This window comes from Arvicanthis niloticus, chromosome 27 (genome assembly GCF_011762505.2).
Source record: "Arvicanthis niloticus isolate mArvNil1 chromosome 27, mArvNil1.pat.X, whole genome shotgun sequence".
NCBI classification, from domain to species: domain Eukaryota; kingdom Metazoa; phylum Chordata; class Mammalia; order Rodentia; family Muridae; genus Arvicanthis; species Arvicanthis niloticus.
In genome coordinates this window covers 12,773,510-13,061,867 of record NC_133435.1, presented here as the reverse complement: position 1 = coordinate 13,061,867, position 288,358 = coordinate 12,773,510, and positions in this window count along the sequence as shown.

Sequence of the window (288,358 nt, the reverse complement as noted above, 5' to 3'; positions counted from 1 at the left end):
AGTAGTATTGGTAAGTCTAGTGGCGTAAATCCCTGTTCAGTGTATTTCAAAACAAAGAGCTTTCTCTCAGTTTCCAAAGACTAGAACAAGTACATCTTTTTCCAAAGGCTAAACCACAAAAAAAAAAAAAAAAAAAAAAAAAAAAAAAAAAAAAAAAAGGCCTACTTTAAATTCTAAGCTGGAGATTTCATTTATCTAGTATCTACAGTATCTAGTAGTAACTGGATACTGTAGCAACATTTAGTATCTACAGAAGTTTCTAATTTGCCTCAGAGCCTCCTAGCTATCTACCTCCTGTGAGTAGTTGTCACAAATTCTCTTAACCTAATAAATCAAAACTCTAGAAGCTTATAAATAATCAGTCATATTTCTATATCAATAAATTCTCGGTTCACAAGAGGCTCACACAATAATTTCAGAGCCAATTGATAATGATGCAAGCTGCACACCTAGATTAAAGAAGTTATCCCGAAAGACCCCCAATTGAGATCCCCACTCAAGTTTCAGGACGGTGCACACCCAAGGACTCACAAGAGACCGGCTTGATGAAACACATGAGGCAGTTTAATATCAGAGCTCTGGGTCATCACGTATCTCACTCAGGAGACAGAGAAGCTGACCCCGAGGCTCAAAGGATTAGGGCTTTTATAGGCAAGGGGTGGAGGAAGTGGGATATTTTCACTCGGGTACACATGATTGGTTGTTTTATATTTTTGAACATCAGCAGGCTGTGGCAGGCCCAAAAGGGGGAAGGGTGGAAGAACACCAGATGGCCCATTACTCATGTGGACATATCTCTGTTCTTTTAAGGATGTCCTTGCATACTTTTTATCTTTCATGGCCAGCCAGTTTCTTGGATGATTTAACAGGCCTTTGTCTTGTAATTCCACATCCTCTGTAACTAATTAACTGGGCCCAAACCTGCTGACAGGCATTTTTAACTATTTAGGTTAGGGAAAAGGAATCACAGGTCCCTGCTATTCTTATTAGTTTGGGCCTATTTTGAAATTTTCTTTCAATCCCAATTATTCCTTCCCTTATGATATTCATAGCTACCTGTGGCTATTTAATGCCAGGTGAAATTTGGATCATCTTCCTCTTGCTCCATCTTGCTTCTTTCTCCCCTGTCCCCTCTCTCCTCTCCTCTTTCTCCCCCAAACTTTTCAGGTTCACCTTGCCTTCCTCTGCCCAGTCACCAGCTTTAGCCTTTATTTTACAAGTTAAGATGGAGAGCAGATTCACAAGAAGTCACCTTTGTACACAATTCACTCTTCTTCTGCGGCACCTCCAGGGAGAAAGCAAAATTAGCATCAAAATACAAACAACACCAGGGCTATCCATAACACTTTCCCCTTTTCACTCCCTTTAAAGACTCTTTTATCTCAGATATAAATTGAGAACAACTATTACTAAAGAGGTCAGCTCAAGAACTTTGGAACACTTGGCCCTCCAGAAGGGAGAGGCTAATTAACATTCCTCAGACAGCAGGGAAGAGAACCAACCTGCAGGTAGGAACTGATTCCACAGGATGGACCTTTGGCCATCCACAGACAAGGGAAGTCCTTGCCACCTCATTCCCTAATGACCAATCAGTTTAAAAGTCAGACTGTTCTGCCAATCATATTGTGCCTAGTTGCTGTTTCTCTAGTCTACCCCTAAAAACTGTATAAAGGCTCACTGAATGACTTGTGTGGGGTTGTAGCTTCTCCTTTTGGATGCAGGATGACCCAAGCATGCTGGAATAATAAAATTCTTCTTGCTGTTGCGTCAATCCCCTGTTCCACATTGTTCACTCAGGGGGTGCCTGGTAACCTAAGGCTCATAGAAGTCTTACATTACCATTTTGTAATTTATAAAGTACAAGATAGATCTAACACCCAGTCCATCATTTTTGCCAATAAAATAGAACACTCTGACATCTGTCTTAACTTAAAAGACGTGTAATTCTACACCTGACTTATGTCCTGACTTTAGATAGTATGCTATCTGAAAACCATCATTTCTAATCTGTTTTTTCAATATAAATAGTCTGGGTTGGCTATGAGACTATAAGTAGTCTTTCAACCCCTTCAGAAATCCAAGAATGACCAACATTATCTGAAAATATAGGAAGCTTAACACAGCTTCTAGAACTGAGACAAATTTTAGAGATATCTGCCTACCTATACAGCCCCATAAAGTCAGGAAGTTGGAACATCAGTCTTCAGCCTACTGGCCCAGAATATTGTAACAGACCTTGTAAAACAGGAATTATTAAGGACTAGCCTATTTTGCTTGACAGAACTAAGCTGACATAAACTGTAACTTGTGTCTACACAAAGATGGTACAGGTCTGTAAGAGAGATAGAAACTTTCTGCCCAGTGGCCACCTAGCCACTGTATACCATCTTACCTGGAGGCATAGATGCTCAGCTACTCCTTTGAATCCACAAATAGGGAGCTTTTAGGAGCAGATTTGTCTCAACAAGTGAATAAATAACATTAAATGCCACATTCTTTAGATTTCTAATGTTTTTGAAAACTAACTATCTATGTAAAGTAATGTGGACTGTTGCCCATTAACTACCCTCAGCTATTTCTAAGTAAAATATCTGAAAACTAACAACAAACTCAGAGCCATGAATTTGCTATTTGGCCCTTAACTCACAGGCTAAATATCTCAGATCAGCTTATAATAATAGTTATAGAAGGACTTTGTCTAAGCCTTGTGCTTTTTAAATTTTTTGTATCAATTGAGGAAATTTATACCAATGAAAACCTTGATTTTGTATCAACATAAATTCTGCACTGAAATAAGAGATTATGACTTCAACTTAGTAACTATTGTAAAGATTTCTACCAAATGAGATTATGGCTACACAATCAATTCTAGCTATTTCCTCTCTGTTCCAATTATAACCATTTCTAAATTCCCTAGAAAGGCAACCTTAGAATAACCACCTCCAAGCTAAGGGGGAAGGAGTACTGAGAGGAAGAGATGGACTAAGGAGAGGAGAAGATGAAGGAGAGAAGAAGCTAGGTGATGAGAGAGAAAAAGAGGCAGAAACAGAGGTGGGTCATGGAGGCAGATGTTCACATGTCTCTACCAGTCAAAGATAGTTTATATATCTAGGTTGGGTATTGGGTTACACTTCTGAGTGAGCATTACCAAACTTATAAAGCCTTTGATTAACATTTTAAAAAAATTGTATAAAAGCAAAAAGGAAAAGGGGGCATGGGATAGGGGTTTTCTAGGGAGGGGAAATGGGGAAAGGGGATGGCATCTGAAATGTAAATAAAAAAAAAGAATGGCATATGTAGCTTCATCATGCTAGCCCTTTTTGTTCTGGGAATAATTTTATTTCTGCCTATCATGTTAAAGCTTGTCTTTAATAACATCAACATGTTGGCAGCCAAAGTACATGACTTGAAACTGAAAATTGACCTCTAGACAGAGTTACTAATTTAACAGAGTGGCAAACCAAGGATGGGTAAGATTCTGCACAGAGCCTTACCAACCTAAGACAGAAGTGCATTGCTTTTGATAATGCATATTCCATGAGGAAAAGGAAGGCATTCTTGTTAGAATGACCTAAAACAGGCTCACTCTTGCTTCTGCGATAAAAAGGGGGAAGATGGGGAGAGCTTTTGGGGTTGCCTGGCAGGGATCTGACATTGGTGAAGGACAAAAAAAAAAATGGGCTGCTTGGAAAGAATCTGACATTAGGCTAGAACAAACAAGTAATTTCAGGCAGAAATCTAAATACTAGGCTAGAACAAAGAAGTAATTACAAGCAGGAATATAAATCTTAGTCTAGAGCAAAGATGTAAGCTTCAGACATGAAAATGACTTTGGGTTAGGATAGGGAATAGTCTCATATATTGTGGTCATCCTGATAAGCCCTTAGAAATAGTGATCATGGGACTCTGTTTACTGCCTTTCTTGTTCTTTGACTATCCATGTTCATTGTCTTGCTTGTTCCTTGACTATTTGCATCTATTGCATTGCTAGTTCCTCAACCTAGCATGGACTTTAATATTTGCATGTAATTAAAATGTTATAAAATCAAAAAGGAGGAGCAAGGATGGGATAGGTGGTTTATGGTGGGGAGGATGGGGAAAGGGGATAGCATCTGAAATGTAAATAAATAAACTATCCAATTTAAAAAAAAAAAAAAAAAGAATAACCACCTCCAGCCCCAAAGCTCAGGGAACTGGGAAAATAACTCTTTCTAACTTCTTTAAGCTGAATATGGACATTGAGATATCTTTAAAGGGGGATGGAGGGGAGGAAAATGGGAGTTCATTGGCCTTAAGAAGGACACACCAACAATTGTATAACTCTCTGATGTCTGTGTCCTGACTGGATCTGACTGAAAGTCCAAGACATCAGGAGTTCAAGCGTGTCAGTTCAGCATGTCTGATGATGAGACTCACCAAGGCTGTATATTCTAGAATATACAAATCTCAAAACAAAAATTTTAGTATCATCAAGATAACTTTTTGTTTGATTCTCTGAAATCTAGTTCTTCAGGGGCCTGCCTTAGTCATATCTGATCCATATTACTCTAGAAGGTGTATAGACACTAATCACCTTTTCTAAAAATATAAAGACAATACTTTTCTCCCAAATCAGCATATCCTGAGACAGTAACCAGAAAAACCTTTATTTTGACCTCTCTCCTAGAGTAATAATATAACCACAAAACTCAAAATCATACCCGATTTGAAAATTAAAACAATCCAAAATCAATTAAGTAAACTAAAATACTGTATGTGCCTATTCTTGGGCTTTTTCTATTTTGCCATGCAGGATAATAACTCCAAATTCCTGTGGACTCCACGTTAGTTAGAATTTGAGTATACTGTAAGACTTAATAAAGCAATATATTTTTATACCATCTTTAAAACAATTGATTCACACTTCTATCTAAAACTGCTTATATCAAATGTGCCAGAGTTTCTCTGTTAATCTTAAGAGGAAAAACCAGGGTAAGTGAGCCTGGTTTGTCTGTTTGTAAAAGTTGATTTACATAGACAAGTTTATTTCCATGTTAAAGGAAAGGAGGAACTACATATGAAGTTTAAGAGGAAGCATTAAAAAGAGGAAACTAACACATGGCATGTGCTTTCAGGCCTGGAGAATTCTTACAGCAGAAACCAAAGGAATGGCAAAATGTGAGACTAACATTTCAGGATGATGACAAGTTCCTGAGTCTCTTAGATCATGCTATAAAGATAGCTTCCTGCCCTGTGTGTGATTGATAGCATCTTAATTACAAAAATATGAAAAGTGAGTCTTAGTGTCAAAGCTAAATCATGCTACTTTTAAATTATTAACTGAATCTAGGTGCCGGGTGGTGGTGGCACACGCCTTTAATCCCAGCACTTGGGAGGCAGAGGCAGGCGGATTTCTGAGTTTGAGGCCAGCCTGGTCTACAGAGTGAGTTCCAGGACAACCAGGACTACACAGAGAAACCCTGTCTCAAACAACAACAACAACAACAACAACAACAAAACAAAACAAAACAAAAAAAAACAAACAAAAAAACTGAATCTAGGGAAGATACTCAAGGATAAGTACTAAGTAAGAAGGTGTTAAAATTTTCAGCAGAGCTTATAAAGGTTCTGTCTCTTCCTTATTCACATGACTCATTTGCAGGAATTTTTATATGTTCTCTGGAAAGAAAATCATGGTCACTGGTAACACTGATCTTTGGTAACAGCTGCTTCTCTGTGGCTGAAGAATGGATTCTTATTTGGGGTCATGGGTGGGACACTTCATTATCAAGATTTCTCATTATGCTAAAGGACTCCGTAACTTATCGGTACTATTGTAAGAGTGAGAGAAGTGATGACATTACTTGAAACAAATTATCATGCATACATGTAGATAGAGGCTTTCAGTGTTATAAAATCTCAAAATATTCTTTACTGGTTGAAGTGGAAACTTGGGGGTTCTTGGAAAGTCAGTTGGATGGTGTTTTGCTGGGGCAAACACATGAAGAAACATTCCATTAAAGTGGACACAGGACTAAAAGTTTGTTAAGACAGACTCCTGAAGTAATGTTTTGCTGAAGCAAACAAAGGAGAGGGGATATTCTGCTAAAGCAAGCAGGTGAAAGGACATATGATGAAGGATTCTTGGCTAACAACACACATGTAATGGTTTGCCTTACATTACATAGTTGAGCTGCATTTGTCAGGACACTGTTGCTAACCTGACTCTACCTAACTGGACTGCTGGTGCATCCATGAGGTGATTGTGAGTGCATCGAGCTGCTGCTGCCTGCTAACCTGTGAGCTGAACTGCTAATTTCCAGACAACACAGACAGAAGTTGCTCTGAAGAAACTTTCTAAACAGGTTCATTTGCCCTATTTTTTTGCACTACCTCTGGTTGATGGTGGGCTACAAAGAAGATCAAAGTATATCAGAACCACCATGAAAAATAAGATTTGAAAAAAAAATTAACATTACAGTTAGTCACTTAAATTAATTACAATTCACAGGTAAGGGGAGAATGGAATACCCCTTCACACTGCTTCACAAGCGAACCAGAATCTGTCATATATCATCATAGTAGCCTCACATTAGATGCCAGAAAATCACCTCAAAGCTCAAATATCTGGGCGTCTCAACACGTGAGAGAATATTTTCAAGGTTGTCTGATTTTTTTTATCTGAGTAATTTCCCAAATAAAAATAAAGGGTATGTCTCTTAGTGAACTGAATTCAACTTTATATACTTTATATCATATAGTTTCCATCATAACCTTTCTAGTTGGTATGTATCTGTTGTTTAAAAAATAGCTTAGCCAAAGTTTCCTTGTAATTACAAAGCTAACCATCACATGTTCTCTTCCACATATTTTTTTCAATACTTACAAAGGGACACTGATCTGTTCTTTTAGTATGTTTTCTACCTTAAAATTAACCCCATTTTCTTCATCTTTCATTGTAGAATATGCTTTTAATACTTGACATATGTGTTCATTTACCCACCACTTGCTCAATATTTACCAAACATAAACTTCTTGAAAAGAACTATTCTGAGTTCTGTTATAACTGTGAGTAATAAAAATGTGTTCTCACATGAGAGATCTGTGTAAATCATGAAAAGAAGGAAGATGCATGCACAATCAAATGTATAATTTTAAACGTGAATAATAAGATGGGGGTATGTAACAAATCATATACCCAACAACATAAGAAGAAATTATGAGGATATGACTTTTGGGCTGAGACCAGAATGATAACTAAAAGCTTAAGGTATGCCCACTTGCCTGGTATAATCTCTAGGAATAAAAGATAAAGTGTACACCTTGGAAAATAAAAAGTCGAACTTAAAACAAAAATAAGGGAAGAAATATTTGAAGTGGTACTTTAAAAGATGCCTGAGATAGAAATACACTGTGTACTGAGCTCAATAAGCAGAGAAATAACACTTAACAGACAAGAGAAAATAGTCCATGGGGAAATGAATTCTCAGAATGAGGAAAGTATATCAGAGAAGAAAAAGATGGGAATATCAAGAAAAGGCTAAATTTTAAGAAGGATAAAATTAGAAAAAATGGGACTATAATGTTTAAACAGAATGGAGCAAAGGGATAATATCCCACAGTTTCACACAATGAAAATCTCCAATCTGTGTCCATCTGACCTTATGTCAGGTTATGATAAATTGTTTCACTTCTTTTATTTATAATTAACATATATTATTGTACACAGAGATGTGTTCATTAAAAAATTTACTTAATTGCATATAATGTACTCTGGTAACACTCCCTCTGTCAGTATTTATTATCCCTTCCCATTTCTCCATATTTTTAAGGTTTCTCTACTCTTCATTTTATGTAATATTTTCTGTATCCTAACCTATATTTGAGAGGAAACCTGTGATGTATTATTCAACAAATTTTAGTTTCTTTTTTGAATGTCTGTGCTGGCTACTCTTATGTCAAGTTGACACAAGCTAGAGTTATCTAAAAGGAGAAGCCTCAACTTAAAAAAAAAAAAAATATGTCCATAAGATACAGCTATAAGACATTTTCTTAACTACTGATTTATGGGGAGGTTTGAAATTATTGTGGATGTGGCCAACCTTGGGATGGTGATTGTGAGTTCTATATGATAAAAGGCTTAGCAAGAATGTGGGCTGCGAGTATAACCCTTCCATGGTCTCTTTATCAGTTCCTACCTCAGGTTCCTGCCATTTGAATTCCTGTCCTGACTTCTTTTATGATGAAGATTGATATACATCCTTTTCTACACAACTTGCTTTTTTTCTCATGGTGTTTGTTGCAGCAATAAAAACCTTAAGACAAGTTTTTAAATAACTTTTTAAAAATTTATACCTAAATATTTTATATTTTAAAGTTTTGTAAATGAAATTGTATTCTTGACTTTAGTTTTAGTTGGCCACTGTTGATATATTAAAAAAAAAAAAAAACTATTTTGTGTGTCAATCATCTATCTACCTACCTACCTATCTCCCTCTCTTTCTCTCTCTCTATATATATGTTATATATTTTATATATTTAATATATAATATACATATATTTAATACATATAATATGTATAAAATCTATATACCTGTATCTATCCACCTATCTCTCTCTCTCTACTTACATATCTCTATCTATCATCTATCTATATCTATCTACTGATCAATCTATTATCAAATATTTATTTGATATAAAGTGAATTACCTCAATTTAGTTACTTCTCTATTTTTTATGTCAAACAAACACAACCTTTAACAGCCATATCAACAGTTACCACTTAAAATATGTACAAGTTGTATCTTGTTTGGCATGATTTCATGTGTCTAAATTTTTATCACCTTGTTTTTTTTCTCTCAAGAGTTCATTTGCCCAGAATAGAACTGGCAAAGATAAGAAGAAAAATAAGAATGAAAGTCATGTAGAAAGAAGGGAAGAATTCAAGAAGAAATTGTTACCATAATTAATATTTTATTAAACAAAAAAAGTCTCAGAAGAATGTGATTTCCTTCTCTAGATGAAACTATGATCCTGAACTATCGGTCTACATCTTTCACAAAAAGATAATCAGATAAGACCTTTGGAAACATTCAAACCTGAGATGATGTCTATTATTTGTAAATGTGTAATGAATTCTTACATTTCTAGTGGAAATCCAAGTGTTTCAACCACATGGTATTCTTAATTGGTCTTGTTGGTTTTGTTTGGTTGGATTGTTTCTTCTTGTAGAGATTCCATCTACATTATGTTTCTTTGCTAGGTAAAATGCACAGCAATGAGTAGATTATGATTCCAAATTATCAGGGTTGTTTTTTTTTTTTTTTTTTTTTTTTTTTGCTTTTTTTACAAAAAAAAAAAAAAAAATCCAACGTTTTACATTTTACAGATAACTTAAAAACCACTAGTGGTTAGAGGGCATTGTGTTAAAATAGTAAAAAATGTCAACAGTCTTTACCAAATTCATCAAAGTAAGTTTTTTTATCTTTGTTGCATTGACAGATAAGGCTATTAACAGCTCTAAGTAAACAGTTTAGGCCTTGGAATCTCAGTTTCATGTTCTAATTTAACATATGTTGAACAAGTATGTATTTATTTGCTTCCCTCTTTGCCTCAATTAATTCTCATAAAATACCATTCTTATTTCATGGATGCATTATAAATTAGAGATGTAGCAGTGTACTTTTAAATACTCAATATTATTTTGTTTCTGTCACTTTAAATTATCTTGTGTCCAGCTATAAATTAGGAAAGCGATTCCAGGAATCAGACCCAGACTTACCTAATCTCAAAATGAAAGTCACACAGAGCAAATCATCATAATTTCAAATTTCAAATCTACTCAATATGTGCAGTAAGTATTAACAGTACACAAACCCACTGTAGTTTAAGTATACTCACAGTTAATAGAAACTTTTCTATAGCTAGTTTTTTTCTTACTAAACTTTTCAAAAATAATAATGCCTTGAACACAAACAACTTCCAGACTAGATATTGATAAATGATTTTGAGACACCCAGGATTACAGGTGAGGCCACAATATCTGCCTCAATACCTGAAGTAACCAGGACCCCAGGGATCCAGGGATCCAGAAACCCCTGCTCAGCCAGAGGCACCTAAATCTTCTACTTTGCACCTGTGCCTAGAGTAGACACAGGGTGCTGGCTTCCCACATACTCCTGCAACACCCAGAGCATGATTGACTCCCAGGAGATCTAACACCCACATGATCACTGAAGCTGACACACCTAGGATCACAGAATTACAGGATCTCAAAATCATAGGATACCAGAATCACAGACTCACAGAGACACCTGGAATTCCAGGAGATCTGACACAACCAGGCTCACAGGAGGGGCAGGATCCAGTCAGAGACAGCAAGTGAAGTTAGAGTTAAAGATAATAAGATGGCGAGAGGCAAGCACAAGAACATAAGCTACAGAAGTCAAAGCTACTTGACAGCATCAGAACCCAGCCCTTACTTATATCACAGTAAGACCTGGATACCTCAACATATCTAAAAATCAAGATTCAGATCTAAAATCCCATCTCATGAAGATGATAGAGGAACTTAAGGAGGACATAAATAACTCCCTTAAAGAAATAAAGCAGAGCACAGGAAAACAAGTAGATGTTCCTAAAGAGGAAACAAATACATCTCTTAAAGAACTACAGTAAAACACAATGAAACAGGCGAAGAAATAGTACAAAATCATCCAGGATCTATAAATGAAAAGAGAAACATTAAAGAAAACACAAAGGGAGACAACCTTGGAGATGGAAAACCTAGAAAACAGATTAAGAGTCACAAATGCAAGCATCACCAACAGAACATCAAGAAATAGAAGAGAGACACTCAGGCATAGAAGATACAATAGAACACATTGACACAACATCAAAGAAAATGCAAAAATCAAAAAGCTCCTACCTCAAAACATTCATGAAGTCCAGGACACAATGAAAAGACCAAACCTAAGAATAATATGTATAAAAGAGAGAAGAGACTCCAACCTCAAATATCAGAAAACATCTTCAACAAAATCATAGAAGAAAGCATCCTTAATCTAAAGAAAGAGATGATCATAAATGTGCAAGAAGCCTAAGGACACCAAATGGATTGAACTAGAAAAGAAATCCTCCCCTCATATAATAATCAAAACAACAAATGCACAGAACAAAGAAAGAATATTAAAACCTGTAAGGGAAAAAGATCAAGTAACATATAAAGGGTGACCTATCAGATTTACACCAAACTTCTCAATAGAGACTCTAAAAGGAAAAAGATCTTGGGCAGATGTCATACAGATCCTCAGAGAACACAAATCCCAGCCCAGACTACTATACCCAGCAAAACTCTCAACTATCATAGAAGGAGAAACAAAGATATTCCAAGACAAAACCAAATTTAAACAGTATCTTTCCACAAATCCAGACCTACAGAGGATAATAGAAAAAAAAAACTACAACATAAGTAGAGAAACTACACCCAAGAAAAAGCAAGAAAATAATCTTCTCACCAGAAGAAACACAGAAACATAATTTCTCCTCTAACAACAACAACAACAACAACAACAACAAACAACAACAACAAAAGCAGGAAGCAACAATCATTGGTCCTTAATATCTCTTGACATCAATGGACTCAATTCCACAATAAAAAGACATAGAGAAACAGGCTTGATACATAAGCAGGACCCAAAATTTTGTTGCATATAGGGAACACACCTCCGTAATAAAGACAGACACTATCTCAGAGTAAAAGGATGGGAAAAAAAAAAATAAACCAAGCAAATGGTTCTAAGAAACAAGCTGGAACAGCCATTATAATAGCGAATAAAAATGACTTTTGACCAAAAGTTAATGAAAAGGATAAGGAAGGACACATCATACTTGTCAAAGGAAAAATCTACCAAGATGAACTCTCAATTCTGAACTTCTGTGCTCCAAATACATGGGCAAACACATTCATAGATTCAAGAAAATAGAAATATTCCCATGCATCCTATCAGATCACCACTGATTAAGTCTGGTCTTCAATAACAATAAAAACAATGGAAATCCCATATATACTTGTAAGTTCAACAACTCTCTACTCAATTATAACATGGTCAGGGAAGAAATAAAGAAATTAAAAAGATTGTTTAGAATTTAACAAAAATAAAGGCACAAGATACCCAAATTTATTGGACACTATGAAAGAAGTGCTAGGAGGAAAACTCATACCTCTGAGTGCCTCCACAACGAAATTGGAGAGAACACGCACTAGTAGCTTAACATCACATATGAAAGCTCCATAACAAAAGGAAGTCAATAGTTGGCAGGAAATAATCAAACTCAGGGCAGCAATCAACCAAATAGAAACAAAGAGAACTATACAAAGAATCAACATAACCAGGAACTAGTTTGTTGAGAAAATCAGTAACATAGATAGACTCTTAGCCAGACTAAACAGAGGGCACAGAAGCAGTATCCAAATTAACAAAATCAGGAATGAAAAAGGAGAAATAACAACAGAAACTAAAGAAGTTTTTTTTTTTTTTTTTAAAAAAAAAATCATCAGAGCCTGCTACAAAAGCCTGTACTCAAGAAAACTGGAAAATCTAGATAAAATGGATGGCTTTCTAGACACATACCAGGTACCAAAGTTAAATCAGGATCAGATAAACCATCTAAACAGTCCCATAAACCCTAAAGAAATAGAAACACTCATTAAAAGTCTCTCTCTCACACACAAAAGAATAGAAAGAATAAAGAAAGAAAAAAAGGAAGAAAGAAAAAAGGAAGAAAGAAAGAAGAAAGAAAGAAAGGAAGGAAGGAAGGAAGGAAGGAAGGAAGGAAGGAAGGAAGGAAGAAAGGAAGCAAGCCCAGGATCAGATAACTTTAGTGAAGAATTCTATCAGACCTTCAAAGAAGACTTAATATCAATACTTTTCAAATTATTCCATAAGGAAGGAACACTACCCAATACATTTTATGAAGCCACATTTACACTGACACTTAAACTACAAAAAGATGGAACAAAGAAAGAGAACTTCAAACCGATTTCCCTCATGAATATTGATGCAAAAATAGTAAGTAAAATTCTTGCAAACTGGATCTAAGAACACATCAAAATGATAATTCATCCTGATTAAGTAGGCTTTATCATAGGAATGCAGGGACGGTTCAATATACAGAAATCCATCAATGTAATAAGTTCTATAAACAAACTCAAAGAAAAAAAAACACATCTCATTAGATGCTGAAAAAGCCATTGACAAAATAATATAACACCCCTTCATGTTAAAAGTGTTGACCAGATTAGAAATTCAAAGTCCATATGTAAACATAATAAACATAATATACAGCAAACCAATAGCCAACATCAAACCAAATGGAGAGAAACTTAAGCAATCACTAAAATCAGGGACCAGACAAGGCTGTCCATTCTTCCCCTTTCTATTCATTATAATACTTGGAAGTTCTAGTCAGAACAATTAGACAACAAAAGGAGATCAAAGGGATACAAATTAAAAAGGAGTAAGTGAAGATATCACTATTTGCTGATGATATGATTGTATACATGAGTGACTCAGAGATATTCAGGAGAAAACTCCTTCAGCTGATAAACAACTTCAGCATTTATGTGAAATAACCAAAAAATCCAGGATACCAAAGACTAGAATCACCATCCCTGACCTCAAGCTATACTACAGAGCAATAGTGATAAAACTGCATCATATTGATTTAGAAACAGGCAGGCATATCAATGGAATAGAATTAAAGACCCAGAAATGAATCCACATACCTACGGTCACTTAAGTTTTGACAAAGAAGCTAAAACCATCCAGTGGAAAAAAGACAGCATTTTCAACAAATGGTGCTGGTTCAACTGGCAGTCAGCAGGTGGACAATGCAAATTAATTCATTCTTATCATTTTGTACAAAACTAAAGTACAAGTGGATCAGGGACCTCCACATAATACCAGAAACGCTGAATTTAATAGAAAAGAAAGTGGGAAAGAACCTTGAACACATAGGCACAGGGGAAATTTTTCTGAACAGTGTCTGGAACAACCTTGCTTATACACTGAAGGCCTAAAATCAGCCATAGGCCTAAGTCAGCCATACATACCTGCTAACCCAAAGTCTTGATTTCTGTGGAAAAACACTGACCCTAGAACAGATAGCTATAGACCTTGTAGACGAGTAGCCCTAGTGGAAAATTATCAGCCTGGATAAGAACAAGTAGTCATAGACCTTGTGGATAGGCAGCCTTGGTGGAAAGTACCAGCTTAGATAAGAACAAATGAATCACAGACAGAGTCATAGTGACCTGTTCCCTGCTTCTTCTGTGAACTTTTACCCAGCCAAAACTCTGTTCTGGAAGATATGTACTACCCCTGAGAACACCTATGCTCCTGCGTCATCCCCTTTCCCACATCCTGCCTCTATGTGTATATAACCCCTGTGTGAAAAAATTAAAATAGAGGTTTGATCAAACTATAGACAAGCCATGGTTCTTTGCGTTTGCCTGTTCCCGCATTCTCTCTTTCAGGTGGTCCCCCCAGACCCTGTTCACTGCCCTGCTGAACAGGGCAGAACAGAACACCAATGGCTTATGCTTTAAGATCAACAATAAACAAATGGGACCTCATAAAATTTCAAAGCTTCTGTAAAGCAAAGGACATTGTCAATAGAACAAAATGGCAACCAACAAATTGGGAAAAGATTTTTACCAACCCTACATCTGATAGAGGGCTAACATCCAAAATACACAAAGAACTCAAGAAATTAGACTACAAAGAACCAAATAACCCTATTACAAATGGGGTGCAGAGTTAAACAGAATTCTCAACAGAGGAATTGCAAATCACTGAGAAGCACTTAAAGAAATATTCAACATTCTTAGTCATCAGGGAAATGCAAATCAAAACGACCTTGAGATTTCACCTCATACCAATCAGAGTGGTTAAGAGTAGTATCTCAGGTGACAGTAGATGCTGGTGAGGTTGTGGAGAAAGAACAACACTTTTCCATTGCTAGTGGGATTGCAAGTTGGTACAACCACTCTGCAGGAAAATAGATGGAACTTGAAAACAATATCTGATGGTTCTGACTTTTCTTTCTCTTGTAAGGGGGGGGAGGGGGGATCATTTGAAAAAAAAATGGAATACCTGTTTCAAAAACCAATTTTGAGGTTGTTTTGTACCAGTCTTTGCAGAAACTACTATTGTTTCACCCTGGGCTCAGAACTCACCAGTGAGTGGCTAGCAACACTGGCTTGATCCATATGTTTTGTTTTTCTTACTCTAATTATAATTATTGTGAAAGAAATAGGATTTTGACTTTAAGATTTTCTTATTTAGTTCTAAGTGCCGGTATAGAATTCCACGGACTGTATGATTTGTATAACAGAAATTGTTCTACAAATATTTTTGAAGACTAAAATTCCAAAACCAAGACCACAGCAAAATGGGCTTCTAGTGAGGCACATCTTGGCTTCTAGACAGTTCATTGTTTTCATTATGTGGTCACATGATCTTTTGCATATCAATAGAAACTAGCTTATTTCTCTTTTTTTTAAGGATAGCAATTAAATTAATTATAGCCTTGTTTATATGAGATCCTACTCCCTGACATTATTCAACATTACTATGTCCTTAAAATAATCTTATCTTCAAATACACTGTTACACTGTGAATTATAACTTCAACATATGAGCTTGTAGAGAATAAAGCCTCCTTTTTAACAGTGACAACACATTGAGGCCAAATGTGAATCCTGAACTTGCCAAAGCAGGTACCACTCTATCTGTTATTAAATGTCTTATCCACTCAGTTTTGTGTTATCTTCTTAGTAAATTCTATGGTCTCTCTAAGCATGCTTTTGCCAATAAGCCTTGATTTCTTTCTCTCTGCATGGGTTTGTCATAACTTTAACCATAACAAAAACACTATTTTTAGTCCCATGTGCTTGACCCTTTGATATCAAGAGCAGCATTGCAATCTATAAAAATGACTTCTGAAGATAAAAATTTAATACTAGAGTCTTCCAGGACAGTTGCCTGACTTTGTATCAGTCAAACTACGCACTACTTGTTATCTTATGTCCTTTGTTCTCGAGGCCTGCTAACGTGCCTTCTCACTTTCTTAGTCTAATCTTTTCCAGGAGGAGGTTTTAGGTATAACAATGTGTATCTGTGTATCTTTGTGAATCACAGAATAAATTCAAGTATAGCTTGCCCCTTCCTTCCTTCCTTCCTTCCTTCCTTCCTTCCTTCCTTCCTTCCTTCCTTCTTTTTGGTCTTTCTCTTTCCCAACTTCTTTTTCTACCTCCTTCTTCCATCTGTTTTATCAATTCCCCCTTATTTCTTTCATACTCTTCCTTTCTTCCTTCCTTCATCTTTGATATAACATTTGTCTTTAAATTTGAGCAGTGCCTCTCCCTCCCACACACCCACCAAAGCTCCTTTTTTCTCAGACATTTTTTTTTTCTGTCTGGACTCTGAACTGGCTTCAGATCTTCCCTCCAAGTTATGTTTTCTTTCTCCTTTGTCTTTAAAGGAATCTCATAGATAATTTTCTATCCACCACTATTAAATCTTAGCCTGATCCCCAGAAAAGGTAAGACACTTACTACATAGAAGCGATTTCACTTTCACTGCTGTAGCTCAACAAGTTTCCTTACTTGGACTAAAAACTGGCTTTAGGAGAGAAGGTAATATTTAAAACAGAGTTTTCCTAGGGCTGAGATAATTCAGCAAAAGAATAGCCATCCAAAATTCAAAAACAGCAAAATAACTGTCATGTCTATCACATGAAAATAGTTTTACTGGTTTATAGATTGAAATTATATAGTTTAAGTGTATTGAACTAAGATATATTAGTGAAGTTTATTTTATGCTTTTTAAAATTAAAAATTGTGGCTACTCACTGCAACCATTAAAACTGCAAGTAAGCACCTGATTCCATCCCTACAGAATACTGGCAACAACTAGAAACAACTAGAACTCTGGAGTTTCACCAGTGTTAAGAAAACACATACCAGCATTTAGAATCCAAGTGATTGTAGAGGTAATCAGTAGAATTGGCAATAGCATGGGGTAGGATAAATCTGTCTATGGGACTGATTTAGCCAAAAACAAGTAATTCATTTCTTTTACTAGTAAGGAGTTTAATGATGTTGGTCCACTCAGGCCTGAATGATAGTTTTTATCACTCATTTTCTCTCAAGGCTTAGGGATCTATGAGGAAGAAGAGTCCAAAAGGTTGTAAGAGCAAGAGGTGTTGGTTATCTCCAAGGAAACATTTTCTAAACACAACAGAACTGATGCCCATATGAACTCACAGAGAATGTGACAGAATATATAAGTGCTGCATAAGTTTGCCTGACAAAATCTCAACCTGAAAAAGAGGAAGTAGTCACAAAGTAGGCACAAAGCCGTATCTACCCAGGAATCTAACTGAAACTGACAACTGCAGAGAGAGGAAGAAAAATCAATTTTCTTCAACAGAGTGACACTGGGTATATCAAACATACTCCTTGGCAGACTTTATGTTTATGAGTAGTTGGCTAACACAAAATAGACTCCAGTGTGTGTGTGTGTGTGTGTGTGTGTGTGTGTGTGTGTACTTTATTTTGGATTGGGTTGGGTTTTGGGTTTTTTTTTTTTTTTAAAGAGGAAAAGAACTTGATGTTGGATGGGTGTTGGGACAGGATCTGGGAGGAATTGGGGAAGAAGAAAAATATTATCAAAATATTGAGTACTATATGAAAAAACTAAAAATAGTAAAATATTAATTTGGTAATTCTTTATGCAGATAAATAAGACTTTCTTTATGAACCGGTCATTTCAATTCAGGAATGTTCATAAGAGAAATGTAAAGTTGTATTTACTCTAAAAATTGTACAAGAATGACTATGGCAACTTTATTCATCTTTAACCAAACTGGAACTAACTAAAGTGTCCATCCGTACATGAATGAGTAACTGCACAGTGTCAAAGCAATGGGATACGAAACGTAGACTAAGAAAGATAAGAATACATTGTCATGCTCATCATAATGCCCATAAACCACAAATATGCTGTTCTGAAAGTAGTTATACTCTAAGGAATATCTGTTGTGGTTGACTACAAGAAGACAGCAAAGATCATTCCTTCTCATGGATGAGTTAATTCTCATAACCTACTGAGCCAGAATTTATCAAGACTTGGAAAGTAAGGTGGAAGTTGTAAAGAGCAAGACGTGCTTGTGCACATAGATGTACACTAAACAAGCCAGGAAAATGTAAACTCCAACATCCTCCAAAAAAAAGACATGCTTAACCTGTTCTACAATGTTTGGGGAAATGTAGTTTACAATCTAGTAATCTTTTGCTACCCAGAATATTATATTTGTTTATAGCAAGCTTACCCTACCCCATAAAATCTTAAGTATTATTTCTAGGCCAGAAAACATATCCTTGTGAGAGATATTATTGTACCTTGCAACAACCTAAGTGATGTCTATTTTCTTAGTGCCAGGCATTACACTCACCTTAGTCATTCTCCCTAGACTCTTATCTTGAGAATTGTTTCTAAGTCAAAAAGAAGACTTACAATACGTTGTAAATTATTTCATAGAACTTCAATGTAAACATGTCTTAAGGCTTGTTGTACTCACAGGGGAGTTAATTAATTCTTATCTGAATAAATTTGCTCAAAATTGTACAATGTATGAAAGAACAGACTACTTCAAGTTGTCCTTTGACCTCCATATGTACTGTGGCACACAATGTATTTTATGAAACATAAAAAAATGATGACAACATTTTTAAAAGTTTATGCTGAGTTTACTATGATCTATCTTCAGCTAGTGTTGTTTCACATTGCTTAATGTGTAAGTTAAATTTTATTCTAGGTATGTATATATGCTGAAAGCATAGTATAAATAAGGTCTATATGTATCCACAAAAGGTCTTAAAGTACCTTCTTTTAGATGAAAAAGAACATTGGCTTCCAGGTCATACCTCCACCTGCAGCCAAAGATGGGCACCCCACCATCACCCTACATTTTTGCCTGCCTGACCTAAGAATAATAAAAATAGAAAAGGATGAAGATTCCCAGTCCAAAGGGCCAGAAAATATCTTCAACAAAATCATAAAAGAAAACTTCTCTAACCTAAAGAAAGTGATATCTATAAATATATCAGAAGCTTACAGAACAACAAAGATTGGACCTAAATAAAAAATCCTCCCACCACTTCTTAACAAAAAACAATGAAAGAAAGAATATGAGAAATAAAGATCATATAACATATGAGAATTATACCCTCAACGGAGACTCTAAAAGCCAGAAAATTTTGGACAGATTCTTGCAGACCTTAAGAGACCAACAGATGCCAGCCTAAACTACTATACCCAGCAAAACTCTCAATCACCAAAAAAGAAGAGACCAATATATTCTATGACTAAACCAAATTTAAACAATCTTTCTACTAATCCAGCCCTACATAGGATACTAGATACTAGAAGGGAAACTCCAACACAAAGAATGTGGTAACTACACCCAAGAAAATGAGATATGAATCATCTCACAGTAAGAGAAACACACACACACACACACACACATACACACACACAGACACACACAGACACACACACAGAGTATCACCACCACCACCAAAATAACAGGAACTATCACTGGTTATTAATATTTCTGAGCATCAATGGGTTCAATTTAATAATAGAAAGATACAAGCTAACAGACTGGTTATGTAAACTGGATCTATCTTCTTGCTGCAAAAAAACAACAAAACAAAAACAAAAACAAAACAAAAATCCAAAAAAAAAAAAAACCCACATCAGCAACAAAGATAGACACTATCTCAGAATAAAAGGCTGAAAAGGGGTTTTTCAAGCAAATGGACCCAAGAAACAAGCTGGAGTAACTATTCTAATATCTAATAAAAAAAAGTTTCAACCAAAATAATCAAAAAGAGATGATAAAAGATACTTCATGCTGGGTAGTGGTGGCGCATGCCTTTAATCCCAGCACTTGGAAGGCAGAGGCAGGCGGATTTCCAAGTTCAAGGCCAGCCTGGTCTACAGAGTGAGTTCCAGGACAGCCAGGACTACACAGAGAAACCCTGTCTAAAACAACCAAAAAAAAAAAAAAAAAGATACTTCATATTCATTAAAGAAACAATCCACAAAGATGATATCTCACTTCTATGCATCTATGCCCGAAATGTAAGGGCACCAACAAAATACTTCCCCAAATTCTTAGTTTCTATTACAGCCAAGAAAACGTGTCATTGTAAAAATTAATTTGTTCTTTCTCTAAGTTCTTTTTTGTAAGTGTCTTCAGAATTAGATATAGATCAAAATACATTATTTATGAAAAATATTACTTATAAGGATTAGAAACAAAATATGTATTTTACTTATAAAAGAAAATACACTAAGTATTGTAACTGAGGATTAAAACAAACAGACAAACAAAATGGCTTAAAATATATGGAAAGTCTTAGAGAAACATGTCAAAAGAAACTTATTTTTCTTTATTTACTCTTAAAATAAGATACAGTTGAATGTTTCTATATCACACATATTTGCTTGCAAATGCATGCTCACCAATAATATAAAGCAAAATAAAAAAAATGTTTCAAGGTTAAATGAAAGGGCATTGAACTGAAACATAATAAAAATACAAGAATCTTCATTTTCAAAATAGAATAACCTGTCACCAGAGACCCTTTCTTAAGGTTTGAAACTTTTTGTTGCATTTTACCCTCTGCCTTGCATTGAACTCCTTGCATTAATAAATTTATTTTGATCTCAACTTATTACAAAAGTAAAAATGTCATGCCATTTATTGGTTGACCTATTTACAAGGGCCTTAATCTTCTAACACGATGTTTTATTGATGAGAGATTAGTTTAAAAATATGAGGACTTTCTTTTGAATATCCAAATCAAATTTTATAATAGGAACACTTTATGAAAGCTTTAATTTTTTTTCTCCATGCTATCAGAAACTTTTTAAAGAAAGGCTTGTATGTTAGAAACACTATTAAACTAAAAATAAAACATTTTTGAGGCTGGAGAGATGACTCAGTAGCTAAGAGTATTTACTTCTCTTACAGAAGCTGTGGTTCAGTTTCCAGTACCCATGTGGGATCTCCTAATCCTCTATAACACCAGTTCTAGGAAATCTGTCATTCACTTCTGGTATTTGCATACATGTGGCATAGATGTAAGCAAATCAATCATACACATCAAATAAACAATAAATGTCTTCCTCTCTCCGTGTGTGTGTGTGTGTGTGTGTGTGTGTGTGTGTGTGTATTTCATTATGGGAAAATGAAAACTTATACTGCTTTTTAAAATGACAGTTGTCATTGTCACTTGCAATATAGCTTTTATTTAAATTTTATGACGTAGAAGACACACACAAAAAAGGTTTCTATTTTGAACATTGGTACCTAGGACCATCCAAGATGGAAGTGTTTTAAGTAATTCATGATTGCAGTAAAATTTGTGCAAGGTAGCTGTCCACAGCCTTTTTTAGGTGGGTTTTCTGATCACTACCTGGCTTGTATAGGAATGATAGCAATGAAAAAAGACCGAGTAAAGGAATTAACTTGAGCTAATTACAGTATTTCTCATAGAATCAATACTTTAAGACACAGGGACTCATTGATGCTAGTGGACAATAGAATTGGAATTAGATGTATCAGTTCAAGTAACAAATGCAGATTCACCTGTAACCAAAATGGACAAAATACAAAGTAGCAGAGACAAGGTAGCTTATCTCCTACTTTAGAAACAGAGAGCTTGGTCTCATTGCTTGATATTTTTGCTAGATTTCAGGTATCCCCATGCGGCTTAGCTCCATTCCATCTTTTACATCTTTAAGTGCCTGTGATTGTACTAAGTTTAGCTTAAAGTAAATTTCCCCTTAATACCAGATAGCTCAAATGGGCTTTATTCCTTGATCCTAGGTTGCTGTGCTACTTAAAAATGCACCCTGTACCTGACGTTAACTAGTTTTTCCCTCTTGTGTAAATGGACTATTAACTCCTTATGGAGAAGTGTCAATTACATTGGCAGTGCTCCCAATGTTCAAACTGAGAATGACAACAGAACTGCTTCTAAGATCCTGCAAATTCTTGATCAACTGCAAATACAAAATATCAGAAGTTTTGTTCACAAACAGCCAGGAGGACCCCAATACATTTAAGGCTTCAGACTTTTCACCTCCATTAATTGGAATGGTATACAAAGACCTTTAAAGGTCTCTCTCATCTCAACAGGATTCTGAACAAGTCATTTGAAATGTCTTGAGACAAATTCATAACCGTCTGCACAAGAAACCTTTTGCTGCTGTCACTGGCAGTTTGACCTAAAGGCCTAAGAATTAAAGGGGTATCAATGCATTTTGTTGAGTTACTTCAATCTGATCAGAACACTTTAGCTTTTTCCCTTCTGAGAGTGGGTTGGAGAGGCGGGGGTGTGAGTCTTTGGTAACACTTTGATGTTCCAACTCATACTTGGAGATTTTAGTTACAGAGTTTGAGTTAGAAGAAACTTAGTCCAATTTTAATTTCTCTTTATGCTTGTACTCTTGTCTCTTTCTCTGGTCCCTTTCTATTTCTTTCCTCACATGGCTGTGAGTTTGAGTCTATTCTGTTCTACAAGAAGAGTTCAGATTTGTTACAAGGAGAATCACTGCCTGGGGGTGGTGGGAGGAGAATGGGGGTGGAGAAGCATTCACACTTAAAGCAGATGCTAGAGAGAATGTAGTGGCACTCTTCTGTGTTCCATGAAGCAGCTGAGAAAGGAAGAACACCACTTGAAGAGGACAGTGGACTTTATATTTGTCTCAAAACAAAGAAAGGACAAAAACCACAAACAAACAAAAAACCAAACCATAAAACCAAGTTGGCAACATTGATTATTTTAACCATTGTACTTTGGAGTCTTAATATAACATTATGTACATTGTTTCTGTGACTAAATCAGTCTGTGTGGGATTTGGGGGGGGTAGAGGCACTGGGAAGTTATAATAGATAAATGAGCAATTAACTAGAACCTTATAGGGAGAAGAGCCAGAGACTTTGTAACACCAGTGGCTTTGCAATAGCTTAGAAATGAGTAACATTTCCCCCAAAGTCCTACATAGTTGCAATTTTTCATTGTTTATATTCACAGTAAAACATTCTTACTGTGTAGATTAAGATTCATCACTGGGTAAATCATTTTTTTATAATGTTTCAAGTATCGAGGAAAAGAATCCTAGCACATTCTTTTGTTCTAAGGCAGCACCATTTGAGAATAAGAGGATACTATCAATAATAATTTCAACAAGCATGAAACACTGAACCTCACAAATAAGGCCTTAATTGCCACCATTTCGTCCTTGAAAATAGTTTTCTTTTTGCCAACTTTACACTCAAAACAATAGGAATACCCACTGAGTAGCTATCAAAACAGATTCCAAATAAAAAACATCCTTTAGAACTGAGAATTATTCTGTTTCAACTTTTCTTTTTAAATATTTAATATACATTTGAAATTATGCATATGGTTGTGGTGTGTGTATATGAGTGCAGTGTTGGAGATTGGTTTTAAAGCTTTGGTCCAATCAGAAATCTGTGCATCCAGGTGCTGAAGGTCCTTGTCCCCAATTAGTTTTTGATTTATCAATAAAATTAGTTTTGATCATGCTGAATAGCTGGGCATGAGGAGAGATACTGAGAGGGACATTGAGAGTTTCCCCAGGTAGGGTACAGAAAGGAAGTAGAGAATCTTCATGACTCTGGGAAGAAGGATGGGATGCCAGAGTGACAGCAAACAAGGCCAACCAACAATGTGAGAATACAGGTAAGTGGTTACTGGCCATTTCCCTGATTGGGCCTGGGGTAATAGGGGGAGGTTAAGGAGTGCCAAGCCTTCTGAGTAGCCAAGGCAGTTTAAAAGTGAGCTAGTGTCTCTCTCTCTCTCTCTCTCTCTCTCTCTCTCTCTCTCTCTCTCTCTCTCTCTCTCTCTGTGTGTGTTTCATCTGCAGATTCAAAAATAGCTCCTGGGCAGGTATGCACATGTGATCCACCAGGAGCTAAAGCAATGTAGCAAAAACCCTGACTGCAACAGTGCAGTGTCAGAGGAAACAAAGGGAGTGTCAGATTCATTGGAGCTGGAATTAACAGTGATTGTGAGTTGTGTGATATGGGTGAAAGAATTTGATGCAAGTGAACATGTCAAAATACTTTCTCCATTCCATCTTTAACAGATATTTCATTATCAGTTTGGGGTCAGCACAAATAATAATCTAAGAAATATTCTTATTCATTATTCAAGGTACACAAAAATACGAAATTCCAAAGAAACAATATAGTTCACTGTAGTAGAACTAATTTAAACTTATCACTAGCTTACTACTAAATGAGATAGACTATGGTTCTTTTATTTGGCTTTGATAATTACTAGGGGGGTTATCCATAATTCACATTACTAACTGCTGGCTGGTCTGGCTACATCCCTAGCAGTGTACCCCAATTACTTGCTCTTTCACCTGGGCATGTGATCATGGTCCATCTCCCCTCATGATGGCTTCTTCTCTTCTTCTTATTTCTTCTTCTTCCTTCTCCTCCTTCTCCACCCCAAGCAGGTAACTTAAAAGCTACCTACTCCTAATCCATCCAGTAAGTGGCTGTAGCCAATTGTATTTAACAGTAGTATTAAATTAAGGAACAAGTTTTGGAAAACAAAAGCTCGTAAACATGAGAACTCATCATATGCCTAGACCTTTGGGTACAGAATTTAGAATTACAGCACACAGCAACAGAACAAACCTCAAAATTTCACTATTGGCACTTAAGATGAACAGCTCTATGATATGACATGATTCTGTGGGGTAATTTCTACACTTGAAGCCTGTTCAAAATGACAGTTCTCAGGGTCCACAGCAGCCAGACCTGATGAATTAGAAAGTCTAGAGGTGGAGTGCCTCAGTCTTTGATCATCCCTCTATGTTATTTGTTACAAGTCATGGTAGTAAACTTGGCTGCACACTGAAACTGTTCAAAAATCTTATAAACCAGTCCTAAGATCCTTGCTTGGGATACCCTAACATGAAGTATGAAGACTATGAAATTCAGTCTAATTACCTGCCTGTGGATGTGAGGGACAACAGGAGGATTTGGGGATAACTTCCTTTATTGTTCTTTGCTTTGCTCATTTTTCTTACTGAGCTAGAAATTTACTATTGTTCAGGCAGCAGGATCTCTCTTAGGCATGTTTTTTTTTTCTCTGTAGTTCTCTAGGCAGATTTTTATCCCTAGTAGGAGTCACATCTCTGCTTTAGAGAGGATTGGCAGCTAATACCATTACAAGTATCTCTTTCTTTCTGTCCTCTTTATATTCCACTATTCATTATTACAACCTTCACCACAGTTCAGCTCCATCAGGAAAATATAAAAAGGAAAAATAGGTTAACTAAACTGTACAATGTACGGACAATGAAATGTTTCAGAAAACTGGAACTGTTTTTTCTTTCATGCTGAATTGTCATCTAAAATTAATCTCTTGTTGTAAGAATTTACATAGAATAAAAAACTGAAGTAAAAGGTAATTTGGGACAAAAGGAGTTATTCACCATCCAGTTATTCACCATCCTAAGTCATATAAAACAGCCTCCATCTGAAAGTATTAGCACTTATTGCCCTCTGAAAAGTATACTCTTACCTTGTTTTGTGTCTAGTAGAGATCATTTTGCCTGCTAATCATTTATTTCTCACTAAAAGAAGTTCTTTTCTCGAAGAAGGCTATTGATAAGGTGTTTTAACAATAAAAATGTACTTTAAACAAATGAAGAGAAATGAATTGTATGTTCAAATATTCTGGGAAAGAATGTGGGCACTGCTCTTCTGATGCTTGTTTCTGTTTCTAAGGAATTATTTAAGAATTTGAAATAAATCAACAAGATCAGATTTTTTTTTTTTTTTTAAAAAAAAAAAAGGTTCATAGTATTTTGCCTGCTAAAGTACCCTTTAAAACAAAGACAAAGTGTTTTGTTTAGTTGGTTGTTTGGTTGTATGATTGATTTGGGTTTTTTGTTGTTGTTGTTGTTGTTGCAGTATGCAGTCTTCTACAGAAAAGCCATATATATGGATTTTAAGATGGGAGAGAGAGCTATAGAGAAACAATATGAAAAGAAGTCAAACTTTTCTATCCTTAGGGCTGAAACTAAAACTAAGTTTTTATTTCCACTTGACATTGCAATGTTCTGAGGGCCCACAAGGGCATCACAGGGTCTCTGAGTATCTTCTGATTGTAATAGAGATCTCACAGCTCCAAATTCAGATCATCATGCCTGTTCATAGCACAGTAACTCTCTCTCTGAAGCTGAAAGAACTCCATTTAAGATTTAAACCTTGGAAAGTATTCCCTTAGGAAGCCTATCTTGGCTGTTATTTGAAACAGAAAAATAGTTTCTCTCCTTCATGATATAGTATATTTACTAAGGGCCACTTTGCAGTTAAATAAAGTAAACCCCACAAGTTCCTTCTTCTCCTTATTTTCAGCTCCCCCAGTCATAGTGCTCTCAGCTTCTGGGGTTACCTCTGTCAGCTGTGCAGCCCACAGTACAAAGACTTGCTTTCTCACTGGCTAAGTTTAAGGGCAAAATTTTGATTTCTTTGACAACCTGGTTTATTTTTAGAGATATTAGGATGAGTCACCTCTCCTGACATTTGTTTCTATAAAAACTGACTTTAAAATGTCACACTTCCAACTCTTTTCAAAAAGAGAAAATCTGGAAAAAAAAAAAAAAGCAACTGAACCCAAAGAGGACTCCAGTTGAGAATTCTTTCATATTGCCTGTCTGTCTGCTCCCCTTTACTTCCTGACATGATGGGTAGGCTTTTTCTGACTACCTCCTATGCAAGCTACATTCCTTAGGTGTGTGTGAGTGTGATCTGACCAGAGATATCTGAAAGAATAAAGATGGTTATCAAATTAGCTGTGACATATTTGTGTCCTTGTATCCACATGTGAATGAGTGACTACAATGTTAGTAGCTGTCAAATTACACATATGGCCCATTTGATACCACTTCATTTAAATATTTACTGTACATGTTTCAAGAATTCTCTGCAATGTGTGTGTGTGGGGGGGTTGACATAATATTGAACACATTACTCCTTCATTTGATTTTCTTTAGTTGTATCAGAGCAGTTGGGGAGGCAAATGCAAGTGGGTGTCTATGAGTTCAAGGCCAGCCTAGTCCACTTAGCAAGTTCCAAGCCAGCCAGAGCTACATAGTGAGAGTCTTTCTCTGTCTCTCTGTCTCTGTCTTTCTCTGTGTCTCTCTGTCTCTGTCTCTGTCTCTGTCTCTCTCTCTCTCTCTCTCTCTCTCTCTCTCTCTCTCTTTCACACACACACACAGGCACACAATGATAAGTGATCAGAAGGTCAGGTAAACAAGAATTTCTGATTGATTTTCATATAATGTAGAAAAATATAATTTCCAATAAAAATAGATAAAAGGAGGGGAGAAAGATCATATAAAAATATGAGCAGTTTAAAACAAAATGCGCAGCTGGGATTATAAGGATTTTCTTTGTCAAAAATTTTCATTTCCCATGTATTTCTTTTAAATGAAAAGAATATTATAAACTTCTGCTGTTTTAACATCTAAGTCCAGGCCTGTATGTAGCTATACATTTAAATATACATTTTAAAACATCCTTAGACTTAGTTGTCTCTCCCTCAGGACTCTGCTCTGACCTACGCTCTCATTCTTTTCACCACTTAAGCCACCCAGCTCAATATTTCCTTTTTGCTCCTTCAATCATCTCTATTCTATTACCTTTATCTCTTAAGACCTTTCACTGAATATGCATTAATGGTCCTTTTCTGGTTCTCTAAATTCTGCAAGAGCTCTGAAGTAAACATGCAAATCTAGAAATATAGTCCCAAGATTGTACATGTGACATTTTTTTCCATATAGTGTTTGCCAGTTCTATCCACTTACCTTCAAATTAGTTTTGTGTCTCTTTACTGCTGAATAAAATCCCATTATGTAAATACCATATTGTCATTATCCTTTAATTGACAGACATTTAGGCTGTTTCCATGGTTTAGCTATGGTAAATAGAAGGTTAAGCATGTATGTGTGTAATAAAAAATAGAATATTTTGGTTATATGACCAGAGTGCCCAGCCTGATATTGTTGAGTTCTGTGGTAAATTTTCTCATTTTCTGAAGAACTACTACATTGATTTTAACACTAGGTACATCAAATTGTACCCCACCAACAGTGCATGAGAGATCTCTGTTTTACATACCACTGACAAGATTTAAGGCCCTTTTTAAAAAATATCATAGTCATGCTGACTGGGATAAGATGAAATTTCAAAGTAGTTTTAATTTCCATTTCTCTAATAGGTAAGAATGGTGTATATTTAAAAAAAACATTCCTTCCAGCATCAGCATGTTCCAAGGTGCTTACCATAATCTTCAATAAAAGTACAGACCATGGGTATCAACACAGTTCTCAGAGGCTGCACAGGCTGCCAGATATCACTATGAACTCAGGTGACAGCACAGGACACTCACTAAATGAATATGGTCTCTGAACGCAGCATGACTCATGGACACCAAGATAATCAACAGGCAGCAGCTCAGGCCAAGTCTATTCACATTGGCATTTAGTGATAACACGAGCCATGGCCATTAACACAGACCTAGAGTACAGTAGGACCATGCAGCTCCAACTTTTATTTGATTTTTTTTTTTTTTTTTTGGTGTCGATGGTATTGTTTGTTTTTGTTTTTAGTTCCTTTATATTGTAGACTCCAATGACCTACTGATTTGTAAGCTCCATGCTGGTACAGATGTTCAAGAGCTTTGAAGTAAGCTGAATTTTATTGTATTTTAGTATTCTCAGGAAATGAAAATGAAGGAATTAATTAATGAGAAAATTGGTAAGTCTTCAAGTAAATTGTGGTAGTGTTAATATGGTAGAAGAAATGATTAGCTTTAATTGTCAGCTTGACAAAAACTAGAATAAACTGAGAAGGAACTCAACTGAGAAATGGCTTTGTTCCATCAGACTAGATGTGGGTCATAGTAATGAGTTGCAAGTAAGTAACAGTAGTCATTATAGGGGGTTAGCCTCTATTGCTAGGTATTGAGTGTTGAGAGTGTTCTACAACTGTTGAAATGACTTGCAGGGAGAAGGATTGACAACTAGATGAGCAATTAGGGCATATTAAATTAGTCTAAAGATTAAAAATGGCAGTCAGGGCACACAACATAAACTGATACAGCAAAGAGTATGTTCCACATTTCCTAATGGAAAATTTATACAAGATTATTAACAATAAATCTGAATAAAGAGAGATGAGGTCTTGCCTTGCTTCATCATCTTTCAGAGAGTGGAAGCCCAGGGCCTTAGTAGCTTTATATTGAGCCTTATACAGCAGAATCAAGACGGTCCTGAGTTATTACAAAGAAGTCACTGTCAATTCAGCAAGTTTTTAAATGTAAACTATTGCACATATCCAGGTAAGGCAGAATGCTCCCCTCTGCAATTTCAGAGTACTTACAGTAGAGATTTATCTAAAGCTGTGAAATACATTGTTCAGATTCAAGTTCATCTGCTTAGAGGGACAGGATCACTCAGAAACCAATCTTCTGGATTTAGACACAGACAGCAGCCAAATGCAGATGAGACAACTATAAACCAAAGAAAGTGATTACGGTACATCTGGAAGAAATTTTAGGACGCAGGGTCTCTGTTTTTTACCCCTTGTGTGGAAAAAACAAAGCAAAACAAAAAAAAAATCCACAACAACAACAACAACAAAACAAGGTATGCATTTATAGTAAGCCTCTTGCAACCCAAATTAATACCACCTCTCTTGGTCTATCAAAGTCTTTTTGTAGCATGGGGAACTTTCTCATCTGTCTTGTCTAAATGATGTTCTTTACTCCACTGTTTCATCTAAGAATTCAGAGTTGAACACAGATATCACTGTGCTGGTTTTTACATTGTGCCCTACATATGTATATATGGAACTGAGACTGAATCTAGAATTCACCTTCTCCCAACAAGGGCTGGTTGTATACCACAAGTTTACTTCGTATTTATAATCTCACTGGTTCGAGCTTCTCAGCGGTGGGAATACAGATATTATCATCATTCCAGTTCCTGAACTTCCTTGTGTTCTGACTCCAGTTCCTGTTATAAAGAGTAAATTTAAATTCTATATTTTACAAACTTGATCGAGGTGATTTTCCTTGTTGTTTTGTTTTGCTTTATTTTTGTTTGTCTGATTAACTGAAATGTTCTTGGAAGAGAAACTAGTGTGTGGTTTATGTTATGATTTTCTTTATTCTTTTGAAGCATCACTGGTCATTCTTAAAAGTGGTGCTGCCTTTGGAAGGTTTTGAGTAGTGGAGTCACTTAGTATTGCTTCTATGAGGAGGAGGAATATCATTACTTCTCAGTTTAATTCTTCAGCTTTGGAATGGCATCCCAAGTGACATGATTCTTCTCACATAGATAAAACACTTGCATTTAGATGTGGGGTGAAATGAGTGTTTATCTTCATGAATCTATTACCAAGGAATATGATTGTTAGATGACAAATGATCTTCATATAAGGAATTTTTTCTGTGTTTGAGTTCATATGTCCTTCTAGAGAAATGTGATCATTTCAAGATCTCTAAATGCTGACTGGTATACTTGTGCTCTCATGTGTGTCCAAGCTCACAGGCATATGATTCATTGGTCTTCTTTGCTTTTTCAATAAAAATCAAGAGTTTTCTTCTTAAATATCTGTGGATTGCCCTTTAGAGCTAAGTAAAAGCCTTAGGGCCAATGTGAAATAATTGAGAGGCACAACACCTGTTTTTAAAAGTTGTACTTGATAAAAACTTGAAACTCAGGATTTTATTGATGATTCAGACATTGGAAGGTTTAGTTCTCAATTTTATAGTTTGATTTTCAAGGCAGAAACACAAGTAAGTTTTTTTTTTGTAATTATCCAATGTTTACTCTCATTTGATAATTTTAGATTTGTTATAAATACATTATATCACATAAGTTTATAGTAAGCGGATGAAAAATGGGTATGAGGAGAAAAATGTAATCTAAGTACACATTATTTAAATCCATTATCATACAATAAATTAACTCCATTTTAAATTTTTTCTCCTGTTTATTGAAAATAGATTAATCTTTTATACAGTACCTCCCAACCTCAGATTATCCCCTCTCTCCTTCTACCCAGGTCGCCTGCATCTTCCTCCCCACCACCACCCAATTCATTCCTCCTACATTTTCTTTTCATAAAAGAATAGGCATCCAAGAGACACCAGCCAAGCAGGACAAAAAAAAAAAAAGATGCAATAAAACAAAGTAGAAGTTCTAATATGAAGGCTAGACAATGCAACCTAGTAAAAGGAAAAGTCTCTAGAGCAGACAAAAGAGTCAGAGACACACCTACTCCCACTGTTAGGAATCTCACTAAATACATGAAGCTAAACGCTATAAAATATACACATAGGGCCTGGTGCTGCAGATGTAGCAGACCCATACGTTACCTTTCAGTCTCTGTCATCCAATGTGATCCCTGATTAGTTGATTCCATGGGCAATGTTTTCCTGGTGTTCTCCATTCCTCTCGGAATCTTACATCTCCACTCTTGCCCCCTTTGGAAAGATTCCCTGGTCTCCAAGGTGAAGGACCTGATGGAGAACTCCAATTTAGAGTCTGTGCATAAGTTTAGCTTCGGGTCTCTGCACCTCTCTCACTTGCTGCATGAGGAAGCCTCTTGGATGATGTCTGGGCATTACACTATTTTGTGAATAACATTAGAATTCATTTCATTATTTATTTACTTAGCCAGTTGTGTTTGGTTTTACCTTAATTTTGATGGCCAGGTTTCCCTTTCCAGAGCTTGAAGAATACCTTCTTGCCCCAAAGAGACTGGAACACAGGCAGGCACCAGTTCAATCTCTCAACTTTCAGTAAGCTGTGTAGAAATTTTCCTAGGCAATGGAGACCTACTAAGTTTTCAGAGAGTAACCTTCTGTCCTACCATCAGCCTGGGTTGTTAAGGGATCTCCACAGGAGTTCTTCAGGGTCAACAATTCAATCAAACATAGCCCAGTCCCACCACTGGAAGACATGACTGACTACGAATGGACAGTTCAGGTTCCATATCCTTTATTACCAGGAGTCCTCACTATTGTCAGCCTCATAGATTTCAGGAAGTTTCCACTGCAATAGGTTTCCACACCATCCCAACCTCCCCTCCCATTCCAGTTGCGTTTCTCTACAGTGTCTTCCTCCTTCCGCTCCACAGCTCTTTTTCACACAGACCTAGTCATCCTGCAGAATCTATTCTGTTTCCAGCTCCAAAGGAGGACCCTATAACCGTCCTCTGTTGTAGAAAATATTTACTCCCCCTTGGGATATTCTTGATCATTCAATTCCTAGATAAAAGGTACACACAACCTTTATATTTACAATAAGCCTTAACTAGCACTAGAGCTGCTTAACCAGCCTTAACCAGCTGCTATTGGAATCTACTCTCTTATCAATAACTCCGAGTTATTACTTACTATGTTTCATCTAATCTGCCAGGCCTCAGGGCCACATTTTTATGACTAACCTAACCCATGGCAGCTTCTGCTTTCTTCCTTCTTCATCTTCTCCTCTTTGTGGTCCTCCTTTGACCCCAAGCCTGGGAATCCTAAACCCCAGCTATGTCTCTTCTGCCCAGCTATTAGCTGTTGGCATCTTTATTTACCAATCCAAAATACCTTAGGGGTGAGGTAACATGCATCTCTCTCATCTTAGATGCCCACATATCAAGATCAAAACTCAATAATCCTCTTTGTTAACTTCTCAGGCTCTGTGGACAGTAGCTTGGTTATGATTGACTTAACAGCTACCATATTTGTCTTTCTGGATCTCACTCAGTATTATATTTTCTAGTTGCTTCCATTTGCCTGCTATACAATTTCATGATGTCATTTTTTAAAAGAGCTGAATAATACTTCATTGTATAAATGTACCACATATTCTTTATCCACCCTTCAGCTGAACAACATCTGTGTTGTTTACAGTTTCTGGCTATTATGAATGAATCCACAGTGAACATTGTTGAGCAAGCGTCCTTGTGGTAGAATGGAATATCCTTTTGATATATGCAAGAGAGTGTCATTGAGGTAGACCAAGCCCCAATTTAGTGAGGAGCTACAATACTGATTTCCATAGTGTTGTACAAGTTTGTACTCCCTTCAGCAATGGAGGAGAGTTTCCTTTGCTCCACATCCTCATCAGCTGTCTCACTTGTGTTATTAATCTTAGCCATCATGACAGGTGTAAAATAAAACCCCAAAGTAGTTTTCATTTGCATTTTGCTGATAGTTAACAATGTTGGACATTTAAAAAATGTTTTTCAGCTATTTGAGATTCCTCTATTAAGAGTTCTCTGTTTAAATATATACACCCAAGTTTTGAATTGGATTGCTTGTGTTTTTTACTATTCGTGGGACCATGCAAGGCAGCCTGATTTCTGGTTGAACTAGGTTTAAAACCCCAGTGACCCCGCAAGTGACCCCGCAGGGTCCCCTGCAAGAGACTGTAGGCATTTTGCCACTCTCCCAGACTCCAGGATCCTGACATAAGGCCACAGATTTATGTCCTTCAGTCACGTAGGGCAATGCCCCTACTAGCCCCTTCACAGGTAGAAGGCATGACCACAATTTCTGCCATGACAATAAATGTCTTAAAATCATGGACTGTCTCTATTCATCGAGATCTGCTGTGGGGAGTCATAGAGAAGGCCTTTGCTTACAGAGCCACCTTCTAATCTCCCTCAGAAGATCTCTCTGTGTTCCAACCACTGTGACCAAGCACGATGCCATTGACCAAGCCAAGCTGAGTCAGCTGCTACCAAGCCAATGCCTCTCTCCGCAGGGAGCAGCTAGAGCTTCTCTCCACCTCTCCCCTTCGGCCACAGTCCAGTCCAGTCCGTGGACCCCCATTTTGTTCGTAGCTCTTCTGCTCTTTCCAGCAGCGCCTGGGTACCCAAGAGCCTGAGAACCAGACAGTCCAAGGCTGTCCTTCAGGCCCTCCCCACCCCCAGATAGCTCCAGCTCTTCTGGGACCTCTGACTGTGCTCCCCAACACCTGGAGCAGTATCCCTGCAACACAGCCAGACACCCGCCAGGCACCAGCATGGGAGTCAAAGTTCCCTTGTGTCCTGTCTTCCTAAGTGGCCCCAGTCCCGTGAAGGGGCAGACGAGGGACCTCCACTTTGAAGGCCTAGGTATGCTCCTGGTTTGTGGCTCAGTCACTGGGAGCTCCCTGGAGTCTGGGTTAGTTGACACTATTGGTCTTCCTATTGGATTGCCATCCTCTTCAACTTCTTCAATCCTCTCCCTAACTCTTTCATAGGAGTTCCCAACCTCAGCCCAATGGTTGGCTGTAAGTATGCATATCTGTCTCTGTCAGGTGCTGCTAGGGCCTGTCAGAGGACATCCATGCTAGCCTCCTGTCTGCAAGCACAACATAGCATCAATGATAGAGTCTTAAAAAAAAAGCCCTTATTAGATCAGCCCATTTAGTGGAAAAATATTCAGTGAAATTAATGCATTAACTCAGCAACTAACTAAACCAAGCCAACATGACAGCTTAATGCCACTAGATTTTAAAATGTATTGAGTACCAACATGGAGTATTGCCTATGAATTAAAAACAGCATTCACTGCCGGGTGGTGGTGGCGCACGCCTTTAATCCCAGCACTTGGGAGGCAGAGGCAGGTGGATTTCTGAGTTCGAGGCCAGCCTGGTCTACAGAGTGAGTTCCAGAAACTTGTTTCCTGTCTTGAAAAAAAAAAAAAAACAAAACAAAACAAAACAAACAAACAAAAACAAAAAAACCAGCATTCACTACTAAAGTAAATATCTTATTTGAGAATAGGAGAGTTAAATTAAAACTATGAAATCTGAAGTTATAGTTTAAGAACATATATTCAGATTTGTGGTCTTCTCTCTTTTTATTTAGTCAATATTAAGAATACATCTATTTTAAATTTCATGAAAATTGTTTTTCTGAACTGAAATGCTAAGAGATATAAACCCAGGTCAGGTATAGCTCAGAATTAGCTTAAAGAATGAGAGGACAAGAAGTTTATGAAAATGAAGCCCCTCAATGTTCAACCATAAGGTTTCTCTATTATTTTGTTGATGAGGCAATGACTCTTACAGTGCATAGTGCCTACGTCAGGCCATATGTTACGTCTCTGAAGCATTTCACATGGAACTCTGGAGGTTTCCAACCTGTTTTCTAAGTGTCACGTCCCATTTATTCTCTACTCTGGTGGAGGTACTTTGTGAGTTGTCAAATGTCTTTTATTCAGTAACTAAAATAATTCTAGTTACTCCTTCTGATATTCATAGGAATTTTGAGGTATTGTAAAGAATAATCTTCTACAGAATGGCAAGTTTAAGATTTATCTATTTAAAGTGTTGAATTGGTATCTAGGTAATTAATTATTGGTGTAGCCCAGGCTGTCCTGGAACTCACTCTATAGAACAGACTGGCCTCGAACTCAGAAATCTGTTTGCCTCTGCCTCCCAAGTACTGGGATTAAAGCTGTGCGCCACCACTGCCCAGCTATATTTTCTATTTGTTTTATTTCAGCTATACATCAATGAAGTTAGTTAAAAACATGATGGCACTATTGGTCATTCAACTAGAGATATGTACTATCCGTACTATCCACTGAGTATTGATTGAATCATCTCTTTCAAAGATCATGATGAATATATACCTTCTGTAGACTAAATTCCGTACATTAATTCATCATAGTCTTTTGTTTCTCAAATGGTGACATATGAAAACACTGACAGTCTATCCATACTGGTTCATGTGAAATTTTGATGACACCTCATTTTCTTTTCATGCTCTTAATTGTTTGGTACACATGTTTAAGGTTTATTTTGTCTATTTCTTCTCTTAAATTTGAAACCGAATACCAATTTGTGTCATTTCAGGAAATACGTTCTGAGAAATATATCCTGCAGGGACTTTTTCACTTCTTTCACTTAAAGTGTTTTTACACATACTAAAGACAGCAACAGTGGACTAGATAAGCACATGAAAGAATATGAGACATCGTTCATCTAATTGACTCAAATATCATATGTCATCTGCCTGCATTTACTAGGATAAAAGAGAGCTTCAAACAGTTTTTCACCCATTTTCCACAAGTTTTTAGCAGAAATGGCTACTAAGGAGAAATAAAAACTTCCCTATCTGGTTGTAACAGCACTTGACAGTGTGGCTACACAGAAAACTAGACAGAAGAAAAACAGAGCTACAAACAGACTAGATATGCACTGTATAAAAAAAAAAGATATGCACTGTATAGAAAGGAAGTTCATAGTTTAAAAAGAGAACTCTACCAATAACTTCAGTGAAATGTACATTATTTTATCTCTCCTGCAAGGAAAAGTCAATCTATTTCTGTTTTATTCAAATAGCTAAAAATAGCATGAGCTGATGTCTTGATTATCTAATTAACTTAATTATTTTCTTATAAACATATAATTTTAGGCTTTCCTGGATGAATAATAATCAGAGGTCTTACAGGTTTCTTTTCAATTAGGAAAAAAAAAAAAAAAAACACTCACTGGCACCACCAGGTAGAGAGCAGTGATACTGCCTGCTAATAAGCAGGTATTAATTCAAGTCTGAGGCTCCAGACAAAGAGCACAATAGGTTGGGACTGCCTGCTTCCTATAGGCAGATGTTAGTGTAAGTTTGATTAATTTACTTTAAAGGTGGTACAATAAAGTCTGCAGGATATTCATGTTCTTTCTAATGTGGGCTCCATGGGAATATTTGGTTTTATCCTGGCATGACAGATTAGAAAAGCCTAAGAATAGGCCCAAACACTATTTGTTCAGTTCATTTTCTTTGTTTTGAAAAGTTTTATTTATCAAAATGGGTGTAATTTTGAGTTTTGTGGTTGTTTCATTATTCCTCTAGGAGAGAGAGCAAGCTGAAGGTTTTCCTGGTTACTGGCTGAAGGACATGCTGATTTGGGAGGAAGGTTTTATCTTTGTGTTTTTAGAAAACGTGAATAGACTCTGCATACCTTCCAGTTATATAGATCAGATTTGATAGAGGGAGACCTCCTGAAGAAATAAATTCTAGAGAATCAAACAAAAATGGTAAAGATTCTTTGTGCCATCCCTCACATGGCACGAATGAAGACTTACGATTGGTTATTAAAATTGGCTCATAAACAAAGACTGTCTTTCATATGCTCAAAAAGAGGAGCAGAATTTTATTCTAACTAGTCTGTACACCCTACCCAGACTAATACAATCCACACAGATATCTTCATGATACTTAAATTTTCTTTTGAGATTTGTATATTGCAGAATGTACAGCTTTGGTGAGATTCATCATCAGACATGCTGAACTGACCTGCTTAAACTCCTGATGTCATGGTTTTCAAATGGACCTAGTCAGAATGCAGACATCAAAGACTGTAACAATCAGTGTGGTTTTCTCAAGGCCTAACCAACTGTCTCATTTTCTCTACCAACCCCTACCCACCATCAAAGATATCTTAATGGCCATATTCAGCAGTAAAAAGTTATGAAGAGTTGTCATCCCAGTTCCATGAGCTTGGGAGTCTGGAGGTGCTTGTTGTAAGGTTATGTTTCTGGGGAATTTGGAAATGGTCATAATTTAACAGGGAGAAAGTAGTTAGAATTGATTGTGTAGCCATAATCTCATTTGGTAGTCTTTATAATTGTTACTAAGTTCAAGTTATAATTTCTTAGATTGGTGTAGAATTAATTTTGATACAGAATTAAGGTTTTCATTGGTATAAACTTCTTCTATTGATACAAAACAGGTTAAGAATACAAAGCTTAGACCCAGCCCTTCTCTAACAGCCATTGCAAACTGATTTTAGATGATTAAGCACATGAACAAAGGGCCAGATAACAAATTTATGTCTCTGAGTTAACTGTTAGGGTATTTGCAAGATATTTTTAATTAGAAATAAAGGACAATAGTTCAGGTTACTTTGCATAGATAGATAGCTTTTAAGTTTCCAAAGTAATTTTATAAATATATGACTTGTACTGTGAGGATAGTCATAAACATGGGTGAGATAGACATACACATGTCTACAACTGAAATGGCATAAATATTCTGTCTCATGGTAGCATTCTGCTTAAGCATTCTGAATAGAGAGCTGTGTATAAAAAATGAGAAGCCTGCAGGCAAAACTTCAAGTAATATATGTTCAAGTGATAATGGTTCGTTAGTTAAAGGCTTAATGATCTCCCAGATAATACTGTCTTCAATATTTATAACTATGTTTTGAGAATATAGCCTTTGGTTTGGTTTAAAAACTTTGTGACATAATTATTTACTATAAAAAGGGATTGATTTTTTTAATTTCATATGCTGCATGAAAAACTGTCTTTAAAGCAAATAAATTATAATTATAAAAAGCAAATTAATGCTACTTGATGCTTCTTCCACTAAACAGTCGATCGGACTTGTGAGCCTCACTTAGCTTCTGCATACTCAGCAGTGAAGGCATGATCTGTGCTTCGCTTATCAAGTTCTTTCCTATCGTGTTCTCTGGGAATTTTCTCCACTCTATATCCAGTCCATGTGACAAATAGAGAAAAGAAAGGAACCATGACATTCCCTCCTTTTTAGATCTTTCACACCATGTTTTTTCCCAAAGAAAACTAAAATTTATTTCCATTTTTAAAGAATGGTATAATATTTTTATTATTCCAGGATGAAAATTACATTTATTAGCTCTGTGATCTTAAGACACATGAATTCTCGTTTAGTGCCTGAAATTATAAAGCAGATATTTTGATTTTTTTCAAAGCTTGTTTTCTCACCTTTTTTGACTTTTGTAGGACGTATAATCTGCCTTTAGTGGTTTCTATAGCAACCGGCATTTTTGACCAGTTGTTAGTAGATTAACTTTTCTAAAAATAAAATTGCTTCTTGAAAGTATCATTAGTTTTTGCCAGACTGACATTTAAAATCAAAATGTTGGTAGACTTTGCAATATAATTTGAACATGTATGATTGTTATTTAGGATACTAACTAACAATATGGGAGCTTTAGTGATAATCTTTTAAAAAATGAGTTCTGATATTACTTTGAATAATGCTATCATTATTGAAAGAAACATAATTTTCAAAATATAATTTTAAGAGGTTTTGTTTAATACTCATTTGAGGGTCAATGTCTGAATGTTTTCTACTGTTCTATGTGAGGGAAGCCTAATTCTTAGTCAGGATAGGTTCTTAAAATTTTTGAGATTTATTCTTTAAATGTCAAAAATGTAATGAACTAGCTAGAATTGAATGAGAATTTAGAAAAAATAATCAATTCATTCACTATTTCTGTTGTTGAAAAAATTAATTAAAGGGATGTTTTAAGACATGAGAGTTTCTTCATTGATTGAGAGAATGTAGAATGGGGAAAATGTAGAATGTGGAAAATTTCTTTAAATGCTTCTTGGCCACTCGAGATTCCTCTGCTGTAAACTCTATTTAGCTCTCTATACCATTTTTTTTTGATTGGGTTGTTTGTTTTTTTGGTGGTTAGTTTCTTGAGTTCTTTATATATTTTGGCTATTAGCCCTCTAACGGATGTAGGGTTAGTAAAGACTTTTTCCCAATCTGTAGGCTGCTGATTTGTCCTATTGACTACGTCCTTTGCTTTATAGAAGATTTTCAGTTTCATGATGTCCCATGTATCAGTTCTTGATCTTACAAGCAAAACACGCCGACCTACATTCCACAAAAAGGATAATACAAATAAAAGCACTCTCACAGAGAGTATAGGTGTCCACAGTAGAAGATAAAGCATGGCTGTTTCATTGGAAAATGATCTTAGGGAGGTCCTTTGTCTGTGAAAGGCAGTTTATAAAGATGAATTTTCATGACTGAATAAAGTGCTGAGTCATAATTATCTAACCTACAAGTGATAACAGAGCCTCTTTGAAACATTAGTCAGCTTTCAAAGGGATGGACAGTTTCTGGTTTCAGTAGAACAACAGATAATCAAAAATAGCAGTGAAGTCAGATGTTTTTCTCCACATGGGATGCTTAAATGGGAACATATGTCAGTATTTGATTTTCAGTCAGAATTCTGCAATACGGCAAAAAATTCAGGCTCTAGTTATCCATAAGAAATTAGAATTTCTTTGGTAATTGTTTATAGAATAAAGTCACAGCAATCAAAATTCCTTAAAGTAGTTCTAATTCTCTGTTCTGGATTGAAAAAGAAACAAAATTGCAGAGACCAATATTAAATTCAGGTTAATAAGTGAAGCTATTATTTCATCTTGATGAATCACTTTTTACAGTGTCTTGATTTTAAAGCATTTTAAAGTTTTCAGGGACTTGATCTAATGTAGGAATAATAGATATAATTACATTTATATAAAAACGGTCATCTCTACTGACAGCAATATACATCTGCATCTTCACAGAGGAATACTCATTTTTTTATTTCCACAGATTCCCTTTCAGCATATAATCTAGGCTTTACTTTTTTTAATAATACTGTTATTAATTCTTTTGAAATTTTCATATAATTTATTCTGATCATTTTTACTTACATCCACAAACTTCTTTACCACCTGTCTGCCCCACTCAATTTCTCTCTCCATCTTGTTCTCTTTCTTACTATCTTGCTTTCTTTCTCCCACATCAGCACACAGAGATTATGACAGCATTCACAAAACCTGTGTAAGCTCAAGCCAGATGAAATTCCAGTATGAAAGTGAAAAGGTGGCCACAAAGTCACACTCAGGCAAAGGACCTATGGGCATTCACTTGCTGCTGGAAGATAAAAAGCTAAGCTTTCTTTAATGGTACAAGGCCTGGTTCTCTGATAACCTTTAGGGCAAGTTTCCTGCCCAGGAGCAGTTTGCCAGCACAAATTGCACTGAATTCATTAAAAAAAAAAAAAAAAAACAGACAGACAGACAGACAAATAAACAACAGAAATCAATAACACAACTCCATACATTTTTAACTTTCTATTCATTTCTTAGATGTATATTGGCTCTTCATATTTTGAAAATGAAGTATGTGACTTCTGGTGTTAAGTCAATGCCACTGGGTAACAAGCTTTGTAAAGCTAGGGCCAAATTCTGTTGATTTCTGTCTTTAGATTCAGCTCTGTAAGTTAAAAATAAATATATTTCAGGAAATTTTAATCATTTAATCTATTTCCTAGTTAGAAAATAAAAAAAAAAAAAACTCTGCTTGGGTATTTGAAGCAGTAAGTTTTCAATAGAGAACTCAGGAATACATGCTTAAATGTATTGACCAACTTTGTAAACTGAAAAATGAAAGTTTGTTTCTCAGAGTACTTATGACACGCAGAAAGTTCTGGAATCCATCTCTAGCACCACATAAAGTGAGTTTGCTGTGGATTGTTGTTCGTATTTTCTGCTCCTTCAAGAGGGATGTCCCAGTGAGGAGTAGATTACATACTCAGGTGATGTCAGGTGAAATCTTAATTGGTCAGATAAGTCTAGAGCCTGTGATTGGGCAGTGGAAGGAAAAAGCAGAGATAAAACTTTTAGAGAAGGGAGAAGAGGAGAAGAGAGGAGAGAGATGGATGATGGAGGGAGAAAATGGAGGGAAAAGAGCTTAAAAATGGAGCAGACCCATGTGGCCTTGAGGAGCCACAAGTAGCTAGGGATTTCATAGATGGGCAACAGAGTAGTGTACAGCTATATCTGTCTAATCTAAGCATGAAGCTTTATAATATTGAGTTGTGTGTTCTTTCGGTTTGTTCTGTTTTGTTTTTCTAATGGAAAAGCAAGAGGTTTGTTTTCAGGCACTTCTTGGCCAACCCTCGATCAGTCTCTCTAGGTGAGAAATGAGAAGGGAACCCCTAATGGCTGTTACAAGGAGTTTTTATACTTTTTATGGGCACAGGTTACATCAGCAAGGTTACAGTTCAAACTTATTGGTGAAGCGTATTGACCTTTAAATCTATTGGCTTGCAAGCATGACATGCATTTGAACTTTATGTGAGACTTTCCAGAGGGTCAGGTAACTATCAGTCAGTACATTCTGAGAATTTTTTACTCAAGAATGTTCCTGTGGGTGGAGAATAGAACTTGGCCTATCTTTGACCTGAGACCAGTAGGCTAAAGCCCCCAGGGCCCTTCATTTTCCTCCTGTTTTTGTTCAAGCTCCAATCTTGGAGCTACACTCATGGGTGTCTGGTAACTAACTGATATTTCAGATCTTTTCCTCAGGGTAGGAACATCAGCTGTGCCCTACTCTCTCTTTTATGAAGGCTATAAGCTTATTCAATATGTAGGATCCAAAGGTCAACAGTAGAAGGAGAACAATTAGGGGTCCTAACGAGGTGTATATGAGGGTGGTTAACCAAGGGGAAGGGAGTTAAACCAAGACTTAAATCCTGACTCTGTTCTCTTTCTCTCCTCTGCTTGACTAGCATTTCTCTCACCTTGGCCATTGAATCCTTAACGAACTATCCCCCAGAACAGTCAGTATGTGCTTTCTGATGTTTTACCCCTCCAAGTAGCACAGAAAAAGTGGTTGCCCACCCCCCTGCTGCTGGCTTCTCCCATCTCAGGGGCAGACATATATGGGGTTTCTCCCAGGACACTCCTCAACTTTGGATGTCCCTCCACACCCTAAGCCCCACCCTCCAAGGCCACTTCGGGACATGGTTTAGATTTGCAAGTCCTTCATTTCCACATTCGAGTAATCCCTTCCCTTGTGTCTCTAGGGTAGGGTACCCCAAAAATCAAGGCCCACTGCTAACTTACAGAGATCAAAGACAAGGTCCAGCCACCATAAGGCTGGTATTCTACTGTAGTGGACCAAGCTACATCCCCAGTGACTGAGAGTATTTGTCAAGTCAATTTGGTAAGGTTGTAGGGGGCGCTGAGGCTCAGCATGGGAAGGAAGATACACTATTGCCATCTAATGGTTTCTCTGGCCTTGCAGAAGTGTGGGTGATCTTGAGCTTGATGGGGTTGCTCAGGTGTCTGGATGCTATCTAGTTGACAGCAGGTGCAGGTGCTGACCTGAGTTACATGAACGCAGGCAGTTACTGTATCCACTTTAATGGAGGTCGGGGTGGTCAACAACACCCCGAATGACCAGGAATGGCCCTTTCTTCTTTGCGTCTAAGTTTTCAGCATGATGTCTTCTAACAGATACTCCGTCTCCAACTTGGTACTCATATGGAACCTCTGGGATACCTGTGTTATGCAGGACACTAAGTGTAGGTCACAATTCTTGGTGGCTAATTTTTGGAAAGCTTGTAATTGAGCCATAAGATTCTTGTCGGCCTGAAAAGTCACTCTGGGGTGGGGGGAAAATCAAGAGCCAGGGTCGAGGGAGTGGGAGTCCCATACAGAATCTCAAAAGGGATCAGCTAAAAATGGTAGGGAGTGTTCTGGGCTCAAAACAGGTCCAGGGGAAGGAGCACCACCCAGTCAGTGCTAGCCTTCATGGACAATTTAGTTAAGGTTGCTTTCAGGGTTCTGTTCATTCTCTCTACCTGCCCTGAGCTCTGGGGACAGTATGTACAATGGAGCTTCCAATTAGTCCCCAATATCTCTGCCAATCCCTGAATTATCTTAGAAACAAAGGCAGGACCATTATGCAATCCAATTACCTTGGGCACTCCAAATCTCCAGAAATTTTCTTCTACTATCTTTTTGGCTACCAAGGTAGCTGTTTCCTGCTTGGTGGGAAAAGCCTCAACTCATTCAGAGAAAGTATCTACAAACACTAGAAGGTATTTGTAACTATACTTTCCTGGCTTAGCTTCTGTAACATTGACCTCCCAATATACTCCAGGCTGTTCTCCGCTGGGTCTTTTACCCTGTTTACACTTAGTTGCATAAGCATTCACTTGCCAGAATACCTTACACTGTTCAACTGTATCTCTGGCTAAAATGCTGAAGTCCATTACATATCTCTTGAATCCCTTGATTACTTGGAGGAGCGTATCCCCTAAATGAGTCCATTTATGCATTTGGCCAAGTAAGTCATTTGCTTGCTTTCTTGGGAGTACAGTTGTCCCTTCTTGTGTGCACCATTGTCCTTTCTTCTCTAGTTAATTGCTGGTAGGGTGGCTAACAATCTGAGTCCCTTTTCCTTCCATATATTTTAAGTGAGGCCATCTCTTAGTCCAGTCCCATTCCCCAGGGGTGTCTCTTACAGGCCCATAACTGGAATAGGCTCCTGCATAGCCACTTCTTTAGTCACTTGATCTGCCTGAGTATTGCCCCAGGCCATTGAGTCTCTTCCCTTCTGAAGCCCTGGGCAATGAGAAACTCACAGTTGCCTGCTTCATCAGGGCATCCAAGAGATCCAAGATTTCCTGTTTGTTTATTTCTTTTCCCTCTGATGTGAGCAGTCCTCTCTCTTGGTACACAGCCCTGTGGACATGGGCTGTGGCTTAGGGATACCTGCTATCGGTGTAGATGTTAACTTTTTTGCCAGCCCCAAGTTCTAATCTTTTGGTGAGGGCAGTTAGCTCTACTTTCTGCACTGACATGCTGGGGATAGAGGTTCAGCCCAGATGTCATTTGTACCATCCATTATGGCAGCACCTGCTTGTCTCTGACCTTCAGGAAGAAAACTGCTCCTGTCTCTTACCCAAGTAGCCTCAGCTCTCAACAGGGGTCAGTCGGAGATGTCTTTCTTCCACCCATGGGTTCTCCTTTTGGGCCAGTTCGTTGTGGCCTGTCAGGCAGGAAGAGTATCTGGGCTCCCATCGTGGAGAGTAAGTCTCACCCCAACAGAGGGTAGAGATGGTCTGGGATGACCATAAATTAATGGGATACCCTGCCCATTCATAGGTCCACTGTTCTTTGGGTAGTCCATGAATACATTTCTGTATCAGTGGCTCCTTGGATCAAGATCTTTTCTTGGAAATGGGGTCACTTGGCTTAAAGGAGTGTTAAGATACTGTGTCCACTAAGAACTGCGTGGGTTTCCCTTCCACCCTCTGAGTTACTGGCAGTTCAGGGAGGGAATCTAAACCCCATCTTCCTCAATCACTGTCTTCATCCAGGACTAACACCTTAGCCATTTGGGGGTGTTTTTCCCAAGGCCTGGAATTTCAGTCCTCGGCTTCTGTTTGTTGGGTCACTCTCTGGCCCAGTGGCCACTCTCCTTGCAATTTGCACACTGGTCTTTTTCAAGCGGTTTTCTGTCTCTCTTTGGTTGGAGTCTCTCTTCTCTGCTTTCCCTAACTGATACAGCCAAGATTCTCTGTAAATTTCTTTCCTGTTGCCTTTCTTTTTTTCCATCTCCTTTTCATCATCTTCCTTTCCCTTTCTCTGCTCCTTCTCCTCCTGTCTCCCTGTTATGGTAGACTTTCTCAGCAACCCTGACTAAATCCCTCAACGACTTATCCTGTAGTCACTCTAGCCTCTGGAGCTTTTGTTAGTGTTCTGTCTAAACTCCACCTCCACAGTTACCTGGCAACAGCCAGGTATGCTCCTCCCCACAGTTACCTGGCAACAGCCAGGTAGGCCTGGTCCACTATAAAAGGGGCTGCTTGCCCCTCTTCTCTCTCTTAATCTCTTATCTTCCTACTCTCTTGCCTCTAGCGTCTCTGTCCTCTCCCCCTCCCTCTTCTCTTCTTCCCTCTCCATGTGGTCATGGGCCGGCCTCTACTTCTTTCCTTCCTCTCTTCTTCTTCTATCTTCTTCCCCCCACCTTTGTCTTATCTCCTGAATAAACCTCCCCCCTTAGAACCCTGTGGTATGGAGTGGTCTGTTCTGAGCTGTGGTCGGACTTCTAACGTGGACGACTAACAGTTTTTTTCTTGATATGTTTGGAGGATAAACTTCTCAAGTCCAGATCCCTCCTCCAGTGTTCCCTTTTTCCTGATGGCCAGAACTGGTGGTCTCTGGAAAGAAAGGCTTTTATCCCCGAATCATAAGGGGAGGGGGATCCTTCACTAGATTCTTCCAGGTAACTATATAGGGCACTTGGTCTGGCTGTCCAAGGGATCTGGGCCTAAATACTCTTTCCTCTACTGCTTTGATCACCTGCAAGTAGAAGGTCCCTATGGGTGGCCACCCTACTCTGAAGGTCGGCCATTAGGAGGAGCAGAAAATAACTAACTTGCCCTTTTTTACTACTACAGAGAAGTTTTCTCTTTCCCTAACTTCCCTCCAGTGGTTAACTAGGATGTTTAACAGGGTAGATTGAGTCTGTCCAATGTGCAAAAATGTCATTAGTCCAAGTCTAAGAACACAGAATGAGATAACCAACACCAACAAACACAGAGAAAAACAATCAACATACAGAGAGTTCACCCTTACCATGGGCCCAGAAAACATGTTATATAGACAGTTTGTCCTTGCCATGGGCCCAGAAACCAGGTACTAGGTTATAGCAAGACTCTGTCTGTGTCTTGCCATTTCCAAAAGAAGCCGAGTCATCCTGACTCCCCGGGGCGAGTGGGGGGTTGGTGCTGAAGCTTTCTTTAGACTCTCCATGGTCATGGACCTGCACCAGATTAGAGCCTTTCCAACCAGCACCGTGCTCTTGAGCCAAAAGTGAAAGTAAAAGACAAAGAGACAAATACAGACAAACACAAGTAGGCTCCTGTTGCCGAGCTCGGTCTTTTTTCCTCTTATCAGTCTAGTCACTTATCTAGTCAGGTAGTCTCTCAGGATGAAGCCCTCAAATGTAAGACCCTGAACCTCAGTCAGTGGTACTTATTGCAGGACCTCCCTCCCAGTCCCCCAGTGAGACACTGAGATGTAGATCGATGTAAAATCAAGAGATTTATTTTTCGGCTCATCGGAACCCTCAATTAGTTTCTCTAGGAGAGAAAGGAGAAGGCGAGTTGGGCGGTCTTTGTACGAGCATTTTGGGGTTAGAGATTTTACAGTTATAAATCTGGCTGGTATAAGTTTCTAGTGTTTTCATTTCAAGGGGCTAAGGATTGTTGAGTGAGCAGTAGCTGGCATTCTACAGGCTAGCCAAAGGGGGTGGATGGCCTCAGAATTGTGGCAGCTCCAGGCATTTCAGATTAAACTTGTTTGGTTAGTTTAGCAAGCTAGCCTTGGGAACCAGCCATAGAGTTGGTCATGGGGCGTGGGCAAAACCACTGATGCAGGAGCAATAGCCAGATTCAGTGTGGGTTTTATGTAAAACTACAAGCAACATGAGTTTGGTGGTATGGGCCTATAATTCTAATCCTGAGAAGGTAGTAGAATCATGAGTTCAGTACCATCCTCAGCTCTATGCTAAAGTTCAACTCCCATCTATGGTTTTTTTATACACACACACACACATGCACACACACAGAGGGAGAGAGACATATATATGAAAAGAAAATATTTAATCTTTGATATTAAATGTATAGACTATAAAGTATTTTGTTACGATTAGATTGTTTTGTGAGTTAACCTTTTGAATTGAACTGCATTCTTTTGTATTATTCCTGTGTTATTTAACTCAGCAACAACAGAAATTTACTCCTCTTAAAACAGGTTCTTTGATGTCATGGTCACCATGTAGAATGGCTTGCTGTGGTCAGTGGAATGTAGGCAAGCATAGGTAAGACTGAAGCACTAGTGGATATTGACTGAAACAATTGGCTTTGATCTGTCTGTCATTCTTGTGAGAAGATGCCCTGCTGCTCCCAGGAAGACAACGAACTGATAGAATACGGTGAAGAGAAACATGTTAATTCCTGTGTTCTTCTCAGATTTTGAAATTGTTCAGAAGCAAAACTTGACAAACAGGTGGCTCAACTAAGAAAATTATTTGTCTTTTGTCTAGATAGAGGATAAAGTTGAGCCAAGGGACTCTTTACCTCTTGGGGACTTTGATGTTATTTTATTTCTGCATTAGTATACCCCTGATTCAGGTAGGCTTTGTCACCCTCAAAGTTTTCTCAATAGGACCTTCTTTAAATGCCTATTATTATATAGTATCTATAAATTCTAAAATGTTTCAAGTATTTCTATTTATTTATTTATTTATTTAACATGCTGACCACAGTATGTCCTTCTCTTCAAGGCCTTCTGCCCAATCTCCCCCTCATCCATCCTCTTGCATTTCTCTTCAGAAAAGTGGAGGTCCCCTTTGCATATCAACCAGCCTTGGCATATCAATTTGCAGTAAGACTAGGTGCATCCTCTCCTATTGAAAAAGCAGTCAAATATGAGGAAGTGGTCCCCAGGACAGAGTCAGATAGAGTCTCTACTCTCACTGTTAGGAATCCCACACAAAGACAAACTACACATCTATAACATATTTCTGAGGGCCTGGGTCAGTCCCATGTAGGTTCCCTGTGAAAGGTCCGGGACTCCCCAGAAAGGGGTCCACTTACGTCACAGGATAGCACGCACCCAAAGGACACACGAGAGACCGTCTTGCTGTAAAGCACATGAGGTGGTTTATTAAATCAGAGCTCTGGGCCAGCCCATATCCCCATATCTCACATAGGGGATAGAGGGACTGACCTCGTGGCTCAGGGGCATAGCGCTTATATATGGGCGGGGTAGGGAAAAAGCGAACTTTCGCGCGGGTGCACAGGATTGGTTGTTTTACCTTTTTTGAACACTAGTAGGCCGTACCATGGGGCAGGGTGTAGTTCTTCCCTTGGCCAGTCAGTTTCTGGGATGTTCTTAACAGGCCTTTGTACTGTAACTCCCCCCTCCTCTGTAACTAATTAGATGGACCCAAACCTGCTGGCAGGTGCTTTTCTGCCCAAGGTCTAAGGTGAAAAATTTACACATATTTCATAAGATGGCCTTTATAATTTTTCACTCTACACCTGGTTGGCAGTTCAGTCTCTCTGAGCCCCTGTGGATCCAGATTAGTTGATTCTGTGGGTTTTCGTGTAGTGTCCTTGATCTCTAAGGCTCTAAGAATCTTTTTTTCCCCTCTTCCAATAGTATTCCCCAACCTCCACCTAATATTTGGCTGTATGTCTCTGAATATGTTTCCATAAAATATTTTGTAATAACCTCCCACTCTAACGCTGTCTTCACCTAATGGCCCTTGTACTTTCTGATAAAGAGAAACATATTTATTTCTCTGTCATTATTTGCATGCTAAGATGAAATTTGCTCAGAAATCTCTCCTTTATTCTTTAAAAGAATACCTATGGTACCTCTATATTGCAGGCTCCCTCCCACTATGTTACTGTATATACCCTGCCTGTTTGACATGCTTGGTATTCATGTTAGCAGTCCAGATGAATGGCAGTTGGGCCTAAATTTAGCAAAACCAAAACAACAACGACAGAAAAAGGCCTGATACTATTAAAAATATCAAGTTCTTGCTTTATTTTAGTAAGTGCTGAGATTCTAACATTTAAAAAATATCACATTACAATATTCAAGAAAAAAATATTTACAGTAAAAAACAGTAAAAACTGGTTTTCTAAAACTCTATTTCTCTTGTGCTCTCTGTAAAGTGCAGCAATGACACCCTTAAGGATAGTGACTGTTTAGAAATATCCCCTACACCCACTGACTTAGTCCAGGCATTACTATTCAGGTAGAGTATATATTCTCCAAATTGTTCATGCATCTAGCCTCTCCTGCTTGACTCTGCCTTCAGTTCATTACACAGTTCATTAAAAATTCCATCCAGAGCAGGGCACATAATTCAGTCATAGTACTTGTTCACTGTTCTTGCAGAGGAAGCCTATGTTGGTAAATTAAAAGCGACAGTGAAGGTGTGGGTTGAACCTAGTTTCTAATTTCATGTTTTCTTTTCATCATTAAGGTACGAGGAACAAATGCTATTTGCATGTACATCATGTTTAAGATATCTACTAAAACAAAAGAAACCTGGGTTTCACATTACTCTGTCTATATGGAGCTTGTGAAAAGGCCAAGAGGAGGGGTTTTATTCACAGGAAAACCAGAAAGAGGTACAAAGATGCACACCTATGTCCTTGGACAAATGCTCTTCACGCAAATAAATATCGTTAGGATTAATGTACAGGCGTATTTGATGTGTATGCTGAAAAGGATTACTTTGGTATTGTTAATGGAAATGGAGTTAAGATGTTGATCAGACATGGAAGCTACAACAGATAAGAGAAAGACTATGATAAATAGATTGAGAACTGTGGCAAGACATGTGTTGTAAGAGTGAGTATTGAATCTACAAGGGAAGCCAAGTAGAAGCTAAGTGTCCCAGAGGGCACACTCTTATGACTGATTCTTAGTCCACTCACATGATCTTATGTTCAACAATTTTAAGTATACATTTACTTGGAAATAAGCATAAATGAATATAATCATTTATTATTATTATTTTAATAATAGTATTTATTATTATTATAATAATAAAATATCTTTTATTATTATTTATTATTTTAATATTATCAGAAAATTACACTTATTTAAATAAAATTTTTAACATCTAGTATTTGTGTATTATTCAGTCCCAAGTCCTATGCGTTATAAAACTAGTATTATAGAAGTATCAGAATGTCGCTAATGCTTTTTCTCAGTTTTTCTTCAGCTGTAAGTTGCTGCTCACCAGAATAGCTAAAAACCTTTGTAGCTAATTATTTAACTCATTTTGACATTTGAGGAATTACCAAAAATGGCATAGTTGTAAGAATGAAGAAAACTGAAGCTTCTGCCAGTGGGTTATGTTGGTGATGTCTAATACATTTTAAAAGTAAGTCAAAATAAACATATTGAAACATAATTGTTCCAAATTAAACGGGTTTTTCCCTTACTACTTATGTCGGTAACCAAAAGCTTATGATGAAAAAAAAAAGTGTCTGCCTTTCAGCAACTTGGTCAATGAACTTACCTATAAAGACATAAAAAAGGCAAAAATACAAATGTCACTGGTAGGAGAATGAAGTCACACAGACATTCTAGAAAACAGATATTAAACTTACTATGTTTTTTTCCACATGCCTTGTGACCTTTCTACATGCTTGCAGATTTATGGTGAGACCTATATCCTTCCCTCCCACACCCCTCCCCCCCAACACACACTCCTTTATTCTCAGCTGTAAAGAGTTTGATGTCTGTGAAATTACTTGGCAGGCTTCCCATCTAATCTGGTTTCTTTGTTTTGTTTTGGACGATTTATTTATTATATATACACAATGTTCTGCCTACATATATGCCTGAAGGGCAGAAAACGGCACCAGATCTCATTATAGGTGGTTGTGAGACACCATGCTGTTGCTGGACATTGAACTTAAGATCTCTGGAAGAGCAGCCAGGGCTCTTAACCTCTAAGCCATCTAGTCTGGTTTCTAACTCATCTGAGTCACTGAAAGTCCAGAAAGAAAACTAACAGGAAGAAGAGAATAGAAATCTAATTCCTTACCTCCCGCCTAGCAGAATTTACATGCCCAGGCTATGTTTCACAGATGCTAAGGTCCTCTTTGCTTTTCTCAAGAGAATTCCTGTAGTTAATGCTCTTTTCCTAAATGTTCACACATTTAGCATCCTTGATGCTCCATGCCTTTATAAGTTTAAGAGGTGAAACAATATCATTACTAGGATTCCTAGACTATTATTTTCTTCTTTATATACCAGCTACACTCTGGAGGTTATTTCTTTGTATATAAAACCTTGAACTGTCCCAAGTTTTTTTATGTTTGTACTCAACATAGACAATTTTACTAATGTTCATGATTCTGTGAATATATCCATATCGAATCTCTCATGAACCTATTATGATATAGAAATAAGAAGTAAGGTAAAAAAAATATTGTAGTCTAAGAAATAAATTAATCAAATGCAAAACCAATATTAATTGATAAGGATATCTCTAGTTGAATGACCAATAGTGCCATCATGTTTTTAACTAATTTCATTGATGTATAGCTGAAATAAAACAAATAGAAAATATAGCTGGGCAGTGGTGGCGCACAGCTTTAATCCCAGTACTTGGGAGGCAGAGGCAAACAGATTTCTGAGTTCGAGGCCAGTCTGTTCTATAGAGTGAGTTCCAGGACAGCCAGGGCTACACAGAGATACTCTGTCTTGAAAAACCAAAACCAAAAAAAAAAAAAAATAAATAAATAAATAAATAAAAACAAAAAGAAAGAAAGAAAGAAAGAAAGAAAGAAAGAAAGAAAGAAAGAAAGAAAGAAAGAAAATATCTACAGTGTATAATTTGGTTATCATACATTCACTCATAAAGCTGTCATACTATCATGGTAATGTTATAGCCACCTTTCCTAAGGGTTTCCTCATGCTACTTTACTCTCCTCTAAACCTACGCAAATGACCTTTTCTTACTACTCTGCTTTCTATGCTGAAATTATGTATATTTTGTTACTGTCTAGACCATTTTATATCTATCTATCTATCTATCTATCTATCTATCTATCTATCATCTATCTATCTATCTATCTATCTATCTATCTATCTATCTTCTACTATATATGGATGTATAGTGCATTAGATTTGTTTTTGAATTGTGTCTGTTACTCAATTTTATTTTGACTTGTCAATTTAAGTTTTGTGCATCAAATAACTTACTCAGACTAGGCTAGCTGCTCAGTAGCAAACCACTTGCTTAACAAGTGTTAAGATGTAGTCTCAGTTCTCCCACATCAAAAAATAAAACAAATTAAAACACAAAGCAACTCAATATATATAATATATTCATATATTATATTCATTATATTCAATATAATATATTCATTTTCTTTTTATTCTATCAATTATTGTGAGCAATATATTTGTTCATTCTTCATTTTACTGTTTATTTGTTTGCTTGATTGTGTTAGCTGTAGCATTTTGTCTTTTGGGCAGCATGAATCTATGCCGTTAAGTGAATATAATTATAAGATTTTTAAGTTTCCTTGATGAATCTGCCCTAATGTTGTTTTAAAAATGTTCTCTTTGATTCTGATAAGCCTTAGATTTTTCTCAGAAATCTACTGTATTAAGAAATTACCATAATTTGTCTGGTTGCTTAGACAATAAATTATCCTAAGTTGTCCAAATCAAAAGCCAAAATTATGCCCCACTGATCTAAAATCAGAAGGCAGGAGGGCTATATTAGTTTCTGGAAGCCCTGGAGGGAACCTATATTCGGGACTTCATTACATTCTAGAGGTGAACTACATTTCTTGATTATAAGTCAGATCTCTGCATATTCAAGAGTTCAGTTTTCCTTCCAGCTAATTTTTTTTAAAGTTCCTTAGGCAAAATTTTCTAAAGGCAAACCCAACAACATTACATCTTTCTGACAGTGCTTCTAGATTCACAATTTTCTTCTACTTTTGTTCTTATTCATTTATATATCTGCTTACTTATTTACATTTTTCTGGTGACAAAGTCTTACTCTGTGGGCCAGGCTAGCCTGACATTTGCTATATAGCCAACTATGATCTTGAACACCAAGGCCCTTCTTTCTCCATGTCACAAGTGCTGGGGATTAAAGCATGAATCATCATCTCCACCTTATGTTTCACTCTTTATGACCACTATTAATACATCAAGTTCACACAAATGAAATCTCAGAGTATCTGATAAACATCAATGAAAATGTAATTCTTCAATGCCATTAAAATAATTTATTCACAGAGGTAACATTATGGATGCTTTTGAAGACCTGTTATTCTACTTTGTATATAAATTTTGTTTATTAGTGGTGCAAGCAGTTAAGCTTCTCTTTGACTTAAAAAAATCTTAAATATCTTTTAATCTTACATCTTATTTATCTACATTTCAATATGAAAAGTGACTTTAATAATAGAAATCACGGTGTGGTGGAACACACTTTTAATCCCAGCACTTGGGAGACACAGGCAGGCAGATCTCTGTGAGCTTGAGGCCAGCCTGTCTACATAACGTGTTCCAGACCAGTCAAGCTAAACAGGGAGAGACCTTGTCTCAAATAAACAAGCAAATAAAGATCTTGGAATTACATCTTGGTTTTATTTTAAATAATCTTATCTGGTGTAAATTTTAGAAAAGTATTGATGTGATCATTTGTAATCCATGAATGCAGCTTACCAGTACAACACTTGCCAAACGTGCACAGCCTAGGTTCTAGTCTAAGTAATGCAATAAAAAGGTATAAAAAGACATAGGAAACATATGATAACATAACTGATGGTTGATTAATATTTCCCTGCTATATGTTTTCTTTTCATTTTTCTGATTACTAATGTTAATTACCTCATAGCTATATTCATGTCTGTCTTTAAAAGCTGTTTAGTTTGTTCCCTTTATCAATTTTTAAAATCAATTTGAGTCCCTAGGCCCATAACAGATGGATAGTTTAGTTTTTGCTTATTCCATAGGATTTTTTTGTGCCCTTCTTTGTTTCATTGCTTTATATGTGCACTTTTTATAATGTAAAACATAATGTTTTAATCATTTCAGCTTTATAATATGATTTTTATACTTATATATACTACAAATTATTCTTTGTAGTATAATCAATTTATGCGATTTCAGGTATTGTTTTTCCAAAAAAATTTTTCTAATCCTTTCTTTCAGTATTTGATCTCTATGTTTCACGTTCACATATATCTATTGATTTGCATTCTTTTGCATAATGTGATCTCCTTTCAATAATATTTTATGTATTTTTCATCTCAGATCTTTTGATTTCCATTTCTAGGGAGTAGATTGGATAATATATTTTCTTTGTTTCTATTAATCTTGTTCATTATTCAACAGTCTTCTTGAACATATGGAATGTAACCATTGAGACTTGTAATATCCTAATTTACTGTTTTAATCCTCTGAATCACCTCTATTTCAACTGATTAAGTTTTGTCATCAGCTATATTTTTCTGCTGCATTGTATGTTTTTGATTAAATGTCAGATATTTTTAATTTGATTTTACTGGGTTCCAGAGAGCTTTGTGTTTTATATATTTATATATTATATATTTATTTCATTTTTATGTTATATTTTTACTTATTTTATATTATAAATCATATTTATAATATATATTATAAATATTTTTCACATTTTATATGAATTACTTTAAAAATAGCCTTAATTTTGCTGTTTGTTACATGGAGTCAGATATCTGCTTATTCAAATTATTTTATCTCAACAATGAGATAGAATCCTTTTTTGACTTTTAGCAAATTTCCTATGTGTTTTGAGAGATTCTGATCCAAGTTTTTGTAATATCCCTAACATTTTGTGTGAATCCAGGTCCAGACCAGTATAAGCCATTTCAAGTGTTCCAGGAGATTTGTTGTTTGTTTTCCACTGTCTTGAGCTGGTTTCTAAGATGTGTACTTTTGGTCATACTCAAGTAAAAAATTACAGAGAATTCCCTGTGAAAAATTACAGAGAATTCGCTGTAGATTTTTAAGAAGTCTCCTCTCTTGGACTTCAGCTGTATGGGCTAAAATGTCCCTGGAGATTCCTGGTCTAAGTGTCAGCTTCCTGGGCCTTGAAATTTTTCACAAAGAAGTAAACATAAGGCTAAGTTCTTTGGTTTTCATCTCTCAGTGTTCCTTATTTTCTCTCTTTAAATCCCAGTATCTTGAGGGTTATTGTTTCTTGGGCTTTGTCTGAGGTTTTAGTAGTAAACTCATTGTTCCCTTTTGTTTCTTGTTGAGAAGCAGGGGTTCTTATTAAAATCTTAATTGTGTAAACTACATAGATAATAACACAAAGAATATATTATCATCCATATAGCTGAGAAGATAATAGTATTCTTATCATAAGATCATGAAAACGAGCTAAACTTAGTAATATAGATGTTTAGGGTTTATAAACATCGAGCTTCATTCCAGATATGACTTTGACATTTCTTCTACTTTATTCTTTTTCTGAGACATACTTGCTGAAGGAATAATTCAACCTTGAGTGTCATCTAAAGATCAAAACACTTTCACCAAGAAAACTGAAGGCCAGGTGTATTTGAATTGTATTAGATGATATACAGTTTTATATGCTGTGCTATGAAGCTTCGCTTACAATAAATTTATAGCAGAAACAACTTAAGGAAAAATCATCAATGCTGGGCATGTTCAATATTAAAATAAAAGATTTAATATGAGACAAATTCAGTGAACTTTGATTTAGATGAGGAGTAACGTTAAAACCATACCACCAATGGATAAGTAAAGATTATAGTAACAGACCTAGCATCTAATACTCACTGGAAGCTGTAACATACCAACAGTTTTTATCAATCTTAAACGGAAATGGTTAAGTGTGAATATGATAACCTTGTTAGTATTTGGGTTAAAACCCAGTGATAAAATTCTATAAATCATGGATACTTCAGAAAGACTTATAAATACGGGAAGTAAGTATTTAGAGTGGCCTACAGTTCCCTGTGATCTGATATATTGTGATATGTGCTTCTTGACACCTAGATCTCTGAACTCAGAGATCGTGCTAAGGACTAGAAGAACATATAAAGGAAAGAGATTCAGTGACCCACAATAGTACTTATGCTTGATTTTGTCAGAGAACTCAAGTTTTCTATAGCTTTATGTGTTGGGTTTTTCTCAGGAAGAATTGAATATAAAGTTTTAAAGGCAGAGGTACATAGATTTTTAAACCTTGAAACTCTAAAGTGAAAGTTTTATGAATTCACTTTCTGATTCTTTAAATAGTGATAGTTCTCAAATTTTTATGTTAGAATAATAAAATGTTACATAACCGGGAAGCTCATTTATTTTGCTGTCACTTCTAGATAGCTGATAAATAAAAAATGTCATATCACTTCAAACCTGAAAATGTGCAATTCATAAAAGCATAAATGAATTCAATCTTATACGGCATTTTGAGGAATAATTGTTTATCCAATATACAGTATGAGAAGTAAAGGATATTTTTTTCCCAATTCATTTACATTATGGAATTTTAATTTTTAAGCTACAACAAATTGTCTATTATAAAAATTGGAAAGGGGGCCCGGTAGCAGAAGCAGACACCCAGCGGGGTCTGCACCCTTGGGGAGACTGTATCCTGAGACATCCCTGAGAGGCCAGTGTCCTCAGGGAGGTAGATAGGGCCAGCTGCGCACACCCTATGCACCAGAGCCACAGCTGGGAGTAAGAAGCTCTCAGGACGCCCCCCCCCCCAGGTCCCCAGGTACCTAAACCCTGCCCTTGTGGAATTCCACTCCCCTTCCACCCCTCTTCGGATCCCAGTGGCAGGAGCAGGCATCCAGTGGGTCTTTACCCTTGTGGAAACTGCATCCTGAGTCAGCCCAGAGAGGTCAGTGTCCTCAGAGAGGCAGACACCCAGTGGGTCTGCACCCTGGTGGAAACCGTATCCTGAAACATCCTAGAGAGGCCACCGACCTGAGAGGAGGGGACACCATACCCAGAGTCATCCTATAGGAGCCACGGAACCCAGAGCAGCAGTCACCTTATCCTGAGACATTCTAGAGGAACCACTGCACTCAGAGCAGTGAACACCTAGTTGGTCTGCTCTCAAGAAGACACCTTACCCTGAGACATCCTAGAGGGGACACTGCACTCAGAGCAGCTGGAGCTCAGGATCACAGGATCACAGAGACATCTGGACCCTGAGGAGTTCTGACACAAGCAAGATAACTGGAAAGACAGACTCCAGTCAGAACCAGTGAGAAAGGGTAGCACTAGAGCTAACCAAATGGTGAAAGGCAAGCGCAGGAACGTAAACAAAAACCAAAGTTACTTGGCATCACCAGAACCCAGTTCCCCCACCATAGCAAGTCCTAAACACCACATCACACCAGAAAAGCAGGACTCAGAATTAAAATCACTTCTCATAATGATGATGGAGGACTTTAAAAAGGACATAAACAACACTCTCAAAGAATTTGAGGAGAACGCAGGTAAACAGATGAAGCCCTTAAAGAAATGTAAGAAAACACAACCAAACAGGTGAAGGAATTACACAAAACCATCCAGGATCTAAAAATTGAAGTAGAAACAATAAAGAAATCTCAAAGGGAGACTACCCTGGAGATAGAAAACCTAGGAAAAAGATCAGGAGTCATAGACACAAGAATCACCAACAGAATACAAGAGATAGAAGAGAGAATCTCACGCGCAGAAGATACCATGGAAAACATAGACACAACGGTCAAAGAAAATGTGAAATGTAAAAAGTCCTTAATAATTCTGCATCACTAAGGTCTGTCAAATGACTCTGGGCCAGAAGGCTGAAGATTTGATGCTCCAATGTTCGGTAGTATAGGGGCTTTCCAGGTGTTCAGCGGTCTCTATAAATTGGCTAAGTCTTAGAAGCTATGATTAGTGCTTCCCATAATTTCAGTTAACTCAGTCATTCTGGATTTCTGATGGGGTTGAAGACCTATAGTCTCATAGCCAATCCTGGCTATTTGCTTTGAGAGAAAAGATCTGAGTAGATGGTTTTCAGCTGGCATTCATTCTAAAGCCAAGAAAAAAGCCAGGTTCAAAACTAAGTGTTTTAGTTAGGAGAGATGACAGAGGTTCTGGTTAGTCAACAAAATGATGGACTGGGTATTAGGACTATCTTGTACCTCACTGGTACAATTAGGAGTAAGTATGCTCTAATTGTATTATGAGAAATTTTATTTTAACAGGAATGGTGATATGTAGGAGGAGCTAAGGGGGAAGGATTACCAAGAGGAAGAGATGGAGTAAGGAGAGGAGAAGATGAAGGAGAGGAGAAGCTAGGCGATGAAAGAGAAAAAGAGAGAGAAAGGGGGGGGGGCATGGAGGCAGATGTTCACGTGTCTCCACCAGTCAAAGATAGTTTATATATCTAGGTTGGATATTGGGTTACAATTCTGATTGAGCATTACCAAAACTTATAAAGCCTTTGATTAATATTTTAAAAAATTGTATAGCAAAAAGGAAAAGGGGGCATGGGATAGGGGTTTTCTAGGGAGGGGAAATGGGGAAAGGGGCTGGCATCTGAAATGTAAATAAAATATAAAAAATAAAAATAATAATAAACAAAAAAGGAAAAAAATTGGAAAGGGGAACTACACAGGTGACATCACACAGATACAAGGAAAATTTTCCAAGACAGTCCAGTACTAAGACACTGAAAATTTGATGTATCCCAAAAGCAGAGTAAGTAATAACCCACCGCTCATTAATCACCTTGCTTTTCTGCTGGTATCTCATGCTGTCAGGAAGATAGTTTAGAACAAAGACTCTATTTGTTTAGTTGAAAAGATGTTCTATCTTTTGAAAGCAAAATCTATGACCAACATTTCTTAAAAGTCAAAGGAATACAATAAACACAGGCAAAATCTCAATTATGGGTAGCATAGCCTTAATCTCAATGTGATGTACCAGAACTGGACTTTATTTGGGATGAGATTTTTATTCTTAAGTAATTTCACACTTGTGAGGTCTGTGTAAACTTTGTAAGAAGGTTTATTATTGTAGGGTATGGCTCTGATGGTAAGGTCCAGTTCTTCAATTGGTTCTTGATCTGTTGATAAAGAAAGCCAGGGCCCAACTGCTGGGCAATTCAAGGTTCCTGGAGGGAAAAAAGATGCAAGAAAAAAAGAGGGAGAGGTTTTATCATTGCTTTGGAGAGAGAAGCACGCAGCAGCCATGTGAGGTCTCGGGAGGAGCTGGGGCCTGTAGCCATTACTACATATTGGTGATCAGGGATGTTTGACAGGGGCTAGATGGGACTAGCCACTGAAGTATAGGGCAAGTAGGAGAGTCAGAGATAAGAAATTGGAAAGAGCAGGCTTTTCTAGGCAGCATGCAGCAATAGTGTCCAAAGGCAAGTTAAAATTGAACAACTGTGGGTCTGTGGTTTTTATTGGAGGATTCAAGAGAAACCAGGAGAGGGCTAGTAGTGTGGCCACTACCTGGAGCAAAGGCAGATAGAGTGTAAATCTACATACAACACATTAGTATCTGCACTGTAGTTTTAATGTTTATTCTCTACTTTGAATCGTTCTTTGTAGATAACAGTTGGATGGATAATTTTTCTCTTCATAAGTTACTATAGTCCCTTGTATTTTCTGTAACTCTTAAACTCTATGTAGAACTGCCCTTCAGTCTCATGATGAGTTGTGCTCTGTAGGAACAGGCAAGGTAACAAAGACTCGAGAGTGGATATCCCTGAAGGCTACTTCTTGGAAGATGTTGTACTAGTTCCTGGAATAGCTGATGTACAGCAGAGGGGATATTGAAAATAAATGTATAATTTCGAGGTGGATGAATAACAAAATGAAATCTTTGTTTCCATCTCAGAAAGTAGCTTTAAAGGATGAGATGCTATGTACTGAAAAGGGAAGAGCCAAGGCCTTTCAAAATCAAGGTTTTCTGATTGGCAGGTCATTGATGAGGATTTCTTTTGCTGAATCTCATTATATACTGACTTTAAAGTATCATTTGAGGCCCCTCCTTCCACAATTACTCAGTATTGTTGAAACAGCAGAAGATAGTACCACTTTTAGGATTATTTTCTGTTGGCATTTTGTAAATGGTAAAAAATAAGGACCTGATATGGGGTTGTTGGTTTCCTGAAAAGCCTTCTGGACTCCAATTCCAGTTCTCTGTAGCCAGAACTCTGGAGGAAGATCTGAGCAATTCTGAGAGAAGATTTTTCTCACTCTTGCTAAAGCCTTAGCGATAACATATAGAAAATGCACAAATACTCCCAATTTAGTCCTTTGAAAAGAGGGGACGCTGAGTTTGCAGACAAGCTCGTAAAAAACATTGAAAATCTGAAAGAAGGCATGTTGGCTTTTGAGATGTCCTCTGCCACTGTTAAGTTTGTGAGGGCAGAGGAGGGTCAGCACTAAAAGACTCCACAGCCAGTCAAACACGATCTGTAATTCCTTTTCAGAAAGAAGCTGACATTCTCCTTGGTTGAAAAGAATGCCAATCCCAGCCAGACTGGTTTCATTTAAACATTTTGGATTGCACAGTGAGTCATGTAATTCAAGAGGAGGATTAGCTTTGCATTCAGATACACTGTATGTAGAAACCAGACAGCCCATCACTTACTGTTGATTCTAATAATAATGTTTTCTTTTCTCTTCAACTCTTAAGTTTCTCCATGGCCTGGTGAGTTTATGCAACTCTAGTTGCAAGAGACATGGGTCTTCTACAATGTCATATTGTAGTATATCAACAAATCATATACCATGTTTTATTTAAGAAAGAATATAAGTTTGCTGCCTACAGGCCACACACCCATCCATTCCTTACACTAAGGTCTAGGGCCTATAATTTGACCACCTATAACATGGCCACCACTCTATTTTCTGCTCTCACAGGAAAACACCTAAAAGAACATTGTGAGACATCGTTTGCAGAGCCACCATTATGTCTAGCCCCATACCTATGGCAGCTCACAAAAAAGTAGCTCTCTTTAAGAAAAAAAAAAAAACACTTAATGGGTTTAACTTATTTCTTATTAATTTCTTATATAAAATAGAAGACTGTTATCAACTGTCTTTTAAAAATATAGAACGTTTTGTTAGATATACCCTGGATTTTTATCATTTGCTATGTGATAGAGGAAATGTTTCTTAATCACTTTGATTCTAAGTTCTTGCTATGAAGCCTTATGCAGTTTCAGATAATTAAATAAAAGTAAAATAATTAAATTAAATAATTAAATAGTTGAATTAAATAATTAAATAATAATGATTAAAATTAAATTAAATTTAATAATTAAATAATAATTAAATTAAATAATTAAATTGAAAATTAAATAATAAAAATGAGGTAACTTTAAAGATGCATACACAGTTTATCTGTAGTGCTCCTTTACTTTTCTCATAAGTCCCTTCTGACTGCTCTGGAGACAAACTGAAAGTCTCAGTATTTTGCATGTTGCTTTGATTAGCAAATGAATATAGTAATGTTTTTTTAATCTGAGGAGAGGTAAGTGCTTAATAAATGCACATCACTGTCTCTGAATCTGTGTGAATGTGATCTTGCTCAGTTTTGACCTTGATTTTAATCTCATCATTTTTCCATCTTTTTCATTACAAAGAGCTGCCGGTGTCTTTGCTGGGAGCAGTGAGGCAGAGAAATGCAATGAGGTGAAAAATCTTTCCACAGGAAGCACATGAAATATATTTAACTGTAAAATATTGAATAAACTCCTGGCATCCAGAGTCCAGGCCCAGAGAAGAAACATTTAATAGCTATGCCTTGAAAGGATATAGAATACAGTGTAAACATGTCTCTTAAGTTACTTGCTATACATTGATTATCAGGTTTCTAAGATCAAGATGATCTTAGAAAAAGTTATGTAGCAGTTTTGACACTAGCATTTGCCCTCTGCAAAAATGGATATATAACTTTCTTAGGAAGAAAGGGTATAAAGGGGATGAACTAGAACGACCACACAAATGCATACAAACCTTCATACCATGTGAACTTACATTCACACACTAAAATTACACGTCACATCAACATACAAAAAAAATCCAAAAAATATTGCTGAATTAAACCTAAACCCATGGAGGTTTATACCATAGTTATATGTTTGATTATCTGCTGTTGTTAATCTTAAAATGGCATATAGAAGGTTATATATAACATGAGATTGAAAGATTACTGTAAATAAATATCACAGCAATATTTATGAAAATTGTCATAATGTCGCCAAAATTTGCTCTGAATTTCTAAAAAGCTTTTAACAAAATAAGAGCATTGGAGAAGAAAATTATAAGAGGATATAATTTTAATGTGTGAACAATATCTCCATGTTTACAATTTGCAAACATACTATGTTTTTCTAGAAGGCAAAAGTTCAAATTGAGGTACATGATAAATTAACATTTTCAACTTTCATGTAATCTATAATCAACTTTTTTAGAGTTTGAAAGAAACCTTCACATTTTTTTCAGTAGATATGTAGTGTGGTGTACCATTTTTGAAAATTGTATTTAGGGCCTATAGATAACTCCATGCACTAGAATTTAACAAACATGCATTTTGGAAGAAAAGCTATTGAGAAAGAAAAGAAAATCCCTACCACCACATAACAATAAAAACACTAAATGTATAAAACAGAAAAATATTTAAAATGACAAGAGAAAAATGTCAAATAACATATAAAGGCAGATCAGTTAGAATTATACTTAATATCTCAAGAAAGACTTGAAAACTCAGAAAGGCCTGCATAGATATCTTGCAAACTCTAAGAGACTACAGGAGCCAGTCCAGACTACTATACCCAGCAAAACTATCAATAACCATAGACAGAGAAAATAGATATTCCATGAAAAATTCAAATTTATATAATATCTATCCACAAATCTGGCTCTATAAAAGATACTTGCATTAATCAGGGTTCTCTAGAGACAGAATTTATAGACTATCTCTATATACTAAGGAAATTTATTGTAATGACTTACAGTTTGTAGTCCAACTAACCCAACAATGGGCAGCTGTGAATGGGAAGTCCAATAATCTAGGAGTTGTTCAGTCTTATGAGGGTAGTTGTTTCACCTTATCTTTTGTATGAGCTGTAATCCTGAAGAAGTCAGTTCCAACAGATGTCCTGGCAAGTAAGTGCAAGCAGGCAAAGAAGATTGAGTCTTCTTCCAATGTCCTTACGTAAGCTTCATGCAGAAAGTGTAGCCCAGATTAAAGGTGTCTACCACTAAGCCTAGATCCGAGACTTGCTTTGTCCTGGGCTTACCTTGAATTCTAAGATCTTTTTGCCTCAGTTTCCTAGGATTACAGGCATATACTACCTTGCCTAGGCTTAAGCTTTCAAGGCCACTATGCATAAAGATCTCCATGTCAAGATCCAAGTCAGAAGCCTCTGTCTTACAGCCTCAAGATCTGGATTGTAGGATAGGGAAAGGCAGCCTGATTTTTGGTTGAGCTAGGTTTGAAACCCCAGTTACCCAGAAGGTGAGCCCACAGGGTCACCAGATGACAAGAACACAATCAAGAGCTGTTTCCACATTCAAGCCCAATGCTGGGGTGTGGAAACACTGCTGTGGCAGGGAAAATGTGGAGACTCTATATTGCATTTATCGTACACCCAACTGTAGGGTGCTGAGCTAGAAGGATCCTCTGATAGACCACTCAAGGGGTTGGAAAATGCAGCCTAAGATGAGGGATGCTGAAGCTGGGGAACCCTGACATCTGGATATCTAGTTGCCATTGGAAACCATGCCGAGGAGTCAGGGAAAGGAGGGTGGGGTGGGGTCCACGGGCCTGCAATGAGGAGCCCAGGGCCGGGGTTTCCCATATTCCTGGACACTCAGAAGCTTCTGGGTCTAGGAGAGTTGGGAACAGAGATGGGACTGAGGACTGATGAGCCTGCAGCCATAGCAGTGATTGTCTGGGACAATCTGCGGAAGACTTAGATGGCTTGACTCTATAGATGAAGGTCTTTTCCATGTTCCCCATTGTGGTTCGTGACGAAAGAGAAAGCCCTTGGTTCCCAACTGTTTATTGATTGTTCATCATGCAAAAGGGGGTACATACTACCTCCTCAGTGTGGACCAGAGATTAAATATCTTTTGTAGGAAGGAATGTACAGGAAGAGAAGCTTTTTGGCTAAATCTTCAAGGCCTTTAGATACCTCATTAGCATGGAGAACTCTGCTCTGAGCTACCTGACCATAGGTAATGTACCTATGTAGAGAGTGTGGTCATGTGACAGGGGCCTGGTCAGAAGCAGGTGAAACTCCTACCTACTGTCCTCTCTGGTATGAGGTTTCAGGACTTCCAACCCACTCAGTCTTACCATGTTTCCTGGCAGGGTCCCTTATCCCAAAAAGAGCCAGGACAATATGTCAGCACTAGAGCCCAGCTATCCTGTTACAGCATGCCCTAGATATTATAACAACATTGAAGGACAAGATAATGATGTTAAATCCAATATTATAAAGATGATAGAGGCCTTTAAGGAGGAAATAAATAAATCCCTTAAAGAAATACAGGGAAATATATTTGCATAAATATAAAGAAATACAGGAAAACAAACAGGTAAAGGATACACACACATACACACACACACACACCCCACACACAATTAAATTGACATTTAATTTTTGACAAAAGAAGCCAACCTATCACAATGGGGAAAAAAAGAGCATTTTCAACAAATGGTGCTGGTTGAACGGGATGTCTGCACATAAAAGAATACAAATAGATCTGTACTTATCAACCTGCAGAAAGCTCACCTCTTAGTGGATCAAAGTCAGCAAAGTAAAACCAAGTACACTAAGTTTTTTAGAAAAGAAAGTGGAGAATATCCTTAAGCACATTGGTACAGGATACAACTTTCTTCATGAAACAACAATGGCTCAGGTGCTAAGATAAAAAATTAGTAAATTAAACCTCATGAAAATGAAGATCTTCTGCAGGACAAAGAACAGCATCAGTAGGACAAAAAAATGACAGCATGCAGATGGCGAAAATTTCTTCACCAACCCTACATCTGACAATGGGCTAATATCATTCATATATATATATATATATATATATATATATATATATATATATATATATATAAACTTGAGAAAGTAAACACCAACAATAAAAATAACTAGATTAAAAAATGAAGAACAGTTCTAAACAGGGAATTCTCAACAAAGGAATCTCTAACGCCTGAAAAACACTTAAGGAAATGTTCAGTATCCTTACTCATTAGAAAAATTAAAATCAAAACCACTCTCAGATTCTATCTTACACTCAACAGGATGGCTAAGATCAAAAACCCAAGCGATGGTTGATAGTGGCAAGGATTTGAGGCAAGGGAAGCCCTCTTCCATTGTGGGTGGGAGTGCATACTTGTACAACCACTCTGGAAATCAATTTGATGGTCTCTCAGAAAATTAAGAATAGTTCTACCTCTAGACCCAGCTATACCACTTCTAGGAATATTCTCAAAAAATGCTCCATTATGACATAAGTACCATATGTTCATAGCAGATTTATTTGTAATAGCCAGAAACTGGAAACTACCTAGATGTCAGTCAACCAAAACAGGGCTAAAGAAACTATGCTTCATTTACACAGTGGACTACTACTCAACTATTAAAAACAAGGACATGATGAAATTCTAAGACAAATGGATGGAACTAGAAAATATCATTCTGAGTGAGGTAACCTAGACCCAAGAGGACATGCAATGTATATACTCACACATAAGTGAATATTAGCCATAAAGTACAGGATAACCAAGCTATAATCCCAAAGAAACCAAGTAACAAGGAGTGCCAGGGGAGAATAGTTGAGTTTTTCTCAGAAGAGAAACAAAATAGACATTGCAGGTGGACAGTAGGAGGGAACTTGATGAAAGTGGGGATGGGGTGGGCAGCTATGGCATAGGGAGGAGAGTGGGTAGGGAGGACAATATTCAGGTGTAGTAAGATTCGGGGGAGAGAGACCAGAAATCAGCTGTGGAAGGAGGATATCTAGGACCGACCAGAGACCTGCAGCTACAAGGTGCCTACGTGGACAACTTTAGCTGAGACTCCTACTGTGAGCGATATGGATCCTGAAATGGCGACTTCCTACAGCCAGGTAGGACTCTCAATGTAGAGATAAAGTCAACAACCCACCCACAAAACCTTCAATCCAAAATGTGCCTACAAAATGTGCAGGGACAAAGATGGAGAAAAATGGACTGAGAGCCAACCAATGACTGACCCAACCTAAGACCAATCCCATGGGCAAGAACCAATCCCTGACACTATTAATGATACTCTGTTATGCTTGCAGACAGCATCCTAGCATAACTATCCTCTGAGAGGCTCCACCCAGTAGCCAATGGAAACAGATGCAGAGACCCACAGCCAAACATAAGATGGAGCTAAGTGGGGAGTCTTGTGAGAGAGTTTGGAGAAGGATTGAGGAATCAAAGAGGACAGAGATTCCACAGGAAGACCAACAGAGTCAACTAACACGAATCATTGAGGGTTTTCAGAGATTGAACCATCAACCAAAAAGCAAATATGGACCAGACCTAAGTTTCCTGCATGTATGTATGTAGCAGACGTGCAGCTTGGTCTGCATGCTGGTTCCCCAACAACTAGAATAGGGGCTGTCCCTGAATTATCTACTATGGATCTGGTTCCCCTAAATGGGCTGCCTTGTCTGGCCTTAGTGGGAGAGGATGTGTCTTGTCCTGAAGTGACTTGCTGTATCAGGAGATTTGATACAGGGTGTGGGGAGTGCTCCCACTTCTCAGAGGAAAAGTGGTTGTGGGGAAGTGGAGGCAGGTTCTGTGTGAGACGGTTGACAGACGACTTATATGGGGATAGAAAGTGAATAAATAAATATATTTCAAAAATGAAAATAATAACAACAACAACAACAATAATAATAATAATAATAATAATAATTATTCCCAATGTTTTGCTGACAATGTTTCCTAATTACCTTAAAGCAACAACACACTGTTATTAGCCTTATTTTTCAGATTGGAGGTTTAAAAGATTAAACATAATATCCAAGTTTACCCAACAAATATATATCAACATTTATTTACATATATCAACAATTAATGATAAAAAAGAGGCTACAAATTTTTAAAGGAGCAAAGAGAGGTATATGGGAGGGCTTAAAGGGAGGAAAGGGGAGAGGTATGATATAAGTATATTATAGTTTCAAAAATGTAAAAGAAATATATTTTTTAAAACATATGCCACTCACTGTTGTCACAGCACTTATGTCTGGTTATTAGTATCTTTATACAATGATTTCAATATTGTTCCCCTTCATTGTGATCAGAGGTGAATCTAAATGTGGGATTTGCCAACTTTTGAACTTGGGACTTTTTAGCAACATGAATTTATTGGTTTGCAGATGTAAAATTTCATTGTTTATTTACCCCAGCATTTCATTTTGTGATTCCATTGTGCTCAGAAACATCACTGTACATTCCAGGCATATTCACATGACCTAGTTAATAAATGCCCCAAGTGCTCTGCATAGATTCACTCTGATAATATGCAGCAGTCAGGCCAAGCTCAGAAGAAGCCTGAGAGGGGTCTCATTTTCTCTCCTGGTTACTGATTTGCTGTATAAATTTTAATATTATGTTTATTCTTTTAAACCTTAACTCTGAAAAACAAAGCTAATAATAATAGTGTATTGTGTTTGAAAAACAAGTCTAATAATAGTGTGTTTGGGCTGCAAGGTAATTAGGCAACTTGTCAGAAAAACACTGTGAGCATACACATTATTAAATTCCAGGAGATATTTGACAATAACTATTATGATTTCTACACAAACAGATAAAGAACCTATTTCTATAGATATGTATCAGTAGATACATAATCCCTTTAAATAAATTAAAGTGTCACAAAAATTATGAAGTAAATAGCCTTCACCTTAATAATTATTACCTACAGTTCTGAAAATCTAGTGTATCTAGGCTTTGCACAATTCATGTCATAAATGGTTTATTAAATAACTATCCAGCTGATCTTTCTCCAAAACATTAAAATCGAACAAAATGTGAAAACATACCTCTAAAATTTCAATTCCATTAAACCATCTTTGCAAGTAGTGTAAGTCATAAATCATTGTAAATTTAATGCTTAATGTTAATTGATTAAATTGATTGCTATCAGATTAATTTATTGACAGTAAATAAAAACAAAAAGTGAAGTTGGACTTCTAGTTTACATAAAAAATAACTAAACTTAGACTTAAAACTTAATGTAAGAGTACTAACGAAGCATCCCCAGGAAAGAACATGAAAAGTAAAGCCACTTGATACTGGGCGTATCACACCAATAAGTTCAAAAAACAAAAATGAAACAAAGTGAGTCTATACCGAATTAAAACACTTCAGAATCACAATGTACATAGCCAATAAAGTGATAAGGCAGGAAAAAAATGTTCAGAAGCCATGCATCTAAAGAGTTAATTTGTCCAAGGTATACCAACAACTCACAGAGCTCAACCGCTAATAAAAATAGATACTGCAGCTTGGAAATTACCAAATAACTCAGTAGTTATTCTCTAAAGAATGTGTGTAGCTAGTCACCAGGTCCAGCTGAAGCCAGTACACCTCACTAATTATTAGCAAAGTGAAAATCAAAACCACTATTGGACATCACTTTATGCCTGCTTGTGTGGCTATTATAAAAGTCAAGAGAAAAAAAGTCACCAAGGGTGCTAAAATAATAGACACGAACAATGAGGATTGTAAACTGGTATAAACATGGCTGAAAATAGGATGGGGGTTCTTAAAAATTAAATATAGAACTAAAGACATTTTCTTTGTTGGGTATATATTCTAAAAAAAAAAAAAAATGAAATCAGTATAAAGGCATCTACATTTCCACAGTCATTGCTCAGTATAGACAAGGAAACAATCTAAAATAAAGATGACTGTCTAAGACAGATAATCGAAAATAAGTTGTGATGTAAATCTATAGTTATGATTTGTATGTACATTTATATTTAGAAAATTCAAATTGTGTAATCTTATTTAATACTGAAAAATATACTTCCACTTGCAACAACATAGATGAATTTGGAAGATATTATAAAAAAAATAGTGATCAGGAAGACTATACTGCATGATCCAATCATATGTGAACAATCTAAAATGCCGAATACACAGAAACAGAGTATAGTGCTCATTATCAAGTGCTAGGCAATGGTAAAAAGTTGGTTAAAAATGTAAACTTTAGATGTGCATAATTGGTGAGTTTTAGAAATCAAATGTACAGCATAATCTTATAGTTAATAAAATTATGTTATTGTATAAGGCATATTTTATGTAATTATTATACATATTATATAATAGTATTATTTAAAGAATATTTGCTAAGAGAATATATTTTTTACATATTTTTTCCTCTGTCTCTCCTCAGAATAACCATGAGAGATGATGGGTGCCTTACTTTACTTATTGGCAATAACCATTTCACTACACACATGAATATCAAAGCAGTATGATAATTATTTTCTTTTTCTTTTTTTAAATTTTATTTTATATTTATTTACATTATTTATTAAGATGCCATCCCCTTTCCCCATTTCCCCTCCCTAGAAAACCCCTGTCCCATGCCCCTCCTTTCCTTTTTGCTTTTATACAATTTTTTAAAAATGTTAATCAAAGGATTTATAAGTTTGGTAATGCTCAATCAGAAGCGTAACCCAATACCCAACCTAGATGTAAAAATTATCTTTGACTGGTGGAGACATGTGAACATCTTCCTCCATGCCCCCACTCTCTTTCTCTCTCTCATCACCTAGCTTCTCCTCTCCTTCATCTTCTCTCCTTACTCCATCTCTTCCTCTCAATACTCCTTCCCACTTAGCTCCTCCTACATATCACTCTTCCTGTTAAAGTAAAACTTTTCTCTCAAAATACAGTTAGAGCATACTTATTCCTAATTGTACCAGTGAGGTACAAGATAGTCCTAATACCCAGTCCATCATTTTGTTGACTAACCAGAACCTCTGTCATCTCTCCTAACTAAAACACTTAGTTTTGAACCTGGCTTTTTTCTTGGCTTTAGAATGAATGTCAGCTGAAAACCATCCACTCAGATCTTTTCTCTCAAAGTAAATAGCCAGGATTGGCTATGAGACTATAGGTCTTCAACCCCATCAGAAATCCAGAATGACTGAGTTAACTGAAGTTATGGGAAGCACTAAACATAGCTTCTAAGACTTAGCCAATTTATAGAGACCACTGAACACCTGAAAAGCCCCTATACTACCGAACATTAGAGCATCAAATCTTCAGCCTTCTGGCCCAGAGTCATCTGACAGACCTTAGTGATGCAGGATTATTAAGGGCTGATTACTCTGTCTAGGCAGATATAATCAGTCGACTATTCTGCATGTGTGTCCTTTTCTGGACAGTAATTTGTGTGTAGATGGAAAGAGGCAATTCTTGCCTAGTGGCTGTCACCACACAACTGGAGTAACTCCAAGGATGCTCAATTTCTTCTTAGAATCCAATACAGCAAGCTGTCAGGAGCAGACAGGTCTCTAATCAGAATGGACATTAATATATAAATATTTGTAGCATCAATTCTATGGACTTCTGATGTTTTGAAACCCATGTAAGGTAACCTGGACTGTTGTCTGTTCACTCCTCTCAGCTATTTCTAAATAAAATATGGGAAACCTCCTAACAATAAGCTCAAAGCCATGAAATTGCTATAGTCCCTTAACTCATAGGTTAACTGTCCCAAATCAGTTAAAAAAGTTAAAGAAGGACTGGGTCTAGGCCTTGTATTCCTAAATGTGTTATACAGGCACAATGCCCATGCGAGTATCAATATTCATCTCACTTTTATATTAATAAGAGGCTCATACCAGTGAAAACCTTAAATTTGAAATCAAAGTAAATTTTGTACCATTTAAGAAATTATAACTTCATCTTGATTATAATTATACAGATTTCTACCAATAGGTTATGGCTATGCAATAGGTCCTAGCTAATCCTCCCTGTTCCAACAAAACCACTACTTGTCCCTAGAAAGACAGACCATTATTAACCACATTAGTCCCCAAGCCCAGGGAATAGGGGCGCTGACTCTTTAACTTCTTCAAGCTGATTACTGGCGTTGAGATATTAGAAGAGGGGTGGGGGGAAGAGTAAGTTGATAAGCCTCTGATCCTGTGTCTTCACTGAATCCAGATGGAATTCCGGGACATCGGAGGTTTGGGCAGGTCTGCTCAGTATGCTTGATGAGTAGATACACCAAGGCTGTGTATTCTGCAATATACAATCCTCAGAACAAGTTTTAGAATAAAAAAAAAAATTTCCCCCCCTAGGGGGCTGACATTTTTTTAAAAGATGTTGGTTCTAACAACTTTTCTTTTTTTCCCCTTTTTAAAATTGGTTGTAATGTTTACATTTCAGATTTTATCCCCTTACCCCACTTCCTCCCACCACCCAGAAACCTCTATCCCATCCCCTTCCTCATGCTTCTATGAGGCAGTGCCTGCACCTACCCCTCCCCCACTATCCCCTCCCCACCCTCACATTCCCCCCCACTCTGTGTTTATTTTTTTATGGGACCAAGAAATTCCTCTCCCACCTATGCCCGACAAGGCCATCCTCCCCTACATATACCGACGTCTTGGGTCCCTCCCTATGTGTTCCCAGGCTGGTGGTTTAGACCCTGGGTGGCTCTGGTTGTTTGGTATTGTTGCTTTCCTCCTGGGGTCACAAACCCTTTCAGCTCCTTCAGTCCTCTCTCTAAGTTCTCTATTGGGAAACCCCTGATCATATCAGTGGTTAACTGTGAGCATTGTCCTCTGAATGTGTTAGTCACTGGCAGACCTCTAAGGAGACTGCTATATCATGTTCCACTTCCAGCCATTCACAACAATGTTTAGTTTAGGTGGCTGTACATGGGATGAATACCCAGATGGAATTGTCTCCTGATGGCCCCTCCTTCAGTTTCTGTCCCATGTTTTGTTTCCGTATTTGATCCCTTGAGCATTTTTGCTACTCATTCTAAGTAGAACTGAGGCATCCCTCTTGGTCTTCCTTCTTCATGAGCTTCATGTGGTCTGTGGGTTGGGTCTTCGCTAATCCAAGCTTTTGGGCTAACATCTGCTTAACAGTGAGTAGATACCCTGTGTGTTCTTTTGGGATTGGGTTAACTCACTCAAGATGATAATTTCTAGATCCATCCATTTACCTAAAAATTTCTCAAATTCATTATTTTTAATAGCTGAGTAATACTCCATTGTAGATGTACCACATTTTTTGTATCCATTCCTCTGTTGAGGGACATCTTGGTTCTTTCCAGCTTCTGGCTATATAAATAAGACTGCTATGAACATAGTGGAGCATATGTCTTTATTATATGTTGGAGCATCTTCTGGGTATATGCCCAGGAGTGCTATAGCTGGATCCTCAGATAATGCTATGTCCAGTTTTCTGAGGAACCGCCAGACTGATTTCCAGAGTGGTTGTACCAGCTTGCAACCCCACCAACAGTGGAGGAGTGTTCCTGTTTCTCCACATCCTCCCCAGCATCTACTATCACCTGAGTTTTTGATCTTAGCCATTCTGACTGGTGTGAGGTGGTATCTCAGGGTTGTTTTGATTTACATTTCCCTGATGACTAAGGATGTTGAGCATTTCTTAAGGTGCTTCTCAGCCATTTGAGTTTCCTCAGTTGAGAATTCTTTGTTTAGCTCTGTACTCCATTTTTAATAGGGTTATATGCTTGTTCTCCTCCAATTCTTTGAGAATGTTATTTATGACCTTCTTAAAGTCCTCTAACATCATCATGAGAAGTGATTTTAATTCTGAGTCCTGCTTTTCTGGTGTGATGTGTTCAGGACTTATGGTGGGGGAACTGAGTTCTGGTGATGCCAAGTAACTTTGGTTTCTGTTGTTTACATTCCTGTGCTTGCCTTTCGCCATTTGGTTAGCTGTGGTTCTACTTGCACTCACTGGTTCTGACTGGAGTCTGCCTTTCCAGTTATCTTGGTTGTATCAGAACTCCTCGGGGTACGGATGACTCTATGATCCTGAGCTCCAACTGCTCTTGGTTCCGTGACTCCTCTATGATATTTCAGGATATGGAGTCTCTACAGTGGTAGACCAGCTAGGTGTTTGCTGTTCTGAATGTAGTTGATCCTCTAGGATGCTTCAGGATATGGTGTTCCCTGCTCTGCTGCTCTGTGGGCCGTGTCCTCTCTAGGATGCCTGCAGCTCTAGGGTCCTTGACCTCTCTTGGGTGCCTCTGCAGCTCTGCGGTCTGTGCCTTCCTTAGGGTGCCTGCGGACTTAGGTTCCAGAGGGGAGCAGATCAGCTGGGAGACTGCTCGAGCCACAGGTATCTGGGCCAGAGGTGGAAGGGGAGTGGTTCTCTGCAGGGGCAGAGTCTGGCTGCCAGGTGCCCTCTGGGGGGCTCTCTACTGCCAGTTGTGCTTCTAAGGCCTAGGGCTGTGGGCGGGTTCTCCTACCTTCTGCTCTGTGATCCGTGCCCTCCCTAGGGTGCCTCCGGACTCAGTTTCCAGAGGGGAGCAGATCAGCTGGGAGACTGCTCAAGCCACCCTTATCCAGGCCAGAGGCGGAAGGGCATGATAATTATTTTCAAAAGACAAAACAAAGAGTACCACTAAAAAAGTAACAAAAAATTTTAAGTATTTAACTATTAAAAATTGTTATACAACATGAAAAATGTAGTAAAAACAAAACCTCCAACTCTCATAATGCATGGAGCAAAGCTCTCCAAACCTCATAATGTGTTTGCCTTAGTTATGGTTTCTATTGCTGTAAGGAGACACTGTGACCAAGTAACTCTTATAAAGGATAGCATTTCATTGTAGCTGGCTTACTGGTTCTAATGTTCAGTCCATTATCATCATAATAGAAAGTATGGTAGCATCCAAGCAGGCATGGGAAGCATAGTAGCTTCCAGGAAGGCATGGCGCTGGAGGAGCTGAGCATTCTACTTCTTGTTCCACAGGCAAACAAGAGAGAACTGGCATCCTCAGGAATCTAGGAGGAGGATCTTTTTCACAGTGGGTGGAACTTAAAAGCCCACCCCCTTGCACTTAGTACCTCTTCAGGGGGGAACAGGGTGATCACAGGAGGTGGAGGGAGGGGGGACCTGGGAAGAACAGAGGAGGGGGAGGAAATAAGGGGGAGGTATCAGGTACTAGAGAGGACAGGAGATAGGTACAGAGGGTCAGGTTTATTGCACCTCTTCCAACAAAGCCAGACATACTACAACAAGGCCACACCTTTTAACAGTACCAATTCCCATGGTCCAAACATTCAAACCACCATAGTGTTTTTTCGTTGTTGTTGTTGTTTTAATAATAATCAAATGTAATACTAAAAAGGTCAGTCATGTACAAATTTTTAAATGTGAATAGAGATTGAATCCTTAGAAGATGTCAAGACTTAATGATTTCTGTTCAAAAAAAAAAAAAAAAAAAAGAAGCCAGTTAAAATGGCTAAGATCAAAAACTCAGGTGACAACAGATGCTGGTGAGGATGTGAAGAAAGAGGAACACTCCTCCATTGTTGGTGGGATTGCAAGCTGGAACAACCACTCTGGAAATCAGTATGTCAGTTTCTTTAAAACTTGGAAATAGTTCTACCTGAAGACCCAGCTATACCACTCCTGGGCCTATACCCAAAAGATGCTCTAACGTATACCAAGGACACATGCTCCACCATGTTTATAACAGCCTTATTTATAATAGCCAGAAGCTGTAAACAACCCATATGTCCTTCAACCGAGGAATGGATACAAAAAATGTGGTACATTTACACAATGGAATACTACTCAGCTATTAAGAACAATGACTACATGAAATTCACAGGAAAGTGGATGGAACTAGACAATATCATCCTGAATAAGGTAACCCAGACACAAAAGTATGCACATGGTATGTACTCACTGATAAGTGGGTATTAGCCCCAAAACTCACAATGCCCATGATACAACCCACAGACCATATGGAGTTTAGGAGAAAGAAAGACCAGGGTGTGAATGTTTCCTTCATTGACCGGGGAACAGGATGATTGAAGGAGGTGGAGGGTGGGGGAACCTGGGAAGAAGAGAGGAAGGTGAGGAAATAACGGGGTTTCACATATTGGAGGGGACAGGAGAGAGGTACAGAGGGTCAGAAAATCGAATAAAAATATGAAGTGGGGGCAGGGAGGATAAGGAACTGGGGATAGCCACTGGAGGGTCCCAGACGCCAGGAAAACTAGAGGCTTCCAGGGCCCCAAGAAGAATGATTTTATCAGAGAATGGGAGATAGAAGCTGTAGAGACCACCTCAGTAAATATTCATGGTCCCCAGTCATGGGATTGGGCCACACACCCATTTCAAAGTTTTGAACCTAGAAATTTTCCTGTTTAAAGAAAGAATAAGGGAGCAGAGACTGAAGAATGAGCCATTTGAGGACTGCCCCACTTAGGGATCCATCCTGTCTGTAGACACTAAACCAACCGGACACTAGTCCCATTGCCAAGAGGCACTTGCTGACAGGAACCTGGTATGACTGCTCCTTGGGAGGTTCGGCCAGCAACTGACCAATACAGATGTGGATGCTTAGAGCCAACAGTCAGACTGAGCTCAGGGACCCTGGTAGGGAAGCTGGTAGAAGGACTGGAGGAGCTGCGAGGGAATGCAGTCCCATAGGAAGAACAACATCAGCTGGCCAGACCACCCAGTGCTCCCAGGGTCTAGACCACCAACTAAGGAGTGTACAGGGAAGGATTCATGGCTCTAGAGACATAGGTAGCAGGGAATGCCTTGCCCAACAGCAACAGGAAGGGAGGCCCTTGGTTTTGTAGAGGTTTGAGGCACCAGTGTAGGGAGATGCTAGAGGGGTGAAGTGGGAGAAGGTGGGTGGGTGGGGTCTATGATCCTCATAGAGGCAAAGGGGAGGAAGGAGATGGAGGTTGTGGATGAGGATTTGTGGAGGGGTAACCAGGAAGGGAGATATCATTTGACATGAAAACGAATGGAGTGATTAATAATAAAAAAAGCCAGTTTTTAGAGTCCATTTAGTAGAGAACTCAAAAAAAAAAGTCAGATAGGAAACATATTTTTCATTTAAAATAGTAAACAGAAAATGATGTAGTAATGTTTTCAATGTGTGAAGAAAAAGAATTCTTCATGTGGCCAAATTATTGTTGGAAGTAGGTATGAACAGAGCACAGGAGACTAACACATTTATTGCTAGCAAACCATTCCTAAAGGATTTGTTTAGCATAAAAAAGAAGGAATGCTTAACTCAAAGGAAAATAAATTTTTCAAAAACTATTCAATCACTTAAAATAGTATTAACTCATTTCTTTTTAAGTGTATCACATTTTCCCACTCAAAATGTTTTTATTTGAAAACAGGAAAATAGCAAAATATTTTAAACCTAAAAGGAAATTCTGCCACTGATAATTTCTTCGCCTCTGCTCCCATTTCCAAGGTTATGGAAAATCTGCTGCTTTTCTGTGAGATGTTGATCTAGAACTCATGTGGATATTTAAGCTAATAAAATCAAAATTGACCAATGAATTCATTTAAAAATATAGTTCCTGGTGTTGCCCTAATGTGTGTGTGTCTTATTGAAATAAGTATGAAACTTAAACTATTAACTTAGCAAAATATCCTAGCATTTCAGTGATGTCTTTGGGCATTAATTACGTTTAAAGGACTTCATCTTTGCAAATGGTATACATGTCATAATAAGAGAATCTTGAGTAATTTCATTTGTTTTCTCCAACATAGAGGGACAAAGAAGTATTAACCATGAGGAATGGACCCTCCAGAGACTCTGAATATATTAGTTACTTTTATATTAGTTTAATAAAACACCACAAATCAGGCAGCTTACGGAAGAAATCATTTTTATGAGCTTATACTTCTAGAGGGGTCAGAGTCCATTATGGTAGGAAAACAAGGCAGCAAGAAAAAAAAATTAATTCAAGTAATAGGTAATAGTCAACCTGTCATCACTATCAAAAGTTAAAGAAATTTTTGGCTTTAGTTACATAGAGTTATAGACACAAGTGACATATGTTGAACAGGAGGTCTTAAAATGGACATAATATTTCTCTCTGCTCTCTTTAAGCCTTTGGTAGATAATTGAAACCTATTATCAGCCAAAAGAGAAAATGTATTGCAAAGATTGTTGTGAAAATAGCACTAATTTTTGATAAGAATGTATCTGGCTTGATGAGATAGCTCTTAATGTGAACATGTATTTTCCACAGGAGTAATAATCAAAGCCTATTAATGGCTACAGGGAACCTTCTAGGAGAGTGCATAATTAAGATGACAAACTCAAAGAACAGCTTAGAGGGATATAAGCCTTTAGTCTCTCACTGTGACTTTCTTCTCAGGTCAGTGTTTATGAGTAACACCTGTTATCTAGTGTGACCACCAACTGTGAGTTCTAAGACTTTTAGAGTAGTCACACACTGTGGCAATCTAGAAGCTGGAATTTTTAAAACAAAGCTGATAACAGGAGAGCTCTATTCTTCTGATGTTATCAGAGCTGTTTTTATGCATTGCTCTTGACTACAGTTAATTGATGTAATTACTAGACCATAAAAGGTTTCCATGGAGATCTGCATGAAGCCAACTTCTTTTGTGAATACAGCCTAACAAAACATTAGTATTGGACAATGTAATTCTTTTTTGTTGTTGTTGTTGTTTGTTTTTTGTTTTTTTGTTTTTTTGAGACAGGGTTTCTCTGTGTAGTTCTGGCTGTCCTGGAACTCACTCTGTAGACCAGGCTGGCCTGGAACTCAGAAATCCACCTGCCTCTGCCTCCCAAGTGCTGGGATTAAAGGCGTGCGCCACCACTGCCCAGCTTAATTCTATTTTTTAATGGGTTATTTTATTTATTTACATTTCAAATGTTGTCTCCCTTGTTTTCCATTCACAAACCCCCTATCTCCTCCCCCTACTTCTATGAGGGTGCTCCCCACCCACACACTCACTCCTGCCTCACCACCCTTAGCATCCCACTATACTGGGGCATCAAGCCTCCACAGGACCAAGAACTGCCCTTTCCATTGCCAATAAGGCAATACTCTGCTACATATGTAGCTGGAGTCATGGGTCCTTCCATTTGTACTCTTTGGTTGGTGGTTTTATCCCTTGGAGGTATGGGTTCTTCACATAGTTGATATTGTTCTTCCTATGAGGTTGCAAACCCCTTCAGCTCCTTCAGTTTCTCCCCTAACTCTCATTGGGGACCCCATGCTCAGTCCAATGGTTGGCTGAGAGTGTCCCCTCTGTATTTGTCAGGCTTTGGCAGAGCCTCTCAGGAGACAGCTATATCAGGCTCCTGTCAGCATGCACTTCTTGGCATCCACAATAGTGTCTGGGTTTGGTGACTGTATGTGGATGGATCCCCAGGTGAGGCAGTCTCTTGATGACCTTTCCTTCAGTCTCTGCTCCACATTTTGTTTATATATTTGATCCTGTGAGTATTTTGTTCCCTTTTCTAAGGATGGAAGCACCCACACTTTAGTCTTTCTTCTTGAGCTTCATGTGGTCTGTGAAGTGTATCTTGGGTATTCCAAACATTTGGGCTAATATCCACTTATCAGTGAGTGCATACCATGTGTGTTCTTTTGTGATTGGGTTACCTCACTCAGAATGATATTTTCTCTTTCTATCCATTTGCCTAAGAATTTTATGAATTCTTTGTTTTTAATATTTGAGTAGTACTCCATTTACCACATTTTCTGTATCCATTACTTACTGAAGTAATGGATTACATCTGAGTTCTTTACAACTTCTGACTATTATATATAAGGCTGCTATAAACATAGTAGAGCATGTGTCCTTGTTATATGTTGGAGCATCTTCTGGGTATATGCCCAGGAGTGGTATAACTGGATCATCAGCTAACACTATGTCCAATTTTCTGAGGAACTGCCAGACTGATTTCCAAACTGGTTGTACCAAGTTGTAATCCCACCAACAATGGAGGAGTTTTCCTCTTTCTCCACGTCCTTGCCAGCCTCTGTTGTCTGCTGAATTTTTGACCTTAGCCATTCTCACTGGTATGAGGTGGAATCTCAAGGTCGTTTTGATTTGCATTTCCCTGATGACTAAGGATGTTAAAGATTTCTTTAGGTGCTTCTTGGCCATTCGAGTTTCCTCAGTTGAGAATTCTGTTTAGCGCTCTTCCCCATTTTTAATAGGGTTATTTGATTGTCTGGAGTCTAACTTCTTGAATTCTTTGTATATAATGAATGTTAGCCCTCTATCAAATGTAAGATTGGTAAAGATTTTGTCCCAATTTTTTGGTTGCCATTTTCAGCTATTGACAGTGTCCTTTGCCTTACAGAAGCCTTGCAATTTTATGAAGTGTCATTTGTTGATTTTTGATCTCAGAGCATAAGCCACTGGTGTTCTGTTCAGGAAAATTTCTCCTATGCCCAAGTATTCTAGGCTCTTCCCCACTTTCTCTTCTACTAGTTTCAGTGTATCTGGTTTTGTGTGGAAGTCCTTGATCCACTAGTACTTGAGCTTTGTATAAGGAGATAAGAATAGATCAGTTTGCTTTCTTCTACATGCTGACCTCCAGTTGAACCAGCACCATTTGTTGAAAATGATGTCTTTTTTCCACTGGATGCTTTTAGATACTTTGTCAAAGATCAAGTGACCATAGGTGGGTGGGTTTGTCTTCAATTCTATTTCATTGATCTACTTGCCTGTCTCTGTACAAATACCATGCAGTTTTTAATCACTATTCCTCTGTAATATAGCTTGTGGTCAGGGATGGTGATTCCCCCAGAAGTTCTTTTATTGTTGAGAATAGTTTCTGCTATTCTGGGTTTTTTTGTTATTCCAAGTGAATTTGAGAATTGCTTTTTCTAGCTCTTTAAAGAATTGAATTGGGATTTTAATGGGGATTGCATTGAATCTGTAGATTGCTTTCTGCAAGATGGCCATTTTTACTATATTAATCATGCCAATCCATGAGCATGGGAGACTTTTCTATCTTCTGAGATCATCTTCCATTTCTTTCTTCAGAGACTTGAAATTCTTGTCATACAGATCTTTCACTTGCTTGGTTAGAGTCAAACCAAGTTATTTTATATTATTCATGAATATTATGAAAAGTGTTCTTTCCCCAATTTCTTTTTCAACCTGTTTATTCTTTGAGTACTTGAAGGCTACTGATTTGTTTGAGTTAATTTTATATCCAGCCACTTTACTGAAGTTGTTTATTAGGTTGAGGAATTCTGTGGTGGAATTTTTGGGGTCACTTAAGTATACTATCATATCATCTGGAAATAGTGAAATTTTGACTTCTTACTTTCCAATTTGTATCCCTTTGACCTCCTTTTGTTGTCTAATTGCTCTAGCTAGAACTTCAAGTACTATATTGAATAAATAGAGAGAGAGTGGGTAGCCTTTTCTAGTCCCTGATTTTAATGGGATTACATCAAGTTTCTCTCCATTTAGTTTGATGTTGGCTACTGGTTTGCTGTATATTGCTTTTACTATGTTTAGGTATGGGTCTTGAATTCCTGACCTTTCCAAGACTGTTACAAAAATTGGTGTGGAATTTTGTGAAATGCTTTTTTACCATCTAATGAAATGAACATGTGGTTTTTGTCTTTGAGTTTGCTTATAAAGTCTTTAACATCTTTCTTTATTTTTTCCTTGACCAAGTAATCATTGAGTAGAGCATTGTTCAGCTTCCATGTGTTTTCAGGCTTTCTACTATTTTTGTTGTTATTGAAGACCAACCTTAGTCTTTGGTGATCTGATAGGATGCAGATCTTCTTGTATCTGTTGAGGCCTGTTTCATGACCAATTATATGGTAAGTTTTGGAGAAGGTACCATGAGCTGCTGAGAAGAAGGTATATTCTCTTATGAGGAAAAGTTCTATAGATGTCTGTTAAATGTCATTTGGTTCATAACTTCTGTTAGTTTCACTGTGTCTCTGTTCAGTTTCTGTTTCCACTGCTGAGAGTGGGGTGTTAAATCTCCCACTATTATCGTGTGAGGTGTAATGTGTCTTTTGAACTTTAATAAAGTTTCTTTTATGAATGTGGGTGGACTTGCATTTGGGGCACACATGTTCAGAACTGAGAGTTCATCTTGGTTGATTTTTCTTTGACAAGTATGAAGTGTCTTTTGATAACTTTTGATAACTTTTGATTGATATTTGTTTTTATTTGATATTAGAATGTCTACTCCAGCTTGTTTCTTGGAACCATTTCTTTGGAAAATATTTTTCCATTCTTTTATTCTGAGGTAGTATCTGTCTTTGTTCCTGAGGTATGTTTTCTATATGCAGTAAAATGCTGGGACCTGTTTACGTATCCAGTCTGTTAGTCTGTTTATTTATTGGGGAATTGAGTCCATTGATGTTAAGAGATATTAAGGAACAGTGATTGTTGCTCACTGTTATTTTTGTTGTTAGAAGTGGAATTATGCCTGTGTGGCTATCTTGTTTTAGGTTTGTTGAAATGGATTACTTTCTTGTTTTTCTAGGGTGTAATTTCTCTCCTTGCATTGTAATTTTTCATGTATTATCATTTGTATGGCTGGATTTGTGGAAAGTTATTGTGTAAATTTCATTTTGTCATAGAATATCTTGGTTTCTTCATTTATAGTAATTGAGAGTTTTGCTGGGTATAGTATCCTGGGCAGGCATTTGTGTTCTCTTGGGGTTTGTATGACATTTCCCCAGCATCTTCTGGCTTTTATAGTCTCTAGAGAGAAGTCTGGCATAATTCTGATAGGTCTGTCTTTGTATGTTACTTGACCTTTTTCCCTTACTACTTTTAATATTTTTTGGGGTGGGGGGGTGTGCATTTGGTGTTTTGATTATTATGAGACTAGAGAAATTTCTTTTCTGATCCATTCTATTTGAAGTTCTGTTGGCTCCTTGTATGTTCGTGGGCATCTCTTTCTTTAGGTTAGAGAGGTTTTCTTCTATAATTTTGTTGAAGATATTTACTGGCCCTTTGAGTTGAGAATCTTTTTGATCTTCTATACCTATTACCCTTAGGTTTCATCTTCTCGGTGTGTCCTGGATTTCCTGGATGTTTTGTATTAGAAGCTTTTTGCATTTTCATTGACTGTTGTTTCAATATTTTCTGTGGTATCTTCTGTATCTGAGATTCTTTTGTCCATGTCTTGTATTATGTTGGTGATGTTTGCATCTATGATTCCTAATCTCTTTCCTAGGTTTTCTATCTCCATATTTGTCTCCCTTTGTGTTTTCTTTATTGTTTCTATTTCCATTTTTAGATCCTGGATGGTCCTGTTCAATTCCATCTCCTGTTTGGTTGTATTTTCTTGTCATTCTCGAAGAAGTTTTTGTCTATCCTCTTTAAAGGGTTTCTGCCTGTCTATTTGTATTTTCCTGTATTTCTTTAAGGGAGTTATTTATGTCCCTCTTAAAGTTCTCTATCATCATTACGAGATGTGATTTTAAATATGAATCTTGCTTTTCCAGTGAGATGGGGTATTCTGGACTTGCTATGGTGGGAGAACTGGGTTCTGATGATGCCAAGTAACCTTGGTTTCTGTTGCTTAGGTTCTTAAGCTTGCCTCTCACAATCTAGTTATCTCTAGTGTACCTGACCTCGCTATTTCTGACTGGAGCCTATCCATCCTGTGATCCTAGTTTTTTCAGAACTCCTCAGAGTTCAGCTGTCTTTGAGGTCCTGTGATTCTGGGATCATAGGATCCTCAGATCCTGGGTATGTCAGAGCTCCTGGGACTCAAGTTGCCTCTGGGATCCTGAAGTCATGGTGTGATCAAGCTCCTGAGATCCTATGATCCTGGGTGTGTTAAAGTTTCTGGGAGTTGAGCTTCTTCTGGATGTTGTGGGACTGGGTGTAGAGCTAGTACCCAAGGGCTACTTAGGGCACCGGCCAGACGGGAAGGAACCATGCCACTGGCTGGGCAGGGTTTCTGTGTCCCTGGATCCTGCTGGTCCCAATTACTCCCAGTGTTGGGGTGTTGGGGCAGATGCTGTGGCCTCCTCACTTATAATCCTGGGGGTGTTAGACCTCCTGGGAGTGGATCTTCCTCTGGGTGTTGTGGGACTTGGTGCAGAGATAGAGCCCAAAGCCTGCTCAGGGCACAGGCTCAGACTTGAAGGAACCTAAGATAAGAGCTCACACTTCCTTCAACAAAGCTACACCTACTCCAACAAGCCATGCCTCCAATAGTGCCACTCCCTGGGGCAACCATATACAAACTATCACAGATTGTCACTTTGTTCTCTGGTATAGCTTCCTTTCTTCCAGGCAACATCCCCACAACTTCTCTTATATTTTTGATTCATCATTTGGAGGAAGTTATGACTTTGATTGAAAGTGACAGAAACTCAATTAAATTATCCCATAAAATTTTGGAATCATCAGAAAGGCCAAACGAATTGTGATGTTGCATATCATGCAGCATCTATCACAGAAACAGACTAACTCTATTTAACATCAGAAGCCTTTAGAATCCTATCAAATATGCTGGTACACAACATATTATGACTTGATCAGATAAGAAGTAGTAACATAAACCATAGCATCATGCTACAAGGGTAGGTGTATATCTTTGTGCAACTCATTCAACTACCAAGTTCAGGAATAACATCAGTGTATGTAATTGGGTTTGCAGAGGTTCTCAGCACAGAATTTATAGAACAGGAGCTCTAAGAATAGTGTTGAATTCATTCTAGATAACTTATGAACAATATTGTTGTCTATTCACAGTCCTCTATAATGGGAATCATCTGAACTAGCAAAAGGGTGTCTGCATCTGGAACATGTATACAACGTTGCCTGCTTTGTGAAGATCTTAACACTATATTCTATGTTATCAATGTTAATTCTTTTGTACTAAGGTATTATGGTAAAAGAAGATAACCCAATGGTGATAAGTAACACACAAGAATTATAGTGGAGGATGGATATACTAGGCAGCTCAAAAATTGTCTATTGAAAGTCATAGTATTCATTAAAGAATAGATAAAACACTTCTGAATTCATAAATTACTTGTAATATACAAAATTTAAAAGAATAAATCAATCAATATAAATGCCCTAGACAATATAAATAGGAATAATGAGTATAGAAATACACAATTTATAACAGCTATGCTATCCTGCGGTGTTTTATTTCAGAGATACCTTACACTGGCCACTTTTTTTTTTCAGTAAGTCTCTGCAAACTAGATCTTTTATTTTCAAGAGGCTGATATCATAAGGTAGACAATCTGCAGATTTGCCTCCTACTCAATAGTTTTATTCAACAGTAACCATATGATGTCCAACGTGCTCAATAGTGAAGCTCAGAAACATATACGATTGCATAACTTTTGAAAATAACATATACTCACATAAGAAGAGCAACAATGTCACAATAGTAAGCATTTTCATTGCTCAGTAATATTTTATGTTCTTGTAAAGACACCACCAGTGAGTTTCCTTCCTATAGGTATGCCTATAACATGATGTCAAAGAACAGAATAATACACTGTGAAAACTTCAGTGTCATAGTAATTGGAATAAACATAAAGCTGAGATTTACACACACTGCTGCATTTTTAGTCACTTATTCTTGATGAAGCCCAGGTTTGGCTTGATCTGCTGATCTCCCTGACAGCCTTGTCAGGGATGCTCCTGTAGATGTATGCCAAAGCACCCAGTAGAAATCCATTATTTTTTAATTGCTGAGAAGTATTTCTTTATGTGAATGTTTGGTTCCTTACTTAGAAATTGATGAACATTTGTGTTATTTTATGCATTTGGTGATCATTAACAAAGTTACTATAAACAGTTTTTATGCAAGCCTATGAAAACATGCTTTGCTCTGGATCTTGTAGTAAATTTGTGTTTAACAGTTACGATGATTTGACATTGTTTTCTTGTATTTGTGGAGTTTGTATATGAGATATGAAGGATTGGGGAATGGGGAATGTCCATACATGAACATGTGGAAGCTCCTATCTCATCTAACTTAGTGCCTTTAGATAGAGTTTTTCAGTCAACCTGAAAGCTTGACATTTTGGCTAGGCAGTCTAGCCACTGATCTCACAGGGTCTTCCTGTCTCTGTCCACAAGGCTGTGGTTAAAGACATGTGTGTCAAAGTCCAACTTCCACTTCAGAGCTAGGGATTTGAACTCAGATATTCTTGCTTGAACAGCAAATACTCTTATAGATTAAAGCATCTCCTTAGCTCCTGTCTCAATTATTCTGTAGCTGGACATAGCATCTAGCACTTTCAAAGTAAAGTATTAGTATTCAAATTGTTCATTACTGGGGTGACAAACCCAGATTCTCACACACTGTACAGAAACACTACCACTGAGGCACACCAGTTGCACTATTTTAATCTCAATGGAAGGAACAAATAATTTAGCTTTAAGTAAGTTGTAAGCATTCTATTTTCTTAATTGAGAGACTGTAAATTTTTCCACTTTCTTAATATTGTTTGCTATACTTAACAACTAAGAAAATACAAATAAAATGTATAGTTTAGCCATTGCTTTGTGTCTTTTTGTTTTGTTTTGTTTTGCTTTGCTTTTAAGTTTTCTTTCTTCTTGTCTCATAACCTCCCCAAGTCATGGGTGTCTTTATCTGGGCAGTATGAAGCAGCAGCTATATTAGATCAATTTGGAAACAGTAGAAGGTCGCCTAGAAACATTTAATATAGCAAGCATGTTCTGAATATCAGTCATTTTAATATATCCTGAAGAGATAAAAATTAATAAGACATGAAAACTGTTCTTAAGGAGCTCACTCTATATTAGAATAATAATATTTGTTATAAATTGTACTATAGTTTTACAGTAATAAAGATAGGAACAAATTGCCAAGGGGCTTGTAAGATGAATCAGGCAAGGGTGTCACTCTAGGTTCTGGACAGGTGGCTTAGCATTAATAACAACTGTTTTTTTTTTTTTTTTTCCCAAAGGACTCAAATTCAGCCCCAGCACCCATATTGATTGGGTGTTTCAGAAGCACCGGTAACTCCCCTTCCAGGAATCATATCATACACTTTTCTGGCCTCTGTGGGCATCCAATAGCACGTGACAAACACATGTAAACATATATTTTTTTAAATAAGTAAATAAAATTATAACTGTAAACTAAGTATGGTAGTACAGGCCTTTAATCCCGGCAATCAGGAGGCAGAAGTAGGTGGATCTCTGAGTTCAAGGTCAGCATATTTTATAGAATGAGTTCTCAGACACAGAGAAAACTTTTCTGGAGAAACAAAGTAAATAAACCAATAAATAAATAAAGACAAACAAACATTCTGAATATAAAGATTGACAGTCTCAGAGAGAAATGAAGAGACAAAAACTGAAATATAAACAATACTTTTAGATGAGGATTCTCTGATGACACCTGATGAGGTGGTCAGTTTGGAATTGGTGATGAGAATGATCATCTGCCAATGGGAACCCAGACATTCTCTTTGCTGCAAACACATTTATTAAATAATTTGTACAATAACTTCATGATATAGAGACTTTATAGTTTTACTTTTAATATCTTCTAACCATTTGATTCCCTTCTTTTGAAAAATACCACAACTCTATACCATATGCTATCAAATGAACCCCCACGATCAGAAATGTCTCATGTTATTTGTGGTGTTGGTCAAATGGATGCTATTGATGCTCCACAAATTTTATGGGATACCTCCAATACAACCTGATGGAAAGAATCTACTGCTGATATACTTATGCCATCAGGTATGAAGAAATTGGGCTGATGCTCAACTGGGAGCTTGGCCCACACTGACTAGCATTTATAGTGCTAGAATGTGCTATGTATGGTACCAGAGGGGAGAAAACTAATCAGCAGTCAGAGGGAGAAGGGGAGGGGAAAGGATGAGCATAATCAGATATAGGGGGAAGGGAAAGCACAGAAATTGTAAGGGCCAAGAGAATAAATGAAAATAAGCAGCCTCGGGGAGTGGGAAGTTGGGGGAGCCTCTAGAGAGTAGCAGAGACCCGACCCAGGAGGTAAGAGACTCCCAGAACTCATTGAAGGTGACCTCATCCAAAATGCCCAACACTGGGGAGAGAGGGAACTCGAAGGGTTCACCTCTAGTAGATAGACAGGGCCTCAAGTCGGGGCACAGGGTTACTAACCCACAGTTAAAATTCCTGACCCAGAATTGTTCCTGTCTAAAAGAACTGCAGGGACAAAAATGGAGAAGAGACTAAAGGGAAGGATGTCCAATGACTAGCACAACTTGGGATCCACCTCATGGCAACAAGGGGCTGACCAAGGCACGACAGTACTATGGAGTATTGTCTTCTCCATTATATGCTAACTGCTTTAAAACTCCTTTTATATATGTATATCCTTTACACAGATTCTACAGTAGTAGGTTTCCATAAAGCATTTCAAAGGGCCTTTAATGTCACTTGTCCTTCTTTATATTTTCTCCCCTATCCTGCCCTCCAAGTCCTTCCCATCTAATCCTCTTTTTCAATTTTCACTTGTGTCCTTTATAGCAGTGACAGAATATTCTAATAAGTATTTAGAGTATTTACTTTTAACATATGAGAAAACTGAAATTTAGAAACATCAAGCAAGCTGTCCAAAGTTCTCTAGGTTCTGCATATTGGGTCAGAAATTTATATCAAAGATGATTCCAAGGTAGGCAATTTATCACTGTATAGAACACCTAGAGATATGTATGTATAAATATGTAAATGAGAATATACACCTGGAACAATTAGGTCCATAAATAAAATATAAATAGCATAGAAGATAAAGGTACAACATAAAAACATAGATGCAATAATATTACTTGCTATATCCTGTCTCCTTAAAATCCCTAAGCTTATCCCAGCCTTTCCCTAACTCACCACAGGGACCCTCAGCTTCAGTCCAAAGGCTAGGTGTGTCTACTTCTGTATTAGTCAGCTGCTTTTTTAAGGGACCACCATGGAAGGTTTCTGTCTGCAAGTATACCATAGCATCAGTAATAGTGTCAAGCATTGGAACATACCTACAGATGGATCACAAGTTGGACTGGTCAATAGACAGCCTTTTCCTTAGTCTTTTCTGCATCTCCCCCCTGGAGTTCTTTTAGACAGGAACAGTTCTGGGTCAGAGTTTTTTGACTGTGAAATGTCAACCCCATCCCTCCACTTGATGTCTTATTTTTCTACTAGAGGTGGGCTCTACAAGTTTCTTCTCCCCACTGTTGGGCATTTCGTCAAATGTCCCTCAGTTTGAGTCCTGAGAATCTCTCACTTCCCAAACCTCTTGTACTTTTTAGAGTGTCCTCTCACCTCCCACACTTAGAGGGATGAGCTGATAACTAAAATCTAGTTCCCTAATTGATTTTTGATTGGGTCAATAAAGATGGCAGAAGCCATTCACTGGGCAAAGAATAAAGTGGGATTTTCCAGGCTGAACAAGAGATAGGCAGCAGAAAGTGGGTCGCCAGGGCAGTCAGTCAGTGGAACCTGATCATTAGCTCCAGGTGTTCTCAGGAGAGACAGTTGGGCAGCTTAGCAGAGTCAGCCGGAGACATGGATGGAATGGAAGTAGAGCCAGCTGCAGTGTGACCTTGGAGCTAAGTCATGAGGGGCCATGGCAACAGACAAGAAGACCAGGCAAGGAGCAAAAGTGATTTTTAAAATTACACATAACACTACATGCCAAGGTTGTATATTTCCATTCATTGAATCTGTAGATTGCTTTTGGTAGGATGACAATTTTTGCTATGTTAATTCTACCAGTTCATGAACAAGGGCGATCTCTCCATTTTCAGAGGTCTTCTTCAGTTTCTTTCTTGAAAGACTGGAAGTTCTTGTCATACAGATTTTTCACTTGTTTGTGGAGAGTTATTCCAAGATATTTTATATTATTTGTGACTATTGTGAAGGGTATGGTTTCCCTATTTTCTTTCTCAACCTGTGTATCATTTATACAAGGGAAGGTTATTGATTTTATAGAGTTAGTTTTATATCCAGTCACTTTGCTGAAGTTGTTTATCAGCTGTAGAAGTTCTCAGGAAGATTTTTGGGAGTTGCTTATGTATACTACCATATCATTCACAAATGGTGATACCTTGACTTCTTCTTTGCCAATTTGTATCCAATTGATCTCTTTTTGTTGTCTCATTGCTAAAGCTAGAACTTTGAGTTCTATACTGAATAGATAGGGAGAGAGTAGGCATCATTGTCTTCTCCCTGATTTTAATGGGATTGCTTCAAGTATCTCTCCATTTAATTTGCTATTGGCTGATGGTTTGCTGTATACTGTTTTGTATGTTTAGGTATGGGTCTTGAATTCCTGAGCTCTCCAATACTTTTATCATGAAGGGGTGTTGTATTTGTCAATTGCTATTTCAGCATCCAATGAGATGATCATGTGATTTTTTTTGAGTTTATTTATATACTGGATTACATTAATGGATTTTCATATATTGAACCAGCATTGCATCCCTGGAATGAACCCCTACTTGATTGTGGTAAATGAAGGTTTGAATGTGATCTTGGATTTGGTTTGCTAGAATTTCATTGAATATTTTTGCATTGATATTCAAAAGTGAAATTGATCTGAAGTTCTCTTTGTTTGTCCTTCGTGTGGTTTAGATATCAGAGGAATTCTGGTATCATAGAATGAATTAAGTAGTATTCCTTCTGTTTCTATTGTATGGAATAGATTGGGGAGTGTTGGTATTAGCTCTTCTTTGAAGGTCCGGTAGAATTCTGCAATATAGCCATCTGGCTCTGGGCTTGTTTTTGGTTACAAGGTTTTTAATGACTTCTTATATTGCCTTAGGGGATATGGGATTGTTTAGATAGTTATAGGATCTTAATTTGGCTGTCTAGAAAATCATCCCTTTCATATATATTTTCCAGTTTTGTTGAGTATAGGCTTTTGGAGTAGGACTGGAAAATTTTTTGGGTTTCCTCAGTTTCTGTTTTTATGTCTCCTGTTTCCTTTCTGATTTTGTTATTTTGGATACTGTCTCTTTGCCCTTTAGTTGGTTTGGCTAAGCATTTAACAATATTGTTGGTTTTCTCCAAGAACTAGCTTTTGGTTTTGCAGATTCTTTTTTTATGTTTACTTTGTTTGTATTTGGTAGATTTTGACCCTGATTTTGACTGTTTCCTGTCTTTTCCTCTCCTGGCTGTGTTTGCTGATTTTGTTATAGGGCTTTCGGGTCTGCTGTTAAGTTTCTAGTGTAAGATCGCTCCCAATTTCTTTACAAGGGCACTTGGTGCTATCCATTTTCCTTTCAGCACTGCTTTCATTGTGCCCCATAAGTTTGGGTATGCTGCGTCATTGAATTCTAGAAAGTCTTTCATTCCATTCTTTATTTCTTCCCTGACCAAGTTATCATTGAGAAGAGAGTTGGCCAATTTCTATGGGTATGTGGGTTTTCTGTTGTTTTTTTTTTAATTTGTTTTGTGTTTTGTTTCTTATTGAAGTCTAGCCTCAGTCCATGGTAATGTGATAGGATGCATTGGATACTTTCAGTCATCTTGAATCTGTTGAGGCTTGTGTTGTGGATGATACATGGTCAGATTTGAAGAAGGTACTGTGAAGTGCTGAGAAGAAGGTATATTCTTTTGTTTTAGAATGGAATGTTCTGTATATAGCTGTTGAATCTATGTGCTTCATAACCTCTATTAGTTTCACTCTGTTTCTGTTTGGTCTCTCTCTCTCAATAATCTGTCCATTGTGAGAATTGAGTATTGAAGTCTTCCATTATTATTGTGTGGAGTTCAACCTATGTTTTGAGCTTTAGTAAAGTTTCTTTCATAAACATGGGTACTCTTGCATTTGGAACTTAGATGTTTAGAATTGAAACTTTCTCTTGGTGGATGTTTCCTTTGATGAATATTATGTGTCCTTCCCCATCTCATTGATAACTTTGGTTGAAAGTCTATTTTATTGGATACTGAATATTAGAATCAGAACTCCAGCTTTTTTCTTGAGATCATTTGTTTGGAGGCCCTTTTTCCAGCATCTACTCTGAGTTAGGGTCTGTCTTTGTCATTGAGGTGTGTTTCTTGTATGCAGCAAAATGCTGGATTCTGCTTGTGTATCCAGTCTGTTAGCTTATGATTTTTTTTTAATTGGGGAATTGTGTTTGTTGATATTGAGAGATATTGTAGCTCGATAATTTTTAGTTCCTGTTTTGGTTGTTGTTGTAGGTGGCCTTATGTTATGTGATTCTCTCCTTTTGGTTTTGTTGTGAGATGATTAATTTCTTGTTTTTGTTTTTTTTGATACCCTCCTTATATTGAAGATTTTCATCTAGAATCCTTTTTAGGGCTTGATTGGTTGATTGATATGGTTTAAATTTTGTTTTGTTATGGAATATTTTTGTTTCCCCATCTATGAGGATTGAGAGTATTGCAAGGTATAGTAGCCTAGCTGGTATTTGTGTTCTTTTAGGGTCTGCATGACCTCTGTCCAGACTTTTCTGGCTTTTAGGGTCTCGTATGAGAAGTCTAGTGTAACTCTTATAGGTCTGCATTTCTATATGTTACTTGGCCTTTTTCCTTACAGCTTTTAATATTCTTTTTTTGTTCTGTACATTTAGTGCTTTGATTACTACGTGACTGGACAATTTTCTTTTCTGGTCTAATCTATTTAGTGTTGTTTAGGCTTCTTGTTCATTTATGGCCATATCTTTCTTTAGATTTGGGAAGTTTTCTTCCATGATTTTGTTGAAGATGTTTTCTGGTCTTTGAGGTGGGAATCTTTGCTTTCTTCTATTCTTAGGTTTGGTCTTTTCATTGTATTTGGTATTTCCTGAATGTTTTGAGTTAGGAGGTTTTAAGCTTTGTATTTTCTTTGGCTGTTTGTCAATATCTTCTAAGGTATTGTCTATAACTGAGATTCTGGATATGCTTTGTTGTCAGTGTATCTCTCTGTCAATGATACTCTGAAGGCTTCAAGAAGCATAAGACTTTGTTGTACCCTGGCCTTACTGCCTATAGAAAAATGAGGCAGTTTGTCCATTTCAACTTTTATACATTATTTATCAGTTCACTCTTGCTTCCCCAAGCTGCCAACAGTCAGTGCCGAACAACTTGAAGTTTATTGCAGTATATGTTCATGAGATTTCATGGAAAGGGAAATCACCCAGTAACTTTGTGAGCTTCTAGTGGAGCCAGAAATTGCCCACTTTGCCATCATTTTCATTACAAGAACTATGTCTATCTCCGTCTGGGAGGATTGACGACTCACCAGAAGCAGTCATTCCCATACGTGAGCTCACTATAAATAGGCTGGTGACTGCTAAATTGAAAGGTGTTTTTGTTTTGTTTTAAATAAAATATTTACCCACAGAGTAAACAAAATCAAGCACAGCTTAGGGAAAGGAAAACAAACACAAAAGGCCTTTTCTTTCTGACTCTGTGGACACACTGTTCTGCTGCTAGAGTGAACTTTATGGCAGCCAAGCTTCCCTGCATGCATGTGACTCACTTGCATTTATTTGATACTTAGTCAGAAGCTTGTCTCCATTACTGTCAGATGTTCTGTTAACACAGTTACTTTGATCTCAGATGCTCTTTAGTTCATTGGGAACTTAGAAAAATTCCCATTCATCCGCTTTGGGTTTTTGTGAGCTTTCATTTTAAAATTATAATAAACAAAACAAGAGAGTTGGACCAATATCAAAAACTTAATAGGGCAAGAAATTCATGTAAATAAAATATTGTCAAGCCTCAAAAGTCTTTTCTTTTTATTTTTCCTCAAATATACAGTCCCTATGGGTTAGGTAAACAGTGGGGAAATATGAATATATAACAAACAAAAATGCTCATTTTTTTAACTGCAGTTTAAATACAATTCTAGAACAAACAGTCATTACCAATGGAAACTAAAACTAGTCTTCAGCAATAAAATCTGTGAGTAGCTATGCTATAGAATGCTGATGATGGTTCATAGTAACATCTTGACATAGAATCACCTGGGAGGCTGGCATCTGAGCGTGCCTGTGGGTAAGTAACTTGATTGTATTAATGAGGTGGGAAGTCAGTCTCTGGGATGCTGGCTTATGTGAACCGAGACTGGGAACTGAGCAGCTGTGTGCTGTCACCTCCCTCATTTCTTGATGGTGAGTACAGTATAAACAGCTGTGAGCCAAGAGCTTCTGCTGCTGCGACTTCCCAAGCCAACAGTAAGAAAGAGGGAAAAAACAGTCTTCCTTTGAAAGTTACTTTTGTCTGGGTATTTTTTACTATAGCAATGCAATGGAGACAGTATACATCACAGTACAGAGCAACAAAGACAGTATATGTTAGAGTATACTGAAACTAGGCCTCAACTGACTTTTCAATAAGAAAATGATGTTAGATCTCACAACTTTTCAAAAGGAGCTAGAAATCCAGAAATATGAGTAAGATAATTTAGTTTCAAATGTAAAGGCAAAAAATGTTGACAGCCTACATTAGGAGAGTAAGATGTGAATTTAGTTATCATGTGAAATGGTGGAAAGCCAGTCCAAGGCATCAGGAAAGCTACTTTATCTATAATTTAACTTGAGACTTGTGTTCATATCTGCGCCCTGACACTTATTCCTTATTTGTTTATTTCTAAATTTTAAATTAATATATATTAATAATAATTAGACTTCAAAAAATGTCTAATTAGCGGTGTCTGATTGCTTAGGTTCCATTCTTTCCAAGCATGGTATTTTATAAAAAGAGATGGATATTAGCAAAATTGTATTTCAACAAGCCTCTTATAAGGCAGGTGTTAATATTAGTAAAAATCTCTTATTCCAAACTCTCAGTCCCTTAACGGCTACAATCCTGCATAAAAGGTCCTGATTATGATACAGATTTTTGCTGGTGTCACTCATAGAAATTTTTAGAACATCAAATAAAAGAAGACATAATTTTAAGAATTTTAGCATTAGGGGTGTTTCTGTTCCTTTTATTTGTTTGTTTGTTTGTTTGTTTGTTTTTGTGGTCTAAATGTTTACATCCGAAATCTTGTGTAGGAAATTTACTACCTAATGCAGCAGTGTTGGGAGATGTATTTAATGGAAGCATTTAAATCTTAAAAATTCCACTCTCATGACTGGATTAACACCATCATACAAAACAAATGCTGGTAAATATGTGCCGTGTCTCTTCTCTTGTACCACATATTGACAGGTTGCCTATCTGCCCTCTGTGAAGGGGAGAAACAGCCAAAGCCCTTTTCTTATAGCAGATGCATCACCATCTCAGATTCCCCATCCTCTGGCTCTGAGAGAAATGTGTCAATGATTTTTCGTTTTCTGTTTTCATAAGTCTCAGCATGAAATGGTTTTCTCTGGTGAGGCAGTGTGTTGTTAGTTTGAAAATCATTTGTAATTTCACTTGATGATTGATTGCTATATTAAATATGCAACTAGTTTCAACCATTAATGGACAAATAGAAGCCTACAAGGAGGGAGTAAAATTTTTCTAAACCAGATTCTCTGAAGAAACCAAAAATTTCTTCTGTGTGATTTTCCCCCTAAGATCAGTAAAATATTTAAGACTAGATCCCCACCCCATTCCTATAAGTCCATCCTTCAAAAAAGCACTTTAAAATGTTGTTTCACCCTGATTCACATTGCAATCAGTTCAAGTTGAAAGACATGAAATTTATCACTATTTTAAAGCCTGGTTCTTATTCTTCTCACTAAGCTGTGCGCTTAAATTTCTCTCCATCCACAGAGCTAACAGTCTTGTCCATGTCCTGCTTACACTGCTATGAACCTTGCAATCAATATTTCTAGTTCCATTCTTACCTGACTGCTTTCTACAACACACTTTTGGCTACCCTTCTAAAATAGAATGACATTTCACCAGCATGCTTTGAAATCCATCAAATAATGAGTGACCTAATAATTAAGCCTAACTAAACTCCTTCAGTTCCTGGCTTGACTCCACCATTCCGTCCTCAACCCTCCTATAATCTGCACAGTTAAGAACCTACATCTCCTCAAAAATCTATCAGTTTTCCTCACCCGAACATCATGAAAACTTAAATGCCACAGAGCATTTATTTTGTCCTTTATTCTCATAATTCTTACGTGCATTTCAGACTTCAGGTTATACGTCTTTTCTTGGTTCCATACCCTTCCTTAAGTACCTATAAGTTCACCTGACCATTAATCCTAACATCCTGCTATTCCAGTTATTCCAGTTCATCTTTCTCATGGGATCACAAGCTATCTAAGTAGATCTATACCAACATTTTTTCCAAGATCATTCATAGAGCCGATAACATAGAATTAATTAATTAATGCATGCTGTTATAGAAAATACTTACTCTCAATCTGGGGTTTCTACCCTGCATTTGACCATTTAGTTCCAAGATAAAAGACACACAACTTTTATTATTTACAATAAGCCTTAATCAGCAAAGGAGCTGGGTGTGTATCTAACCTCTATGCTACCATGTCTATTTCACAGCCAATAATCCCATTACATAATTTGCCATGTTTTATCTGGGCTGCTCTTAATTCCAATTAGCCAATCCTCATCTCCACTATTTTAAGATTCTTAACCTGTGGTGGCTTCTCCTCTCTCCACCTTCTTTTTCCTACCTCATGGTTCTCCTCCAACCCCAAGCCCTGGAACTCTAAATTTCAGGTCACATAACATCACCTTGGTCTCTGGGTGGTCACTAGGAGCAACCAGTATTCAGCATAGCAAAAGGCCAAACCTAAAAAGCATGCTTCCTGAATAAACATGAAATATCGATTTTCTTAGTGACTAAGATCACAGGAGAATGTCCTTACAGCCTCTTGTTTATGTATTATGGTGCTTACTATATAAACTATATTCTAAGAGCTATTCCATCTGAGAACCTTTCAATTTTTTTTTTTTTTTTTGATTTTTCAAGACAGGGTTTCTCTGTATAGCCCTGGCTGTCCTGGAACTCACTCTGTAGACCAGGCTGGCCTGGAACTCAGAAATCCACTTGCCTCTGCCTCCCAAGTGCTGGGATTAAAGGCGTGTGGCACCACCGCTCCGGCCCTTTCAAATTTTCTAAGTGCTTCTGCATCATACATTTCCACAGAAACCCCAAAAAAGAAGTTAAGAACAGAGGGTCTCAGAGAAGCCATGTGACCATCAGGTACAGCACAGTATGAAACTTGAACATTTCTGATTCTGAAACTAATTGCTTCTTCTAGTTGTACCTCATTAGTTTTTTTCTTTCTCATCATGTTTAGGTTTTCTTGTTTGTTTGTTGGTTTAAAGATGCATATATTTGCATTCATAGCAGCTTATCTATGTCTGAATTATGGATACTTCAAATGTTACTAAAATGTGTGCTCAGAGAGTACATATCAAATCATACCAGAAGAAAGTATTTCATATATACTCGAAGAGCCAGCAGGAAGTTATGGCATCTAAAACCAGCCAGAAACAGCAAGTCACATGTAAGAATCTAAGAAATTAAGAACAGGCCATTTTCTCTCAGATCTGCATCTATGCTGGGGCAGCTCTGCTAGTCTGTTCCTCTCGATCAACACAGCACAGTCTGCTGTAGGCAAGACAACAGGTAGGACAACTGACCAAATAACTGCAGCATCCGGGAGGCCCCAAGGAACCCAGCAGATGCAGGATCCCTCCCTTCCATGTGAATGCCATTTCTTTTCCAGTTTGCACCTGTGCCAGGGCAGATCTGCATGTCGGCCCCTCTCTCTCAACACCACAAGTCTACAGGTCTCCTAAAAATGGAAAAATGAACCAGTAAAGAAATCACAAATAGGTACAACCCTGGGAATGGGAAAGCTAAAAAAGAGTTCAGGAGCTACAGATGCAAACATTACCAACATGATATAAAAGATAGAAGAGAGAATGTCTGGCAAAGAAGATACCATAGAAGACAAGGACACAATTGTCAAAAAAAAAAAAAAAATAAAGTATAAAAATACTCCCAACCCAAAACATCCAAGAAATCCAGGACACAATGAAAACACCAAACCTAAGGCTAACAGGAATAGAAGAGAGTGAAGATTCTCAGCTCAATGGCCACAAAACATGTTCAACAAAATCACAGAAGAAAATTTCCCCAACCTAAAGAAAGAGATAGCCATTAATGTGTAAGGTGCCGACAGAACACCAAAGACATTGGACCAGCAAAGAAAATCCACCTGTCACGTAATAATCATGCAGAACTTTAGAGAATCCAATGCTATCCCAGGCAACTGTACCCAGCAAAACTCATTTGTGATAGACAGAGAAACTAAATATTCCATCACAAAACCAAATTTTAACAATATATATCTACTTATTCCTACAGAGGATTCAGAAGAAAAAACTCCCACACTAGGAAAAGTATTTACACACACACACACACACACACACACACACACACACACACACACCCAAACATACATACAAAAAAAAAAACAAATAAAACCCAAGAAATTACTCATCTCATAACAAACCACAAAGGACAGAAGCACACACATATAACACCACCTCTAACAACAAACGTAACTGAAACTAACAATCATCAGTCTTAATCTCTCAACATCAACAAACTCAATTCCTCAATAAAAAGACATAAGCTAACAAACTGAATATGTAAGCAGGAACCAACATTCTGCTACATAAAGAAACATACCTGAATCACAAAGACAGACCCTACCTCAGAATAAAAAGAAATCAAAGAAGACCTCAGAAGATGGGAAGATCTCCCATGCTCATAAATTGATAGGAATAACTTAGATAAGATGGCCATTAAATATCTCAGAGGACCTTGCTACTTAGAGGAAAAAAAAGAAAAAGTATTTATAAATATTAAAACAAATCAATTATTGCCATGAAATTTGAACTGCCCATAAGGTGCAAGAATAATTTATTGTACACAAGCAAGTAATAAGGTCTATTTATTAATGTACTTCAAAGTAAAAAATGATTATATCAATAACAGCAAAAGATAGTTTGTCAAAATTCATCATCATGTCAATGATAAATGCTCTCAAAAACAGTAACAAGGCATTTATCTCAACACAATATTTCACATCCATCATTTTTTGGGTTAGTTTACCAATTTGACACAGGCAAGAGTCATCTGGGAAGAAGACCAAAATTGAGATATTGCTTTAAACAAATTGGCCTTTGGCCATATCGTGTGATATTACCTTGATTAATAATTTGTGTGAGAGGATCTAACCCACTGTGGATGTCAGTTATATATTAAATCTAGTTGATTATGAGTCAGATAGTGATATCATCAAGTAGCATTCATCCACAGTTTCTACTTCAGTTCCGGCACTGACTTTCCTTGATGATCAATTTTGACCTGAAAATGTAAGCCATATAAACTCTTTATGGTAAGTAAATGATGCACAATAATATTCTAATGTTCATTTTTGAAGATGTCAGTTTCATGAATGACAAAAAAAATCATTATCTGAATTACTAACTCAGATAGATTTCATTTCTAAATATGAGAAAATAGGAGACAGTAACTAAATCCTCAATCCCCATATTCTAATTAATTATAAAATGGTGTCACTTCATATGAGGAGACTTTTGATGAGTATTATGATGTGTCTATCAGAACCATTTGTGACAATATAGCCTTGACTTATCAGGAAGTCCCTTTTCATGGTTGTCTTCCCAAACTTCTGTGAGATCCATCTTCTATAACTCTCCTACTAAATGTAATCACATTTTTTTCAGAAAACTGTTTGGGGGATGTTCAGTTTGTTTTGGTACTATAGTTAGGAAGCAATATATTCATTTATACACTGTCACAAAATCCTCTAGAAAAAATTAAACATGTATCAAATTGTTTCCAATCTAAGGCAATGTTTTCATTATTTAAACATATCAGTAATATGCCAGGCAAAGGCAAAAAGGAAGGAAAGATAAATGTATCTCAAAGCCCTCGGTATCAGTCTCAATGTTAAAGTGTACTAATGGTCTTATGAAAGAGAAAACACCTGAACCTGTGCACAGAGGCCTTATAATGACCTGTAAAATGAACATTATTAATACAATCTGGCATAGAAAGAGACAAATAAATGAGCAATAGAAAATTCAAGTATCAAAGCTGTACTGCTGGTATGAAACCTTTGTTTTTTTTTTTTTTTTTTTTTTTCAATTATCCCACAGAGCTAATAATGCCATTTAAGACAAAGGAAAGTTGTAAAATGCAAAGAATGTAAAGAATCAACACATAGGAATAATTCTATCAACACTAGGGAGGCAGATTTCACAGACTCCATATCTACTCTCCATATCTATCTTCCTCCATATGGAAATGAGGAACTGATGGACCGGTGGTTTTCTGGAAAATTATTTTAATAGGCTCACAGGGATATTTCTTCATCAATTGTGTTCTTGAGACTGGTAACATTACTACTTATTTATAGACATTATTATTTATAATTATTTATGTTAGTATTAATTAATAATATATTAAAATTATATTATTATATATAAATAATAATTTCTACAAAGACACCTGCTGACTGGTGTCTCTACCACAGGGTAAGCAGATGGTTTTTATAAGACATTTAATAGATAGTGCCATCTAATATCTAGTTCTGTAATTTAAAACAACAAGATCATTATTTGTCTTGATTCTTTGGGTTGACTTGAACAAAGCAGTGCTGGATAGGTTTTGTTCTCTGGGCAATTTTGAAGAAAGGTCTTAACTATAGGGAGGCTTGTTTAGTTAGAGAGCTCAGGTGGGATGGCTACCATTGCTGGAAGCAAATGCTGACTCTTAAAGTCTCTGGGATTGTCAACTAAGATAAAAGAGTTTTTCATCTAGGTCATATTCAGACAGCACATGATTACATTCCAAGAAACTTTCCTAATAAACAGTGTTCCAAAAGAAATTTTCAGGCCTTCTATGCCCTCAGCTTAGAAAACTGTAGATTATGATTTCAGATGCTTCTTGTTCACTAGTAAAGGTGTACGGAGAAGAATAAACAATGTCTTTTGCAATGAGCCTTAACATAAATAGTTAGCAGGAGGGATTGCAGAGGTCATCCACAAGTCAAGTTGCTAGGTAGAAAAGTAATAGTTATCCCAATCTAGAAATGATCCTAAAATCTTACGTAAAATATGCAATGACTAATAGCATGTATATTACGGATAAAGGAAACTGGCTCTGGTAATACAGACACAAGATTTTTAGCAGTAGACTAAAGTACAAAAGAACATGTATAGAATATTTGAGCCCAATCTCACTGACACAGCATATACACATTGAAAAACATCAATGACCTGATCTTCAGTTTATGTTGACATCACATAAAGCAGCCTGTCCTCCGTCCTCCTAATGATTTGTAATAGTACTTTCTACCCATTTGATATTTAAGCATTTAAAAAGCAGAATATCTACATGCCTGAATTTTACTATTAAAAAAAAACTGTGGAAAATCAGACAAACTATTTTAAAGATTTATTCTAGGAATGATTCTATGAAGTCCATCAAATCAATCTAGACCAAAGTTTTAATGGTAAACAAATAACATATTTGTGACAGATGGTAGACCAGATGACTGAATATGTATTACATTGGATTCTTGCTAAACAGCATTTTAAATATGTAGCCTGACAAGTAATTAGAAATGACTCGTGATTTATAGAATGCATTATATTTACAATAAAATTAGAAATAACCATGGATATGAAGACATATGTATCTTCTGTGAGGAGAAACTCTGGGAGACACTACACATAACTCCTAGCAATTTCCTACATTTATTTAAGAGCCTTAGCCTGATGATGTTGCAGTCAGTGCAGCTTTAGCATCCTGATAAGAGATGTAGCTGGAATACCAAGTAGGTGGGAGGCAAGTTGTCTCTGCAGTACAGACAAGGACAAAGGAATACACAGGAGAGAAAACAAGAAAATAGATGACGTTTCCAATGGTGGGAACGGCTGAGCAAGTTTAATTTCAAACCTACTTTAAGAACCAGATGCATTATACACAGAAAACTAACAAACAAAAATTCTTTTTACAAGCCTTTAAAACATCTACTGTCAGTAACGAGTTTCCTAACAACAACAACAACAACAACAACAACAACAACAACAACAAAATAGTGTTTAGGGAGATTAGAATGATAGGAGTACAAACCCCCTAAAGCCTTACTTAAAATAAACCTTGTCCTTTGTCTTAGAGTATAAGTTTGTTGGTTTTTTTTTTTGGGGGGGGGTCTGGATTTTTTTCTAATGCAATATAATTACTTCTATTAAAACAATTCAAGAAAAAAAAAACCAGAACCTTTTTATTGGAATTATTCACCTTTTGTTAAATATCTGATAGGATTTGAAAATGAGAAATAGATTCTAGTGGGAAGAATTCCTGACCAGGTTTCAGGAGTTTGATGGGTACAATTGTTTGTAATTTTGTTCAGATATGACATTCTAAGGGAAGAAAGAAGATCAGAAAATTTCCCCCAAAAGACTGCTCCTCCCCATGAGATCCAGATGACTCCATGGGCCCCCATAGCAGTAGGATATAAAGATGTTTCCCACTACTGTTCCTTTATACATAGCACCTTAGTTCCTTTGCAAACTAAAAGCCATCTCTACTTAAAGCTGACACAAGCAGTGGTTTAGCTATACAGATTCAGTGTGTAGCTGGGTAGACTTGGGAAAACACCTTTAATATTTCAGCTTCGCAAGTCATATTATGTCTCTTGTCCAACAGATACCAGATGGTCTTCAATGCAATAGGAGTCTCAAGAAAAATCAGTCCAACATTTATCTACATAACAATTCATACCCACTCAACCAACAGCTCTGTGCAACCCCACAGGGTATCAAGTGGATATAAGTCTATAACAGTTTCATTGGATTTATCTTTATAGAATGTTAAGCTCCCAGGCAGACATAAAGACAGATAAAATCTTAATATAGGTGCTAAGTGCTGTCATACATACACTGAAGATAGGACCCTTATTCAATTCTATCTACTTGCTGGACTATTTTTAAAATAACTATGAAAGGTTTTTTACTTCTACTCTTCCTACTACAAAGGCTCATCAAGGTAAACTACTACATATTGCCCATTTTGCCTCACATACTGGGTGTCTATAAGAAAAGCCAGTAGTTACTCTATTCTCTGAAGCTTCCATATATAATTTTTCATGAATAAATTCCCTACTCCTCACTGAAGACCTAGGCAATGGAGGGAAGCATTAAAAAATAGTGGGATATGGGAAGAAAAGGCACTAATGCCAAGAGTAACAGAGTCAAGTGCTCACCATACAGAATAAGGACTTTGTTCTCATTTGAACTTGAGCCTGGATTAGATAAAAACTGAAGAATTCACACTGAGATCACCAGATGCCATGGACCGGGCCTCTACAACATGACTGACTAGATAGTCCTGATTCCATGTCATAGAGTCGGACTCCTAACAAGTAAGCTAAAATTCCAGTCATTCTGATACCATATACACACATTTGGTCCCCAACACAAGAATGATCTCATTTTGAGACAGATCCTTACTAAATTCTCCAGACTGCGGTTGAACTTTCTTTATTACCAGAAAGACCCTGAACACACAATTCTCCTTCCCCAGTGTCCCAGTTGGTTGAGATTACAGGTTTGTGCTGCTAGTCTTGGCTTGATTTGACATATTGTTTATTCTTCAATTTTCTCTTTTGTTCCATTAGTATTAATGTCAAAGAAACACTGTTCCTGTCTCTCTTTCTCAATTCTTTCTTTCAAATGTGAGGAAAGGCTCTGGATCAAAGCCACCATTCCATAGCTTTGTGTGTATGTTTATATTTGCCTTCCATTTTTCTCAAATGCATATTCACATATATTTTGAAGATTGTGACCATATTTTTATGTCGTTCCTGCTAAATATTATAAGCATTCTGTAGATTTTTAAATGATAAATTTAATGACAACCTTTATAATGACAAATCTTTTGTCTGAGTGTTTACTATGTAACTGTTTCCTCTGAGATTGAAAAATTCTATTTTTCACGAAGCTCCTCAAGCTAGATGTTAAACTACTCAAATTAGCTTCATAAAGTCCCTGAAACTGACCAGATTGTATAGCCCCCTCCTTGACAGAATAAGCAATAAAAATTGAAGAGAGTTCCTGTCAGAGATACTGACCTGAACTGCAAAAAAGACTCTCAGACAAGTCAAACTACAAAGACTGAAAGATCAGACCAGCTGCCAAGAAGAAGCAGAAACCAGAGGAACTGCCTTGAAAAGGTTTAGACAAATTGAAACACTTAGAAAAGACACCCTCCAACCTGGTGAATAGTCTTCAAACTGTGCAGCACGCTCCAGGTTCCCAGATTTTGTGAGTTGCCATGCAGTCATTACTGCTTCTGGAAGTAATCCCAATAAAGCTCTTTGGTTCATCGAGATGGACTTTGGTGGTATTCGTACCTTTGTATTCAGTTAGCTCTCTACCTGGGTTGAGTAAGTATGTGTGTTTCCTATCTGGGTTGAGTAGACTTGTGTCTTGTTACAGAACAGTGTCATGAGTATATTAGTTTTTAAGGACACCTAAATTATTTGCTCAAAGTTAGAAATGCAAAGCTTGTAACACACTCAGGTATATTGCCATACTTTTGTATATTTTTAAACTCTTTCTTTAGAACATGTGAAATGACAAAATCAACTTTTAATTTGTTTAAAATCCCCGATCTATAACTATCAATTTTCTTCAAGAGAAACTTAATCCATTTAACAATCCCTAAAGATAGAACGCCAAGTTTTTTTCCTTATGACATTCATAATTTGGGTATTTTTTTTCCTTTGTTATTTATCTATCAGTTATCTCCAGCAATAAGTAACATCTATTTTTATTCCATCAAGTGTCCTGTGAAAATATAGACTTTTGACCAACAATCCATATCTATAACATGACTTCAACTGGACACAACCTAGAATAGCTTAGGGAAAAGTCTTAAACAATTTCAATATTGGGTTACACAGTGAGCCTCTCTCTCTCTCTCTCTCTCTCTCTCTCTCTCTCTCTCTCTCTCTCTCTCTCTCTCTCTCTGTATATGTGTTTTTGAGATAGGGTTTCTCTGTGTAGCCCTGGCTGTCCTGGAACTCACTCTGTAGACCAGGCTAGCCTCGAACTCAGAAATCCACCTGCCTCTGCCTCCCAAGTGCTGGGATTAAAGGCATGCACCACCACTGCCCAGCGTGTGTGTCTTAATTAAATTAATTGACATTGACATGGGAAGACCAAACTCACTTTGGGCAGTCCCATCCCCTAGGCAAGGAGCACTGAAATATTTAAGAGCAGAAAAATCAAGCTAAACAAGCAAGCAAGCAAGGACTCATGTATGTATGTTTTTTGTTTTTTGTTTTTGTTTTTGTTTTTTTTTTGTGTGTGTGTGCTCTAGACTGCAGATATGACTAGCTGTTTCAAGCTCCTGCCGAATTGATTTTCCTTCAGTGGACTTTAACCGGGGATTGTAAATCAAATAACAATCAAATAAACCCCTCTACCCCTCTATATCTATTTTGCTTTTTCCTTTTGTTGGGGGAAGGGGTGAGGTATTTTATCACAGTGACAGAAATGAAGCTAGGACACTTGATGTAGCCTTTCATATTGTGTTCAAGAGAACTTTGAATTCCAGGTACTAGAGAAAGTTACTATGTCTCCAATTTCTGAAGACAGGGCACAGCTACTAGATGATGACAAGTGATGGTAGGCCATAGCAAAGATAGTTTGCCAGGAAGTGTCCTAAATAGATGTATAACATGAACATTTACCAGTCTTGCAAAAACTTTGGTAAGAAATTCATGTACTCTTGACAGACGTTTTCTCTTTTTTTGCCTTATTGGCTGTGATTTTTTTTTCCATCCTTAGTAATGTTATGAAAACATCCTGCCTAAGTGTTAACCAAACAAGTTGTTTGCTTTTCCAAGGGCTTAGTATGTAAACTCACTTGGTGAATTAGCGTTACCTTTCCTTTCGTCTGAGGACGATGAAGGGCATTTTGTACAATGGTTTGTTTGAACTTGTAGCAAGAGAGCATTGAAAACGTAATTATCCTAATTTCTCATTCATCACTGCTAAAATGAACTTAGCTTAAAAATGTATATTTAAATTATTTGATTCTTGAGCCCAAAATATACCTTAGCATATTTTGTTTACTAATTTTATCCATAATCATAGATTATCAACAGTTTCTATTTTCAGGTTCTTTTATTTTTCCTTAATTTTCCGCTCCCTCTCTTGGGGAAAAAAAAAAAAGTGATTACAATAGTCATGTATAACCCTAGTGTCTTGATCAATGCTGTACATGAATAAAACTACAAATTCTGCTATAATATGATTTGTTTATATATTATTATTATATAAACAAATTATAATATATATGTGTATATAATATATATCATATTATATAATATAATATGATTCCATGAAAGTAATTTTCAACATGACGGAGCAATCTTTGTTGCCTTCATACAGTTATGTTTTTAGTGTCTTCTCATTGTTTATCTTTCTTACATGCCTGATTTAATGTTGACTAGAGACAGACCAGTATAAAATTACATCTGTCTGTAACAGGATGATGCTAATATCTACTAAACTTAAGAGTATTCTCTCTGTATTAGTTTTTATCACTATGACCACATGCCTGACTGAAACAATTTTACTGTTGAATGTATTATTTACAACTGTAAATTTCTTCTTGATTAAATATGTGCTCACATCTAACAGTATGCCTGCAGTCTCAAGAGAGACTTTGAGCTTCAGCTTCATATTGTTGATCCTGTGATAGATAGGGTCTGGTTACTTCTTAAGACTCCCTGTTGTCCTGGTGTGAAAGACCCAGCTTCCCTTTACCACCTTTAATTGCTTTAATACCACATCCTCCTCCCCTGCAACTTTCAATTTGCTACTTTTCAGATCAGGAGGCACTTTTTCAAATCATACTTCTCTGCTCTTTTCTCTTGATTCTCAGTATAGCTGAAAGTAGTCAGATTGAATGCTCTTCTCCTTTTTAAATTTAATTTTATTTTTATTGGCTATTTTCTTTATCTATACTTCAAATGTTATCCCCTTTACCTGCCCCCGAAACCCCTTATCCCATCCCTCCTTCCCTGCTTCTATGAGGGTGCTCACCCACCCATCTACTCCTGCCTCCCTACCCTCAAATTCCCCTACACAGGGAAGCCTTCACAGGATTAAGGGCCACTCCTCCCATTGATGCCCAACAAGGCTATCCTCTGCTACATATGCAGCTGGAGCCATGGGTCTCTTCATGTGTACTCTTTGGTTGGTGGTTTAGTCCCTGGGAGCTCTGGGTGTTCTGGTTGGTTGATTTTATTGTTTTTCCTATGGGTTTGCAAACCCCTTCAGATCCTTCAGTCCTTTCTCTAACTCCTCCATTGGGGATCCCATTGGGAACCCCTTGTTGAGTCCAATAGTTGGCTGTGAGCACCTGCCTCTGTATTAGTCAGGCTTTGGCAGAGTCTCTCAGGAAACAGTTGTATCAGGCTCCTGTCAGCATGTACTTCTTGGCATCCACAATAGTGTCTGGATTTGGTGACTGTATATGGGATGGATCCCCAAGTGTGGCAGTCTTTGGATGGCCTTTCCTTCAGTCTTTGCTACACACTTTGTCTCTATATTTGCTCCCATGAGTATTTTGTTCCCCCTTCTAAAAAGGATGGAAGCATTCACACTTTGGTCTTTCTTCTTCTTGGTCTCCATGTGGTCTGTGAATCGTATCTTGGTTATTCCAAGCATTTGGGCTAATATCCACTTATCAGTGACTGCATACCATGTGTGTTCTTTTGTGACTGGGTTATCTCACTCGGGATGATATTTTCTAGTTTCATCCATTTGCCTAAGAATTTCATGAATTCATTGTCCTAATCTGAAGTCTCCTCTTCCATATTAATCCAACTTCACATGGGTCTCAAAAAAAAAAAAAAAAAAAGAGAGAGAGAGAGAGAGAGAGAGAGAGAGAGAGAGAGAGAGAGAGACTAAATAGATCAACTCTTTGCCGGAAATATCAGAAAAAATCCTTATTTTCATTTGAACTCTTGTAAGCCTGGCATATACCATCCACATCTTTCTTAGTGTTCTCGTCCTTTGAATGCCCAACAGAATTGCCCACTAAGCACTGCTTACAGCCGTCTGAGCTTTCTTTAATCTTCTATCTCCTTCAAATTCTCCTTGTAAACAAGTTCAGAAGGATTAAAATCACATAATCAGAGGATAAGAGCAACTTTTCTGGGTAACATTTTCTGTATTAGTTACTTGTTCATCAAAGTGGCCAAAGCACTTGAGAAAAACTTCAGAGAGAAAGCATTGATTTGAGCTCATGGTATTAGATGGTTTGGATTTGATTCCTTAGCCTTATAGCAATGAAAGCCATGTAAAGGAGGTTCATTTAAATGGCCGAAAGCAGAAAAGGGCTGGGGGTAAGAACAAGGAATAGCGCCTGGACAAGGGCTGAGGTATTTGGGTTTCATATACATTTCCTGATTCCCCTTCAACTGATAGTAATCTGACACATTTCAATAACAGTGGTTGTGTCTCCAGGAAAAGCAGGAGAAAAAATTAGATTATCTTTTCCTTGGATTTAATGAGAATTTAATGGTACTCTGAATCATATTGATAAAGCTTTGTAAGACCGTTGAGCTAGAATATTCCATTTATATCAGTGAACTATACAATTTGTTTATAGTTCTATATGATCTGGACTTGATGCTAAAGATAAAAGGACAAGATCCTTAGCACAAAATGTGAGTTTCCTTACCTTAATTGTTATGCCTGACTGTCATCACTTCATAGCATCTCGCAAATGCACCTAAGAAGTCATTTTCGTGAGGGAGTGAGTCTGCCCTGGCTGCTTTGGATTTCAAATTCCACTTGCTTCCGCTTCAGGGTATTCATCAGCCTTTGAATCTCATGATGTCTCACTGCCTCAGTAGACTCTGATGCATTTGAACCATGTGGTGTCAGACTTGTTTCCCAAATTCCAGTCTTAAACACAGGTAGACCAGCAACAAACATTCTTGACAGGCTGGATAATAAGCTGAAAGAAAATAAATAAACATAAAACAAAACAAAAGAAGTGATTATTATGAATTTCTAAGATTTCCACTGAATAAATGGAAAAAATAACAGCTGTCTGTTACACACACAGGGCTGAAGATTCATTCAAATCAGTCACCTTTAACACCTTTAATGTTACTAGTTATATGTTTGGCAAGTATAATAATGCCATCAAATATCTTTCCCAAAATGAAAACACATTTGTTTTCACAGCATTCTTGCTGTGGTGTGTGTGTGTGTGTATGCAATAACCTTCGCTTTATGAAACCTCTGCATCTTATAAAACTCATGACTTGTTCACTGCGATGTTACTAATCTATATTGGTTCTGAATTCCTGTTTTCTCCATCTGAAAATTTTTATTACATGTTTCCACATAGTGACTGTAATATCAATTAAGCATTAGCTCGATCTGTGAATTAGTAGTTAAGGGTTACTGTAGCTTTATGTCAGGGTATAATTCCAGTTGTAAAATCAAACACAAAATAAATGTTAAGAATTAGTTGTTTTAATTTCCTTAAAGCCTTCAATACTGAGGATGAAAAGTTTTGAACAGTAATTATACCTGAAACAATCTATGTCCAGAAGACCATCACTAAGGATTTAACTTTTCCATGTAGCAAAGACTATTCCTGTGCCAAAGATTTAAGACTCACTGACAATAAGGGGGTGATAGGGAAACCCAACATAGTGGAAACTTTCTGGAACCTATGAGGAGGACCCCAGTGAGGACTCCTAGTAACGAAGGATATGGGCCTTGAACCATCTACCTTATTTTACTAGGCCAGGCTCCCAGTAGTGGAACTGGAACACCAACCCATCTACAAAACCTATGAGCCACAATGGGTACATTGAGGCAATGGTGACTCAGAGCTTGTGGGAGTGATAGACCAATGACTAATCAAAGTTGAGGTCCAAATTACAAGAAGAAGCCCATGGCTCACACTGCCTGGATGGCCAGAATCCAGAAATTTGACGGTTCAGAGACTTAGAATAGAACCAAACATGACTGACAAAAAAAATTTCAATGAAATAATTCCTAACAATATTCTGCTATACTCATAATTCATTGTTAAATGCCTTGCTCAGTCATCATCAGTGAGACATCCTCCAGCAGATGATGGAAACAGATGCAGAGACACAAAGCCAAACATGAGGAAACTCTGCAGAAGGAGGAAGGATTGTAGGAGCCACAGAGGTCAAGGACACCAGTACACGGTCCATAGAATCAGCTAAACAGGACTCAAAGGGGCTCACAAAGACTGAAACAGCAACCAGGTAGCCTGCATTGGTCTGTGCTAGGCCCTTTGCATGTAAACTGTGGTTGTTTAGCTTGCCACTTTTGTTGGACCCCGAGCAGTGGGAGGGTGTTATTTTGGACTCTTTTGCCTGATGGTGAGCCCCTTTTCCTCTTAGGGGTTTGCCTTGTCCAGCTTTTACACGAGGGCTTATGCCTAGTCTTATTGCAGATTGTTATGACGTATTCAGAGGTAGGATGAAAGGGAGGAGAGGAAGAAGGAGAGGTTGTGGTCGGGATGTATTGGATTACAGAAGAGTAAATTAAAAGAGAGGAGGAAAATGACTCACTGAATATGTAATGACCCCATTGTTTGGTTGTTTCTCTGTAGCCTGTGAGGAATAGGAACAAGAGCATGAAAGACTCAGCGATTGATTGGTGCATCAGTCCGGCTACTTCTGTGTTTCAGTTATGACACTGAATTGTCTTTGAGCCTTATTGAATCCCACTTATTTGTCACAGTCTAGGTCACTAACTTGGTCACCTTGAGCAAGCCACTCACAACAACAGACCGACCCCTCTGTGCGTATTTCTACCCACATAAAATAAACATCCTACATCCAAGTGCTATTGTAATAGTTAAATAATATCACTATAAGACTTGGAATAGACTGTCTTGAAATCACAGTTCAAAAGTAGCCATCACTATCATTTCTAGTTTATTTTATCTTATGAATGGTTATACATGTCAATGTTCATCAAAGCCATGTGGTTGGATTAAATAGTCAATGTTTGGTACTGTTTATCTTGCCCTATAGCCTTGTTCTACTTCCATAAATCTTCATGAATTATCACCAGAGCTGTGGGCACTGCATTAATTTGTTGAGGTTGCTATAAAAACATAACATTGATTGAATAAAGAGAAAGAAAAATTTATTTTTTTCATAGTGCTGGAGAATTCCAAGAAGTTTTTAGTTTGTCTGACTTCCACTGAACCTTCTCTTTGGTCGGAAAGTAGTTCTCACCTTCTAGATGTTACTCCTCCATTGGCTGTATGCCGGTGACCAATTTTTCACTCCCTAGAAGAACCCCACCACATTTCATCAGGATACGAAATCCTGCACATAAATTCACATACCCTTTAAGACATTACTTGAAAAACTGATCATATTCTTCAGAAATTTCAGTAGGAATATACACTAACAGGAATACATTGATGTTTGTGGTGAGTTCAGTGATTGTTATGGGATAAAACATATTCTTGATACCTGTTTCAAGTACAGCTGGTAGACATGTGCCCTTCTTCTCTTGGCAAAAGACCAGTGATAAAAAGAAAAGGTGAAACACAGTACTAATCTGTAAGGATTTGAGTTTTCTTACAAGAATATTTCATTGTTTGGGGCCAGGTATGAAAAATTAAAAGAGATAATACTGTCTTAGTTAGGGTTTCTATTGCTGTGAAAAGATACCATGACCATATCAACTCTTACAAATGAAAACATTTAATTGGGGCTAGCTTACAAGTTCAGAGGTTTATACCATTATTGCCATGGTAAGAAATATAGCGGCAAGCAGGCAGACATGGTGTTGGAGTAAAAACTAAGAGTTCTACATCTTGATCTACAGTCAGCAGAAGACAATGTTCCTCAATGGGGGTAGCTTGAGTATATGAGAACTCAAAGCTTGACCCCACAATCACACAACTTTGTCCAAGAAGGTCACACCTATTCTAACAATGCTATACCTCCTAATAGTGCCACTCCTTATGGACCAAGCACTTAACATATGTGCATATAGGGGGTCAGACAAATTCAAACCACCATTGAAACTTACTTATCTTTGTATCAACCAGTAAGAGCTGAATTTCTGCCCCAATACCTACTTCTTCCAGATCAGCTTTCTCCAAACAAGTTTCCAGTGCTCAGTTGTCCTTATATATCATGTAGTTTGAAAAACTACATGGAATACATAGTAGATAAATAACTAATATTAATATTTTCAGGTAAACAAAATATCAAAAAATAAAAGTATGTATCTATGTCTATGGCAGTTTAATTAAAGTTTTACCAAGTTTCACAAGGCCTTGCTTTACCAAGTTTGATCAAACTCTTTTCATTCATCCATTCATTCATTCAGTCAGCCAGTCAGTCATTGTAGGTTTTCTGCATCAAAACTGTCCTAAACAGAACCTTAGAATACAACACTGATATAAGGGACATAATCCCAGAGACCAAGAGTCTTGTATGACACGGGGCAATGGACATTGAGCAAGGGAATACAGATGTAATGTGGACTGTGTGAAAATATGGGGTGTTAGGAGAGCTGTATATTCTGACCTGAGTGTACACAGCTCTGGAAATCGTCTTAAGCAGCACTCTGGGCTTCCTATTATGTACCCCCAAATGCCCAAATGTCTCAAAATGTTGCAGGAACCCTGGCATGAGCATATTGGCATGTATGCAGAAACTCTGTCCTCTGGATATTCCCATGACTTGTGTACATTCTGTAAAAAGTGACACTGATAAGAAAGGCATGCCCTGCTGCTCTTGGGAACAGAGTTGCTATTTTATTAGACTTGGCTTCTATACAAAAATTGGAAAGGCATGGACTTTCATTATGAGAACTTTTTTTTTTTTTCTGGGACCATTCTTTCCAATATAACTTTCATTTCTGTAAAACCACCCCCCGTGTATACCACTGTAACATAGCTAGACTGAAGTTAGAAGACTGGAAAACTGAGCTGTGGTTTTGAGGATCAGGACCAAAACAAGGGAGGACGAAGTTTCCTTTTTCTAGTGCTTCCTATGAGTCTCATGTGTACAGTAAAAGATGAATTCCCCCACCCCCCACAATCCCTATCTCCTTCCCTCATTCATCCTTTTCTTTTTCCTTCTGGTTTCACTTTTATCTTTGTCTATCCTTTTGCTGTTGCTTCTAGTACTATCATAAAGTTCTGAAATACATTATTCTTTGTGCTCTAAAATATGCTATAGAGATAGAAAACATGAGTTTGCAATCTCTATCTTCATACATTCTGGAATATTTTTGTCTAAAATGGAGTAACGAGAACATTAGTAGTATCCACCAGCCATTGAATTAGAGACCCAGGTAGCAGCAAGTAGAGATTAAAAAGCACCCAATTATCTGAAAGCAGTTAGAGAGTCTTCATGAAATAGCTCCCTAGGTATTATATGAGATGTCAAATCAAGATGTAAATCTCATGACCCATGAGAACCAGAAGTGGAATGAGTAACTCATACTGACTCCACTTTCTAGAGATGTTTTATAAGGCTTAAGGTCTTCCTAGAGCTACAAGAAAAACAATACCACGGGGTAGCAAAGCATTTCTTATGGGGTGATTTCCACCTGATTACAGATCCAGCAGGATCCTTTTGATCAATATGGAGACAGGGTGTGGAGCAGAGACTAAAGGAAAGGCCATCCAGAGACTGCTCCCCCTGGGGATCCTTCCTATACATAGTTGCCAAACCCTGAAGCTGTTGCGGATGCCAGAAAGTGCTTGCTGAAAGGAGCCTGATTTGGCTGTCTTCTGAGAGACTGCCAGAGCCTGACAAATACAAAGGCGGATTCTCTCAGCCAACCAGTGGACTGAGCACAGGGTCCCAGATAGAGTAGTTGGAGAAGGGACTGAAGGAGCTGAGGGGGTTTGTAGCCCCGTGGTGTGTGTGTATGGGGGGGGGGGGTAACAGTGTCAACCGGCCAGACCACGCTCCACTTGGGAGCTCCTAGGGACTGGACCACCAAACAAAGAGTACCCATGGCTCTGGCAGTATGTGGCAGAGGATGGGCTTGTTTGACATCAGTGGGAGGAGCGGCCCTTGGTCCTGTGGGGGTTCGATGTCAGGGGAATCGATTAGGGAAATGCCAGGGCAGGAAGGTGTGAGTGGGTGGGTGGGTGAGGGATCATCCTTATAGCAGTAGTGGGAAGGAGAATGGAATAGTCCTTTCAGGAGGGAAGACCTGGAAAGGGTATAACATTTCTAATGTAAATAAAGAAAATAGCCAATTAAAAAGGGGGTGGGGGGAGAGAATTTGCAGAAGAACAAAGCCTGGACAGTAGGCAGCTGTGCCCATTGTTACACCTCCAACACATAAACCCTGAATTGTTAAACAATACATGTCTAGAATTTTGGAGAAGAGTTTTATTTTAAGACTGATGTGCTTGAAAATTTTTATAAATGCATTTACAAATACATTACAGAAATATATTAAGAAGATTTTAAAATATACTGAATATGAAGAGATAGAGACCATATAGATATAAAAATTATACTTAAGACTTTTGGGTTGATAGTCATTTCCCTACATTTTTAAAATGATTACATAATGTAATTTTTGTATGGCGGTCCCATAATTTAATTAGCCAATCTTCTATTGCTAGACATTCAATTATAATTTGCATCTATTATAATTAATGTATCAATTGCTGACTCAGTGGAATGCCTTCAGCAGCTTCATTGCATGGTTATAACTTTTTCTTATGATATCCTTCTAAAAACTAAACTGCCAGGTCAAAACATAAACATTAGAAAGATTCCTCTCAGGAGTATACTTATTTTCACTCCTGCCAGTCTAGACTAATGCGAACCCACATTTTCTAGTAGCATATTCACAAAACACGAAAGTCTATGTTTTCTTTCTTATATTTTTCCAATGGATATACTGATACTTGGACTTAGTCATTTTTCTCTCGTTATTTCTTGTCTCCATCTCAGATGTTTCTTTGAATTTCTTCCCACCAACCTCTCCAGTGTGGTGTCCACTGGATCTGGCCGTTTCCTCTGCAGGAACTTTATTCTTTATCAGTTAAGACTGTAGTGCTTCATCTGACCCTGGTTCCACAGCTCTGAGGTTTAGCAATAATAAACTCCTCTTATTTTTCTTATCAGAACCCGAAGGTCAGGATTAAAGTCATAAATCTAGGTGCTATTTTTAACAACGGAAGACCAGCAGATGCTTTTCATCCTGAACATCACAAACTTTTATTGTTTTCTCTTGCTTAGTTCATTTCTGGGAAGCCTTGATTTATTATACCCTCTTTGGAGACTTGTATCATGGCTTGCTACTAAGTGATAAGGAAAAGATTTATTTTACTTTCCTCTTGTAAAAGAAAAACAATTTTACCATGTGGCAGGATATCCATTCCAAAAACTGTGAACTCTGTGGAACCCAAAATCAGCCTTTTTGGACTCTGTCACCATTTAGTAAAGAAGAATTTCACCCTCTTGGCCTCATGTTCTCTATCCCAACCATGGACATACCCTGTTGGATACCATGGGTCTTTCTTCACCATGCCCAACACAGACACATATGATTACTAATGTCTCAACACAGTAATTTTAAATGAAGGCAAAATTTAACCTCTCAGTTAGATTAGCTACATTTCAAGTCATTAAGAGAGAACTAGTTTACTATCTTGAGCAGAACAGACTATAGTATCTTAATTCTCAAAAAGAGCACATTTCTCCATAGAACTATTTTTCAAAAGGTCTAGGAAAAGGGTCAAGCTGCATTTAAACATACAACTGTAATTTGCTTCTTCTGAGATTTGGGCCATTGGGGACCCATCCATCTACTCCCTCCTCTTCCCAGCGTTTGCTTTTTCAAAGTCCCTATTCTCTTATTACAATTTCTTCCAACATGTAAACTTATTTGTAGTATGGGAAGTAAAAACAAAAACAAAACAAAACAACAACAATAACAAAACACCATCCCCTAATTACTTGTCATGTAGAAATTTGATGTAACAACATATAAGAATAAAATGTAAGAGGAAAAATACCCATCATAACCATACCTGTGCTGCATCAGTGCATCACTTTTGTCAACTAGGTCCTCTCTCTCTCTCTCTCTCTCTCTCTCTCTCTCTCTCTCTCTCTCCCTTTGTTTTTCTCTTTCTCTTCCTCTCTCCTTATAGTGAGTGAGTCATCAATCCCAGGAAAAGCCTTGAATAAGGCCAGCCCATAACTTTGTTTATTAACACATTCAACTAACAAGTTTCAAATACTTATCCCATGCCTTGTAGGGTTCCAGGACACAGACATTACTGGTGCTTCCAAAAAAAAAAAAAAAAAACAGCATTTGCCTATAGAATTCTACTTCAGGGCAGAACAGGGGCACATTTTTTTATCTATTGCAAGGGTCATGACTGAGGTCCACTTAAACAAAGAAAAGTTTCTACATAAAAAGTATACAAATAAATTTAATGTTCATTTTAAAGGGAAATCTGTATACTCTTAGGCAGAAGCAGGCTTAAATGATGAAAGTGTTGAATTGAATGGTAATAAACTGGTATCTGAGAAGGACTTGGCATGAATTTACGCCATTGAAATTCTTCTCTGTGTTCTTCTATCTTTAGAAATAGATAAACCTCAAACCCACTTGCTGAAGGTGTCTAGTATGTTCCCACTCCAGATCAAAACAAAAGGAGAAACACTCTTTCTGTTTCTTCAGTTTTCTCTTTAATTTTGTTCTGAATTCTGCCTCCAATAATTTACAACTGTGACAAATACCTGAGAGAACTGAAAGTAGGGAGGACTATTTGTTCCAGTTGTAGGCTGTTCCATGTTTCTGAGCCTGAGATGAGACAGTGCATTATGCATGGTATACAGGGATGCCTGAAGAAAGCTATTCAATTCATGGTCTCCTGGAAGAAGAGAAAGTCACAGACACAAGACATGCTCTTGTCCTTAAAGCTGTATCTCATACTCACTCATCATGGATGACTTTACATCCTATATTCACAAGGAACTCTCTGTTCTCATCTACTACTTGCCTCAGTGTCTTCAACAGACAACCATCCTTAGGTTAAGATGATCTGAAATATCATCCAAGAACACTAAGAAAGAAACTATTCTTATTATAAGAGCTATTCATTAGGTGAAATATGAATTTGTTCTATACTAGACTTTTTGCAACATAGAGATGTTATGTGTGTTTATCAAATGCTGGGAACCCAGAAATATTTATGTTGTCTACCCAAGTATCTAGAACAGCTCTTACTGACAAAACATGTATTAAAATGAAAAAAAAATCATGTCATAGGAAAGTGAATTTTATGTGGTACTCTTATTCAAAGAAGTTCTTTTAGCCCACAAAACAATTTGTTCTTTGCAGTCAGGTCTGTGTCAACTTATTTTAAAAATGATTGTGATTCTGGCTCTTACTGGATTATAGTCAGATGTGAACAATTGGTGTTTTCTCTGCCATGGGACATTCCATTTTAAGGGATTCTGCATATGAGTTTATAGTCAAAAACAATAATACTGAATCTTTCTGGGTAAATAAAAGGAAAAATTTCAATATGGTGCTGAAACATTTAATAATAAAACATTCCCGATTTCATGAAGCATCCTAAAGCTGAAGTTGGTGACTGGCAACCTGCTGTGAGGAGCCGAATTTGCCATTAAAAGATGGCGCAGGCTTCTGCTTCCTGGTTCTTCACGGAAGCTTTACTTGAGAATGCGCCTGCGCATGGCGCGAAAACAGAGTATGACAATTGGATGAAAGATTTGAGCCAATGAGGGATCTGCACGTCTCACAAAGCTCTATTTAAGCAGTGGGCTTTCTGAGCTAGGGGTCCTTCCTCCACCTCACTATTAAGAGAGCTGTTTAATAAATGCTGTCAGAAGAATCCTGAAGTGTGGCGTGCTCCTTATCGGCGAGGCTGCGCGCTACATTTGGTGCCGAAACCCGGGATTGAAGCCGAAAGTCTCGGAGTTTTGACCAGTAACGAAGGACCCTGTAAGCTCGCAGAGGATTCAGAACTGGCAGCGCGGAGAGTCTAGACGCTTTTCTGCAAGGTATGGTGGATCTTGTTTGGCTTACCATTGCTCTTTCTGTTTGGGTGGCAATAGTCCTTGCTTGTTGTTTGTGTCTTAATGATTATCAAGAGGGGAAAGAGTGCACTTACCCCCTTCCCCCCACCCCTGTGTTTATAGGAACTGTAAGTCACAGGTAGATAACTGTGCTAGTTCGCCCACTCCTGTAGATAAAGGAAGCATGGGGAAACAGCAAATAAAGCCGCTTCTCGCAGTGATACAGGCGTTGCTGCAGGAAAATGGTTTGAAGATTCCGGGGAGGGTTTTGATTAATTTTTTAAAGGAAGTGGAACGAGTTGCTCCGTGGTTTATTACTACCACCGGATCCTTATCCAAGGACACCTGGGATAAACTCGGAGCTGACTTGATTAGTGAAAAGGAAAAAGGGAAGTTAAGACCAAGGACATGGCAAATATATAAAATGGTTAGAGCTTGCATAGAAGACGCTAATTGCCAAGAAAAAGTGAAAGAGAGACAGAAAGTTTTGGTGGAACAACAAGATAGCCTATCAGAAGCAGAAAAGGGAGAGAGCGCTAATAAGAATGAGAAGCGGAAAATTGGAAGCTGCTGTGAGAAGGAACCGGTTGTTGGGTTCCAGAACTCTCAGTGGAAAATTGGAAGCTGCTGTGAGAAGGAACCAGTTGTTGGGTTCCAGAACTCTCAGCGGAAAATTGGAAGCTGCTGTGAGAAGGAACCAGTTGTTGGGTTCCAGAACTCTCAGCGGAAAATTGGAAGCTGCTGTGAGAAGGAACCAGTTGTTGGGTTCCAGAACTCTCAGTGGAAAATTGGAAATTGCTGTGAGAAGGAACCGGTTGTTATGAGGGACGTTAAAGTCTTGGGGTTCCAGAACTCTCAGCGGATAGGGCGGTCAACCGCAAGCAGAGAAAAGGAGGATACCCCAAAAAGGGATCCTCATAATAAAGTGAAAAAACATGTAAAATTATTATATCCTGTTTTGAGTGAATATAGTAACTTGAGAATAGATTCGTCCTATTCCTCATCTTCAGAGGAGACATCCTCGGGGGAGAAGGAGAAGGACACATCATTAACTTCCTCATTGGAGGGGAGTTCCCCTGAGCCTTTCAATTCGGAGGAGCAGAGGGAACTAGAAAAGGAGGTGGCTCGTTATGAGTCTGAGAGATACGGGCGGGATCCGCCTTACGCGCCAGGGTATGTCCCGTCTGCAGAGCTAAGCAGAATGATGATGTTAATTGATTTAACTTTCAAAATGGGTATGATTCTGAGTTATATAGTTATATTTTTCTGGATAAAAACTCAATGTAAAGGTTTTTCTGGTTACTGGCTTAAGGAAAAGTTAATTTGGAAAAAAAGGTTTTTCTATGTGTTTTCTGATGAGGTCATTAAGGTAGTAGTTATGTCTTCCAGAATTATATGGATCAGACATGACAGAGGTAGGCCTCCAGAACACTAGATTTCAGAGAATCAAAATAATTATCTTGATAGTAAAACTTGTTTTGAGATTTGTATATTGCAGAATACACAGCTGTGGAGAATGAATCATCACCTGCATGTTCATTGATGCCCTGGACTTCAGCTGGATGCAGTTAAGACAGACCAGATGCTTTCAATTTACCCTTCCCCTCATTCCTCTTCTAAAAGTCAACGCCCATGTTCAGCTTGAAGAAGTTAATGAGGAGTCAGCGCCCCAATTCCCTGGACTTGGGGACTGAGGTGGGGGTAGGGTTATTTGGCTGCATGATCTTTGGGGGAGTGCTGCTTACCCTCTGGTTGCTCTGCAAATTCAAACAACATCATCAGAAAAATAAAGTGATGATCACGCAAGCATTGCTTGTCGTGGAGCAGGAATATCCCCTCAAGCCTGGTTGAATCTGCTTAAACAATGAGACGCCATCACTTAATAGGATATCCTGAGGGCTCGTGTTCCCATTGCACCAGGTATCCTAGTGGTGGTCCTCCACACTTCCCAGGGCTCAGGTTCCCATTGCACGGGATAAAAGGTGTGGAGGGTCTCGTACTGTTTAACTGCCTTGAACGCCTACTGGTAGAACGGTGGGTTAGATCGGCGACCTAACAGACCTTGATTGTTGTTGCAGTTTAATAAGGAAGGGGGAGATGTGAGGAGCCGAATTTGCCATTAAAAGATGGCGCAGGCTTCTGCTTCCTGGTTCTTCACGGAAGCTTTACTTGAGAATGCGCCTGCGCATGGCGCGAAAACAGAGTATGACAATTGGATGAAAGATTTGAGCCAATGAGGGATCTGCACGTCTCACAAAGCTCTATTTAAGCAGCGGGCTTTCTGAGCTAGGGGTTCTTCCTCCACCTCACTATTAAGAGAGCTGTTTAATAAATGCTGTCAGAAGAATCCTGAAGTGTGGCGTGCTCCTTATCGGCGAGACTGCGCGCTACAACCTGCCAGTTCACTAGTAGCAAGAAACTGTAATTCTGTATTGAATACTACAAGAAGAAAATGGCAAGCTAAATATAACCCTGGTTGTTAAGATATTTAAGCGTATACATGTGTTTTCTAGACACATTCTCATGGATTTTTTAAGTTATAATCCCATGCCTCACTATTAACATTAAAAATATTCATTATATGTAGGGTGTCAGTGGAACCCCATTAGCAGATCTGTGGATATTGAAGAAATATTAACAAGAATCTTTATTTCCCTTTGGGTTCACAAATCACAAATCACTAATGAAAAATGTCTGTTTTAATATTTCTTGAAGCAATTATTCAATAATTTTGCTCAATGCATTTTTAATTTGGGATTTATTCTTTTATCCATTGAACACTTATTAAGCACAAACTTTAAAACTAAGCTGCAAGCAATGTGTCAACAAGTAAGAAGTGTACTGAGGTCATTCGAACTAATTTTAAAAGTGTTGGTTTGTGCATATCTGATACTGTACTAGACATTAAGTTGGATGAACTTACCACGGTCTCTGCCCTATCAAGGTTGATGAGATGAATATAGGAAGAGTTTATTCTCTACACAAGCAGACGTGGACAACTTCAGTAGAGTGATAGATTCAGAAAAGATCAGATATAATATGCTTCATTGTTTTTATAGGTATTTTGCAACTGTGAACTTTACTTTTTTTTATGTTCTAATGTCATTAATGGATACAAATATTAATTTAAGAAAACTACTGAGACCTTGTTTATAACTAAGGCCTTGTTTACAATGTGTATAATTACCAAAAGTGTTGCAAAACAATCTTATAATACATTTAGTGGAATACTATAATCAATTCATACGGAACTTAAAATAAACCTGTTGACTGGCTAAATGGCTGAAAAGATGAAAGGAGAAAATTAGAGCAAGTATCTACTTGAGGGTGTGGAAGCCTTTCTTTCATTTTTACTTTATTTACAGTATGTAGGGCTTGCTAAGGCTATACCTGTAACAGGTAGGGACTGAGGAATGCTGGGAGAACCTGGAAGCCAGGTTTCCTTTATTATGTTAAATAGGCACCTTCACCATTTGTCCCAGGTTTTGGGCTTAACATCCCAGACTTTTTGTTGATAATAAATGGTGAGGGGCTACACAATCTTTTTTGGCTACTTTCTGCTGACATTGGGGTATTGTTGGGGACCCAGAAAAGCTGGAATGCTGGCCAAGGCTGGGAAGAACAGGTCCTTAAATTCTCTGCCTTTGCTCTGCAGGATCATCTGGGGCTAAGAAAGTTCAGGCCTCACTGGAGTAGTCTGTAAGTCTCAACCACCCAGGCCTCCCTACTTTGAAGATGTCTTGGGATGTAGATTTTAAGGGAACATCTGAGGCTGATAAGTTATTGTGGCTATCTGATGCTTCAGCTGATTTTAAAAGTGCTGGGGCAGATGACTAGAGAGGGAATGTGTAGTTTAGGAATCTAGGAAAAACATTTTTATCAGCATGTACATTTGAAACTTTTAGGCCCATGGTTCTGGTAGTTGGGGGAGGAGAGTCCAAAAACTAGGGGCAGGGGAGAGATCTCACCCTCAGGAGTAAGCAAGTGGGGGAACAAGCTGTTGATTGACAGTGCCCTGAAATATAATGTGGTAAAGGGTATCTATGGTGGGCCCATGCCAAGAGGTACCACTGAGAAATTATGCTATGCAACAGATCTGGTGCTAAAAAGGTTTAAGAGAGGAGCCCAGAAGTGTGACAACCTGGGGCAGGGTTAGAGGCAGAAAGTGGACATATAGATAGGAAGACAGATAGGAAGGAGACAGAGAGAGAGAGAGAGAGAGAGAGAGAGAGAGAGAGAGAGAGAGAGAGAGAGAACCATGAGAGGGTTGGTGCATGCAGAAAACAAAGAGCAGAGAGAAAGTTGGGGTGGCTGGTGGTCCTTTACTCTCAAGCACATACCTGGTGTACTTGGCAGTGACTGCAGTTGATGGCCTAAGCAGTTGCTATGTCTCTGGGAGCAGGGCAATAAAATTGTTTGTTCATTAACATTCCTCCTTTTTTTTTTTTTTTTTTTTTTTTTTTTAACTAAAGGATGAGGAACTAAGAAGGGGTTATGAATGATGAAGTAGGACTGAGAGTGTTCTGTTCTTTAGACTGCATCCTGCTGTCTGGAGGCGTCAACATTTTGGGAAACCCTAAGGAAAATGAGATGTTGGCCAACTCATGGAAGAGCTGGCTGTTTCCCTTGCTATCCAGACTATGTGAGACAATCTAAGGCTATAAAAATGCAGGCCCATTTGAAACAGTCTGTTAGGGTGGACTACCTGGGGCTAGCCACTTTGCAGGTGTCACAGATACAGATTTTGTGGAAACATCTACACTTAGAAGGATTTATGTACATACACATGATAGATAGGTAGATAGATGGATAGATAGATACATACATACATACATACATACATACATACATAGAGATTGATTGACTGATTGATATAGATATGGATCTAGACCTAGATATAGATAGACATATTAGGGCCAGCAGATATAGGTAAGAAATTTAGGAAGAAAACTTATCTCTTTATGTAAACTTAACATTCTTGACCTTGTAATTTTGATAATAGTAGATTGTATATTGAAGGATTTACCATAATTAGAGTAATAGCTTCTCAGAACTTTGTTGATTAAAGTTTAATCTCTAAACTTTTGAAGTTTTAATACAACAGTAGCACGGCAAGGGGGAGAAATCTGAAGCATTTTTCATTTCTTTTCTATACCTTAAATCACTTTCTTATCACTATTTAAGTTATCAGCCTTGCATTTACCAACCTTAAACTACCTTCTTTGACACTAAAACACAGATCCTCACAGATTAAGTTGTTGTATCTTCATATCTTCCATACATTTTATAATTTTTCCTATCTAATCATTTATTTATCATGAGATTCAGGTGGTTGATTACTGGAAGCAGTTACTATAAATTGAGTTCCTGTAGATAAAAGAATAGTAAAAAATTACTTTGACACATGTTTTCTGAATCTGGTAAGGAGATAAGCTGTGTCTAGACCTAGTAAGAGCAGCTCTAGGAATGTGGGATTTAAGGCCTGATTTTTCCACATTAGGAGAACTGAGAAGGCTGCTGAAGCCTTGGTTTCTGTTGAAGACTAGTCATAAGTCTAGTCTTCAAATGCACCAAAGACCTAAGAAGAATAAAGTTCATCTGAGTAAGCAGAAACTACAAACCAAGCAGCTTTCAAACCTAATAAGATGACAGAGACTTATTGGCTATCTGGACATGCAAGGTTCCTCTATGGTCAGTAGGACATCCATCTTTGGCTGCTAGGCACAACAGATTTGACATATTTTCCTGTAAAGTAGGAGGTTTGGGGGGACTGTCCCATCTTGTCCAGGCAAAGTGAGGCAATCAACTTCTCAGTGTCCTTCCTGTTAACAGTTTTGACAATGCGCTCTCAGCAGTTGAGGCAATGAAAATTCTATACATAATAGCCAGCGTTGTCACATTTAAAGCATGTTCCAGGTAGAGGTTCTTCTGTGCCCAGCTTCTTTGGAGATTAGGGGTGCTGTGAAGAGCTGGCTTGTCTATCAGATAAAAAGCCTTTTTTTTTTTTATTGAGCATATTCAATGCCATATTCTGAAGATCTCTCAAGTGTTTGAAGACCAGGTCTATCTAAAGTATATCTAAATAAACAAACTTTACTTTCTTCTACTTACTTACTTTAAAAGTGTATATAGGATGCTTTATAAGACTTGTTCCTATAATTAATTGCATAAATACAAATATATTTCTGAACACATTAAAGAATTTGAACATTTATAAGGTGACTGACTACCAACTTGCATTTCTATTTTTTTAAATTTTTTAACTCCCTTTTTTACACTCTAGATTTTATGCCCCTTACAGTTCACCCTTTGACTGTTTCACAACCCATACTTTCTCTCCCCACCCCATCTCCACCAGGATGTCCCCACCCCTACTACCTTACCTGACCTTCCTACTCCCTGGGCCTTCCAGTCTCTTGAGGGCTAGGTGAGTCTTCTCTGATTGAACCCAGAACCAACAGTCCTCTTCTGTATATGTGTTGGAGCCTCATAACAGCTGGTATATGCTGCCTGATTCATGATCGAATGTCTGAGAGATCTTGGGGATCCAGGTTAACTGAAACTGCTGGTCCTCCTACAAGGTCGCCCTCCTCCTCAGCTTCTTCAAGCTTTTCCCTAATTCAACCACAAGGGCCAGCAGCTTCTGTCCATTGGTTGGGTGTAAAGATTTGCATCTGACTCTTTCAGCTGCTTGTTGGGTCTTTTGGAGGCAGTCATGATAGGCCTACCTTTGTGAGCGCTCCATAGCCTCAGTAATAGTGTCAGGCCTTGGAACCTCCCCTTGAGCTGGATCCCACCTTGGACCTGTCACTGAACTTTCTTTTCTTCAGGCTCTTCTCCATTTTTGTCCCTGAAGTTTTTTCACACATGAACAAAATGGGTCAGAGTTTTTACTGTGGAATGACAACCCATCCCTCACTTGATGTCCTGTCTCTTTTTTGGAGGTGTGCTCTACAAGTTCCCTCTCCCCATGTTAAAAAGATAAAATGTTGGACATTTTATCTAAGGTTCCTCCCCCTGAGTCTTGAGCTTCTCTCATCTACCAGGTCTCTGGTACATTCTAGAGAGTCCCCTCACCTCTCACTTCCCACCTCCCAAGGTTGCCTGTTTCCATTCTTTCTGCTGGTTCTCAGGGCTTTACTCCCGAATCCACACCACCCCCATACCTGATCATGTTCCCCATTTCCCCTTTCTGTCCCCTTTCCCAACCAGGAACCCCTCTCCCTTCCTACTACTGAGATTTCTTTCTTCTCCTTCCAAAGTGGTATTGAGGCATTCATCCTCACTTGGGCCCTTCAGCTTGTGAACCTTTTTGAGTTCTGTGGACTGTATCCTGGGTATTCTGTACTTTTCTGGCTAATATACACTTATTACTGAGTACCATGCATGTCCTTTTGGGTCTGAGTTACCCCACTAAGGATGATATTTTCTAGTTGCATCCATTTGCCTGCAAAACTCAGGATGTCCTCATTCTTAATAGCTGAGTAGTATTTCATTGTGTAAATGAACCATATTTTCTTTATCCATTCTTCTATTGTGAGACATCTGGGTTGTTTCCAGCTTCTGGCTATCACATATAGGTTGCTATGAACACAGTGGAACATGTGTCTCTGTGGCACGGTAGGGCATCTTTTGGGTATATGCCCAAGAGTGGTATAGCTGGATCTTCAGGTAGATTTCTTTCCAATTTTCTGGGGAATCTTCAGATTGATTTCCAGAGTTGTTGGAGCACTTTTCAATCTCACCAACAGTGGAGGAGTGTTCTTTTTTCTCCACATCCTAAGCAACATGTGTTGTCACCTGAGGTTTTGATCTTAGCCATTCTGATTGGTATAAGGTAGAATCTCAGGGTCATTTTGATTTGCATTTCCCTGATGAGTAAAGACTTTGAACATTTCTTTAAGTGCTTCTCAGCCATTTGATATTTCTTTGTTATGAATTCTCTGTTTAGTTCTATACCCATTTTTTCATTGGGTTGTTTGGTTTTCTGCTTGTTAGCGTCTTGAATTCTTTATATATTTTGGATATCAGGCCTCTAGTGGATCTGGGGTTAGTGAAGCTTTTTCCCAATCTATAGATTGTCGGTTGTTCCTATTGACTATGCCCTTTGCCTTTACAGAAGCGTTTCAGTTTTTTGAGGTCCCATTTAGCAATTCTTGATCTTAGAGCCTGAGCCATTGGAGTTCTGCTTAGGAAATTTCCCACCCATGCCAGTGAGTTCAAGGCTTTTCCCCAATTTCTCTTCTATTAGACTGGGTGTAGCTGGTTTTATGTTGAGGTCGTTGATCCACTTGTACTTTAGTTTTGTGCAAGTTGACAATTATGGATCTATTTTCATTTTTGTACATGCTGACTTTTATAAGTTTTAAGCTAAATTTTGTTATTTTGAAGATTCCTTAACCACACTCAATAAATTTACAAATCCTGAGATAAAGACTATTTACACAATAATATGAAAATACTTCTTGAGAGCAGATCACGAAGAAATCATAGAGATAAAAGCTTGAAAAGTGGAATTTTAAAATCTTAATGACAAGAGACTCTGGACTTATTTGCTTGTGAAGTGACAGAAGTTGTTATAATCTGTGAGAATTTAGAGTGCACTATCAATGGCCATTGAACTATACTGAGATCAAGCCACTTTCACTAAGACAGCAAGAGTTTAAGAAGCCTCTAGGCCTGCATACAGAAACCTTGTCATAAAATAAAATAAAATAAAATAATTTATTAATCTGCGAGTCTGGGAATTAAGTCCAAAGAGAAAAAGCTGAAAGTAATTGCAAAAAGAACTTCAACATAGGAAGAGTTAGGCAGCTTAGAAACACAACAGAACAGTGGCCATAAGGAATAAGGAGGAGCAAGCAGGAACTCCAGCTGATGGAGGGTTCCAATAGCATGGCAGATAGTATAGGATATCACAGTTTTATGTATAATTTAATGGAGAAGCTGCAGGACTTCTGGAGGGGACCTGGGGGACAATATACAAGGTCTTAGAGGCTCAGAAGGTCTTCAGGATGCTGCAGCACTTAACAGGCAGCTCTTAGGAGGAAGTAAGAAAATCTGCAATGTACAGGCTCTGGAAAGCATAAGGAGAGATAGAACAGGTAGCTCCAAGGAGAATGAGGCAAGGAAAGAGTTGCAAACTCAGGAGCATATAGAGAAGCTGTGGGTCAGAGTAGGCAGCTACAGTGGGAGGTGAGGAAGATTCAGGAAGAATCTGAGAGGAGCCAGGAAGGAGCAGAGGGGCTGTCATAGTAACAAGAATTTCAATGCATGGCATCTCCAAGCAGACTAAAAGAATGGTCAGAAAGACATGGCCAAATCACAGAGAAGTATCCTTTTCCATGTTACGGGGTAGAAGAAAGATTCCTGACACACTGGTGAGGCTTTTGCAGTAAAGATAGTCAAAGGAGAGAGCGCCATAGTGTTATTCACCCAGTAGAGGGAGAGAAACAAATGATTAGAGCAGTAGAGAAGAAAATAGCTCAAGATGTGAAAGGGGAAAGGCTTTTGGAACATGGAGGTGTCCAATAAAAGAAGAGGAACAAGTGTTTTATTGAGTAGAATTGCCCACATGATGGGGCCTGAAGGTGCTTAGCACAGAGATGTCCACATAGGGGGTGCCCCAAATAGCATAACATATCGTGGGAGCCAGAGAGAAGACACTGAGTAGGCAAGGAGAAATGAATGATTAGGTGATGTGGAGAGAGGAATCCACTGAACAGGGAGACTACAATCAAATTTGGTGGGTGCCAAAATCCAGCAGAAACAAATTATCTGTACATATCTTAGAACAGACAGTTCAGCAGCTTGGTTCAGAGAGGTAAAGTTTCTTGGAAGAAAACTCTTTATGCCTTTCCCATGGTTTCAACACCAGATGGATGAAAAAAAAAGAAATAAAAAGGAAAGAACGTAAAAAGACTGAGCTAGGCCATGTCCTTTCTTACTTCTTAATTATTTATTTGTTCATCCAGTGATAATGGTAAACATAGGTATATGTGTTTCTCAAAGATTATTCATAAATTGTGGTTCATTCATAATCTAACTGGATAAAATATTAATGTGCACTGTAATGATAAAATTTAAAACACACACATGAACATTCTTTTTAAAATGACAGATTCACTGTAAGTATGACTGAAAAAGCAAAACTAGAGACTTCTTTCAGGGTTCTCTGAGGACAGCGAAAATGTAGAGTAATGTAGTGACTACCGTGGTTTTCACTGTGAGCCCTGCTAAGCCTGGCTCTATAAGAGACAATGATAGTCACTGGGCAATGGTAGTGCACACCTTTAATCCCAGTGCTAGAGAGGCAGAGGCAGGTGGATTTCTGAGTTGGAGGCCAGCCTGGTCTACAGAGTGAGTTCCAGGACAGCCAGGGCTACACAGAGAAACCCTGTCTCAAAAAAACAAAAACAAAAAACAAAAGAAAGAAAAAGGGAGGGAGGGAGGGAGAGAGAGAGAGAGAGAGAGAGAGAGAGAGAGAGAGAGAGAGAATGAATATGATAGGGTCTTTGGATAAATCACATATTTGCATTAACAACCATTAGTGAATGAGCTGCATTACACACCTTGTAAGTATGATCCTTGGCCTTAAACATCTCATATAATGGAGCTTAAAGCAATTAAAACTGTCATTTTGACAATATTATCAGTTATGAGCAGATTTTACAGGTGCATTAAGTCATTTGATTTGAGAAATGATTCAGTTACTACATTTCCTTAAAAAAAAATAAGGCTCAGAAAAAATATATTTACTGTTCAAGACTATATAGTCATTAAGCGGTCAAGTTAAGGTCCCATATTAATGTGCACCATAATGAGAAAATGTTCTTGAATATATGTTTTTGAACTCCCTGGAACCTTCTATCAGTTATTTGATGAAGCACATTTGTTCACAGAATTGTATATAAAGAATAGCATCACAGAGTCACAAATAACTCCACAACTCAAGCACAGCTCTTCTGTCCCAAGATAGTAAGGCACAGGTGGGTGTATGGCCTTTCTGTGGGTGCTAGTCTGTTGCTATCTCAGTCTTAGAACATGAGGAGTCAGAGCAGTTGCCTTAGCAACAGGATGTGAGGAAGCCTGCCTTGGGAACTTCCATCCTACCCCTGTAATCTGTTGACAAGACAAAGAGGATGTGAGTGGGTGTGCACAGCTCAAAGCAAGCCTTCTCTAAGAGAGTTTATTGTTAAAGAAAGAAGGAAAAGCATGCAATAACAATCAATGTTCCCAATTCCCAGGCGATAAGCCCCTACATCCCATAAGTATAGTCATACTGAGTCAAGGTCATTGCATTGGGAAGAAAAGACTAAGTTAACTCAGAATCTGTAGGTGGTCATTTGATACAATTGGGCCCTACAGCCTCATTCAAATATGTGACACTTCATTCAAAAGTCAGTCAAATATAGAACAAATTAAATGCAATGTCTTGCAATACTGTGAATGCATGGAGTAGAGTGGAAACCATAGGACTGAATGACTAACCTTTGTCAATATACTGGGAAAGCCAAAATGGCCACCAGCACTTACCCCTCTATGTGTGCCTCTTGTACAAAGGCTATAGCGGGAGAACTTGTAAAATGTTTCACAGTGGTACAGAGAAAATATTCATGAGGTTTCATTCAGACTGAAGATGATCAGCAAATCTTCATAAAACGGACTGAAACTAAAATTATTTCCAAAATAAATCTTCACCACATGTGAAAGAGTAGATACATCAAAGCAAAGTCTTGATATGGAAGGGATATTTCAACAAAATGGAGCTGAGTCTCTCCAGAATGACATGAAGGGTGAAGAGAAGACAGAAACATCCTGCCCCTTTTCTTTAGAGGCTTTCCTTTTCTTCCATAGTACTAAACCTGTAGACATTTCTGGTCCTCATCTTATATTCTCCCCAAGTCGCATTGTTTCTATTTTCTAACTTGCTAAATGAAACCAGTGGAACTGTTTGCTGGATGTAAGTAGCTCTGTCATTTCCAGCTGATCTCCCCCCTATATGTAAGGCCTTGATATTCTAGTGACATACAGCTGTTCCTCCATAGTAAGAAGCCTAAACTGTTCGGAGCTATTGAACACCTGACATTGTCATAGGGCCTTAACTCAAATTTAAACACTCATCATAGGTTTATTGACTTTTACACAGAATAACTTTACTGCACTGATAAATCACTCAGGATGTCCTGTTTTGTTCTTTTTCAGGACAGTTACAAAGCTAAAAATGCTTGCCACAATAGAATGTCCCTTGTGCCCATTCACTTCTGATCCTAAATGTGTTTCTCTATACAAACCACCGTCTCATCAGGTTTTCTCATTTATTTCTCACCTTAACAGAAAAGATAGAGTTGATGGATTTAGAACTTCATTCTGCCTTCCAATAACCTTGGCCAAATTACTTGTGATTTTCATTTCTGTTTCTTTTTATTTAAAAGTAAAGGCAAATAATGATGCCTGTCTCATAGGATTGTGTTGAAGACAGAATGGTTAATACATCAAGTCTTTGAAATAGCTTGAAATAAGCACAAAACCTTAATTAGATCTAGTATGTAGTATGAATGTACATTTTCATCTCCTTTGAGTGTCTAACTATTGAGGACAGAATAGGAAAAAGAGTGGGATCTATCTAGAAGGCTTTGTGCAAAGCCCTAAATGATTAGCATGCAGGGAAAATAAAGTTGAGAAATTGAAAGAAAACTGGACTAAAACACACATACTCCCCTCTAACCTGGTAATAAAACTGGTATTGGCATTGGCCCAGAGCCATGTCAGACTGTCCTGGAATAAGTAATGTTTCATTCTAGTACTAAAATGCTACCTCTACATAGCATTTAAAAGTACTAATGAGACATGTCACACACATACATACAAATGAGCTAAAAAGCCACCTTATATTAATAAAAAAAAAAAAAAAAACCAACTCCTTTGCACAGTAGGGTTAATGAGCTACTGTGGCCTTTCTTTGTTGTGACCTGCTTTCCTCCACCACACTTACAAATGTACTCTTTCTCAATGTTTTTCTAGTGGGTAGTGTGTGCTTATGTGCACATGAATAGGTATGTATGTGTGTATGTGTTTATACATCTATGGGAAAGCTGTGCTGGTGTCTATGTGTACAAATATATGAAGAGGCCCAAAGTTGGCATTAGGTGTTCCCTTTCATTGCTGCCATTTTTATTGATTGAGGGGCAGTCTCCCACTGAGTTATGAGTTCACAAGTTTCTGCTGTCTTATCTCCAATGTTCTGGGGTGACAGACAACTTCCAGGTTTACATGACTTTACCTGGGTTCTAAGAATACAAACTGTAGTCCTCGGTCTTGGGCAGCAAGAACATAGTTCCCAGAGTACATCTTTCCAGAGTAAAATGTACTTTCAATCTGTGTCCCTTCCAGCGTAAATTTGATTCAATTCATTAAAAAAAAAAAAAAGATAAAGTTTGGGGTAGGGTGGATCTCAGAGGAGATTAGAGTAGGGGTGGGAGATGGATATGATAAAAACACATTGTAGGATATTCTCAACAAATTAATAGAAATATTCACTTTTAAAAAGAGACTATGCCTGCCCCTGGTGCAACTCTGTGTCTCCAGTAAATTCCTTGCACTGGGACATAAAAAACTTGCAACTCCTCTAGAGGTGCCTATCAACCTTGACATCTGCTAGGTCTTTGGGAGACTTGCAAAGACACATTTCTTCCCTGAAGACCGACAGGAAGGAGCTGACATCAGCAACAGGAGACAGTCACAGAACTTCAAGCATTATAATCACAGAATATTACTACAAACTTACCAAGGCTCAAGGCCTCTGCTCCAGCTAATATGTTTGTTTTCTGCTTGTCCGTTTCTAGTACAGCTATTCTAGACGTGTAGCTTTGACTGGTCCTTCTGTGCTAGACAAATAAAGCCAGGCATGTGTAGTGCTCCAGAGGCAACAAGGAAGACAAGATAAACACTAAAAGTCTGCACTATGATCCACTTTACTCTCACTTTAATGATCTCTTTTAATGATCTCTCACTTTTATAATCACTTTACTCTCATTATAATGTTTTCTCATGCCAAGATTATCTATATTTTACTTTAAAGACTTTCCCCCAAAATTCAGTGTGAGAGGGTGAGAGGAGTATCCTGTTTTTATTTACCAGTACTTAATTCCTTGAAAGGCTGTATCCTTTTAGCCTCAGCAGGTGACTGGCCATCTAAATGCAGAGAGAAACAATGGATAGTGATGGTCACTGCTTCCATTCTCCTGCCAATTTCAGAACACCAGCTGTCTTTCCCATTTCCAGGATTTTATCTAATGCAATGTTTGAAATTATTTTTCTTCCTTCTTACTCTTCCTCGTCAACTCAGAGGGCAAACCTACTCTATCTTGCAACTGGCCTCCATCTTAAAAGAAAAAAAAAAAAAGCCTGAGAACTTGACCTGCCACTGAACCCAAGCTGCACCCAAGTACCAGGAAGGACCTCACAGCCTGTCCTTGTCCCGTACCCCAGAGTTACTCCCTAGCTACTTCCTAGCAACAGTTAATCAAAGATTAGTCTGATTGTTTCAGGTGTACTTTCAGACCGTTTGTGATTTTTCATGGTCTTTCTTCAGAACACCTACCTGTGGGCTTACAAAAGTCATTCCATTAGATACTTGCAAGGCTGGACACTCCTTCACTTGCTCCCATTTCCCTATAAAACCCTATCCCTGTGAGGGATGGGGCTGCTTCACTAAACTGATCTATGGGTCAGTGGTGAGTAGGCCCAAACTCAAGTTTGTAATAAAGAGACCCTAATGTGGTTACATTGGAGTGGGCTCTTTCATGGTCTTTTGGGGTTCCTGAATGCTTCCAGGCATAACACCTCCACTTTCTGCCTTATAAATTTATCACTTTATCTCTGGAATCATGTCGCAGTACCTGATGTTTTCCATGTTTGAGGTTTTGCTGTGTAGTTACTGACTTCACTAGCTCACCTTTCTTTTCTCATCAGGCAAGAAAACTTGGCTGTTCACTTCAGCATTTTTCTCCAAGACAGCAATGCTTACTTGGGCCATGTCCCTAGAGCTCTGTAGGCTCTTTTTGACCCACATGAGTCAGGTACCATTCTTCACACTTCACTTATGCCTTGATGTTCTATTGCTCCTTCTTTTTTATAGTAACACTCTATGCATGCTTTAATGCCTTTTGCTGTTGCTTTTCTTGTAAATTTTTTTCTCTTTTCTTGACTTTTTGCTTGCCAAGTTTTCTAACTCTTGTATTTTTTTTTTTTTTTCATTTTCTACTGGGTAGTGTTATCCACTATGTTTATGGTTTCTGCTTTTTATCCTCAGCCTGGCTCTATCTCTGAGCTACAAACCCAAACTTTGGATGCCTGATGAAGCTTTTTAGCCAGCTTGAGAGTCTACCCACTATCACTAGGAAACCATTCATCTGACAATCTTATTTTTATTGTCTCCATTTATGCTACTAAAAACATTGGTTTCCTCTTTCTGTTTGATCATGTTCTCCTTCTATTCTCTCCCTGTTATTTAGTCTGCACTATTGACATTTTGTTCTGAGACTAAAACTAATGACACTTTAAGTACAAATGACCTAGAATGACAAAAGTTTACACTTTAGATGTGCAAATAAGTAAACTCTCAACAAATGTTGCTCATACATTTGTGAACTATATTAAATCATAAATTTTCTCTAAGAATTATGGTGTGCATATATGTGGTGTGTAAGCTTGGTTTGGGTAGACTAAATAAAGTATATGTCATCTCACAGCTCTGGAGCCTGGGAATTCTATCATCAATTTGACAGGAGACAACAAAGCTAAGTTCAGGTAGGGATTGCACTTTTTTTTTACACCTTACCTGGCTTTCTTTCTCTTATTGTAAGGCCCATCATTGTCATTGTCCACTCATGACTTAATCACTTTCTTAAAACACTAAAATATAATTTCATATATCTGCAGGTTAAAGTTTCAACATGCAGATATTAGGGAGACATGTTGTATAGTCTACAACACACACACATATACACGAACACAGCTATGTCTTCCCTATAGAGGCCTCAAGGCCCTTTACATATGGAGAAAGAAGAAACGACCCAAAGAGCTCCTAAGAATACTAGAATACTAGTATTCTCCCAAAGAATACTATCGATCAAGTATTCAAACATGTGAGCCTGTGGAACGGGATGCATTTTTCCTCAAACTACCATTAGAGATAAAGCAAAGGAGGATGTATTAAGAGCAATAACTAAAACTGAGGATGTTTGAAATAAATACAGAAAGCTGCCATTTTATAAGTGAAGGGCCCGCTTAACATTACAACTCCATTTTGCTTTCACTCCATTTTGTGATTAACTTGACCTCTGAATGAACTCAGCTACTGGAAAAACCTCAACTTTTTCTCAGAACCATACCACCCTGGCAACAATCACAATTATCTCAAGAAAATAGCCACCGCACCCCTAGCAACAACCACTTAATTCTTAAGGAGAAAGTACCTAAGTTCTTAAAGTACATTGATTAAGCTGGCAACCATTGGCCATACCAAGCTGAAATCATTGCTAGTGAATAGAAGTCCACCAACCAAATGTCAACCAATTATGTAATTGCCAAGTTGGAAAATCCTGTACCCTGCTACACCAATCAGGATAAATAGGCAAGGCCTATACCAGTTCAGGATTTTCCACACCATCCACTGTGCTGAGGGTTGGAGGGTCTGAGCTCCAGCTTGAATAAAGGTTCTTTGCTTTTGCATACAAGTGGTAACCTCATGATCTGTGCATAACAATAATCTTCATAAACATATATGCCATTTTACAAGAGTCTAATTGAAGTTACCTACATAGGACATAATGTTTCTCCCAGAAGTCATATATGGCCAAATAAAAGCCTAATACCAGGTATGGGTATCTCTCTTGGGTTGATTATCACAGTTATACCAGAGAGTCCAGCAAAACAATACATTTTTAAATATACTTTATAATGAATTATTTTTTTAATTTATGACATCCTACATGAGAAGGGACAAATTAACGTAGGGAGAGCTGAAAAATAAAAATTTCATACTTCACAAAGAAAAACAAGGAGACTTTCTATAGTCCTATATTAATCTACAATATATATGTTTATTCAATCCACCATTTATGTTTAATACAATTTTATCTGACTAAACTTAAAGTATCCAAGAAAAGCATTTCTATCTTCATTATTGAGGAAGAATTTACAGTCCATCTTCTGACTCACAGTCTATTTTTTTCCTAGGATGCTCTGAATTAAGGTTTGTCTCCTTTTCAGTGTTATGTACACAGAGCACCTCACCATGTAAAGGATAGGTATTGTTTTGAAATACATTCATACATCAAATCAATAGCACATCTTTTAGAGTCTCTGCCTGCAACTTTCCAATTTCCCTTCAATGGCATTGCTATAATATACAACCTGACCTTCAAAGAACTGAATGCATTTGGGGTAATAAAAATGTCAATGAGAATCAAGATAGTATGCCATGCCTGAATAGGCATTCAATGTAAAAAAAAAAAAATACCGCTTGATTTATTCAGTTGTCACTAATGTTATGTAGGAGGAGCTAAGGTGGGATGAGTAAGGAGAGGAAGAGGAAAAGGGAGAGGAGGAGCTAGAGAGGGCAAAGATGTAGGAGGATGAAGAGCCATGTAGGTATGGAGAGCAGTCCTGGGTAACAACTTATATTTAGGTTAGCTAATTGAGATACACCTCTAATTATAATTATATGGGCATATTGTTATTGAACATTACCAAACATATAAAGCCTTTGATTAAAATTTAAGCATTAGAGTCTCATTTTCTTACTGGGTCCTTATGGATGGCAGGATGGTCTGTGCACTGCCCAGCCTTGGGCAGAGCCATCTCTCATGCTGGCGTCTCATGGGTGGCAGGGCTGGTGTCTCTGGCTGGCTGGTTCTAGCTGCAGCATGCACATGGTTTCCTGTTGTGGAACATCAAGGTTGAGCTTGGCAGAGCTGCTGCAGCTTAGATAGTGGGCTTGATCAGCAGCCATTTAAAATAATTACTTCAATAAGTGGTGCCCAATGTCAGGCACAAATTCACTAGAAATTTAAGTCTATTTCACCTGAGAGTAAAAGTTGTATTTTTTTTTTTTTAAAGAATGTGAGTAAGTGCTGAGATAAGTCATATGACTCCTAGCATGGGAACACTGAACAAAACAAACTGCAGCTGAGCTCCCCTGCTGTGAGTAAACAGAGGTTGCTTTTTGTTAAGAAAAGAAGGAAGTAGCTTACTTCCATGACAGATATTTGAACTGTGAATTAAAATTGAGATTGTTAGTTTTTAAGATAGATTTAAAAAAAGTATTGTCTGATTCACATAAGGGATCTTGCCTGTGGTTTGGAACAAAAATAGGTACAAAAAAATTGTCTGTAGCTCTAGGCACAGAACCACAGACAGACAGGTATACTTCTTAGAGAGAGTTAAATAAATAAGCCTCTGTTGTGGAGCAGTTACTGATTTAAGTATAAAGTTAAAATACAGGGATTATTTGCTCTTAGAAAGAATTTATAAACAGATTTGTTCGAATCACGTGGAGATTATCACCTGTGGTTTGGAACTTAGGAAAAATTGTCACTGGCTCTAGAGTAAAGAGTACAGTGTATAAGTGGAAGCTGCTCTGGAGTACAGAGCCAAACAGACAGATGGTATAAATACAAAACTGTTCTAAGCAGAGGGTCGTGCGACTGGCTCCACTCTACCTGGCTTGAGACAAAAGACTTAAAAAGCCTGGTTAGTTACTATGTTGAGGCCTGCTCCGCTCTGCCTGGCTTCAAACTGCCACTCCTGTCTTCAGGTCAGGGTCTAGAGGGAGAGAGAGTGAGGATGAGGAGAAAAGATGCAAGGAATGGAGACAAGACAGATGTTCTGATCAAGTCTCTGATCAAGTCTCTAGTCTCTTTATTTGAAGGGAAATCTGGGGTATTTATACACTTTTGCCACACCCCTTGTAGGCGCATGGATATGACGTAAGCCTTGGAGGCATGGCTAGCATGTGAATAGCTGCTTTCTAGCTGCTTTCTGCTAAAAGTTGGCTCCCAACAGTGTTGAACAGAAAGATAGTGTAAATCAGGTGTATTCAGATGATATAAAGTTATATTGCCTCACAGGAGACTCGGGTTCTGTCTAATGTGGGCCTCACGGAAATTCTGGGTTCATTTCCTGCTTGGCAAAATAGGAAAGGCTTAAAGAATAGGCATATACAGTATTTTAGTTATTAATATGATTTTATTTTCAAGATGGATATGATTTTCAGTTTTGTGGTTATATTTTTTCTCTGGGAAAGAGGTCAAGATAAAGGTTTTTCTGGTTACTGGCTCAAGGATATGGTATCTTGGTAAAAAGGTTTTGTCTGTGTGTTTTCAGAAGAGCCGATTAAGATATTTCTACCTCCGAGAATTATATGGATTAGACATGACAGAGGCAGGCCACCAGAAGACTAAATTCCAGAATTCAAACAAAAAATTATCTTGATACTAAAATTTGTTTTGAGAATTGTATATTGCAGAATACACAGCCTTGGTGTATCTACTCATCAAGCAAGCTGAGCAGACATGGTCGAACCTCTAATGTCCTGGCATTTCAGCTGGATGCAGTGAAGACACAGACATCAGAGGCTTATCAGTTTACCCGTCCCCCACCCCTCTTCTAATATCTCAACACCAAATTCAGCTTGAAGAAGTTAATGAAGAGTTGGTGCCCCTATTTCCTGGGCTTGGGGACCGAGCTGGTTAATATTAGGCTGTCCTTCAAGGGAAAACTGATGGTTTTATTGAAACAGGGAAGAATAGTTAAAATTGATTACATAGCCATAACCTATTTGGTAGAAATCTGTATAATTGTTATTAAGCTAACATTATCTATCTTAAGTGGCAGAAAATTTATTTTGATTTTAAATTCAAGGGATTCATTGGTATTGTTAGGAGCCACAGTGAGCATGACAACATTCACCATTACAAGATGGTGTGGGCATCCTGTGCTCCCACAAGTAAACAACTAACTGCGCAGGTGCAAAAGGCAAAAAGCGCACCAAAGTCACTGCCCATCCCGGGGTGTAATAGGGGATGATGAGTGAACAGCCAATCAGAAGTGAACACGCCACTCTAGGGTGCATATAAGCAATGCCTTTTCCGGGCTTGGGGTCTTCCACTTCTGCTGATACAAGAATAAAGCCTCGTTGTAGTAACTACCCAAACACTGCCTCACGTGTCTCTTTCGGGGGTGAAGGGGACTGGGAAGGGGCGCGGAATATCTGGTGCCGAAACCCGGGAATTTCAAGGCACCATGGAGACCCCCCTCCCCCCCCCCCCCGAGATTCGGGGCAGGTTAAAAGACTACAGGATCGAGGTACGTCTCTGAGAGGTATGTTTGGGGTGGAAGCCTTGGTTGCGAGCAGATTTCACTCATTGCCGCTGCTGCACAAGTTGGCCTCTTGCTTGTGTTGCTTTTGTTTTTAGCTTATCTGTGTTGTGGGGATCCAGCTCGCAGCACAGCTAGTAGTGCAAGTCAAGAGGTTTCAAGAGAGGTCCACTCCAGGGTATCAGAAACAGAGCGTGTTAGTCGGCATCAGGCCAAGGAGCCTGGGGAAAAAGATAAGGCCAAGGAGCCTGGAAAGGAGAAGCAGGCAAAAAAGCCTGGGCAACAGAGACAGGCCAAGGAGCCTGGTCAAAGAAAAGAGTACTCAAAAGGAACAGGGGCCACTGCAGGGCCTATTAAGGTTAAGGACCCTTCACCGGCTGGTGAAGAGAGAGTGGAGGTCAAAAGGACCCCCCCCCCCCATACCCCATTAAGGAGCTTGCCGCCATAGACCTTAGCAGCTCCAAAGAAGAAAGCCTACAGGAGGAGGCAGCCACCTATGCAAAAAATAACCGTTCTGAGATAAGACTAAGAAAGACCTTGAGTCCCTCAGCCCCGCCCTTGCCTCCTGCCTATGCCCTGGGCAGCATCTCTAATTCATTTCTCAGCCCAGGAGATCGGAGACAGCTACAGCGGCATTTCCGGTCTTTGAAGGGGCAGAGGCGCCCGTGTTCATGCCCCAGTAGAGTATAGGCAGGTCAAAGAATTAGCTGAGGTAGTACACGCATATGGAATTGGGGCTAATTTTACCGTATCCCAAGTGGAGAGGTTAAGTGCAGCTGCTATGATGCCAGGAGACTGGCAGGACACAGTGAAGGCGGTACTTAACAATATGGGCCAATACCTAGAGTGGAAGGCCTTGTGGTACGAGGCACTGCAAGCACAAGCCAGGATTAATGCAAACACTGAGGGACAACAATTATGGACTTTTGACATGCTGGCTGGAGTTGGCGTACAAGCAAACGACCAGACCACTCACCCTTGGCAGGTATACGCACAAATAGTGACAGCTGCTGTTAAGGCCTGGAAGTCTCTCCCCAGGCAAGAAGGGAGTAATCTTTATTTGTCCAAAATAACTCAGGGGACCAGTGAATCCTTCTCTGACTTTGTGGCCCACATGACTGAGGCAGCTGGCAGAATCTTTGGGGAACCAGAGCAGGCAATGCCATTGATAGAACAAATGGTCTTTGAAAATGCTACAGTGGAATGCCGCACAGTCATTGCCCCTCGTAGGAACAGAGAGTTGCAAGACTGGTTGAGAGCCTGTCGCGGCTTGGGAGGTCCCCTTACTAATGCAGGACTTGCAGCAGCAAATTTAGAGATGGCTGCTGTCCTTCTCCAAGGTCAGGGACTTGATAGACCCCCGCCATGGCCGGGGAGGGGAGCTGTCTGTGTTTTTCCACAGGGTGAAGACAATCCAATTTGGGTCCCCACTTGGCTGGTGTAGATCGTGAAGAATGAAGCTAGATTGCAAGATAATGGCTCTGATTCTCTTGATGCTGATGTTCGATGCTAGACCTAGCCTTGGTTGTGCACGTGCCTACCTCTGTGCCCATTCCAGTAGAAGCCAGTCCTGAAACTTTCCCTATTACATCATTAATAAGACATAAAAGAAACTTTGGCATTACTGCAGCCATTATCACTGCTATTACCATCTCTGCAGCTGTAGCTGTGACAGCGGCATAGCCATGGCTAATCAAGTTACAACAGCTACTGTTGTTAATCAAATTTCAGAAAAGACTTCTGAGGCTTTGACCACTCTACAGAAAGTGGATGCACACTTGGCATCAGGCATTCTGTTGGTCAATCAGAGAGTTGATTTGCTCCAAGCCCATGTAGAACAACTCACAGATGTGGTTCAGCAACCTCACATCTATGTATTACACCTCTGAGATTTATGAATGATACATTTATTCAAAGCCATAATCTTTCTGCTTATTTACAAGGGAATTGGACTAGGGAGCTGGACCAGATGCAGCAGCGATTGCAGATCCGGATTTCGAGCCTTAATGGAACACGAGTGGACCTTGTTGCCCTTGGTGATTTTACTTCTTGAATTTCTTCTGTGTTTTCTTTCTTTAAGGAATGGGTGGGGATAGGCCTGTTTGGTGCAGCCCTATGTTGTGAATTGGTGTTCATGTTATGATTGGTCTGCAAAGCTCAGAGCCCAACAAAAATGTGACAAGGTCGCTATCGCCCAAGCACTCGTAGCCTGGAGTAAGGATCTTCCTCTGAAATTTGGCTATCTATGCTAAGAAAGTAACTGATGACTGAGACCCTCAGTCGATGCACCCCAAGGGTTCAGCCCATTGCACTGGGTCGATGAGAGGTCTATGTCTAGCCAGCCCTTGCCTGAATAACTGTGGTACCTGAATATTTAGAGGTGTTTGCAAGTGGGTACTAGACAGGGAATGTTCCATGAGTGTGGATAGATTTCCTGAAAGTTTGCCTGATTGCACAAAGGTTTGATGCCAAAACCTCCTCTCTGTGCACGGCCGGCCGCTGGGAGCTCCAGAGTGGAGGCTCCCTTTCCCTGACATTGAGATGGGTATGGGAAGTATTACTCATTGCACGACGACAAGAGAAGAAACCCATTACAATATCTCATTTTGCACAGGGGATCAGGCCTCTGCTTTTGGTGCTGAGCTTGATAGGCAAAAGGATGTTCCATCTTAATAAAATTGATAGGGGGAGATGTTAGGAGCTGCAGTGAGCATGACAACATTCACCATTACAAGATGACGTGGGCATCCTCTGCTCCCACAAGTAAACAACTAACTGCGCAGGTGCAAAAGGCAAAATCGCGCCAAAGTCACTGCCCATCCCGGGGCGTAATAGGGGGTGATGAGTGAACAGCCAATCAGAAGTGAACACGCCACTCTAGGGGACATATAGCAGTGCCTTTTCCGGGCTTGGGGTCTTCCGCTTCTGCTGATACAAGAATAAAGCCTCGCTGTAGTAACTACCCGAACACTGCCTCACGTGTTTCTTTTGCAGGCGAAGGGGACTCGGAAGGGGTGCGGAATATGGTATATTTTTTTTCTATTAAGTCAAAACTGGTGGGTACAAGGCTTAGACCCAGTCCTTCTTTATTTATTTTTTTTAACTGATCTGAGATGATTAGCCTGTGAGTTAAAGGCCTATAGCAAATTTATGGCTCTGCATTTACTGTTATGGTGTTTTCTAGATTTTAATTAGAAATAGCTGAGAGGAGTTAACAGATCACAGTCCAGATTGCTTTAGATAAATAGTAGGTTTTCAAAAATGTCAGAAGTCCACAGAATTGACATTACAAACATTTTTGTATTAATGTGAATTTTGATTAGAGACCTGTGTGCTCATGACAGCTTCCCTGTCATAGATTCTAAGAAATTGAGCATCTTTGGAGTTACTCCAGTTGCGGTGAGACAGACACTAGGCAAGAATTGCCTCTTTTCATCTACAGACAAATTACTTTCCAGAAAAGGACACACTTGCAGAATAGTCAACTGATTATATCTGCCAAGACAGAATAATCAGCCCTTAATAATTCTGCATCACTAAGGTCTGTCAAATGATCCTGAGCCAGAAGGATGAATATCAGATACTCCAGTGTTTTGAAGTATAGGGACTATCCAGGTGTTCAGTAGTCTCTATAAATTGTCTAAGTTTTAGAAGCTATGCTTTGTGTGTCCCATATCTTCAGTTAATTCAGTCATCCTGGATTTCTGATGGTGTTGAAGACATATAGACTCATAGCCAATCCCAGCTATTTACTTTGAGAGAAAAGATTTGAGAGGATGGTTTTCAGCTGATATTCATTCTGTAGCCAGGATGTAAGCCAGGTTCAGAACTAAATGTTTTAGTTAGGAGAGATGACAGAGGTTCTGGTTAGTCAACAAAATGATGGACTGGGTATAGAGTATTCAAACAGTTTAGAAAAATGTTCTTGATTAATATAAAGAAGATAAATTCTTGATTCTTAAATGTATTCTAGAAATCAAGTTTTACTTATTTAAGAAAATATGTATGAGTTCTGCCCCTCTCCAGGATCTGAGGCCTGGAGCAAACCTCTGCCCAGTCTGCTTTTGTGTGGATACCGGGTTCCACCGGAGACATCATGGAGGCTCCACTGATCCCAGAGCCGTAGGAAGGAAGACCCACACACTGCCCCACGCCCATAGCTAGGTGTCAGGAGTGCTCAGATTCCATCAGATACCCAACCCCCCCCCCGCCCCTGCTGAATAGTACTCCCCTTCCAACCCTCTCCTGGATCTGAGGCCTGGAGCAGACCTCTGCCCGGTCTGCTCTTGTGTGGACACCGGATTCTGCCCGAGACATTCTGGAAGGTCCACTCAACCCAGAGTGACAGAGAAACAACTGAACTCAGAGCAACAGACAACATATCCTAAGATATCCTAGAGGGGCCACTGCACTCAGAACAGTGGGCACCTTGTCCTGAGACATCCTAGAGGAGACACTGCACCCAGAACAGCAGACACCTAGCTGGTCTGCTACCTTGGCGACACCTTATCCTGAGTTATCCTAGAGGTACCACTGAACTCAGAGCAGCTGGAGAAGACAACAGAGACATCTGAACCCCAAGGAGATCAGATACAAGCAAGATAACTGGAAAGGCAAGATTCAGTTAGAGACAGTGAGTACAGGTAGAACTAGAGTTAAACAGATGGTGAAAGGCAAGCACAAGAACGTAAGCAACAGAATCCAAAGTTACATGGCATCATCACCACCCAGTCATAGCAAGCCCTGAACACCCCATCACACCAGAAAAGCAGGATTAAGAATTAAAATAACTTCTCATGATAATGATAGAGGACTTTAAGAAGGACATAAATAACACTCTCAAAGAATTTAAGGAGAACACAGGTAGACAGATAGAAGCCCTTAAAGAGGGAACACAAAAATCCTTTAATGAATTGCAAGAAAACACAACCAAACAGGTGAAGGAATTAAATAAAACCATGGAAGTAGAAACAATAAAGAAATCACAAAGGGAGACTACCCTGGAGATAGAAAACCTAGGAAAAAGATCAGGAGTCATAGACACAAGTATCACCAACAGAATACAAGAGATAGAAGAGAGAATCTCATGTGCAGAAGATACCATGGAAAACATTGACACAACTGTCAAAGAAAATGAAAAATACAAAAAGCTACTAACCCCAAACATACAGGAAATCCAAGACACAATGAGAAGGCCAAACCTAAGGATAATGGGAATAGATGAGGGGGAAGATAGCCAACTTAAAGGACCAGTAAATATCTTCAACAAAATTATAGAGGAAAACGTTCCTAACTTACGGAAAGAAATGTCCATAAATATACAAGAAGCCTACAGAACTCCAAATAGTTTAGGCCAGAAAAGAAATACCTCCTGCCACATAATAATCAAAACATCAAAATGTACGAAACAAAGAAAAAATACTAAAAGCAGCAAGGGAAAAAGGTAAAGTAACATGTAAAGGCAGACTATCAGACTGGATACATAAACATGACCGAGCATTTTGCTGCATACAGGAAACGCAACTCTGTGACAAAGACAGACATTACCTCAGAGTAAAAGGATAGAAAACAATCTTCCTAGCAAATGGTCCCAAGAAAGAAGCTGGAGTAGTGATTCTAATATCAAATAAAATTGTTTTTCAACCAAAATTAATCAAAAAAGACAAAGAAGGAAACTTCATATTCATCAAAGGAAAAATGTATCAAGAAGAACTCGCAATTCTGAACATCTATGCCCCAAATGCAAGGGCACTCATATACATAAAAGAAACTCTACTGAAGCTTAAAGCATGCATTATACCTCACACAATAATAGTGGGAGATCTCAACACCCACTCTCAGCTATGGACAGATCATGGAAACAGAAACTAAACTGAGACACAATGAAACTAACAGAAGTTATGAACCAATTGGACTTAACTGACATCTATAGAACATTTCACCCTAAAACAAAAAAAATATACCTTTTTCTCAGCACCTCATGGTACCTTCTCCAAATTAGACCATATAATTGGTCACTAAACAGGCCTCAACAGATACAAAAAGATTGAAATAATCCCTTGCATCCTATCAGACTAAGACTTGTCTTTAATATGGACAAAAAAAGAACGGAAAGCCCACATACACGTGGAAACTGAACAATGCTCTATTCAATGATAACTTGGTCAAGGAAGAAATAAAGAAAGAAATTAAAGACTTTTTAGAATTTAATGAAAATGAGGATATATCATACCAAAACTTGTGGGAATGCATGAAAGCAGTACTAAGAGGAAAACTCATAGCTCTAAGTGCCCACAAAAAAGAAACTGGAAAGAGCATACACTAACAACTTGACAGAACACCTGAAAGATCTAGAACAAAAAGAAGCTAATATATCCAAGAGGAGTAGACAGCAGGAAATAATCAAACTCAGGGCTGAAATCAATGAAGTAGAAACAAAAAGAACTATATGAAATATCAACAAAACCAGGAGCTGGTTCTTTGAGAAAATCAACAAGATAGATAAACCCTTAGCCAGACTAAACAAAGGGCACAGAGACAGTATCCAAATTAATAAAATCAGAACTGAAACGGGAGACATAACAACAGAAATTGAGGAATTTAAAATCATGAATTTAAAAATTAATGAATTAAAAAAATCATCAGATCTTACTATAAAGGCATATACTCAACAAAATTGGAAAATATGGATGAAATGGACAATTTTCTAGACAGGTACCAGATACCAAAATTAAATCAGGAGCAGATAAACCATCTAAATAGTCCTATAAACCCTAAAGAAATAGAAGTCATTAAAAGTCTCCCCACCAACAAAAGTCTGGGGCCAGATGGTTTTAGTGCAGAATTCTATCAGACCTTCAAGGAAGACCTAATACCAATTCTCTTCAAGGTATTCCATCGAACACAAACAGAAGGAACACTACCCAATTCTTTCTATGAAGCTACCATTATGCTCATACCTAAACCACAGAAAGACCCAATAAAGAAAGAGACCAATCTCTTTTATGAATATTGATGAAAAAATACTCAATAAAATTCTCGCAGACAAATCCAACAACACATCAAAACAATTATCCATCATGATCAAGTAGGCTTTATCCCAGGAATGCAGGGATGGTTCAATATTCAGAAATCCATCAATGTAATCCACTACATAAATAAACTCAAAGACAAAAAATACATGATCATCTCACTAAATGCTGAGAAAGCATTTCACAAAATTGAACATCCCTTCATGTTAAAAGTCTTGGAAATATCAGGAATTCAAGGCCCATACCTAAACATAGTAAAAGCAATATACAGCAAGCCAGTAGCCAACATCAAACTAAATAGAGAGAAACTTGAAGCAATCCCACTAAGATCAGGAACTAGGCAAGGCTGCCCACTCTCACCTTACCTATTTAATATAGTACTGGAAGTCATAGCTAGAGCAATTAGACAACAAAAGGAAGTCAAAGGGATACAAATAGGAAAGGAAAAAGTCAAAATTTCACTATTTGCAGATGATATGATAGTATACTTAAGTGACCCTAAAACTTCCACCAGAGAACTCCTAAACCTGATAAACAACTTTAGCAGAGTGGCTGGATATAAAATCAACTCAAACAAATCAGTAGCCTTCCTCTACTCAAAGGATAAACAGGCTGAGAAAGAAATTAGGGAAATGACACCCTTCACAATAGCCACAAATAAAATAAAATATTTTGGAGTAAATCTAACCAAGAAAGTAAAAGATTTGTATGACAAGAACTTCAAGTCTCCGAAGAAAGAAATCAAAGAAGATCTCAGAAAACGGAAAGATCTCCCATGCTCCTGGATTGGCAGGATTAACTTAGTAAAAATGGCCATCCTGCCAAAAGCAATCTACAGATTCAATGCAATCCCCATCAAAATTCCAAATCAATTCTTCACAGAGATAGAAAGAGCAATTTGCAAATTTATTTGGAATAACAAAAAACCTAGGATAGCGAGAATTATTCTTAACAATAAAAGAACTTCTGGGGGAATCACCATCCCTGACCTCAAACTGTACTACAAAGCAGTAGTGATAAAAACTGCATGGTATTGGTACAGAGACAGGCAGGAAGATCAATGGAATAGAATTGAAGACCCAGAAATGAAACCGCATACCTATGGTCACTTGATCTTTGACAAGGGAGCTAAAAGGATCCAGTGGAAAAAGGTCAGCATTTTTAACAAGTGGTGCTGGCTCAACTGGAGGTCAGCATGTAGAAGAATGCAAATTAATCCATTCTTATCTCCTTGCACAAAGCTCAACTCCAAGTGGATAAAGGACCTTCACATAAAGCCAGGTACACTGAAACTAATAGAAGAGAAGTTAGGGAAGACCCTTGAATACCTAAGCACAGGGGAAAAGTTCCTGAACAGAACACCAATGGCTTATGCTCTAAGATCAAGAATTGACAAATGGGACCTCATAAAATTGCAAAACTTCTGTAAGGCAAAGGACACCGTCAATAAGACAAAATGGCAACCAACATATTGGGAAAGATCATTACCAATCCTAGATCTGATAGAGGGCTAATATCAAATATATACAAAGAACTCAAGAAATTAGATGCCAGACAACAAGATAACCCCATTAAAAAATGGGGTACAGAGTTAAGCAAAGAATTCTCAACTGAGGAAACACGAATGGCTGAGAAGCACCTTAAGAAATGTTCAACATCCTTAGTCATCAGGGAAATGCAAATCAAAACAAGCCTGAGATACCACCTCACACCAGTCAGAATGGCTAAGATCAAAAATTCAGGTGATAGTAGATGCTGTTGAGGATGTGGAAAAAGAGGAACACTCCTCCATTTTTGGTGGGGTTGCAAGCTGGTACAACCACTCTGGAAGTCAGTCTGGCGGTTCCTCAGAAAATTGGACATAGCACTTCCTCAGGACCCAGCTATACCAGTCCTGGGCATATACCCAGAAAATTCCCCAATATATAACAACGACATATGCTCCACTATGTTCATAGCAGCCTTATTTATAATATCCAGAAGCTGGAAAGAACCCAGATGCCCTTCAACAGAGGAATGGATACAGAAAATGTGGTACATTTACACAATGGAATATTACTCAGCAATTAAAGAATTTGAGAAATTCTTAGGTAAATGGATGGAACTAGAAAATATCATCCTGAGTGAAGTAACCCAATCACAAAAGAACACACATGGTATTTATTCACTGATAAGCAGATATTAGCCCAAAAGTTTCAAACAACAAAGATTCAACTAACATACCACATGAAGAGCTCATGAAGAAGGAAGAACAAGTGTGGATGCCTAGGTCTTTCTTAGAAGGAGCATCAAAAGTACCCAAGGGAGCAAATATGGAGACAGAGTGTGGGAGAGAAACTGAAGGATAGGTTGTATGGAGACCATTCTACCTGGGTATTCATCCCATGTGCAGTCAACAAAAATAGACAATGATATGGATGACAGGAAGTAAATGCTGACAGCAGCCTGATAAGGCTGTCTCCTTAGAGGTCTCCCAGAGTCTGACATACCCAGAGGCAGATACTCACAGCTAACCGTTATTCTGATCAAGGGTTCCCAATGGAGAAGTTAGAGAGAAGACTGAAGGAGCTGAAAGGGTTGGTGGCCCCATGAAGAGAGCAACAATACCAACCAGCCAGAGCTCCCCAGGGCCTAAACCCCCAGCCTAGGAGCACATATGGAGAGACACATGATTCCATCTGTATGTGTAGGGGAGGATGGCCTTGTTCTTGTTGGGCATAGGTGGGAGAGGAGATCTTTGGTTCTATGAAGCCTGAACACTGGGGAGGGGGGATCTGAGGGTGGGGAGGTGGGAGTGTGGGGTAGGTGGCTGCACACCCTTATAGAAGCAGAAGGAAGGGGAATGGGATAAGGGGTTCCTGGGTGGTGGGGTGAATGGGGTAAGGGAATAAAATTTGAAATGTAAATATTATAACCAATAAAAGAAGGGAAAAAAAAAGAAAAGCTGTTAGAACCAACATTTTTAATAAAATGTCAGCCCTCTTAAAAATTATTTTGATACTAAAATTTGTTTTGAGAATTGTATATTGCAGAATACACAGCCTTGGTGTATCTACTCATCAAGCAAGCTGATCAGACCTGCTCAAACATTTGAGGTCCTGGAATTCCCATCTGGATGCAGTGAAGACACAACATCAGAGGCTTATCAATTTGCTCTTCCCCCCACTCCTCTTCTAATATCTCAATGCCCATAATCAGCTTGAAGAAGTTAATGAAGAGTCAGCGCCCCTATTCCCTGGGCTTGGGGACTAAGGTGGTAAATGTTGGGCTGTCTTTCTAGGGAAAAGTAGTGGTTTGTGGGAATAGAGAGGATTAGCTAGGATTTATTGCATAGCCATAACCTATTGGTAGAAATCTGTACAATTATTATCAAGTTGAAATTATAACTTCTTCAATGGCACCAATTTACTTTGATTACAAATTTAAGGTTTTCATTGGTACGAGCTTCTTATTGATATAAAAGTGAGATGAATATTGAGACTCTCATAGGCATTGTACCTGTATAACACATTTAGGAATACAAGACTTAGACCTAGTCCTTCTTTAACTTTTTTAACAGATTTGAGATGGTCAGCCTGTAAGTTAAGGGACTATAGCAAATTCATGGCTTGGAGTTTATTGTTAGGGTGTTTTCTATGTTTTATTTAGAAATAGCTGAGTGGAGTTAACAGACAACAGTCCAGATTACCTTACATGGATAGTTGGTTTTCAAAACGTCAGAAGTCCACAGAATTGACGTTACAAACATTTCTGTAGTAATGTTCATTTTGATTAGAGACCTGTCTGCTCCTGACAGCTTCCTGTATTGGATTCTAAGAAGAAATTGAGCATCTTTGGAGTTACTCCAGTTGTGGTAAGACAGCCACTAGACAAGAATTGCCTCTTTCCATCTATAGACAGATTACTGTCCAGAAAAGGACACACTTGCAGAATAGTTGACTGATTGTATCTGCCTAGACAGAGTAATCAACCCTTATGAATTCTGCATCACCAAGGTCTGTTAGATGATCCTGGGCCAGAAGGCTGAAGATCAGATGCTCCAACGTTTTGTAGTATAGAGAGTGTCCAGGTGTTCAGTAGTCTCTATAAATTGGCTAAGTTTTAGAAGCTATGCTTTGTGTTTCCCACAATTTTAGTCAACTCAGTCATTCCAGATTTCTGACGGGGATGAAAACTAATAGTCTCATAGCCAATCCTGGCTATTTTCCTTGAGAGAAAAGATTTGGGTGGATGGTTTTCAGCTGACATTAATTCTAAAGCCAAGGAAAAAGCCAGGTTCAGAACTAAATGTTTTAGTTAGGAGAGATGACAGAGGTTCTGGTTAGTCTACAAAATGATGGACTGAGTATTAGGACTACCTTGTACCTCACTGGTACAAATTGGCATAATTATGCTTTAATTGTATTTTGAGAGAAAAGTTTTATTTTAACAGGAATGGTGATATGTAGGAAGAACTAAGGTGGAAGGAGTACTGAGAGGAAGAGAAGGAGTAAGGAGAGGAGGAGAAGAAGGAGAGGAGAAGCTAAGTGAAAGAGAGAAAGAGAGAGAAAGAAGGGGGAGAAAGGGAGACAGATATTCATGCATCTCCACCAGTCAAAGATAGTTGATATATCTAGGGTGGGTATTGGGTTACATTTCTGATTGAGCATTACCAAACTTTTAAAGCCTTTGATTAACATTTTTTTAAAAGTGTATAAATGCAAAAAGGAAAAGGGGGCATGAGATAGGGATAGAGGTTTTGTGGGGAGTTGGGGGGTAAATGGGGAAAGGGGATGGCATCTGAAATGTAAGTAAAATATCCAATAAAAGAAAAAAAAAAGAAAATATGTATGAGTACTGGAGAGTTTCCTTGGTGGGTGAAATACTTACTGCACATGCATTAGAACCTGAGTGGGGATCTCCAGCATCAAATAAAGGTTGTGAGTGGCAGAGCTGCTGGCAAAGACATACAGAAGCCTGGACTCACTGTCAGCCAGTAAAAACAAAAATGGAAAACCCAGGTCATTGTTTTGGTTGTCTTTCTTTCTTTCTTTCTTTCTTTCTTTCTTTCTTTCTTTCTTTCTTTCTTCCTTTCTTTCTTTCTTTCTTTTTAAGTTCATTCTTGGCTTGTCATTTATTTCTTTCTTAAATTGAATTTTTTTAAATCAAAAAATAATTGTAATATATTCTCCATTCCCTGTCAACCCTCCAATTCCTCCCATGTCTCATTATTGAGAACTCCTGCCATATACCCCCATTCCCATGGAAATTGATAGACTCTTCTTTATAATTATTTCATATGTGCTTATGTGTATATAATTTCAGGTCTGACTACTTTGGATTTTAAGAGAACCTATCTCAAAAAATTAAGATGGACAGCAATAAATAAAAATACTCGGTGATGACTTCTGGCTTCTGCTTGAACATGACAGTCATGCCAAAGCATACACACAAGTGTACATACATGCACAAACACACACACATACACACACACACACACACACACACACACACACACACACACACACACACAAAACAGCCTTGTAAGAATCTGATATCTTTGTTTGCCTACATGATGACAAAGGAAACCCATTCATTCTCTCTGGAAAGAGGTCCAAAATTCTGTTTTGTGAATTCAGACCTAGTAAGATTTAAAATTAAAGGATGTTCCCAGAACAATTTTTTTGTTGTTGTTGTTGTCTGTAATGTGCACACTAGTCTTCCTAGCTTATATTCCCATCTTCCCTGTTTACAAAGCAGCTCCTCAGAGGTGACTCACAAACCACATTCTCTAAAACTGCTTTCAACTTCCTTAAGCAATTTGAAAACACTCCAGTCACAATCTCAAAATAAATAACTTTAATAGTAATCAAGATTTAGAATTTCATTCCTAAACTTCACCATTGATTAATTGTATTTGGCTAATCATATGAAGAAAGGGAACCCTTTCTTGTAATAAAACTACTTTCTTGATTTTAAGTAATTTAAGCCAAATTTTCTTCAAAACTAAAAGCTTTTATTTCCACATCTGACATATGGGGGGGGGGGTGTATTCTTCTGCAAAATAGTTTATAATCATTTTCTTTAATTTTGTCTCATTGCAGCTGAACACACCTGTGCAATATTTTCACAGTTCTTTAATTTACTGACTCAATGACCACTTAACATTTGCATATTTAATGAACATGTAACACTCAGAAGCCATTCAGGATGCATGTTCTAGTGAAAAGTTGTGGGGAGCCGACAGAAGGCGGCTATCATCCTTGCAGCCATCTTGAGCCATATACCCTGACAAGAGACTTGAGTACATCAGCCTACAAGAGCTGAGCACACTCTGATAACATCTTGCTTTAGATACCCAGGATCTTCTTTTGGGTGTGTGAGACTTAAAGGTGTGTGACTTAAGGGTGTGACTTAGAGATCAGATTTAGAGACAAGACCTAAGGGCATGATTAAAGGTGTGACTTAGAGGCGTGGCTTAGTAGTGAGACATATAAAAGGCAAGAGGCAGACAGGAGAGTTCAGAACAATTTGGAGTAACAGAGATTCAGACACTGGAGTAGGAATTAGGCATTGAGGAAGAAGACACTTGGACTAGAGAACTCAGAAGAAAGCAACAGATTATTAGGCACTCAAAAGTAGAACTTGGAAGAAGAACTTGGACAGAGTACAACTTAGAGTACAACTTGGAACTAGGAATTAGGTTGGACAGTACAACTTACAGTACACTTAGAGTACAACTTGGAATTAGGAATTAGGTTTGAGAGAACAACTTGGAGTTAGTTATTAGACATTAGGCACTTGGCACTTGGAAGAAGAAACTTGGAATTTGGAGGCACTAGGGACTAGGAACTAGGGACTGAGAACTCAAGACTTGGGACTTGGAGAAAAAAAAGAGAGACTGAAGAATAAACGAGATTGAATCATACTCTGTCTGGTCTCCATTCCTCGAATCCGTTCTCACTCTCTCTCTTGCTGAACCCTGACCCACGGACCTGAGCAGCTTGGGGCAGTGTGGGCTAACAAGTTAGTCCCCAAGGCTTTTGGCAGTGCGGGTCCCAAAATTGACAGAACAGTCCGAGACATTTGGTCCCCCAAACGTGGGCCATCTCGGTTCTCAACAAAAAGTGAAGTTGAGCTCAGTATTTTGAAAAATCTAATTTCTGCCTATAAGGAAGTAATAATACCTTCTATTCACAATGACATCCATACAAACTTTCTTGTTTAATAGAAAATGTATACAATAAGTATACTTTTATTTCACTAGAATATATACATTCTAACAATTTAGCTATATTTCATTAAGACAAAAAAAATCCTTACACCTAGTTTATTACCACAGAATTACATTTTATTTTATTTAAATGATACTGATATATCAATTAATTTGGCTGAGGTAACTGTTGATTTTCAAAACTTAAATTGTATATTCTAGTTGGAATCCTCCTCTGGCTAACACACAGTAGTTTTTAATGAGGATTAATAAAATTTCATCATAGATAAAAGAACTAAACCAGGCTTATAATTCTTATAAAGAATTAAACCAGGATTATAAACAGGCTTATAATCAAAGCTAAAGAAGGCTTAAATATAAAAAAAAAATTGACTCGATTTTATAGAATGCATTTGAATTTCAGACTTTTAGGCTTCATATCTTAACAATACAACATGTGGGATAATTCAGTTACTAATTTTGCTTTTTTTTTCAAGCATTAAAATCATGTACTCTTAAACATTTGGATAGAATATCATTTGTTAACTAAACATCTGTATTACTTTGAATTAAACTATATTTTAAAATGGGGCAGGGAATGTAGCTCAGTTGGTATAATGCTTGCCTAGAATATAGAAAAGCCTGGGTTTGATCCCTAGTACTACATAAAGCAGACATGGTGTTGCATGCCTACAGGCAGAAGGATCAAAACATCAAGGTCATCTTCTGCATAACTTAGTTTGAGGGCAGCCTGAGATACGTGACACCCTTTTATAATCAATTAATCAATCAGTCAATGAAAGACATCATGGTCAACACACTGCATTTGTCATTTGTTGAAGGAAGATTGTAGGTGTGTGATACAGAAGAAGGGGCACAAACAAAAGCACAGGATTTTCAAAATAAATGTAAAATTGTGTGGCTTAAATGGGAATAAGACTGTACTTATTACCTTGGAAATTAAGTTCAAATAATGTTAAAGGAATAAAACAAAAGTGGGTTTTGAAAAAATATAAGCCTACAATTGTTTTCTTAATCCCAGCAAGAACTACATCTGTTTGCATACTGAGCATATATCTCATATATAAGTGGTATATGGTATATGGTATTTGTTGAATTGAATAGTTTTTAAATTTTTAAAAGTCTTGGTCCTGGAATATCTGAAGAATGGTGCAAGTTCCTTGTACTGCTAAACTGCAGTTCAGATCATTTTGTGAAGTCTGTTTCTATGGCCAATTTGAATTTCTTCCTTTGCTTTGTGACTATCTAAGCCTTTTTCCAGCAGAAAAAGTTCAAAGCAGCTTTAGATTCAGTTGAAAATAAGTAATGGTCTCTGAAAAACTAGAGAGGGAGAGGGAGAGGGAGGGGGAGGGGGGAGGGGGAGGGGGAGGGGGAGGGGGAGGGGGAGGGGGAGGGGGAGGGGGAGGGGGAGGGGGAGGGGGAGGGGGAGGGGGAGGGGGAGGGGGAGGGGGAGGGGGAGGGGGAGGGGGAGGGGGAGGGGGAGAGAAAGAGGGAGAGGGAGGAGTGGGAGAGGGAGAGGGAGAGGGAGAGGGAGGAGTGGGAGAGGGAGAGGGAAAAGTGAGAGGAGAGGGAGAGGGAGAGGGGAGAGGAGAGGGAGAAGAAGAAGAAGAGGAAGAGGAAGAGGACGAGGAAGAGGAAGAGGAAGAGGACGACGAAGAAGAAGAAGAAGAAGAAGAAGAAGAAGAAGAGAGAGAGAGAGAGAGAGAGGGGGGGATAAAGATATATAGAAGACAGATGGTTGTGATCATGACAACTCTTTGTTAATAATACTGTAGTTTATCAAAATAGCCAAATAATAGTATAGGATTATAGAAAAGGACAACCTAATCTTTTTAGTTTCATATAGTTTCTAAGAAATTTAAAAATTAATTCAATTTAACAAATACCCTATACCACTTATATATGAGATCTATGCTCAGTGTGCAAACAAGTGTAGTTCTTGCTGGGATAAAAAAAACAATTGTAGGCCCCTATTTTTCAAAGCCTACTTTAATAAATGTACTTAAATGCTTTAACATTCCTTCTAGTACATTACCCACCAAATATAGTGGAAAGGAAAGGTTAATAAGGCAAAGGAACTGTTTAGAAATAGTTCTTTGGGGTGAATAAAATCTGTGTTGTGAGGGTATCAACACTTCAGCTCACAGCAATCAGCAGCGGTAGCTCAATCCACTCACAAATGCTGTTTATGAATCATCAATGGAGTTCCATCCAGAAGAAACCATGAGGCTCTACCATTGGCCTAAATCCATAGAGGAGGCAAGAAGATGCCAGAGCACCACCATAAATTCTTAGTTGCATTTCTCTGTCCAAAGTCATGACAAACAATGATCAGCAAAAAAAAGTGACAAGGTGAACCAATACCACACAGTGTCATCCATGAAGACCAGTGTCAGCAAAACCAAACAAAGACCAGCAAATAGTGGCAAGGTGAACCAGCCACCTAGCATCATCCACTGTCTATTAAGTTATTTTTATACCCTTTCCAAATATCATAAGTTCTCTCAAGCATCTATTCTAGCAGACCTTTACATGTCCTTTTTCTAGGCAGCTTACAGAAAATACATGTCTGTTTCAGTAGAAACATCCTTTCATAAGACAGCTTCCAGAAAATGGCACAACCGAGGCTCCAAAGAAACCAGAAATTTCTATTTCAAACAATATTTCATTATAGAAGAATTTCACAAATAAATTTTATTCTTTAATCTTATGAACACGTATGTAATAAACCTACAGTTTATCAGCAATGTTATGGTTTTAGGAACATGAATAAAATAACTGAAATTTGTAAACAATAAGATTGGATATGAGAGTGAAAGCACATGTGAGAGAAAGCTACAAAGAAGAAAGAAGAGTAGCATGAGGTAAGGAGATTATGAGGAAAAAGTATGAAAACGAAAACACACTGTTAAAAGCATAATGGTATTTAAGACTTTACATGTTTACTCAAAACATGCACAGAGAGTCTCCTCTGCAGTCCAGCTACCAGTTCAAACCTCTACCTAAAATCTCAGAGGGCTGCAGCCATCAAGAATCATCAAGTGAAATGCCCACCCAAATTCCCTGCCTGCTGTCCACTCTGGGAAAATGTACAAGCAGCGAGTTCTGCCCTGACCACTCTACACTCCATTTCCTGGACCACAGTCCTACCTGCATAACTGATGCCACCTACGACAACCAGAGGTCTAAGGCCATTGTGGACCAACAGCTCCACCTGCATCCCTAGAGTCCTGTTGCCACCCAGGTCAACCAGAGGCCTGAAAACATCAGGAACTATCAACTCTGCCTTCATTCCTGGAAACTTGCTGTAACTGAGGACAAACATCTCTACATGTAGCCCCAGAGGCTTTATCCCATCAGGGATTAACAGTTCTGCCAACACTAGGGAAAGCCAATTGATAAAGACGAGCATAAGAACACAATATACAAAAGAAAGGGCAATATGGCATCACCAAACCCCAGCTATCCTAATATAGCATGCCATGAATACTCTAACACACTTGAAGTACATTTTTTTAAAAAAACCATAAATCTAATCTTATGAATATGATAGAGGCCATTAAATAAGAAAAATACAATCAAATAGGTAGAGGCCCTTAAAGAAAAAAAGGAATAAATACAAAAAAAAATACAAGAAAATACAGTCAAACAGGTGAAAGATATGAATAAAACTGTTAAAGACCTGAAAATGGAAACAGACACAATACAGAAAACCCAAACTGAGCCATTCCTGGAGATGGAAAACCTAGGAAAAAGAACAGGATGTACAGAAAAAAGGCATAACCAATAGAATAAAGATAATCTCTTGAATAAGAGAATCTCAAGGGTAGAAGATATAATAGAAGAAATTGATATATCAGCAAAGAAAATACTAAACCTAAAATTATCTAACACAAAACATCTAGGAATTTTAGGACGCCATAAAATGACCTAACCTAAGAATAACAGGAATAGAAGAAGGAGAATATTTCCAACTCAAAGGCCCAGAAAATATCTTCAGCAAAATCATAAAGAAAATTTCCATAAACTAAAGAAAGTGATGTCTATAAATATATAAGAACACTAAATATATTTTACCAAATAGAAATTTCCCCTGCCACACAATAAAGAAAAGACTAAGTGTACAGAACAAAAGAAGAATGTTTACAAAACACAAGAAATGAAGACTAAATAAAATATAAAGGCAGACCTATTAAAACTATACCACTTGCAGTGAATTTAGCATAATTCTAACACCTCTCTGGATGTTTCAACATTGCATAGTGAGTTTATGAATCACTGCTGGGCATTGATACAGCAGACACTGCTGATAAAATTATCTATGGCTTGAGGTCAGTATTTCCATTTTGAATAAGCTTCAAGAATGGCATATATAGCTTGATCATGTTAGCCCTTTTTGTCCTGGGAATACTTTTATTCCTGCCCACCATGTTAAATCTTATCTTTAACATCAGCATGTTGGCAGCCAAAGTACACGGCTTGAAACTGAAAATGGACCCCCAGATAGAGTTATTAATTTGACAGGATGGCAAGCCAAGGATGGGTAAGATTCTGCACTTACAACCTAAAACAGAAGTGCATTGCTTTTGATAATGTGCACTCCATGATGAGTACAGAAGGCATTCTTGTCAGAACTACCTATGACAGGCTCAGTTTTGTTTATGAAAAAAAAAAAAAAAAAAAAAGAGAAGAGGCAGAGAACTTTTGGGGCTGCTTGGCAAGAATCTGATATTGGCCAAAGACAAGGAAATGGCTGCTTGGCAGGAATTTGACATTGGCCAAGGACAAGGAAGTGGGCTTCAGACTGGAATCTGACATTAGGCTAAATCAAAGAAGTAATTTCAGGCAGGAATCTAAACCGTAGTCTAGAACAAAAAAGTAATTTCAGGCAGAAATCTAAATCTTAGGCTAGAACAAAGAATTAATTTCAGGCAGGAATCTAAATCTTAAGCTAGAACAAAGAAGTGGGCTTCAGACATTAAAATGACTTTGGGCTAGGACAGGGAAGTAGGCTCAGATATTTTGGTCATTCTGAGAAGCCCTTAGAAACAGTGATCATGGGACTTTGTTTATTGTCTTGCTTGTTGTTAGTATTCTGTCTAAACTCCATCTACACAGTTACCTGGCAAAAGCCAGGTATGCTCCTCCCCACAGTTACCTGGCAACAGCCAGGTAGGCCTGGCCCACTATAAAAGGGGCTACTTGCTTCCTCCTCTCTCTCTCTCTTTTGATCTCTTGATCTCTTGCTTCTAGCTTCTCTGTGTCCCCTTGCCCCTCTCCCCTTCCCTTACCTTTCTCTCTACGTGGTCATGGTTGGCCTCTACTTCTCTTCTCTTCTCTTCTCTTCTCTTCTCTTCTCTTCTCTTCTCTTCTCTTCTCTTCTCTTCTCTCTCTTCTCTTCTCCCTCTTTTTTCTCTCCTCTCTCTCTCTCTCTCTCTCTCTCTCTCTCTCTCTCTCTCTCTCTCTCTCTCTCTCTCTCCCCCCGCCTCTATTACCCTCCTGGCTCCCCTCCCCACACCCTGAATAAACTCTATTCTATGCTATACTGGGGTGTGACTGGTCCCTCAGGGGGAAGAGACACCTTTGCATGGGCCCGCTGAGACATCCCCTTCCCCCATACCTCTCTACACACCCACAGAAATACTCTCTTAATCTTTTTTGATAAACACATCACTTGTTCTTTGACTATTTGTGTTTATTGTCTTGCTTGTTCCTTGACTATTTGCATCTATTGTATTGCTCATTCCTCAACGTAGAACTGACCTTAATACTTGCATTTAATTAAAATGGTATAAAAGCAGATTAGAAAAAAGAAAATAAATTAAAAATAAAAAAAATTAAAAAATATACCATCCTCACATGGGCCTTCTGTCTTGTTTAACTTTGTAGGGTCTGTGGGACAAATCATGAGTATTCTATACTTTTTGGCTAATATCACCTTACCAATGAGTATATACAATGCATGTACTTTTGGGTCTGGGTTGCTTCACTCAGGATATTTTCTCATTTCATTCTAATGCCTACAAAATTTATAATGTCATTGTTTTTAATAGCCCTGCCTGAATTCTATATCCATTTTTCAGCTGAGGGACATCTGGCTTGCTTCCATTTTCTGGCTATTATGAATAAGGATACTATGAACATAGTGAAGCATGTGTTCTTGTGATATGGTGGAGTATCTTTTGGGTTTGTAGCCAGGAGTGGAATAGCTGGTGCTTCAGATAGAACTATTTCTAGTTCTCTGAGGCACCACCAGATTGATTTCCAGAGTGGTTGTATCAGGATGAAATCCCACCAGTGGTGGAAGAGTATGCCTTGTTCTCTACATCCTTACCATCATATATTGTCACTTGAGTTTTGGGTCTTAGCCATTCTGATGGGTGTGAGGTAATGTTGATTTTCATTTGTGAAATGGGTGATATTTGGAAAAGCTGTTGTGCAGTCCAGCTTTGCTAACTATCTAGGCTGCCCACCATGTTCTCGCACTAGAAGTGGCCAGAGGCCAAGCACAGCTAATAGTGGCCAGAGCTCAAGGGCACCCCACAGGATGTTACTATGGCAGCTGTTTTCACCAATCAGCTCCATAAAGACCATGCCTCAAAGCATGGATCTTGGGCCAAATCCATTCCTCTCATGGTTCTCTGCTAAGGCCCAGACAATACCCTCCATGCTTGAGGTTCCCAGTAGAAAAAAGACTCAATGCTTAAAGATTATCCAATAGATTTATATATTTGGAAATGTTCAATACACGAGATGCCCAACCAATTAGAATTGTTACCCAATATCTAACCTTTTGATAGAAATTGCTACTTGGGACTGCTAAAGTTTCATGGTTCTTTCTTCATGTTGCTTCTTCCCTCCTCATTTTTACTTTTCTCTCCTCTTCCTTCTGTGCCCTTCCTTCTTCCTTCTCCCAGGTCCACCTCCTCTTCTATTGCCCAATCACTGCGTTCCACTGCAAACACAATGAATGTGTCAGGAAAATTCCTGTAACATATTTCCCTGATGATTAAGGATGTTTTACATTTTTTTAAAGTGCTTTTTGACCACTTGAGTTTCCTCTGTTGAGATTTTCTGTTTAGCTCTGTATTTCTTATTTTAATTAGGTTATTTGTTTGGGGAAGTTTTGTTTGTTTGTTTTGCTGTATGGTTTTGGGGTGGAACTTTTTGAGTTCTTTATATGTTTTAGATATTGGCCCTCTATCCGAAGTAGCATTAATGACAATCTTTTCCCAATCTATAGGTTGCTGTTTGTCCTATTGACAATGTCCTTTCCCTTACAGACGCTTTCAATTTAAAGAAGCCCCATTTGTCAACTGTTGATCTTTAGATCCTGAGTCATTGATGTTCTATCAGAAAATTTTCCTTTGCCAAAACATTCAAGTCTACTTCACACTTTCTTTTCTGTTACATTCAGTGTATCTGATATTATGTTGAGGTCCTTGATTCACTAGGACTTGAGCTTTGTGCAAGATGATAAATATAGATGAATTTACATTCTTCTATATGCCTACCACCTGTTAGACCAGCACCATTTGTTGAAGATTCTTCCTTTTTTCTACTGTGTGCTTTTGGCTTCTTTGTCAGAAATCAAGCATCTGAAAGTGTGTGAGTTTATTTCTGGGTCTTTGACTCTATTTCATTAATCAACCTGACTGTCTCTGTAATAATACCATGTGGTTTTTATCACCATTGCTGTGTAGTACAGCTTATGATGAGGGATGGTAGTTTCTTCAGAAGTTCTTTTATTGCTCAGAATTATTTTGGCTCTCCTGGGTTTTTTTTTTTTTTTTTGTCTTTCTGTATGAAATTCTTTTCAATGTCTATAAAAATTGTGTCAGAATTTTGATTGGGATTGCATTGAATCTGTAGATTACTTTTGTAAGATGGCCATTCTCACTATGTTAATCTTATAGATTCATAAGCATGGGAGATTTTTTTTTTCATTTTCTGAGGTCTTTTTCAGCTAGAAACTTGAAGTTCTTGTTACATGATGTCGCGAGCACTTATTCCCCTAGACTGCCAGTTGGTTTTGACAGGAGGTGCCCTTGGGGTAGACAATAAGGCAACGAGCAGCAGTCAGACTGGTTTTCTAATGCTTTAATTCCACACTTGGGGTCACACACAATTGTTGTGGTTGAGGAGCGGACCTCCTCTTCCACTATCACACACAGACAAAAGAATGTAACTGCTGTGGCTAATATTCCTAACAGAAGGATAGATAACATGTCATTACAAGACCTGACCAGCGCGTCTCAGGCTTGGGCTCCGACGTCTCGGGATCACCTCTTTGCATTCAGCGAGTCTTGCTCCGATGGCTTGGGTCAGTTCTCTGGGCCCACTGATGATCAGTTGGTGGTCTGTATCTCGTTCATTCACTCGTCGGGCTGAGTGGAGTCCAGACCGGCGTGGAGTTCACAGGCAGGTCATTTTGGGCCGACTTTCCTTCTCTGGTCAGGGTTCTTATACTCTATCCTACCCTTATCCATCCTTAACACTTTACTGCAAACATCACACTTCTTAATCTATACGCAGGGCTCCTGCTGGTTATCTCCTCCCAGCCTTGGCTGGGCTGGTCTTATCTTTTATCCTGGATGTCAGCTGCTTCTCCTAGCTGCTTCTCCTAGCTGCTTCTCCTAGCCTGGCTGTCAGTAGCTGCCTTCCATGTTCACTACACATGAATCTTTTACTTGCTTCATTAGAGTTACACCAAAATATTTTATATTATTCGTGCCTATTTTGAAGACCATTTTTACCTAATTTCTTTCTCAGCCAGTTTATCATTTGTATAAATGATTATATCATATGTATAGCATGGTGCAGTTCATTGTATGAGTTAAGTTTATATACAGCCACTTTGCTGAAGTTATCAGCTGTAGGAGATCTCTGGTAGAATTTTGGGGATTTCTAATGTATACTATCATATCATCAACAAATAGTGACACTTTTACTCCTTTCTTTCCAATTTGTATCAACTCGATCTCCTTTTGTTATCTTTTTCCTCTAGCTAGACCTCCAAGTACAATATTGAATAGATAGTGGACAGCCTTATCTTGTCCCTAATTTTAGTTGAATTACTTCAAGTTTTCCTCTATTTAATTTGATGTTGGCTATTGATTTACTGTATTTTGACTTTATTATGTTTAAGTATGTACCTTGAGTTCTTGATCTCTCTAAGACTTTTAATGTGAAAAAGTATTGGATTTTGTGATAAGCTTTTTCATCATCTAATGAGATGATCGTGTGATTTTTTTTGTTTGATTTTGTTTATATAGTGGATTACACTGATGGATTTTTATATATTGAACCATTGCATCCCTGGGATGAAGCCTACTTTACCATAGTAAATGATGGTTTTGATATGCTCTTGAATTAGGCTTGAGAGTATTTTATTGAGTATTTTTTTGTATAGATGTTCATAAGCAAAATTGTTCTGTAGTTCTTTCCTGTGTTGGATCTTTCTGTGTTTTAGGTATTGGTGTAACTGTGGCTTCAAAGAAAGAACTGGATAGTGTTCCTTTTGTTTCTATTTTATGGAATAGTATTATTTCTTTTTTGAAAGTCTGATCAAATTCTGCACTAAAATAGTCTAACCTGGGAATGTTGTTGTTGTTGGAAGATTTTTAACAACTGCTTCTACTTAATTAGGGTTTATGGGTCTGTTCAGGTAGTTTAACTGATGTTGATCTAACTTTGATATGTGGCATCTGTCTAGAAAATCATCCATTTTTTCTAAATTTTCCAGGTTTTTGAAGTATAGGCTTTTGTAGTAAGACCTGGTGTTTTTGTTGTTGTTGTTTTGTTTTTTTTCTTCAGTTCTTGTTGTTAGTCTCGTCTTACATTTCTGATTTTGTTAATTTGGATACTGTCACTGAGCATTTTAGTGTGGCTAAGGGTTTGTTTATTATGTTGATTTTCTCAAAAAAACCAGTTCTTTGTTTTGTTGATTCTTTGTATTGTTCCCTTTGTTTCTACTTGGTTGATTTCAGCTCTGAGTTTGACTACTTCCTGCCATCTACTTCTCTTAGTTGTGTTTTCTTCTATTTGTTCTAGAGCTTTCAGGTGTGCTATTAAGTGGCTAGTATAGGATCTCTCCAATTTTTTAGAAAGGGACTTAGTGCTATGAATTTTCTTCTTAACACTGCTTTCATTGCATTTCATACATTTGAATATACAACATACTTTGTTTTCATTGAGTCAGGTAGTGCTATGAGATGGGGGCAAGCATGCTTATTCTCCCTGAGTGCAGGTGGAGGTGTGCAGTAGGAGGGAGATGGGCCTTTAACAGGACTCTGGTGGGTTGCTGGCCTCTGTGGAGTTCAGGCTGGCATGGGTATTGGGGCATGGAGTAGGCAGGGCTATGGAGTGGGAGATCTGGCATGCAGATCTGCCATGAATGCAGATGGAGGTGTAGGCCAGCAAGAAAGTTTTCTTTAAAGTACTAATTATATCATAAATAGTTTCTGTCTAATTTTTACTTAGTTATCTTTTGTGGAGAAGGCTTGGCTCTCCTACAATGAGGTAAATATCATATATTATTTGTTGTTATTTATGTCTAACCTACTTCTGATTACAAATAGATTCTTAACTAAAAAGTAAATAAACAACAAATCCTTGTATACCAGAGTTATAATAATCTAGTGTACCTGAACCATTAAAGAATAATTTTTTTTTCTAATATATCTATTAGATTTCCAACCCACATCTGAAGAAGCACTCTAAAATAAAGGCATTGTGGGGAAGATGATTTTTTAACTTCTCTGTGCAGTAAGGGTAAAATGAAAGTTCTGTAAATTTAAACACCTTTAATAGGAGAGAGGCTTTAAAAGTTTGTGTTGGTTTATAATATTGTGTTTCTAAAAGTAAGGAAATGAGCCTATCTAGTTCTAACTATTGTCTCTAACTTTCTTACTTGAAAGTCCAGATCCAGGCAGTGGTAGTACATGTCTTTAATCTGAGCACTTGGGAGGCAGAGGCAGGAGGATTTCTGAGTTGGAGGCCAGCCTGGTCTACAGAGTGAGTTCCAGGACAGCAAGGGCTATAAAGAGAAACCCTGCCTCAAACAAACAAACAAACAAACAGAAAGACCAGAGATGAATCAAGGATTTTAAATTTTGTCCTAATTTCTGGAGGTTTTAGTAGGTGGCCTATTATGTTATGTCTTAATAATATTGGAATCTTTCAGAAAGGGGAAGTAAAAGGGCAGGAACATGTACAATGGTGCCCATTAGGACTGAGAAGACTTTGAGTTTTCCATCTTTTTTCTACATTCAAATCATGACACTCTTTGCCCCAGACCCTAATCCTTTAACCAACAGCATATTATCAGTAAACTGGTCTAACACATTGTAATTTTAATGACTTCACAACCAATCAGTCCATCATGAAAGATGAGCTAAAGCTTGGTGCCAGGCTGATGAGGAGCTGGACTCTCAGAACAAGATTGCACACAGTGACAACAACTTGTCAGACCACTCTTCAAGCAGACAGAAGTCAGGCTATAATGGTCAGGGATTAGTAGGACCATCTCTTACCCAGGATCATATAGCTATAAAGTCGCCCCACTTGTGGTAAACCTAACCTATGTCAAAGCCCTTTTTTTTCTTCATTTTAATTTTTATTTTCTTAACTTTTATTGATTGATTGATTCTTCATGAATTCCACATCATTTACCTCAATCCCATTCATCTTTCCATTTCTTCATATCTATCCTCTGCCCTTGCAACTTTTCCTCCAAAGGGAAAAAAATAGAAGTTAAAAAATAATACAAAAACAAATCTGCTCAAGGAAGTTGTGGTGTGCCATGGCTTGTCACGCAGTATACCCCTTTTTCCTAACAGCTTTACTTACAATTACTCATAGCAACCACTAATTGGTCTGGTTAGGGACCTCTTTATTCTGCTACACTATCAATACTGAATTCTCAACAGTGCTTTTCTTGGATATGCTGTTGTTGCCAGGGTCATGTACATCCTGCAGCTTTGGTTCTGCAGGACTGGCCACTTTGTGTACTCCAGCATTTCATAGATGTGGTAGATATTGGGGTGGGCCAACTCAAAGCCCTGAATCTGAGCCTGGGTGGATGCTGAATTGGTGAGAATATTTGTTCTCCTGTACCAGTGCCACCAGGGCCAGCACTCACACTTTGCCCATGCAAGGGCAGAGCCAACTTTCTTAGTCTCGTGACCTTGAGAATTGCTCACACAGGTCCCTGCCACCAAAGCCAGCTCTGCTGTGCTATCTAGGCAAGGTACAGGGCCCAATCTCCTGAATGCTGCAGTTGTTGAGAGACAGGGCCATCTATTCATCTCTTCCACCTTTGGGGCAGGCTTAGCTACCTGTCACAGGTGTGTGTGGGGAGCTTCCTTCCTCTTCCTCACTCATGCCACCATAGGGCAGATGAGGGGCAGAGCCAATTTGTCCATACTCATGCCCTTGCCACCAGGGTCAGCTCTATTGTCCTTCGCAGTGATGTGATGGGTAGGCTATTCTGAGTGCTGCAGTTGGTGAGGGCCAGATTACTTTCTTTTAAAAAATAATTAAATTATAATAATAGTAAATAATAATCACTTGGAGGAAGCTAGACAACTCAGACATGACCTTCACTACATTCTGACATTGCCCTATTGTTCTTCTTGCTGTCTTTGAATTGTTCAGTTGCCTTTCAACTCCTCTTTCTCTACCTCATGATGTTTCTCAAATGCTATTACCTGTGGGAGAAATTCTCTACTTTCTAAAGATCCATGTAAGAGTCTTACCTGTTCTCGGGAAACCATATTTGGTCTATTTCTGTGCAATGTGATGCTTTGTTTCTCACCTGCATACTCCATGCACAAAAAGCCTTAGAGAGTGCAGTCACTTATTATATTTGTAATTTTTTTCCATGTGCTTAAAGGTAGCGTCTGGCTCTGAGAGTATTTTATTCATAGCTTGACTCATGGGCTAATATGCAAGAAACAAAAAGTCATCTTCCTTATTTACTTCATAACCATTAATAGCTGGCTTAGAAATATATATAAGTAAGTATATAAATAATATAAATAAGCAGAATAAATAATGAATGAGTACTGAGTACTGACAGACTTTAGCTATGCCTGCCCCTCACCTTACTTGACTCGTGACTATTGCTCCAGACTCAGAAAATTGCAGCTATTTGGTTTATCACCACCTCCTGATACCTGGAGTATCTAACTCTTTATGTAGGAAGCACCAATAATTTCTGAGCACCAGTAATTAACCTGCTCACACCTTTGTGATTTGAAAGAGATGATAAAGTTAATAAAACTGTGCTTCTCAAAGTCTAACAGTGCCTAGACAAAATGCAAAAAAAAAAAAATAAAGTAAATTGAAAACTTGTAAATGAGGCTCTCTTGCTCATTGTGAAATAATTTGATTCAGACAAGTTTACACAAGACAATAGTTTGGTGAAGATGGTCCTGAATTGTGAAGTTTGTAATTTAGAAAGGAATTATAATCTTAGCCTCTTTATCTGAACTTAAAAGTCTACTTGATACAATAATGGGCTGGTTATTCCCAATTAAAAATGAAAATTATGGATAAGAACCCTGCCCAGCCAGATATACATGTTCCTTCTGGTTTATACCTGTGCCCAGAGTAGAGTCTGTTCTCTAGATTCCTACCCACTCAGTCCATACCCAGTTGCAGCTTGACTCCCTGCAACAGCCAGGTTTACAGGAGGTTCACAGGAGGGGAGGGAGAGGCTCCAGTCAGAGACAGGGAGGCCAGTTAACATGAGAGATAATTAGATGGCAAGAGGTAAGAACAAGAATATAAACAACAGAAATCAATACTACTTGGTAACATCAGAACCCAGTTCTCCTAACCCAGCAAGCCCTGGATACCCCCAACACACCTGAAAAGCAAGATTTAGACCTAAATTCTCATCTCATGAAGATGATATAGGACTTCAAAAACAACATGAATAACTCCCTTAAAGAAACACAGGAGAACACAGGTAAACAAATGGATGTCCTTAAAGAGAAAACACACAAATCCCTCAAAGAAATACACAAAAACAGAATCAAACAGGTTAAGAAATTGAACAAAACTATCCTGGATCTAAAAATGGAAATAGAAACATTAAAAGGAGACAACCCTGGAGATAGAAAATCTAGGAAAGAGAGAAGGAGACACAAATGCAAACACCACCAACAGAATACAAGAGATAGAAGAAGAATCTCAGGTATGAAAGATACCATAGAACACATTGACATGACAGTCAAAGAAAATGCAAAAAGCAAAAAACACCTAACTAGAAATATTTAAGAAATCCCAAACAAAATGAAAAAACCAAACCTAAGAATAATAGGTATAGAAGAGAGTGAAGACACCCAACTCAAAGAGATAGCTAACATCTTCAACAAAATTTTAGAAGAAAATGTCCCTAAATTAAAGAAAGAGATGCCTACAGATGCCTTGTAAACATACAAGAAACCTACAGAACACCAAACAGATGGGACCAAAAAGAAATTCCTCTCATCACATAATAATTAAAACACCAAATTAACAGAACAAAAAACCAATCTTAAAAGCAGTAAGGGAGAAATGTCAAGTTAAATACAAAGGCAGACCTAGTAGAATTACACCAGACTTCTCAACAGAGACTCTAAAAGCCAGAAGATCTTGGGCTAACATCATGCTGACCCTAAGGTACCAAAAATACCAGCTCAGGATACTGTGCCCAGCAAAACTCTCAATTACCAGAGGTGGAAAACCCAAGGAAAAGCAAGAAAATAATTTTCTTATAACAAACCCAAAAGTAGAGAGACACACAAAGATAACCCACCTCTAACAACAAAAATAAAGGGAAGCAACAATCATTGCTCCCTAATATCCCTCAGCATTAATGGACTCAATTCCCCAAGAAAGACACAGGCTAACAGAGTGGCTATATAAGCAGGACCCAGCATTTTACTGTGTAGAGCAAACACCTCAGTGACAAAGACATACACTATCTCAAAGTAAAAAAGCAAGTCTCCACCTCCAGAAATTAAAATATTAATGAGTTATTAAAGGCCTTGGGGGCGTAGCTAATTAAGTTATTCCTGCCCCTTTTCTCTTTCCCTATAAAAAGCCAGGCCCTCTGACTTTTGGCAGGGGAGCTCGCACCATCTACACACACTCACCACACCATGAACAATAAAAGCTTTGGAAAACCGGACTCCAAATGTTTCCTGGGCCTGCCGCCACCAGGTTCCCAGCCTTTGGAACCTTCCTGAGGCAGCCGCCCCTCCAGGGGTGGTTGCATGAATGTGGGACTCTCCTCCGCCAGCCAGCGGTGTGGGAAGCCCGTTGGGACCCTGCTGCTGGACTACCCGAAGTTTTTTTTCCACAAGATCATACTCTAACAGCTTAAGAGGACACCTGAAAGCTCTAGAACAAAAAAAGCAAGTACACCCAAGAGGAGTAGACAGCAGGAAATAACCAAACTCAGGGCTGAAATCAACCAAGTAGAAAAAAAAAAAAATCTATACAAACTAAACAGAACTAAACAAAACCAGAGCTGATTCTTTGAGAAAATCAATGAGATAAATAAACTCTTAGCCAGACTAACAAGAGGGCACAGAGACAGTATCCAAATTAACAAAATCGTAAATAAAAAGGGAAACATAACAACAGAAACTGAGGAAATTCAAAAAATCACCAGATCCTAGTAAGAGCCTATACTCAAGAAAACTGGAAAATCCTGATGAAATGGATGATTTTCTAGGCAGATAACAGGTACCAAAGTTAAATCAGAATCAGATAAACTATCAAAACAGCCCCATAACTCCCAAGGAAATACAAGCAGCCATTAGAAGTTCCCAGCCAGAAAAGCCTAGGGCCAAGTAGTATTAGTGCAGAGTTCTAACAAACACTCAAAGAACACCTAATACCAATACTTCTCAAACTATCCTACAAAATAGAAACAGAAGGAACACTACCCAACTCATTCCATGAAGCCACCATTATACCTAAACCATACAAAGACCCAACAAAGAATAACTTCAGACCAATTTCACTTATGAATATCAATGCAAAAATACTCAATAAAATTCTTGCAAACCGAATCCAAGAACACATCAAAAGGATGTGTTCATCCCAGGAATGCAGGGATGGTTCAATATAAGGAAATCCATCAATGTAATCCACTATATAAACAAACTCAAAGGGGAAAAAATAAGAATCCCACATTCTCCCTATCTATTCAGTATAGTACTCAAAATTCTAGCCAGAATAATTAGAAAACAAAAGGAGATCAAAGGAATATAAATTGGGAAGGAGGAAGTTAAGATACCACTATTTGCAGATGATATGATAGAATTCATGAGCAACCCCAAAAATTCTATTAAAGAGTTCCTGCAGCTTATGAAAAACTTCATCAAAGTGACTGGATATAGTAGTAACTCAAACAAATCAGTAGCCTTCCTCTTCTCAAAGATAAAAGTGATAAGCAAGAAATTAGGGAAACAACACCCTTTACAATAGTCACAAATAATATAAAATACCTTGGTGTGACTCTAACCAAGCAAGTGAAAGATCTGTATGACAAGAACTTCAAGTTCCTGAAGAAAGAAATTGAAGAAGATCTCAGAAGTTGGAAAGATCTCCCATACTCATGGATTCGTAGGATTAATATAGTAAAAATGTCCATCTTGCCAAAAGCAATCTACAGATTCAATGCTACCCTCAACAAAATTCAAACTCAAGTTAGAAATAGCAATTCTCAAACTCATTTGGAAGAACAAAAATCTGAGGATAGCAAAAACTATTCTGAACAATAAAAGAACTTTTGGGGGATTCATCATCCCAGACCTTAAGCTGCAATACAGAGCTGTAGTGATAAAAACTGCATGGCCATTGGTACAGAGACAGATAGGGAGATCAAAGGAATAGAACTGAAGACCTCAAAATGAACCCATACACCTATGTTCACTTGAACTTTGAGAAAGAAACTAAAACCATCCAGTAGAAAAGAGCAACTTCAACAAATGGTGCTCCTTCAACTGGTGGTCAGCATGTAGAAGAATGCAGATTGGTCCATTCTCATCTCCTTATACAAAGCTCAAGTCCAAGTGGATGAGGGACCTCCACATAAAACCAGAAATGCTGAACCTAATAGAAGAAAAAGTGGAGAAGAGCCTTGAATACATTGGCACAGGGGAAATTTTCCTGAACAGAACACCAATGGCTCATGCTGTAAGATCAACTATTGACAAATGGTACCTCATAAAATTGCAAAGCTTCTGTAAGACAAAGGACACTGTCAATAGGACATTATGGCAAACCCATAGATTGGGAAAAGATCTTTACCAACCCTACATCTGATAGAGGGCTAATATCTAAAATATACATAGAACTCAATAAGTTAGACTCCAGAAAACCAAATACCCTATTAAAAATGGGTCACAGAGCTAAATAGATAATTCTCAACTAAGGAATCTCGAATTGCTGAGAGAAGCACTTAAAGAAGTGTTCAACATCCTTAGTAATCAGGGAAATGCAAATCAAAAGGACACTAAGATTCCACCTCACACTAATCAAAATGGCTAAGATCAAACTCTCAGGTGATAGCAGATGCTGTTGAAGATGTGGAGGAAGGGGAACACTCCTGCATTGCTGGTGAGACTGCATGCTGGTAATACCACTCTAGAAATCAATATGGTAGTTCCTGAGAAAACTGGAAATAGTTCTACCTAAAGACCCAGCTATACCACTCCTGGGCATATATCCAAAAGATGCCACAACATATAACCAGAACACATGCTCCACTATGTTTATAGCAGCTTTATTTATAATAGCCAGAAGCTGGAAACAATCCAGATGTCCCTCAACAGAGAAATGGATACAGAAAATGTGGTAAATTTACACAATGATGTACTACTCAGCTATTAAAAAAAGACTTTATGAAATTTGCAGGCAAATGGCTAGAGCTAGATATCTTTATCATCCTTAGTGAGATAACCCAGGTACATGGTATGTACCTACTGATAAGTGGATATTAGCCCAAAAGCTCACAATGCCCACGATACAACTGACAAACCATAGGGAACTTAGGAGGAAGGAAGACTAGGGTGTGGATTCCTGCATTCAGGGGAGAACAGGATGATATCAGGAGGTGGATGGAGGGGGCATCTTGGAAAGAAAGAGAAGGAGGAAATAAGGTGGGGGCAGTGTCGGACCCTGCTTCAGATGGGGTCCCACAAAGTCTCTGGCTTGGCAGAGGACAGGGTGCAAACAGCCGTTGTCTCTGTCACTGCCCCTGCCCACGGGTGGTTCAGGGTAGAGTGTCAGCAGGGAAGGTCTGCTACTGCCCATCGCCCTTATGTTGCAGGCATAAGATGATCTGAGATACTCTGTACTTCTAGACATATCATTATATATACATGGATGACATCTTGGTAATATTTGACACATAACTGCAAACTCTCTGTCTTACTTAGGGGATGGAAAGAGTTCAGCATGGAAAGATGTGACTACAGGATCGTTCTGAATCTCATCTACATTATTTATTCCATGTGAACTGTATTGAAGTTCCTACATAACAGCTCTTGGTGTATTTGTTTATGAGACAAAGCATCAATTGACTTCTGCTACACTGCTTAGAAGAAAACATTGAACAAGCCTCTGATACCCTTTACAATCACACCAGTCATTACAGAATTTTCTTTTCTAGTTATGAAATAAAAATATCTTACAACAGAAATATATGTTCCTCTGAATATGTGCACAGATGAGAAGAACAGAACATAAAGGGGAAATGAAGTCTTAGTTAATTGGTCCAATGCCTAATTCCAGCTAGCCTCTCATCTATAGTCTTCTGGTTTCCTAGTATGTCAGATGCATGGGGAACATGAACCACACATAACTACATAACTTTAAGGAACTTTTATCATAGTATAATGGTGTTTAAAATAAGTTATTTTAAATTCAGGTAAGTTCTGACTTAGATATGAAATAGCTAGTAAAATAGATCATAGTTTGAAGACTTGGTTCCTAATTGTGAGTGACATGGTTTTGTGGAAATGATTACATAGTTAAAGTTTTGACTTCATATGTAGATGAATCCTATGGATGGGTTCATAACCTGAAGGCATTGTTAGAAATTGATGGAAATGTCAGAAAGCAGGTTCCAGTTGTAGACAATCAGTCATGGGATCATGACCCTGCAGGATTTACCTCTGTGACTGACATCCTCTGCTACCAAGGGATGAGTTGCACTGTTCTACAGGATCACCTGAAGCCACAGCAACAATCATCACTGACTGACACCTCTTAAAACCACAAGCTAAATAAAACTATCCCTCCCTTCAATTTGTTTCTGATATATATATATATATATATATATATATATATATATATATATATGATATATATATGATGTCTCAGCAAAAAAATTCTAACTGGCTCAATCAGGCTTCTTTTGCTGTTATTATATTCTTTCAAGCTCAAGGGTCAGTATAGAATGTGACATAAAAACCTTGAAGGTTTAGTTAGTTATTAACATTTAAGTACATGTCAGTTTCTAATTTATTTCTGAGAACTGTTTTTAATAGGGAAATAGCTGGGGTAGCTTCTGGAGAAGGAAGGGCATTGCCTTGAATGTGACCACCATGATTATAGCCAATGGGTGACCACAGAGACAGAGAATCCAGGCTGGTTTCACCTAAAGAAACATGTGGAACTCTTATAGACACTACTGTTCATCGCTGTACATCATTCCCATAAAACATATGGAAAACAGGCAAATAAATTTTGAATCATCAATAAATCATGCTATTTTTTCACACAAAAATATAATAAAGCTGAAAATGTCTACTATGTTCCATCAGACCCTTCAATGTTGGTTTGGTCAGTATTATTCTCAATAGAATGTTAAATTACACCTCTGTTTCAGACATTTCTCCAATTAAGTATACATTGAAATAATTGTTATCCATACTATGTCACATGACATAGAGAGAACCACTAGTGGTAAGAGTCCAGATTCAAATGTAAGTCTTCACATCTAAGCTTATTATTCACTCCTGTTATTTATCAGGAATGTTACATACAACAGCAGAAGGACTGTTGACCACAGAGAAAACAAAATAATATGTACATGGATTGTCAATCCTCTTATTCTAATCTACATATTCTCTGCAGGAACAGTAAATTTAATTTAAACTATGAACATTTTTAAAGAGAAAATCCCATTAGTATTTCAAATCAAGCTATCCATGTCATTGATCATAAAATTATTTATAGGGTTTTTTCTATTACCTACTATTATATTTGCTGCCTGGATAATTTTCTTTAAAATCTTTAGAACTTTGTAAAATAAAAAATAATCAAATTAACAGGAAAAGGTGTAGGAAGCCGCAATATAATCTGCCACCCCAAGTTGGCGCTAGCCTTGTGTTTTCCCAGAAGTAAACAATTATCTGTGCAGCTGCTAGGCAGAAAGGCGTGCCAAAGTCACTGCCAATCCCGAGGCATAATGTTGGGTGGTGAGCGAACAGCCAATCAGAAGTGAATACGTCACTCTAGACTGTATTTAAGCCAAGCCCCTTCCACAGCTCAGCCCTTCCGCGTTTTTCCACGTGTGTGATACAAAAGTAAAAGTCCTCGTTTTGCAGTAACTACCCGATCTCTGCATCTCGTGTTTTATCTTCCACGGATGCAAGGCTCGGGGGTGCGTGTTAGAAAAAGGGACTGTGGTGGTTTGAATGGAAATGACCCCCATTGATTCATGTGTGTGAATGCTTGACCCATAAAGAGTAGCACTATTAGAAGGTTCATCCTTGCTGGAGTAGGTGTGGACTTGTATTGCAGAAAGTGTGTCACTGTCAGGGGGAGGGAGCTGTTTTGAAGTTTTATATGCTCAAACTAGGACCAGTGTGATGTACAGTCTTCTACTGCAGCTTGTGGATCAAGATGTAGAACACTCAGCTCTGTCTCTAGCACCGTGTATACTTGCATGCCTCCATGTTTCATACAATGATGATAATGGACTAAACCTCTGAAACTATAAGCCAGCCCCAATTAAATGTTTTCTCTTACAAAACTTGCATGATCATGGTGGCTCTTCACAATAAAAGAAACTCTAACTAAGACAGAGACTATCATTCTTTTCCGAGCTAAAAATTTCTGATTTCCTAGGGGAAATGCCATTTTAGCACATAGGATAAGAGAACTTGTTCAATGTTTACAAAATGCCCCTCAGTTTCTGAAAAACTTGAATAGTCATTATAAAGTTATTATCTTTTGCAGAAACTAAGTCAAGATTCAGAAAGGTTATCAAAATTTATCATTTATTCTTTATTAATCAACCTTTATGAAAAACCTACATTTATTTAGATAGATAATGAAACAGCTGTAACTTCAACAGTGTTTAAATTCATGTCACTATATTTTTCATTTGGTGGTCAAATATCATTACTCCCTTTGAAGTTTTTTTATGATTTATCCATTTATTTTAGAATGTATATTTACATATGCCAGTTTTCTTCTTGTGGAGAATCTGTTTTTTGAGTGGTTGCTTTTTTAAAATCATATTTCTGTCCCTTCTTGTTCATATCTATAGTATGTCTTTTTAAAATAACTTTCCAGGTTGGTCAATACCTGCCTACCTGTTTTGCTAATTTCTTGCCCTTTGAATATTATAAATAACATAATCAGTGTGAAGAAGGATTTTGTACACCTCTATGTATCCTAATTCTTCCCTTGTCCTTCCTTCTCATAACCACTCCTCTCATATCTCATCAAAACTAGTACAATGTTTTATCTTCATCTATGTTTCAATCGTTTGTTCCTTGCTCAATCTTTGCCGGTTGAGCCACTCTGGAAGCCTTTCACAAGGTGTTTCATAACAATTTTGGCCCCACTAGTTATCTCACTTGCATTATCACCTCTTCCAACCTCACTAAATTTCTCCTTTTTCTTGGATTTGCATGTTTTGGTCCTATGTTTCTTCATTTGTTTGTATTTGTTTAATATGTATTCTCTCTCTCTCTCTCTCCCTCTCTCTAATTCATGGCCTGGTGGCGAACCTACTGTATTTCAAAGCCCTATATATATATCAATTATCATTGCTTCATAGAAACTCTTTTTGGTTCCCACGCAGACATTACTTTAAAAACTTCTCTTCCTTTCCTTTTCATATTTTCACAGTGTTATTGTTGTGGAAAAACACTACATGGTTCAAGCAACAGAAATTGACTTGTTCACGTTCTGTGAATTTCTTCATATCCGGTCATGGATTTGGCTGTATTACTTCATTTAATCTTAGCTACTTTCTAAAACTCTGTCCTTAAATATAATCATCTATATAGTTAACAGAGAGACTTATCAGTTGAGAGTGCATAGTGCAGAAGTGGCTCATACCACCTATGACTCCAGTGCCAGGGGCTACAGTGGCCTCAAATAGTTAAAGAGAGGAACATAGCACCCATGGCTCAAACAGAGAAAAAGGTGACTAGGTGAAGGGCAAATGGGTAGGGCAAGAAAGTATCAGGTGAAAATCCAGGAAGAGTAGATTCTTAGAAGAACAATGAGATTGGGGGACACAGCTGGATAAAAGAGGAAGAGAAAACATAAGGGAGGCTTCAAAGATACTGAGCCCCAGAGAAACATAAATACATGAAACAAATTCAAGGAGATACGTTCCTGGACAGAGAATCACAAAATGTTTGAGGATCCTTAAATACAGCCTTTCTCCCAATGATTTTATCAGAGTCTCCAGCAGTATTTCAGCATAGACTAAAATATACAATGAGTTAGAAAGCTCCAGTGGTTCATTGTAGTAAAAAGGGGGGGGAGTAACACAAAAAGTTATCATGAACTCAAAATGACAATTATACAGACAAGAAGGTATTTCCTTCATATCTCAATAAGTAAGCCCACAGTTTTCATTTTTTATTAATCATTCTATTTGTTTACTTCTCAAATGATATCCTCCTTCCTGATTACCCCTCCACAAATTCCACACCCCACATCTGCCCTCTTCACCTTTGCCTCTATGAGGGTGCTCCCACAACCATCCACCCACTTCCGCCTCACTGCTCCAGCATCAAACCTCTAGAGGACCAAGGGCCTTCCCTCCCATTGATATAGAACAAGGCCAGTCTCTACTATATATATGTACCTGGAGCCATGGATCCTTCTCTGTACGCTCCTTGGTTGGTGGTCTAGACCCTGGAAGCACTGTGTGGTCAGGAGAGTCTACATTGTTCTTCCTATGGGGTTGTGATCCCTGACCATGATCACCGAGCTCAGTCTGATGGTTGACTCCAATCATCCATAACTGGATGGGGTGGTCCCTGGATGGCCCTTCCTTCAGTCTCTCCCCCATTTTTTGTCCTTGAATTTCCTTTGGACAGGAACATTTATGGGTTAAAAACTTCGAAATGGATCCATCATGTCTGCAGACACCAAACCCTGACACTGTTGCTGTGGTCAAGAGGCACTTACTGACAGGAACCTAGTGTGGCATTTTTTGAGGGAGGTCCTGCCAGCAACTGACCAATGCAGATGTGGATGTTGGATCCAACCCTCAGACTGAGCTCAGGTAACCTTGTTGGGGAGCTGGCAGAAGGGCAGGAGGAGCAAAGGATTGCAACGGCATTAGAAGAACAACATGAGTTGGCCTGACCACCTAGTTCTCCCAGTGTCTAGACCACCAACCAAGAAGTCTACCATGGCTCCAGATACATATGTAGCAGAGGATGACCTTACCTGACAGCCATGGGAGGGGATGCCCTTCTTCCCAGGGAGGTTTGCTGCCCCAGTGTAGGGGAATGCAAGAACAGTGTGGTGGGAGAGTGGGTAGGTGAAAGAGTAACCTCAAACAGGCAAAGAGGAGGGGGGAGGGCAGATGTGAGATGGGGTGGTGGTGGAGGGGTAACTGAAGAGTGGAGTATCATTTCAGATGTAAATTAATGAAATGATTAAAAAGCAAAAACAAAAATTTTGAGGTGGGTGGGTGGGTGGGTGGGTGGACCCATGCTTCAACTGGGGGCCATGCCTGTCTACTAGAGGTTGTCTTACAGGTTCTATCTCCCCTGTGCTGTGCATTTCAGCTATCATTATCCCCAGCTGGTCCTGGAAGCCTCTCCTTTCCCTGGCATTTGGGACCCTCCAGTAGCTACCAACAGTTTCCCACTTCTAAATATTTTTATTTGATTTCCTGACATTCTTTACATCTCTTGTGTTTCCTCTGGTACCTGATACTGCCCTGTGGGGGATAAAAAAAACCTCATGGGGGCAGTGGGAGTCCGGTGGCAGGGTTCCACAGCATTCAGGTAGCAGGTCCAGGGCCTGCTTCCCACACTGCCGGCCAGCGGAGGGTCCCACAGCCGCAGAGGGCTGGTGGCTGCAGTTCAAGGTTCTAAAGGCTGGGAACCTGGAGACAGGCCCAGGTGACATGTGGAGTCTGATTTTCCAAAGCTTTTATTGTTCATGATGTGGTGAGTGTGTGTAGATGGTGCAAGCTCCCCTGCCAAAAGTCAGGGGGCCTGGCTTTTTATAGGGAAGGGGAAAAGGGGCAGGAGTAATTTAATTAGCTACTCCCCCAGCCTTTAGATAACTCATTAATATTTTAATCTCTGGAGGTGGAGACTTGCTAATCACGCCCTCTACCTGTGTGCTACCTGACTGAAGGTCACAGGTTAAATGGAGTTACCTCGTCCAAGGCCCGACAAAGAAAGAACCAGGTTCCTTATGTGAATGACCAGATAAGCCACCCATATATTATTGCTCTTTTGGTGTCATGCAAAATAATAGGAATCCTGAAAGTGTTGCCTTGTTCTATTAAAATGTTGAACTTATAATTTCTTTATGTGTATGCTGGGTTGGCAACAGACTAAAAAACATCTAAAGATCTGCATTATAGTAAAAAAAAAATCTCTATAAATATGGATATATACTGTTCTGAAAGCAAATATAGTAATGTATTACTTCATTAATACAATCACTCATTTTCAATGCAAAAAATTCATCTTTATAGTATTATCATTGCTTGCTTCTAAGTATATATTGCAGAATACGTACCCGACCTTACCTGTAGGGACCATATTGTTGAAAAGGATGCAAACAAATACTCTTTTTGAAATCATAGTTTAGAAATGCATTTCAGAGACCATGAGAACCCTCATGGGTCACACTTTCTACAATCCTGTAAATGTAGAGAGAAGAAAATCAGTCCAGCAGATCTCAGGGTGTCATTAAAGGCAGATTAAGCTGGAGGTGATAGCAAGGGGATTCACACACAGTCTGACACATAACACTGAGAAAAGTTTGACTTTGTCCAGGAGGAAAGGAAAGCTGTAATAGGATTTGATCTGTATCTGGATGGAATCATTCTACCCCAGTTAGGAGACAAATTTGAATAAAATGTTTTGTAATACCAAAGCTAGTAGGTAAGGAATCTGGGTAAGGGAGGTAAGGATGAGATAAGATTCCTAAGAATAGACTAACATGGGTTCAGGCAGAGGAAAGGCCTTCTATCTTTGTCTCCCATAATATGGAGACAAGGAGTTGGCCCCTCATATTATCATTGAAAATACCATTTCCAGTGTGAGAGGCTGGGCACAAATGAGCATGAACAGTGATCTTAACTGGCTATATGCAAAGTGCTACCACACAATTGATAAAAGAAATACTCCACCATAATATACTTGCAAGTCCCTACACCATTCTAAATATATGCCTAAGACAAAATGTGCTTTTGAGGTAAACATCTTTTATAGAAGGATCAGCCCTTAGTGTAAGGTCAAGAGAAGATACTAGAATAAACAGTGCCACTTTCCCGACTCTCTGTTGAATATATTTTCCCTAGATATCCCAGAAGGGCCACTAGTTCATCATGGTGACATACTCTTTGTCTATCCCCAACCTACCTACTCCATGTCCAACCTACTTCATGTCCCTAAATTCAGTTACTTGAGTCAAAACATTTGAGATAATTTCCTATTTTTTGTATGTTTAATACAATTTCAATAAAATTTCTGGGAAGAATCTGTAGATGGCAACAAGGTGATTCTGTACCTTACTGAAAAGGCAGATAAATTCTAGGCCAAAATCATGCTGAAGAACATATTGGAAGAAGTTTAGAGTATCAAAGTTCAACACTCACTAGGAGGCTAGCTTAAGCAAAGCAGTGTGAGCATCATAAAAGATGACATATATCAATAAGTGGATCAAAATAAGTAGTGCAGACATCGATGCAGTTAGCAGCCTTTTTATAAAGAATTTGAATTTGTAAATGGACTAGAAAATTTTGGACAACATGCAGAAACAAAAAAAAAAATGTCAGTAAAAAATAAATAAATAAATTTTGACACATCTTTATATTTCCTGCAAATATCAAGGTCAATGTAGGGACAAACACTTATAACCTCAGTACTTCAGTGGAAGAGGTACAATGATCAGGAACTCAACTCATTTTTGTCTGGGTACCAAACTTTGTGCCTCTGCAGGGGAAATACTTGCTGTTAGCTGCCGAGTCATCTCTCCTGGTCTTCAGTGAGTTTTCTTCATGACTGAGTACTTCAGGTCCCAGCCTAAGGTCCACTGCTCCTCATAACAAGAAATTAAACAAGTAATCCAAATAGTTTCCCACAAATCTGGCTACAGGTCTTATCTAAATAATTGTTCAACTGAGACTTTTTCCAGACAATTCTAGGTTGTGGCAAGTTGACACTGAAAACTAATAACATACTTTATTAGATTTTTAAATAAAAATTTGATTCATGCATAAGCTATGAGTATATAGCTTGGTCTTAGAAATATATTTTTGAGTTAGAGCAGGTTGCCCTATTGTATGAAAGTAGAATCAGAACACAGACAACTAGGTCTTCTTTAGCCCCTGATTGTCCATAATAAAAAACATTAAAACTTTATACATGAGTCCTAATCTAGTATAATGACTAATTATTTTATGAATCACCCTGCCTGGATCCCAGAATGCCTGGTTTAGTTCTGGATTTATCTGGGAGAAAATTTTTTTATTAGATTAATTTATTAATTCATAGACTGAAAAAAAGAGTGCTATGTGCCCCATTGTAAGTAGGTCCCATCCAGCTGTTTTTGGAGGCTTGTATAAAATAAAACATCAAGTAAGAAAGAATTTGTTGTTGGTGCTTGTGGTGTTGGTATTACTAGTTTAGAAGACACGATCTTGCTTTGCAGACGTCTTGTCCTTGAATTTATTATTTATCTCAGTCTGTCTTCAAACACACAAAACAGTCCTTCTGCCTCAGTCTCCTGGGTGCTGAAATTATAGATCTGTACCAAGCAGGACCAAAGAAAAACATTTTTTCTCTGCTTGACTTCTTTTTTTAAAAAATTGGGTATTATATTTACATTTCAGATTTTATACCATTACCCCACTTCCTCCCACCACCCAGAAACCTTCTATCCCATCCCCCCTCTTCATGCTTCTTTGAGGCTGTGCCCCCACCTACCCCCACTCCCATCTCCCCATCCCATTCCCCCCCACTTGGTGTTCAGCCTTCATGGGACCAAAGATCTCCTCTCCCACCTACGTCCAACAAGGCCATCCTCCCCTACATATACAGCTGGAGTTATGGGTCCATCCCTATGTGCTCCCAAGCTGGTGGTTTAGACCTTGGGGAGCTCTGGTTGGTTCGTATAGTTGCTCTCCTCATGGTGTCACCCCTTTCTGCTCCTTCAGTCTTCTCTCTAAGTTCTCCATTGGGAAACCCTTGATCAGATCAGTGGTTAGCTGTGAGCATCATCCTCTGAATGTTTCAGTCTCTGGCAGACCTCTCAGGAGACAGCTATATCAGGTTCTTGTCAGCACACACTTCCAGCCATCCACATCAGTGTCTAGCTTAGGTGACTGTACATGGGATGGATACTCAGGTGGAATGGTCTCCATACAACCTCTCCTTTAGTTTCTGTCCCACACTTTGTCTCCATATTTGCTCCCTTGGGTATTTTGATGCTCCTTATAAGAAAGACCTAGGCATCCACACTTCTTCTTCATTCTTCATGAGCTTCATGTGGTCTGTGAGGTGAGTCTTGGCTATTCTAAGCTTTTGGGCTAACATCCGCTTATCAGTGAGTAAATACCATGTGTGTTCTTTTGTGATTGGGTTAGCTCACTCAGGATGATAACTTCTAGTTCCATCCATTTACCTAAAAATTTCTCAAATTCATTATTTTTAATAGCTGAGTAATACTCTATTGTGTAAATGTAGCACATTTTTTTTTGTATCCATTCCTCTGTTGAGGGACATCTGAGTTCTTTCCAGCTTCTGGCTATTATAAATAAGGCTGCTATGAACGTAGTGGAGCATATGTCCTTGTTATATGTTGGAGCATCTTCTGGGTATATGCCCAGAAGTGGTATAGCTGGATCCTCAGGTAATGAATACTATGTCCAGTTTTCTGAGGAATCGCCAGACTGATTTCCAGAGTGGTTGTACCAGCTTTCAATCCCACCAACAATGGAGGAGTGTTCCTCTTTCTCCGCATCCTCACCAGCATCTACCTGAGTTTTTGATCTTAGCCATTCTGACTGGTGTGAGGTGGTATCTCAGGGTTGTTTTGATTTGCATTTCCCTGATGACTAAGGATGTTGAGCATTTCTTAAGGTGCTTTGTGGCCATTCGAGTTTCCTCCATTGAGAATTCTTTGTTTAGCTCTGTACCCCATTTTTAATAGGATTATCTGGTTGTCTGGAGTCTAATTTATTGAGTTCTTTGCATATCTCGGATATTAGCCCTGTATCAGAAGTAGGATTTGTAAAGATCTCTTCCCAATCTGTTGGTTGCCGTTTTGTCTTATTGACAATGTCCTTTGCCTTACAGAAGCTTTGCAATTTTATGAGGTCCCATTTGTCAATTCTTGATCTTAGAGCATAAGCCATTGGTGTTCTGTTCAGGAAAATTTCCCCTGTGCCTAGGTATTCAAGTGTCTTCCCCAACTTCTCTTCTAATAGTTTCAGTGTATCTGGTTTTATGTGAAGGTCTTTTATCCACTTGGACTTGAGCTTTGTACAAGGAGATAAGAATGGATTGATTTGCATTCTTCTACATGTTGACCTCCAGTTTAACCAGCACCATTTGCTGAAAATGCTGTTCTTTTTCCATTGGATGGTTTTAGCTCCTTTGTCAAAGATCAAGTGATCATAGGTGTGTGAGTTCATTTCTGGATCTTTAATTCTATTCCATTGATCTTCATGCCTGTCTCAGTACCAATACCATGCAGTTTTTATTTCTTTATGGTAGGACAACTGTTTTCCCTTATTGTACCCTGACTGACATTACTCTTGTTTGAACTTTTTAGCTTCTTGATTACTGATTGCAGATTTTGGATTTCTCAGTCTTCATGATTTGGTACTCCAATTCCTTACAGGAAATTTCATAGGTTACATACAGAGAGCAGTAAGGCAGGCAGACAGACAGACAGAAAAACAGACATAAAGAAGCTAGATGAATATATAGATAGATAGATAAATAAATGTAAAGAGATAGGTGAAAAAATCATATGTGTTGTTAGTTCTGATTCAACAGAAAGCTAAACCTTGTCAGTTCCTCCTTTTCTACTACAATTTTAGTGACTAGTACATACCAAAACTAACACTAAATTAGCATTCTACCTCAACATGGTATGATACAAAGCAAGCCTAGTGATGATATACACAAATATATACAACTCAGCTATCATCACCATCAACAACAACAATACAATGCTGCTCTCCCCTCAGAGAGTGAGAGGGTTTATTCTTGAGCCAAGCATGAGTAAATATGTTTGAGAGATTTAGCCCAAGTTCTGTGTTCTAATGTGCTAACAGCTTCATGAGGGTTTTATAGGAATAGAACAAAGAAACTCATTAATCAAATCCTTTCTAAATACATTGCTGGGTACATCAATAGACATGTCACAGCAAAGTGGGGAACCTGCTGTGAGCCTCTGATGCTAACAGCTTAGCTTTTAGATCAATGGAAGCTAGGTGATCTGTTCATGCATTCCAAAGGATTTGTTTATATTCACCGGAATGGTAGGCACACAAAGATGTTTATAATAGCTTGTCATTAAAGGAGGAAAAACATAGCCAGAGATGAATTGTAATTATTTTCTGGACTCAGACTTCTAACCCTTCCATAATCATTGAAAGTCTAATCAGCCAATCAGCTTCTATCAGTGAAGCGTTATTCCAGTATTTCTCATCCAGGAAATTTAAAATAATTTTTCTCAAGTATTGTGTCATAATGAAAAAAGTTGGTTAACATTAAAGTACAGTAAGTTTGGTATTACTTTCCTAAGTTTACTTATGAAGACACTGATTCAAAGAAGTACTTGGCCATGTAACCAAAGAGCCACACTACATTTACTGATTTATAAGTCTATTACTATAACCAGCGCACTGCTCTCCCTTTACGGAGACCAGATGTGCAAACTTCAGTTAGAGCCCTAGCCACACAGCTACACCTGCCCCATTCATACCCTCTCATCCTTCTGAAGTCTTATTTAATAGCCTATGCCATTTCTCGTTAACCCAACATTACAGGCTTTTAACAGTGAGGTTAGGAACACCTTTCCAGACAGTAGCAAAGCTCCTGTCTGGAGCAAAGCAAACTGACCACAGAGAAGGCCGAATAATGTCTAAAGTATATTTTTCATGAGGCAAACAATAATATCCCTCAAATTATGAGTAAATTGGTTTAGTCATTAGCAGAAACCAGTAAGCTGATTCTGGAATTCAGCCAGCAGGGCAGATGCATTCTCAAAAGCCTCCACACTGAGAATGTCACATTAAAAACTCACCTTCGTGTTTTTACAGTTTTTCTTGTTGGTTGCTTTTACAGTGTGGGGAAAAAAGACACTTCACACAAGACTCCTCTGTGGTTTCTAGGGTCTTAAACTCAGATCTGAATTTCTTCACTGAGAGTTTGTGAGAAATGAGGAAGTTTTTAGTCTTAACAATCACCTATAATAATCACTCTTTGCATTTCCATTCATGTCTGCTAAAATCCGTTCATTCCCATGCCCTCGTCTGCTCACCCAAATACTTATGTCATACACTTAATATACATTTTCATTCTCCCCATTCCAACAGGGAGAGACAGAGGTACAGAGACAGAGAGGCAGATAGAGAGAAAAAGAGAAGGTGGGGTGAGAGAAAGAGAGACAGAAATTAGTTTATTCAAGAATCTTCAATGTTATTCAAAATACATTCAGCAGTCAATAACTGCTTGCTGCTCTGCTGGGCTTTCTCACTCCGTGCAGGGGCTCCGTGCAGGACCGTGCTTATCCTGTCAAGTCTAAAGTGAGCTTGTCTTTCACTGCACCTCCTGTGAATTTTGTGTAGATGCTAAGTCCTTTCCTGTTTGGAGTAAAGATTCTCGCATCTCCACAGATTCCATGATTTCTTTCCCGCGTGGCAGATCTATATTCTTCTTGTCTCATATTTGAGAGTCCCACAGATCTTTCAGAAGTCTTTGAGTGCTGAAGTTGTTTGCTTTTTTGCTGTCTTGCCATCATCTTACTCGACATTCTTCTGTAGACTCCTGTGAGGTTGCTTTGACCTTCACATAACCCTCCTTGAAGTATTAATTAATGAAGTATTTTTCCCTCCATGTAGAGCTTATACGCTCCCCCATTTCTCTTTCTCCTTCACAACTGGAAATCTCCCCTTTCCTTACTTCAAAATCATTTTCTGATTCCTCTATTACAGCATAAATATGTATTGAGCAATGAGCCTGCAAGGCACTTCAAAAAGAAGATGGACTTGTAAATCTCCAAATAGAACAGTTCCAACCTGTAGGCTCTGAATAAATTCCAAGATCTCTCTTTCTCCACCCCCCCCCCAGCTTTCTTCCTCATAACCCCTCCCTTCATTTCCCATCATCCCTAGCAGTTCAAATCTCTAAGGTATTCTGCTAATATCTTTCATTCTATGTTTGCACATAGTAAATACAAACTAAATAGAAGGCACTTTCTGAAGAACAAACCCCCCTCCAGTTTAACTCATACTGAGAGCCAATGATTAGTTATTTTGAAAAACCACATCTGAAGTAAGTCTAAAATACACAGCTCCAATATTGGACAAATTCTAGGGTTCACCACTGTGTCAATGCTTTGGAAAATCCTGAAATTTTTCCCTCACTGGATTGATATAAATATCACTTTATTCAGAAGTCCCACTGCACCCTCCCACAGGCCTCTATCTGTGGTACCATCTTGTTTCAGGTGATTTTAATTTTCATTTCAGGGAGAACCCTAAACTCCCATAGTCCATTTAACTAGAAATAATCTTTTTAAAGTGTGTTTCAGACAGTTGTAAAACTATGCAATGCAAGCTGACCTCAAATTCTTAATCTTTCTGTTGTCTCATCTACACAAATTCTGTATGTTCACAGCTCACCACACCTGGCTATTTCTTTCCTACTCTATCTTTCATCTCTCAGGGCTAAGTTTTGTCAAAACTCAATAGGTATTTCTTTCCTTCTTACCTAAGAAATAAGATGCTACAGAATATGATACAAGGACATTTTTGGAGAATCATATACGATAATACTCTTAATGTATTTTTTATTTAAGTCATTAATAATCATCAAGGGGCATCATTACCCTCTCCATTTTGTTAATAAGACAACTGAAGCATGGATAGCATATATATAAATTGAAGAAACTATGGTTTTGGAGTTCTAAATGTTCTAAAACTGTGCTACCTATGTTTTTACAAGTCTATTATACAGCTTCCTACATTGACACTAACACAGATATTACACAGACACAAATTCTAAAAAGCTGCCTGTTTTCTGCTTTCTACACTACCTTTAACCCTGGCTGGCACTTTCATCTAGATATCAGACTCAAAAAGAAAGGAGAGGAAAGAGAAGGCAAAGGGAGGGGGGTGGAAAGTAAAGGGAACAGAAGGGGAACAGGGAAGTGGGGGAGGGGAGATGGAAAACAAAATTTTCTAAATAAAATGCCAGAGTTTTGCATGTCTGTTTGATCTTTGCATGTATGCATCTATGTGTGTATGCAGGTGTGAGGGAGTGGATGTCTAGAGTGAACATCCTTAGTCACTTTCCACTTTAGGTATTGAGACCGTGTCTCTAAATTGAGCCCAGAGTTACTCTAGCTTGGCACCATACAGGAATCCTCTATGTCCACCAGCCACAGATTGGGACTATAGCTCTCATGTTTACGTGGTATTTACATAGGGCCAAAGATCTCCAGTCTTCACACTTACATAACAAGTGCTTCACTACTGAATCATCTCTCTAGACTTCAAATGGCATCGTAGAATGGAAAACATTGTTCAACAATTCACATTTTGTGCCTAGATTCACTTCTTCATCACTTTTCTCAGAGGCTGGCTGATATCACCCAGCTGGTTCTAGATATGTCCTAAAACCCTCATATGCCCTGCGTTAGAGAGCATGCTAGACATATGCAGTATGGCTTATAGTTTGCTGGATTTTATATGTCTTAGTTTATGTAAATATGACATTTTTTTGTCCTCTCTAGCATCACAGAATCAGAACCCGAGCACCTACCTCCTGGAGATATAAAGACTTGAGGAAAAGATTTCACTAGAATCCATATAAAAAGTTAGGCTGTGTAGAAAACTCTGATGCTGGAGAGGCAGAGACCGGTGAACACTTGGTGCTCACAGGCCAGAAAATCCAGCTTGTGTCCCAAAGTTCTAGGTTTAGTGAAGAGCCTGTCTCAAAAACAAGACTGAGACAAATGTTGACCTCAACTTTTGAGCTCTAAGTAAACACACATGCACACACATACACACACACACACACACACACACACACACACACACACACACACAAAAAAAACTTCACATGAGGAGGAAAGCCTTATGTGATTTAAAAATAAAAGCTTAGGCTTTGAGGAAAACTTATTTACTGCATTTATTCATACATTCTCCTTTTTAATCCTGATCAATGTTATTTGGCTTTCTCCTGTGCTTTGAATAGAAAATTATGCGATATGATAGCTTTTGTGATAAGTCTCCTGATGACAAAAATCATTTTCAACATTTGAATCACACAATGTGTGTTTGTTAAGTATTTTCCAATATATCTATATTTCCGGCTTTGGCAAAGGTCATTTTCAACATTTGAATCACACAATGTGTGTTTGTTAAGTATTTTCCAATATATCTATATTTCAGGCTTTGAGAGCTGTGCCTGCCTCTGATGCAGCCTTAGCTGCTTGATCATCTAACAGCTTGTCCTGCCCCTGTTGTTCCTCCTTTTTCATGGTAGCCACATGATAGCAGACCTGCTTCTTATTGGATCCTGAGCTGTGCTTCCTGCTGCTAATTCTGCATCTGTGCACAATGACTGCATGTCTTTGTCTCTTAGTAACAAAAGAATAAAGTTATTTTGTGGAATCAGCCCTGCCATTTGCTTGCTGATAGCAGACATAAGAACATCGATTGTCTGTAACTCCAATTACAGAAAGCACGTGTCAAATGGCCCTGATGGCACGCTTGTCACATCACCAGACCCCAGCAAAGTGGCAGTGCTCACTTTCTCCCTCCCCTGTCTATCCGACCTAATAAATCACTTTCTACCACCTTTGATCTTCACTCTGCACACATTGTAAATCTCTCTGTGTGGATAAGGAGCATTTTCCATGGTCAATTCATAGAGACTTGTTTGAAGGTCTCCATTTGGCCATGGCCTTTCATTGTGGAATTCTGAAGCCATTGTATTAGATGTATTAGAAAACTTACACAGTGAGAAGTAAAGATTGTTTTCTGTCCTGTGGAGGAAACACCAAAACATTAGAGGAGATGCACATTCTCTGGATTCCATTCCAGACACCAAGCACAGAGACTGACCAACAGGAATTCTGAACCCTCTAACTTCTCACAGTGTCTGCCTAGGAGGGAAAAGGGGATTGGTGACCCTTATTGTGTGTACATGGGCTATCAAGTAACACCTGCCACTCTTACAACACAACGTGACAGCCTCTCTTCTAACGCACAATGGCTCACAGGCAGGCAGGCATGCCCTTCAAAATTAGTATAGCCAACTACAAGATGACTTTGCTGCAGAGCCCTGGGGAAAAGACTCGGGACAGCACACACTTCATTCTTTTGCCCTCAGGGAGGAGATGAATCTGTTCTCTAGGAGAAAAGTGAACAAGTTCAGGAAGAACTGAAAATGCAAGGAAATTTGGAAAACAGGCATGAAATAAGAACATGTCAGAAGTTGAACACTACAGGCTGACTACTCAAGAAAGAACCAATATTCCTCATTTACATTAAGTCTATGTCAAAATCCAAAACTTCTTTGAACATATTGTGCTATATTGAGCTCAATATTCCTTAAAGAAAATGAAACATTTTGAAGATGAGAAAATATTTTTATTATTCAACACTAGCATATTCACTCACTTGAAAGAAGAAAAATATCAACTGTTTGACAGGACTACCAGTCTTTCCCGAGTAAATACAGAATATACTTAGAAACAGAATATTAATGAATTTTATTGCAAAATTTACACTATGACAGATGTTTTGATTGACACATTTATTGTAGAAATTGTCTGAAATTACCTGGGGTTGACAAAGGAATGACAGTTGCTGATACACCTAATAGATTTTTAATACTTGAAGTGTACTTTTTCACCTTCTAAGTTTTATTCACTTAAGCTTCCCCTCTTTGTGCATTTTGTAAGTAGTTTATAGATGGAGAAACTGATCTTGAAATTAAGGTGAGAATTGCAAACGTTTAGCATACAACTGTATGGCAAAATTGAATTATAGTCAGCATAAGAACACATGTGCTGAGATGCTTTCTCTGTTGGGAGGAGCCATCCTAGAAGTCTGGATGTAAACAACCAAGACCCAGAAATCTCCCAGTCAGATCCATGGGCCAGCAGCGGCAGCTACCTTGTCATCTGTTCTTATTATGGGATAGGTGGACCAATATGACTGTCAGTTGAATAGCTACCGGACTCCATTGTGTTTAGGATGTCTTTGCATTCTGATATTAAAACAATCTGTTATAATTTCCCTCTTATCATACTAAAAACAGTTATTCTACATTTTCTTTCCTAGCACTCTGCAGGATACTAGTACTTCAAAGCCTCGTAAACTTGTCTCATCAACTAATTTAGTATTTGCATCTTTATTGACTCATTGAGGAATGAGATTATAATATTCATGCAAAGAAAAGCACACAGGAGAGTCCAGGAAAGGGACACAGGCAACATTACCCAGTGTCTTTTAAACGCAGGTATGGCAGAGTTCCATAAATAAGCAAACTTAATAAAATCATCAATAACAAGTGACCACAATAATACCAGACAGGATGATGGCTGCTGTCTAAACTGCAGAGAATTTGTGTGTTCATAAGACTTGTTCTCCAAAAAAAAAAACATTTGCCCTAAGTTTTTTACTTTTGGTTCCTGTATCCTATATGAGTCAAATGACAGTTTTGGAACATAATGCGTGTGACAATATTCACATCCGAATCTTAACCTTACTGACTACCTTCATAATTTTCCATGTATCTTTTACCCAAATAAAATAAGTATCCAGTACCATTGAGCAAAAAGTGTGGCATCAATTTGAACATTTTTTTTTGGCAGACACACATTTTTAAGTGTTAAGTTTCAAATCCATGTTTCAGTACCAGATGAGTGAAAAAAGAGAGAACAAGAAAAAAAAAGAAAAGACATTATTGTTCTTAGGTATGGTGAAGGATAAAGTCTATTATAGATGTGTGGTAGAGCATAAACAGAAGAAGACACATCTGGGAGAGTCCAGAGTGGTCATAAGACTGAAACATATGAGAAGAGGATGGAGGTGAAGAGGAGAAAGGGGTATCAGGTATAGCAGCCAGGAAGATAAAGGTGCAAAAGGAATGGGTAAGTAAAATGTCTGGATTATATAAGAAAGAGGTTCTGGGGAAGGGGCAGCCCAGCCACTGGGCTGGAGAGCTCAGAGTAGAGGGAAGGGTACACCAACCATACACAGTAAACAAGTATGAACTGGGAAATGCTGGGAGAACCTGGAAGCCAGATTTGGCTTGAGATGTTAAATCAGCATCTCAGTCTTGTCATAGGATCTTAGCCCAACAGTTAGTTTTCTGTTGCATGACAAAACACCATGACCAAAACACGTTATAGAATAAAGAGTTTGTTTTGACTTAGAGTTTCAGAGGGCAGGAAGCCATGATGGTGGGGGCAGCATGGGAGCAGGAAGCAAGCAAGGCAGCAGAAGCAGAAAGGGGACAGCTTTTATCTTGAATTGCAAGCATAAAAGAGATCAAGCAGGAAATGGTAAGAGTCTTTAAAGTCTCAATGGCTGCCTCCAGTGGTATACTCCCTCCAGCAACAGCTCATTGTCTAAACCTCAACCAATCAGTGTCACAAACTGGAGCTATTCTCCAAATGCCAGGTTTATAGGGCACACTTCCCATTCTAACCTCCACATTAACTATGTCACTGCATGTTGGCCTAATTATATGGGTTATTTTGTCATGTTTCTATGCTATGTGTATATTATTTTGCCTATCTGGAGAGCTCATTCTATATCTAAACCTACCTGTTATATTATTGTTATGTAATAATATCTATAAAGAGGCCAGGTCTGTTTTGATATATAAAATACGTACCTCAGTCTCTTGTCCAGTTGTCCAAAACCTAACACTTTGTTCTATTATTTTAGTGAAGGCATTTTCACATTGTCACGATATCAATTCTTAAAATGTATTACACATGTTCTAAATAAATTATAGGTAATATTAGAAATAAATATTAGAAAGAAAAAAATATAATGATTTTTAAGTATGTTATCTATGGTTAAGCTAAGGTAATTCTGTTACAGTTTTCAAAAATCAAAGCATAGGCTCTCAGAACCCCAGTAATATTGCATGAGAAAAAGTTATCCTAAGAAAGGATGCATATTGTTTATCTGAAAGTCACATACTTGATACTGTCTTATTTATTTTGTCTTATTTATTTTAGTCACTAACATAGTGACTATGTAACAGCCACATTAGTAGCAAAGAAATAGTAACTTTCTCTCAACCTTTCTCAGTTCTTAGATGGGACAACTTCTGAAAGACCCCAAAAGGGGACCCTCACCCAAGTCCGGACCTGCACGAACCCAAGGACACATGAGAGACCTTCTTGATGCAATTGCAGAGGAGGTTTAATGATGAGGGCCCTCGGGCCGGAACATATCTCATGCGGGAGATAGAGGTTCCAACCTAGGACCCAGGAAACTTGGGATATTTATCGGTAGGGATTGGGGAGAGCGGGAAAATTTGGCGCGGTTACATATGATTGGTTGCACTTTCGCGTGGCTACACATGATTGGATATTTCAAACATCAGCAACTTGCAGAACTGGCAGAACTTGCAGAACCTCGGACCTCCCAGAAAGGGAGGGAGAGAGAAGTAAACACCAGATAGCCCATTACTCACTTGGGCTTGTTTGGACTTGTCTGGGCACACCCTTGCATGCCTTTATTTTTGGTCACCCTGCTCCTGCAGGGACTTAATATTTTATTATGACTAAATTTAACAAATTGTTGGTGGTCTTTGCTGACCATGAATTTTTTTGTTATTGTTTCAATGCTGCTTTCAAATTTTATTTTCACACTTCCACTAACAAATGATTAAGAAGAGATAAACAATTATCCGTATATATACTTTATTCTGGTGACTGAGAAAAATAAGTACATCTCAAGCCTTTGCTGCTGCAGTTGGAATATGTTCCTCCAAAATCTCATGTGGGAAGCTTAACTCCCAATGTAAGAAAGTCAAGATATGGTACCAATGGGAGACATTAGAACATGAGTCCTCAGCCTCCGTGTACCTCCAAATGAGTCTAGCACCAGCAGCGTGTACACACGCTCACACACACTCAAATGAATGAGTTAATGTTAATTATATAAGTGCTTGAGGTTGCAGCTCTACTCTCCTGTTTTCATTCATTGTCTTGCCTTGTGATATTTTTCCCCACAATATTAGGATGCAGCAAGAACAGCCTCAGCAGAAATGAGCTGCTTGGCAACAACCTGACACTGGCCAAGGACAAGGAAATCGGCTTCAGGCAGAAATCTGACATTAAGCTAGAACAAAGAAATAATTTCAGGCAGGTATCTAAGTCTTAAGCTAGAACAAAAAAGTAGGCCTCAAGCATAAAAATGACTTTGTTCTAGGACAAGGAAGTAGGCTCAAATATTCTGGTCATCCTGATAAACAATGATCCCAGAGTGTTCACCCGGGTCTTTGTTTATTGCCTTGCTTGTTCTTTGACTATTTGTGTTTATTGTCTTTCTTGTTCCTTGACTATTTGCATCTATTGTGTTGCCAGTTCCTCAACCTAGAACTGACCTTAATACTTGCATGTAATTAAAATGATATAAAAGCAAAAGGAGGAGGAGGGATGGGATAGGGATTTTATGGGGTGGGAAATGGGGAAAGGGGATAAGATCTGAAATGCAAATAAATACAATATCCAATAAAAAATAAGTCCTAGCATTGAAAAAAGAAAAAGAAAAAAGAAAAGCCTCACCTGCTACAGAACCCTGATGTTAAATCCAGCCTCCAGCACTGGAAAGAACAAATTTCTCTTCATTACAAATTACCCGTTCCAAAGTATTCTGATATAACAATTCAAAACAAAGAGGGTGGACTAAAATTCAAGTTTAAATATTCTCATTCCCTGAAACAAAGATAACAAGAATATCAGAAAGATTAAGAAAAAAAAAAACCTACATCATGGAGTAAATAAGAATTTGAAAAAAACAATACTAATTCAGTGGTCCAGGGGCTTATAAATCAATCTTAAAAACTCCAACTAGACACATGGCAACCAGTCAGGAGGTTATAAAGGCAGGAGAATTAAGAATCAAGGCCAGTGTTGGCTACCTAAGGAATTCCAAGATAGTATGTGTTGCAGCAAACCTTGCCTTAAAACCAAAAACGAGAAAAGGAGAGTTCTTGACATTTACTTTAGAATCCTTAGAGAGACTTTGCAAGGATTTATGCAGTGTGGAGAAATAATTAGGTTTGCATTTAGACAAGATTATGTAGTATACCTTGTGGAGAATGGATTTGATTCCCCCAAATCTCTGGAAACAAAATGTGTTTGAAGTAAGCTGCAGGTGATTCTCCATGAGTGGCAGAAGAAGACTGTCTGCGTCTCAGCCTCCAGTGACAGGTTTGAAAATTGGTCCAAGAGCATAATTTAGTCATTTGTGGACTGACTGGATAACTCATAGTTGGTATCATTTCTTTTACCTCTTCAGGGACAATCAGGAAGAGATCTCTGCTACAGCATGCTGGACAGAGACCAGAAGTTAACGAAGTGGAAGTAGAGGCAGTGTAAACAACTGTCTTAAAAATAAAACAATCAATCAGGTCATTTTAGCAGAGTCATTTAGATTCTGGGAGCAAAGTCCTATTGGTTTCCAAGAACTGCAAAGAACTTAAAAAGGGAAATGAATAGAGGTACATTAGGTTTAAAGTGAACCCTGAGATTTAGAAAAACACACTGGTAAAATCGAACTGAAGAATCAGAGGATAACATCTGGTAGATGGCAATGATAGAGTTGGAGAAGAGATAACACAAACACTTCTATTTTTTAGTGTTGACTCAAAATTAGGAATTATAACTGCCCCAAAGAACCTCAAAATAAATCAAGTGATAAGTTGTGTCATACCAACATGGTGACAAGGTACTGTTTAAGTCTCAGGTGTTAAAGCACTTAGTATAATTGAAGAGATCAGCTCAGGAACTTTGGAAACACGTGTTTCCCCCACACCCCCCATGGGAGAGGCTAATTAACATTCCTGGTCATTTCAGGAACTTTGGAAAGGTCATGGGACACTTGCCTGATGGAACAGGCTAATTGACATTCCTCAAACCACAAGGGGGGGGGGGGAACCCACCTGCAGGTGGGGAAGGCCCAGAGCACATAGACACATTTCGGAAGGACTGACCAACCCTTGCCACCTACAGACAAGGGGAAGTCCTTGCCACCTCATTCCCTAAAGACCAATCAGTTTTAAAAGTCACACTGTTCTGCCAATCACATTGTACCTAATGGCTGCCACCCTAAAAACTATAAAAACTGGCCAAATGGGCTGCCTGGTGTGGCTGCCTCTTCTTTGGGTGCAGGACAACCCCAACATGTTGGAACAATAAAATTCCTCTTACTTTTTGCATAGATTAGCGACTCTGTGTGGTTCACTCAGGGGGTCCCCAGTAAGATAAGTCTCGCCCAGAGTCTTACACAGTCTGATCCTAAATTAATTACAGCCAATATAAAATGAATATAAAATAAATTAATGTTGATGATGTACATAAATAAACTTCTTAATGTTTAAATATCACACTATGGTTAATCTAGTTTATTTACTGCTATATGTTTTAGAGTCAAAACCTGGGTTCTCAAAGTCCTATGAACATTGAGTGGGATGAACTTATACTAAGAAAGAATATGGATTGTTTATCTGAAAGTACATTCAAATTGGTATCAACATTTTTGTTGCTGTTACTTTTTATTTCCTTTTTCTAAGCCTAACAATACTGTTTGAGGGAGAGAAAGATTTCTTGAACTGGCTTAAAAGCTTATACTCTGGGAATAGACAATGAAAGGTAAGCCCCTTTAAGCACACAAAGGTGTTTTTTACCTGGCACCCACAGGAGTAAAAAATGATTTGATCTCACCAGGCACAAGTATCAGAATCTCATCATTCTGGCTTTAGTAATGCACAGGTTGCAATTAGAAGGGACAATGGAATATTGGAGATTGAGTGGATGATTCTAAAATTAATCTTGAGTATTTCTAAATCTGACTTTCATTGGACAGATAAAAAGTCCGAGTGGAGAATGACTAACAGTTTGAACAAGAATGAGCAATGTACATTTGAAAGAGTCAAACATCCTTTATAAATATTTCTAGTGTAGTTCAAAACAAGAAGATAAGGGACCCGTAGAATAAGGGATAATTACAGTCACATATTTAACTACAATCATGGCTATATGTACTCAGCCTCTAGTATTAGTTCTAGATCTTCTTTGTCTGGTATTCATATTCCCTCTCTTACTTTCCTGAGGCTTATCATGTCCTCAGGTTATCCTGGATTCTAAACTCTTCACTCTGTAGCCTTATATCCCTACAAAGCTATTGCTTTATGTCCCTGAAGTGATACTCCTTCATCTTCTATCTATCAGTTAGGTTGAAATTCAGTATTACCTGACATGAACTTTGCTACTGAGGATGAGGTGCAGTGATACAGAAGAAGCTATTATATTGAAATGTGGTACCCTACCAAATTGCCGCTTAGAATAAATAAACTGAAGCCTAGTAAATATGCAGGATGTTTCTGTTTGTGCCAAAGAACAAAGAATGGTCATGTCCATTATACAAATGATCATTTTTAAGTATTCTAAATTTGGGTTACTAATGACTAACAGATTAGTTTGCTGGTTTAGATTCCAGCTGCTGAAAACATTTAACAGGTTTTATTTTTCAGAATCCTCTGCATTATGAATTCATTAACACAAATGAGTGAATATGCTTAATTCAGATGAATAAAATACATAAAGAGTTAAAGCAGACCCAGATACATGACAATGTGGAGAATTTCAAGAGGAGTATGCTGATGCCTCAGCACTCATCACACCCAGATGCCAAAGCTACATTCCATGAAGTGAAGAGCAGGGAGACGAATGGACCCAATACCATGTTTCTCTGGCTTACAAGAGAAGCTTCCATAATCCCAGAGCCAGATGACAATTCCACCAGGAATCATAGAAAAGAATGAGACTAAAGCAATGTTCCTTAACTTTTTGGTATTAGGACCCAGAAATTTATTGAGACTCTTCAAAGATTTTGCTCACATATTCAGGGTTCTGGACCACATTTTAGACCTACTAACTCACTGAAAGATTAAAAAAATACCTATGAGTATTGACTGAAGAAAAAAGGCAACGTGAAAGAGCAATCCTGACAAAAATTCTATGATCCCACACCCTGATGTAAATGCTGCTTTTCTTTCCTCAGATGAAGTGATGAGATGAGAGCCAAATCCAGAGAACCATACTCATTCCTTGTTCTTTGGTTCGTGGGCTTTGTGCTAACCCAGAACATTTCAGTTTCTGTTCAAACTATCTCTAGGCCTAGGCCTGAGAGCTCCTTACCTCCACACAATCTAAGTTTCCAAGGTGAATGAGTCAATCTGGCTTTTCTTGGCTTCTGACTGAATTGCTCTGCTTCACAATAACTTAGGCAATATGTTCTAATCTTCTGGATTTTTCTCATTCTCTATTTCTGTCTTCACCTTTGCTTAGCCTGTTCTCTCTATAACCTGGCTCTGTCAAAATTCCTCACTAAAACTGCCATATGCACATACTACCTGCCACCCAGCACCCAGCACCCAGCACCCAGCACCCAGCACCCAGCACCCAGCACCCAGCACCCAGCACCCACCACACACCACACACCACACACCTTTTTTATTCTCCCTTGCTGGTCTTAAGTAGCCTCTCTGACTCTGCTATTCTACTGTAAGTTGTGTGTATCCTATCTCTGACTATTCTGTCAAATCTTTCTCTGACTCACCATTTCATCTGCCCCTCAATTAAACATTACTTTCAAACATGGCTCTATCCTCCTGCAAACTAACTTTACCTTTATTGTTAAGGATTAAATGTATGTATTGAGGGCATGTCTATGTTCCAGCCAGATCATACTATAATCCAGAGTGTGTCTGCATTCTAGATAGATAATATCTTTACATATAATTCCTTGTGAGAAGAGCCTTATTGCTGGACTAAAATGCCTCTATAACCTTATTTTTCTACAACTTTCAAACTCACCTTTTGCTTGCTTGGTCAGTTTTTGTGGCTCCCCCAAAACTCTTCAGTTCAATGATTTTGTCTGTTTAGTTTGCTCAAGATGTTGCTTCTAATCTGAATACCCAGCTTAGACCTGCTCAGTGACATCTCTAAAAGTTTCAGAACCCAATTTAAGTCAAAAAGTGCAGTTCCCACTCCTTATACCAGCCAAGAGAATTGGAACATGTTTATCATAATAAGGACCTCTGGACCTTGGAAAGATGTCCAGTGAAACATTCCACCCTAAAGTTAATAGAACAAAACAATTCTGCTTTTGCACATACCCAACTGTGCATTCAAGGCATTTCTATTTGAAAAGTAAGTTTTTACGTATGCCATGTGCTACAAAGCATGTGCTTATTTTGTTCTAAATAAAATATAGCTTGTGACAGACTGAATAGCCATTTTCTAGTTAACCCAGATCATCTTTCTTGTGATTGTACATGAACAACGAACGGATGACTAATAGTGCTTTGTAATTCAGAGTACAGCATCTTACTTAGACCTTGGAGCCCTGAGGCTGATTTGGAATCTCAAAAGTTCCAATGTAGTTACCTGACATGAAAAGGACATGGCAAAACTATTGCTGTGAAGGCTAATTTTAATTCACTTGCAAGTATTAAGAAAGAAGATGTTGTGCTTAATTAAAAGTATTGCTGCTCTGTGGGATCACTGTCATAGTTTTAGATAATCATAACAGGCAGTTATTATATTTAATATTCAAATTTTCTTAATTTCTATTGTTAAATCAAACTATAATGAAGTCTCTGAAAATAGAGTAGACAGGAGAGATGAGAAACAGTTTCTAACAGTATTTCTAAAAGAGGGGCCAACAAGCCTTTGCATTTTCCTCTACACTTAAAAAGTACCAAAACAACAAGAGCCACAAAAGACTCTTGTCTCAACTACTTTCTTGAAGAATTTCTAAAACAGGAAGGAAAACATACATGTGGTTGTTCAGTAGCTGAGGGCACCTGAAACTTCCTACGAATATGGTCTTGATTACAGATTCAGAATGACTTTCATTACACCAGGGACAAGCATCTAGAAATGGGTATGTCACAATTAATCTTAATTATCAATTTGACTAGATAAAAAAGTACCCAAGCCATTAAAACGTATCTCTGGTTTGTCAGAGTTATCTTTCTAAAGATAATTAGATCATGATCACTCTTTCCCAGTGAATGTCAGGGATAGTATAACAGACTTATAGCCCAGCACTACTACTAACAGCCCAGGGACTTCCCTTCCTCCTTTAGGAACTCGATCAGAAAAAGCTAGATCTTAGACTTTCCTCCAAAATGGAATTTCAAAATGAACTAATATAATATACACATTGAAGTTAACAGAAAGGGAGTTACTCAGGGGAAGAAGACATACCCAACATCATATGTCAAAAAACAGTTGGACTGGGCTGGAGAGATGTCTCAGTGGTTAAGAGCACCTATCCCTCTTCCAGAGGTCCTGAGTTCAATTCCCAGCAACCACATGGTGGCTCACAACCATCTGCAATGGGATCCGATGCCCTCTTCTGGTGCATCTGAAGGCAGCTACAATGTACTCATATACATAAAATAAATAAAATCTTGTTAAAAAACAGTTGGACCTCTTTATATAATAATCACCTATGGAATTTAATATCTGCTGAAGTCACAGGCCAAATGATTGCTAAGACATTTTAATGAGATTATAGGAGATCTCCTGGTGTGCATTAGATGAGATTTCTGCTGAAAAAGTAAAACCTTAGGTCACAAGAGAAGATAAAATAAATATAGGGCTAATTAATTAATTGATAGAACTGGTGTTCATCTAAAGGATCTGGTTTGATTCCCATTATCCACATGGTGGAGCAAAACTTTCTGCAACTTCAGTCTCAGGACATCTGATGTCCTCTTCCAGTCTTCTTGGGTACAAGACTCCAGTCTTCTTGGGTACAAGACATGCACTTGATGTACAGACATGCAGGCAGGCAAAAATACCTAAACACATACAACAAAACTAAAAAGTAAAATTAATGTATATTTTTACTATAAATGGAGGTTTATGTTGTTTTTAAGATTCCCTGAAAATATCCAGAAGATTCACAAAGCCATGCTTAAAAGTCATATACACTTAGTTCTTACGTATATTACACTGGTATTTTAATATCCTGGTTTGAATATATCTTTATACAAAAGGAATATTGTGTCTCTATCTGCTACCTTCACAGAAAATTTTTATTCTGCAGCCATTGTTTTCTTTTCACTCTTGAGAGTAATGGAATCTACTCCTTCCAAACATCCCCATAATCTACCTTTTTGATCCTACCTCAATAAGTAGATTAGTGACTTGCTGGTTTTATAATTTGAAGGCATTGGGAAAATCAATAAAATGATTCCCACTGGTATTCTGCTATACTCATAGAAACTTGCCTTAGCCATTCATCACCAGAAAGGCTTCTTCTGCCAGTATATGGGAACAGATGCAAAGACCCACATCCCAACATTATATGGAGAATCTAAGTAGAAGGTCTCCATCAAATCCCTCCCCTCAGAGCTCAGTGAGTCTAGCAGAAGACAAGGTGGAAATATTTTAAGAGTCAGAGGCGATGGAGGACACCAAGAGAATGAGGTCATCTGAATCAACTAAACAAGATACTGTGCAGCAAGCACACAGTCTGTATGGCTCTACACCAGCTATTCTGCACATATATTATAGATATTAGCTTAGTATTTTTAATGGGAATCCTACCTATGAGAGTGAGTCAGTTTCTGACTCTATTGTCTGCTCTTGAGCCTTTGCTCCTTTTAGCTTGCCATATAAAACTTCAATTATATTGTGTTAGCTTTTGTTGTTATCTCTTAGAAGCCTGTTATTTTCTAATGACAGAGAGAAAGAGAATGGTTATGGACAAAAGGGAAGGTTGAAAATGTAGAGGGAAGGGAAACTACAATTACAATATATTGTATGAGAAAAGATGTTTTTAAAAGCCTATATTCAGATTTATCACAGCCATTGTCCTATCCCTGAATATCAGTTTTCAGTATTAGTTACTTTTGATATATAACAGAATAATGGTCAAGAGCTGGTACTAAGTTTTCTTCTTTTTATTCAGACTAACAGCAATAGAAGCAATACAGGTCTTCTTCCATCAATTAGCCCAACCTAGAAACTTACAGACATGTCTTCTAGGTGATTCTAAGTCCTGTTGTGTTGAAGATTAGTCTTAGCCATTATACTACATAGCCATAGAAGTGAATAAATAAGAAAAAGATTGTCCTTCTAATTGCTTGCTGAATGCTGGAAGTGAAGGTATTACTCATGATGTAATTCCTAATGCAGTGCTAAATACCCTGCTAAATGAAGTGACAAGGAAGCAAGAGAAGCTACAAGGTACAAGGGGGGAGGGGTGCTTGTCTATAAACCTTCTATTGCAAGTAAAAGAGTAATTAGCTTCATTACTTTCTTCTTGGTGAGCTTGGAAATCACCAGTTTGAGTAATTGCAATAATTTCCAGTTTAGTGTACACCTTTTCCCAAGTAACAGGATTAAAACCCAACATTAATGTGCTTTCTTGTTGTGGTTTATGTACTTAATTTGTTCCTTCACATTCTGCATTTGATTCTGTTTTCCTTTGCTCTCTCTCACAAGGGATTTTGCAATGTATCTTATTTTCATCATGTGGGAAGCACAGAGCTATTTCTAAGTTATAGAATTCATATTTTCATGTGTCATATATTTCTAATACATTTTAACTAGCTGTCTTCTGTTTTTAAATAGTAAAAATAGAAATTGTTTTCAAAGAAAATTAATGAAAAAATTTATTTAGATTTCTTGTGGAACTTAAAATGTTTTTAAATTTTGGAAGTACAGCTTCTTTTTCTACGTCTCAACGTTAATTGTTCTTAAAAATAATACAAGTGACAAGCAGGGATTTTTATATTGATCTCTTGATGCAGATTAGGAAAATAAATAACTAAATAATATTTTTTTCTCTTTAAAATAAAGGAGATAAAATTGGGAATGAATAAATCGCTTAATTACTTGCCACAAAAGCAAGAAGACTGGAGTTAAAATCCACAGAATTTACAACAATGCCTTGTGAATACAGTAGCCACTTGCATCTACAGACATTGTAAGGTAGAGACAGAGAATTCTCAGAGCAAGATGGTTATCTAGAATAATCATGGATTCAGAAAATGTGGTACATTTACACAATAGAGTACTACTCAGTTATTAAAAACAATGACTTCATGAAATTCTCAGGCAAATGAATGGAACTAGAAAAGATCATCCTAAGTGAGGTAACACAGTCACAACAGAACACACATGGGATATACTTGTTGATAAGTGAATATTAGGAAGAAAGTTCAGAATACTCATGACACAACTTACAGACTATATAAAGCAGCAGAAGAAGTAAGACCAATGTATAGATGCTTCAATCTTACTTAGAAGGAAAAACAAAACAATCATGAGAGGTAGACAGGTGGGAGGACCTTGGGAGAAAGAGAGGAGGGGGACAGGAAAAAGGGGGACAAAATATCGGCTGTTGGAGGAGATGGGGGAGATGTACAGAGTGTCAGGAAGTTGAACAGAGGTGTATGGCAATGGGTTATGAGAAATTGGGGATAGCCAACAGAAAGCCCCATATGCCAGGAAACCAAGAAGCTCTCAGGACCCAACAGGGATGACATTAGCTGAAATACTCAACAAAAGGGACAGAGAACTTATAGAGACCATATCCAGAGGTTAGTCACAGCCCCTGGTTGAGGGATAGGGCCACCCATCCTTCTCAAAATTTTAACCCAGAATTGCTCCTGTCTAAAGGAAATACAGGGACAAAGAGTGGAGCAGAGACTGCAGGAAAGGCCATCCAGAGACTGCCCCACCTGGGGATCCATCCCATCTGCAGCTACCAAACCCAGACACTACTGCTGATGCCAAGAAGAGCTTGCTGACAGGAGCTTGTTATGGATGTGGTGAGCTGTAGTGTGTGCACAGGCATGGGTCCTGTGGGTTGAATTGTGGATCCCACATCTGCTATCCCCAAGGGGCTAGTGCCTCGACTCAGAGAGGCAGAGGCATGGGAAGTTAACTGTGCTCTCTTTACACTGGTACTGGGCAGATGTTTGGCTATGAAAAGCCACAGGAGTCCACCCTGGGGGTGGGGAGAACACAGTCTGGGGTCCCATGGGGGCCATAGCTCTTGGGTTGGAGGTCACTGGGCAGAGGCAGGCAAGAACAGACTGGTTCTTGGGCCCTTGGGCTCTCAGGCACCACTGAGAGGCTGAAGAAGGGTTGAGACAGAGCGGGGAGGAGGGCATACAGGCTGGATCGACCAGTAGCCAAACGGGGAAGGGGGATGACTCTGTCTGCATCTATGGGGAGGGGGCTCTTGGTCATGGCCACTCAGTTGAATAGGTCACGACTGGCTCGACTTGCCTACTTGAGTTGGCTTGAGTTGGTGGTCTCTGTGGCTGGAACGTAAAGATTAAAGGAGATTAAAGTGAGTCTCTGTAGTTGCAGACCTTCTCCACGATTCCCCATGGTGAGCCCCAAAGACGAGACATAGTCTATGGTCATGGTCATAGGTTATGGTCTTAGGTATTTATTGTCATGACGAAAAATGGATGAAGCTATACCCTGGTATTCTCAGGGCAGGCCTGAGGTTAAATCCTTTTACAAGGGAATTCCTGGGAAGGAAGGCTTAATTGGCCACGCCCTTTGGCCTTTAGGTATCTCAATAATATGGAGATCTATCTTGAGGCTCTGTGGCCTGTAGATAAATTTATGGCCATCGGTCATGCCCTCTACTTGTGCTATGTGACCGATGGCCATAAATCTCTCTGTGGGAGGCTGTAGCTATCCCACAGGAGAAAGGAGCCAGGGGCCCAGGAGCAAAGCCAAATTCCTACCATCCCTGAGGGTTTCCAGGATCCAAAGCCTGTTCAGCCAGGTACCCAGCTGCCTCTCACAGACCCACATGGATGTTTTCTGAGAGACTGCCAGAGCCTTACTGATACAGATGCAGATGCTTGCAGCCAACCAACTGATTGAGCATGGGACTCCCCGCGCCCCCCCCCCCCGCACCCCCAATGGAGAAGTTAAGGGAAGGACTAAAGGAACTGAAAGGGTTTGCAATCCCATAAGAAGAACAACAATATCAACTGATCAGAACCTCTGGAGCTCACAGGGACTAAACCAACACCCAGAGAAAGCATGACTCCCAGAAAACTGACACAACAGGATCTCAGAAAGCTTGGTCACATCATGATCCCAGAGCCAACTTGACTCCCAGAAACTCTGACACACACAAAATCTCAGGATCACATGATCCCAGAATCACAGTATCACAGAGACAGCTGGACACTGAGGAGTTCTGAAACAACCAGGATCACAGGAGTGACAGGCTCCAATCAGAGACAGAAAGGAAAGGTAGCACTAGACATAACCTGATAGCTATAGGCAAGCATAAGAATATAAGTAACAGAAACCAAGGTTACATGGCATCATCAGAAACCAGTTCTCCCACTACAGCAAGTCCTAGATACATCATCACATCAGAAAAGCAAGATTCAGATTAAAAATCACTTCTCATGATGATAGAGGGCTTTGAGAAGGACATAAATAACTATATTAAAGAAATACAGGAGAACACAGGTAAACAGGTAGAAGCCCTTAAAGAGAAAACACAAAAATCCCTTAAAGAATTACAGGAAAACACATTCAAACAGGTGAAGGAATTGAACAAAACCATCCAGGATCTAAAAATGGAAAGAAAACAATAAATAAATGACAAATGGAGACAACCCTGCAGATTGAAAATTAGGGAAAGAGATCAGGAATCATAGATGCAACCATCACCAACAGAATACAAGAGATAAAAGAGAGAATCTCAGGTGCAGAAAAATACCATTGAAAACATTGACACAACAGTCAATGAAAATGCAAAAAAAAAAAAATCTAACCTAAAACATCCAGGAAATTCAGGATACAATGAGAAGACCACAACTAAGGATAAAAGGTATAGAAGAGAGTGAAGATTCCCAACTTAAAGGGCCAGTGAATATCTTAAAGGGCCAGTAAATATCAACAAAATTATAGAAGAAAACTTCCTTAACCTTAAAAAAGAGATGCCCTTGAACATACAAGAAGCCTAAAGAACTCCAAATAGATTGGACCAGAAAAGAAATTCTTCCCATCATATAATAATCAAAACACCAAATGCATAAAACAAAGAATATTAAAAGCAGTAAAACAAAAAGGTCAAGTAACATATAAAGGCAGACCTAACAGAATTAGACCAGATTTCTTACCAGAGACTATAAAAGCCAGAAGATCCTAGGCAGATGTCATACAGACCCTAAGCGAACACAAATGCCAGCCCAGGCTACTATACCTAGCAAAACTCTCAATTATTATAAATGAAGAAACCAAGATATTTTATGACAGAAACAACTTTAAACAATTTCTTTCCAAAAATCCAACTTTCAAAGGATAATAGATGGAAAACTACAACACAAGGAAAGAAATTACAGCCTAGAAAAAGCAAGAAAGTAATCTTCTTTCAACAAACACAAAAAAAGATAACCTTACAAACATAATTCCACCATTAACACCAAAAATTACAGGAAGCAACAACCACCTTTTTAAAAATATCTCTTAATATCAATGGACTCAATTTTTCAATAAAAAGAAATAGACTAAAAGACTGGATATGTAAACAGGACCCAGCATTTTGCTACATACAGGAAATGTATTTCAGTGACAAAGACAGACCCTACCTCAGAGTAAAAGACTGAAAAAAAAGTTCCCAAGCAAATGGTCCCAAGAAACAAGCTGGAGTAGCCATTCTAATATCAAATAAAATCAACTTTCAATGAGTATAAAGTATCCTTACTTATCTTATAATTGTATAAAAAGTTATAAAAAAAGATAAGTAAGGACACTTTATACTCATTAAAGGAAAAATGTACTAAGATGAACTCTCAATTCTAAACATCTATGCCCCAAATGAAAGGGCACCCACATTCATAAAAGGAATTTTGCTAAAGCTTAAAGCACACATTGCACCTCACACAATAATAGTGGGAGATTTCAACACTCCACTCTCAATGGACAGATCATGGAAACAGAAACTAAACAGAGACACAGTGAAACTAACAGAAGTTATGAACCAAATGGATTTAACAGATATCTACAGAACATTTTATCCTAAAACAAAAGAATATACATTCTTCTCAGCACCTCATGGTTCCTTCTCCAAAACTGACCATATAATTGGTCACCAACAGGCCTCAATAGATACAAGAAGACTGAAAGAATGTCATGCATCCTATCAGACCACTCAGGCTGGTCTTCAATAACAACAAAAAGCCCACATACATCTGGAAGCTGAACAACACTATACTCAATGATAAATTGATCAAGAAAGAAATAAAGAAAGAAATTAAGGACTTTTTAGAATTTAATGAATATGAATGCACAAGATACCAAAGTTTAAGAGACACAATGAAAGCAATACAAAAAGGAAAATTCATAGCTCTAACTAACTCCTAAATGAAACTGGACAGACCTTACACAGGTAAGCTTGACAGCATACTTGAAAGCTCTAGAACAAAAAGAAGCAAATACACCCAAGAGGGGTAGACAGCAGGAAATAAAGTCAGGGATGAAGTCAACCAAGTGAAAACAAAAAGAACTATACAAAGAATCAACAAATCCAGAAGCTGGTTCTTTGAGAAAATAAGCAAGATAAATAAACCCTTCACCAGAATAACCAAAGGGCACAGAGACATTAACCAAATTCAAAATATCAGAAATCAAAAAGGAGTCATAACAGAAACTGAGGAAATTAAAAAAAAAATCATCAGGTCCTATTACAAAAGCCTATACTCAGGAAAACTAGAAAATCTGGATTAAATGAACAATTTTCTAGACAAATGTCAGGCACCAAAGTTAAGTCAGGAGCAGATAAACCATCTAAACTGTCCCATAAGCCTTAAAGTAATAGAAGCAGTCATTAAAAATTAAAAAAAAAAAAAAAAAACAAAGCCCAGGACTAGGTGATTTTAGTGAAAAATTCTATCAGACTTTTAAAGAAGACCTAATAGCAACCAACTCTCTTCAAACTATTCCACAAAATAGAAACAGAAAGAACACTATCCAATTTGTTCTATGAAGCCACAACCATAAACTATTCTCAACAATAAAAGAACTACAGAGGGAATCACCATCCCTGATCTAAAGCTGTATTACACAGCAACAGTGATAAAAACTGCATAGTATTGGTACAGAGACAGGCAGGTAGATAAAAGAAATAGAATTAGAAAGACCAAGAAATGAACCCACACACCTATGGTCATGTGATCTTTGACAAAAGAGCTAAAACCATCCAGTGGAAACAAGACAGCATTTTCAACAAATGGTGCTGGTTCAACTGGAGGGTAGCATGTAGAAGAATGCAAATCAATACATTCTTATATCCTTGTACAAAGCTCAAGTCCAAGTGAATCAAGGACCTTCACATAAAACATAAAACATGAAACTAATGGAAGAGAAAATGAGGAAGTCTCCAAAACATGGGCACAGGGGAATATTTCCTAAACTGAACACCAATGACTTATGCACTAAAGTCAACAATAAACAAATGGGACGTCATAAAATTGTAAAGATTCTGTAAGGCAAAGGACACTGTCAACAGGACAAAATGGCAACTAAAGATTGGGAAAAGATCTTTACCAATCCTACATCTGATAGAGGGCTAATGTCCTATATATATAAAGAACCCAAGAAGTTATACTCTAGAGAATCAAATAACCTTATTAAAAATTGGATCCCAAGCTAAACAAAGAATTCTCAACTGAGAAATATAGAATGGCCAAGAAGCACCTCAAGAAATGTTCAACATCCTTAATCATCAGGGAAATGCAAATCAAAACAACTCTGAAATTCTACTTCACACCAGTCAAAATGGTTTCAAAATGGCTAAGATAAAAAACTCAGGTGACAACAGATACTGGCAAGGATGTGAGAAAGAGGAACACTCCTCCATTGTTGGTGGGATTGCAAGCTGGTACAACCACTCTGGAAATAAGTCTGGTGGTTTCTCAGAAAATTGGGCATAGTATTACCTGAGGACCCAGCTATACCCTTCCTGGTTGTATACCCAAAAGATGCTCCAACATATAACAAAGACACATGCTCCACTATGTTCATAGCAGCTTTATTTATATTAGCCAGAAACTGGAAAGAATTCAGATGCCCTTCATCAGAGGAATGGATACAGAAAATGTGGTACATTTCCACAATGGAGTATTACTCAACAATTAAAAATAATGAATTCCTGAAATTCTTAGACAAATAAATGAAACTAGAAAATATCCTGAGTGAAGTAACCCAATCACAAAAGATCACACATGGTATGTTCTCACCGATAAGTGGATATTATCCCAAAGTCTTGGACTACCCAAGATACAATTCACAGACCATAAGAAGCTCAAGAAGAAGGAAGACCCAAGTGTGGATGATTTGTCCTTTTCAGAAGTGGAAACAAAGTACTCATGGGAGGAAATACATAGACAAAGTGTGAAGCAGAAACTGAAAAAAAATGCCACCCAGCAACTGCCATATCTGGGGATCCATTCCATATACAGTCACCAAATGCAGACACTATTGTGAATGCCAAGAAATGAATGCTGACAGGAGCCTGATATAGATGTTTCCTGAGAGGGTCTGCCAGAACCTGACAAATACAGAGGCAAATGCTCTCAGGCAACCATTGGACTGAGCACAGGGTCCCCAATGGCGGAATTAGAGAAAGGAAGGAGCTGAAGGGGTTTGAAAGTCCACAGGAAGAACAAAAATATCAACCAACCAGACCCTCCCCTACCCCAGAGCTCCCATGGACTAAAGCACTTACCAAAGAATACACATGGAGTGACCCACAGCTCCATCTGCATATGTAGCAGAGGATGGCCTTGTTGGGCATCAATGAAAGGAGAGGCTCTTGGTTCTTTGAAGGCTTTATGCTCCAGTATAGGGATATACAAGGGTGGGAAGGCAGGAGTGTGTTGGTGGGTGAGGAAACACTGTCATAGAAGCAAGCTGACAGGGGATGGCAAAGGAGGTTTCTGGGGAGGCACCAGGAAAGGGGATAACATTTGAAATGTACATAAAAAAATCTGATTTTTAAAAAAAAGTGGTTTAATTGTTATTACCAGAGCTAAAACAGAGACTTTGCTTCATGGTCCCAGGAATAACAGGCTGATGAGACCTTTCACTTCTTTCTCTGTGGCACTCAGTCACTCATTTTTGTGATCCCTGTATTCTCCCATTTTGTTCTAGTAGAATAGGTAGTGTGATCATTTCTTCCTAATTTTGCCTGGACTTTACAGTTTTAAAACTGAGAACTCTTATGTCATGGGCAAAGGAGAGCAGTTAATCATCCCAGAGATAATTTGTTTATCCCTTGGAGTTTTTTTGTGAGATTGTGTGTCTTAGGAAAGTCAGAAGGTTTGCAAACATGTCTGCCTCAACTTGAGCTAAACAATGGTAGATATGCTGATGTCAGGGGAAAGCCCGTGAGACCTCAGTCCTACATAGAAGTACAAGCAAATGAGGAATGCAGAGACTGACTGGGAAAATTGTATCCTACATTGAAGAGCTGGAATTTAGCACAAATAAAAAAACCAATATTATTTTACAGACTGAACAGGTTATACATATGTATTCACGAATAATATTCATATATTTATGTAATGTTATATGTATATGCACATACATATATAATAACAGCTAATAAATAAAGAGGACATAAATTTGAATAAAAGCAAGGAGAAGTATATGATGTAATTATCTCAATAAAAATAATTATCTCATTATCTCAATAAAATCAATACTTTTTTTTAAAATCTGAAAGAATTTATTTTTGTAGTGCTTTCTAGGCAGTGAGTGGGCTCTGCCAAGTTGAAGCCAAATATTTTTTTAGCCACCTCCTATCAGAAACCTACTGAAGTAGAAAACAAATACAAGCTTCATATTTCCTTTGAGAAGCCCATGACCACGGAAGTAGCTGTTGATGCTCCAGGTGGAGAATAGAAGTTTTATATGATACAAACTTATGGTGGGAATAACAATTACATTTTTTTGTGTGAATCAATGTATATTGATTGACATGTGGCAGAGTACAACTACTTTTGAGTATGAGGTGTTCTTATTACAGACCAAGGAGAACAGGAGAGAGGATAGGCAATTCTAATTGTGGATGCATTGTATATGGCAACTTGAGTGTTCTTAACTTGGTTTGTGGATTGATAGACAAATAGATGATAGATGAATAAATGATAGATAGATAGATAGATAGATAGATAGATAGATAGATAGATGATAGATAGATAGATAGATAGATAGATAGATAGATAGATAGATAGATGAAAAGAAGGATATTCTTGCATTTGGGGTCTAAAAGAGTTAGCAGAATCTAACAGCTGTCAATCACTCTAAAGAAAATGATGTCCACAAAGTTTTTCAGGAAACTCCTAAACAAAGAAAAATGTCCAAGCCCAAAGCATTCAAGATTTGGCTTCTTGTTATTGCACGTGTCCTACAACACAAATGCTGATGTATTATTCCTCTGAAGTATCAACGCTCTGAGAAAATAGGAACCTTTGACTCCAAGAATGAAATAAGCCAAAGAAATATTGCAGGGACATATTGCCAAGAAGTGAAGTCTGTACCCACTGACAGCTCCTGAGAAACTGAGTCTAGGAAAGACAAAGAAAGAAAGAAAGAAAGAGAGAGAGAGAGAGAGAGAGAGAGAGAGAGAGAGGGAGGGAGGGAGGGAGGGAGGGAGGGAAGAAAGAAAGAAAGAAAGAAAGAAAGAAAGAAAGAAAGAAAGAAAGAAAGAAAGGAAGGAAGAAAGAAAGAAAGGAAGGAAGAAAGAAGTCAAGTAAGTGATCAGGCCTTTAAAAACCTGAAAGAAAACACTATTATCTAATTAAATGATGCTTACAACTATAGTCATGTTTTTACTGTTTAATTTATTTGTTTAATTTATAACCCAATGTCAGCCCTTCCTCTTCTTCCAGGACCCTTCTCACATAAGTCTCTCCCCCCACCCCCCATTTCCTATAAAAGGGGAAGCCCCTGTCTGTGTGTCAAATCCTCTACAATCCTCATTCCACATCTCCACCACCTACCTCCCATCCCTTCACCTTACACATCCAGTTGCTAAAGGACTAGGAAAATCATTTTCCACTGAGGCCATTCAAGGCTGTCCATTTAGGGGTGTGGAATCCATAGGCATGCAGGAGGCAATAGTTTCAGGGACAGCCCCTCCTTCAGTTGTTTGTGAGACCCACAGGAAGACCAAGTCGCCCATCTGCTACACATGTGCAGGAGGCCAAACTCCAGCCTGGTCTCATGTATGAATTATAAGGAACTCTTACAAATACAAACAACCCAAAAGAAATATAAGAAACAAGTACACAAACTAAGGAGAAATGCGAGTATATGGGGAAGAATTTACCTTTTACATTTTAAAGTAGCTACCGACTAATCAGGGTCAAAGAATATCCTACATTTGACTGAGAAATGCTCATGAAATACATACAAACTAAACACAGAAAATTGTCTCATCAAAAGAGTATCACAAAATTCACAAACTACCATATTGCATCTATTTGAAGATCACATTCAATCTGTTCGTGTCTGACCGTTGTTGCTATTGGTGTTCTCCAAGCTCATCCAGAACTCATTCCACATATTTTCAGCTTCAGCTGTCTCTTATACTAAGTTATTTGAATTCTAAAGCCATTTAATTTAGTCACTGCATTCATGAAGGCAGGGAATATTTTCCAATATAACAATGACTTCTATTAGCTTGCACCATCCTCCCCAATTTGTCCATAGGAAAAACTTCCATCAAAGCTTCAATGAATTAGGATACACCATGGAAACTAGTAAAAGGCAATTGTTCAATAGATACCGAAAAAGAAGTTTCACTGAGTAACAAAGAAAATGACACTCGGAAAATGAAACATTAATTAAAGTTTAGGTATCTAGAGACAGTACTCAAATGCTATTCTTTCCCTTACAACTATGTAAGACAGAGAAATAACTACAAGGAAGCCCAAAAGAGTTTTGAATCCCAACTTTACTTAGGCAGACTTGGAAATCACAAATACGAGGTCATGAACTATTTCGTTAATAACAGCCCTCAGGAGGCAGAGACAGACAGATAGAGAGGGAGTTCCAGGACAGCCAAGGCTACACATAGAAACACTGTTTTGAAAAACAACAACAACAAAACAACCCGGGTTTTGTTGGGTAGGCCTTTAACTCCAACTTCTAGAAGCCAAGAAAGGAACATCAAAAGTTCAAGGGCAATGTAGTCAACATGACGAAACTCATTATCAATATAAAAATTAACATAGAGCTATAGATCAGTGATACAAAATTTGGATAGCATATATAATGCCTGGAGTTGAATATCCTAAAACCTATATGTATGTATTTGTGTGTGTGTGTGTGTGTGTGTGTGTGTGTGTGTGTAAAAAGAAATAGGTAAAGGAAGTTAGAAATTAGAGAGGGAAGGAGGAAAGGAGTCAGGAAGGAAGAAAAAAAAAGAAAAAAAGGGGGTGACAATCACAAATATTGTAAAATGAAATCACAAAAAATTGTCTTATTTCTTAAGATACAACACCATAACAAGACAATATATACAACATAAAGTACTTAATTGGTATTATAGTTTCAGAGAATTACCATAACAGCAAACAATGAGCATGTAGGATGGAGTATCTGAGGGCTCATGTCTTGATCCAAATGTAGGAGACAGAAGTGGCACACAAGAATGGCACACATTCTTTGAATCCTCAAAGTCTGTCTTTGTCCTTTGAAAGTACCTAATCCTTCCCAAACAGTTCCAGCAACTGGTGACTTACCAAGTAATCAAAGTCTGCAACAGATTTTCTTTTAGAGGCAAGGCTCAAGAGAATTCATTTTAGGAAAGATTCCCGCTATTAATATGCTTTTCCTGTTATTGTTAAACATATAAAATAATCGCTAGATATTAGCCCACCCCTTTTGGGCAGATCTATGTAGATCTACAAAGATGTACTATCTTGTAGTGATGCTATAGAGACCAATAGATGACTTCTTAAATCTTAACGATAATCCTATAAGAAGTCCTAAAATTATATCAGTGATTATTAAGCTCTTTTATAGTGGGGTTGCTATCCAATCCCTTTCTGATAGTCAAAGCTGCAATGAGAAGTCTGTCAGTCTCCCATGAGTCATCAGTTAATTTCCTCTTAGATACTAACCAGACTATCTCCTACTTAGAGCACATTCCAAGAGGTTGTAAAACAATTAACCAAGGTCATAAAAAGGGAAATAAAGATTTATGATAGGTAATAAGACAGAAGATAAAATATTAACCTGGTTTATCTATACAAAACTTCATTAATAATAGTTATGATTTTCAACTTTCTATAAACCCGTGAAGCTGTGACAGGTGATGGATGTTTAGCCAGATAATTACTCCTAATGGATATATATTCTCTGTTATAAACTTTTATTTCAATTTATGATTTGATTTTATGTGTAAACTTGTGAGGAACTTTTGAAAATGTGATCATGTATTCTGAAAGATGTATACGTACTGAGTGAGGACAAAGAGATGAAAAGATGAATATTTCCCTTTCCCCACTTAGGATCTTTCTACTTTCCCCTTAGATAGTTTTCATAGGAAACTTTTACAACTTAGTAATAAATGCTATAATCACTTTTGAAAGTGTCCTTTTCTCTTCCTGCCACTTCTTACTAGCAGGCCAAAGTTAAAGCAGAGCAGTTCCTGCTGAGATAGAACAAAGGCTATTTTATTTAATCCTTTGCTGTTTCAGGAAGTGGTACTAAGTGCCAGAAAATGCAGTTTTTGGCCTCAAAGAATCACAGAATGCAGGTCAGCTATAGTAGCAAAGTAACTTAGACTTAGATAAATAAACTTTTTATTGTTATACAGCAACCCTAAATATCTCGTAAGACAAAGTCTCAATTCCTGTATCTCATAGAAAAAAGTCTTACCCTCCACCAACACTACTCCCTCTCCTCTGACTCAAGAAGAACTGAAAGGAAAGTAGACCCTGCCAGGGCTGACCCCTGGCAAATTAGCCTATTTATTTTCCCTTATTTAAGGAGCTTAACTTTACTGTCTGATAGAGGAAAACTCACATCTCTATGTACTGGATGTTTAATTGCTGAAATAGACTAAAATCAGAAAAAAAAGAAAACCACATATGGGAAGAAACATTGGCAATGTTCTTAACACGTTATATTTATTATGCTTGTTATACATCTCCAATTCAACTTCTTCAATTTCCAACTCAGAGGGAGCTCCCCAGTCAAACCACTAGGATCATCCCATCTTTGCTCTGCATGAAATAGAAGATTATAAAACTGCCCATTTGAAAAGGATCATTTCTGTTTTTCAGCATGTTTTTCCATCTTTACCTGAGCAATCTGCTACAATGATACTCAAGGTGTCACAATTGTGGTAACATCCACACAGCCTGCACAGGACTAAATCAGATGGGGTCTCAGCTCTGACAGTGAAAATAGACAAAAGCACTCATTCCTAACTCAGGAACTGTCTCCAACTGATAACCACTCACAACAGAAAAATTAGTTTTCTCCAATGAAATCTCAGCAGGTATAATAACAACACTGAAGAACAGACCCATGCCAATCAGTAGAGGGCCAACACAAAACAAACTCAATGGCACTTTTGGAGCTTATTTGGCTCATACTAGGCTTTTTTTTAACCTTACAGATTTTTCTACTTACCTATTGTGGTTTAGGTTTTGATAAAATTTCTGTGTGTGCAAGTGTGTTTAATCTCTATTTCAATATGTGTTTCTTGTGGTTTTTCTTCATTACTTTCTTTCTGTTTGCTGTTTGTCCCATTTTGTTTTTGTTTTATTTTATATTATTATTGTTGTTGTTGTTATTTTAAATATGTTTTCTAATAAGAAAGTGAGGAAAGCCTGTGGATTGTAATGGGTAAGAAGTTAGGGAGGACCTGAGAGGAGTTGGGAGAATGGGAAGTGTAATCAGAGTATACTGTCTGAAAAGAGAAACTATTTTAAAAAATTAAATAAAAGAAATTAATTCCATCAATTAACAGCTTTAATTTTGTTAATTGCTAGTACCACTGCTTCTGCAATAACACTGACACAAGGAGTTAAGACAACTATTTTTGTGAACCATCTAATAAAAAAATGTTGCTAATGTATTGAGTATACAAAAGGATTTATATAGGTATCTGGAACAATGAATGATGGTCTGTAACCCATTCAAATTATCTGAAGGAGGTTCAGGGTTCAAGAGTTAGGAGCCATCCCAAGTGTCATGACAAATATCATTGGAGTAGTGATACTTTTGAAATTCACAATGATTGTCATTATAATTAGAAAAAAGTTTAAAGACACTTGTAGGATATTTGGCATAATCTTGACACCTCTGGGTGTGTTAACTTTGCATAGTGGGATTATGAATTTAAAGAATGCTGCTCTGTTGACCTTTGATGCTACAGATAATGCAGATAAAATTATCCATGGCCTTAGGTCAGTATTTCCATTTAGGTCAAACCTCAGAAATGGCATATATAGCTTGTTCAGGCCAGCCCTTCTTGTCGTGGGAATACTTTTATTCCTGCCCATTGTGTTAAAGCTTATCTTTAACAACATCAACATGTTGACAGCCAAAGTACATGGCTTGAACCTGAAAATGGACCACCAGACAGACTTATTAAATTAACAGGCTGGCAAGCCAAGGACTGGTAAGATTCTGAACAGAGCCTTACCAATCTAAGAAAAAAGTACATTGCTTTCGATAATGCATATTACATGACAGGTAAGGAAGTCATTCTTGTCAGAATGACCTAAGACAGGCTCAGTATTGATAAAAAAAAAAAAAAAAAAAAAAAAAAAAAAAAGGTGGAGAGTCTTTGGGGCTGCTTGGCCAAGGACAAGGAAATGGGCTACTTGGCAGAAATATGACATTGGCCAAGGACAAGGAAGTAGGCTTCTGACATTAGACTAGAAGAAAGAACTAATTTCAGGTAGGAATCTAAATTGTAGGCTACAACAAAAGAGTAATCTCTGACAGAAATTTAAATATTAGGCTAGAACAAACAAGTAATTTCAGACAGAAATCTAAATTTTAGGCTAGAACAAGGAAGTAGGCTTCAGACATAAAAATGAACTTGGGCTAGCATAGGGAAGTAGGGCTAGCATAGGGAAGTAGGCTCAGATACTTTGGTCATCCTGATAAGCCTTTAGAAACAGTGATCACAGTAGTGTTCACATATTGGGTTTAATGCCTTGCTTTTCCTTTGACTTTTTGTATTTATTGTATTGCTTGTTCCTCAACTATTTGCATCTAATGTATTGTTAGACCCTCAACCTAGAACTAACCTTAATACATGCATGTAATCAAAATGGTATAAAAGCATAAAGGAAGAGGGGCTATAGGATAGGGGGTTCTAAGGAAGGGAAATGGGGAAAGGAGATGACATCTGTATTGTAAATAAATAAAATACCCAATAAAAAAAAAACAAAAAAGAAATTAGAAAATATGAATCATAAAAATAAAAGCAAAAAAACCACATGAGATCTTAGTGTTGAAGTGTTCTCCATTAGATTTTCCACTTCTAGAGACAAAATCTTTTAAATAAAGTATTTTCTTGAATACAAGAAAACGAAGTTACAGTTGTGAACTTTGAAGGTAAGTGTAAGGAAAATTATTCCTAACAGCCAGAAACCACTACCAACACCCCCTGCCCCCCAAAAAAGGAAACAAAAAAAACCCCACAACCAATCTTATCACAGAGTTGTAGAGGCCAATCCCAATGAATACATTCTCAAAACAACTTTCAAGACACTCTTGTATCTAAAGCTCAAGGATTATTTCATAACATTTCAGAAGTTTATAAAAGGGGCAGAAAGTATAAAAGCCAAATGATCAGGGAATTAGTTTTAAGATTGTGTCTCCTAGTAATGTCAGAAGCCATATATGTAAAGGATCATCAAAATGACTACCCAAACACGTTCTAAACATGAATGGCATCAATGGAAAATAACCATGAGACCTCAACCCAATAGGAAACTAAGGAATGCTGGGAGTAGGAGAGATGGTCTTTCCTAGGGAAAAACACATCAATTGGTTGTCCAGTACAAAATGAGCAACGCTGAAACATACATAGAAGGAACACTTTACAGATTGAGTAGGTTATATTTAGAAATATCTATGTGTATACATGTACATTGATGCATACAATAATAATGAATGAATGAAAAGATTCCAAATTTTAAGGAGAGTGGAGAAGAATATATGGGAGGGTTTGGAGAGAAGAAAGCCAAGGAAGAAATGTAATTATAACCCTCAAAAGAAAAACAACAAAAACAAAACTAATGAAAAACAAATATTTAAGAAAATTTACTGTATATCATATATGTCACAGGACAATGGTCCTCCCTGACAGCATAGATGAGCCATCCTATCCAATGTTATCAATTCATAGGTACATATGTGAAATAATCAACTCTTTCTCAACTCAATGATTTGTTTCTGGTTTTCCATTTCTTTTATCTTTAGAACTTGAGACCGTCTTTAACATACTGCTTCTATCCTCAGCTGTTGTTCAAATAGGGCCAGTTCATTGTATATGAACAGTCACATGAGATAGAAAGATCAACTACTGACAATTAAGTAATCCAACATTCTGCTTTTGCAGTTGCTTTTCTCTTGTGTATAAAGAACTCCATACAAAAATCCTTTTATTTTTAAATTTTATTTGTTTGGTTGATTACTCTTTTTTTGAAACAGGGTTTCTCTGTGGAGCTCTGGTTGTCCTGGAACTCACTGAGAAGACCAGGCTGGCCTCAAACTCACGAATGGTGAGTTACTTCTGCCTTCCAAGGTCTGGAATTAGAGGTGTGCACAATCACTGGCAGAAAAAAATTTTTCCTAAGTCAGTATAGCTATATTTATGCACCCTCTAAACCTTGTCATCAAATAATGAATAGATGCACTTATACAGTTAGTTAAGATTTTATTTTTTGTGAGGCATTGGGAAACTTATCAAGACAGAAAACATTCTGTCTTTGAGGGACAGAAAAGTAGTCATAAAAAGGAAAATTTAAGAGGGTATAGAGTTAAGAACAATGTTTCTATAAGTAGAAAGTAAACTCATGGCTGCACATGTTTCAAATGCTAATGCTTTTGTACAAGGAGTATGATAACATTTAAAATTCTAAAAGCTAATAGATAAGTAAAAATAAAGTTTCTAAATAATAAAATTATATTTTCTTTTTTTGCACCATGAATAACCTGTATTCTCTCTTTCTCTCTCTCTCTCTCTCTCTCTCTCTCTCTCTCTCTCTCTCTGTCTCTCTCTCTGTCTCTCTCTTTCTGTCTGTCTGTCTGTCTGTCTCTCTCTCTCTTATACACACATATATATGGCTTCATGGGATATTAATGGTGTCTTAATATGCCTAGTCAAACAGAATTAGAAAATATGTGTTGCATGCATTTCTGTCTCCTAAAATTGCATCTGTAGTCCCTTATACTAGAAAAGGATCTCTCTAAATTAATTATTAAACTATAATTATATATTCATCTCTCACAAATGTAATATACCCTCAGACCAAAATATAGTAAAAGAAATTTCTCTAGTAATATTATTATAAAACATTCTGGATAACTGTTTTATGCTTTAGACTAGATCAATCATTTGATAAATAGAAATTATAATTTTTTTAATTCACTTATGTTTTTCCTCAGGAAATAATTTATTTTAATGAAAACTTAAAAAGCTTATTTCTCTTACTTGATAGAATAAAGAACACCATAAAAATATCCCTTCTCATTTATATAATGCAATTCAAGAAAGTAAACATTGGGAGAATCAGAACACTTGTTCTCAAAATTACAGGGAAAAGTAACTAACAAAATACCTTGTGAGAAATGTTCACTTCATGCTAAATTACCTGTGTTTGGTAATGTTGATTTAAGGGACTCTAAAGGAAAATTGGATTCAAATGATGTTCATCTCATTTCTTACTGAATTCACATGTAACATCTCTCATCCTTATAAAACTTATTACCCTATATATTTAATTATATATAACTAGAATTTAAATATTATTTTAATGACTTTAACACATGATTAGGTTGTTTTAAAGGAGTAAAGTTCTTGCTATGGTAAAAAATATTTAAAGAAGTATTCCTATATTTTAGCGTGTAGACTGTCATACTTGACATGATTTATTTCAAGAAATCATTACAACATTCCCAAGAGTAACACAACAGTATTAACACAGAAGAGGAAATTGGTCACATCAGCCAATTACACTACTGCTAAGTGGCAACTCAGACCACCAGACCTTTTTGGCCCTTAGTACCTTCAATCTATTTAATTCTCCAAAAACTCTTTACAAATCAGAGTTTTATATTTTGTTGTAATTGTTGGTTCATCCAGGGAAAAGGAAACTGAGTAGAGCTAAATAGTAGATAAGAAATATGCATGGATGTTTAACCAAACTATCATCTTACCTAGACTTCCTTCATGTCTTTTCCTCCAACCTCTTTGATTTAGGCAGGCCTTAAACATCCTCCTAAACAAAATGCTCATGCTATGAATTGCTTCCCTAAAGTATAGTATGTGCTGAAATCCTATATCACAGAATGTACAAATACAGAAAATACAACTTCATTGAGAAATAAGATCTTTGCAGATACTTTCAGCTATACCCAAGATCTTAGAGCAGTCACCAATCCATCATCATCATTATTACATTTTGCATAATAAGTTTTCTCTGAGTAGCCTGAGCTATCCTGAAACTCTGTTTGTAGACCAGGTTGGCCTTAAAATCAGAAATTTGCCTGCCTCTGTCACCTAAGTTGCTAGTATTAAAGATGTGAACCACCACCACCCAATAGCTTTATGAGAAGAAGAAAATTTGCACAAAGACACACCAAATTTTATGTGAAAACATAGAGAAAAGATTATATAAAGTTGAAGAAAGGTTTTATGTCATTCTAAGGAACATGTGAGGCCCTTGACAATAGCATAAGCAATAAGTAAAGAAACTAGCCAAAAGAATTTAGAAATTTGTCATTTGGTGGTAGTGGGGGGTGATTCTAGCAGACAGAACTGTGAGAGAATAAGTTCTGTTTTGTTAAACTACTAAGTACACAATGAGTTGCAACTGTAGGAAATTTAATTTCTGAGAATCTCTGTGGCATCTTTCTTTATCTTGTTCTGCCTGAGTGTCATTTCCTTCAGCTCTCATAAACAAAGCAAAATCTTTTTATTAAGGCATTTATCAGTGATATCGTCTAGAGCACCTTACATAAGCATGCCATATATAGTGAAAAAAATAGCCACAAAGGAAGACTACGAATTTTGTAGTATGGCAAGAGCATTGCATCACTATTGCTTTTTTTCCTGGTGTTTGTAGCAATTAGATTCTTACATCAGCAATATTAAATTGTATCTTAATAAAAAAAAGACATGTTTATACTGCCACTAGACTTCTAACTTTATCAAACCATAGCTAATCAAAACATAAAGGTCTCCAAAAATTCCTCTATTGGGATGGAGTTAGTAGAAGCAAATCTAAAGTTAGAACTGACCTTTCAGATCTTCACCACACTAGATTATGGCACTGGCACAAAAGTGTCCAAGCTCTTGGTAGTAGTCAGAGACAATGATAAAGTTTAAGTTTAGTAACTGAAGGAATTTATGTGGAATCATCTATTTCCATTATTACTTGCATTGTCTACTTTTTATATTTATACGCATTGTTTCACTTAGATCCATTGGACAAATTGCTTTCAATTTTAGAAGTAAAAATCCTGAGCTACAGACCCTCCAGAGCTCACAGGGACTAAACTACCAACCAAAGAATATACGTAGAGGAACCCACTACTCCAGCTGTATATGTGGTGGAGGATGGCCTTGTCTGGCATCAATGGGAGGGGAGCCCTAGGTCCTGGGAAGGCTTGATCACTGAGTGTAGAGGAATGATATGGCAGTGGGTGTGAGTGGATGGGTGGATAGGTGAGCACCATTGTGGAAGTAGGGGGAAGGAGGGTGGAATGGGGAGTTTTCAGGGTGGGGTGTGAAACTGGGAACAGGGATAGCATTTAAAATATAAATAAATAAGATAACCAATAAAAGTAAATAAATAAAAACTGAGCTACAAAAAGCGACTTGCTTGGGATAGACACAATGGTTAATGCAATATTTAGTAGGAAAGTTTATATCCCTTTACTCACTCAGCAAATTGTCTGAGACTGAGATAGATCACGAGCCCCATGAAGCCCAGGACTTCTGATAATGAACATGATAACACACATGCTGGTGTGTAAGATGCAATCAGATCAAGCTTTGCCATATCATAAGTGTTAAATGTAGATGAGGACTGTTTTGTCCTTCCATCTGCATCTTAGTTTTTCAGGTTTATTTCCAGCCACAGAGACTAAGAGTCAGCTAAGGTGGCTGTATATGTAACCAAGAATGTAGAAATCTGGAGGAGATCCTTTCAAGACACCAAATTAGAAGTTTCTTGAAAATAACCAACCATCCAATATGTATGCTGTATGTTTTTCAAAGATATTTCAGAATGTCAGTGTGATATGAAATCACCTTAAATCATCAGTTCTCTGCCTTGGTAACCTGAGTTTTTCCCACAAATAATGTTTACTTTAAACTAATTTTTTTTTATTCCATGAATGATGCATCATCTTTGAAACTAAATCATAAAGCCATTTTATTGAGTTTAGGGTTTTCTTTGATGAATATTCATTATCTTTATGAGAAGTGTCTCTTTTCCTGGTAAGGAAGGTCAGACGAGTCAAAGCAAACATTTAGCATAAAATAATCTACATCAATATGTTCCTGTAAACATCTGTGAGGTCCTTGAATATAAGCAATGAACAGAAGAAATGGCCTTTGAATTTCTGAGTTAAATACACACATATTTATTAATTTTTGAAGTTACTAATGCCAGGATTCATTTTAAATTTACCATTTGATAACTACCAAGATTTGTGGGGAATATCCAAAAATGAGTATAACTTCTTTTAGTAAAATTTCAGCATGCTCCTGGAGTGCTAAACTGACACATGTGTCTAGTAGCAAGTACTGAAATCTAGGCTTAGTTATCAAAGGCTAAGCTAGTATCAAACTGTCTCCTACAGTGGCTGTGAAAAGAACAACAGCACCTCATTCTAATGCAGGTGACATATATAATCCCCCCAAAATTTTGTACACCAGTAAACACACTCAAGAATGCTAGGAACTAATTTCTTCTAAGGCCTGTATGCAATACAACAAAAACAAATGTGTAGTTTCTAAGGAAGAGCAATAGATAAACCATCTAAACAGTCCCATAACCCCTAAAAAAGTAGAAGCAGTTGTTAAAAGTATCACAGTCAAAAGAAGCCCAGGGCCAGATGGTTTTAGTTCTAACAGTTTTACCAAAACCAAAAACCAAACCAAACAAACGAACCCCCCCCCCAAAAAAAAAAACCAAAAAGCACAGTTCCATAAGGTACTACCAGACTTTTTGAAGAAGAGCTAATACCAATACTCCTCAAACTATTTTACCAAATAGAAACAGAAGGAACAGTGCCAAACTCATTCTATGAGGCCATGGTCACCTTAATACATGAACCACACAAAAACTCAACAAAGAAAGAGGACTTCAGACCAATTTTCCTTATTAACATTGATGCAGAAATGCTCAATAAAATATTCCCAAACCAAATCAAATCACATCAAAAAGGTCATGTAGCATGATCAAGTAGGCTTCATCCCAGGGATTCATGAATGGTAAAACAAATGAAAATCTATCAATGCAATTTACCATATAAAAATACTTAAAGACAATATAAACATGTGGCCCTTTCATTAGCTGTGGAAAGGTTTTTGACAAAAATCCAATACCTCATTATAACAAAAATTTTGGAGATATCAGAAATACTATCACAAGCTTACTAAAAATATTTCTATGTAAGAGAAACATGGACTCAATAATAGCAACCCTCAAAGCAAATACTGTTAATTGTATTGGTATTTTCATTTGCAGCTGGCAAGAAGACACAACTTAAAAGTAAATTGGTAGGTGTCTAGGATGGTAGCTTGGTTGGTAGAGGTCTTCTGAAAGACATATAACTTTTGAGTGGGAATAAAGGGTTGCTCTTGATACAGTTAGGATTATAGGTATGAACCTGACACCTTATAGTATCACAATGTAGAGTTAAGGCAGTAGGGGGTAATGCCCATATTCTCTGGGTTTACTAAAAAGGACCCCAACCCACTCCTGGGTATCAATAATATTAGCGTTAGATGGAGAAAATTGTACCGAGGCACACTTTCTAATTGAGACTGTGAAGTTACAGAAAGCTCAGTGACTCAATTGGAGCTTCAAGGCAAGAAATTACTGGACCAGTAAGCTTAATAGCAGTGAGCCTTGCTTCTTCTTTTCTTAGTCTCATATACTCAAGAAATCTTTGAGTAAAATACTGATAATGGCAATATAAAAATGATGTTGATGTATAAAGAATACAATCCCTTGTCCTTCCATTGCTGGAGGAAGGTGACTATCCTTCAGAGGGCCATTAAATGGAGAAGCCTTAAAAGTTGGGTTTTAAAGATATAGTGAAGAATGCAAGAGAATGTATCTGTCTGTGTAAGCCTAGGACAGATCTTTTTCATGTGATGGATTAAGAATTTTCTGTTTCACAACTGAAATGAACAATGGGATAGTTTGACAACCCTATAGAATTCCAGTCCTACAAGCTTGGGTCAAAGAAACCAAAATCCCAAGTAGGACACTGAGGCATAGAAAACAGGGTATCCGTAGTCCAAAAAATAATATATACATATATATATATATATATATATATATATATATATATATATATATATATATATATATATATATATCTGAGTGATTTAAAAACTCTTTCTCATCCCAAGTAAAGTGGAAACACAGGACAAGTTGAAGTAAACAGGGCAGGAGAAGAGAGGTGCAAACAAAAGCAATACCCATGGGGGCCTTATGGTTCAGCACTGAGCACTTGTTCCAGAGGAGGCTGTCATCTGAGGTCTTCAAGACCATCATATCAGAAGTCATAACTGTGGGTTGAATAAGACATTTATTTGGATCAGAAGTTTAAACTAACACTAAGTTTCCTCGCACAAGAGGGCAGGGCCTCTTGTTCTCCTCCAGTAACCTAGGCCTGCATTCTCTAACAGCTGTTAGAACTCAGCCAGTTGAGTGGCATGGGGTGTCAGTCTAGCTGTTTGGGGGTCTAATACTAGATCATTCGTAGGAAAGAGCCTCCCATACAGAACTTCAAAAGGAGCTAGGCCTTGGATTTTAGAATTGTTTTTAAGTCTAAGGAGAAAAGAAGAAGTAGCTTAATCCAAGGGACTGTATCTCCCAAATGAGCTTTTTGTAGTTGTCTCTTTAGAATCTCTGTAACCTTCCTTTATTTCTCCAGACGCTGAGGGCTCCAGCAACATTATACAGCCTCAATCATACACTAGCTCTTCTTAGCATGGACTCCAGGTCCATTACCATTAAATTTTTTTTTTAAATTATACATTGTGTTATTCCTGTCATGTTAAAATGTCTTTAAAAAGTCATAATATTATCACCTATGCTTCCTATAGAAGTTTTCTAACTCTGAAGATTAAATGTATGTGTATGGTACATTAAATTTTTTCTCTAGGCATGAAAAAAAAAAGGCTCCTGGGACATCAAATTTAGTACAAGTTTCTCCAAGCTCAGCTTGACTAACAGAAGCCTTTACATGGAAGTATTGCAGGAAGATGTCTTGATAGAAGTGCCTCGATCTAGCCCTTAAAAATATCTACCAGGACAAGAAAAAGTTTATTAGGTCTCTTGGAATACATATAAAGAACAATAGCCAGTTCTTCACTGGAGAGGACCCATAGCTTTGAGTACATGGGGACAAAAGGCACTTGTTTGATGGGTTGATATGCCAAATCTCACAGCCCTGGACTACCATTGTATAGATACTTTGAGACCTAGGCCTGAGAACATTCTCTTTGCCAGAGTCACAGTGTTCTCCATTTCCAGGGGATACATCTAATGTAGGGACTTTAGAATCTGACATTGTAGTGGTTTAGGTAACAAGAGTTGACTGTCAGGAGAAAATCCACATCTGGTATTGCTTCTTTCAGACTAAAGCCCGTTCAAGGAAATGCTGTGGTATCTCAGGAGGAGACCTTCCAAAGAACAGGATGATTCAGGGACATCTTAGCTTCTGAATCAACCATTCTTTCATTTGGCTAGAGGATCATCTGTCTTGCTATATCATCAGCAATGAATTATAGCAACATAGGTGGGAAGGGGGGCATCATCTAAGAGTTTGAGGTGTTAGCTCTTTTTTTATTATTATTTTTACTTGATTTGTCCTACTCTGGTTTGTTTTATCTTATTTCATTTTCCTTTAGATGCCTATTTGTATTCTGATGAGAAAGAGAAGAAAAAGGTTTAGATTTGGGTGGGTGAGGAACTATGGAGGAACTAGGAGAAACTGGAGGGGGAGAAACTGTCATATATATATATATATATATATATATATATATTGCTTTCAATTAGAGAAAGAAAGAAAGAAAATGAGGCACATATATATAGTGCAATTTTGTTTGTTCATGAAAAAATTTAATTTGCAGGAAATTGAGCACAACTGAAAAACATTATATTAAGTAAGGTAACCCAGCGTTAGAAAGACAACATTCTTCCTCATATGCAGATTCTAGCCTCTATCACTTATGTACATATATCCAGATGGGAATAAATATAGATAAAGGTCTGGATACTGGATCTCATAAGATTTCATTAAAAAAAAGGCTTTAAGCAAAGGAGATTGGGAAGACAGTTGAACACCATGGAAGGAGTGATGGCACAAGTGTGCAGAGCAAAGAGAAAGCAAAAAGATGAGTCAGGGGCAAACCTACCAAAATTAAATATATATGAAAATTCCATATGGAAACTTACTATGTTTTAAACAAATTCAAAAATAAAAATAGTTTTGAGAGTCAACAAATAAAATAATCATCTATATTGAATAGCCAAAGTCGTTATTCTTTTATCTATTGATGATTTCATTTGGAGTGGGTACTAATTCATTCAAATATACTTACTGAAAGCCCAATGTGTCCACAGCACAGGGTACGTACTATATCATTTACATCATAGTTGTCATTGTCTCAGTGAGCTTACAGACTGGAGTACACACAATGTCTCAAAATAACATACATTTTGGAATAATGTTTATAAGATCAGAGGAAATGACCACTGAACTTAAGTAATAGATTAGATTTTAAAATGGGATAATGAGAGAAAATTATTCTAAGGACAGAAATAGGAACAAAAACTAACCAATGCACAGAAACTTGGACAAGAGAAGAAAGTAGTGTTGATTTAGCTAGATGCCTGAAGGACATTAGGAGGAAATGGATTAAAAAGAAGTAGAGACAGACCAGAGAAAATCTTAATGCCCAGTTGATTTTATTTAGAAGACAGTCTCAAGGCTCTGTAGTTATTTATTCAAGGGAATAATGCAATCAAAGATTTGTACTGCATAATGTTCTTAAGATGTTTATGGTAATAAGTACATCAGAGTAGTTAACAGAAACTACTAAGTCCACTGGTCTAATTCAATGAAGTTACAAATCAAAATCAGAGGAGGACCCGAAGTGTATTATGACTCTCTAAAGCTACAGACTATATCTATAGAGATAAAAGTAGTCACTGTAGCAAAGATAGAAAGAGAATCACTAAGTGCAATGATATTGGAAATAAAATAAAAATGATAACTTCCAAATAGAAATTTTAGGGTTGGCAAGATGAGTCAGAGAGTAAAGACACACTCTAGAATGTTCATGGTAGAATAAGAACTGAGTTCTGCAAGCTGTCTCCTGACATACTCACACATAAATAACAGTAAATAAAATTAATATACACTTAAAAGTATATTTCAATAGTTTTTTTCAAAATAGGGTTTTGCTGTGTATCCCTGGCAGACGAAGGATTCAGTATGTATCCCAGGCTATCTTCAAACATGAGGCAATTCTCTAACTTCGGCTTCTGAAATTTTAGGAAAACAGGCATACATCAACATGTCCAGCCTCAAATAGTTTTGTATGATGGAATTCAGAATGCAAATCAAACTTATGAAGTTAGAGATAAAATGCAGAACATTAAATTTTGGAGAAAATGCCGAAAATCAACTTAAATATTAGTATAAGCATGAACAGAAATTAATTGCCTAAGTAAGATTATAAATGATTTATAAAGTAGAAGGCAGAAAATAAGTGAGACATTCCATCACTTCTACCCACCTCCTTTCTATGCTTAGGAATATCAGTCTAGCAACAAATCTCTGGTTTTTGTTGTTGTTGTTGTTGTTGTTTTGTTTTTTTTTTGTTAGGAGCAAAAGATTTTTAAAGACATCAAATTCAGTTGAATTTGGGAAGATGAAAGGCATTTGAACTGAGCTGCATAATTAAATATTTTCTTATCAAGATGGTGTTTCATATGCTTTTCCTTAAAACATTAAATTATAGCTATACTTTAGACAGGTAGAATATGTACAGAAACAAAAACTAAAAGAACTTTAATATCATATCTAAAATATAAAATGAAATGAAATTTGTAGAAATTATCAAGATTCTCAATTACACTATTTTCTATTTCCTAGATAAGTGTGGGGGGGCACCGGGGGTGAGGGAAAGAGAAAGAGAAAGACTTTCTGTCATTAAAAGCAGAACACCCCATAAGGCATGTGTACTTGAGAATGAAGATGAAGATCATTATTTCCAGGAAGCATTGGAAAGGAAAAATAAGGATTTGCTTAAAACCTCCATTATAAACAGCACAAAAAAACCCTACAAAACAGACTGAAGCAAGTTTACTCTGAAAATAAACAATTATATATATATATATATATATATATATATATATATTAAATATTTAAATAGTTAATACAATCTAACCCTACCATCTAATCCCAAATGTACTATATTTTATTCATGTTCTTTATTTAATCCTCTCTGTCCAAGTTGCATATTACTTAATTACATTCTTTTACTGACTTCCTTATTATTTGCTATGAACATAAAAAATAAACTGATTTTAGATATTAAATATTTTTTCTAATTATCCTCCTCTGATTGATTGACATGAGAATCAGCTAACATCTTTTCTTTTCCAAGGGTTATTTTCCTACAGGCTTAGGGAGAACAGAGGGAACATTGTCTAAGACATCATGTCAACCACCCCCGTGCATAGCCAGTGACTATGATAGACACTCACTTTTGCTAAGAGAAAGAGAGAAAGAGACAGAGAAATAGAGAGAAAGAGAGAGACAGAGAGGGAAAGAGAGAGAAACAGAGAGAAAGACACAGAGAGAGAGAGAGAGAGAGAGAGAGAGAGGGGGGGGGAGAAGGCTGAGAAGACAGGAGAGAAAATAGTGTAGCAATTCAGTAAAAGAAGGGAGTTAACACTCCCACCAAACAGACTAGAAAAGCACAAAGAGGTAATTTCTGTACTTCTGTTAAGATAGTTCTAAGAAGAAAAAAAGAAAAAAATAGGTAAATAATAGTTCTGTAATCATAGAATGTGCATTGTCTGATATCTGTCTGGCTATTTTAATGAGGATGAATCAGATGAGCATATTACAACTGTCTATACCAAAAACTATGCTTAGGACATGGAGGATTTCTCAGATACTAACTATAAAGGGTAAGTCATTTCCACTTTTGCAACTTGTCCTATAAAGGGCTCCACTTCAGATCAGAAAAAAAGCAGTCAGCTTGTTTGCCGATGTCTCTAGGTAGCTAAAATAAAGAAGCAGAAAAGAATGACATGTATATTAAAAAATGTAGCCCTCCGAAAATTAAGGGATCCATAGAGTACTAGTAAACAACAAAAGGGACTGTGTCATATCTATAAAGATACAACATGGTCTCCATTTATTTCTATCTGTCTGTCTGTCTGTCTGTCTGTCTGTCTGTCTGTCTATCTATATCTATCTACTTATTTATATATTTCACATTTAGTTTTTTGTTTGTTTTACATACATGCACATGCGTGCCTGCACACACACACACACACACACACACACACACACACACACACACACAGGCCATGGTATCCCATATACAAGTAGGAGGACAACTTTTGGCAGTTATGTCTTTCCTTACACTGTGTGAACTCCAGAAATCAAACTTGAGTCATCAGATCTGGCCATCTTTCCAACCTTGCTGTTCTATTTTCTTTCAATTAGAAGACAAATCTGTTGGGTAGAGGGAACATATTTTTCAAACTTAAAAAATGGCTTAAATGTCAGTGGATGGCTCACCAGGTAAAGACATGTGACCCTAAGCCCAACAATGTAAATTCAATGCCTAGAGTCCACATAGGGATGAAGAGAACAAATGCTTATATCTTCTGACCTCTATGCATGTTGTGGCATACATGCAAACACACACACACACACACACACACACACACACACCCCACACACACACTTCCATACCCATTTTGTAATGTAATAGAAATGACTTAAATTTCAAATGAACTCAGGTAAATGACATTCTACTCAACAGCATTTTATAATAGATATTGGATACTTATGACGAGGTGGATATACTGAATCTGAGAGCACTCTATTCTGAATACTTGGTGCTAAATCACAAACTTCAGCTTCTAGGGAGTACAGGAAGCCCTGAATGAGTGAGGTCCTAAGTAAATGTATGCTTTTGGCACAGGGGGGGTTGTATGGGATGTCAAGACCCTCAGAGCCTCAGCCAGATTGAGGAATGGCAACCCTCTACTCCATGCCAAGCTCCACTCCATGGTGAGGCTCAGAAGGAAATGTGAAAGCCTTCCTCTGATCCATGTGTGGATATTGACCATCTTTGCAGAAAATATCTACTATAGCTTTAACATCTGTTCCCAGGTATTTGCAGACTGAACACTGGTCCCCTACAGAGACTGTTCCCACAAAGTTTAAATAAACAGGTCTCTTTAAGCCAACAATATTCCATAAAACAAACCTTCTTATCTATCTGTATGTAATGCCCCACCTCCTTGTTCTGCTGTATGCAATAACACCACCTCTATTCATTCAACTGTATGTGATAAACACACTAAGCTTCCAGGGTGCTTCACATTTTACATTAAAGTCAAGTCCCCTGGATTCCCAGTCTTCTATCTGTTTCTCTCTCTCTCTCTCTCTCTCTCTCTCTCTCTCTCTCTCTCTCTCTTTCTTTCTCCCTCTCTCCCTCCCCCTCCTTCCCTCCCCCCTCTCTTTCTCTCTCTCTGTGACATTTCTTTGTTCCTTCAAAGTCCCTGGAGCCCTGTAGGATGCCATATCAGCTCAGCAAGCATTTGTATTCTGAAGATAGCTGGTAGCTCCCTAGAATAATGAGTTTCATGAAGAATTTCTAAAGCAAAATGGCCAGTGTTACATCGTCAGATTGTGTGTGATTTTCATATCCACATGATTATCTTAAAAATTTTTAGAATGTTCCACTTTTGCATTTGATGGCAAGCAATATTTGTAGCATAAAATACATTATCTTTCTGTCATTTGACAAAGAAAATGTAGAATACAGATTTGTACAATATCAAAGGAACATTATATATATATATATATATATATATATATATATATATATATAATGCCAGATGAGAAGTACAAGAAAGTAAAATTTGCATTAGATGGTGTCCTTTTCACTTGTGGTTGAGCTGGGACCTTGATCTGGGTCCTGTCCAAAGGTTACATGGCCTTGCTAAAAATGCTATTGATTGCAAAAGTACTCAAAATGTGCCTGATAAGTACATTTGTTTAATTCGTGCTCCAGAAACTTTTTATTTATACAAATTTTAGTTCTTCAGTTTATCATTATACAAACCTGAAACGGGGCCAAATCATTAATATTATATGTTGTCATTTATTAACAACCCATGCATTTATTTGTTTGTTTGATAAGCATTAATAAGTTCATATTGTATATCACTTGTATAATGTTAGTTAATATGGACACTGAGATTCTCAGAAGTCTTGGAAATGGAGTTCCTATTTTCCATTTTTTATTATCTATCTTTTTAGCAGTATGTTGGTTTACTATATCCAACTGAAAGAAAAATAGTTAAGTTTTGAGCATCTATGTACCATAGCCAATCTTCATAGGCAACACAACATTCTGTGTTTCTGAAGTCTGAATAACATCGAGTCTTATAATCAGTGGCAGTAGATATAATCTGCATAAAATGGTATCACTCAGCTTACAATATATAATATGAATACAGACTCTGCATACAAATGTCACTTTCACTCTTACTATACTTAAAGTGAAATTGAATTTGCTTTGATTGCCCATGAATAGAAGGAAGCTTGGTGACACCTCCTGAAACAGATCACAACCCTGTGTACAACTTGATGTTGGAGAAGTGGTTAGCTGATTGCCTTTGAATGTCTCTCCTTTCAGAAAGTTGATAAATAAAGTAAATCTAAGAAGCATAAAAACAGTTATCTGGTTGGAGTGGACTTGAACAGGAAAGATGGAAAATCATGCCTTTGTCATCCTAGGCTACCCAGCAAAACTTCCTAGAGAATAAAAAGCAAATGAACAAAAAGAACAAAAATCACTTACTAAAACTTCAACCTTGTGCAAACTGCTCAAGCACACAAAAAGAAGCAAATTCTGGGTAATATAATCTTTCATGGATACCAAGGTCAGTAATCTGTGAATAATGAGGGTAAGGAAAGAATAAGGGTAAGAAAAGTGATTGAAAGATTGTCAACACTGACAAAACAACATTTGTGAAACTGAAGCTGAAAGATGGTGAGCTTAGACACAGCCTGGGGTACATAGCAACACCCTACCTCAAAAACAAGAGTGGAAGAAGGAAGAAAAGATAGTGGGGAGAAGGGGATGAAAGGAAACACAGGAACAATAGAAACTACAAAGCACAAAGAAGAACAAATACAGGGCTGGAGAGATAATTAAGAGCACTGGCTTCTCTTGCAGAGGCTTGAGTTTCATTCCTGGTGCCCACAAAGTATCTGACACTCTCATCAGGCCCCTGAAGATACTGTGCGTTTATGGTGTAGGCAAAACACAAACATTAAATAATATTTTTAAAAATGCAATAAACATTGGGTGATAAATCAGTCTGTAAGGTAGTTATTGAGACAGACTGAGAGACTGATTTAATCTCCAAAACCCACATAAAAATATAGAAGAGATAGCCATGCTTCTGAGTCCCTTCCTCAAAAAATGAGGTAGATAGCCTCTAAGTAAAAGAACCTACTAGCTTCTACTTGCACATGCACAGATGCGTGTCCGTGCACACACACCCACACATACCCCCCAAAGAGACACATACCTACACTATAAATGAAAATTAAATAAGCCAATAATAGCTTAAAAACTTACTAAAAGAAAGGGCTATTCAAACTATAGGAAATTTTGTCAAATAAAAAAAGGTGAGTGAACTGACTCAATGAATTTACTAATTTTCAATGTGAAGGGAAAGAACATCCATGACATCACCTTGGAAAAATGTCCTCTCTCCTGACACTGGAACTGCCTATTATGGGACATGGATCACTGCAGTTCACTTCTGGAAGTACTTTAGAATCTGTAATTCCTCCTTTTCATCTTACTGATGTTAATCTAATAGTTCATGACTACTATATTTTTTTGATGTTCTAAACTCCATTCAATCTCTCTCTCTCTCTCTCTCTCTCTCTCTCTCTCTCTCTATATATATATATATATATATATATATATATATATATATATATATATATCTTTTGTGTGTGTGTGTGTGTGTGTGTGTGTGTGTGTATGTGTGTGTGTGTGTGAGAGAGAGAGAGAGAGTTCTTCATTCCCTCAACATTTCTTGTCAACTCTGTCCCTGGAACTACCATTTTGTTTAAAATTGTTAATGATACCAATGTATATTATAAAATCAATATAACAAATTAAATAGATTTTTTAAAGCAATTCCAAAGTATTGTGTTTGCTATGATTAGTTTAACCATCAACCTGACACACTCTGGGATTGCTAGAAAAAAATTTCAATGAGTAATTAATTGTCCATATCAGTTGGCGTATACTCATGTCTTGATCATATTAACCCAGTTTTCTGTGACAGCGCCATTCCCTCTCCAAGCAAGAGATCATAGAATACATGAATTTATAGAAAGGTGATGATCACAAGGAGACATACATGCATTTATTTCCTCTCTGCTCTTGGCTGTTATGTGATTGGCTGCTTGCAGGATTGACTATCTTGCAGTGCTGAGTGCAACCTGTAACTGTAGCTTAGTTAACCCTCCCTTAAAGATGCTATGTCAGAGTTTTTATCGCAGCAACTACAAAGAAGCTAGGAAATGATCATTTCTTTCCTTATTAGACATTTCTTAAGCATAATATTTGAGATTCTTTTTTTAGAAAAATGATATATTTTGGTGGGCAGTTATGAGAGAGTGGAGTTATAAACCTAGATTTCAAAATGTAAACTTTATGTGCCACACAAGATTGGTAACCTTGGCTAATCCTCTTAATACTGAAAATATCTAATTAGGCATTAAAAGGAAATATAACTAGTGATCCCAGGTCCCATTAATGTGCGAGCATAAAAGATCTTACTTCCTACCAGGGTTTCATATCTTCCAAAATCTACAGTAGTTACTTATGGATGTCTCTGTTGTGTTAGGCATCATTCCATTCTCACAACAAGTGAGATGAACAATTGACCAAGAGGAAAAGTTGGTTTTGACTGTTTTAGAGCTTGCAGCTCACAGTGAATAGACCCCATGGATCTCGGGCATTCAATAAGTCATCATGGCAGAAAGTCATCATGGCAAGAACAAACTTCCCAGCTTCCAACAGCTAGGCAGCAAAGAGAAATAATAAGAGACCAGTATTCTGTAATGTCTTCCAATTACATGCCCCTGATGACCTGATACTCCCTAATCAGCCCCACCTCTGAAGTGTCTATCTCCTACCAAGGGTACCATACAACATGTGAAGCAATTATTTAATTCATGATATAGAACTGGGTGTGTCTCAAATACAATCAAGACTAAATTTGTTTGCTACAGTGTACTAAAAGGTACTCTGTTCTACCTACCACCTTTTTTTTAATGCCCACTTTTGGAATCTATGATGAAATACTTAGGCTATTCCAAATATTCTTGCTCCTGGTGTTTCAGAACTCCAGCTCTCAAGCTGCTGGGAAACCAGTTCCTAGAATTAGAGTGTCTAAGTACAAGGGCCTTAAGGCATTTTGAATGGGCTTTAGAAGAATGAGTTTGGTCCATTCTGGCTTCTATAACACAGCACAACGCCTTATGCTGAATAGTTCATAAACACTCAACTTATTCCTCAAAGTCTTAGAAGTTGGAATTTTTAAGAGCAAATCACTGGCAGGCATAGAATCTGAGGAGGGCCTGTCTCCCCCTTCGTATTTTCACCCTTTTCCTACTCTATCATATGGTGAAAGAGCTGGCTCTTAAAAGACTGTTTCTAAAAGACACCAATTCCCTTCACATGGATGCTCTTCACTCACATCCTAAGTCTACCATGTAATACAGTCACATTGGCCACAATGCTTTTGAGTTAAAAATTTGGAATGATACAAATTCAAACCAGATGAGATTCCTTTCCTTTCAACAATACTCTGGTCACTGTGTTAAGTGATAATTCACAGATTTGACAATAAGTGACTTCTTTTGCATGACTTTTCAAGACAAGGTACAGATGTCTCTCCAGGAGCTAGTTCAGACATTGCCTCTAAGTCTTTATCATCATGCCTTTGACCTTGAACTGTACATAATGCCATGATACTCTACTTACCTTATTAATAGCACATTCTCTTCACTATCTCTATGTAAACTTATCAAGTATGAGACAAACATTTTTTGTCTCCCTCTCATTATCTAAATTTCTTTGAACACAGTAGTTTTAGGAGACATGAGAAAAAGCCCTGGTGTTCAGTGATATGGGATTTGGATGTGGAGACTGTGGATGAATTTCTGACTTTTAGAAGGAATCCCAGAGAACTATTCCTTGCGTCTGTGATGTGAGGACATAGCACAAAGTTAAATGAGAAAGTTAGTCCCATAACACCGGATGTTTGTGTGTCTTGACTTGAATGTCCCAGCTCCAAGCCTGTAAAAAGAAATGTTAATCTATTTATGATATGCAGCTAACCATTGTTTTAAGGAAGCTCAAACAGAATAAGACAATCTTTCTCCGAGACAGAACACTCTAAAATTTGAAATATGGGCTCTAAATGTCCCATTGTTCTAGATACGGAATCAGAATGACCTTTCCACTCATTGGCTGATAAGTCCCAAGTACCAAATACATATAATAAAGCCCTAAAGCTGACTACTGTTTCTAAGCCCATTGAGGCTCCCCTAATACACACTGCCATGTCCTTTCCTACTATGAACGCAGTCCCTCCTTTCATAGGCATCATTATCTGCCTGATGGCGGTCACATGCACAAAGCAACTTTGCCATCCACCCAAATGTAAACTTGTTCCTATTTATAGTAGCCAGATGCTAGCAGCTGCTACCCAGCTCCTGCAGCCACATAGCGAACCACTTCTCAAAAACACTGGGGATGAAATAGAATCATCTATTTAGGCTCTGCCTTTTCCCTAAATTAGCATTACTATTCCTACCCTCATTTCAGCTGTGATAGTCCTTCTCTTCAGATTTTTTAAAGTATAATAAATTTTCTGAGACTCCCTAATAAAAGATTAAGCCTGAAGAACATAATTGTGGAAGTTAGCTACCCTCTGGACACAACCCTAAACTATGTCCTTAGAAAACTGGAAAAGGAAATGTCTGTATTTCTCAACGGTGAGTTACTGCTTTAGAAACCTGAAGGGGGGCTGAAGAGATGGCTGAGCAGTTAAGAGCACTGGCTGCTCTTCTAGAGCTCCTGAGTTCAATTCCTAGCAACCACCTAACTATTCTTCTAGAGGTCATGAGTTCAATTCCCAGAAACCACATGGTGGCTCACAGCCATCTGTAATAAGATCAGATGCCTTCTTCTGCTCTGACTAAAGAGAGTGACAGTGTACTTATATATATATATAATAAATAAATAAATCTTTAAAAGAAAAATAAAACAAGAATAAACAAGAAAGAAACATGAAGAGGGGAAGTTGAACTCAAAGTCCTGGGTTGTGAGGGCAAAAGAATAGAACAGAGCTCAAGGAGGTTGGTAACAGACTTTAATTTCCACTAACTGACATCCACAAAAATAGAACCCACTGCTTCAGATGGTGTTACAACGAGAAAACAAGTGGGAGTTGTCAAAGCAAGAGTACTTTTCTTATATTATGAAAGAAATTAATCAACCTCTCAGTATCTGAGAAAAAGAGAAGAGGTGAGCCCACATCTAACTTGCCTGGAACCTCCTCTAAAATCTAATGAACAGAACATATAGTGATGTGACTCACTGTGTAGTAGGCATCCATTCCCCTGACTCCCTACTCTGAATGTTCACAATAATCAGTTTTTAATTTTAAAAAACTATTTCATAAATTCAGACAAAAAGTAGTGTATATTTAAAGTTTATAAAATTTTTAGAATTAGGCATTTCATCACTTTGAGTTTGAATTCTTGAGTTTATATGGCTTCTATATCCATATCTGAAATGCTTAAAGATATTGTAGATTTCAGATTTTTTTTTCAGATTTTGGAAAATTTTCCTCATATATAATGGTAGAGTTTTGAGGCTGTAATCATATCTCAACATGAAGCTCATTTATATGTTATACACACCTTTTACATAAAAGCTGAAAATAATATTAGACAATACTATTTAATGTCTCATAGCTTTGACTGTGACCCACACAGGAGCTTAATTATTGTATTTTCTGTACAGCATCATGTAAGTGCTCAAAGCTTCAGATTTAGGGAATTCAGCTGTTTTTCTCTCTCTGGGATTTCTTTAGGCTCACAAAGCTTTTCCTTTCTTTTATTTTTTTCTTTCTTTTGTTTTCTATAGATTTACTTTCCTCCACCCAACATTGTCTCTTTCTCCAGTACTTAACACTTCATGACTTTTTTTCTACTGGGAAACATGTATTTGCCTTTAAAAACTCATTTCTCAAGGGTAGAGATAAGCTCAGTTGGAAACGTGGTTGCCTAGCATTCAGGAGTTCCTAGGTTTGATCTCTAACACCAAATAATTTAGGTGCAATGACACATAGCCACCCTAGTAGTTCAAGGCCAGCCTCAATTTACTTACAAGTCTAGCAAGAAGGGGTTCAACTTATTCTTTCCAACAGCAAATTCAAGGATAGCCTAACATGCATGAAAGCTTTGTCTTCCACCCTCTCGAAAAAAGCAAAAACAAAAACAACCATCTCTCTCATTTTTCCCGAGCATAAGTTTTAATGGAACCAACCATCCAACCTACCACATATGAGCTAGTCAGAAGAATATACCTGCCTCAACAGTGCAATTTGTTCAAGTAGTACACACACAACATGGGCCCTTGTTTCATGGTTTCAAGGAATGAATATCCACTTGGTCCTTGACATATGAACAAGAAAGAATATTATCATGATTCTGTTAGCTGACATTTTGTAGCCATCAATGGGGAGCATATGTGAGGAGATAGGAGCCCAGGACAAAGACAGCTGGTCATCAACAAACCCTAAGTAAACCTCTGCACTTTGTAACAATGTAAAGGAAATCCCTGCACAATGTAAGATGAACTTATATAACATTGAGTGGTGGGAGGTGAGGGGACCTGCTAGAAAGGACCAGAGACCTGGGATGTGAGAGACTCTCAGGACTCAAAGGGAGGGACCTTAGATGAAATGCCCTGCAGTGGAGAAAGAGAACTCAAAGAGTACACCTTCAATAGAAAGACAAGGCATCAAGTAGAATGAGGGGTTGCCATCCCACAGTCAAAACCCTGACTCAAAATTGTTCCTGTCTAACAGAAATGCAGGAATAAAAATGACAGACTGAGAGAAGGGCTGTCCAATGACTAGCCCAACTTGGGATCCATCTCAAGGGAAAGCTCCAAGGCCTGACACTATTGCTGATGCTATGGTGTGCTTACAGACAGGAGCCCAGCATGGCTGTCCTCTGAGAGGCCAAAAAACCAGCTGACTGAGACAGGAACAGATACTTACACCCAACCATTACACTGAAATTGGGGATCCCTGTGGTTGAATTGGGGAAAGGTTGGAAGAAGCTGAGGAGGAGGGATACATATAGGAAGACCAGCAGTTTCAACTAACCTGGGCCCCTGAGATCTCTCAGACACTGAGCCACCAACACAGCCAGCATACACAAGCTGGCCCAAGGTCCCAGACACATATACAGCAGAGGACTGCCTGGTCTGGCCTTAGTGGGAGAAGACTGCCGTCACTAACCCTTGAGGTACTTGGGGCCCCAGGTAGGGAGGGGACATCCTCTTGAAGATGGCAGTGAGGGCAAGAGGAATGGGATGAGGAGCTGTGGGAGGGCTCACTTGGGAGGGGACAATGACTAGACTATAAAAAATAAAAGTAATAATAAAAAATGAAGAGAAAAGAAACTATAATCAAGAACCAGACCACAAAGTATGCCTTAAGTGTGTAAATCCAGTGATCTTAAACTGAAAAGTATGAGGAGTGTTGGCTTTGATAATGCTTAATCTTCATCAGAAGTAGCATACGTGAGGTCATGTCTCCAAAAAGAATATAGCCAGTGAGTTGCTGAAGTATCTCCTCATGCATCAATGAAAGGAAGACTTTGCTAATAACTCTACTTTCTAAATGGCATTTATACATATTGGCATAAAGCTGCTTTCTAAATTATTTCTCTTATTTTATGTCAGCATCACCGAGTCAGAGTCTAATTAACAATTCTTAGTTCTTGAAAACATTCTCTTGATTAGTTGCACCTACAATTTAGTCAAGAGCTCTCCATGGGTAAGAATGACTTGATTATGAGGATTCTACTAAACTCTTCCTTGACATCGTTCTTGCAGCTCAATACCTTATTCACTGCACTTCCAATGGATGCTTTAAATCTATGCACTTAACTTGATCTTCTCTGTTATTTCCTTAAGAACTGGAACCATAAATCACACATATTATTGAATGTATGTCATGTCTGTTGCTGCTATTCTTACATACATGAGTAGCCAGAATTAGCACTATAGCTTCTATTCAATTAGAATCTAGTTTCCTATGGATAACACTGAATTATTACTTACTACTTACTATGTTTCATCTGGGCTAATCTTAACTTCAATTGTCCAGCCCTCAGGGCCACGTTTTTATGACTCCTGACCAGAGCAGCTTCTCTTCTTCCTCTTGAACCTTCTTCTTGTGGTTCTCCTTTGATTCCAAGCCCAGGAATCCTGTGTCTCCTCTGCTCAGCTGTTGGCTGTTAGCATCTTTATTTACCAATCAGAAATAACTTTGGAGCAGAGTTGCGGGAGTCTACATGCAGACTCCAGGTCTTGGGGGATGACAGCATTACTATAGACAGCAAAACCAAATATCAGCATTATAGTATGTGAATTATAGTGAGTGTTCCATTGAATGAATTTGCAAGTAATCCTATTCTTTTAACTTTTTATATTTATTTCATTTTAAAGAAATTTAGGTATTTTGCTTGTGTGTATGTCTGTGAACCTGGTTCATGCAGTACTCATAGAGGCCAAGAGTGTACATCAGATTCCCATGAAATTATAGTTACAAATAGCTTGTTAGTCACCATTTGTGTGCTGGGAATTGAACTCCAGGTCCTCTGGAAAAGTAATCAATACTGGTAGCCTCTTAATCATCTCCCAAAACTTGTAAGTTTGTTTGTATAACAGATATTTAGTCATGCTTTCTTGAGTGCTATTTCTGTGGTACTCACAAGGTCATGTGCAAAAAAAAAAAAAAAAAAAGTTCCTTTTAGCTCACTGCCCAGCAATATTCTCATCTCTCTGCTTCCTGGTTGCAAATACAAATGTGACCAGCAGCCTTATGTTCCTATCACTATGACATGCCATCATAGACTATGTGCTGGATTTGTAAGCCACAATGAACCCTTCTCTCCTGAAGCCACTTTTATATGATACTATTGCAAAAGTAACAAAAATAACATACCTCATTAATATTCTGTCCAGAAGTGAGCAGGTCTGAAAACCATGAACAGCTGCTGAATTCCTGATGAAAGTAAAATGATCTTTGTTGACCTACGTAGATCTGACTGTAAGACCTGGGATTTGAAGACCTTAAAGGATGAGATGGACTACAGTTTAATGCTGCAGCCAACTTTACTTTAGTTTCAGGATACTTTTATTCACATATGAATTTTAAAAAGCAATGATCCAAGGAAGGTTGTTTGAGTTCAGAAAAACATGATCAGAAATAAATGCCATTAAGCACATGCTAAATATTATCAGAGCAGCTCTTTTCCAAAACTTTCTCAGGATGGAACAGTTTAAACACAGTTTGCTAGCTTGGACTATAGACTATCTGGGAAAGCACAAAATCAAGGTAGAAGGCCATATCCAGATTTGGTACACTGAGGACAGCAATCAGCATGTTCTTTCAATAGGTTGGGTTCTACAGCTATGTTCTGACAGCTAACAAGAATAAATGTGTTTTATTTGTTGAATGTAAATATTTGTCACAGGAGCACAAAATCACGTTCATGACCAATCCAGGAAACAAAATGTTTTTGATTAAGTTGGACAGTGTTAAACTATACCACTGATTTCTCAATCCTTTAATTTACAAACTTTCCATATGTATATGTATATTATTATTATTTTGGAGGCAAAGGTACTAAGTGTGGTCTCCTCCTGTTGAGCTTAATTGTTGTTTATACTTATATATCTCCCTGTCACACTATTCTATTTGATCACTATAGAAAATGGATTTTTCTTTATGTGTTTTTCCTTTTTTAATTTTCTTCCTTTTACTCACAACTTTTCTAAGTTCATACACTTATGTTTTTTAACTAGAGTTAAGATGCTTGTTTTCAAATGGATATGAGAATTTTTCTATTGTAATTAGTGAGCTTTGTCTGCTGATATTTACTATAATTAGTGATATATTAGGACACATTTCTCCTGTCTTAGGTAGTATTTTCTAGTCTCCATACAGTCTGTTTCCTCTTTTTTTTTTTCTTGGAACAATTAAAATATTTGATTTTGAAAGAATAATATATTTCTGGGTGAAAAGTATTGAGCTGTAGATGAGCAAAATGCAGATTGTTCTCGATTCTCCTCTATTTCCTGAAAGGACAGACAGTCACAGACACAGGTCTTTTTGCCTAAAAAGATGGGAAATGAATTCTTGTCTGTACTCTTAATATGTTCAGCCCTGACCCAGAATTGGGAGGCTGATTTATCTCCTGCCTATAATTTGTTTACGTTTAAAACCCTAGAACAGCTTTCTTCTTTGACCTGTCATTTTTCTGAGTCTTACTCTTGGTTGACATTATTAGATGTACTGTTATCACTCCTTATTGATCTGTGCACCTCTTTCTGTTTCCCAAAACTTCAAAATATATTTTGTTTTCATAATTTTCTTCAGTTGGTTTCCAAGTAATAAACGTTCTCAGGTTTGTTTGCTTACTTCATTTAGTTGATATGCAATTAGTGCCAACCCTGTTATCAACTGTTTATCAGCAGTCGTGGACCTACTCTGATGCACTGTTTAATGACCCAGATTCTGTGTATTCTTAAAAGAAGACATTAGCAGGAAAATCAAGTAAACAAGAAGCGTAAGTTCTGTATGATGTTCTAATTTCACATCGTATTGAGAGGTAAAAATCTATTGAATGTGAAGTTTAGAATTCTTGCTTCAAAACATGGTCAGAGATACAGGAGGTATCCTATTTTTTTTTCTCTAACAGCCACAGGATTGATAAAGTTTTGAAATTAGATGGAAATTTGGATTTTAAGTCACTTAAGGAATATACAAATAAAGTTCACAGTCTGCTGTGTTTCTCTGAAAAGTGGAACACATAAAAGTTTGGTGGGAGTTTTCCTGTGGAATTTTTAGGGTCACGTAAGCATACTATCATATCATCTGTGAATAGTGATATTTTGACTTTTTGTTTCCCAATTTGTATCACTTTGACCTCCTTTTGTTGTCTAATTGCTCTGGCTATGATTTCAAGTACTATAGGAATAGGTATGGAGAAAGTTGGCAGCCTTGTCTAGTCCCTAATTTTAGTGGGATTGCTTCAAGTTTCTCTTCATTTAGTTTGATGTTGGATGTTGGTTACAGGTTTGCTATATTTTGCTTTTACTATGGTTAGTTATGGGCCTTGAACTTCTGATCTTTCCAAGACTTCTACAATGAAGGGGTGTTGAATTTTGTCAAATGATTTCTAAGCATCAACTGAGATGATCATGTGGTTTTTTTCTTTGCGTTTGTTTATGCAGTAGATTACATTGATGGATTTTGGTATATTGAACCATTCCTGCATCCCTGGGATGAAGCCTACTTGATTATGATGGATTATCATCTTGATATGTTCTTGGATTCAGTTTGTGAGAATTTTATTGAGTATTTTTGCATCAATAATCATAAAGAAAATTGGTCTGAAGTTCTCTTTCTTCGTTGGGTATTTGTGTGGTTTAGGTATGAGCATAATTGTGGCTTCATAGAATAAATTGGTTAGTGTTCCTTCTGATTCAATTTTGTGGAATAGTTTGAAAAGTGTTGGTATTATGTCTTCTTTGAAGCTCTGATAGAATTATTCCTAAAACCATCTGGTCCTGGACTTTTTTTTTTTTTTTTTTTTTTTTTTTTTGGTTGCTTCTGCTTATTTAGGGGTTATGGGACTGTTTAGATGGTTTGTCTTCTCCTAATTTAACTTTGGTATCTAGTATCTTTCTAGAAAATTGTCCACTTCATCCAGATTTTCCAGTTTTGTTGAGTATATGCTTTTATAGTAGAATCTGATGATTTTTGGAATTTCCTCAGTTTCTGTTGTTATGCCTCCTTACTCATTTCTGATTTTGTTAATTTGGATACTGTCTCTGTGCCCTCTGGTTAGACTGGCTAAAGGTTTATCTATTTTGTTGATTTTCTCAAAGAACCAGCTCCTGGTTTTGTTGATACTTTGTATAGTTCTTTATGTTTCTACTTGGTTGAATTCAGCCCTGAGTTTGATTATTTCTTGCCATCTATTCCTCTTGGGTATATTTGCTTCTTTTTATTCTAGAGCTTTCAGGTGTGCTGTTAAACTGATAGTGTATGCTCTATCCAGTTTCTTTTTGTAGACACTCAGAGCTATGAGTTTTTTTCTTAGCACTGCTTTCATTGTGTCTCATAAGTTTGGGTATGATGTGTCTTCATTTTCATTAAATTCTAAAATGTCTTTAATTTCTTCATTTCTTCCCTGAGTAAGTTATCATTGAGTAGAGGTTTCTATATGTTTGTGGGCTTCCATATGTATGTGAGCTTTCTGTTGTTTTTGTTGCTATTGAAGACCAGCCTTAGTCTGTAGTGATCTAATAGGATGCATGGGATTCTTTCAATCTTATTGTATCTATTGAGGCCTATTTTGTAACCTATTATATGATCAGTTTTGGAGAAGGTATGATAAAATACTGAGAAGAAGGTATATTCTTTTGTTTTATGATGAAATGTTCTATAAATATCTGTTAAATTCATTTGGTTCATAACTTCTGTTAATTTCACTATGTCTCTGTTTAGTTTCTGTTTCCATGATCCGGCCATTACTGAGAGTGTGGTGTTGACATCTCCCACTATTATTGTGTGAGGCGTAATGTGTGTTTTGAGCTTAAATAAAGTTTCTCTTATGAATGTGAGTGTCCTTACATTTGGAGCATACATGTTCAGAATTGAGAGTTCATCTTGGTATATTTTTCCTTTGATGAGTATCAAGTGTTACTTACACAATGGAATATTACCCAGCTATTAAAAACAGTGACTTCCTGAAATTCTTAGGCAACTGGATGAAACTAGAAAATATCATGCTGAGTGAGGTAACCAAATCACAAAAGAGCACACATGGTGTACATTCACTGATAAGTGGATTTTAGCACTAAACTCAGAATTTCCAAGATAAAATTCTCAGACCACATGAAGCTCAAGAAGAAGGAAAACCAAAGTGTGGATACTTCAGTTCTTCTTAGAAAGGAGAACAAAATATTCAAGGGAGGAAATACAGAGACAAAGTATAGAGCAGAGACTGAAGGACAGGCCATCCAGAGACTAATCCACCTGCAGATCCATTCCATATACAATCACCAAACCTAGACAATATTTCGGATACCAAGAAGTGCTTGTTGACAGGAGCCTGGTATAGCTGTTCCCTGAGAGGCTCTGCCTGAGCCTGACAAATACAGAAGTGGATGCAGGCAGTCAAACATCAGACTCACCATGGGCACCCCATGTTAGGGGAAGAACTGAAGGAGCTGAAGGGGTTTTCTACCCCATAGGAAGAACAACAGTATCACCTATCCAACCCCCCCCCCAAAGCTTCCAGGGACTAAACTACCAACCAAAGAGTATACATGGGGGCATCCATGACTCCAGCTGGATATGTAGCAGATGTCTGCCTTGTCTGGCATCAATGGGAGGGGAGTTTTTTGGTCCTGTGGAGGCTTGATGACCCAGCATAGGAGAATTCTAGGGTACTGAGGCAGGAGTGGGTGGGCGGGTAGGGGAGCACTCTCAGAGGCAGGGGAGGGAAGAGGGGATACAAGGTTTGTGGAGGCAAAAATGGGAAGGGAGATAACATTTGAAATGTAAATAAATAAAATAACCAATAAAAAAAGAAAGAAAAACTATTCTCCAATTTTAGATGAGATGGGTTTGTGAACCCTAAGCCAGAGGAGATTTCTTACTATGGCTGGTAGTAGGGGATACATCCTCAAGACTCAGGACCTGACACACCTGACTGAGCTGGAATCATCTGGAGCAAATTGGATGCAAGATTTCACTGTAGTTTTATATGTTTTTGTAGCAATACTATGCCCTCAGTGGAGTATAATGGTATTTGTTTGTTTCTTTGTTTTTGTTTTGTTAGAGAAATAACTGTGGACTTGGAGCAGTTTTAGTAGAGGTAGAATATCTTAGCATAGACTTGAGAGTGAAGGAAAATCCTGAGTTCTTCCTCTTGAATTCTATACCTATTAACCACAAAGCCATAAAGCCAGGCTTGTGTAGCAGTCCTGCCACCAACCCTGGATATGACGACAGACTTTGTTTAATTAGAAATTTGGGGCATATGTAACCTTAGTAGCACATAATTTATTAGTGTTTGCTGTAACAGAATTCTAATCACAATAATGTTCTTCTGACCAAATTAAATCATTGTGACCACTGAACTGTGAAGAACAAAGTAATTATAATAATGAAGTGCTTAATAAATTAGCCAAATTTTTAAAGTTTAATAACTTTAAATAATACTATCTCGGAGGCTCTTCATTAAAAATCATTATGGGGTGGTGTAGTTTTTGATGTTCACACCCAGTTCAAGTCTACCAGATATCTTTAAGTTTCATGAATGGCTTTTCTTCAAAGATTGTCCCACTTGCAATCTCCTTATAATCCAGGGGTATTTGCTTTGTGAAGTCTACATGAATTCAGGTAGTGATTTTTCAAGGGAAAAGTGTGCAAATATCTTTCTTAATATTCTGTACTATATTTCTTCTAATAATTGTCTCTATATGTATGCTCAATACATATTGTAAGAATATGTATATACATTGTGACATAGTCTTGATTCACGGTTGGTAATTCATGATTCATAACGTATGTTTGCCAACCAGCATTAAAAGCCTCAGATTGCCCGTGTCATGTTTTTGCACTGAAGAGAGCTTAAGACAAGAAAGCTATGGTTCTTAGCAATGTTTAATCACGGCTTGGGAGGGATATAGACAGACAAAAAAATCTATCTACATGTACCTCTAGAGGTGGCTAAGAGGATTATATACAAACACATGCACCACATGCAGTTTTAATTTAAATTTTGCTTATTCTTCAAAAATATAATGTCAAAAAAAGAGAGATGTCAGAGCAGTGGATCTCAACCAGCATTGTTAATAAATAAAAACCTCAATAAAATTGTCAATCAGTTCTATCTAAGTTCTATCTAGTATATCCACAAGTGTGTGTTTGTATGAATGCTCACAATACATACCAGAAATCCTCACTGAGTCAATTGCAAGGAATGAGAAACGTGTGCTCCATAATGTTCCAGATCTCGTGATAATGGCCCAATAATACACTCCTGTAGAATAAACAAGAATGGAGTTATGTCAAGAAGTATATGAAATGGGATATCATATTTTTTAAGTAAACAAGTTGGATTCAGAAAAAAAAAAACTACTATTTTTCTCAAATATAGGATATAGGAAGAAAAGAAATAAAAAGAGTTTAGGAAGAAGAAGGAGACCAGGGGAAAAAGGGTGGGGTGACAAAAAAAATCTTTAATAGTGGAGTTGAAAATGAACAAAGTATGAACATCTTATAAGGACTACAAGATGGCTCTGTGGTTAATAGAAGACGACCTGGGTTCAGATTCTAACACATGATGGATCACAATTGTTTACAATTTCAGTTTTAAAAATTTGGCCTCTTCTGACCTCTATGGGTAGCAACAAAACTTGTAAGCAAAACAAACATTAATATCCAGAAATAAAATAAATATAATAATTAAAAAGAAAATTTAAAAGATAAAGATACTCATCATCTACTATAATGCCATAACCATATGATAGTTATGAGCATATGATGCAATAACCATAATAACAATAAAAAGTTCATTTTTCTTTTGTTCTCTTGCTCTATCTCATATTTTCTTACTTTTCTGCTTTCCAACATATATCAACACAGCAGAAACACATGGATTAATCTGTTTGTAACATATCTTTCAGCCTCCTGTTCTGACACTTTTCCTGTAGAAAAATTGAATATTTCTACTTACTCCAGATAGGGAATATACAGACCAATGTCATGATTTTATTAAAGTACGACTTGGTGAGCCAATAGATTTTCATTGGAATTACTAACAGGAATTTGGGTGAGGGGTTACTTTCAGGAGCAAGTATGACTCCAATGCAGCCACATCACCTTTCAAAGGCCGTGTCTATCGTGGCTGATGGTTCACAAAAGCTAAAACCATAGCAGTACATCTACATGACTTGCAGATAGCTCAGCAACTGTGAGGATCTCTTCTCAGCAGCTTGGCTGTTCAGTCTTATTTACTCCAGCACCTAATGCTTTCTCTCTTTGGGAACCTGTCTTAGTGAGTCTTTAAGTGTCAGCTCCCAGATATGTGATGCTTGTTGACTTTCTGACCCTCAAGAGTCAGGCGTCCTTTTTGAAAGGAATATTTCAACTCACAGAAAATTGATACTCTCAGTTATTTGATTCCATCACTAGAATTTCAGACCAATGTAGGAAGGTATTTTGTATGCTTTCTGAATGGCTTCATCTTCAAATAATGTTGGAACAGTGTAAACTGCCAATTATAATTAGTTGAATGAATGAACACCTTCATAGAAGTGATACTCACAGGTACATCTAGAAAGAAGAATGTAATTTGAATAGTAAAAGACTGTGCTATGTTTGCAAAGCCCACTCCTTTCACTTGATAACCTGACTTTTCTTATTCTAGGAACACATTTCTCATGTCCTCACTAACACAAACATGCCAAGGAGCATTCCTACATCAGTTCACTGATATTATTCAATCAAGGTGATCCTGAAACAGCATATTTGCCTTATTTGCATTATCCTGTTCTGTCCCTTGCAAACCACATCATGGATTTATAAAGTCCTAATTTCTTACTGCTGAACATGACTTCAGTGTTGTGTCCTGTGGGTCTGCATTACATTAAACAGTGAAAGTAACTCTGTGTGTGTGTGTGTGTGTGTGTGTGTGTGTGTGTGTGTGTCCCACTTATCTCTGAGTGTATGGGTGCAATAAACCCTGATGTCTATGTGGATGTCAAATGACAGTCAGGCAACAGTTCTGAGCTCTCCCTTTATTTTGAGGTGTGGTTTGCCTTTTGTTGATCACTGTTTCGGGTGTCATGCAGCAAAAAATTAAAGAGAAATATCTTTACAGTGCATAACTTCAAATCTTAAGAATGAATTTGTTTTGTAGGATACAGTAGAATTCAGAGGTTACTCTCATTAATGATTTCCTTGGAAAAGGATAACAAGACACCAAGACCCCTTTAAGTTAACCATGTAGCACAACAAATGCCCTTTTATGTAGGACTATGGATTGTCCAGAAGGCATGGGTTACCTACGGTGCTGTGTGTTTTAGTTGTGATATGGAATGTATGCCAAAGCACATGTATGAAATCTTGATCTCCAGTGTGTGGCCATGAGAGTAGAGTCTTCAGGTAGGGCTTAATGGAGGGCATTTGTGTTGTTGGCATGTGTCCTTCTCCTTGACCCTTTCTTGACTTGTTTTGCTTTGGGCTACCATGTAGTCTCACTACAATATTCTTCCATACATCAAACAGGCTTTGATGTGTTGGAAATCTACCTGAAAAAATCCTAAGCATTTCTAAAGGAAGATGATGACAGAACCAGCCTGGCAGTGTGAGTAACTTTTGCACAGTATTATTATCTGAATAATTTACTTCTACAGTATTAGCAAAACCAGCTAAAGCTATATTATAAAAAAGACTTCTCTAGCTGCTGGGACATAGCTTTAATATTGAATCTAGCCTCATCCTATTTAGGTGATTTTGACTTGAATAAAGTTTCACAGAACTAAGCAGTGCTTTGACTACTAATAATAATCTAAAACAAAACAAAATAAACAAAAATCTGCTTGTGCCTTATTTTGCTTCTTAAATATTTGTTAAGAAAAATAAAAGAAATCTAAGAGTTCTCTAAACACAGCCATGCTTGCTAAGATCTCAGTTAATATTATATCTTTCCTATGGGTTGACAATACACACATATATTTTTTTAAACTATTTCCAAATATTATTGAGGTTTCTAGATTATTCAAACAGGGTACCTTCTTAGTCATTTGAAAGGATCTGAAAATAATTGTCCTGGTATACAAAGCCTGGCAGTTTGACAAGGAAATAAAATAAATCTGAAACAAAAAATGCAGCATCTAACTTCAAACTACATTAACAATAGAATTCAATTTTCCAGTCTTAGAACACTTTTATTAGATGACAATGTCCATGAAACACTTGCAAGGCTCCTTGGTTTTATGGTTATAATCTTCCTGGTAAAATGAAGACAAATATAAGTAGAAATACTATTAAATACTATTGTTTTCAAGGCCTATAGAAAGTACTAGTCTCTGTTATTAGGATTTGATATCTTTTCTCCCTGACAAATGTGTTTTCATCATAAGTCTGAAAAGGGTCATTGCCTTTGGGAATTAAATATACCTAAACTTGAATTTCATTTTTATTCCTTACTTATGTATCAAATATGCACAAGCACTCCCTCAAAAAAGCATCAGAGACTTTATGAGCGCACCCATTGTATGCTCTTCTTCTGAGATGGCTCTTGAGCTAGTCACATGACTAAGCTTGAAAGACTCAACATGCCTTCAGCTGGGAATTTACTACACCCAACATTGTAAGCAGAAAAGAAAATATGAAAAGAAATGGTTATTTTACAGCACAATTTTTATTTTTAGATGAAAAATGCTCAGGTTGCTGCAAAATTATTAAGGGTTTGAGCCACATTCAGACATGGTTCTCTGTGATAGATTGTTCTGGGGTGATACGCCAGCCCACAAGCAGAAAACATCAACTCAGAGGGGTAGATGCTGACTATAATACTAGTTAATATACCAAGAACACCCAAACATGTTTGATTTAGAAGATATACATCAATTGCTTTAATTTTGATGTCAATTTCTGTTTTGGTTTACTTTGTTTTAGAGATGGGGTCTGGGCTGTGTTACTCAACCTAGCCTGGAATGCGTAGGTTCAAGTATTCCCCTTGAGTACCTGGAAGAATACAGGTATGCACCATTGTACCTGGCTTTTCATCATTCTTTTAATGTCCTTTCCTTATTTCTTAATAGATGCAGACAGAATTCAAAGTTTCACTCTAGTGATTAAATTAGTTTTGCCATATATTATATTTTATATAAAAAAGATTCTCAGTAATGACCATGAATGAATCTTAAAAGGATCCATAAAAACCTCTATTAAGCTGTTATTTTGTCAAATATGTGTTTATATGTCTTATTCTGTAGTGGACTCACAGATTGCCTCACCTACTTGTATGTACTAAAAAGAATATTAAGCACAGAAGATTCAAAATCTTTACCTCCCAATTCTAGTGTTATTTTCTATCATTGCTCTAAATTGCATAATTTGTCTTAGTATTATGTAGAATAGGATTAATAATCAAATAATTATTAAAGCATTTACATATGTATATACTAGCTTCATATTTTTTCTTTTAACTTCTCTTTTCTGATACAAAGATCAAGTCAACAAGAATCATACCCATGATGGCTCACAAGTATCTTTTATGTGGTCATTACCTCAAAAAAATATTTATGCTTTTTCTGAAGCCATGATGTTGCAAATATAAGTGCAATGAATTCATTTTGATATATTTCTCCTCAAAATTTAATACATAAACATACATGTTCACACATTTGAATTAAATGGTTGTGTGATTTTTAGTACAATCCCAACTATAATTATAATCCATTTAACAAAATAAAAGCTTTTACAAAAATAAAAGCAACTATAATCCACTTAAAAGCTTTAACAAAAATAAAAGCAAGTGACATTTGATCTGCTTTACAAAGCTGCAGATGTTTTAGAGAAAATGTCTTTCATTTCACTATTTTATCAGTTAATTTATTCAATCAATTAAAGGTTAAGAGTTTACCATATCCAGTGGTTAGGCATGTAGGCATGGCTCCCTGGCTGAAGGATGGAGCTACCACCCATCTCAAAAATAATAACCCAAAATTACTCCTGTCTAAAGAAAATGCAGGGAGAAAAAGTGGAGCAGAGACTGAAGGAAAGGCTATTCAGAGACTGCCCCACCTAAGGATGCATCCAATCTACAGATACCAGATGCAGAAACTGCTGATGATGCCAAGAAGTGCTTGTTGACAGTAGCCTGGTATAGATATCCTTGAGTCTAACTGATACAGAAGCGAATGCATGTAGCAAACATCTGACTGAGCGCTGGGTCTCCAATAGAGAAGTTAAGAGAAGGACTGAAGGAGCTGAAGGGTTTGCAACCCCATAGGAAGAACAACAACATCAACCAAACAGAACCCCGAGAGCTCCCAGGAACTAAACTACCAACCAAAGAGTACACATGGAAGGACGCATGGCTCCAGCTGCATATGTAGCAGAGAATTGCATTATCTGGCATCAATGGGAGGGGAAGCATTTGGCCCTGTTGAGGTTTGATGCTCCAGCATAGGGTAATGATAAGGCAATAAGATAGAGTGGGTGGGTATGTGGGTGGGGGTATACCCTCATAGAAGTAGGGGGGAGGGGATGGGATAGGAGGTTTTGGGAGGGGAAGCTGGGGAGAAGGACAACATTTGAAATGTAAATAAATAAAATAACCAATAAAAATGATTCTGTTATTAATGATGACAATGAATTTATAGTTTGGTTTTAAATGTCCCAGAAAGCATTTTTTCTTAAACATTTGTTAATCTAGTATTTCATAGGTATAGCTGAATATATCTTCAGATGTGTATTTACTCATAGTTTATATGTGTCACAAGAAGACTTTCTCATATTTTGTATTTTTCCTGCAGAAGTCCCAACAAAAATCTTAATATATTTTTGTACAGAAAAAAAGAGTTTACCATACATCAAAAAAATGACAGTTCTTCCAAACACTCAATTTAAAAATAATGGACAAATAGAATTTACATATTTAAGATGCACAACATAATTTGGTATGTACTTTTATTGTGAAGTTATTACTACAATCAAGCAAATACCTATCGTGTTAGATGGTTGTTTTTGTATAATAAAACCACAAAGTTGTATCCTCTTAAAAATGTTCATATATACAACAACATGTGTATGTGTGTGTGTGTGTGTGTGTGTGTGTATAGGTATAGTTATACAGGTACATATAGGTATATGTATCAGACAATTGTCAATAAATTACCACATACTTAGGGTTGGACGGCAGTCCAGTGAGTGCACTTCAGATGAGTTCAGTTTAATGCAGTTGAGTTCATTTAGGAGAGTTCCATTCAGTTAGGAGGAGTCAGTTCAGTTCAGGTCAGGTAGTTGGAGCAGTTCAGTTCATAGAATTCAGAGGCAATTCAGTCAGAAGCTGAGAGAAGCCAATTTGAATCAGTCAGCTTGGAAAACATTTTGAGTCAGAACAGTTGAGTTGAACCTGTTGAGTTATATATTTAAGGAAGACCACTGGACAGGATGACTATCTATGTGGCGGTGGCTATCCACAGCTGGAAGTGGCCAGAGGCCACGTGTGAGCCACAGCTAGAAACAGTCACGCAGAAACACTGGCCCTGACACCAACAAGATGCTAACGTGGGAAATGTCTCTGCCAATCTTCCACACTGTCTCCATAAGGCTGGCGTGAGCCCAGACCATCCCACCATCCCATACAATACCCAGTATGAATGAGACTCTAATGCTTAAAGATTAATCAAAGGCTTTATATGTTTGCTAATGCTCAATAACAAGATGCCCAAACAATTGGAGGCGTTTTCTAATTAACTAACCTAGATATAAGTTGTTACCCAGGACTGCTCTCCATACATGCGTGGCTCTCTATCCTTCTACATTTCTGCCTCAAGCTTAATCCTCCTCTTCCTTCTCTTCCTCTCCTTATTCCTCCTTTGTACACCGGAGCAGCCTTCACTTATTTACTGTATGCTCTACTCAAGTCACTGACAGTTTTCCCTAAGTTCCAAACCACAGGCAAAAATTGCCATGTGATTCGGACAAATTTGTTTATAAATCTTTTCGAAAAGCAAAATAATCCCTATATAGTAACTTTATACTTAAACCATTAACTGCTACAGAACCAGCCAAAGAGAGTTCAAAATGAGCTAGAAGAAGTGAATTTATTCAGCAATAAATCTTGGAAACTAAAACATTTTAGACCTAAGTTAGCAAACTGGTTGGTAGGTGAAGCCTTAAAGATCTGGGCTTGTTGAAGATTAGATTGTATGGAGGGTAGAAGATTTGAAGCCTAGACCTAGGGATATTAGATAGAAATGCTCTGGGCTCAGCCCAAGCTCTGTATTCACACAGCATAAGTATAGTTAGCATCTCAACACTTCTTCTGAAAAAATAAAAGTGACATTTACATTTACAAGTATGCATTGCTGTTGCAGTATCTCAGGCCTTGTGTGGGAGGAAGCTAGGAAAGGAGGGTTATTTAAGACACTGAAAATGCCCTTGCAGCAAAGTAAGTGTGAAAAAAATCAGAGCAACAAAGAAACTATTGCATTTGATCTAGAGAGCCCATATTGTCATTCAGAGTGTAGGAGGCTTGCTGCTCAAAATAAAATGGAGGGTGGACATATTTTTGAAATTTTTTATCATACTTTTGAATCTTCATTTCATGGGAAGATCACAGCAAAGGAATGGGATCCATGAAAAGAATGGATTCCCCCAAATCAATCTTTTACCTTTTTCCAAAAGATCAAAATTCCTTAAGATTGTACATAGAATCACTTACACCAGTGGTAGACAAATAGTTACAAGCTTCTTTTTGATATCTCATTTTAGACATGGAATAAGTTCATGTCCCTATTTCTGTGCTTTTAAAGTAGAACCTTGAAGAGAGAGCTTAGAACCCCACTCATACCCAAAGACAGCTTGACCCCTAGGAGTTTTGACACCCTTAGGTAACCCCGGCATAACTGGGACACCCTGGGGCCCAGTAAATATAAGAACTCCTGCCCTGCCAGAGACAAACCTTCCTTCTGGTTTGCATCTGTGCCTGGGAGCAGATCCTGTGTGCCAGTCCCCAACCTCAAGCCAACCCCACCTAGAGACAGCTTGACCCCCAGGGGTTCTGACACAGCCAGGTTCACAGATCAGGCTCTTTAAACTTTTTCCCAAACCCAGAGACAGCCTGACCCAAGGAGGCCAAACATAACCAGGCTCACAGGAGGGACAGGATCCAGTCAGAGACATCAAGGCCAGTTAACACGAGAGATAACTAGATGGTAAGAAACAAGCACAAGAACATAAGCCACAGAAGCCAATGATACTTGGGAACATCAGAACCCAGTTCTCCAATACAGCAAGCCCTAGATACCTCCAACATAACTGAAAAGCAAGATTCAGATTTAAAATCCTATTTCAAGAAGATGATAGAGGACTTTAAGAAAGACATAAATAACTCCCTTAAAGAAATACAGGTGAACAGAGTAGCCCTTAAAAAGGAAACACATAAATCTCTCAAAGAAATACAGGAAAACACAATCAAACAGGCGAAAGAATTGAACAAAATCATCCAGGATATAAAAATGGAACTAGAAACATTAAAAAAAAAAAAAAAAGACAAAGGGAGGCAACCCAGGAGATAGAAAACATAGGAAATAAAAAAATTACAGAATCTCTAGAATTCAGAGAAAAAGAAGACACAGCATATCCAAACATATGGGATACAATGAAAACAATGCTAAGAGGAAAATTTATAGCACTAAGTGCCTTCATAAAGATATTGGAGAAATTCTACACTTGCAACTTAACAACATACCTGAAAGCCATAAAACAAAAAGAAGCAAACACACCCCAGAGGAGTAGACAGGCAGAAAATAATCAAACTCAGGAATGAAATCAATCAATTAGAAACAACGAGAACTATACAAACAATCAACAAAACCAAAAGCTGATTCTTTGAGAAAACCAACAAGATAAACTCCTATTTAAACTTGAGGACACAGAGCCAGTATCCAAATTAATGACATCAGTAAGGAAAAACAAAAGATAACAACAGAAACTAAGAACATTTTAAAAAATCAACAGATCTTACTACAAAAGCCTATACTTAACAAAACTGGAAAAATCTAGATGAAGTCTAGACAGATGCCACATACCAAAGTTAAATCAACATCAGGTAACCATCTAAACAGTCCCATATCCCCTAAGGTAATAGAAGAAGTCAATAAAAAACTCCTGTCTTAGTTAGGGTTTTACTGCTGTGAACAGACACCATGATCAAGGCAAGTCTTATAAGGACAACATTTAATTGGGACTGTCTTAGATGTTCAGAGGTTTAGTCCATCATCATCAAGGTGGGAGCAGGCAGCATCGAGGCAGATACGGTGCGGGTGGAGCTGAGAGTTCTACATCCTCATTTGAAGGCTGCTAGCAGAATACTGACTTTTAGGCAGCTAGAATGAGGGTCTTATAGCCCATATCCACAGTGACACACCTACCCCAACAAGGCTAAACTTCCTAAGAATGCTATGCTCTGGGGCAGGCATATACAAACCATCAAAAAAAAAAAAAAAAACCCTCCCAATCAAGAAAAGCCCAGGGCCAGATGACTTTTGTGCAGAATTTTGCCAGACTTTAAAGAAGAACTAATACCAACACTGTCAAAATATTTCATACAATAAAAAACAGAAAGAAGACTACCTAATTCATTCTATGAAGTCACAGTTACTCTGATAACTAAACCACACAAAGACCCAACAAAGAAAGAGAACTTCAGCTCAAAATGAATCCAAGAACACATCAAAACCATCATTCACCATGATCAACTATGCTTCGTCCCAGGGCTGCAGGGATGGCTCAATATACAAAAATCCATTAATGAAATCTACTATATAAATAAACTCAATGGAAAAAAATTACACGATTATGTCACTAAATACTGAAAAGCATTTCCTAAAATACAAAACCCCTTTTGTTAAAAGTGTTGGAGATATCAGAAAATTCAAGGCCCTTACCCAAACATAATAAAAGCAGTATACAGCAAATCATCAGCCAATATCAAATTAAATGGAGAGATACTTGAAGCAATCCCACTAAAATCAGGGACGAAACAAGGATTTCTAGTCTCTCCCTATTTATTCAATATAATATTCAAAGCCCTATCCAGAGCAATTAGACAGCAAAGGGAGGTCAAATGGATAGAAATCTGAAAGAAAGAAGTCAAGGTATCATTTGGAGATGATAGGATAGTACACAAAAGCAATGTCAACATCTCTACCAGAGCACTCCTATGTCTAGTAAACAGTTCAGCAAAGTGGCTGAATAGAAAATTAACTCAAACAAATCAGTAGTCTTTCTGTACACAAACCATAAACCCACTGAGAAAGAAGTTAGGGGAATAATGCACTTCACAATAATAACAAATAATATAAAATATCTTGGAATAACTCTAACCAAGCAAGTGGAAGCTCTATATGACAAGAATGTAAAGTCTATAAAGAAAGAAATTGAAGAGGACCTCAGAAAATGGAAAGATCTTCCATGCTTATGAGTCAATAGGAATAACAAAGTAAAAATAGCCATCTTACCAAAAGCAATCTAGAGATTCAGTGCAATTCCCATCAAAATTCCAACTCAATTCATCCACAGAGATAGAAAGAGAAATTCTCAAATTCATCTGTAATAACAGAAAAAACAAGATAATAAAAAACATTCTCAATAATAAAAGATCTTCTGGAGGAATCACCATTCCTGACCTCAAGCAATAGTGATTAAAAAAAAAAAAGTATGGTATTGGTATAGAGACAGGAACATAAATCAATGAAATAGAATTGAAAACCCTGAAATAAACCCTGCAATAATTCTACCTCAAGACCCAGCTATACCACTACTTTGTACATAACCAAAAGATGTTCCAACATAACACATATACTCCATTATGCTCACATCAGCCTTATTTATAACAGCCAGAAGCTAGAAACAACTCAGAGATCCGTCAACAAAAAGAGTGAATACAGAAAATGTGGTACATTTACACAATGGTATACTACTTGTCTATTAAAAACAATGACTTCATAAAATTTGCAGACAAATTGATGGAACTAGAAAATATCCTGAGTGAGATAGCCCAGACACAAAAGAACAGACATTTTATGTTCTCATTGATAAGTGTATTTTAGCCCAAAAGCTCAGAATACCCACGATTCAACTCACATTCCATATGAATGTTGACAAAAAGGAAGACCAAAGTGTGGATTCTTTAATATGACTTAGAAGGGGGAACAAAATAATCCTGGGAAATAGAGGGATGGAGGGACCTTGGAGGGAGAAAAGAGGGGGAAGAAAAAAGGACAGGAATGGGAAGAGACAGAAGTCCACAGGGTCAAAAAATGAGTAGAAATATGTAGCAGTGGGGTGTGGTGATTTGAGGGGGAAGCCACTAGAAAGTTTTAGATGGAAAAAAACAGGAAAGTGAGAGGTTTCCAGGACCCAACAGGGATGACATTAGCCAAAATACCCAATAAAGCGATGATAGAACCTGTAGAGACTACATCCAGTAGATATGCAGGTCTACCAGTTGATGGATAGTGACACCCATCTATCTCAAATATTTTAATGAAGAATTGTTCCTGTCTAAAGGAAACTCAAGGACAAAAAATGAAAGGGTGACAACATTTGAAAATGTAAATTCTGTCTTTTTTTTTCACTGTGTGGTTTTAGCTCTTTTTTCTAAGATCCAGTGACTTTAATTCTATTCCATTGATCTTCTTGCCTATCTCTGTACCAATACAATGCAGTTTTTATCACTACTGCTCTGTAGTACAGCTTGAAGTCAGACATGGTGATTCCCCCAGATATTCTTTTATTGTTGAGGATAGTTTTCTCTATCCTGGGATTTTTGTTATTCCAAATGAATTTGAGGATTGCTCTTTCAGTCTCTACGAAGAATTGAGTTGGAATTTTGATGGGGATTGCATTAAATCTGTAGATTAGGCTTGGCAAAATGGCCATTTTTACTATATTAATCCTGCCAATCCATGAGCACGGGAGATCTTTCTATCTTCTGAGATCTGCTTCAATTTCTTTCTTCAGAGACTTGAAGTTCTTGTCATACAGATCAGTTGCTTGCTTGGTTATATTCACACCAAAGTATTTTATATTATTTGTGACTATTGTGAAAGTGTCATTTTCATAATTTCTTTCTCAGTGTGTTTATCTTTTGAGTAGAGGAAGGCTATTGATTTCTTTGAGTTAATTTTATATCCAGGCACTTTGCTGAAGTTGTTTATCAGGTTTAGGAGTTCTCTGGTGGAAGTTTTATGGTCACTTAAGTATATTATCATATCTTCTGCAAATAGTGATATTTTGACTTTTTCTTTTTCAATTTGTATCCCTTTGACCTCTTTTTGTTGCCTAATTGTGCTGGCTAGGACTTCCAGTACTATATTGAATAGGTAAGGAGAGAGTGGTCAGTATTGTCTAGTCCCTGATTTTAGTGGAATTGCTTCCATTTTTTCTTCATTTAGTTTGATGTTGGCTACTGGCTTGCTGTATATTGCTTTTACTATGTTTAGGTATGATCCTTGGATTCCTGATCTTTCCAAGATTTTTAACATGAAGAGGTATTGAATTTTGTCAAATGCTTTCTCAGCATCTAGTGATATGAGCATGTGGTTTTCTTCTTTGAGTTTGTTTATATAGTATATTACATTGATGGACTTCCAAATATTGAACCATCCCTGCATTCCTGGCTAAAGCATACTTGATCATGGTGGATGATTGTTTTGATGTGTTCTTGGATTTTGTTTCCCAGAATTTTATTGAGTATTTTTGCATTGATATTCATAAGGGAGATTGGCCTGAAGTTTTCTTTTATTGCTGGGTCTTTGTGTGGTTTAAGCATGAGTGTAATTGTGGCTTCATAACTCTTTTTGTCCTGGGAATACTTTTATTCCTTCCCATTGTGTTAAGACTTTTTTTTAACAACACCAACATGTTGGCAGCCAATGTACATGGCTTGAATCTGAAAATGGACCCCCCAGACAGAGTTATTAAATTAACAGGCTGGCAAGCCAAGGATGGGTAAGATTCTGCACAGATCCTTACCAGCATAAGACAGAAATGCATTACCTTTGATAATGCATATTCTATGACAGGTAAGGAAGGCATTCTTGTTAGAATGACCTAAGACGGGCTCAGTCTTTTTAATTAAATGAAAAAAGGGGAAGAGGTGGAAAGCATTTGAGACTGCTTGGCAAGAATCTGACATGGGCCAAGGACAGGGAATAAGCTTCTTGGCAGGAATATAACATTGGCCAAGGACAAAATAGTAGGCTTTATGCAGAAATCTGATATTAGGCTAGAACAAAGAAGTAATTTCAGGTAGGAATCTAAATCTTAGACTAGAACAAAGGAGTAATCTCAGGCAGAAATCTAAATATTAGACTAGAACAAGAAAGTAGGCTTCAGATATGAAAATGACCTTGGACTAGGGTAGGGAAGTAGGCTCATACTTTGGTCATCCTGATAAGCCCTTAGAAACAGTTATCATGGGAGTGTTCACGTAATTGGGTTTAATGCCTTGCTTTTTCTTTGACTATTTGTGTTTATTGTATTGGTTGTTCCTTGACTATTTGCATCTATTGTATTGCTAGACCCTCAACTTAGAACTGACCTTAATACATGTATGTAATTAAAATCATATAAAAAGCATAAAGAAGGAGACTGTGGGAGAGGGAATTCTAGAGAGGACAAATAAGGAAAGGGACTATTATCTGTATTGTAAATAAATAAAATATTCAATAAGAAAAAAAGAGTTTGCAGCATTAGGAATGTGCAGAACCACTAATTTAGAGGGAGGAAAGTAATGAGGAAATGTTATAATTATATTATAATCTCATAACTAAAACTCAAATCTCACAAAGGAGTGTTTCTTAGCAATAAATGAAAGAGATTTACTTCAAGTAATTCACAGCACAGTTATCTCATCTACCAGATCTCCTTTTCTGCCAACTAGCAACATGTTTCCTGTAACCAGAAGACAGATGCCTCTACCATTTAACAAGGATGTGTGCACTTTTATTCAATTATCAGAGTTTTAAACATAAAAGAGCAAATGTCATGCCACAGTCTTGTGGAGATGGTCTTATAATACTTTTCTGTTGCTTAAAATAGATGATCACATAAAGAAAGAAATGTAAATAAATAAAATAACCAATAACAATTTAAAATTGAATAAATAAAGATAGCTAAGGTGACATTTAAGAAAGAATTTTTTCTGTGCATTTGAGCTCCACACTTTGGTACTGGTTTTGTTCCATGCCTGCAGTAAACAGCCAGTGGGTTATGTACTTTAAAACTGGGCCTAGTTGACTGTGTTTTACCAATAATGATTCATCTTGGGAGATATCATTGCACCACAGATAACACAGAAAATAATGTATCCCTGTACTTTCCCCATCCTCACAACTGTACCCTCTGTTCAACCATTGCCTGTGGTTTGTGTAAAAGACAAAAAAAAAAAAAAAAAAAAATTTACTATTTGCCACAAAACATAAAAACAGTGTGCTGCTGATGACCTCACTGAAAACTTAATCAACAACTCTCCCAAAGAACAAACGAGTTCATCAGTTTAAGAACCAAGCATGGAAGGTAAAATCCTATAGAGCAGGTTGTATGTTTGAGGGTCAGTTTGCAGCTATTCATGTTCTTCCTACACAGTTTTCAGGGGTAACATTAAGGGACGTTCCTAGACTAAAGGCTCAAGTTCTGATGGCACAATCTCTACTAATAGATCAAACTTCTACATTTTTGCACAAATAATTTATTCTATTCTATGTATTTTTTATAAAAAAAAATAAAAGGTTTTAAAGCATGTAAGAAGAAAACAAAAAAAAAAAAAAAAAAAACCTGCTGTCTTAAACAACAAGGGGCAGTGAGGTGGTTCAGTATATAAAGGTATTTAGTACTATGCCTGATCCTGACCTGAGTGTGATTCCTAGGACCCACATGATAGGAAAGAATAGACTCATGTAAGGTTTCCTCTGACCTTTATGTGTATGCCATGGTACTCATGCATATACACACATACAGAATTGTATATATGTATGTGTCATATTATGTTATGCTAAATACATTTATACTTATATATAATGTAATTTTATAAATTATAAAGTGCTAAAACAAAAATTGGGTACCCATAGACCCTTCCCTTCTTGGGAAGCTAGCTCTTGACTGCTTAGGGACATGCTAATGGCTGCTTAGGGACATGCTGTTTTCTCTAAGGTAGAAAACTATGAGACTAAGTGGAAACAGGAAGGGTTCAGAAGAAAAGGAAAAGGATGCCAGAGATAATGGGAATTAGTATAATTTCAATATATTGTGTCTATGCATGTGTCAGCATCTAGTGATATAAGCATGTGGTTTTTTTTCTTTGAGTTTGTTTATATAGTGGATTACATTAATGGATTTCTGAACATTGAACCATCCCTACATTCCTGGGATAAAGCCAACTTGGTTATGATGGATAATTGTTTTGATGTGTTCTTGGATTTGGTTTGTGAGAATTTTATTTATTGAGTATTTTGTCATCAATATTCATAAGGAGAATGTTCTGTAGTTCTCTTTCTTTGTTGTGTCTTTGTGAGGTTTAGGTATGAGCATAATTGTAGCTTCATAGAATGAAATGGGTAGTGTTTCTTCTGTTTCTATTCTGTGAGATAGTTTCAAGAGAATTGGTATTAGGTCTTCCTTGAAAGTCTGATAGAATTCTGCACTAAAACCATCTGGTCCTGGGCTTTTTTTGGTGGGGAGACTTTTAATGACTATTTTTATGCTGCTATTTCTTTATGGGTTATGGGACTGTTTAGATAGTTTATTTGCTCATGATTAACTTTGGTACCTGGTATCTGTCTAGAAAATAGTCCATTTCATCCAGATTTTCCAATTTTGTTGAGTATAGGCTTTTGTAGTCAGATCTGAAGATTTTTTTTTTTTTAGTTTCCTCAGTTTCTCTTGTTATGTCTCCCTTTTCAGTTCTGATTTTATTAATTTGGATACTGTCTCTGTGTCCTCTGGTTAGTCTGGCTAAGGGTTTATCTATCTTCTTGATTTTCTCAAAGAATCAGCTCCTGATTTTGTTGATATTTTGTATAGTTCTTTCTGTTCTTACTTGGTTGATTTCAGCCCTGAGTTTGATTATTTTCTGACATCTACTCCTCTGTGGTCTATTTGCTTCTTTTTGTTCTAAAGCTTTTAGGAGTGCTATCAAGATGTTAATGTATTTTCTCTCCAGTTTCTTTTTGTAGGCACTTGGAGCTGAGTTTTCCTCTTAGCACTGCTTTCATAGAGTCTCACAAGTTTTGGTATGTTGTGTCCTCATTTTCACTAAATTCTAAATGTCTTTAATTTCTTTCTTTATTTTTTCCTTGACCAAGTCATCATTGAGTAGAGCATTTGTCAGTTTTCAGGTGTTTATTGGCTTTCCATTGTTTTTGTCATTATTGAAAACCTCTCTTAGTCCATAGTGATCTGATAGGATGCAAGGAATTATTTCAACCTTTTTGTATCTGTTGAGTCCTGTTTTGTGACCAATTATATGATCTATTTTGGAGAAGGTACAATGAGATGCTGAGAAAAGGGTATATTCTTTTTTTTAGGATGAAATATTTTATAGATATCAGTTAAATCCATTTGGTTCATAACTTCTGTTAGTTTCATTGTCTCTCTGCTTAGTTCCTGTTTCCATGATCTGTCCATTGCTGAGAGTGGGGCATTGATATCCTCCACTATTATTGTGTGAGCTTCAATGTGTGCTTTGAGCTTTAGTAAAGTTTCTTTTATGTATGTGGGTGCCCTTGCATTTGGAGCATAGATGTTCAGAATTGAGAGTTCATCTTGGTACATTTTTCTTTTGATAAGTATGAAGCATCCTTCCTTATCTTTTTTGATTACTTTTGGTTGAAAGTCAATTTTATTTGGTATTAGAATGGGTACTCCAGCTTGTTTCTTGGGACCATTTGCTTGGAAGATTGTTTTCTGAGGTAGTGTCTGTCTTTTTCACTGAGGTGCATTTCCTATATGCAGCAAAATTCTGGGTCCTGTTTATGTATCCACTCTGACAGTCTATGTATTTTTATTGAAATATTGAGTCCATTGATATTAAGAGATATTAAGGTAAAAATGATTGTTGTTTCCTGTTATTTTTGTTATTAGAGGTAGAATTATGTTTGTGTAACTATCTTCTTTTGGGGTTGTTGGAAGATTACTTCCTTGCTTTTCCTAGGTTGTAGTTTCCCTCCTTGTGTTGGAGTTTTCCATCAATTATCCTTTGAAGTGCTGGATTTGTGGGAAGATATTGTGTAAATTTGGTTTTGTCATGGAATATCTTGGTTTCTCCATCATAGTGATTGAAAGTTTTGCTGGTTATAGTAGTCTGGGCTGGCATTTGTGTTCTCTTAGGGTCTGTATGATATCAGTCCAGGATCTCCTGGCTTTTATAGTCTCTGATGAGAATTCTGGTGTAATTCTGATAGGTCTGCTTTATGTGTTACTTTATCTTTTTCCCTTACTGCTTTTAGTATTTTGTTTTTGTTTTGTTTTGTGCCCTCGTTGTTTTGATTATTATGTGATGGGAAGAATTTCTTTTCTGGTCTAGTCTATTTGGAGTAGTGTAGGCTTCTTGTATATTCATGGACATCTCTTTCTTTAGGTTAGGGAAGTTTTCCTTTATAATTTTGTTGAAGATATTTACTGGCCCTTTAAGTTGGCAATCTTCACCCTCATCTATACCTATTATCCTTAGGTTTGGCCTTTTCATTGTGATCTGGATTTCCTGGATGTTTTGTGTTAAGAACTTTTTGCATTTTGCATTTTCTTTGACAGTTGTATCAATGTTTTCCATGGTATCTTCTGCACCTGAGATTCTCTCTTCTATCTCTTGTATTCTGTTGGTGATGCTTGCATCTATGACTCCTGATCTCTTTCCTAGGTTTTCTATTTCCAGGGTAGTCTCCCTTTATTTCTTTATTGTTTCTACTTCCATTTTTAGATTCTAGATGGTTTTTATTTAATTCCTTCACCTGTTGATGTTTTCTTGCAATTCTTTAAGGTATTTTTGTGTTTCCTCTTTAAGGGCTTCTACCTGTTTACCTGTGTTTTCCTGTACTTCTTTAAGGGAGTTATTTATGTCCTTTTTAAAGTCCTCTATCATCATGAGAAATGATTTTAATTCTGGATCCTGCTTTTCTGGTGTGATGGGGTGTCCAGTGCTTGCTATGGTGGGAGAACTGGGTTCTGATGATGCCAAGTAACTTTGGTTTCTGTTGCTTACATTCTTGTGCTTGCCTTTCTCCATCTGGTTATCTCTAGTGCTACCTGCACTCACTGTCTCTGTCTAGAGCCTGTATTTTCAGTTATCTTGCTTGTGTCAGAATTCTTCAGGGTTCAGATGTCTCTGTGATCTTGTGATCCTGAGCTCCAGCTGCTCTGATTGCAGTGGCTCCTCTAGGATGTCTAAGGATATGGTGTTTCCACAGAAGCAGACTAGCTAGGTATCCACTGTTCTGGTGCAGTGTCTCCTCTAGGATGTTTCAGGATATGGTGTCTTCACAGGAGCAGACCAGCTAGGTGTCTGCTCCAGCCACAAGTCCCAAGGGAGGGGTGGAAGGGAAGTGGTATTCTAGAGGGGCTGGGTTTGGGTGGCTGATGGGTCCTGAGCTCCCCAGGCTCCCAGTTGTAGCTCTGGGGTATAGGTTAGTGGGAGAGGATTCTTACCCACTGCTCTGATTGCAGTGGCTCCTCTAGGATTTCTCCATGGGTATCTCCATGGGAGCAGACCAGCTAGGTATCCACTGCTCTGGGTGCAGTGGCTTCTCTAAGATGTCTCAGGATATGTTGTCTTCATGGGAGCAGACCAGCTAGATGTCTGCCCCAGCCACAAGGACCAAGCAAGGGGCCAGCATATCTTGTTATAGTTCAAGAGAGGCTAAGTATGCAGATATCTTGAACACATAGAAGCTTGTGCACGAATTTCAAAAGATGGCCTGATAGGACAGGAAGTATGCAGCAGGATCAGATTTTCTAAATAGAGTCCATATGAGGTCAATACATAAGAAAGAATTGAAACTAAATAGTGAATTTATTCCTCCCTCTTCCTCTCTCTCCACATGGTCATGACCAGCCTCTACTTCTCTTCTCTCTTGTCCTTCCACCTTCTTCTCCCCACCTTTGCCCTGTCTCCTGAATAAACCTCCTCCCCCTTGGAAAAAAAAAGAAAGAATTGAAACTATGTGGAGAAACCCAAGATGTTGGAGATACCAGAAATAGGGAGGATTTACTAAGGAAAGCTGTGGTGACCAAGTAGACAAATCCATGAGAAAACTATGTTGGTACCAACAACAAAGTCACTGCATGTGCAGTTTTCCAAACTATTTGAAGTTCAAATACAATGTCAATCCTTACTACATAATCTCCTTTTTTCATGTTTGCAATGGGAATGTTTATTTGCATTGAATATTGAAAATATATAAATCATTATATTTGGCTATACAAGGACTCACAGCTACAGTTATCTCAGATATCAGAGGATCTTTTGAATTTGGGCTTTTGAATAAGATTGAGATTACTAGACTATAGGACATTTTAGAGAATGTCTAAATGAATTCTGTAATATGAGATAAATATGAGGATTCTTTGAAGAGGGTTATGGCTTAATAGGTGTTGAGTTGAAAAGGGTAGACTTGTGATAGCCAACTTGGAAAATTGATTGGATTAAGAAATAGCTGGGGTTCCTTGATTCTTTTTTTCTGGATAGTTCTCTTGGATTGCTCTTGGTTTCCTTGCCCCATCTCTCCTCTCACTTCCACTCCCTAAGACATGGTTCTGTCTGGATTCTCCCAGATGTGTGGCTGTGCTCTCCCTCATTTTTATAATAAACCTGTTCAATGAAAAAAAGAAAGAAAAGAAATGACAAAATAGCTGGGATATTCTTGAAGCATTCTAGTTGTACCTAGGATGGTGTTTCTGGAGGGAGACAATTAAATAATAAGAAAGTTGACCAAAAAAAAAAAAAAAGACTAATTGCTTTATTTATTTATTTATTTATTTATTTATTTATTTATTTATTTGAGACAGGGTTTCTCTGTGTAGTCCTGGCTGTCCTAGAACTCACTAAGTAAACCAGGCTGGCCTTGAACTCAGAATTCTTCCTGTCTCTGCCTCCTGAGTGTTGGGAGCCGACTTTAGTAGAAAGCAGCTAGATCAACTTTGCAGCCATCTGGAACCATATACCCTGATGAAAGACTTGGTTGTCAAAAGCCTATAACAGCTGAAGCACACTCTGATAAATATATTGTTTATCCCACATAGCTTGTTTTGCTGTTTAGTGACCTCAGCTGTATGGTGCACGTGGTAAAGTGTTTTCACCTGTGTTCTCCTGCTTGTGTATATAAATACCTCAGAATTCCCTTCAATAGGGGAGACTTGAGAAAATAGAAGAGACTGAATCACACCCTGTCTTGTCTCCATTCTTCGCGTCTCTTGCCCCAAGAGCCACAATCTCTCTTGACCAGAGCACTTAGCCCCAAAAGTGTTGAGGCAAAAGTGTTGAGGCAGAATGTGGGCCACAACACCTGAGTGCTGGGATTAAAGCCATGTGCTACCACCACTTTTTGATCACAGTGAAATAAGATTAAATGGTAGTGAAATGTATAAAATAGAGTCTAGTTCAGTTAAGTAGTTCACTGGTATCCAGCACTTGGGGCTGTATTTTACACTTGTCTCTGTCTCTACCCACTAAGAAGAGAATAAGCTCTTTCACCCTACTCTTCAACTGCCTTGGTGTTTTCCCCAAGCATATAAAAACTGAATGAAAATTTCAAAGATCTAATTTTATTTTAAAAATAAATGAAACTGATAATGACAGAAAGATTGAGAATAGAATAGAGGAAGTAATGTTTTTAAAAAAAGAGGCAAGAGAGAGTTTTTCTTGTAGAGTTACATATGTTGATCATTTTAGTCTTGAGCAAAATGAACGAAGCCAAAGATATCACATCTGCTTTCAAGTTATACAGAGCCACATTAACAAAACAAACATAAAAACAGACATGTAGGTCAATGGAACAGAAAGCGAATACAGGAATAATTCTGCCAATTAAGTATCTAGAAAGAGTTTATTTATTAGTAGCTTTCTTGCCAAAAGCTACACCTCTAAATATCATCATATTGGAGATTACATTTCACAGTGTAAATTTTGGGAGGGCATATTCTGTTCATGAGAGGAGGGAACCACTGTGGATTCTATTTTGAACATGTTGACTTTGAGGGTGTGTAAGATATTTTAATGATATGAGTTTCCAGGGAAAGAGAAGGGTATGGTAGAAATTTCTAGTTTCTTTGGAGACTCAGTTGTACCATGTGATATTTTCCTGGAAGCTGTCTTGTGAGAGGGCATGTAGTGTTTTGCTAAAACAGACATGTAAGACAAGATTTTGCTGAAGCAGAGAGGTGACATGCATGTGATGTGTGGAAAGAGTATAAATAGAACCCCACAAACAGTGAAAGGATCCTCTTGTGTTGCAATGCCTTGCAACACTTTACTGGTCTTCTCTAGTCTTCAATTTATGGAAACAAACGTACCAATGAACTTCTCATGGTATTCCAACTGATTCTTTCTGATTCTACTGACTCAAGCCAATTTGGTAGATCCTTGTGGTTTCTACTTAATCAAGTTACTGGAGCAGATTCATGTTTGGTATTGTACATTGACTGCTAATATTCTGACAATGAAGATTGGAATGGCCCCAAGGAACTACTTTTAAACAGGTCCACAACCCCTTTTCCTATTAATCATCTTTCTCCCCTACCTCAGGTTGGTGAGTTAGAAGAGATGTTGAAGCATTTAAGAATCCTAATTAAAGTAGGTTTTTTAAAAAAAATCTAAGCCTACAGAAGGGCATCTAAAAACAAAGGAAGATAAGAAATTCAGGAAGACCTCTTTGGAGAAATGTCTTTATGTGGGGAAAACATAAAGGAAAAAATATAAGGAAATCCAGAGCTAGGGGAAAGCTATGGGGTGGAATATGTATGCATATGAACCATGTCAGCAGCAATAGAGAGCTTCACTGTACTTGTTTTGTAAAAAGAAGTGAAAATGTATTTCCTATGGAACCTAGAGATTGTATTGCAAAGATTCCAGAAAACTGATGATGTTAGGTTAGTGTCACTACTCAAGAAGTTGTCTTTTTTATCTCCACTCTGTTTCATATGAAACTCAGAGCATTGCCAATAAGGCCAAGTTCTTCATTCCAATCCCCACTTATGAGTCCATCCTTCCTGAGAGGCAACTAGACTTCAAGGTAAATTTTCTCAGCATGAATGGTTAGCTGCAAGAAAATGGAAACTTTTCTGTTTATGCTTGGGGTTCAATTCTCTTTGTCTTCTTCTAGGTCCAATAGCTTCCTATTTTTAACTATTAGAGTAACATTGATGATAGTGTATATCATCAAATATCATCTTTCTGCATTCATCACAGATATCCTGTGAAGAATGCAGTATAGCTTTGATTTGTTCACTTACAGAAGGCTCTGAGGTTCAGAGAGAACATAGTCAACATGTGGAAACATGAACAATGGCTTGCTTCATACACATTCTAGAAGGAGCCTCCAAATCCTTGTCAGCATAATCTTTCGTTTGTCATTGTCCTTTGTTTTTGAGACAAGGTCTCTCACTGTCCTAGAACTTACACTGTAGGCAAAGATGTCTGTCTAGCAAACCCCAGAAACCAGGGTATCAACACCTCCCCAGCACCACTACAATGATACTGTTTTTGCTTTTTTTTTTTTTTTTTTTTTTTTTTTTTTTTTTTTTGGATTAAATGTGGGTTCTCATGCTCACAGGGCAAAGACTTTACCAGCTGAGCTAGTGCTCCAGCCTCTGAAACATCTACAGAGTGTATGTGTATTAAAATATAATTGTATCCCATGTAGTTACAAAACACTGAGATTCCTAGCTTTCTCAATGTATAAAATGAATAATATTTAAGGTTGGCTTGAATTAGATAGTAATTTTAGATATTGGACCAAATGGGATGCTATGTAACACTAGTGGTAAACAGTTTTAACACATTGACCAGGATCATTGAAAAGACTGTCTTTACTTCCAGTTTAGTATAACCCTGCTAATCATTTGTTTTGGAAAACTCAAACAGGTACTTAGAATGCATATTAAGTTTTGTTTATGTAGTAGATTACAGATTACAAATCAAGGTGAATAGTATTTAAAAATATAGTAATTATCATAATAAGGAATCAGCTTAATAAAATGTACCTAAGTTGCACATACACTAAAAAGGGTATCTTCTTGTGTTTGAGGCTATCCCATTTGTGTAAGTGCCAAGTTACATCAGTAAGCAGACTGCTACAATGGAGAATCACATTAGTATGCAGAGAAAAACATGGATTGGACTTGAATCAGAGCCGTCACTTACTAGATGCATGTTTAGGAGGAGTTAGTTACTCTTGGTTCCCTGTTATTTACCAACATGAGAAGGAGAAAGAGTATCCATTTAGCTTGGTTTCTGTAATAATTGAATGAGATAATTATGTATACTACAGGTCTTAGTTTAGAAAACTGATTGGTTGAGGCTAAAATGTAATTATTTTTTAACATGCGGATGAGAATTGAAGCACAGATCTCATTGTTTCTTCATAGTTGATCATGGTAATGTGTACTGTTCTTGAGTTTTGTAGGCTTAGTTTTCAAGGCTAGTATTTTAGAAATTATTCTTCTCTGAAAAGAAATAGAAAAGCAACAGACAAGAAAGATACTCAAAACCAACTTCTTCATCACCTAGGTATTTTAATGTTTCTCTAACTTTGAATTGTCTTATAGCTACTTAGATGCCTAAAATACCTCAAACAATAGACTGAAGTCTAGGGGTAGGTGTGCAGTAGGTTTTGGATTGTTAATTAAACTTTAGGCGCAAACGATTGCCAAAAAAGAGATTCTCCAACTTGCAGTAATATACCTAAAATGTTAGTGTAGTATATCATGTGGAAAAGGTAGAAATGGAACCAACTTATGTTCTTGAACATGACACTACACTACACACACACACACACACACACACACACACACACACAGGAGATTTATGGATCTCTTGAGAATCACATAAAAAATATTTCTAAAAAAAAAAAAAAAAAAGTCCTTCATGCAACATCAGGCTAGGTCCTAACAAACTCAGGGTAACTTTGACCCACAAAAATCTCACTTTCCTAAAATAAATCTAAAAACTTTAATTAGTACCCAAGAACTTGTACTAAGAAATAGGGCTCATTTTTTTTTTTCTTGCTCTACACTTTAAAGCCTTAGTATCTAAAACTAATGAATGCAGCCGAATTCAGAGTCTAGGATAAAAGTCAAGCCTCAGACCTGAAATAGCTCTGTATTTAGTTCATTTTAACTAAAATTCAAGGTCTGTAAATCACATGTGAAATTTCTTAATCTCCTTTGAGAATATGTTTCAACATATCATTAGATATAAGATATTGCATGACCTAAAACAGGAACCTTTTGTGGATTAGAACTAATTAGGCTTTGCGTTGAATTTTTCTGTTAAATTGATGACCTCACTATCAGTAGGGAGCAGACTATTTTTAACCACAGAGAAAAATGCATTTGCAGATGTGAAAGAAAATCTTTACAGCATACATTAGAATGTTGTATACCTATAGAATTATTTTTTTCTGCATGAGGATTCCAAGTGCTATCTTTAGAAGATAACTCGCACTCCGGGAGGCAATGATTAAACTAATTCAGTACACAAACATGAACTTGAACCAGCACTTTGGCTTTGAGTAACTTCTTTTCCTTTTCTTCTAGCTTTTGTGATGATCTATGGGATTCAATGACTTTCTCCCATCTAATTGTCCCTTAGCACCTGGTAATAAACCGTTTCTTACTCTGCCTCCCTCATTCTCTCTTAAAACTCTGGTATAATTTTTTTGTTGTTCATCTATTTTTTTATTGATATCAATAGTGTAAAGCTTTCCACATATGCATTAGATCATGTGTTATTTTTCATTCTTGTACATGGCTTATCTTCTTGACATAATGACCTATAGTTGTATCCATATTACTTCAAGTGGCTAGAGAAACCAGTGTGATTTTGATTATTCAGTCAACATAGAATTTTCTGTCAGTATAGAAAAAGCTGTTAATCAATTATGACTTTTAGATAATAGAGAAAATATGATTAAAAAAAACAACTTATCTGGTTTGCTGATCAGCTAGGATTTTTTTTTTTTTTTAATTTTAAGTGTGTGGGGGGGTGGTGCAAAAAGGTCACCGGATTTGGAGGTTCAGGACATTGTGAGCTGACCAGTGAGGGTGCTGGGAACTGAACCCAGGTCTTCTGCAAGATCAGAATACTTAAGAACAAGTGCTCTTAACTACTGAGCCACCTCTCTAGCCCTGATCAGCTACTGCTACTGATCTTATGAGTTCTAGGCTCTATAAGAGACCTTGCATCTAGGAATAAGGTTGAATGTTATAGAGGAGAATATCCAGTATAGACCTCTAAACTACACACACACACATAAAGAGAGAGAGAGAGAGAGAGAGAGAGAGAGAGAGAGAGAGAGAGAGAGACAGAGACAGAGACAGAGACAGAGAGAGAGAGAGAGAAGAGTGAGTGATGACCTGGCCTATTACTATTTTATTATGTCAAAGCATTCTATCAAAGACTTGAAGCTTCACTTCTGAACTGTACCAACTTCTAATGTTTTTCTAGAGCAACAATGGCCTTCCTTAGCAGAAACACAATGTACAGCCAAAAGAGACTTATGGGGATTGGCTCTGTTAACCCTCACAGTGTCTGTCAATGGCATGTAAGTTACAGTTAGTTTTGCTTTAGAAGTGAAGAAACTGAGAGAATTGCCCAGGATATGTGAACTTGAGATCTGCTGGGAATTCAGAATACTTCCTTTATCATCTACTTGCTTTGCTGTCATTCCCACCCATGCTGTCCTGCTAAAGGACAGAGAGTGACTGCCAGAGGGCAGTATCCGAGATTTATTTATTGATCCTTAGAGGAAGATAATTAAGATTTACTTGAAAGAAAAGGCAATTGCCAAAATGAAATGACATGTGTATATGAACCTGGGACATGATTTTACTCTGTAATTAATTAGTCTGTGAACACTGATAAATGTGTATTTGAGGACACCTTCAAAATGATAACTCTTTGCCTCACAATTACTAACTATTGTCTCAGAGGCTTAAGACTCCAGAATTTAATTAATGTGACGACTATCACTGAGCTTCCAAACTGCACAACATTTTCAAGGAAAAACTATCAAAGCCTAGGTTTGCAGCTGTTGTTGGAAGCCTGATACTGGCTTAGGTATGTAGAAATAAGATTGTTAATTCTCATTACCAGAAAATTAGCATCAGAGTTTTATCTTATTTATAATAAGAAAAAGAATTGGATCACCCAGGAAACACTTATTTGCTAAATCCCATGCTAAAGTCATGTATAGGACTAGAAACATGCTCTGAGCCACCTAGTGTAACTTCAGTCAAAAGACATCACCTCTTATATTTTAACTTCTTTTTCTGCAGTGTGAAGATCATAGGCTTAAACATCAAAGTTCCCCACTACTTCAGCGGCACACTTACATTCAGCAACATAGAGGAGGCACTCAGAGTGCTCACAAGAGATGCCCTGCATATTGTTGTCTCTAAACCAGAATGGGCTAACAGGAGTGAGCTGCCCCAAGTGCGTTGATTTCTATTCTCCAACACTGCTTCTTCATATACTAGAACTCTAACAATAGACTCTGCAGAAGACTGGTGGGAATTAAGTTAGATGAACTGTGTAAGGCATCCAGTTTACTTTAAAGTATTTTGAATACTTGTTAAAGATGTATAGAATATAACTATCTTTCATGTCTTTCCAGTTTCATAGAACTCCAGTGTACTACTGGAATTGGGGAATCAGGTTATCTCATCAGCACCTGAACTCAAAGGAATTCCTAATCTCTTGCATCCACAAAAGACTGTTTATTAAACATTCTTCACTTTCTCAAATGGGCTAATAGAAAGTCCAGTCAAGTTTCATTGATTATTTTAATGATTAGCCCAGATGGTTACTTCTCACTGTCAAGTGACAGAATTTAGAATCACCTAGAAGACATACCTCTGGGTGTGTTTTTAGGCAGGTTTAACTCAAGAGGAATATTCTCTCTGAATGTGTGTGGCAGCATTCCACCAAAAATCACTACAGACCAAATAAAAAGAAAACAGGGAGGAGCCACCTGAGCACTCCCATGATCTCCCTCTGCTGGCTAACTACATACACAATGTGAGCTGCCTCCCATTCTCTGCTGCCATTCCCTCCTCTCTATAGCGTTAAACGTGTGCTGAAATGAACCTTATTATTATAAATTGCTCTTGTCAGGTATTTTGTCATAGCAGGAAAGAAAAGCAGCTAATCTACCTGCAATTCTGAAATGACAAAAATATGTTAAAAGAAAATATAAAGCAAAACCAGTCAAACACTTCACTTGACTCTTTTTCTATAAAGAAACTTGAAAAGGGGGTACTGAGAAAATTACACACGTCACCAGTATTGTTTTTACGCTTTAGATGTATGCTTACAGAGATATCTATCTATGTTATAGCTTTTATTTATTTATTTGTTTTTTGAGATAAGGCTTCCCTAAGTCACCCTGGCAAGCGTGAAAATCACTGTGTAGAACAGGATAACCTGGAATTCACAGAGAACAGCTTGCTTCTACCTCCTGTGTGACCATGCCTGTGCCCTTTTAAAAGTGGAAAACATTATTCTCATTTTACCACAACATGAGCTAAAAAAATTGAACAATTTGTCACTGTTTTCATAGTCACACAGCTGGACTATGAAGCACATCAAGCCTTTGACATCAGAGAGCATTGCTGCTTCCTTTCTTTGAGCTCCTGGTAGCTTGTATCTGAAGACCTCTGATGTCCTCACATCTTCACCTAATGCATTCGTGGTGTTTGTTGGACAGCCTGCTTTTAGAATAATTCACTTATCAAATGTGTGTTTTCTCTCTATATTTGCTACTATACTAAGACTGGAGCTACAATGATGACCATAAATAGTCATAATTGGAAACTGTACATTAGAACCATGGTTTGTGTTCCTAATTTATAGAATATGACTCATGTGTGGTTAGTCCCTGCCTAGGGACACAAGGTATAAGGAAGAGGAGAGGCTTCCAGAAGAATTGGCAAGTAAACTGAAATCTCAGAATAAGTGAGAGCTAAACAGATAACAGGAGAGTAGAAAGGGGCCGAATGAATGGCTCCAAAGTTAAGAGTCCTTGCTGACCTTCCAAAGGACCAGAGTTTTGATTTCCAGAACCCATGCAAGGTGGCTTACAGCAGCCTGTAACTGTAGTTTCTAGAGATCAGATTCCCTCCTCTGGGTTTCAGGGGTAACCAAACATACCATGCTATGCACATAAACAGACACAAAGATGCACAAACATGAATATAAACAAAATTTAAAAAAAAAAAAAAACAGCCAGCCAGAGTTCAGAAAGAACTAAAAAGAGTAATCTTATTCAGCAGTAAGTCTGAGAGGACAATTACATCTGGAAATAAAAGCAAATTTTACAAGAGGTCAGGAACCTAAAGATATTTGGATACTGGCCAGTATCTTACAAAGCAAGCCACCAGAATAGAAGATCCACAAGAGGAAGGGAAAATGGGTAAAACTGTAGAGTAGGAGAAATGTAGCCTTAGAGATGAAGGTAAGGGCTAGTCTACATCTCATAAGTCACATTAGGAAAGCAAAAATATAGTCCAACTCTCGGGCTATGGAATTGAAAATGGACTGACACCACAGAAGGTAGAAATGTACATAAGAAAACTATTACTATTCAAAAGACAATAGTGATGTTGACTAAACTGAGGCATCCAAAGGAGGAAGAGAAAGGGGCTGCTGGCTTCAGGAAATAGCCAGAAAGTAGAATAAAGAGTCTATGCTCCTAAAGAAACAGTGTAATTTGGGCCATATGATGCCACCACTCATAGAACCACAGGACTAGGAAAGACTTCTTTCAGTATTTGACTCAAAACTGAACGGTGTACAGCCTATGTTGGACTGTATCCAATATGTTCCTACCTGAGAGTAATAAATTCATGTCTTTAATGAGGATTAAAATTTAGAGTTACAAATGGAATAAGGTAAACACCCAAGTGTAATTTAAAATTTGAGTTAGGCAAACTACCTGGAGAGCAGAACTGGGAAGAGTAAATGGAAAAGCCGGAGCTGCAGAGACCACTTAACTCACTGCAGTCCCAGAGGCACCTCTTACATGGTGCTCTTTGTGATGTTATCTTGCACTGCCAGAGGCCACATGGCTGTATCTACAAAAAACACACTGTTGGAGAAAATTTGAGTTTGTCTCAATTCTGTGAAGGCAAGTTATTCAAAGTAAATTATTCTATCATACATCTCTTTTTAAAAGGTCATGTATCTGCTATCCTCAAAAGTATTGCTACAACAGGAATATTATTTCAAAAGCCATTCCCACAGAGAGCTCTGTTTAACTGGAAGTTATCTGCAAGAGCATTCAGGGAAGCTAAGAGTCAATGATGGTGAGTGGTTGTTTTGTATTTCTCTTGAGAAATGAACAGTAAGAAAAGAGACTTCAAAGAGAAATACAAAAATTCAGATAGAATTTTCTTGAAAATAATGGACTAGAAAAATGGCACAATGGATGTTCTCAGTGAACAGGGTAGAAAGTCATTTTCAAGAAGCCAGAGTTCTTCACTGAAGGCATGGCTCTATGAATTCCAAGGTTCTGAGAATATTTAAAATAGATGTAAGTTTATTTGCTACGGCCACTGTAAATATTTTTAAAGTAAATGGAGTTACTGTGTAGAAAAGCATCAACTGAATTTCAGAGCACTACACAATATTGTCACCAAGAAGCTTTCTTGCAAAGTAGAGAAAACTTAGGAAATAAATGTGCTGACACAGGGAATCAGAAAGCATTGACTTTGCAATATCACTAGGTAGACATGGTCACTTACCCCATTACGTTGAATGACTGATTTAATCATTCCAATCCTTAGTTTCATCACCTACAGATTGGGTTAAATGGCAACTTATTTTATAAGCTAATGTAATTTTTAAATAAACTGAAAGTCACATTCATGGGATAAAGCAGTGAAGTCTGTTAAGTGTTTTCTTTGTCTACTATGAGTGCCATTCAATAGTCCAGCAGAAGCAATATTTCAAATGCTGTTTGTAAGCAGAGTGCTATCCTTAGTTTCCTATGCTTATGCCTGAGAAGTAATTCAGAATTGGCAAGCTTGACTATTAATCCAATTTCTATACCAGCTAGTATTATACATCATTCATGTGGCAAAACAACTTCCTGATTGCGAACTTTCCACACAGTGAACAAATTAAAATGAAATATAATCAGCTGTTTCTGCCACCTGCATGTAATTTCCATATTAGCAGAATGGCGAATTGGTAGGCCATAATAAAAAAATGTATTTCCTTATCACCAGTGTTTGATCTGTTGTTTAGAATCTCCTGATTCACATGAGAGAAGAAAATCTGGCTGAGAAAAACACCCTATGCTAAATTATATCAATGCATACATTCTTAGAGGTTGTAATTTCAAATCCCATGTGATATATTATCTTCATCTAGTCATTCTACAAATATTTACTGGTACCACACTAAATGTTGGTTATTAAGCAGTGAGCAAGGTCCATATAGTACCCTCCCCCAATAGCCAATATCCCCATTGATTAAACAACTAATAATCACAATCTTGACTTAAACGCTATGATATGTGGGGCTGGAGAAATGGGCTGGTAGTTTAGAGCATTGGCTGCCCTTGCAAAGGATTTGATTCTCTGCACTCACATAACAGCTTACAGACATCTGTCACTTCCGTTTCAGGGGCTCTAGTTTCTGGCCTTTGAGTGCAGCAGAAGGCATAAATATGGGGCAGGCAAAATACTCAAAAATGTAAAATAAAATCTAAAACTGTTTTTAGAAAATATTTCTTTTAAAAAGTTATGACTTGAAAATATGCTTTCTGAGTGAATAGGGAAGGCATGCATTTTATACTTTAGACTTATAAAGAAGTGGTCCCATCACATAAAAATGTCTTTCTTGTCTCCACTCCTCTATATCACCAAGCTCAGGTTCCCTTGTCAGAACCTAACTTACATGTCTCTGCATTCCCTACAGACCAGAAATTATTTTTTACAGGTAATTGAAGAATGGTTTATAGTCAATCAACTTCTATCCCAAACGCTTTATACTATCAAACAAAAACAGCAACTGGAAGATGAAATACATCATTTCCCAGACTCTCTTGCCTATCTGTTTATGGCTGGGACTTGAATTATACCAGTCAGCATCTATAATTTGGAACATTTGGAATATGTTACAAATACGAACATACTTATGTACATTATAAAAGAGACTTAGCACTGGAGCCAGAATGTTGGTTTCTAGTCATTGTTAAAAACCTAAGAACAGCAATTTGAACAGTGGCTTCCTCATTCCCTGGCTTTTAAACTGTGGGAGAGATGGCAATTGTGTTATGTGACCAGTTTTCTAAGTATTGCTTTTATTCTACTGTTATTGCCAGAGGCCCAGCCTAAGGATCACTTTTGCATACACGGAGCGATGTCATTGCAGATTTGTTCTCTGTATTGGCTTACAGCAGCTAGAAAAACCTCTGCTATCTTCAACTGTACTTTATTGTATCATTTTGAGTAAAACTGAATTTGTTAGAAATACATACTGGGTCCCATATGTAGTACATAAAGCATACATACTGGTGGAAAAATAGTAACAGTAAGTGATTTTAAATATGCAGCTTGAAATTATCTTTAAATGGGTTGATTGTGGGTAATTTGGAGTAATTCAAAGGCAACCCACAGGTCCTTCAGTGGTCTGGATAGAAGTCAATGAGTATAACAAATCAGTGTCTTTGACATCTTTGAGAAGATTGAGACATGACCACAACACAAGTGTATCAGCTTTCCCAAAATGGTGTGACTCTGTGAGATATCTGTAGCATGATGGGGAAAAAGGAGCCTCTCACCAGAATTCCAACAGATTAAAAACATTTTCTGTAAAAGTCCTAGCATAAAAATAATATTCTTTATATTAAAATAACAATAATATTAGCTTAAAGCCTGAATGTATATGACTTTGAATAGAGTTTCATTGTTTGCTCCAACATTTTCTTAGACCCTCAAACAAGACTACTATGTTCATAATTAATATAACCTACAGTTGCTTTTCCTATTGCTGTGACACAAAAGCCTGACTGAAGCAACTTAACTGATTCTTCTTGGCTAACAAGTCACACACTTCATCATGATGAGAAAATCACAGAAGCAGGAACTTGAGGCTTGAGGCATCTTGCCATTTTTTATCAGTAGAACAGAAGCAGAGCACAGGGGACAATAGGGATGGATCAAGGGTTAAGAGTATTTGTTTTTTTGTTTTTTTGTTTTTTTTTTGAAGAGGAATAGAGTTCAGTTCGAAGCATTGCACTTGGGTGGTTCACGACTGTCTGTAACTCCAGCTCCAGGATCACTAATGCCTTCTTTTGAACTCTACTTATATGCAAAATAATCCCACCACACAAAAACTTATAATTTAAAGTTTAAAATTAATAAAAGAAGCAGAGAGGAATGGACCCTTATGCTCAACTCATTTTCTTCTTTGTATATTGTCTACAATCACAGCTCAGAGAACAATGCCTCACATAGTAGATACATTTTGCCATTCCATTAACCTAGTTAAGATAATCCCCAGACAGGTCCAGAATCCAACTTCCTAGGTGATTCTAGATTTCATTTACTTCACAATTGAGATTAACAATGACATTTACCCACATTAATCTCTGTTATGGAAATTTACCTTATCAAGTATGATTCTGTCAGATATGGCTGAGAAACTACCCCATAATCTCAATTAGATTCTTCAGAAACAAGTTGAATTAGTATCTTCAAATGCATGCATGCCAAAATAATCTTATTTGTGTCTATTATAAAAATAGTGAATATCTTGGGGAAGCTCTCACCAGTATTTTCAGATGGACCTCATTCTCCTCTAAGTACCTCTCTTCCTCCTAAACCTCATACTTATAACTACATTAAAATACATTTATTAAATTCCAACATTGCTTTATACTGATCAGTCCCGAAATTCTTTTGTAGAAAATTCATTGGTGTGAATCCGAGCTTTTGGCATCAATATCTTCTAAAACCATGACTCTCCCCCCTCCCCCGCCCCCAAGATGCTATAGACAGGGATGAAGCTGTGCTTCTTTCCATGCCTCTTGCTTCCCTTCTTCTAGATAATATAGAATAATAGAACTTTTTGGCAGAAGGTCTAATTCTCTTGGGTCTGAGTAAATGTATCAAAAATTTGCTCAGTTATTTATCTAGATGCCAATTTCTTAGTTTTATCTATATAAATAGACTTTCTTTTTTCACCCAACTCTATAAACCCACCTCATGGGTAAAAATTCTTAGGATCAAGAAGAGTAATTTATATACCATAGGTCATATAAGCATTAATTGCCAGAGCCAGACCTCTTTGACTTTTTAATGTTGGGTGCAGATTCTTGAATGCTTTTAATATAATGTGATCTCACACAATGAGTATTCTTCCAAAGAAAAAATAAACTGGCCATATAATTTCCAGGTCTTCTTGACAATCACAATAGTCCACAAAATGAACAATTGCATTTGATTATACAATATTCCCTTCTGAGTTGGTAGAGTGTGATGAAACTCATCTGTTTCTTCAGATGTTACCCACAAACTACATAAAATTTAAAGATACACTGTTAAAAACTGGATCAAAATTATGTCTGCTTCACCACTAAAGCATTGTTGATCTGAAACCCTAGCCTAGGGATTTATTTCTTATCTTCTAAATCCAGTCTCCATGTCTTCTTTCTTCTTTCACTGTTCTCGAGAGAGTGTTCTACTTTGTACTGAAGCTCCTGAGTATCCAGTATAACTGTACAACATAGATTTCTGTGCTGTTGTGGTGTAGGAGAGGCTTGTTCACATTATGTTCTCACATAAAAGATTTTTCCTAAGGTTTTTACACCTCTGGGGCTGTCTCCCTTTCACCAGCTTAATAAGTTTGGGATTTGACACAGGAGAGAATCTTAATAGCTGCTTGTGTGACATAGCTTAAAGGTAAACAAGAAAACATCTCTGACCCACATAAAATCTGGTCTCCCTCTATTTAGTGATGTCTAAAATCTAGAGGTTTCTTCATTTAAATGGTAACACCGTGTATATCCTACAGTTCAATTGCCCCCAAGAGAAATAATATGAAGACCTTATTATTGGTCATTTTTCTGTTGCTACAATAAATAAAATAATATGACCAAATGCAACTTTTAAAGGGGTGTTGTTGTTTTTGTTGTTGTTGTTGTTTACAATTCCATATGGCTGGAGTTCCTCAGGGCAGAGCAGGCATGGCAGCCATCAAGCAAAGCCTGGTTTCAGGAACAGGAAGCTGGATGAACACATTTTTATACACACACAGGAAGCTTAAGAGAGGTAAGGGAGAGAGGAAAAGAAGAAGAGAGGGAAGGAAATATATAAAGAGAAGAGCAGAAAGTCAGGTGAGACTATAAACCCTTAAAACCAGCCCTTAGGGACATACTTCCTTCATTAAGTTTGTACCCCCTAAAGGTTTCATAATCTCCCCCTAACAAAACAACCAGCTAGGGACCAGGTGTTCAAATACATGAGCCAATGGGATACATATCTCATTCCAACTACCCCAGCATCATACTGTCTGAGTTTATCTATCCTTCTAATATATTTTAAGGAATTTTTCCAAGAAGGAAAACACCAGAGCATAATACTATATTTAAGATACAGACTAATGATGGGATATCGTCTCATCATTGTGATAAAATGAAGAACCAGCCTGCCTCCATCTCAGGATTGTGACTAAATGGTGAACAGACACACGGATGTTGTCTTCCCACCATTCACAAACAAGAAATAAACCCAGGTTTAAGTAGTGAGATTTTTCATAGATGCTTGCCTTACAATAAATCAGTGCAATCTTTATTTAGCATCCCAGTAGACCTTTTCTGAAAAAGCAGACTAAAAAATGATAGAGAAAACAAAAATTGATTTATGAAAAACAAGAGAAGCCTTAAGTGACTATTGATATAGAAAGTAAACAAAGCCCTGTCAGACTCAGCCTCTGACTCACTGATCATTATCAGTCCTACAAAGGCATCCTTCTCCCTTGTAGTTCCTGCCTCCTGGCCACATTCTTCCTTTATCCATTAGTATGGAGATCCTGTAGCCTTAGGAACTAGAAACATTCTGAGCTCTTAAAATCCTTGGGAGCATTACACAAGAAACTTCCATCTATTCTGTCAGAAAAACTCTTGCAACCCCTCTCTCCATTTGAAAACAGGGAATCCTTTTCTAGAAGCATTTTCCCAAGACTGGACTGGAATGAAACTGTCTCCTCCACCAGTTATTATATCTGAGTTTCTTTGAGTAGAGGCACTGGTAACCCTGTCCCTCAAGCTGTACCCTCTTGTATATCTTTTTTTTTTTTTTTTTTTTTTTTTTGATAGTGGTGGTAGATAATCTTTTATTCTCAGGTTCGGCGTTTTTTCCTCAGTTTCTAGACACAGAAATGCTAACTAAGACTTTCATGATTTTCTGAGTGATGGGAGCATCTGACACAGAGTTCCTAAATCCCTTAGAATTATCTGAGTGGTGGGAGTATCTTTTGTTCTAATGAGATCAAGCTGGGCTCCTGGAGAGCTTCAGGATGACAGCTGGTTGCTGGGAAACCAAACATTTGATTAGAGGGTTGGAATTTTCAGCCTCCTGGGAGGGAAGGACTGTTCTTTAGTGATCACTAACAGTCAAGGATGTAATCAATCTTTCCTATATAACGAACCTCCACCCTTTCTAAGGGCTCAGGTGACTGAAGGGCAAAGCCCTCTGAAAAGAGTGGGAACTCCCCTCTCCTCATTTTCCGTTCCTTGTGTTGTGTTCCTCTTCCAACTGGCTATCACTTTGCCACTGAGTAACCTCAACCTTTGTTATAACACTTATAATAAACCGCAGAACATGAGGGTTTTCCTCTGTCTCCAGAATAATTCTTGCATTTTCAATAAACCCTAAGTGAGAGACTGAAGAAAAGGCCATTCAGAGACTACCCCACTAGGGATCCAATCCGTCTGCAGGCACCAAACATAGACACTATTGTGGATGCTAAGAAGTGCTTACTGACAGGAGCCTGGTATAGCTGTCCCCTGAGAAGCTCTGGCAGGTGGATATGTAGCAGAGGACTGCCTTATCTAGCATCATTAGGAGGGGAACCCCTTGGTGCTGTGGAGGCTCGATGACCCAGGAGACTTGAAGTTCTTGATGGGTACAGAAAATGGGGCACATTTACACAATGGAGTACTACTCAGCTATTAAAAACAATGACTTCATGAAATCCACAGTCAAATGGATGGAAATAGAATATATCATCCTGAGTGAGGAAATACTGGGACAAAGAGTGGAACAGAGACTGAAGGAAAGGCCATCCAGAGACTGCCCCACCTGGGGACCTAGCCCACATGCAGACACCAAACCTAGTCACTATTGCTGATGCCAAGAAGTGCTTGCTGACAGAAACCTGGTAAAGCTGTCCCCGAAGAGGCTCTGCTAGAGCCTGACCAATAAAGATGTGGATGCTTGCAGCCAATCTTCGAAATGCGTAAGGGGACCTCCATGGAGGAGAGGAAGGACTGAAGGAGCTGAAAAGGTTTGTAACTCCATAGGAAGAACAACAATACGAACTAACCAGATCCCCCCAGAGCTCCCAGGAACTAAACCACCAACCAAAGAGTACACGTGGAGAGACTCCAGCCTCATATGTAGCAGAGGATTTCCTTATCTGGCATCAGTAAGAAGGGAGCCCCTTGGTCCTGTGACGGCTTTATGACTCACCATAGAAGAATGCTAGGGCAGTGAGGCAGGAATGGTTGTGTGGGTGGAGGAACACCCCCATAGAATCGGGGGTGTTGGGATACGGGGGTTGCAGAGAGAAAACCAGGAAGGGGGATAACACTTGAAATGTAAATAAATAAAATAACCAATAAAAAATTTAAAACCAATAAATAAATATACCCTAGGAGAAAGCCATTTATAACACAGATTTCAACCTGTCTCTTGCAAAGTGGCAGAGGAGAGGAGGTTTATGGAATCAAGCTCTTATTCTGTGGGATATAACTAACTCCAAGTAGACAGTGTCAGAATTGAATTGAATTATAATATAACACATATTACATATATATACACAGATATATACATTATAAAGAACATATACAACACATATGTGTATATGTATATATTCTAGTTTTTACATATACACACAGAGTTCCAAACATGGACCTTCCACAACCAGGAAAAGCATCTTGCAGAACTGTTGACTATGTGTCTAGTCCCATTCAGTGTCAAGTACTTTGTGCTATAGTAGAAATAGGAGGATAAAAGATGCTTTTGCTTTTCTTTTACAGACTATTTTGTTGTCATTGTCAAGCTGTTAGCTCATCAAGAATCTCACTCCCTGATCACTGACCATTCTTGGCATGTGCTATATATTTCTCATCTTCCAGGTCCCCTCACTGTCCTCAGTAGGGATCCTATGTAGAGAGATTCTCTTGTGAAATGAATGGAAGTATTACCTGTCAATAAAATCTTTCGGCCTATTAAGCAGAAATAGAGAGAGGGAAATTCCAGTAGAAAAAGAGGATTTCTGAGATAGACTCATTCACCCCAAATGCTGAAGGAGAGGCCCACATGAAACTGAAGAGAGGTATCCAACCACAAGGCAGGACTTAGAATAGAATAAACATGTTATGAGCCAGTTGAGGTTCAAGCCAAAACTTCTGGCCTAGGCATTTATTCATATATAATTAAATTTCAGTGTCTTTATTTCAGGGAATTTCTGCGTGGGTGGAAAAACCTGCAGTTATAATCCTGCTTTATCATCTTACCCAGAGACAGCCTTTCACTTGCTGCTTTTCATAATTTTCTATCCACCCACCACCACTCTCATCATATCTGTAAGTCCTTACTTCACCAGGCTGCATTCTCAGGTCATATTGTTTCTCTCCTACACAAAGAATTCCACTACTATGGAAACAAAACCTTGTTCCAGTGGACCAGATTACTATTCCTGTTTCCTTTTGTTCAAAAGTAAAGCTTGAAAAACCAGAGCCTGGACTGAGTGATATTCTGAGGAGGCTGAGTTACTATTTGGAGCTTGCTTTTAATAGGTCCAAAAGCAAAGGACATGAAGGTGCTTGTTGTACTGACTGGTTTTGTGTATCCACTTGAGAAAAGCTCCAGTATTCAGAGAGTAAGGATCCTCTGTGGAGGGAATTGCCTCCCTGAAAACCATCGGTAAGATGTTTTCACAATTAGTGCTACTGTGGGAGGTGGTATCCCTGGAATGGTGGTCCTGGGTTCTATAAGACAGCAGGCAGCACAAGCCACATGAAATGCCTCTGTAAGACTCTTGGGGAGCCTTAGCTTACCAAGAGACTCCCCGGAGTGAACCATGAGGAGCCGTAGTAAATCGGTGCAAAAAGCAAGAGGAATTTTAATGATTAATTACTGGAACTCGTGGCTGGAATGCAGGGAAGGCCTCCAGGACAGCAGCATGACAGCAGGCCCTAATAACACAAGAAAGTCTGGGGTTTCAAGATCTTTATTGACACAGATGGATAGTAGTTGAAGATCTTTATTGACACAGATGGATAGTAGTTGAATCTGGATGTGCACTCCCCACTTAGGTGGGAGGGAGGGGCTGACTTAAATAGGGAGAAGGGAGGGTAATTGGCTTTGCCCTCTGGCCTTTAGGTAACTCATCAATATGGAAATTTCTTGAGGTCAAGACCTGTAGTCCTCTACCTGTGTGGGTGACACCTCTTTGGGAGGGGCTGTATAACCTACCGGACTGAATGGCAGATGAAATGGAGGTCTTAGACTGAGTGTCAGGACTCTGGGTTCTGGGGGCGTGGCCAAACACTGCCATTGCCCCATTGGGGTCATGGTTCAAGGCCTATGCCACACCAAAAACCAAGACACCCTACATGGCCCCACAATTAATGATCCAATGCATTGGGGCTGTCCTACACCGAAGGTGGAGTGGCCACCTCAGACAGCCCACTCGGTCAGTTTTTATACAGTTTAAGGGGTGGACTAGAGAAACAGTGACTAGGCACAATATGATTGGCAGAACAGTGTGACTTCTAAACTGATTGGTCTTTGGAGAATGAAGTGGCAAGGACTTCCCTTGTCTGTAAGTGGCAAGGGTTGGTCTGTCCTACTGCTGGTGGGTTCCCTTCCCTGTGGTCTGAGGAATGTTAATCAGCCTCTCCCTTCCTCCTCTGAATGTTAATCCAGCAAGTGTCCTCTGACTAAGGAATGGTAATTAGCCTCTCCCATGGGGGGGGGGGGGGGGGGAGGCAAGTGTTCCAAAGTTCCTCTTCACCTCCATGGTCTCTACATCAGCTCCTACCTCCAGGTTCCAGTCTGCTTGAGCTCCTGTCCATACTTCCTTTAAAGATGAACTAGGATCTGGAAATAAGCCAAATAAACCCTTTCTTCCTCAGCTTGCTTTTTGATCATGGTGTTTTCATTGAAGCAACAGAAACCCTAACTATGACACTTAAAAAAGGATGCAGTGAGATGGTTTCCTGCTGTGATTGAGAGGCTTGAGTTATGTAAGGCTCTATTCACTGGATGTGACCTTTCCCATGGTGCATCTGGTTTTGATCAAGTGCATTTCTAATTTTGCATAATCACAGTATAGTTGATAGAGATTTTTCTCTAAAATTTTATTCAGAAACCACAGCTTGTTTTAAGAAGCACATTCTCAAACCTAGTCAAGGCCATGCTATGGAAGTGGTTAGTACCCTTATTTTGTACATAAGAATCTGATCTCAGAGAAGTCAATTAACTTTCTCAAAGATACATGGTAAGTTAATGTGAATGTAGATATGACTTTTTTTATAAAATATATTTGGATTGTGGCTTCCTCTCTTCCAACTCCTCCCAGATCTTCCCCTATTCCTTACTTATCCAAATCCAGACCCTTTCTCTTTCTCTTATGAAAATACAAACATCTAGACTAATAATAATAAAATTAAATTAAATCAAGCAAACAGAAAAACAGAAAAGTTTTTGTAAAAGCACAGGAAGACCATACAAATGCTACACACATTTTACTATACACAGAAACCCATAAAATCAGAAATTATAATAAATAAGCAGTGGACCTATAAAAACATAAAGCTCAGACAAGTATTGTGTGAAAAAAAACAGAAGCAACAATAAAACAAACAAGCAAAACCACAAAACAAACAAACAAGCAAAACCACAACAATTACCAGTATGTTCTTTTTGTGTTGGCTATCTATTGTTGGGCATGTGGCCTGCTCCTAAACATGTGGCTTGTATACCCAGTAAGTCTCCATCAGCAAAATCTCATTTTCTTTGGGAAGCAGCTATCAGCTGGAGACAGCTTCCATGTTAGGGATAAAGTCAGTTGTCAACTCTTAATCATTCTCTGTGCAGTTTATTGCTAGGTTGAAAAGACACCCAAATATATAAGGACCAGTTTCCCTGAAATAATTAGAGACAGGTTGATGTAAAAATGCAAACACTGTTGTAGATGTCAGGAAGTGCATGCTGACAGAAGCCTGATATAACTGTCTCCTGAGAGTCTCGGCCAGAGCCTGACATACACAGAGGCAGATGCTTTTAGCTAACCATTGAACTGATTACAGGTCCCCAATGGAGGAGTTAGAGAGAAGACTTAAGGATTTGAAGGGGCTTGCAGCCCTATGGGGAGAACGACAATACCAACCAACAGGAGCTTCTAGTGTCTAAACAGCTAGTCTGGAAACACACATGGAGGGACCCATGGATCCATATACATGTATATGTAGTGGAGGATGGCCTCATAGAAATAGGAGGAAGGAAGATGGGAAAAGGGGTTTCTGGGAGGGGGAGTGGGGAAAGAGCATGACACCTGAAATGTAGATAAATAAGGTATCCAATAATAATAAAAAACAAAACAAAAAAAAAACCAACCCCCCCTCAAAAAAAAAAAAAAAAAAAAACAGATAATGGAACTGGCTATCACTGTCAAGCATTTGAGACTTTTTGTCAGCAATTTAATATTACCCATATTACTGGGATTCCTTATAATTGTCAAGAACAAGAGACTCTAGAGTGGGCCTGTGGAGCTTTAAAACAATATCATCATAAAATAAAGAAAGGGTAAGTATATTCCCATACTTCACAAATTTATTTAAATCATGTTCTTTTTATTTTAATTTTTTTTTTAATTTGGATGCCAAGAAACTTTCTGCTGAGTGTCTATGGCACTATACAACTTTTTCATAGGTGAAAGGGAAGGATCCACTTTCTGACATATGGCATGATTCTGATCAGGTATTTAATATGGGGAAGAGGGCATGTTTATGTTTTATCTTCAGGATGCTAAAGGAGCATGGTGGCTGCCAGAGCGACTGGTGAGACATGCTGATACCAGAACAAAGAATGATGCTGACCTGCTGTGAGCTTGCTGCATGCCCTGATAATGGTGAGTGGGAAGCTGTATTGGACATATGTTCTCGACCCACCATTCCTTACCTATACCCCTGATGGGACAAGCTGCCTTGCCTCAAGTTTTTAGAGTTTGTGAAAAACTAAGTCCTAAATTGGACCTTGAAAATGGAATAAGTTTTTAACACATGAAAAATTAAATATAGAAAATTTTAGACAAGGAGAGCTCATATCAAGTAATAATCCCAGAATAAACCCAATGATTGTAGAAGCTCAGCTACAAGGCTTTCTTAGTTGTTTGGTGAAGTTCATAATTTATATCTCATAGCTACCTACAAGGTCACTCTGATTTTAAATCCAGTCTGAAGTTAACAAAGTATTTTAATCATTGTTGAAAGAATACAATAATGTTTATATTGCAGAGAAACTACTTTTGCACTCTTCTTTACATAAAAAGCAAAAAATGTCATATTTGCTGAAAATCAGCTATTATATCAGTTTCAGTAACTTCTAGTTGCAGCTGAGAAAACTCTTTTAGCAATATATCATTTTTAATTTATCATGAGATTTAAACTTGAGCGTGTCCAAGTGTATAATTGAGTTGAATATGATTTTAAGATTTAAGTCACTTCTACTGGTTTCCTAGATTTCTTTTTTTTTTTTTCTCCCATGGAGATAAGAAATAATTTGGTTCTTATTCAAGCTGCTTGCTCTAACTAAGAAGAGAAGGCTGAAAATGGAGATTTTCCGCCTTCAGGGTCTGTAAACCAAAAAAGAAAGAGACAACGGAATGAGTCTGCAATGCCACTGATGAGCACTGAGTGTGAACAGCTAGCAAGACTGGACATTTTCTTCAGGTTGTTGTCATTTCCCAGTTTAAAAAGGAAAAAAAAAAAAACCCTAGTCTGTGGGTTAGGGAGCTGTTTCAGTATGGAAACACTTGTTACAAAAGCATAAGGACTTTATGTCAGAACTCAGAGCCCATATCGAAGTGAACACAGAAATGCATTTTAGTAATCCTAGCTCCTATAGTCAGATGGCAAGCAGAGACAGAAATGGCCAGAAACTTGGGGGTCTAGTTAGACTAAGACATACAGAGGCAAACAAGAGATCTTGCCTCTACAAGATAGAAGGTGAAGACTGACCACTAAGCTTGTCCTCTGATCTACACACACACACACACACACACACACACACACACACACACACACGGTTGAATATGTACCCAACATTTATAAGCATACACAGAGGGGGAGGGAGAAGAGGGGATTGGAAGCTAAAAAGAGCCGGGGGAGGCTGGGGAGATGGCTTAGTGGTTAAGAGTGCCTCACCTGCTCCTTTTGCAGAAGACCTGAGTTGACTTCCCAACACCCATGTAGTACTTCACAACCATTCATAACCCCAAGAATCTCTTGTGTACTTTATGAAAGTATAATCTGTCAGTGTCAAGGATCTGATGTCCTCTTCTGGCTTCTATAGGCACTAGGTGCACATATGGTTCACATACATGTATACAGGCAAACATTCATATACATAAAATAGAATTTTAAAATCTTTAACAACAACAAACAACAAAATAATAAAAATCCAAGAAAACACCCTTAAGTTAAATTCTCCAAATTCTTGCAGAAAGTGTGAGCAGAATCAGGGCTAAAGCCTACATTCCACTTGTTGGGGGATTTATGATATATTTAGTACCTTCATGTCTCCCCTACTGGTCATATGCTTCCCAGGAGAGCTATGGATGCAGCCGAACACAAAATTACACACTGCCTTAAAACATAAGGAGACTATGTTTGAGAAATTTGGGGGTTTTGTTTTGTTTTTCTGTAATTCAGGTATGTGGTTCTCAAGCTTGTACTTTGTAATTGACCATGCTGTACCAGTGTCAATAAATTGAGCATATCAAAATGCTAACCAAATAAGCCAACATTTGAGGAACCAAATAAGGATCAAAATGCCCATAGAAGACAACTGCTATGTGGCAGTGCATCATGACTGCTTTCATCTCCTGACAACCCCCCCCCCCAAAAAAAAATAACAGAGAAGTGTGAAAAAAAAAGTAACAGAAGCCTCTAGTGTAGAAAAAATCTCTTGTGTACTGTATGGAAGCACGATCTGTCAATTCAAAAGCTGATGGCTTATGAGCTGAGGCAAGAAATAGGAGGTGGGATCTCTAGAAGGGAGGGAGGAACTCTGGGATAGAGTCAGGTCCAGGCAAAGAGCTACCCCAAACTCTGAGCAGACAGACACATGAAACTGTGGAGTTGTAAGCAGCCATCGGTCACTCATAGAATAGAATAAGCAGGTTAATTAAATTACAAATTAATCAAGAAATGATGCCAAGCTTTTGGCCTAAGCATTTATTCACAAATAATAAGTCACAGAGTCATTGTTTTGGGAACTGAGGCATGGGTGGGAAAGTTGACAGATACACTCTATACCACATAGAAGTGAGAAAACATAAGAGCAGAAGCTTTTGTAGCTCACAGAGATACAGCCTGCATCATCTTCTGCCCAAAAAGAAGGAAGCAAAAATGCACACTGTCTCTTTTGTTCACATCCAATATTGTATCTGGAAACAACCTGGCTCACTGGTCCTCTGAGGTTCAGTTACTCTTCCAAAGAGCATTTACAACTGAGAGGTAAATGCTATTGTCTCAGTAGCAGAAGGGATGTGGAAATCTTTTAAGAGAATAAGAACAGGAATGAAATGTACCTCAAGGAACATGGAAACAGGGCTGGAGAGATGGCTCAGTGGTTAAGAGCACTGACTGCTCTTCCAGAGG